We start from the raw sequence: 288,358 nt of genomic DNA, 5'->3' as shown, positions 1-288,358 counted from the left end.
TGATGGCATGGAGGGAGGCTCCCGCTGTGTGACGCTTTTCTTTTCATCTTTTTCTTCATCTTTTTCTCTTTATCTTCTTCTCTTCATCTTCTTGTCTTCATCTTCTTTTCGACCGCTCCGCATCCATGATGGCATGGAGGGAGGCTCCCGCTGTGTGACGCTTCTCCTCTTCTGACGGTTCTTAAATAATGGGGGGGGCAGGGCCACCCGGTGACCCCGCCCCCCTCTGACGCACGGGAACTTGACGGGGACTTCCCTGTGGCATTCCCCATGATGTCAGAGGGGGGCAGGGTCACCCATTATGTAACCCCACCCCCTTCTGACGTCATGGGGAATGCCACAGGGAAGTCCCCGTCAAGTCCCCGTGCGTCAGAGGGGGGCGGGGTCACAGGTGGCCCTGCCCCCCCATTATTTAAGAACCGTCAGAAGAGGAGAAGCGTCACACAGCGGGAGCCTCCCTCCATGCCATCATGGATGCGGAGCGGCCCGAAAAGAAGATGAAGACAAGAAGATGAAGAGAAGAAGATGGAGAGAAAAAGATGAAGAAAAAGATGAAAAGAAAAGCGTCACACAGCAGGAGCCTCCCTCCATGCCATCATGGATGCGGAACGGCCCGAGGAGAAGAAGATAAGAAGACGCCGCGGAGGAGATGCCGGACGAGAACACCGGAGGAAGAACCAGAAGAAGAAGAAGATGGAGGAAGAAACCGAAGGAAGATAGAAGATAGAAGAAAGAAGAAGCATTTAAATAAAGGAATTGTCAAAAACTGTCTCTTGTCATTTTTAACATTCTTGACAGTTTTTTTGTGAAATGGTAGGGGTACTTTTGTTAAAGGGGGCTTCCAGATTTCAATAAGCCCCCCACCCACAAACCCCCACAACCACCGGGCAAGGGTTGTGGAGATGAGGCCCTTGTCCCCATCAACATGGGGACAAGGTGTTTTGGGGGCTACCCCAAAGCACCCTCCCAATGTTGAGGGCATGTGGCCTGGTATAGTTCAGGAGGGGGGGCGCTCTCTTGTCCCCCTCTTTTCCTGCGGCCTGCCAGGTTGCGTGCTCGGATAAGGGTCTGGTATGGATTTTTGGGGGGACCCCACGCCGTTTTTTTTTATTTTGGCGCGGGATTCCTCTTAAAATCCATACCAGACCTGAAGGGTCTGGTATATATTTTAAGGGGGGACCCCACGCCATTTTTTTTTTTTTTAATTTTGGGCGGGGTTCCCCTTAATATCCATACCAGACCTGAAGGGCCTGGTATGGAATTTAGGGGGACCCCCATGTCATTTTTTTGTTTTAATTTTGGTTTGGGGTTTCCCTGTGGGGAATTCCCATGCTGTTTTTATCAATGAACTTTTATGTGTATTGTCGGACCGGCAATTCATTAATAGCCGCGACCGCGAGTAGTCTTAAATGACTTTTTTTCCTTTAAAATGTAATTTTTCTGTCAGACTGTTCTAAACACGGGAAACATGCGCCCCTTTACAGGCATACTATAGACACCCCCCGGTACCAAATTTAAAGGGATATTACACTTTTATTGTTTCACTTTAAGCATTATTAATATCACTACTCCCAAAAAAACGGACGTTTTTAAAACTTTTTTTTTTGCATTGATCCATATCCCCTGGGGCAGGACCCTGGTCCCCAAACACTTTTTATGACAATACAATGCATATAAGCCTTTAAAATTAGCACTTTTGATTTCTCCCATAGACTTTTAAAGGGTGTTCCACGGCATTCGAATTTGCAGCGAACACCCCAAATTGTTCGCTGTTCGGCGAACTGGCGAACAGCTGATGTTCGAGTCGAACATGTGTTCGACTCGAACTCGAAGCTCATCCCTAATTGAGACTGCAAATATCTAGAAACTGTCAGGATTTTGATGGATATTGCAAATAATATATATGTTTTTAAGGTATTCCTATGTAACTGATATCTTGACATAGAAATTGTGTGTTTTCTGTAGACTGGCTGTCTATCTTTGCTTGTGTATTTCACTTACATCCTGTGTAGAAGGAATTCCACTCTTCATGTGTCTGTATTTAATTAGAGATGCTGTTCATATTACTTACTCTTGCCCCCACCCTTGTAAAAAAGGGAGGTAATATTGGGAGTGAGTATGTGAGGGTCTTGTTTTTGAGCACAAATTCAAAGGTTCCAGTTTGGTATGTAAGCGAGAGCTGGAAGCTGTTCACTCTCTTTATACTTCCTGCTTTCAAGCTACACACAGCTCTTTCTTCAGCACACAGACTTTTCTTCAGCAAACATGAGGTTTATCGGCCATCTTTAAAAAGCCAAGACAAAGGAAATCCACATGGCCTGTCTATCTTTGAAACAAACTATATTTGAATCTTTTTTGATCATATATGAAACAACACTAATTAAGAATATGAATGTACTATTTTTATAAGTATTTTCCAAGTTTTTGTGTGTACAATAAAACACACAGTTTGATATAAGCTGACTCAGACATAATTAAGGAAATTCGTCTCACAATCAGTCATCATTATTGAAAGCTTTTTCTACAATATCAAGCTTTTTATTACATTGGCTAGCCAGAGCCAGTCTCATCGTCAGAAGTTTTTTCCACTTTCTTCCGTTGATCAGAGGGGAAAAGTGATGAACAGGAATTAACTTTGCACAAGTTGAACGAACCTAGAGAAAAAAAATCTATTGTGAAAGACCAGAGAATTTCGGACATACAGAAGTCTTGAAAGACGGTTTAATTCGAGTCCAGCGGAAAACAGAAAAGTTTTATATTCGGTGAGTACCAAAATATGAATTTTATAAAAGTACTGGCAGAAGAAAGCAGTTTAGAATTTAATGGTTTAGCGAATCACGTCTCTGACGCTGAGTTATGGCAGTCAATGTATAATCAATGCCTACAGGCAAATAATGAAATTGATAAGACTAGATTTTCATTAGCTAAATCTAAGAGAAAATTAAGTAATGTAATGAAGCTAGTTACGGTTTTCAATGCAATGGTTTTTGATATGCCAGGAAAACAAAGGCAAAGTGTAACAGAAATTGCACAAACACAGGAGAATTTACATATTGAACAATTACTGATTGAGAAAGGTGAATTGGAACATAAAATGAATGCACTATTGGAATCATTTAAAGAAAAATAAAGTTGTATTACTTTTTTAACTCAGAAAGAAATTGAACAAGACAATGTTATAAGTTTGTTTAAAACGCAATTATTAGAAGCTCAGTCTTCTGCACATGCTCAGTGTTTAGCTTATGAACATGTGACAAAGTCAGATGCGAGGGTTAACAATGCTGATTCAGGAGTTGACACAGTGGAGACTGATGAGTCTGTTGTTAATATTTCCTGAGACAATGAAAGCGTGAAGTCTGTTGATTTGAATAATAGTAATATTCAACAGAAATGTAAATTTTCATCGCCATATGCTCAGAGAAAGGTATATGCAAAAATAGCAACTCTTAAATGTTTTATTTGTAAAAGAGAGGGTCACATAGCCAGGTTTTGTGTGATGGCTAATGATAATGATATACAAAAGAGGTTGTATTATCCGAAAACGATACCAAGACGCTATAAAGTGTATTCTGTGCGCTGGTGTAGTAATTTGAGGTATAGAGGCCATAATAATCAAACAAATTTCCCTTTTAAGACCCAAATGCAAAGATTGCAAACTGCAAATAGTCCATTAAGACAGAAAAGGTATCATTATGTACCATATAACACTGTGAAAAACAATGTTAGCAGTCCTTAAATGAACTGCATGGGTGGTAAGGATTTTCTGGTTATTGTTTCTTTGCTATGGATAAAGGTTATGATTTGAGGTTCAGAGATTTGGTTTTTATTTGATATATTTTTAGTATTCTTAAGGATAATCCTTTGGATTATTCATTTTTATTAAATTTTCCCAGGTATGATTATTATGTTTTTCATTTTTTGTTTTGTCCAGATGAAACATTGAGAGGTCTAGTTCACCTGAAAAGGGGGATAATTAACAGCTTTGTACTCAATTAGCTACTGAATACATTTTGTTTAAGACAACAGAGAGTTACCTGTAGGCAATAGAAAAATAGACACATTAAATTAGCAAAGGATGCAGATTTGTATGGAAAATTAGTGATTTCAACCTGAATATGGTCAAAATTATGTTGTGAAAAAACAAATATATGATTTTCCTTTGTTTTCCGAGGATTAAAAGGTGACACCTCAATCTTTTCTTCTTCATCGGTTGATATAAAATCTTCCTTTGTTTATGAAAACAGGATTTTATATCATGACTCAGACAGATTTTCTGTATTTTATTGTACCACAACACCTACAGGTGGAATTCACTAAATTTAACTATGACAGTTTACATCACATTGGTAAGCAAAAATTGCTTGAAATTTTTAAAGAGAAATTCTCTTGGGACAAAATGGAAGAGACAGTAGACAGTAGAGTAATTAAATCTTGTCTAATCTGTGCACAAATATATTGTAATTACTGCTAGGATGTTGATTAATCCTGTTTTTCCAGTTTGGGTTATACTAGCAAACCTCAGTAGTGACAGAGGATTCCATTTTATAGGTAAAATAATGCAGGTAATGTGTAAAATCTTGGGAATAGAAAAGAGATTTCATGTATCATATCATTCATAGTTTGCAGGTACAGTTTTTTTCAGTTAGAAATTATTCTTCATTTGAATTAATGATAGGAAGAAATTACTTTGTCACTTGTGTTTCACAATGAACTTTTGTTGGCAATACACAGCAATGATTGTTAGTGTCCCTTTGAATTGTATTGTACTGCAATGCTTGTGATTTGAGAATGGATACTAGGATGTTATTTAAAATGTATTGAATGTCATTCAGAAAATGATATTTCATCACATCAACATGCATTGTATCTTTTTAGTATTTTGTGCTCCTTTTGCACAACAGTGTTTTGGTTATAGATGATACAGGACAAATTGAACATAATTTTGTCACATGCAGTTACTTGTATGAAAAAATGGTCCCTTCAGACATTTTTAAGTATGTGTTAAAAGATCATAATTTCTTTATTTTACAATATTCTTTGTTTAGGAGATTAGTAAAAAAATAATTTGTATATATACTGATATGTAGTATTTGTTTTAGATGTTTAAAGAAACTTGTATTGTATAAGTTAAATGGTTACTCACATAGTTCATAGCCCCACCCTTAGGAATTTGAGAGTAAGTAACACCCGCCTTTTTAAAAAGGTGGGAGGGAATACTACTCATTGAAAGCCTGCGTTCTCTGTGGGACTACAAGAGACAAAGGAACTTTTCTGAATAAGAAAAGGAGGGGGTTTGTTTTTTTAGGAGTAGAATGCTTGTAACAAAGTTTTTTGGGCAGACATGCACTCCAGCAGATGCTGCAATAGACATTCACTCCAGCATACACAAGACATATATACAACATGAGAACTGCTGTTACATCCACACACACATATCTGATCCTTGTAACATTTTGTTATTTTATTATTAAAACCAAAATGATCTTTTGTACAAGATAAGCGGTTTATCAAGATTGATAACTAAGAAGGGAAAGGTTTATTTAAACAAAAATTAGATGCTGTTAGCACAAGTCTATACAGAAAGGAAAATGGTGATCAAAGAGTTGCCACGTGTAAGGTCACACCCAGAGATGGTGAGATACACGTCACAGGCGGAACTAAAGTTTCAGGAGAAGTGGACCATGACAAAGTAATTGGGAAGGTCCATTTGACACCTTGGATGTTCAAGGGGGAATGGTACTAGTTCAAGGACTTCTCAATTTAGTGAAAAAAGCATGTAGAAATAAAAATGTGGGTATAACAAATTTAATATTCTGAGAAAAATGATGCTGCTTTTATTTTTTCAGGAATGAATTATAAAAATTTAACCTGGAGGAATCATGGATTCCAAAAAGAAGAAAAGATGTCAGTTCAAAAAAAGAAAAGTGTTAAAGAGAGAAGATTTATCATCATTACAGGATTCATCTTTTTCCTAGTGACAATTTTATCTGTGGTAAAATATATCACAAATTGTTCCAGCTATGCAGAGGTTAACCGGATTTAAGATTTAAAACAACAAAGTCATTACATTATTCAGAAACAAAAGAGATCTAGACACTGATATCACTATAGATGACAAAAGTGATAAAGACATTGATATTAAAGCGGGGTACCACTCAAATTTTTAACTTAATCTTATCCCCTTCAGTTAATTGCATAGATGTTCAAATGCCACACGATTTTTTTTTTTATCGCTGTAATTACCTTTATATTGTACTTTATTGTGGCACTTCCTGTCTCTCCTCCCATGGGAGTAGGCATGTTAATTGCCTTTCCCCGGCGCCGCACTGTCTCCTGGGAGCTTAGTGTCAGGCTTCCCAAGATTCAGTGCGGAAATAATGATCGTGTGTGAACAAGCTGTGAATGAACAGCATTTACCGCATCCAGGAAATCAATGCTTGTGGGCTTCACATGCCCACAAGCAAGATGGAAACAGCCAGCATCACATTTTTAAGTTATTCTTCAGTACGAAAACAGACAGAGGCGGAAATATTACACCCAAACTGTGAGTATTATTTTGGGGTTAGCAACGTGTCTCAATGACATAAAAAAAAAAAAAAAAGATTGGTCGCCGGACTCCAGCTTTAATACAGAGGACAAGAGTGATAAAGATATTGATCTTAATGCACATGACAGAAATAATAATTCTAGATATGTTAATAACAATACAGCTGAATAATTGTATGGATATGTATGTGTAGGACAGGGATATGATTGCTGTATGGAATTATATTTCATTCATAGTAATAATGTCGAGGTCAACGTTAAAATAGAATCCGAAACAAACTTTGTAAAATGCAGGGATCTTATAGGTTAAACAACAAAACTGGAACTTTTGAATGTAATATATTGGGAAGGAGTTTCTGGTCAGTATGTGTAAAAGGTAATAATTCAACAATTTGGTCTGGAGATGTTACTAATAACATGATAAGGTCTGGGAAATTACTTTATTCATCAGAACAATATTATTACCTATTACAAAGTTTTGTGAAAATATTAGATCCAGAACATTTAAATATAATTGGAGATGAAAAAGGGGACGTTGTAAGAACATGGGATTTTAAAGTAACAAGAAAATTAGCTCAAATAAGGGTTAAAGTTAGTTTTTCTGTGATCAACATGATTATTCCAGAAATTTATATTTTCCCACAATCTTTAAAAATCATTGAAGACAAAGATGGTTTGCATTTGATATGTAAAACAGAAATATATTTACCTCAAGATTCATTGTTAACTTGGAAAAGGAACAGTGAATTTTTGGGAAGTTTTCTTCTCAGTTCTGCTATTATAATTCATAAAGGAATTTTTGGTAGTGTGAATTGGATCAATAATACATTTGTTTATCAAAAAATGAGAGTATCTTTGAATGATACTGGTATATATGAATGTTGCATATCAATAGGAAATTATCCGGTGAAATGTGTGAAGGCAAGTGTTGTTGTAATGTCTCCTAGGAAAACTCCATGTGTTGGTAAGAAAAGTGTTTCTGCAAGCCCATTTCAGATTAACCATTTCCAATCCAGAACTCTTTTGAGAGAGGTTAAGTTTGTCATTATATTGTGGAACTTTAATGTTTCAGAATGGAAAATTTCTACAAGGTTTCCACAATGTCAAGGACATTTGGTTAATATGAAATTGGGTATTGAAAGATGGTTTGGAATTAATAGTAGAAATCATAACAGAAATAAGCGTGGTATTGTTGAAGGTATTTTAGGAGGGACTGGCACAATTGGGAGTATAACAAATAGTATGTATATTAATACTTTAAAGTCTGATCTTGAAACAGCTGGTTTAGTGGGTAGTAACGGGATTAAAATACAGAGAAATTTAAATTAAATTTTAGAAAATATGGTTATTAAAACAGCTAATATAATGGGTCCATCTATTTTACATCTTCAAAATATTACTCTTGATTTAATGATAAGTGAACAACATTCTCATATTGCCAGAGCATGCTTAGAGATCCAGACTGAATATTCCACTAATTTTAAAATAATTTCGCAAGCATTTTAGAGTGGAATAACCCCTCTTGGCATTTTACATAATTTACCCAGACAATATGTATATGCTATAAATCATACAGATTTATGGGTAAATAAATGGATAGGATGCAAACATGATGTTTGTTATAGTTCTTCTATGATTCCAATAGCAGGACAAGAACACATTTTGGTTCCAATCACTGCCTTGGGATTACCTATCAGCAATACACAATTATTATACTATAAATTACAGTATACAGATTTTGCATTTAACAATGAAAATTCTGAATTAGAACAATTAGATCTGTCATCATGATTACAATTTCAGTCTAAAGTTATCTGTTTACCTAATCAAGACAAAAGTATTTTTCATTCTTGTTATCATAATCATACATTATGTTCAGCAAGAATAGAAAAAGTTGAAACAATTTCTGAATTAATTACTCGTGTAGATAAAAAGAAGGGTTGCTTTCAGATCATGTCAGATACAGAAAGGGTTAAAACTTTTTTCTCTTCTTGTACAAATACAGAAAACCTAAATCAAGGCTTGTATTGTATAGAAGGAGACATTGTAGCAATAAGTATTAATGGGTTTAGAACAAATTTAACAAATATGCTTATGAAATATATAAGTGCTCTTCCCACACAATATAATATATCTCAAATAGACGAATTTCCTTTGGAAGAATGGGCAAATGTAATTCATAAGGATAAAGGTTTATTGATAGCTTTAGCTAAGGAACTTCAGAATGCAGGAATATTGTTTAAACCTGAACAAGGTAATTTGCAAGAGATATCTCATCAATGGTCAGAATTTTCAGGAAGTAATTGGTGGAAAAAAACAGTAATAGTGTATCAATTTGGGGAAAAACTTCAATAACCTCAGCAGCAGGAAATATTTTATCACATCCTATAGTTATTCTTTTTATTATTATGTTATTCATTATATTGCAGTTATGTTTAATGTTTAGAATGAAAAAATAAAATTATCGAATTAGAAAAGAAATCAGGAAAGGATATGATTTATTGCAAAATAAGCTTAAAATAAGAATGGGTTTTAGTATTGCAAACTCAGTTAATAATGAAAATACATTTGGAGTTATTGGATCAAAGTCAGAGAGAATGTGATATGAATGTTATGAATTAATTAAAATTTTGAAAATATGATTATTATTCATATTTCAGATGGGAAAGTTATATGAATGTTATGAATGAATTCAATTTTTATATTCTTAATATCTAAATTTTAATTGGCTTTATACGGAGTATGAATTGCCTATAATTGTATGAATGGCAGATTTTGAGTTAAATAACATCCAGATGGCGACTTATTAATTGAGACTACAAATATCCAGAAACTGTCAGGATTTTGATAGATATTGTAAATAATATATATGTTTTTAAGGTATTCCTATGTAACTGATATCTTGACATAGAAATTGTGTGTTTTCTGTAGACTGGCTGTCTATCTTTTGCCTGTGTATTTCACTTACATCCGGTGTAGAAGGAATTCCACTCTTCATGTGTCTGTATTTAATTAGAGATGCTGTTCATATTACTTACTCTTGCCCCCACCCTTGTAAAAGGGGAGGTAATATTGGGAGTGAGTATGGGAGGGTCTTGTTTTTGAGAGCAAATTCAAAGGTTCCAGTTTGGTATGTAAGGGAGAGCTGGAAGCTGTTCACTCTCTTTCTATTTCCTGCTTTCAAGCTACACACAGCTCCTTCTTCAGCACACAGACTTTTCTTCAGCAAACATGAGGTTTGTCGGCCATCTTTAAAAAGAAAACCATCCAATCGGTAGTAGCGACGGACGGTGTGTAAGACAAAGGAAATCCACATGGCCTGTCTATCTTTCAAACAAACGAACTATATTTGAATCTTTTTTGATCATATATGAAACAACACTAATTATGAATATGAATGTACTATTTTTGTAAGTATTTTCCAAGTTTTTGTGTGTACAATAAAACACACAGTTTGATATAAGCTGACTCAGACATAATTAAGGAAATTCGTCTCACAATCAGTCATCATTATTGAAAGCTTTTTCTACAATATCAAGCTTTTTATTACAATTTTTGACGGAAAAAGTCCGATGGGGCATACATACGGTCGGAAAATACGATGAAAAGCTCCCATCTGACTTTTTCTGACAGACATTCTGCTCATGTGTACACGACATAAGAGAGCTTAAAGCAAAGTTCCAACCACATAAATTATTATTTTTTATAAAATCTATTGCTATCACACATTATGTAGATTTAGCATTGGTTATTCTCATTAATAGCGCCGCTTTTCTTGATATTTTATTAAAAAAGTTACCTTATATTGATGCTGCTTGGGCATTCCCATCTTACTTGTGGGCAGGCGAAGCCCACAAGCATAAACTTCCGGGATACGGTGCTGCTGCATAACCAGCATGCACCGCCTGTTCTCGCGCATGCGCACTAAGGACATCTAGAGGTGCAGGAAACTTTTCAGGTTGCCATCACAATAGGCGTCGGTGTCGGAAGTGCCCGGCCCGTTGTGATGAAAATGTTTTGTCGGAATTACCGACAACAAAAATTTGAGAGCTGGTTCTCAAATTTTCCAACAACAAAATCCGTTGTCGTAAATTCCATGCGTGTGTACACAATTCTGACGCACAAAATTCCACGCATGCTCTGAATCAAGTACGAGACGGAAGCACATTCGTCATGCTGCACATTTTTTAATCTTTTAATGCAGCACATTCTCTTCTTCTTTATAATGCTAGAATTATGAAGTTGTTTTACTGCTGATATTCACACAGAATTCTCACAAACTGATTTCTTTATTATTTCTTGTGATCTCATGAATAATATTTATTTTTTTCGTCAGATCTCCATAATAATGTTTTGAATTTATTTTTAAAGTGATCTTTTTTTATTTATTTATTTATTTATTTTTTTTTTTCAAATATAAGTTTATTCAGGTGCAGGAAGGCCAAGGGCCAAGTAATACATTTTGGACATAAATATGCAACGAGGACGCAGCCTCAATCATATATGCAAATAACAGAATATTAATAGCAACGTCCAATACAGAGTCCTTCATAGAGCAGTAAAGAAAAAACAAAAGGGCTGTGGACATGTGAAGGAATACCACTCTGTTTTATTACTCATATCTAGTTGAGAGGCCCTTTTTTCCCCTGCCATTTTCCTTTTTCCAAGATAAAGTATCAATACAGTAGAGTTATAGAGAAAAAATTAAGTGAAAGGCAGAGAAAAGGAGATGAAGAGCAAGGGCAGAGAGAGAGGGAGATAAGGAGGTGGGACAGGTGGGGGAGGGAAGAGGGAAACACGGATTCGGCGACCCAGTATGTCCTGTGACTGTTACTATTGGTTAGCCGTCTGCTGTATTTCCTGGGTCCGATAGAAGATCACGTCCCTCATCCGAAAATATAAATAACATCCATCTTGTCCAGGTCTTATCATACAGCTCTTTTTGATTGCGTGCTGTGAGGATGAGATCCTCCATTTTTCTAACTTCCTCCACTTTCCTAAGCCACATGCCCATACTTGGGGTCCTGGTCGTTTTCCGTAGAGTGGAATACATGCCTTTGCCGCATCTAAAAGATGACGGGTCAGGGATTTTTTGTATGCCTTTCTGGACATTGTGGTTGCGTGAAGCAGAAAGACAGCTGGGTCAGCTGAGACATGGCGTTCTGTGAACTTTTGTATGGTCTGTTGTATAGATCTCCAGAACTGTTCCAGCCTAGGGCAGGACCAGAACACATGAAGAATCGTACCCAATTCTTCGCCACATCTCCAGCAGAGACCTGATGAGGATGGGAAGAATTTCTGTAGCTTCGCAGGTGTGTTGTACCATCTGGTAAGTACTTTGTAGTTTGTTTCCTGAGTCTTAGTACATGTTGAAGACTTAAATGTAAAGTGTAAAATGTTCTGTTTTTGCTTTGATGTAAGGGTACACTGTAAGTCTCTTTCCCACGTTTCAAGCGCGGGTAGCTGGAAGTTATCTGGGGGGGGGGTGTTTAACAGCTGGTATGTCAGTGACAACGAGTGGGGTAGATCACCCTCTTCCATGCAGTACATTTCGTAGGTGGTCAAATTGTTTCGGAGAAGGGAGAGATCTAAGGAAGTGGCTAAGTTGGTGAGCCCTCCAGAAATCTAAATGGAACGGGCCCTCCGGTCGCATAAGGTCCGTAGCAGAGACCCACTTACCATTTGTAATGAAGTGGGATGCTTGCGAAAGGCCCATGTTGCATAGAGACCTAAAGATTGGATCGAGACACCCCGGGCTAAATTCAGGAGTGCCCAGTATTGGACGTAGTGGGGAAACCGATGGGTCGAGGTGTAGTCGAGCAAAGAGCGATGCGCAGGTACGTATGGTAACCCCTATTAAGGGGTGCCTCTTTACGTTTTCCGGTAAGGCGACGTGACACCAGGGGGCCCTGTTTAACGGTACTGGGCACTGGCTCTGTTCTAACTGTGTCCATAGCTTTGTGTTTTGGTGGCGGTTCCAAACGATAAGTCTAGTCAGGTGGGTTGCTTGATGATACCTGTGGAGGTCCGGAACTGCAAGACCTCCATATGTTTTAGGTAGGGTGAGTAGTCGTTTATTGAGTCTGGGCCTCTTATGTGCCCAAATAAAGTTAAAGAAAAGGGCACTAGCCTGGGTGAAATAATGCGAGGGTATATGGACCGGTAACGCCTGTAAAAGGTACAGGAATTTTGGTAGAATGGACATTTTTAGGATGTTGCATCTACCAAACCAGGAGTGTAGACCTGTGTTCCAAGTGGAGAGAAGGGATCTGACGGAGTTTAGAAGTGGAGGGAAGTTTAGGCCAAATGTTTGGGATAATTTTGGGGGGATGTATGTACCGAGATATTTTAGAGCTGTGGTGGTCCACTTAAATTTAAAGTTATTCTGTAGGGCTAATAAATGACGCGGGGGGACCCCCACTCCCATTGCCTCCGATTTGCTAAAATTGATCTTCAGATTAGATATATTACCATAAGATTTAAATTCTTGGAGAAGGTTGGGCAGGGAGACTACTGGATTGGTGAGAGTAAACAGCATGTCATCTGCATATGCTGCGATTTTCTGCTGTGTCTCTCCCATAACTACACCCATAATGTCTGGATGTGCACGTACAGTTCGCAGAAAAGGTTCCAACGACAGGGCGAACAGAAGCGGAGACAGGGGACATCCCTGACGGGTTCCGTTCCGGATCGCAAATGGGGCTGACAGGATCCCATTAGCACGAACACGCGCCGAGGGATTGGAGTATAGTGATTCTATCCAAGTCAGCATCCTGCCTCCAAGACCTATATGTTTTAAGACCGAGGTCATATAACGCCAATCCACCCTGTCGAAGGCCTTCTCCGCGTCCGTGCTCAAAAAGATGCAAGGTGTCTTATGTTGGTTAACTACATGTAAGATGTTTAGGACTTTGGTCGTATTATCCCTGGCCTCTCTAGTTGGGATAAACCCAACTTGATCCAAGTGAATCAGTGACGGGAGATATGTTTGGATTCTAGTGGACAGTATTTTTGTAAAAATTTTTAAGTCTAAGTTTAGTAGCGAGATTGGCCTATAGCTACCGCACATCCCCGCATCTTTTCCCTCTTTTGGAATTACTGCAATATGTGCTAGCAGTGTGTCTCTGGGGATATGTGTACTTGAATCCAGTGAGTTAAAGAATTTGTGTATGTGGGCTCCCAGGGACGGTAGTAAGGATTTATAGTATAGAGCTGTAAAGCCATCCAGTCCCGGTGCCTTCCCTAGCTTCATGGCTTTAATTGCACTTTGAATTTCCTCCAGAGAGATGGGTTCATCCAGTAACTCACTGGCTTCAGCAGGTAATTTGGGCATTCCAGATTTACACAAATAATCCTCTATGTGGGGTTGTGATGTGGGTGTCCACTGTAAATCATATAGGGACGAGTAAAAGTCTTTGAATTCCGTAGCTATCTGCTGTGGGAGAGTCATCTTCTGTCCAGAAGAAGACATTATGTGGGGGATATAATTTGCCAGTTGTTGTTCCCGGAGTGATTTGGCCAGTAATTTCCCACACTTGTTCCCTGACTCATAAGACACCCTTCTACATATTTGCATTGCAGCTTTCGCTCTAAATTGCATTAGCTCCGTGATTTTGTTGCGTAAGAGCAAAAGTTCCGCCTCCCCCTTAGATGTTTGGGCATGTTTGTGTCTTGCCTCCGCTAAGTGTAGGTCCTGTAGGAGAACTGTCAGTTGTTTTGAACGGTCTCGTTTGATGCGTGTCCCATGTTTGATTAGGATGCCGCGGATCACCGCTTTGTGGGCCTCCCAAACAATACCAGGGTCGCTGTCAGGGGTATTGTTGTGTTTGAAATAGAATTCTAATTCTCTTGTGACATCCTTAAGCACCTCTTCGTCCTGCAGGAGGCTTTCATTTAATCTCCAGGTCTTTGGTCTGTCCGTAGTGTTGTCAGTCAGGGCGTACGTCAGGAGGACTGGAGCGTGGTCCGACCACGTGATTTTATTTATTTTTTTTATGAAGATCTCTTTTTTTTTTTTTTCTACTGATCTCCATAATATTGTTTGTTGTTTTGTGTGTCAAATTACCACAACATCATTATTAACTTGTATTTTTTAACCTCAAGGAGGTTGTTTGGTGTTGGTATCCCTTGTTAATTTGACATTGTATTTTTTAAATGTACCTGCCTTCTCACAAACTGTCCTTTTTGAAGTAAAACACATAGGCAAGTATTTGTGAAAAACAGTAGCCATTTATTATGGGTCATAACCAAATAAAGAGGAAGGCAGCACTGGATAAACTGGAGAAGCCTTTGTACCCCAGGGCACACATCAACTATTTTACAGCCAAAATTGGTAGCATGAGGAGTCCATATAATAGTGAGCACAATCCCGTCCAGGACTCCAAGAGATCAGTAACAGCAGCAGATGACATATATGTCCCCAGGCTGTGGTCTTACCACAGCCTGTGTCTTTTGTCAGACCAGACTGAACCCAGGCCATCACTCTCTTGTCTTCCTTCCACACTTCCCTTTCAGGCTTGCTTCCAGGCTGTGGCTCTGGTGTTGGAGTTGTGGCAGGAGGTGGAGGAGGAGGAGGCTGATGGTCGAACTCACAAACCTGGCTCTGGCTTGTGCGTTTACCCCTGAACCCCTTGTAAGATAACTTCCTCACAGGCTGCCATGCAGGCATAGTCCTCTTGAAGATTGGGGGGTTCTGAGGGCCGCAGTAGCCTGCCGAAATAGCCCAAGTGCTGCCTCCTCCAGGTTCCTCCCCTTCCTGGGCCTTTTGTTTGGAAGGCGGAGGGGAGGGACCTGGGATTTGGTCAGGCTACTCGGCCCGGCCACCTCCTGGCTGCCACTTACCCCCGCCTCCTTCTGGCTGCCACTTTCCCCGCCACCTCCTGGCTGCCACTTTCCACAGCCTCCTCCTGGCTGAGGCTTTCCTGTGTATGAAAAAGGGACATAGTTTTAGTTTTTTGGTCATCAAACACACACAATTTTCAGCTCATGACTGTTGCAAATTGAATGTTAATAAATAGAAAAGACTATCATTCTGACCCCAGCATTTTTTATTCTTGTCCCAATCATTTGTGGTCACTACTGTCTATTGATATGTAAAACACTTTGTTAAATCAGAAATTAGTGAACAATAACATCTAGTTAACATCATTAATTTTTTGACAAGAAATATGTTGAACAATGCTATACCTGACTCAAGCTGGGCTCCTCCACATCTTCCTGGCTGGAAGGCCCAGGTTGGACATTGGAAGCCTCAGCTGGGGTGGAAGGAAGCACTGAAGGAAGACTGGAGAGTACTGGCCTGGGTTCCCTCTGGTCTGCCAGAAAATGCAGTCTGTCATAGTACCACAGCCTGGGTACATAAATGTCATCTGCTACAGCTCCTGATCTCTGGGAATCCTGGACCTTCTTGCGCTCCCTATTATAAGTGCTCCTCATGCCACCAATTGTGACCTTCAAATAGTTGATGGTTGCCGTGGGGATCTGCGGCTTCACTAATTCCAACAATTGATCCAGTGCTGCCTTCCTCTTTATTTTATTAGTATAAAAGGGGTGGTTTACCTGCCACAGACAGGGCAGCTCCCTGTACATATCAGTGAAGAGTCCTGATCATTCAATATATCCATTTTCTCTGCAAGACACAACATAAGACAAACCCTAATGTCAGGCTAAATTCTCCTAATCTTGTCCCAATATAGGTCTCAATCTATAAGCAGTATAGGCCCAAGTTAAAATTGTACCTTCATTATCACGATCGGCGATTCCGCTACTCCTTCCTCCGCTCACAGATCGTACATACGACACACGCGTGTTAAGCTTTATATACACTGCGCATGCGTGAAACTCTGCCCACCCCTGACCTTCTTTATAGTATATTCCCCACCCCTTCTCTTTCGGCGCAGTAGGAGAGCACATGGCGGAGAAAGATCAAGTGCATGAAGAAAGCAGCAACGACGAAAGCCCGGAGCCACGAGATTTTAGGTCTCAAATATGTCCTTTGTAGAGATGGTGGAGATGGTGGACATCTTGAAGAGGGCCGACTATGATGGGAAGTATGGACCGTACAGACACCCTAATGTGAGAAAGGCCAAGATCATGACTAAAGTTGGGAGAAGTCTGCACAGGAATTTTGGGGTATGACATCCAAGGAGCAATTGAGGAAACGCTGGTCAGGCCTGAAATTGAGGGAGCACAATCAGTACAGAAAGATCAGGAAACTGCTTCTAAAAAGTAAGTAGTTGTCATGTGTTCTTATTATTATTATTATGTTCGTGCTGCTCCACGTGCTTTTATTTACTGCTGTATAGTTTAAAATGGCAACTTTTAGGTTCGTGGGCACAGTAATCATTCATAGTAAACTTAGTTAGTTCACCCACTAATACGATGTTTTTGGCAGATACAGGTTAACTACATTTGTTCAGGCCTATTTGCATTCAAATAAGTTTAGTACATTGTTGTCTAGATGGGTTTGTAACTAGAATGAAATGCAAACTTGATTCAGTGTAAGGAGAGGACATTCAGCAGCTGTTTACACATCTGGACACAGGAGCACTAGTGTGGGACACCAGAACAAACTTTTTAGGGTGTCCCACACAGGTGCTTCAGTGGATACTAGGGGTGTCTCCATGTGTGAAACTTGACAAAAAAGGTATTTCAGCTTTAATAAAGGGAAAAAATCATCTTGGAACTCTGCCAAAACAAACAATTGTACCACACTTCCAAACAATCTTTCATATTACTATTTCTGCCCTCAAAAATCTGTGTGCTAAGTATACCTTTTTTTATTCACATAGGGGAGAAAAGACTCGGGACATCAGAGGACACCAGGGACCCCCCACCTCCTAAAGAAGGGGAAATCCCCACACCACAACCTCAGGATGTGGAGAAAGGAGAGGTTTATGAATTGGGCAAAATAGTGACCACAACAGGTGGGTGTCTGAGACCACAGCTTCAGGTAATAGATTTATGCCTGCATATTTATAATACATGGTGTGTTTTTTTTATTTTAGGTGATGTGGATGTTGTTGAAGAAGAAACACATTTCACAAGTGCAAGTGCACATGTCCTCATCGGGGAGATCATGGTGTGCAATAGGGATTTACAGAAGATCAAGGAAGACATCAATGATGTGGAAAAAAGACTCAAAAACATCATTGATGTTTTAGGCAGAATTGAAAACACACCAAAATGTATCAAATCCTTTATATTTTTCTAACCTTTCTTAAAAATTTTGAAAGCCAAATTTTGAAGATGCACACAGTGTGTCAACATGTGATATTTGCCATCACGGGATATCAATGTATGCGTTTTGTGGGTGCAACCCCTTCCTCGCAACTAAAGTAGATGAGAGGAAGGGGTTGTACCCCCGAAACACGTCCATTGATCCCCCATGATGGGAGCTAGCACATGTTGACCTTAGGCGTGGGATCAGGAGGGAAATCCCCATTTTGACTATCAATTTGTGTACATGTTCAAAATTTGTTTTCCCAGGGGTGACATCACCCCATTGGATGAAGGTAATATCAACACAGTTTGGACATAATGTCTGATATTGCCTTCAATTTATCAAAGTTGAATTGTGTAAGTTCCTGAGTTGTGTATTGTTTTATGGTTTTAAAAACATGCCTGTTTACCACAAAAAGGATATTTCTACTGTCAAAAAAAAAATTATTCCAAAAATATGTTGGTTTGTTCAAAAACCCTTTTCTAAACGCACATGTGAATGTGCACAGAGTAAAACTTTTTCTACTCAACAATGTGTGGCTTCTTTCAATGCTCAATAGCAATTTTTTGCTTAAGTTGGTGTTTACAGTGACAATGGGAGTTATTTACTAAAGGCAAATCCACTTGGCACTACAAGTGCACTTTCAAGTGCACTTTTGTAGTGCACCTGCAGTGCAAAGTGGATTTTCCTTTAGTAAATAACATCCACAGTGCTTTATAATTTGCATCAGGCCATTTTCGTCACTCCAAAAAATTAATTCATGGTGCTGAAAATGATGAATATTTTTATCAGTAATGCATTACATACATTAACATCAAAAACAAGGTATGTGTGTAGCAGACCCACAACATAATAGTTAGCTGAAGAAGAGATTGTCACCTCATGTATCAAAGAAATTATGTTTGCACTATTGAAGAAAATGGCAAAAAAAGCCCATTGGATAACCTAGGAGACAGCTAAAAGAAACACAAGCAGTAAATCAAAGGAAATATTTTTCAGTTTAAAATACAAATTTATTTAAAAAATGTTTCTTAAACATTTTCTGGCATATCAATGGCCCCCCTAACCGCAAAGTACTCCATATATTTTAGACGGACCTTGGGGGGGGCAAGCCAGGACGGTCAGCTTCAAGCGCTATCAGGGTTTGGTCTTGAAATCCAGCCTCAGGCCCAACTGAGAAGTTCATAGAATTTCTCCTTAAAAAGTTGTGGAGAATGCAGCATGCAAGGATTATATGGTTACGTTTATATTCCGTCATGTTGATTGGCGTAAGCAATAGGCAGAACTGGCTGGCCATTATCCCAAAAGCATTCTCCACCACTCTTCTGGCTCTGGCCAGCCAGTAGTTAAAAACCCTCTGGTCCGGTGTGATGGTCCTCATTGGGAAAGGCCGCATCAGGTGATCCCCCAGCCCAAACGCTTCATGAGTGACAAAGACGAATGGAAGACCAGCCACGTTGTCTTCTGCAGGTGGCAAGCTCAAGCCACCACTCTGGAGCCATCCGTAGAAATCGGTCTGGGCGATGACTCCACCATCCAACATCTGGCCATTCTTCCCCATGTCCACATAGAGAAAATCATATTTCGCCGACACCATCGCCAACATCACAATACTATTAAACCCCTTATAGTTGTAATAGTATGACCCAGAGTTGGGGGGTGGGACTATGTGGACGTGTTTCCCATCTATTGCCCCATCGCAGTTGGGAAAGACCCACTGTTTTGCACATAACATTGCAAGCAGATTAGACAAAAACATTCTTGGCCAACATCAGTATAACATATATTTGAAGGAGTATTTAAAGACAAAAATATAAGGTCCACTTATCAGATTCCTCACCCCCTCTGATGGCCCATTGTAAAAATTTTAGGGGGGGAGATGTTTTGGACAGGTAACCCTCTCCACTTCATTGAGAGCTGAATGCCTAAAAAATGTGTGTTACTTTGGCCAGGCCCTCCTTACTTACACTATTGGCAGCCCACTGGACAGGTAAGAAGTGTCATAATACAAAAATATAAATACACACTGTACATTTTTACATTCTGCAATTACCTATCAAGATAATAGGAGAACAAAACTTTAAACAGTACCATTTGAAAGTATTCAGGCAGGCCCTTTCACTACATGCTTTGGTGAATTCATGCATGAGGACAAAGAGGACATTCACAGCATATTACAATCATGGTAATTAGGGAATGATGAAAGAAATACAATAAATTAGCAAACATTAAATACATAGAATGTGATGGTAAAGGAGAAATCTTACCTTAATATAGTCCTTCTGCAGGACCTGAATGATGGCAGAACAGGTCTCTGGAATAATGATCCCCAGAGCCTGGGGGAGATGCCTGTCAAGAACTTGATGTGCTGCAGACTTCTCCTTGTCGCCATGTGCCGCAAGGTGGCAATGAGCCTCTGTTCAGGAGTGATGGCTTGCTGCATGCAGGTGTCCTGCTTGGTAATATAAGGGGACAGCAAAGCCAGCAGACGGTGAAAAACGGGGTCCGTCATCCGGAGATAATTCCTGAAATCATCAGGATTATTCTCACGGATCTCCTGTAACAAAGGCATGTGCGAAAATTGGTCACGCTGGAGTAACCAATTCTTTGTCCATGAACTCCTCCTCGCCCTGTTCATGGACTGGGCTTGGGTCAAAGTAAGAACCTCAACACCAAGCCCCTGCATAGCACGAACTCTACGATGAGTACGTACCCGCATCATGCCTTCAAAACGGTTGGCTGGTCAGAATGAACTAACAAAACGCACTGAAAATCAGAAAGGCCTGAGAAGATCAAGCTGAAAATCAGAAACGAGCGGACAAGAACGCACTGGGAGTCAAACATAAAAATACGCACTGAAAACCAGACATGAACTGACTACACGCACCGAAAACCAGATACGAACCCACAAGCACAAACTGAACAGCAGTAACAATCTGAAAAGCACAAGGCAGAAAATCGCGAATCGTCTTTCACCAAACTTCTACTAACACGAGATTAGCAGAAGGAGTGCATTCCACTGGCTTACACCGACAACCAGAGGCGGTACCTGGTCACATTTTTTACATACGCAATATCCAGTCCAGCTGGTTGTCAGTGTAAGCCGGTGGAACACACGCTATCCACGGAGGCGAGACGGAGGTGACTCCACACAGAATTCCCTTGATAAGCCAGCAGCCCCAGTGCTGGGATAGACACTTTTAAATGTAAGGGGCCATTTGGTCACTTTTTTATACTTTGATTTAAACATTAAAAAAAGAAATTATGCTATGGATGTTCTTTTGCTTTCTCTGTATATCCTGCCTTTGCCATTGAGGAAGAAGGTTCCTATCTTATCCATCCCATCCATGTGAGCAGGCACTATCCTGCACAAGCGCAGTTTGACTATCTTTCCTAGGAAAGAAGTCAAATTGGTCTGGTAAGCAGCTCCCTTATCTACTTCACTAATGGTGTCTGTATCTCTCTAAAAGTTTGATGGAGGACTACAAATCTTTGTTGGAAGACACTGCTACATTTGGAAGACTGAAGCTTCTTCACATTTATGTTTTTGTTGTGGACTTTCTTGTGGATTCTTCATTAACATATTTATGCGTTTACACTTGTCATTTTTTGGGGGATTGTATTCATTACTCTTTATACTCTAGAAGACTGTTATAAACTATACACTTTTTAATTGGTTGGTACAAAATGATTAACTAGTTAACAAGCACTATTTATATATAGCACCCCTACACTTAAATTTTCACATACCACTAGGACCACATCACACTTTGAGGGGAGCAGCAATCTATTTATATATTTATATATATTTTTCTTAGTATTTTCTAATAGTTTGGCGCGGAGTTTTTCACTTAAATCTCAATAGCAGAAGGAGCCCAAAGGGTGGCACACTGGCTATTGAACTTCCTCTTTATAGTGCCGTCTTACGTGTTGTACGTCAGCGCGTTCTATGAAGAAATTTGTTTTTTTTATATATTTTTTTTGGATATGTATTATTGCAAAAAGTAAAAAAATATTGTTTTTTTTTGTCAAAATTGTCAGACTTTTTTGTTTATAGCGCAAAAAATAAAAACCACAGAGATGATCAAATACCACCAAAAGAAAGCTCTATTTGTGGGAAAAAAAGGACATCAATTTTGTTTGGGTACAACGTCGCACGACCGCGCAATTGTCAGTTAAATCGACACAGTGCCGTATCGCAAAAAAATGGCCAGCAGGCTGAGCCACAAGTTGCTGGATGATCTTCAGCTTCCCCGTGTGTTCCTGTCTCTGCTATTATTAGATTCCCTGTTACCGACCCCAGTTGTATTTGACCTGTTTTGTCTCCATTCCTGGCTTTGACCCTCGGCTTGCTTCATTGACTCCGCTCCTGCCTGTTGATCCATGTATGGTCTCTGGCTTGCTCTTCTTAAGCCACACACGGTCGAACTTTCCGATGTAAAATGTGTGATTGGAGCTTGTTGTCAGAAAATGTGTAGGCTCCATCGGAATTTCCGTTGCACAAAATTTGAGATCTGGTTCTCAAATTTTCCGACAACAAAATCTGTTCACGTAAATTCCGATCGTGTGTACGCAATTCCCAACGCACAAAGTGCCACGCATGCTCAGAATAAATTATGAGACGGAAGCGCTCGGTCTGGTAAAACTAGTGTTCGTAATAGACATACCCTGTTTCCCCGAAAATAAGACCTAGCGTGATTGTCAGTGATGGCTGCAATATAAGCCCCACCACCCAAATAAGTCCTACCCTGTTTCCCTGAAAAAAAGCCCTACCCTGAAAATAAGACCTACAAGGACTTTAACTAGGGCTTATTTGGGGGGTAGGGCTTATATTGCAGCCATCACCGACAATCACGCTAGGTCTTATTTTCAGGGAAACAGGGTAGCACATTCGTGCAAATTTTGAAATATTTTAATGCAGCGCATTCTCTTCTTCTTTAGAATGCTAGAAGAATGAAGTTTTTTTGCTGCTCATATTCACACAGAGTTCTCACGAACTTCTTTCTTTATAATTTCTCGTGATCTCATAAATAATATTAATTTTCTTTTTGTCGCCTATAATACTTCTTTTTGTTTTTTTGTTTTTGTTTTTTTTTTTATCAAGATCTAATTTTTTTTTTGTTTTCTAGTGCTCTCCATAATATTATTTCTCATTTTGTGTGTCAAGTTACCACAACACCATTACTATCTTGTATTCTTTTACCTCAAGGAGGTTGGTTGGTGTCCCTTGTTAATTTGACCTTGTATTTTAGAAATGTACCTGCCTACTCACAAACAAACTGTCCTTTTTGAAGTAAAACACATAGGCAAGTATTTGTGAAAAAGAAATATCCATTTATTCTGGGTCATAACAAAATAAAGAGAAAGGCAACGCTGGAGAAACTGGTGAAATTTGTGAAGCCTTTGTACCCCAGGGCACACATCTATTATTTTACAGTCAAAATTGGTGGCCTGAGGGGTCCATATAATAGTGAGCACAATCCAGTCCAGGACTCCAAGACATTAGGAACAGCAGCAGATGACATATCTGTCCCCAGACTGTGGTCATACAACAGCCTGCATCTTTTGTCAGACCAGACTGAACCCAGGCCATCACTCTCTGGTCTTCCTTACACGCTTCCTTTCGGGCTGTGGCTCTGGTGTTGGAGGTATGGCAGGAGGTGAATGAGGAGGAGGAGGACCTGGAGGAAGAGGAGGAGGACCATGGTTCAATTCACAAATGTTGCTTTGGCTTGTGAGTTCACCCCTTAACCCCTTATTTAGGGCTTGCAAGATCACTTTCTCACATAAGAGGAGTTGGCCCTCCTCCATTTCCAGCATTTTGCAGGCTGTCATGTAGGTATAGTCCTCTTGAACACTGGTGGGGTTTCTGAGGGCCACAGTAGCCTTTAGAAATAGGCCAATTGCTGCCTCCTTTAGGTTACTCCTTTTCCTGGCACTTTTTTGTGGTAGGCCGAGGGGAGTGACCGGGGATTCGGGCAGGCTACTGGGCCCGGCCACCTCCTGGTTGCCACTTACCCCCGCCACCTCCTGGCTGCCGCTTTCCACGGCCTCCTCCTGGCTGAGACTTTCCTGTGTATGAAAAAGGGACATAGTTTTAGTTTTTGGTTCATCAATCACACACAATTTTCAGCTCATGACTGTTGCAAATTGAATTTAATAAATAGAAAAGACTATCATTCTGACCCCAGCATTTTCATTCTTGTCCCAATCATTTGTGGCCACTGCTGTCTATTGATATGTAAAACACTTTGGGAAATCAGAAATTAATTTGTCAAATTAATGATGTTAAATATATGTTAGTTTTGATAACTAATTTTTGATTTCCCAAAGTGTTTTACATATCAATAGATAGTAGTGACCAGAAATATTTTGAAGAATGCTATACCTGACTCAATCTGGGCTCCTCCACATGTGGCTGCCTGGAAGGCCCAGGTTGGTCATCGTAAGCCTCAGCTGGGGGGGAAGGAAGCCTTGAAGGAAGACTGGAGAGTGCTGGCCTGGGTTCAGTCTGGCCTGCCAGAAAATGCAGTCTGTCGTAGTACCACAGCCTGGGTACATAAATGTCATCTTCTGCAGCTCCTGATCTCAGGCACTCCTGGACCTTCTTCCGCTCCCTAATGTAAGTGCTCCTCATGCCACCAATTAGGGCCTTCAAATAGGGGATGTCTGCTGTGGGGATCACCGGCTTAAAAAATTCCAGCCACTGATGCACCAACTTAAAATTGTACCTTCGTTATAACGATCGTTGCTTCCGTTACTTCGCCCCTCGCTCACAGATCGTACATACGACACACACGTGTTCCGCTTTATATACACTGACGTTCTTTCTAGTCTATTCCCCGCCCCTTGTCTTTCAGCGCAGTGGGAGAGCACATGGCAGAGAGACAACAGCTGCATGCAGAGGAGAGCAGCAAAGACAAAAGGCTTGAACCTCACGATCCCGGAGGAGATTGAAGGCCTCAATTATGGTCTTTATAGAGATGGTGGAGACGGTGGACATCTTCAAGAGGGCAGACTATGATTGGAAGTATGGACCTTACCCAAACGTGAGGAAGGCCAAGTTCATGCTTAAAGTTGTGAAGAGTCTGCACAGGAATTTTGGGGCACGGTGATCCAAGGATCAACTGAGGAAACGATGGTCAGACCTCAAATTGAGGGAGCAGGATCAGTACAGAAGAATCAAGAGTGTGCTGCAAAAAAGTAAGTATTTTGTTGGGTGTTCCTATTCTTCTTCTTAACGTTTGTGCTGCTCCATGTGCTTTTCTTTACTACATTTTAAAATGGCAACTTTCATGTTCATGGTGTCAGGTCACCTTGAGGCTAGGTGACAGATGCACACCGATGGGATCAGGATTGCACCGCAAGGTAGTGGACCCTATGGCTGACAGCTGCGGATGAGAGTCAGGGTAGTAAAGAAGGCAGGGCTGCTGGAACGACAACACGGATCCCACCGGGGTTAGAGCGTAAGATTCCCTGGGGCGTGGAGTCTAAGAGCCAGCAGGTGTTCACCAGAGCCTCTAGTGGTGAGGATGGACTGGGCTGCAACTGGCTCCAGGTCGCGACTCCCAGGGTCCCCCAGCTCACACTTAAAGCTTAAAGGGAAACTCCAGATGAAACCTCCTCAACAGACGAGTCACAAAGATCTCAGATGCAGTGATACAAGACCTCTCCTCAGGACCAAACCCTTCCCATGTACGAGGTACTGAAGAATGCCTCTATGGCACCGGGAATCCAGAACTTGACTAACCTCGAACTTAAGATTATCCTCAGAGACCGAAACCGAGGTAGGGAGAGGACGAGAGGACTTATTGAGGGCTAAAGGCTTCTTAGGAATGGGTAAAGGCATAAGAAGACCATCAGGAATCTGAGCAGGGTCCCCCAGACCCTTAAAGATGAGCTGGACATCCAGCACAGGATCATCAGACTGGGCAGAAGTCAGTGGATTCCTGAGACCAGGTTGGTTAGAAAGTGATGTGTCACAGAAGTCAAGCTGGATAGCTTCACTGGGCATAGGCTGAACTGGTGCAGAGGCCGACTGAACAGCATTGCCAGGTGCAGCGACAACCAGAATTGCATCACAGGGTGTAGCGACTGTGGAACTGGTGGACGAGTCAGCCTGGGTGTGCGTCCAAGGTGGTCCAGGAATAGGCAAAGGTAAATGACCATGCAAACTGGAGTGAATGATCAGCTCAAGTTCACAGGTGGGCTCCTCATCTAGAGTGCCACATGACCCAGAGAGTGCCTCAGCCAGACTATTGCAGGAGACATCCCAGAAATCGCTATATGTAGCGAGAAGAGCAGAAGATACTGGGATGGTGGCAACAGGAAGTTTCTCTTTTGGGGTAACCTTGAGTAGGCAGGAAGAGGAACAGAAGGAACCCCAAGCCAGGATCTGTCCAGCAGTCCAGTCAATGTGTGGAGAATGGAACCATAACCAAGGAAGACCTAATATGATAGGAGATGAAGCCTTAGGTAAGACAAGGAAGGATAGCCACTCCTGTTGGAGTGTCCCTACCGACATATTAACAGGGAGGGTCTGGAAGCGGATAGGACCCTCTGGGAGAACAGTGCCATCAATCGCCAAGACCATCAATAGTATTGAAAGGGGCAAAAGGGTAAGTCTCATGGAAGATGCAGTTTCCCAATCCATGAAATTGCCAGCGGTTCTGGAATCCAGATGTGCCGAGACTGAACGAGAGGAAGCGCCGACATGAAGGAACACAGAAATAAGAAGACGAGAAGGTGAAGGTGATATTTCAGGGTCTAATACTCCACCTTCCTGATGTATTAGCCCCGATCGTTTTTCCGGATGAAAAGAACAAGTGTCACGAAAATGACCTTTGGCTCCACAATAGAGGCACAGGCCCAGAGTTCTGCACCTAGCGCGTTCTTCAGGAGACAACTTGGTCCAGCCCAGCTGCATAGGTTCCTCAGTGGGCAGGGGGTGCTCCTCGGATCGAAGCGAAGGGACTGGGAGCTCAGGCTGCCTATGGAACAGGGAGTGCTGGCGTCTTTTTCCAGGGCCCTCTCCTGAAAGCGAATATCGATTTGGTTACACAAGGTGATGACACCATCCAGATCAGCAGGAAGGGATCTCTGCTAATTCATCCTTCACTCTATCAGAGAGGCCATGTAAAAAGGTTGCAACTAGGGCCTCATTATTCCAGCTCAATTCAGCTGTGAGGATACGGAACTGAAGAGCGTACTGTCCCACAGAAGCGGACTCTTGATGGAGACGTAAAAGAGGGCTAGCCGCTGAGGAGACACGACCCGGTTCCTCATAGATATTCTGAAAAAGTTTCAAGAAATCAGACAGGCTAGAAATCACTGGATCATTCAGTTCCCACAGAGGGGCAGCCCAAGCTAGCGCCTCGCCAGACAGGAGGGATATTATATAGGCTAGTTTCGCTCGATCGGACAGGAAGTTTTAGGGCTGAAGTTCAAAATGAATTGTGCACTGGCTAAGGAACCCCCTGCAAGCCTTGGATTCTCCAGAGAAACGGGCCGGAGCTGGCAGTTGTAATGAATGTGTGGCTGCGACTGGTGCGATAGGTGCAGCAGCAGATAGCGGTTGAGGTTGTTGAACCGGGGGTCCTAATGAGGACTGAACCTGTTCAAAACGGGATGCCAAATCCTGAAGGAATCACATCACCTGGGTCTGATGCGATTCCTGGGTCTCAAGTCTGCGAACTAAGCCCTGCAACGAATCATCTGCGGGTACCGGCACATCAGCCGGTTCCATGGCTGATCAAACTGTCAGATCACCTTGAGGCTAGATGACAGATGCACACCGTTGGGATCAGGAGTGCACCGCAAGGTAGTAGACCCTATGGCTGACTGCTGCGGATGGGAGTCAGGGTAGTAAGGAAGGCAGGGCCGCTGGAGCACCAACACGAATCCCACCGGGGTTAGAACATAAGATTCCCTGGGGCGCGGAGTCTAAGAGCCAGCAGGTGTTCACCAGAGCCTCTAGTGGTGAGGATGGACTGGGCTGCAACTGGCTCCAGGTCACGACAACCAGGGTCCCCCAGCTCACACCCACAGTAGGCAACAGGAGGATAGGGATAGTAAGGGAATAAGCCAATGTCGGGGCCACAAGCAGACAAGGACAACAGAGTTCACACCAAGGTTCAGGGTCACAGGCAAACAGGGATAGTCGGGGACACGCCAAATGTCAGGGTCACAAGCAGACAGGGAAAGTCGAGAACAGGCCAAAGTCGGTAACTGGAATCAGACGTAGGAAACACAGCAAGTACACATGAAAGCTAACACACAATGGTTGATCAGCATGGGTGGCTTGCAGTGCACAGGTTAATATAGGGTTCCCTGATAGGGCCTGGAGTGGGGCCATGCTTAGAGGAGAGGTTATAAAACCAGCCAGGTGTGAGTGGCTGGCCTCTTAGTCTGAACACATGAGGAGAAGGTAAGCCGATAGAGAAAGATTACTGCCTAACCATGACACATGGGCACAGTAATCGGTCGTAGGAAACATCGTTCGTTCACCCACTTATAAGATGTTTTAGGCAGATACAGGTTAACTACATTTGTTCATGCCTATTTGTATTAAAGTAAGTTTGTTGTATAGATGGGTTTGTAACTAGAATGAAATGCAAACTTGATTCAGTGTAAGGAGAGGACACTCAGCAGCTGTTTACACATCTGGACGCAGGAGCACCAGTGCAGGACACCAGAATCAAACTTTTTAGGGTGTCCCACACAGGTGCTCCAGTGGGTACTAGGGGTGTCTCCCTGTGGGAACTTGTACAAAAAAGGGAAGTATTCCAGCTTTGGAAATGAAATAAAAATGTCTTCAGCTTGGAACTCTGCCAAAACAGACAATTGTACAACACTTCCAAGCAATGTTTCATATTCCTATTTCTGCCCTCCAATATCTTTGTGCTAAGTATACCTTTTTTATTCACATAGGGGAGAAAAGACTCAGGGCATCCGAGAACACCAGGGACCCCCCACCTCTGAAAGAAGGGGAAGTCACCAAAACACAAGCAGAGGATGAGGAGGGAGACGTTTTGGAAGTGTGCAAAATTGTCACCACAACAGATGAGTGCCTGAGACCACAGCTTCAGGTAAGACATCTGTTCCTGCATATTTATAATAAATGGTGTTTTTTTGGGTTTTTTTAGGTGATGTGGATGTTGTGGAAGAAGAATCTCATTTCACCAGTGAAAGTGCCCAGATCCTCATCAGGGAGAGAATGGGGTGCAATCGTGATGCTCAACAAAAAATGAAGAACATCATTGATGTTTTAGGAAGAATCTAAAACACACAAAAATGTAACCCTTTTTTTTTAAAAAAAAGTTTTAAAGTATTTTAAAAACCAAATTTTGAAGATGCACACAGTGTGTCAACATGTGCTATCTGCCATCAGGGGATATCAATGTACACGTTTTGTGGGTGCAACCCCTTCCTCGCTACTAAAGTAGCTAAGAGGAAGGGTTTGCACCCCCAAAACACGTCCATTGATCCCCCCATGATGGGAGCTAGCACATGTTGACATTAGGCATGGGATCAGGAGGGAAATCTCCATTTTGAATCCCAATTTGTGTGCATCTAATGTAATGTATTACATACATTAACAACAAAAACAAGGTGTGTGTAGCAGACCCACAACATAATAATAGTTCGCTGAAGAAAAGATTGTCACCTCATGTATCAAATAAATTACATTTGCACTATTGAAGAAAATGTCCAAAAAAGAAAAGCCCATTGGAAAAACCTAGGAGACAGCTAAACAATACCCAGGCAGTAAATCAAAGGAAATCTTTTAGTTTAAGTTCAACATTTTAGGATAAAATGTTTCTTAATCAGTTTCTGGCATATCAATGGCCCCCCCACCCGCAAAGTACTCGACATACTTCTGTCTTACTTCATGGGCGCTTTGGGAGGGCAAGTCAGGACGGCCAGCTTCAATCGCCGTCAGGGTTTCTTGTTGAAGTCCAGCCTCAGGCCCAACTGAGGCGACATAGTTCATTGAATTTCTCCTTAAAGAGTTGTGTAGAATGCAGCATGCAAGGATTATATGGTTAAGTTTATATTCCGCCATGTTTATTGGCGTAAGGAATAGGCGGAACCGGCTGGCCATTATCCCAAAAGTGTTTTCCACCACTCTTCTGGCTTTGGCCAGACGGTAGTTATAAACCCTCTGGTCCGGGGTGAAGGTCCTCATGGCGGTCGCCTGGTCAGAACGAACTAACAGAAAGCACTGAAAAACAAAAAGGCCGGAGCTGAAAATCAGATACGAGTGGACAAGAACGCACTGAAAATACGTAATAGAAATACGAACCCACAAGCACAAACTGAAGAGCAGTAAGGATTGTAAAAGCAGGAGGCTGAAAAGCGCAAATCGTCTGTCACCAAACTTCTACTAACACGAGATTAGCGGAAGGAGCTCAAAGGGTAGCGCGCTTGGTATTGAACTTTCTCTTTCTAGTGCCATTGTACGTATTGTACGTCACCGCGTTCTTGATGTTCGGAAATTCCGACAACTTTGTGTGACCGTGTGTATGCAAGACAAGTTTGAGCCAACATCCGTCGGAAAAAATCCATGGATTTTGTTGTTGGAATGTCCGATCAATGTCCGATCGTGGTTACGGGGCATAACTCTGTTAATGTCTAATTCCTAGTAAAAAAGAGGGTGGGTGGAATGTTCTAATAGATACGGCACCTCATCCCTGAACTAATATGGAATAAAGGGAGGCAGGGAAAATGGGATTATTGCGGTGCCAAAGACAGGTTAGAACACATTTATTATTATAAAAGATATTTTTATTGATATACAAATCTAAAAAGTATACATAATTAATACATATACATTGTTACCAGTTAAATTCAACAGAAAAATAAGCTTAAACACTGTAGATATAAATCGACACCGAAGATGTTGAAAGGTGATCGATAATGTTGTTGATCCCTACTAGTTTTGCCAAAACATTGGCTTCATCGAGGCAATAAGCAAATAATACAAAAAAAAGCACTGAAAAAAGGAAAAGAAAAATTACATTAGATGTCAAACCCAAATCTGCCGGTGACTCATCTCCAGTCTGAAGGAGATATCCTGCATCTACAACCATCAGGACTGGCCTTAGCGGCCTTGAGATTTTAAGGCAGGGGTTACAAGAGTTAGGATGTTCTCCAGAGGGTGTTAGAACTTTACAGAGTTCCGGAAAGGGGTCAACCAATGCCATCTACTCCAGAATATGAAATAGGTTCACAAGCTTTGCAGCTGGATGTCAGTTTGACCCTAATGACCCAAATTTATCTCAAATCCTGTTTTTCCAGCAATCCGGATTGGATTTGGGGCTCAATTCGCTTAAGGTGCAAACTTCAGCCATCTCAGTTTTTACCCCCAAAAAATGGGCAGCAAACTTGCTGGTGAAGCACTTCATGAGAGCGGAACTTAGACTACACAGTCCCAAGAGAAATAGGTTCCCTCAATGGGACCTGGCAGTAGTCCTCAATTTTCTAGCAAACCCTTCTCGTACTCCAACAGACTGTTCATTATGGAATATCACCTTAAAAACAGCTTTCCTATTAGCCATAATTTCAGGGGGAAGGGTGTTGAACTCCAAGAATTGGGGGCAGCAGAACAGGGTTGTACTGAGACCATTGGATAATTTTTTCCCAAACGTGGCATCGATATTTCATCTCTCCAGTGAACGGGTGCTTCCAGCCTTCCCGGCGGAATCAAATGCTGATCTGCATGAGTTGGACATTCCAAAAGTCCTCAAAGCCTATCTCCAGGCTACTTCTACATTTAGACGTTCTGACAGACTTTTTCATCATGAAAATTTAAAGGGAAAGAAGCCTCGGCCAGAACCACCTCGGCCTAGATAGTAAAAAATATTCACTGGGCATATAGAGCGGCTGGGAAGGATCCTCCAGAGGTGATTAGAGCTCACTCAACCAGGGTGATGTTGTCTTCTTGGGTGGCACGGGCTGGATTGTCTCTGTAGACAGTCTGCAAATAGGCTAGCTGGTCATCACATCATACGTTCTTAAAACACTACAGGGTGGATCCAGCAGCTCTTACAACAGTAGAGTTTGGGTGGAAAACCATCCAAGCTTTTATGTCTATTGTCAAATAAATACTAAGTTTGTAGCATTAAATCCGCCCTCTCAAAAGCTCATTATGTGGGCTCCTTCAGGGTAGGGACTAATGTGAGTGTGTATTCACTCAGGTTGAACTGGATGGACTGGTGTCTTTATTCAACCTTACTAACTATGTATCATATGTATGCTGCCATGTTTGGCGTCAGGAAAATGGAGAATTTTAATAAATACTTACCGTAATTTTCCTTTCCTGACACCAATTCATGGCAGCATACAAACCATCCCTCTGATCTTTGTGCTTTATATGGAGAATGGGGGAGGTAGCTCTCAGACTTTTATAGAGCTAAACAGGTCCTGTGGGTGGATATAGGGGCGGAGCTATATCATATGTATGCTGCCATGTATTGGCGTCAGGAATGGAAAATACGGTAAGTATTTGATACAATTTTCCATTTTCTCTCACTCTGTGAAGTTAGAAACAAGAAGCAACAAGGATTTCGTCACGTCCGGTTTCGGTTCTTTGTTTAACCACTTGCCGAACGCCGCACGACTATATACGTCGGCAGAATGGCACGGGCAGGCAAAAGGACTTACAGGTACGTCCTTGCCTGCCCGCGGGTGGGGGGTTCCGATCGGACCCCCCCCGGTGCCAGCGGCGGTCGGATCGAGGTCAGGGTCGATCGAAGGTGAGGGGGAGGCCACTCATTCGTGGCTCCCCCCTCGCGATCGCTCCTGGCCAATGATGTGCTTCCTCGGCTTCTGTGAATGTAAACAGAAGCGGAGGAAGTGATGTCATCTCTCCTCGAGACGGTCTTTTCGTCCGGCGCCGAGGAGAGAAGACATCCAAGTAAGTGCACCAACACTACACATACAGTAGAACACGCAGGCACACTTGTCACCCCCCTGTCACCCCCCAGTCACCCCCTGATCACCCCCCTGTACCCCCACACATACTGACACCAATAGCAGGTTTTTTTTTTTTTTCTGATTATTGCATTGGTGTCAGTTTGTGTCAGTTATAAGTGTTAGGGCAGTTAGGTTAGCCCCCTTTAGGTCTAGGGTACCCCCCTTAGGTCCAGGGTACCCCCCTAACCCCCCCTAATAAAGTTTTAACCCCGTGATCACCCCCCGTCGCCAGTGTCACTAAGCGATCGTTTTTCTGATCGCTGTATTAGTGACACAGGTGACGCTAGTTAGGGAGGTAAGTATATAGGTTCGCCGTCAGTGTTTTATAGCGACAGGGACCCCCATATACTACCTTCTAAAGGTTTTAACCCCTTGATTGCCCCCTAGTTAACCCTTTCACCAGTGATCACCATATAATTGTTACGGGTGACGCTGGTTAGTTGGTTTGTTTTTTGTAGTTTATTATAGTTTATTACAGCTTATTATAGTTTTAGGGCACCCGCCGTTTATTACCTTATAAAGGTTTATCCCCCTAATTGCCCGGCGGTGATATAAGTTAAGTTTTTAGGGTCAGATAAGGTCTGCGTCGCCCCAGGCAGCGTCAGGTTAGCGCCAGTACCGCTAACACCCACGCACGCAGCATACACCTCCCTTAGTGCTATAGTATCTGAGCGGATCGATATCTGATCCGATCAGATCTATACTCCCCAGCAGTTTAGGGTCCCCCAAAAAAACGCAGTGTTAGCGGGATCAGCCCAGATACCTGCTAGCACCTGCATTTTGCTCCTCGGCCCAGCCCAGCCCAGCCCACCCAAGTGCAGTATCGATCGATAACTGTCACAAAACACTAAGCACACATAACTGCAGCGTTCGCAGAGTCAGGCCTGATCCCTGCGATCGCTAACAGTTTTTTGGTAGCGTTTTGAATCAGTCGCTGACAGTCAGGAGCTTTTTTGCCAGTGAGTCTCACTAGTGTACCCCTAAATTTAGAGGCCAAAATGGCAAATCGAAGGTACACTAGTGAAGAGGCCTACACGTTTCTGAGTATGACAGATAGTGAAGAGGAAGTCACTCATCTGTCAAGTTCAGGCTCAGAATACGATCCTGTAGAGGACAGCGGCTCCATGACAGATAGCTCTGACGACGGAGTTGTGGTCCCTGCTAGGGTCAGGCGTACCAGACCCCGAACTTCTTCTTCTGTCCTTGAAGTGCAAGAACCGCAGGTCCCTCGTATGGAGCAGAGCAGTACTAGTGCCGCTATTCCTTCTGGTGAACTGGCAAGCACCAGCGGCCTAGTACACCCTGGTCGTACATCCAGCACTGCAGTATCACGTGGTGACGTGGCGAGTCCCATAAGTGCAGTTCAAGCTGGTGAGGTGGCAAGCACTAGTAGGGTCCCGCTGCCACCAAGAAGACAAAGACAGGCCCGTCGTGCCCATAGTGCCCTTCCTGCTGCATTGGCCAATCCGAATTGGGTACCCACCACTTCTGCAGCACCCGTATTGCCCCCATTCACTGGCCAACCCGGAATTCAGGTGGAAACAGTTGATTTTACGCCACTGGATTTTTATTCACTGTTTTTCACCGAAGATCTCTATAGATCTATTGTGGACCAAAGCAATTTATACGCTGGTCAACACATCGCCACTATTCCCCAGTCCTCCCTTGCCAGAGATTGGAGACCAATTACGGTCTCCGAATTTAAGATCTTTCTGGGCCTTTCCCTCAACATGGGCATAACCAAAAAGAGTGAGTTGCGGTCATATTGGTCCACTGACCCAATTCACCATATGCCCGTGTTCTCTGCCTCCATGACCAGGGCACGATACGAGCAGATTTTGCGGTTCATGCACTTCAACGACAATGAACTCTGTCGTCCTCGTGGAGACCCTGGATACGATCGGCTCTACAAAATTCGGCCCCTCGTAAACCACTTCAACCAACGTTTTGCAGACTTGTTTACTCCCCATCAAGTTGTCTGCGTTGATGAGTCCCTGATTAAATTTTCTGGCCGCTTGTCATTCAAACAGTACCTTCCCAGCAAGCGTGCCAGATACGGGGTCAAGATGTATAAGCTCTGTGACAGGGCCACAGGCTATACATGTAGATTTATGGTTTACGAGGGCAAAGATAGTCACGTAGAGCCGACAAACTGCCCTGACTACATAGGAAGCGCTGGCAAGATAGTGTGGGACTTGGTGTCACCCTTATTCGGAAAGGGGTACCACTTGTACGTGGACAATTATTACACGAGCGTGCCACTTTTTAGTCAACTTTTTGATCATCAAATTGGAGCATGTGGCACCGTGCGACCTAATCGCCGGGGCTTTCCTCAGCGGCTTGTAGATTCCCGTCTTAGGCTGGGGGAGAGAGCCTGCTTGCAGTGTAATAACTTGCTCGCTATGAAGTGGAGGGACAATAAGAATGTTTTCGTTCTTACCTCCCTTCATGCAGACACGACGACCCAAATTACTACGGCGACTGGTGTTGTGGAGAAACCCCTCTGTGTCCATGAATATAACCAAAATATGGGAGGGGTGGACCTCAACGACCAGTTGTTGGCGCCGTACCTAATTGCCCGTAAGGCCAGACGCTGGTACAAAAAAGTGTCTGTATACTTATTTCAATTGGCTTTGCTGAACGCTCATGTGCTATACAGAGCTTCAGGACGGACTGGATCCTTCCTTAAATTCCAGGAAGAGATCGTCAGAGCCCTTCTGTTTCCAGACGGTGCTCCACCTCACCTTCCCCAACCAAATGCAGTAGGCCGGCTGCATGAGAGGCATTTTCCTTATGCCATCCCGAGTACCCCTACCCAACGAGCCCCCCAAAGAAAATGTTGTGTCTGCAGCAAGCGCGGATTTAGGCGTGACACCCGGTATTATTGTCCCTCCTGTCCTGGCAATCCTGGTCTTTGCATTGGTGAATGTTTTGAACGCTACCATACACTAGTTGAGTTTTAGCGTAGGGTACAGCACTGCACAGACTAGGACACACTTTCACAGGGTCTCCCAAGATGCCATCGCATTTTGAGAGACCCAAACCTGGAACCGTTACAGTTTTAAAAGTTACAGTTATAAAAAAAAAATGTAAAAAAAAAAAAAAAAAGTAAAAAAAAAAAAAAAATACACAAAATAAATATAAAATAAAAAAACCAAAAATAGTTGTCGTTTTTATTGTTCTCTCTCTCTCTATTTTCTCTCTATTGTTCTTCTCTTTTTTACTGTATTCTATTCTGCAATGTTTTATTGTTATGTTTTATCATGTTTGCTTTTCAGGTATGTAATTTTTTTATAGTTTAATGTGTTTTAACCATTTTTTTGTTTTCAGGTACGCCATTCAGCTGCAGCGCGGATTTATTTATCTTGACAGCAACAGCGTTTGCTCCCACGATACATAAAGCCGTGACTCCAGCGCTGTCGGAGGTGATTTCACCACCACAGTTACATACTTCAGCATATATGCCGAAGCGTGGGGGCAGCAGTGGGTGGAGGAGCGAATTGCTCCTGCCTTTTGTGGGAGGATGCCCCCATGCTTCGGCATATATATATTTTAGGTAGGCACAGGTTGCGTTAAATGTTTTATTTTTTACTATGTTTTTTTTTTTTTGTATTTGCTTTGCAGGTATGGTAAGTATTACTGTTATACTGTAATGTTACTTTGTTTTTTGTTAACCATCATTTGCTTAGCAGGTACGCCATTCAGTTGCAGCGCGGATTTATTTATCTTGACAGCAACAGCGTTTGCTCCCACGATACATAAAGCCGTGACTCCAGCGCTGTCGGAGGTGATTTCACCACCACAGTTACATACTTCAGCATATATGCCGAAGCGTGGGGGCAGCAGTGGGTGGAGGAGCGATTTGCTCCTGCCTTTTGTGGGAGGATGCCCCCATGCTTCGGCATATATATATTTTAGGTAGGCACAGGTTGCGTTAAATGTTTTATTTTTTACTATGTTTTTTTTTTTTGTATTTGCTTTGCAGGTATGGTAAGTATTACTGTTATACTGTAATGTTACTTTGTTTTTTGTTAACCATCATTTGCTTAGCAGGTATGCCATTCAGTTGCAGCGCGGATTTATTTATCTTGACAGCAACAGCGTTTGCTCCCACGATACATAAAGCCGTGACTCCAGCGCTGTCGGAGGTGATTTCACCACCACAGTTACATACTTCAGCATATATGCCGAAGCGTGGGGGCAGCAGTGGGTGGAGGAGCGATTTGCTCCTGCCTTTTGCGGGAGGATGCCCCCATGCTTCGGCATATATAAAAACGGTGCATGTATGCCCATCATTAGAAGTGGGTGGATGAAGGGAGGTATTCTAATGGTGGGCATACCCACCGATCAAGATCTTTTTTTCGTTCAGCCCACAGGCTGCATGAAAAAAAAGTTTACAATGTATGCCCAACAAGGACCAGCAATGTACTGGTATGTTGCTGGACTTTGAGTGGTTATACCAGAATGATGCCTGCAGGTTTAGGTATCATCTTGGTATCATTCTTTTCAGCCAGCGGTCGGCTTTCATGTAAAAGCAATCCTAGCAGCTAATTAGCCTCTAGACTGCTTTTACAAGCAGTGGGAGGGAATGCCCCCCCCCACCGTCTTCCATGTTTTTCTCTGGCTCTCCTGTCCCAACAGGGAACCTGAGAATGCAGCCGGTGATTCAGCCAGCTGACCATAGAGCTGATCAGAGACCAGAATGGCTCCAAACATCTCTATGGCCTAAGAAACCGGAAGCTACGAGCATTTCATGACTTAGATTTCGCCGGATGTAAACAGCGCCATTGGGAAATTGGGAAAGCATTTTATCACACCGATCTTGGTGTGGTCAGATGCTTTGAGGGCAGAGGAGAGATCTAGGGTCCAATAGACCCCAATTTTTTCAAAAAAGAGTACCTGTCACTACCTATTGCTATCATAGGGGATATTTACATTCCCTGAGATAACAATAAAAATGATTAAAAAAAAAAAAATGAAAGGAACAGTTTAAAAATAAGATAAAAAAGCAAAAAAATAATAAGGAAAAAAAAAAAGCACCCCTGTCCCCCCCTGCTCTCGCACAAAGGCGAACGCAAGCGTCGGTCTGGCGTCAAATGTAAACAGCAATTGCACCATGCATGTGAGGTATCACCGCGAAGGTCAGATCGAGGGCAGTAATTTTAGCAGTAGACCTCCTCTGTAAATCTAAAGTGGTAACCTGTAAAGGCTTTTAAAGACTTTTAAAAATGTATTTAGTTTGTCGCCACTGCACGTTTGTGCGCAATTTTAAAGCATGTCATGTTTGGTATCCATGTACTCGGCCTAAGATCATCTTTTTTATTTCATCAAACATTTGGGCAATATAGTGTGTTTTAGTGCATTAAAATGTTAAAAAGTGTGTTTTTTCCCCAAAAAATGCGTTTGAAAAATCGCTGCGCAAATACTGTGTGAAAAAAAAAAATGAAACACCCACCATTTTAATCTGTAGGGCATTTGTTTTAAAAAAATATATAATGTTTGGGGGTTCAAAGTAATTTTCTTGCAAAAAAAAATCATTTTTTCATGTAAACAAAAAGTGACAGAAAGGGCTTTGTCTTCAAGTGGTTAGAAGAGTGGGTGATGTGTGACATAAGCTTCTAAATGTTGTGCATAAAATGCCAGGACAGTTCAAAACCCCCCCCAAATGACCCCATTTTGGAAAGTAGACACCCCAAGCTATTTGCTGAGAGGCATGTCGAGTCCATGGAATATTTTATATTGTGACACAAGTTGCGGGAAAAAGACAAATTTTTTTTTTTTTTTGCACAAAGTTGTCACTAAATGATATATTGCTCAAACATGCCATGGGAATATGTGAAATTACACCCCAAAATACATTCTGTTGCTTCTCCTGAATACGGGGATACCCCATGTGTGAGACTTTTTGGGAGCCTAGCCGCGTACGGGACCCCGAAAACCAAGCACCGCCTTCAGGCTTTCTAAGGGCGTAAATTTTTGATTTCACTCTTCACTGCCTATCACAGTTTCGGAGGCCATGGAATGCCCAGATGGCATAAACCCCCCCCAAATGACCCCATTTTGGAAAATAGACACCCAAAGCTATTTGCTGAGAGGTATAGTGAGTATTTTGCAGACCTCACTTTTTGTCACAAACTTTTGAAAATTGAAAAAAGAAAAAAAAAATATGTTTTTCTTGTCTTTCTTCATTTTCAAAAACAAATGAGAGCTGCAAAATACTCGCCATGCCTCTCAGCAAATAGCTTGGGGTGTCTACTTTCCAAAATGGGGTCATTTTGGGGGGTTTTGTGCTATCTTGGCATTTTATGGCCTTCGAAACTGTGATGGGTAGTGAGGAGTGAAATCAAAAATTAACGCCCTTAGAAATCCTGAAGGCGGTGATTGGATTTCGGGGCCCCGTATGAACCTAGGCTTCCAAAAAGTGCCACTCATGTGGTATCCCCATACTCAGGAGAAGCAGCAGAATGTATTTTGGGGTGTAATTCCACATATGCCCATGGCCTGTGTGAGCAATATATCATTTAGTGACAACTTTGTGCAAAAAAAAAAAAAAAAAAAAAATTGTCACTTTCCCGCAACTTGTGTCAAAATATAAAATATTCCATGGACTCAACATGCCTCTCAGCAAATAGCTTGGGGTGTCTACTTTCCAAAATGGGGTCATCTGGGGGGGGTTTGTGCCATCTTGGCATTTTATGGCCTTCAAAACTGTGATAGGTAGTGAGGAGTGAAATCAAAAATTTATGCCCTTAGAAATCCTGAAGGCGGTGCTTGGTTTTCGGGGCCCCGTACGCGGCTAGGCTCCCAAAAAGTCCCACACATGTGGTATCCCCGTACTCAGGAGAAGCAGCAGAATGGATTTTGGGGTGTCATTCCACATATGCCCATGGCATGTTTGAGCAATATATCATTTAGTGACAACTTTGTGCAAAAAAAAAAAAAAAAATTGTCACTTTCCCGCAACTTGTGTCAAAATATAAAATATTCCATGGACTCAACATGCCTCTCAGCAAATAGCTTGGGGTGTCTACTTTCCAAAATGGGGTCATTTGGGGGGGTTTTGTGCCATCTTGGCATTTTATGGCCTTCAAAACTGTGATAGGTAGTGAGGAGTGAAATCAAAAATGTATGCCCTTAGAAATCCTGAAGGCGGTGCTTGGTTTTCGGGGCCCCGTACGCGGCTAGGCTCCCAAAAAGTCCCACACATGTGGTATCCCCGTACTCAGGAGAAGCAGCAGAATGTATTTTGGGGTGTAATTCCACATATGCCCATGGCATGTTTGAGCAATATATCATTTAGTGACAACTTTGTGCAAAAAAAAAAAAAAATTGTCACTTTCCCGCAACTTGTGTCAAAAAATAAAATATTCCATGGACTCAACATGCCTCTCAGCAAATAGCTTGGGGTGTCTACTTTCCAAAATGGGGTCATTTGGGGGGGTTTTGTGCCATCTTGGCATTTTATGGCCTTCAAAACTGTGATAGGTAGTGAGGAGTGAAATCAAAAATTTATGCCCTTAGAAATCCTGAAGGCGGTGCTTGGTTTTCGGGGCCCCGTACGCGGCTAGGCTCCCAAAAAGTCCCACACATGTGGTATCTCCATACTCAGGAGAAGCAGCTAAATGTATTTTGGGGTGCAATTCCATATATGCCCATGGCCTGTGTGAGCAATATATCATTTAGTGACAACTTTGTGCAAAAAAAAAAAAATTTGTCACATTCCCGCAACTTGTGTCAAAAAATAAACTATTCCATGGACTCAACATGCCTCTCAGCAAATAGCTTGGGGTGTCTACTTTCCAAAATGGGGTCATTTGGGGGGGTTTTGTGCCATCTTGGCATTTTATGGCCTTCAAAACTGTTATAGGTAGTGAGGAGTGAAATCAAAAATTTATGCCCTTTGAAATCCTGAAGGCGGTGCTTGGTTTTCGGGGCCCCGTACGCGGCTAGGCTCCCAAAAAGTCCCACACATGTGGTATCCCCATACTCAGGAGAAGCAGCTGAATGTATTTTGGGGTGCAATTCCACATATGCCCATGGCTTGTGTGAGCAATATATCATTTAGTGACAACTTTTTGTAATTTTTTTTTTTTTTAATTTATTTTTTATTTTTTTGTCATTATTCAATCACTTGGGACAAAAAAAATAAATATTCAATGAGTTCAACATGCCTCTCAGCAATTTCCTTGGGGTGTCTACTTTCCAAAATGGGGTCATTTGGGGGGGTTTTGTACTGCCCTGCCATTTTAGCACCTCATGAAATGACATAGGCAGTCATAAACTAAAAGCTGTGTAAATTCCAGAAAATGTACCCTAGTTTGTAGATGCTATAACTTTTGCGCAAACCAATAAATATACGCTTATTGACATTTTTTTTACCAAAGACATGTGGCCGAATACATTTTGGCCTAAATGTATGACTAAAATTGAGTTTATTGGATTTTTTTTATAACAAAAAGTAGAAAATATCATTTTTTTTCAAAATTTTCGGTCTTTTTCCGTTTATAGCGCAAAAAATAAAAACAGCAGAGGTGATCAAATACCATCAAAAGAAAGCTCTATTTGTGGGAAGAAAAGGACGCAAATTTAGTTTGGTTACAGCATTGCATGACCGCGCAATTAGCAGTTAAAGCGACGCAGTGCCAAATTGTAAAAAGTGCTCTGGTCAGGAAGGGGGTAAATCCTTCCGGGGCTGAAGTGGTTAACTGGCCGTTATCGGCCAGTGAAGCAACCAAAGAGACTGATTGACCCCATAGGAGGCCAGAGGAGAGATTTGGGGTCTAATAGACCTCAGATCTCTCCATAAAGAGGACTTGTCACGGCCCATGCTAGTCCTTAGATGTTGTTCATCCCTTGTAATACCAATAAAGTTGAGCAAAAAAAAAAGTTAAAGGTATAGTGTTGAAAAAAAATAAAAAATAAATACAATTTAAAGTGCCCCCATGCTCATGTGCAAATGCCAACGCAGGTCCCGCATGCATATGTGAATGGCCATCGGACCACACATTTGAGGTATCACCAAAAACATCATGGTGAGAGCAATAATGTTAGCACCTCCTGTGTAACTCTAAACTGGTAACGTGTAAAGAATTTTATATCATTGCCTATGGAGATTTTTAGTAACCGTAATTTGGCGCCGTTCCATGGGTGGATGCAATTTTAAAGTGTGACATGTTTGGTATCTATTTACTCAGCGTAAATCATCTTTTATATTTTACTAAACAATTAGGTATTATAGTGTGTCTTTGTGCATTAAAAACCATTAAAGTGTATTTTGGCCCAAAAACTTGCATTTGAAAAACTGCTGCACAAATATCGTGTGACATAAAAATATGCAACACACATTATTTTATTCTCTAAGGCCTCTGCAAAAAAAAAATATATAATGTATGGGGGGTCATTTTCTAGCATAAAATGTTTTATTAACATGTAGGAGAGGAATGCCAGAATTGGCCTAGACTGGAAATAGACAATTTAGCATTAGGAGAGTGTTTACCTGACCAGGCTGTTGCTGGCCTTTCATTGTCCAGTGATAAGGTGGGAGACTTGAGATGACCATGCTGTGTTGCTTAACGGCTGCAGAGAAAGGTCAGGCTGACTGTGCTATATGGTAGGGCTGTGTAAAACATGTTGGAAGAGCAACAGAATGTAATGTAAAGTACTGTGAAATATATACTGTATGCATTATACTTATCTATGCAGCAGGTGGTACTGTAGTGTGTATCCTATGATATGACAGGGTGTACCCTCTATCTAAGTTCAGTGCACTTGTTTGTATTTAGTTCCTGTTTCATGTTTCTCATCTTCCCACAAAAGCAAAGCTATTGCTGCAAACAAGACACTTCCAGTGCATTATTTCAATACTCAGCTAATAGGTTATGGGCCCAAGCATTGTAAACGATACCCCAGTCACCCAGCAGGCATCCAGGCACTGGAAAGAATTCTGCAAGTCTGTGAGTACTGTATACAAGCTACTGAAAGATGGCAAGCAGTTTAGATGTGAAGTTTGCAATAGCAAAGCTTAACAATGCCAATAACCAGCTGCGGAAGTTTAAACTAGAAATGTTTCTCAGCAAGGATGACTTGTGGCAAGTGCTGAATACAGACAGACCCACAAACGGGGAGACGGAGGAATGGGACAGGAAGAATAGACAGGCAAATGTGACTATAAGTGCATTAGTGAAGATGACCGGCTTATCCACTTAAGAACAGAGAAAACGGACAAAGGTATGTGGACTGCATTACAAAAACTGCATGAGCGTTCAAGTCTAAACAGCAAGCTATTTCTGCTAAGAAAGCAATATAAGATGAGACTAGAAGAAGGCCAGCAAATATGTAACCATGTGAAAGCTATGCTAGAAATCATACAGCAGCTGCGGAATGGAGAGAAAATCAAAAGGTAACCGTATTGTTGCCCTGCTCCTCTGCAACCTTCCAGAGACATATACTGCTCTTATTAACGCTTTAGAAACCAAACTTGAGCAGGAACCAACGCTGGACTATGTCAAAGGGAAATTAATTATGGCAGAAGGAAAGAAAATACGCACCATGATGACAAAGCTCTTAAGATGTACAAACGCACAAAGCACAACAAAAAAAACAGAGCCTGTTTTCGCTGTAAAAGGACCAGTCACTTAAAATAGGACTGTTCTATCTGGAAAGCCGAGCAGTGAAAGATAGAGCTATCCACCAAAGAAAGAGTCAAAGCAGCCACAAAGGAAACTACAGACAGAACATGAATTGGCACCTTTTAAGTGACACAGAGTAAATAAAAAGAATGGGACTTTGAATGAGACACTAGGTCTCCATCCCTATGCGTACAAAGAACATAAAACAGGAGGGTTGGGACTTTAAATGAGGTGAGCAAAAGAGGCCAAGGGGACAGTCAAATTTTGCATAAAACACTTTATTGATACATGGTAAAAAAATTACACAATTTGGGTTCAAATAGAGATTGTAATAACAAGTCATATAGCGGTCACAACCTAACTGATACATGGCAGACATGATAAACAGCCCCCAAATGATGCAGGGCAAATAATCCTAATCTGGAAAAAGTATGGACATGAGTAACATAAGGTCACAAAGTGGTTAAAAACTTGTAGGTATATGATTATCTGGTGCATGTCGTAAGCCCGACGCATTTCGTGTATTAAACACTCTTCAGGGGCGAGTCGGGCGTCGGGCTTACGACATGCACCAGACAATCATATCCTGGGCTTACGACAGGCACCAGATAATCATATACCTACAAGTTTTTAACAACTTTGTGACCTTATGTTACTCATGTCCATACTTTTTCCAGATTAGGATTATTTGCCCTGCATCATTTGGGGGCTGTTTATCATGTCTGCCATGTATCGGTTAGGTTGTGACTGCTATATGACTTGTTATTACAATCTCTATTTGAACCTAAATTGTGTCATTTTATTACCATGTATCAATAAAGTGTTTTATGCAAAATTTGACTGTCCCCTTGGCCTCTTTTGCTCGCCTCATTTAAAGTCCCAACCCTCCTGTTTTATGTTCTTTGTATGCATAGGGATGGAGACCTAGTGTCTCATTCAAAGTCCCATTCTTTTTATTTACCTGATATAGGGATGGAGGTGCGCTATGAGGCCATTGGGAAGTCATTCAATCATTTATGTGTTGACAGTATAATCCTCATTGGGACCACTATTGTATTATTGCATCATTATATTACTTTATCATATGGTTCATCCTTGAAGATTGTTCCTTTTGGCATCATTTGCCCCCCTCATTTAAAGTCCACATTCTCCTGTTTGATGTATGTATAGGGATGGAGACTCTTGTGTCTCATCCAAAGTCCCACTTCGTCTTATTACTCGATATGGGGATGGAGGTGTGCTTGAGACCTTTTGGAAGTTTCACTATCATGGAAACCACTCTATAGGGCATTTGCCCTGAATCATTTGCTTCCCTTGCTTTTTAGGGGTACGGTCAGCATTATACAATGTTTTGTCCCACACTTTTTCATCTACTTTTCTGCTTTTGTTTTTCCCTCTTCGTTTTCTTTTCTCTTCCTTTTTCCCCCTCCCCCAACTTTGGTGCAGCCGCATGATGTGTCTCCGGGAGGGCTGCTTCTGCTTGGCGGCCGTTTTTGTTCGGCGTCCGGGAGCTGCGACGCACGGCTGGGATCCCTCCCCCTTCCCCCCTCATCCTCCTTGTCGGGTGATCGGGGCGGGCTTCCCGCTGTGCGTCGGCATCACGCCTCCTTGTCACGCACGTGACCTCTGCGTGAGTGTCACGGCGTTGACATTGTGTTTACTATCTTGTGCAGACACGTGGATGGCGGCCTCCCCAGCGGCTGTGGGCGGCGGCTGCCGCTGCACTGGAGAAGTCCTCTGTCCCCTTGTGTGCCTGCACCGCGTGATGCTGGGGAAGCTCTCTGATTGGGGCGGGGACTGGCTACATATAGGGTCCTCATTCATGCTCAGCCTGTTCTCAGGCAGCATGATCACCACTGGGTTAGATACAGCGGGCCACTTGTTATCTTCCTCAGGTAAGGTGGGCATTATAGGGATATCTTTGCACTCCTTTGGGAGTAGGGGCCCCAGCCATGTTTGGGGCAACATCTTACTTTTTACTTTTATTACTTTAGAACCTTTTCCTCACCAATTACCATTCCTTGGGGACCCTTGTGTTGTGTCTGAGTCTCTCCTGGCCCCTCCCTTTGAGCTCCTCCCTCAGCTCCCGGACCCTAGCTATTTGGCGGCCTGCGGTCGCGGACCCCCTGTGATTTACTATCCTGTGGCATGTGAGTATCCAATGGGGATCAGGGGCTCTGCTTTCTCTATTTTTTTCTTTTTATATATTTTTTTCTTCTTTTCTTCTCTTTTTTTCTTTTCTATAGCTTTTACCACACTATCCTTTTCCTTTGTAGATCCTGGTGCTATATCGCCCCTGAAGAGTGTTTAATACACGAAACGCGTCGGGCTTACGACATGCACCAGACAATCATATACCTGGGCTTACGACATGCACCAGATAATCATATACCTACAAGTTTTTAACCACTTTGTGACCTTATGTTACTCATGTCCATACTTTTTCCAGATTAGGATTATTTGCCCTGCATCATTTGGGGGCTGTTTATCATGTCTGCCATGTATCGGTTAGGTTGTGACTGCTATATGACTTGTTATTACAATCTCTACTTGAACCTAAATTGTGTCATTTTATTACCATGTATCAATAAAGTGTTTTATGCAAAATTTGACTGTCCCCTTGGCCTCTTTTGCTCACCTCATTTAAAGTCCCAACCCTCCTGTTTTATGTTCTTTGTACGCATAGGGATGGAGACCTAGTGTCTCATTCAAAGTCCCATTCTTTTTATTTACCTGATATAGGGATAGAGGTGCGCTCTGAGGCCATTGGGAAGTCATTCAATCATTTATGTGTTGACAGTATAATCCTCATTGGGACCACTATTGTATTATTGCGCCATTATATTACTTTATCATATGGTTCATACTTGAAGATTGTTCCTTTGGCCTCATTTGCCCCCCTCATTTAAAGTCCCCATTCTCCTGTTTGATGTATGTATAGGGATGGAGACTCTTGTGTCTCATCCAAAGTCCCACTTCGTCTTATTACTCGGCATGGGGATGGAGGTGTGCTTGAGACTTTTTGGAAGTTTCACTATCATGGAAAGCACTCTATAGGGCATTTGCCCTGAATCATTTGCTTCCCTTGGTTTTTAGGGGTACGGTAAGCATTATACAATGTTTTGACCCACACTTTTTCATCTACTTTTCTGCTTTTGTTTTTCCCTCTTCGTTTTCTTTTCTCTTCCTTTTTCCCCCTCCCCCAACTTTGGTGCAGCCGCATGATGTGTCTCCGGGAGGGCTGCTTCTGCTTGGCGGCCGTTTTTGTTCAGCGTCCGGGAGCTGCGACGCACGGCTGGGATCCCTCCCCCTTCCCCCCTCATCCTCCTTGTCGGGTGATCGGGGCGGGCTTCCCGCTGTGCATCGGCATCACGCCTCCTTGTCACGCTCGTGACCTCTGCGTGAGTGTCACGACATTGACGTTGTGTTTACTATCTTGTGCAGACACGTGGATGGCGGCCTCCCCAGCGGCTGTGGGCGGCGGCTGCCGCTGCACTGGAGGAATCCTCCAACCCCTTGTGTGCCTGCACCGCATGATGCTGGGGGGAGCTCTCTGATTGGGGTGGGGACTGGCTACATATAGGGTCCTCATTCATGCTCAGCCTGTTCTCAGGCAGCATGAACACCACCGGGTTAGATACGGCGGGCCACTTGTTATCTTCCTCAGGTAAGGTGGGCATTATAGGGATATCTTTGCACTCCTTTGGGAGTAGGGGCCCCAGCCATGTTTGGGGCAACATCTTACTTTTTACTTTTATTACTTTAGAACCTTTTCCTCACCAATTACCATTCCTTGGGGACCCTTGTGTTGTGTCTGAGTCTCTCCTGGCCCCTCCCTTTGAGCTCCTCCCTCAGCTCCCGGACCAGAGCTATTTGGCGGCCTGCGGTCGCGGACCCCTTGTGATTTACTATCCTGTGGCATGTGAGTATCCAATGGGGATCAGGGGCTCTGCTTTCTCTATTTTTTCTTTTTATATATTTTTTTCTTCTTTTCTTCTTTTCTATAGCTTTTACCACACTGGCCTTTTCCTTTGTAGATCCTGGTGCTATATCGCCCCTGAAGAATGTTTAATACACGAAATGCGTCGGGCTTACGACATGCACCAGACAATCATATACCTGGGCTTACGACATGCACCAGATAATCATATACCTACAAGTTTTTAACCACTTTGTGACCTTATGTTACTCATGTCCATACTTTTTCCAGATAAGGATTATTTGCCCTGCATCATTTGGGGGCTGTTTATCATGTCTGCCATGTATCGGTTAGGTTGTGACTGCTATATGACTTGTTATTACAATCTCTATTTGAACCTAAATTGTGTCATTTTATTACCATGTATCAATAAAGTGTTTTATGCAAAATTTGACTGTCCCCTTGGCCTCTTTTGCTCACCTTATTTAAAGTCCCAACCCTCCTGTTTTATGTTCTTTGTACGCATAGGGATGGAGACCTAGTGTCTCATTCAAAGTCCCATTCTTTTTATTTACCTGATATAGGGATAGAGATGTGCTCTGAGGCCATTGGGAAGTCATTCAATCATTTATGTGTTGACAGTATAATCCTCATTGGGACCACTATTGTATTATTGCGTCATTATACTACTTTATCATATGGTTCATCCTTGAAGATTGTTCCTTTGGCCTCATTTGCCCCCCTCATTTAAAGTCCCCATTCTCCTGTTTGATGTATGTATAGGGATGGAGACTCTTGTGTCTCATCCAAAGTCCCACTTCGTCTTATTATTCGACATGGGGATGGAGGTGTGCTTGAGACCTTTTGGAAGTTTCACTATCATGGAAACCACTCTATAGGGCATTTGCCCTGAATCATTTGCTTCCCTTGGTTTTTAGGGGTACGGTCAGCATTATACAATGTTTTGTCCCACACTTTTTCATCTACTTTTCTGCTTTTGTTTTTCCCTCTTCGTTTTCTTTTCTCTTCCTTTTTCCCCCTCCCCCAACTTTGGAGCAGCTGCATGATGTGTCTCCGGGAGGGCTGCTTCTGCTTGGCGGCCGTTTTTGTTCGGCGTCCGGGAGCTGCGACGCATGGCTGGGATCCCTCCCCCTTCCTCCCTCGTCCTCCTTGTCGGGTGATCGGGGCAGGCTTCCCGCTGTGCGTCGGCATCACGCCTCCTTGTCACGCACGTGACCTCTGCGTGAGTGGCACGGTGTTGACGTTGTGTTTACTATCTTGTGCAGACACGTGGATGGTGGCCTCCCCAGCAGCTGTGGGCAGCGGCTGCCGCTGCACTGGAGGAGTCCTCCGTCCCCTTGTGTGCCTGCACCGCGTGATGCTGGGGGGAGCTCTCTGATTGGGGCGGGGACTGGCTACATATAGGGTCCTCATTCATGCTCAGCCTGTTCTCAGGCAGCATGAACACCACCGGGTTAGATACGGCGGGCCACTTGTTATCTTTCTCAGGTAAGGTGGGCATTATAGGGATATCTTTGCACTCCTTTGGGAGTAGGGGCCTCAGCCATGTTTGGGGCAACATCTTACTTTTACTTTTATTACTTTAGAACCTTTTCCTCACCAATTACCATTCCTTGGGGACCCTTGTGTTGTGTCTGAGTCTCTCCTGGCCACTCCCTTTGAGCTCCTGCCTCAGCTCCCGGACCCAAGCTATTTGGCGGCCTGCAGTCACGGACTCCCTGTGATTTACTATCCTGTGGCATGTGAGTATCCAATGGGGATCAGGGGCTCTGCTTTCTCTATTTTTTCTTTTTATATATTTTTTTCTTCTTTTCTTCTCTTTTTTTTATTTTCTATAGCTTTTACCACACTGTCCTTTTCCTTTGTAGATCCTGGTGCTATATCGCCCTTGAAGAGTGTTTAATACACGAAACGCGTCGGGCTTACTACATGCACCAGACAATCATATACCTGGGCTTACGACATGCACCAGATAATCATATACCTACAAGTTTTTAACCTTGTGACCTTATGTTACTCATGTCCATACTTTTTCCATATTAGGATTATTTGCCCTGCATCATTTGGGGGCTGTTTATCATGTCTGCCATGTATCGGTTAGGTTGTGACTGCTATATGACTTGTTATTACAATCTCTATTTGAACCTAAATTGTGTCATTTTATTACCATGTATCAATAAAGTGTTTTATGCAAAATTTGACTGTCCCCCTAGCCTCTTTTGCTCACCTCATTTAAAGTCCCAACCCTCCTGTTTTATGTTTTAAGTGACACAGAGCGGCAAGCCACGCACCTGGTGCATAGACTCAGGTGTGACAAGCCACATGTCGCACCATAGGTTATTCCGCTGATTTCTATTTTCACTGTCCTCAGCACGGGATTCCAGAGCCTTCAACTTGGTCTGTATGGTGTGAAGAGAGGCATGGTGATCGCGAACCAGATCCTCTGTGTCCACGGCTCCTCGTTCTGTCTTCATAAGTTGGTCCTGGAACTTGTCCATATCTCTCCTGATGAGCCCGATCTCAATTTGCATAAGATCGATTTTAGTGTGATTTGACACCCCGTTATGGCCTGCATGAGGGCACTGAACTGGTCTGAGCCCAGAGGGGGATCCGCCTATTCTGTCTGAGACGCCATGCTGGGACTGCTCACCACGTGCTGCACCTTTAACGGCAGAGGTGTTTTTGGAGCCGAGTTCCGCTTTCGTCCCAGAGCCAGTCTTCCCCTTTCTCATACCCAGATATTCTAGAGCAGAAGGTTCAAGGATAAGTAGCAGTAGATCCCAGTAAAATCAGATAAAAGTGCCAAACAGGTGCAGAGCTCTGATCACACGTCCTATCAGGTTGCCATCTTGACCACGCCCCACAGTCTGAATTTAGTACTTGCAGATACAACAAAGGTGGTTATTATTAGTTTAATCCTGCTGTTTACCTGAGTAGATATGGATCCTTGTGTTATTTTCAACGGTTTATTGGCTGTCTGGGCTTTATAAGATGAGGTATTTGTACTCCTCTAGGTATTGTTTGGCATTAGAAAATTATTTATAAATCTGTTCTGTGCTGGGACCAATCCTGTTTAATTTGTTCACAAACAACCTGGAGGATGGGGTAAACAGTTCAATCTCTGTAAAAGAAAAAACAAACGTGGCAGTGTGGGACTTTATTGGTGCTTGGTATGCTAAAATTAATATATGACAACAAAGTATGAAAAAATAAATTATTTTATTACAACATCATAAAAAAGTGAGACAGAGACAGTGGTCACACTAAAAGGGACAAACGTCACTTATTCTATACAGTGTATCTACAAGTCTGTTCAGTTTTCCACACATAAATTCAACATATTTCGCCATGTGGCTTCCTCAGGAACATGCGTGGTCATTTTTCTCTAATAAATACAAATGGATAGATTCATTATACAGATTTTAAATTCATAAAAATATACAAAAAGTAATTTGAACAAAATACATATATACATACATGGGTGCCTCCATGGGATATGACTGGGAACTCTCAACCATTCTGACTCCAATGTTTAGGAGATTCAGAGATCAATCTGTATTGAGTGGTATCAGAGTGGAACATTGGACACCAAAATCCATACAGGAAAGCAACACACCGACCGATGCCTGATAACCCACTGGGAGGAGTGTCGTTGGTAATCTTGAATGCCATTGTAAATTATTATTACCTATGAAGTGATCAAAAGATGATGATATATAATGTTTCAATGACAATCCATGTCATTGAATAGACCTAATAACTAAGTCTATGTATATAGACATGTGATTTATAGATATAAAATATAATATATAGGATAGGCTTACATGAAAAGTTACTGTTAAATTAACAAACTGGGAGCCTGGGTATCCAACACAAACACAGCTGCAACTGTGTGATTTTCAGGTTAGGAAATCCACACCAAATGTCCTGCAAAGATATGAAGAATATTCCACATATAATTGCAAAAGCAGGGGGGAGAATTCTTTGTGCTGACTCATCTTAAGTAAAAAAGGAATTGCTTGCCTGTGTGTGTTTATCAAGTGCATATGTTGAGAAGTCTTAGGCAGAACGGAGGCAGAACCCTCGAAAGATGACTGAGGCATAATACCCCAGTGGGTTGAACCTAAGTATAACATAGATAGACTCCCTGGAAGAATAAGGTAATACCTGTATGCAGCTGTGTGGACATCGTGGCTCCCATAAAACTCCAGTGGCTTCTCCATTGCCGCATGGAGCTATATATACTCCTCCCCGATACGTCGGGCGAACGCGACGTGTGATGTCACGTCGCCCAGATGCAAAACGGACGTTGTCAGATGACGTTGCAGAAATGGGAGGGCAGCCAATGCTCCACCCCACCAGAAGCCCGCAACAAGTGCAGGAAACCATTAAGACGGATACCCAGCGGGGGACACACCCACAGGGAAGTGCTAAAGAGCACGGCACCACCCCGTCTGATCCCCAGTGCCCACGCGCAGACTCCAGGGCATGAGAACGTAAGGGCCGAATCCCTAGCGGTGGCACCACCCAGGAATCGGACCCTCAGAGATTGCCCTGGACTCCACAGGAGCACAGCATGGCCCCCGTTAGGAGAACAGGGACCATGCTGCCGAGGGCCCCTGGGCATCTGTGTGGGGATACAGTGGCAAGTGGTGTGCGAACTACCCAGGCATGTTGTCCAAATGGGCGCCCTGTGAGCATGAACTGAAACAGAAAATTAAAACAAAAAATGTAAATGTATGTGTGATAATAGATGAACATGTGTGATCAGAAAAAGAAATTGAATGAAATAAAAATGAAAATAATAATGAATGAAAAAAATATAACTGTGCAAAACCTGACTTAAAAGGGGGGGTTATGTGTATATATATCACTCACATGGGGTACTATCAGAATTCTGTCCTCCACATGAATGCACCTTTACAATGTTACAGTTAGTATACATTCTATATAAATATTTTTTATTGTAACCAACAATTACTACTATAGGACTATGGTCCTATAAACGATTTTCAAACATAGAAAAGAGGGGCCTCATAAAGAAAGGAGCATCAATAATGGCTAATTATCGGCAATGAAGTAACAATACTGCGTCAAGGGAGAATACAGGGTGGCAGGGCGGCAGAAGCCCAACGAGCAGGGCCCAAATCTCTGATTGTGGTTAATGGCCAAAGGAGGGGGGGGGGATGGTTTTAAATGTAACTAGGTGATACTATAAAAAGGGTTTGTAGCTGATACCCTCATTCAAACATGGAGTTTTAGTTGCCATATCTCTCCTGATGAGCCCGATCTCAATTTGCATAAGATCGATTTTAGTGTGATTTGACACCCCGTTATGGCCTGCATGAGGGCACTGAACTGGTCTGAGCCCAGAGGGGGATCCGCCTATTCTGTCTGAGACGCCATGCTGGGACTGCTCACCACGTGCTGCACCTTTAACGGCAGAGGTGTTTTTGGAGCCGAGTTCCGCTTTCGTCCCAGAGCCAGTCTTCCCCTTTCTCATACCCAGATATTCTAGAGCAGAAGGTTCAAGGATAAGTAGCAGTAGATCCCAGTAAAATCAGATAAAAGTGCCAAACAGGTGCAGAGCTCTGATCACACGTCCTATCAGGTTGCCATCTTGACCACGCCCCACAGTCTGAATTTAGTACTTGCAGATACAACAAAGGTGGTTATTATTAGTTTAATCCTGCTGTTTACCTGAGTAGATATGGATCCTTGTGTTATTTTCAACGGTTTATTGGCTGTCTGGGCTTTATAAGATGAGGTATTTGTACTCCTCTAGGTATTGTTTGGCATTAGAAAATTATTTATAAATCTGTTCTGTGCTGGGACCAATCCTGTTTAATTTGTTCACAAACAACCTGGAGGATGGGGTAAACAGTTCAATCTCTGTAAAAGAAAAAACAAACGTGGCAGTGTGGGACTTTATTGGTGCTTGGTATGCTAAAATTAATATATGACAACAAAGTATGAAAAAATAAATTATTTTATTACAACATCATAAAAAAGTGAGACAGAGACAGTGGTCACACTAAAAGGGACAAACGTCACTTATTCTATACAGTGTATCTACAAGTCTGTTCAGTTTTCCACACATAAATTCAACATATTTCGCCATGTGGCTTCCTCAGGAACATGCGTGGTCATTTTTCTCTAATAAATACAAATGGATAGATTCATTATACAGATTTTAAATTCATAAAAATATACAAAAAGTAATTTGAACAAAATACATATATACATACATGGGTGCCTCCATGGGATATGACTGGGAACTCTCAACCATTCTGACTCCAATGTTTAGGAGATTCAGAGATCAATCTGTATTGAGTGGTATCAGAGTGGAACATTGGGCACCAAAATCCATACAGGAAAGCAACACACCGACCGATGCCTGATAACCCACTGGGAGGAGTGTCGTTGGTAATCTTGAATGCCATTGTAAATTATTATTACCTATGAAGTGATCAAAAGATGATGATATATAATGTTTCAATGACAATCCATGTCATTGAATAGACCTAATAACTAAGTCTATGTATATAGACATGTGATTTATAGATATAAAATATAATATATAGGATAGGCTTACATGAAAAGTTACTGTTAAATTAACAAACTGGGAGCCTGGGTATCCAACACAAACACAGCTGCAACTGTGTGATTTTCAGGTTAGGAAATCCACACCAAATGTCCTGCAAAGATATGAAGAATATTCCACATATAATTGCAAAAGCAGGGGGGAGAATTCTTTGTGCTGACTCATCTTAAGTAAAAAAGGAATTGCTTGCCTGTGTGTGTTTATCAAGTGCATATGTTGAGAAGTCTTAGGCAGAACGGAGGCAGAACCCTCGAAAGATGACTGAGGCATAATACCCCAGTGGGTTGAACCTAAGTATAACATAGATAGACTCCCTGGAAGAATAAGGTAATACCTGTATGCAGCTGTGTGGACATCGTGGCTCCCATAAAACTCCAGTGGCTTCTCCATTGCCGCATGGAGCTATATATACTCCTCCCCGATACGTCGGGCGAACGCGACGTGTGATGTCACGTCGCCCAGATGCAAAACGGACGTTGTCAGATGACGTTGCAGAAATGGGAGGGCAGCCAATGCTCCACCCCACCAGAAGCCCGCAACAAGTGCAGGAAACCATTAAGACGGATACCCAGCGGGGGACACACCCACAGGGAAGTGCTAAAGAGCACGGCACCACCCCGTCTGATCCCCAGTGCCCACGCGCAGACTCCAGGGCATGAGAACGTAAGGGCCGAATCCCTAGCGGTGGCACCACCCAGGAATCGGACCCTCAGAGATTGCCCTGGACTCCACAGGAGCACAGCATGGCCCCCGTTAGGAGAACAGGGACCATGCTGCCGAGGGCCCCTGGGCATCTGTGTGGGGATACAGTGGCAAGTGGTGTGCGAACTACCCAGGCATGTTGTCCAAATGGGCGCCCTGTGAGCATGAACTGAAACAGAAAATTAAAACAAAAAATGTAAATGTATGTGTGATAATAGATGAACATGTGTGATCAGAAAAAGAAATTGAATGAAATAAAAATGAAAATAATAATGAATGAAAAAAATATAACTGTGCAAAACCTGACTTAAAAGGGGGGGTTATGTGTATATATATCACTCACATGGGGTACTATCAGAATTCTGTCCTCCACATGAATGCACCTTTGCAATGTTACAGTTAGTATACATTCTATATAAATATTTTTTATTGTAACCAACAATTACTACTATAGGACTATGGTCCTATAAACGATTTTCAAACATAGAAAAGAGGGGCCTCATAAAGAAAGGAGCATCAATAATGGCTAATTATCGGCAATGAAGTAACAATACTGCGTCAAGGGAGAATACAGGGTGGCAGGGCGGCAGAAGCCCAACGAGCAGGGCCCAAATCTCTGATTGTGGTTAATGGCCAAAGGAGGGGGGGGGGATTGTTTTAAATGTAACTAGGTGATACTATAAAAAGGGTTTGTAGCTGATACCCTCATTCAAACATGGAGTTTTAGTTGCCTGTAAAAGATAAATCCATTTCGCTTCAAGCTGCAATAATTGTTTGTCAATATCCCCACCCCTGTCATGTGGGGGAAATATGTTCTAGGGCAAAGAAGCCGGTCATTGTTAAATTTTGAATATGATATAAGCCCATATGTCTGCTTATAGGGGTTTCCATTTTTTGTTTCGAAATAGCTGAGACATGATCTCTAATCCTACAGAAAAAGGGACGTTTTGTCTTACCAACATAAAAGGCTCTGTGTCTGGGCGTCCAAGAAGTGCCGTTGGGGAGACCTACATTGTCGCCTTTCAAAAGGAAGCGACAATAATTGCAATTGCCGCATGGATAAGTACCTGGTTTGTCCTTTTGACTTAGCTTATTCCCAACATAGTGACTTGCCACCATGGTATCTTTAATGGATTTACGTCTTTTAAACGTGATTTCTGGAAAAGGCTTGATATACTTATTGATTTTTTTTGTCAGCAGTGAGAAGATACCAGAATTTCTTACAGATCTTCCGTATCTTGTCATGTTGTCTATTATATCTGGTCACTATCCTAGTTGACACAGCTGTTGTCACTTTTCGTGGTGGTTTGTAAATTAATGCATTTCTGTATTGCAATTTTACCTTGTTATAGGCTCTCCTTAAGCATGTCTTACTTTAGCCTCTCACAATTAAGCTTTCCCACAGAAGAGCCGCCTCTCTGATAAAGTCTTCCTCTAGGGTGCAATTACATTTTAGTCTAAGATATTGACTATATGGGTACGGGATACTCCTGATCAACTTCTTCGGGTGTGAACTGGTAGCATGTAATAATGTGTTGCCAGATGTTGGCTTTCTATACAATGTCGAACATAAATTTCTTGTTTCATTAATGAAAATTTCAACATCCAGGAAGGTGATTTTTTCCTGGCTAAAGTTATATGTAAATTTTAAATTGTAGTTGTTCACATGCAATCTCTTGGGAAATATGTTTAAATCATTCATTGATACTGCCCATACCATAAGAACATTGTCTATATAGCGATGCCAGGTCAATACATTGGCGAGGCCAAAGGCACTCTCTTATTGAGAAAATAAGTCACGCTCCCACCCCCCCAGGTGCTGGTTGGCATAGGAGGGGGTGCAGCCCGCCCCCATAGCCACACCCTGCACCTGGAGGTAGTGGGAGTGCTTGAATACAAAAACGTTGTTGGTAAGGATAAAACTTAGCATTTCAATTATAAAATCATTGTATTTGCAGGAATCTGTGTCTCTTTCATCCAGAAAATTATGTACTACTTGTATTCCCTGCGTATGAGGGATAGAGTTGTATAGTGCCTCTATATCTATGGCAACAAGCCATGCTTCTTCATGTACTTGTAATCCATCTATTATTTTAAGCAGTTCAAAAGTGTCTTTGACATGTGAAGACAAACTCCTCACATGTGGGTACAAGTTCTCATCTATAATTCTGCTGGCATTCTCAGTCAGAGAGCAACAGCTAGAAATTATAGAAACTTCAGTGTGTTTACGTCTATAGTGCCTGCATTGTGGGCTCGGTTAAGGATATCTTTATATTGTTTAATGCTCTGTGTCAAAATTATGTTGGTACAGGCCTGTACCATTCTCTGTTGCGAATGATGTCATAACACATTTTCTCATAGCCCTCTGTGTTCATGATGACAATATTGCCTCCCTTGTCTGAGGGCTTCACAACAATCTTGTCATTGTTTCTTAGGGAGTCAAGTGCTCGTTTTAATTTGGAAGAGAGATTTGGCTAAGGGCCTGATTTCCAATTAGTGGCCTGTATTTCTTTGATTACTTGTAAAACAAAAGCCCAAATATTAGGATTTCCCTGTAATACAGGAAATGATCTTGATTTGGGCTTATAAACTTTGGGTGGGGCAAAAGTAAGTGTAGAGGATTTAGGATGGACAGACATGACAGGAACCGATCCTGAAGAGTTGAAGATCCATCCCTCTTCCTCAGGATTACTTTCGTCCCACAATTCCATTAAATCCTGAAGAGCTCTGAGTTACTCAAAAGTTACATCTTTTAGTACTGAGTTATCATAGGTAGGAGGTTCTGTCTTTCTGTTCTTTATCATAAAGGACTTTAAACATTAAACGCCTAGTGAAGAGGTGCAAATCTTTGACTAATTCGAATCCGTCAGCCTCCTGATTGGGACAGAAGGTGAGGCCCAGTTGTAAGACTGCACTCGTCCTCTGATAGCGAGCAGGAGGATAGATTCAATATGTCATGTTTTTCCCGGCCCCTATGTACATGGGGGATGGGACCTACTACTTTGGCAACTGACTAGGCAAACGTGGGGTAGAAGGTACAGTGGTGGATGTTTTCCTTGTGTCTTGGGAGATAGCGGTATTAAATATAGGTGCTGTATGGACATCCGATGTGGCACCTTGTCCTTGAGTCCCAAAGTCAGATGTCAGTTGCGTCAGTTGACCAGCTGGTGTGGATATGGTACTAACACTGACTATGGGTGAAGACAGGTAACACTGTGGTATTGTTTAGTACATTCCCTGTATTGGGTGTAACCATAGTGCGGTTCTGTGATCGTTGTGATCATGACCGTTTGTCTTTTTGTGGGAAGTGTGTTCTTGATTGTCCCTGTATACCACTGTCACCTTAATTTTTTCTCTTCTTTGAAGTATCTCGTACTCTACCAGAACGTGGACCTATGGGGGCGTATGATATTGAAGAGAAAGAAAAGGAGTCTGATTGCATTCTATGGGTGCACTGGTGGGGGCTCTGGATTGAAAAAGCCTCTCCTGTGTTGTGTACCTTGCTGTGACCATTTGTATGCTTGATCATTATTGTACGCCTTTTTGTCCCTAGAGAATTTACTCTCTTTAGTTTTAATGAGATTAATGGCATATTTAGTTAAATATTCTTTTAATTTTTATCACTGTCATGGCATCCCTCGTAGGAGGTTACATTGCTGTGATTTTTTTTCCCACCCCTTTATTTCTTTGTCTATCTCCTCTATATCTGACTCATATTGATTGCATAAAATTTGCATCATCTTAATAGAGCAGATCTGTAAATTGCATTCCCATGCTTCCTTTACACTTGGTTCTACCTTTCTAATATTGGGAAATATTTGTATCAAAGCCCCCATGGCACAACTTTACTGTCAATATATTTCCCAAAGCATTCCTTGTGCCAAAAGAGAGGTGATTTCTATTCAACCAATCTCTGGACCCCAAGGAAAAACTTGGTGGCATCTTCTTCAGATGTCCCCATCTTTGGATCTGGCCTTTTGCACCTCTCTTACAAAACCCTCCCAATCTTGTCCACAATAATTGGACATTGCACTTGGGCCCTACCGCCGCACTGATACAGAGACGCAGTATACTTCGCGAGGATGCTGATCCTGCCATTCTAGGAAACAAGAACGACAAAAATAGAAATTATAATACTGTGATTCAAATAAACAACAAATAATAAAGAACTTTGCTGTGATATTGATAAGATATGATATAAAATATATATTTAGGTTGTTTACTATGAAGTTTAAATACTGGTGTTGATCATTCTCTATGTTTTTCAATCTCTGTATTTGCGGACGACTCTAAGCTAAGCAAGGCAAAAACTTCTCCGCAGGATGTGGAAACCTTGCAGGAAGATCTGGAAAAATGAAATGGTGTGGGCAACTACATGGCAAATACGGTTTAATGCATAAAAATGTAAAATAATGCATTTGGGTGGCAAAAATATGAATGCAATCTACTCACTAGGGGGTGAACCTCTGGGGGAATCTAGGATGGAAAAGGACCTGGGGGTCCTAGTAGATGATAGGCTTGGCAATGGCATGCAATGCCAAGCTGCTGCTAACAAAGCAAACAGAATATTGGCATGCATTAAAAAGGGGATTAATTCCAGGGATAAAGCGATAATTCTCCCACTCTACAAGACTTTGGTCCGGCCTCATCTGCAGTATGCTGTCCAGTTCTGGGCACCAGTCCTCAGGAAGGATGTACTGGAAATGGAGCAAGTACAAAGAAGGCAAACAAAGCTATTATTAGCTTTGTTGCCCTTCTCTGTACTCGCTCCATTTCCAGTACATCCTTCCTGAGGACTGGTGCCCAGAACTGGACAGCATACTCCAGGTGAGGCTGGAACAGAGTCTTGTAGAGTGGGAGAATTATCAATTTATCTCTGGAGTTAATCCCCTTTTTAACGCATGCCAATATTTGGTTTGATAAGAACGATTCTTAATGAATCAATGCTGATTACGGCTAATGACACTATTTTCATTAATAAAATCTATATAGTCCCTTATCATCCCCTCCAAGAGCTTGCATACTTTTGATGTTAGGCTAACTGGTCTGTAATTCCCAGGGATATATTTTGGCCCCTGGTGACTTACTAATGTTAAGTTTTTCAAGTCCATTACTAATTCTTCCTCTGTTAGCCATGAGGGTGCTTCCTGTGATGTGTCATGAGGATAAACACTGCCGTTTTGGTTACTGAAGTCCCCCGATTCCCTCGAGAAAAATGAGAAGAAAAAATTCAATACCTTCGCCATCTCCCCATCATTTGTAACCAGATTTCCTTCCTCATTCTTTATGGGGCCAATATGGTCAGTCCTCCCTTTTTTACTGTTTATATGTTTATATACTTAAAAAATTTCTTGGGATTTTTTTTGCTCTCCTCTGCTATGTGTCTTTCGTGTTCTATCTTAGCCGCCCTAATTGCACCCTTATATTTCTTGTTGCATTCTTTGTAAAGTCTGAATGCTGATCCCTCAGCCTTCTATTTTTTGAAGGCCTTCTCCTCTGCTTTTATATGCATTTTTACATTGGAGTTAAGCCATCCAGGACTTTTTAAAATTTATTTCCCACTGGGATGCACTGGCTATGTCCTTATTTAATATGCCCTTAAAGCAAACCCATTTCTCCTTCGTCTTCTATGTTCCTAAGATTTTATCCCGAATTATATCTTCTAGCAAGGTTCGTAGTTTAGGGAAGTTGGCTCTTTTGAAATTCAGTGTCTTTGTATTCCCCTTATGATTCCTATTTGTGTGATTTATAATGAAGCTAATTGACCTGTGATCGCGGTTTCCTAAATTGCCCCTTATTTCCACATCTATGATCAGGTCTGTATCAGTTTGCTGAATGACATTGCTGTGCTTATTCGCTATTCTTATAAGCGCATGAATACCTGGGAACAAGTTAGCCAGGACCCTCACCATCGAAGAATTTTAGTAATTGGGGGTACACGTTGGTGGTCAAAAGATGCTGCTTTAAGAAAAGTGTTTGGGGAATTTTTCAAATCCTGATTCTGCTTTGTTTCTTAGTCTACTGTACACTTTGAACAGAATTGAAGACAATATGTCATTGAAACCTGAGGTCAAATATAAAACCATATTCTCATAGCTCAAATTTTTTTGAGAATATTTGAATTGACAACACCATTGTCCAAATATCTGCAAATAACTCAGGTGACGATGTAGCAGTTTGTGATGCTATTTCGTTTATAAGATACAGTATCTCTCAAAAAGTCTGGCTTACCACAGCTTCTAAGAGTATTCAACTCGTTTGTATTGTTAATTGTAATTAGCTCCTGCTATTGTGTTTATACTACTGTGTGAACTTGGTGACCACAAGTCTGTGTCCTACAGGTCATGTCTCTGAGTAATCTAGTCTGGGTAAATGTTTTGTTGTCATGTTAATTAGGTTACAGTTGTATTGTTAGAGTAATATCAGCAGGAGGGGGGAATCTCCTCTTTAACCACTTCAGCCCCGGAAGGATTTATCTCCTTCCTGACCAGAGCACTTTTTACAATTTGGCACTGCGTCGCTTTAACTGCTAATTGCGCGGTCATGCAATGCTGTACCCAAACGAAATTTGCGTCCTTTTTTTTCCCACAAATAGAGCTTTCTTTTGATGGTATTTGATCACCTCTGCTGTTTTTATTTTTTGCGCTATAAACGGAAAAAGACCGAAAATTTTGAAAAAAAATGATATTTTCTACTTTTTGTTATAAAAAAAATCCAATAAACTCAATTTCAGTCATACATTTAGGCCAAAATGTATTCGGCCACATGTCTTTGGTAAAAAAAATGTCAATAAGTGTATATTTATTGGTTTGCGCAGAAGTTATAGCGTCTACAAACTAGGGTACATTTTCTGGAATTTACACAGCTTTTAGTTTATGACTGCCTAGCTCATTTCTTGAGGTGCTAAAATGGCAGGGCAGTACAAACCCCCCCCCCCAAATGACCCTATTTTGGAAAGTAAACAACCCAAGGAAATTGCTGAGATGCATGTTGAGCCCATCGAAAATTCATTTTTTTTGACCCAAGTGACTGAAAAAGGACAAAAAAAAATTTACTCACTATACCTCTCAGCAAATAGCTTGGGGTGTCTACTTTCCAAAATAGTTTCATTTGGGGGGGGGGGGGGTTTGTGCCACCTGGGCATTCCATGGCCTCCGAAATTGTGATAGGCAGTGAAGAGTAAAATCAAAAATTTACGCCCTTAGAAAGCCTGAAGGCGGTGCTTGGTTTTTGGAGTCCTGTACGCGGCTAGGCTTCCAAAAAGTCTCACACATGTGGTATCCCCATACTCAGGAGAAGCAACAGAATGTATTTTGGGGTGTAATGTCACATATTCCCATGGCATGTTTAAGCAATATATCGTTTAGTGACATCTTTGTGCAAAAAAAAAAAAAAAAATGTCTTTTTCCCGCAACTTGTGTCACAATATAAAATATACCATGGACTCGACATGCCTCTCAGCAAATAGCTTGGGGTGTCTACTTTCCAAAATGGGGTCATTTGGGGGGTTTGAACTGTCCTGACATTTTATGCACAACATTAAGAAGCTTATGTCACACATCACCCACTCTTCTAACCATTTGAAGACAAAGCCCTTTCTGACACTTTTTGTTTACATGAAAAAATTATATTTTTTTGCAAGAAAATTACTTTGAACCCCCAAACATTATATATTTTTTTAAAGCAAATGCCCTACAGATTAACCCCTTCCCACCAACCATACGCACATCTGCGTACTCGGCTTTCCGGGGTTATACCGGGATGATGCCCGCAGCTGCAGGCATCATCCTGGTACCGTTGTTTCGAGACGGCGATCGGCTACCCGTATATAACAACCGATGCGGCTAAAAGCCGCTCGGCTGTTATACCGGAGGAGCGGGAGGGATCATCACCCCCCTCCCGCCGCTCTTACCGGCCTCCCGTGCGATCAGGAAGCCCGGTGTCCAATCGGCCGCCTTCGGCGGCTGGGGGCGGGCTGGAACGAGGCTGTGGGCGGCTTCGTTCCAGCCCTTCTCAATGTAAACGCGGAAGCGACGTCATGACGTCACTTCCCATTTACTCGGCTGCCAATGGCGCCGGTTATAAAAATATATACAGTGTTCAGAATCGCCGTTTTCCTGTCACCACCTATTACTGTCACAAGGGATGTTTACATTCCTTGTGACAGCAATAAAATTTAAAAAAAAAAATGTTTTTTTTAAACACAATTTACAAGTATAAAAAAAAAAATTATTTTTTTTTTAAAGCGCCCCCGTCCCCGTGAGCTCGCGCAGCGAAGAAAACGCATACGGAAGTCACGCCTGCCTATGTAAACGGTGTTCAAATCACACATGTGAGATATCGCCGCGATCGTCAGAGCGAAAGCAATAATTCTAGCCCTAGACCTCCTCTGTAACTCAAACCTGGTAACCGTAAAAAAAATTTAAAGCGTCGCCTATGGAAATTCATAGGTACCGTAGTTTGTCACCATTCCACGAGTGCGTGCAATTATAAAGGGTGACATGTTTGGTATCTATTTACTCGGCGTAACATCATCTTTCACATTATACAAAAAAACTGGGGTAACTTTACTGTTTGGATTTTTTAAAATTCATGAAAGTGTCCCTTTTCCAAAAATTTGCGTTTAAAACACCGCTGCACAAATACTGTGTGATATAAAATATTGCAACAATCGCCATTTTATTCTTTAGATTCTCTGCTAAAAAAATATATATAATGTTTGGGAACTCTAAGTAATTTTCTAGCAAAAAATACGGATTTTAACTTGTAAACACCACATTTCAAAAATAGGCTTAGTCATGAAAGGGTTAAAATGGTGGGTGTTTCATTTTTTTTTTTCACACAGTATTTGCGCAGCAATTTTTCAAACGCATTTTTTTGGGAAAAAACACACTTTTTTAAATTTTAATGCACTAAAACACACTATATTGCCCAAATGTTTGATGGAATAAAAACGATGATCTTAGGCCGAGTAGATGGATACCAAACATGACATGCTTTAAAATTGCGCACAAACGTGCAGTGGCGACAAACTAAATACATTTTTAAAAGCCTTTAAAAGCCTTTACAGGTTACCACTTTAGATTTACAGAGGAGGTCTGCTAAAATTACTGCCCTGGATCTGACCTTCGCGGTGATACCTCACATGCATGGTGCAATTGCTGTTTACATTTGACGCCAGACCGACGCTTGCGTTCGCCTTTGCGTGAGAGCAGGGGGGGACAGGGGTGCTTTTTTTTTTTTCAATTTTTTTTTTTGCTTTTTTATCTTATTTTTAAACTGTTCCGTTCATTTTTTAAATCATTTTTATTGTTATCTCAGGGAATGTAATATCCCCTATGATAGCAATAGGTAGTGACAGTTACTCTTTTTTGAAAAAAATTGGGGTCTATTAGAACCTAGATCTCTCCTCTGCCCTCAAAGCATCTGACCACACCAAGATCGGTGTGATAAAATGCTTTCCCAATGGCGCTGTTTACATCCGGCGAAATCTAAGTCATGAAATGCTCGTAGCTTCCGGTTTCTTAGGCCATAGAGATGATTGGAGCCATTCTGGTCTCTGATCAGCTCTATGGTCAGCTGGCCGAATCACCGGCTGCATTCTCGGGTTCCCTGTTGGGACAGGAGAGCCAGAGAAAAACATGGAAGATGGTGGGGGGGATTCCCTCCCACCCTCCCACTGCTTGTAAAAGCAGTCTAGAGGCTAATTAGCCGCTAGGATTGCTTTTACATGAAAGCCGACCGCTGGCTGAAAAGAATGATACCAAGATGATACCTAAACCTGCAGGCATCATTCTGGTATAACCACTCAAAGTCCAGCAACATACCAGTACGTTGCTGGTCCTTGTTGGGCATATATTGTAAACTTTTTTTTCATGCAACCCGTGGGCTGAAAGAAAAAAAGATATTGATCGGTGGGTATGCCCACCATTAGAATACCTCCCTTCATCCACCCACTTCTTTCCTCCCGCAAAAGGGAGGAGCAAATTGCTCTTCCACCCACTGCTGCCCCCACGCATATATGCTGAAGTATGTAACTGTGGTGGTGAAATCACCTCCGACAGCGCTGGAGTCATGGTTTTATGTATCATGGGAGCAAACGTTGTTGCTGTCAAGATGAATAAATTCGCTCTGCAGCTGAATGGTGTACCTGCTAAGTGATGGTTAACAATAAAACACATAACATTACAGTATAACAGTAATAGGGCGTACACACTACATTCCGACAACAAAATCCTAGGATTTTTTCCGACGGATGTTGGCTCAAACTTTTTTTGTCTACACATGGTCGCACAAAGTTGTCGGAATTTCCGATCGCCAACCACGCGGTCACGTACACCACGTACGACGAGACTAGAAAAGGCCGGTTCAGAACCAAGCGCGGCACCCTTTGGGCTCCTTTTGCTAATCTCGTGTTAGTAAAAGTTTGCTGAGAGACGATTCGCGCTTTTTCAGACTCGTGGCTTTCAGATCGTTTTCTGCCGTTCAGTTTGTGCTTGTGGGTTTGTATCTGCTCTTCAGTGCGTGCAAGCAAGTTCCGCGTGACTTTAAGTAGTCATTGTATTCTTGTTCATTCGTTACTGGTTTTCAGGTCGCTCTTCACAGGCCTTGCTGTTCTTCAGTGCGTTCTGTTACTTCATTCTGAGCAGCCAACTGTTTTGTAGCCATGTTTCGTATGCGTACTCCTCGTAGAGTTCGTGCTGTGCGGGGGCTTGGTGTTGGGGTCCTGACCTTGACACAAATCCAGTCCATGAACAGGGTGGGGAGGAGTTCATGGACCAAGAATTGGTTGCTTCAGCATGACCAGTTCTCTCATATGCCTTTGCTCCGTGAGATCCGTGAGAATAATCCTGATGATTTCAGGAACTTTCTCAGGATGACGGACCCCGTGTTTCAACGTTTGTTGGCTTCGCTGAGCCCCTATATCAGCAGGCAGGATACCTGCACGAGGCAAGCCATCACTCCGGAGCAGAGGTTGGTCGCTACCCTGCGGTGTTTGGCGACAGGGAGAAGCCTGCAGGACTTGAAGTTCTTGACAGGCATCTCCCCCCAGGCTCTGGGTATCATCATCCCAGAGACCTGTTCTGCCATCATCCAGGTCCTGCAGAAGGAGTATATGAAGGTAAGATTTTTATCCTTTTATATCACATTTTATTGTATTGAATGTTTGATAATATCTTGTATTTCTTTCCTCATTCCCTAATTACCATGATTGTAATATGCTGTGAATGTCCCCTTTGTTCTCATGCATGCTGGATTTTTATGTAATTATTATTTTAGGTCCTTCATACATATTTGCCCTTCACTAACCTCCCCAGCATGGTGTCTCCTGGCCCTATATTCACCTCATGTAGTCACTTAACAATGTATTTTATCAGCTCCATAGTAGTGCTTTACCCCAAACACCCCCTAAAATGTCTGGAAATGTTATTTTTGATTTAAATTCAGGCAGAGTGCCAGAGGCTTTTTTTTTGTGGTGTCCCCAAATAATTTTTAGTAACCCTCCCTCCCCCAACTGCTAAGTCAGCTGATCCCAATTCCCTATCTATCCTCAATCATCTATCTGCTGACTTTGCCAAACCCATACACACTATACCCACCTCTTTACTGGTCAGATTTATGGATGAATTCCCCAAAGCATGTAGTGCAAGGGCCTGACTGTATACTTTCAAATGGTACTGTTTAAAGTTTTTGTATCCTATTATTATCTTGACAGGTAATAGCAGAATGTCCAAATGTCCTCAAATGTGTACAATGTGTATTTATATCTTTGTATTATGACACTTCTTACCTGTCCAGTGGGCTGCCAATAGTGTAACTAAGGAGGGGCTGTTCCAAGTAATACCCATTATTTAGGCATTCATCTCTCAATGAAGTTAAGAGGGTTACCTGTCCAAGATTTCCACACACCCCCTATAATGTTAGAAATGGCCCATGAGAGGGGGGGAGGGGGAATATGATAGGTGTACCTTATACTTTGGCCTTGTTAAATTCCCCTTACTAAATGCTATCTGGAGGTTGCCCCATAATGTTTGTGTCTAATCTGCTTGCCATGTTTCTGTGAAAAAATAGTAATGTTTATTGTTTTTTCCTCAACAGTTTCCTTCCACGCCACAGGAATGGCAGACTGTGGCCTCCCACTTTGCCCAGCGGTGGGACTTTCCTAACTGCGGAGGGGCAATTGATGGGAAACACGTCCACATCGTCCCACCACCCAACTCGGGGTCGTACTATTATAATTACAAGGGGTTCAATAGTATAGTGATGATGGTGGTGGTGTCCGCTAATTACGACTTCTTGTATGTGGACGTGGGGAAGAATGGCCGGATGTCCGATGGTGGAGTCATCGCCCAGACGGAGTTCTACAGGCGTCTCCAGAATGGCAGCTTGGACTTGCCAGCTCCAGAGGACAATGTTGAAGGACTCCCATTTGTGTTCGTTGCTGATGAAGCGTTTGCGCTGGGGGACCACCTGATGCGGCCATTCCCAATGAGGACCCTCACCCCGGAACAGAGGGTTTTTAATTACCGGCTGGCCAGAGCCAAAGAGTGGTGGAGAACACATTTGGAATCCTGGCCAGCTGGTTCCGCCTATTTATGACACCCATCCATATGGCGGAGTATAAACGGAACCATATTATACTTGCGTGCTGTGTTCTCCATATCTTTTTAAGGAAACATTCGGCCAACTATGCTGGCTCAGTTGGGCCTGAGGCTGGAATCATACATCAAACCACACTGACGGTGCTTGAAAGTGGCCGTCCTGGCTTGCCCTCCCTGAGTGCCCGTGATGGCCGGTTACGCTACCTGGAGTTCTTTGCGGGCAGGGGGGCTATCAATATGCCAGACAATCTGTGAAGCCTTTTTATACTAAAAAAAAAAAAAATTCTTTGTGGACATTTACTGCTTGTGTTTGTTTTAGCTGACCCTGACAGAAATGTTTTGAGTGCAGAAAATGGCGTGATTGTGTAACCTTATACAAAGCACTGTTGGCTGTTATTTACTAAATGCAAAAACACATTTCACTACAAGTGCACTTGCAACTGCACTGAAACTGCACTTGTAGTGTAAAGTGGATTTGCCCTTAGGAAATAACCCCCATTTTCTCATAAAACAACAATTACATCACCCCAAAAGTGTTGTAGCGTTGAGACAATAATCCACACATTCTTGATTAACAATCTTTTTAATACCTGCACAATCACATGTGCATTTATCAAAGGTTTTTCAAACAAACCAACATGTTTGTTGTATAACAATTTTTGTGGTGGCATTATCCAAAATCAAAATGTCCATTTTATAGAAAACAGGCCTGTGTAAAACCAACAAGAAAAGACACAAATCTTGAACTTACAAACGTCACATTTGGTCGAATTTGAAGGCAATATCAGACATGAGTATTTAGGAACTGTGTTTGATATTGCGTTCAGATGGGGGGAAGTCACCCCTGGAAAAGCCAAATTTGGAAGATGCACACAAATTTCCCAATGTCAACATGTGCTAGCTGCCATCACGGGGGATCAAGGGATGTGTTTTGGGGGAGAAACCCCTTCCTCACCGCTACTTTATTATTGAGGAAGGGGTTGCACCCCCAAAACGAGTCCATTGATCTCCCGTGATGGCAGATAGCACATGTTGGCACACTGTGTGCATCCTCCAAATTTGGCTTTGGGAAAAATCACAAAAACATTTAGCACATTGTAGCACACAAAAGAAGAAAGTGATTTGGAGGGGTTTTAAACTCGCCCCAAAACATCAATGATGTTTTTATATTTTGGAATAACATCATTGATGTTTTGCTTGATGATTTCCAATTGTAAATTACACCCTATGATCTCCCCGATCAGGATCTGGGCACTTTCAGATGTGAAAGGATCTGGATCCACAACATCACGATCACCTAAAAAGAGAGGAACCCCAAAATAAATTTGGTTTCAAAAAAATGCCGCCATCCATCTCTTATCTGAGCCTGTGGTTGCAGACACTCACCTGTTGTGGTGACTAGTTCCACCACGTCTTCATCCTCCTGCTCAGCTTGTGTTGGGGGGATTTCCCCTTCTTACAGAGGTGGGGGGGGCTCTGGTCTCCTCAGATGAGGGGTGTCCTCCGAGTCTTTTATCCCCTATGTAAAACAAAAATGGTATACTTAGCACACAGATATTTAATGTCAGAACTATAAATAGGTAACATTGCTTGGAAGTGAGGTACAATTGTCTATTTTAGCAGAGTTCCAAGATGTAGCTTTTTTAGTGTCCTTTGTCAACCTGCAATACTTTACCTGTTTTGTACAAGCTTCACAGATGGAGACCCCCCTATAGTATACACTGGAGCACCTGTGTGGCCCCCCTAATAAAAATGGTGTTCTTTTGTCCCACACTTGTGCTCCAGTGTCCAGATGTGAAAACAGCTGCTCAGTGTCCTCTCCTTACACAGAATCTAGTTTGCATTTCATTCTAGTAACAAAGCCATCTACACAACCCAATTCTTTGAAGACAAGTATAGGGCGTCAAAATGGTGGCCAAATGCATATGGGCTAAACAATGGTATTTTATAGTTGGAACGAAAAATGTTTGATCCGAACGAATAATGTGCCCATGAACATGAAAGTTGCCATTTTAAACTGTACAACAGTTCCTAAAAGCACATGGAGCAGCACGAACGTAATAAACACAAAAAGAATAGGAACACAGCACAACTACTTACTTTTTTGCAGCACTCTCCGGATCTTTATGTACTGCTCATGTTCTCGTAATTTCAGGTCCGACCGCCGCTTCCTGAGCTGATCTTTCGATCGTCGTACCCCGAATTTCGGGTCCAGACTCTTGACCACTTTCACAATTATCTTGGCCTTTCTGACATTGGGGTTGGGGTAAGGCCCATACTTTCCATCATAGTCGGCCTTCTTCAGGATGTCCACCATCTCCAACATCTCCCCAAAGGACATATTTGAGTCCTTAAATCTCCTTCTGGATCGGGACGTTTCAGGCTCCGGCCTTTCCTCCTCCTCGTTGCTACAATTAGCACGCACCTGCTGTCTATCCACCATGTGCTCTTCCCCCACTGCGCTGAACGAAAAGGGGCGGGGAATAGACTAGAAAGAACGTCAGGGGCGGGCGGAGTTATACGCATGCGCAGTGTGTATAAAGCGTAACACACGTGCATATTACGTACGATCTGTGAGCGGAGGAAGGAGCATCGGAGACGCCGATCGTGATAACGAAGGTAAGATCTAAACTTGCGCCTATACTGCTTCGAAATGGAAGCCTATATTGTAACAAGATTAGGGGAGTTTTGCCTGACATTAGGGTTTGTCTTGTGTTGTGTCTTGCAGAGAAAATGGATGGGTTCAACGACCACAATTTCCTGCCCCTGTTCATAGACAAGTATAGGGAGCTGCCCTGTCTGTGGCAAGTGAGACACCCCCACTATAATCACAAACAAAAGAGGCAGGCAGCGCTGGAGAAACTGCTGGAGTTGGTGAAGCCGGTGGTCCCCACAGAAACCATCCCTTATTTAAAAGCCAAAATTGGTGGCCTGAGGAGCACTTAACTTAGGGAGCGCAAGAAGGTCACAGATTCCCAGAGATCCGGAGCTGCAGCAGATGACATTTATGTCCCCAGGCTGTGGTACTATGAGAGACTGCGATTTCTGTCAGATCACACTGAAGTCAGGGAATCCCTCTCCACTCTTCCTTCCACGCTTCCTTCCAACCTAGCTGAGGCTTCCGATGTCCAACCTGGGCCTTCCAGCCAGGAAGAAGTGGAGGAGCCCAGCTGGAGTCAGGTATAGCATTCTTCTACAGATTTCTGGTCAATAAATAAATGATGTTTACTAGATGTTATTATTGATCACTAATTGCTGATTAAAAAAAGTGTTTGACATATCAATAGACAGTAGTGGGCACCCAAAATTGGGACAAGAATGAAAAATGCTGGACTCAGAAGGATAGTCTGTTATATTTGTTAACATTCAATTTGCAGCAGTCAGGAGGTGAAAATTGTGTGTGATTGATTGAAAAAATACTAAAACTATGTCCCTTTTTCATACACAGGAAGACCTCAGCCAGGAGAAGGTTGTGGAATGTGGCAGTCAGGAGGAGGTTGTGGAATGTGGCAGTCAGGAGGAGGCGGGGGTTAGTGGCAGCCAGGAGGAGGCGGGGCTAAGTGTCAGCCAAGAGAAGCCTGGGACCAGTCGCAGCCTGACTGAGTCTCAGGTCCCTGCCCTCCGCCTGCCATATAAACGAGCCAGGAAGGCCACTCCGAGTCCCGTGCAGGATTCAGCGTTCAGGCTGATCCAGGAGGCTTCTTCGTCCCTCAGAGCCTTACCCACTCCTGAAGAGGCCTTTGCCTGCATGGCTGCCACCAAATTGCAGGGCATGCAGGAGGGTCAACGCAGGCTCTGTGAGGACCTGCTTTATAAAGTCCTACGTAAGGGGGTGAGTGGGGAACTAACACCCAAGACCGACTTGGTTGAGTTGGACCATCCTCCTCCTCCTCCTGCTGCCACAACTCCACCACCACAGCCACCGCGTGGAAGGAGGCGTGGAAAGAAGACCAGAGAGTGATGACCCTGGGTTCAGTCTGGTCTGACAGAAGATGCAGTCTCTTGTATGACCACAGCCTGGGGACACAGATGTCATCTGCTGCTTTCCGGATCTCTTGGACTTCTGGACCAGACTGCCCTCCCTTAGATAAGGACTCCTCAGGCCACCAATTTGGCTTTCATATTATTGATGTGTGCCCTGGGGGTCCAAGGCTTCGCCCATTTCTGCAGTTTCTCCAGCGTTGCCTCCCTCTTTGTTTAGTTGTGACCCCTTAATACAATTTTTTAGGTAAATTATACTCTCCTGTGTGTGTTTTCATCCAAAAAGGACAGTTTGTTGTGAGGATTCAGGTACATTTCTAACATAAAATGTGAAATTAACAAGGGACAACAACACCAAACAATCTCCTACAGATTAAATAGAACAACATATCAATGGTGTTGTGGGAACTTGTCACAAAAAACACACACAAACATTTTCGGGAGTACAAATCAAAATCGCAAAAAAAATAAAAATAAAATACAAACACAAAAAAAGAATCTACATTAAAGCCAAAAAATATATAAAAAATATACAAAAATATGTTGCCAGATGTGAGAAATCAAAATATATTGAGGGAATCACGATAAATAGTAACGAAATAAGTTTGTGAGAAGTGTGTGTGAATATGAGCAGCAAAAATACTTAATTCTTGTCACATTATAAAGAAGAAGAGAGTGCGCTGTATTAAACCATTTTGAACATTGCAGCGTGACGAAAGTGCTGTATCCATTGCGAACGCTAAGTTTACCAGAACGAGCTGTTCCGTCTTGGAATTTCTTCTGAGCATGCGTGGCACTTTGTGCGTCGGAACAGGCCACACACAGTCGGAATTGACGCGATCGGATTTTGTTGTCGGAAAATTTTATCTCCTGCTCTCCAACTTTGTGTGTCGGAAAATCCGATGGAAAATGTCCGATGGAGCCCACACACGGTCGGAATTTCCGACAACACGGTTCGATCAGACATTTTTCATCGGAAAATCCGACCGTGTGTACGGGGCATAAGACTTACCATACCTGCAAAGCAAATACAAAAAAAAATAGTAAAAAATAAAACATTTAAACGCAACCTGTGCCTAAAATATATATACTGTATATGCCGAAGCATGGGGGCATCCTCCCGCAAAAGGCAGGAGCAAATCGCTCCTCCACCCACTGTTGCCCCCAGGCTTCGGCATATATACTGAAGTATGTAACTGTGGTGGTGAAATCACCTCCGACAGCGCTGGAGTCACGGCTTTATGTATCGTGGGAGCAAACGCTGTTGCTGTCAAGATAAATAAATCCGCTCTGCAGCTGAATGGCGTACCTGAAAACAAAAAATGGTTACCAAACATGATAAAAACATAACAACAGTAAAACATTGCAGAATAGAATACAGTAAAAAAGAGAAGAACACACTTTTTTTTGTAACTTTAACTTTTGTAACTGGTTTGTGTCTCTCAAAATGCGATGGCATCTTGGGAGACCCTGTGAAAGTGTGTCCTAGTCTGTGCAGTGCTGTACCCTACGCTAATACTCAACTAGTGTATGGTAGCGTTCAAAACATTCACCAATGCAAAGACCAGGATTTTCAGGACAGAAGGGACAATAATACTGGGTGTCACGCCTAAATCCGCGCTTGCTGCAGACACGACATCTTTTTTGGGGGGCTTGTTGGGTAGGGGTACTCGGGAGGACATAAAGAAAATGCCTCTCATGCAGCCGGCTTACTGCATTTGGTTGGGAAAGGTGCGGTGGAGCACCGTCTGGAAACAGAAGGGCTCTTGACGATCTTTTCCTGGAATTTAAGGAAGGATCCAGTCCGTTCTGAAGCTTTGTATAGCACATAAGCGTTCAGCAAAGCCAATTGAAATAAATAAACAGATACTTTTTTGTACCAGCGTCTGGCCTTACGGGCAACTAAGTACGGCGCCAACAACTGGTCGTTGAGGTCAACCCCTCCCATATTTTAGTTATATTCGTGGACACAGAGGGGTTTCTCCACAACACCAGTCGCCGTAGTAATTTAGACCGTCGTGTCTGCATGAAGGGAGGTAAGAACGAAAACATTCTTATTGTCCCTCCACTTCATAGCGAGCAATTATTACACTGCAAGCAGGCTCTCTCCCCCAGCCTAAGACGGGAATCTACAAGCCGCTGGGGAAAGCCCCGTCGATTATGTCGCATGGTGCCACATGCTCCAATCTGATGATCAAAAAGGTGACTAAAAAGTGGCACGCTCGTGTAATAATTGTCTACGTACAAGTGGTACTCCTTTCCGAATAAGGGTGACACCAAGTCCCACACTATCTTGCCAGCACTTCCTATGTAGTCAGGGCAATTTGTCGGCTCTACATGACTATCTTAGCCCTTGTAAACCATAAAACTACATGTATAGCCTGTGGCCCTGTCACAGAGCTTATACATCTTGACCCCGTATCTGCCATGCTTGCTGGGAAGGTACTGTTTTAATGACAAGCGGCCAGAAAATTTAATTAGGGACTCATCAACGCAGACAACTTGATGGGGAGTAAACAAGTCTGCAAAACGTTGGTTGAAGTGGTTTACGAGGGGCCGAATTTTGTAGAGAAGATCGTATCCAGGGTCTCCACGAGGACGACAGAGTTCATTGTTGTTGAAGTGCATGAACCGCAAAATCTGCTCGTATCGTGCCCTGGTCATGGAGGCAGAGAACAAGGGCATATGGTGAATTGGGTCAGTGGACCAATATGACTGCAACTCACTCTTTTTAGTTATGTCCATGTTGAGGGAAAGGCCCAGAAAAAGCTTAAATTCGGAGACCGTAATTGGTCTCCAATCTCTGGCAAGGGAGGATTGGGGAATAGTGGCGATGTGTTGACCAGCGTATAAATTGCTTTGGTCCACAATAGATCTATAGAGATCTTTGGTGAAAAACAGTGAATAAAAATCAAGTGGCGTAAAATCAACTGTTTCCACCTGAATACTGGGTTGGCCAGTGAATGGGGGAAGTACGGGTGCTGCAGAAGTGGTGGGTACCCAATTCGGATTGGCGAATGCAGCAAGAAGGGCACTATGGGCACAACGGGCCTGTGTTCGTCTTCTTGGTGGCAGCGGGACATTACTTGTGCTTGCCACCTCGCCAGCTTGAACTGCACTTATGGGACTCGCCACGTCACCACGTGATACTGCAGTGCTGGATGTACGACCAGGGTGTACTAGGCCGCTGGTGCTTGCCAGTTCACCAGAAGGAATAGCGGCGCTAGTACTGCTCTGCTTCATACGAGAGCCCTGCGGTTCTTGCACTTCAAGGACAGAAGAAGAAGATTGGGGTCTGGTACACCTGACCTTGACAGGGACCACAACTCCGTCGTCAGAGCTATCTGTCATGGAGCCGCTGTCGTCTACAGGATCGTGTTCTGAGCCTGAATCTGACAGATGGGTGACTTCCTCTTCACTATCTGTCATGCTCAGAAACATGTAGGCCTCTTCACTAGTGTACCTTCGATTTGCCATTTTAAATTTAGGGGTACACTAATGAGACTCACAAGCAAAAAGCTCCTGACTGTTAGCGACTGATTCAAAACGCTACCAAAAAACTGTTAGCGATTGCAGGGATCAGGCCTGACTCTGCGAACGCTGCAGTTATGTGTGCTTAGTGTTTTGTAAGTGTCAGTGATCGATCGATACTGCACTTGTGTGGGCTGGGCAGGGCTGGGCCGAGGGGCAAAACGCAGGTGCTAGCAGGTATCTGGGCTGATCCTGCTAACACTGTGTTTTTGGGAACCCTAAACTGCTGGGGACGCTATTATAGATCTGATCGGATCAGATATCGATCCGTTCAGATACTATAGCACTAAGGGAGGTGTATGCTGCGTGCGTGGGTGTTAACGTTACTGGCGCTAAACTGACGCTGCCTGGGGCGACGCAGACCTTATCTGACCCTAAAAACGTAACTTATATCACCGCCGGGCAATTAGGGGGTTAAACCTTTATTAGGTAATAAACGGCGGGTGCCCTAAAACTATAATAAACTATAATAAACAATCTAACTAACCAGTGTCACCCGTAACAGTTATACGGTGATCACTGGTGAAAGGGTTAACTAGGGGGCAATCAGGGGGTTAAAACCTTTAGTAGGTAGTATATGGGGGTCCCTGTCGCTATAAAACGTTGACGGCGAACCTATATACTTACCTCCCTAACTAGCGTCACCTGTGTCACTAATACAGCGATCAGAAAAACGATCGCTTAGTGACACTGGCGACGGGGGGTGATCACGGGGTTAACCTTTATTAGGGGGATTAGGGGGTACCCTAGACCTAAAGGGGGGTACCCCAGGCCTAAAGGGGGCTAACCCTAACTGCCCTAACACTTATAACTGTCACAAACTGACACCAATGCAAAAAAAAAACTGCTATTGGTGTCACTATAACAGGGGGTACAGGGGGTGATCGGGGGGGGGTGACTGGGGGGTGAAAAGTGTGCCTGCGTGTTCTACTGTACATGTAGTGTTGGTGCAACTCACATTGATGTCTTCTCTCCTCGGCGCCGGAACAAAAAAGACCGGCTCGTGGAGAGATGACATCACTTCCTCTGCTGCTGTTTACATTATAGCAGCAGAGGAAGAATTTCATTCGTGGGGAGCGATCGCGAGGGGGTGGCCACGAATGAGTGGCCTCCCCCTCAGCCTGTAATGCTTCCCCACTGATGCCGACCGCCTCAGGCACCGGGGGGGCGCGATGCGCCCCCAGCCCGCGGGAGGCAGATCACGTACCAGGTACGTGATTTTGCCTGCCCGTGCCATTCTTCCGCAGTATATCTGCGTTAGGCGGTCAGCAAGTGGTTAACGGTATATAAAGACTTTTAATTTTGGTTATAATAAATGAGTCCATGTTAGCAGCTAAGCAAGTCTCGTCTTGTTTTGTGCTCGGAGCGGTTGAAATATCTGATATCCATATCCAGACTGGGAGGAAGTGGTATACTGACGGAAGCACTCAAGCAGAGTGTGGAACGTTCCGTGACATCCTCCATGACGACATCACGGAGCTGGTGAATGTTAGAGACCTTGCGCTCCTCCACCTTTCATTTGAGGATGCCGCACACATGCTTAATAGGGTTTAGGTCTGGAGACATGCTTGGCCAGTCCATCACCTTTACCCTCAGCTTCTTTAGCAAGGCAGTGGTCATCTTGGAGGTGTGTTTGGGGTCGTTATCAAGTTGGAATACTGCCCTGCAGCCCAGTTTCCGAAGGGAGGGGATCATGCTCGCCACACACGCTTGACACCATCTGAACTTAATACATTTATCTTGGTCTTAGCAGACCACAGGACATGGTTCTAGTCATCCATGTCCTTAGTCTGCTTGTCTTCAGCAAACTGTTTGCGGGCTTTCTTGTGCATCATCTTTAGAAGAGGCTTCCTTCTGGGACGACAGACATGCAGACCAATTTGATGCAGTGTGTGGCATATGGTCTGAGCACTGGCAGGCTGACCCCCCACCCCTTTAACCTCTGCAGCAATGCGGGCAGCACTCATATGTTTATTTTCCAAAGACAACCTCTGGATATGACGCTAAGCATGTGCAATCAACTTCTTTGGTCGACGATGGCGAGGCCTGTTCTGAGTGGAACCTGTTCTGTTAAACCACTGTATGGTCTTGGCCACCGTGCTTCAGCTCATTTTCAGGGTCTTGGCAATCTTCCTATAGCCTAGGCCATCTTTATGTAGAGCAACAATTATTTTATTTATATCCTCTGAGAGTTCTTTTACATGAGGTGCCATGTTAAACTTCCAGTGACCAGTATGAACTGTAGCTCCCCAGTGCCAGCAACACTCATGCAGCCCCAGACCATGACACCGGGGAGGAAAAATGGCTAATTGGGCCCAATTTGGACATTTTCACTTAGGGGTGTACTCATTTTTGTTGCCAGCAGTTTAGATATTAATGGCTGTGTGTGTTGAATTATTTTGAGGGGACAGCACATTTAGTACACTCATTATTTTACATTGAAGCAAAGTGTAATTTCTTCAGTATTGTCACATGAAAATATACAATAAAATATTTACAAAAATGTGAGCTGTGTACATGTGCACAATGTAATCTTGGATATGTCACAGAGAGCATGAATCGCCACTTTCTCTTGTGTGGCACTCTCCATGCTGACTTAAGCCTGGTACACACTATGTTTGTTTTTTGTTCATCCCAGTGAAGCAGCTGTCCTAACTATGCAAAGTTAGTATAGTGATCTTTCCCGCTGAGCTGTTGTGTTCTGACAGGGGGCGGTCTCCCCGCCAGAACACTCCAATCAGCGCTCTCAGCCATTGGCAGACAGCGCTGATTGGAAGTCAGTCGGCTGCTGGTTTTGCAGCATGCTCATCCGACAGAAGCCGGCCAAATGGCCGGCTTCTGTCGGACAGGGTGTCATACACATAGGCCAAATGTCGGAGTTTTTTTTGAACCGGCCGATGTCTCCTGACATTCGGCCCATGTGTACAGGGCTTTAGCTTGCTTGGAGCCAAACAGCTTTTATGATATAAAAAAATCTGGACTTCAAGCACCAGCAATGGAAGAACTCAGCAAATGATTAGTTAGATTTGATAAGGGAGCAACATCAGAAAATTTGAATTCCCAACTGGCAAATTTTACAATGCAGTGGGACAGGCTGAAAACATCACCCCTTGAAGAATATAGTATTGCAGAAGATGTATCTATGGAAAACCAGGAAAGCAAATTAACAGAAACAGAACTGGTGAACAAGTGTTGCAAGGCATGTAAGAACTGTGCTATTAGCTGTTATAAAATACTGCAGCGCTATCATTTGTTAACTGATGCCTGTAATGTCATTGGTTTAGCCTACAAATTTTTGCTTACACTATCTTTCACTCAAGTCGCCTGTGAAAGAAGTTCTCCATGTTGAAGTTTATTAAGACCCATCTAAGAAGTTCTGTATCCCAGGAGCATTTGAGCTCTTTGATGCTGACGGCAATTGAAAAAGATCTACTAATGAACCTTGATTATGATGATGTCATTGGCAGAGTTGCAGAAACCAGTAAACTTCTACGAAACTGGCTAAATCCATAGTATTTTGTTCTGTGATTTTGAATATAATAAAATATATGCCAAAAAAATTTTATATATTTTGCTATTGTATTGAATTGTTCATTAAAGATGTAGCACTTTATATATTGCATTCATTCTTTCATTTATTATCATATATTTACATAATTCCAAACGATTGATAAATTACAGTGACTGAAGCAGGTTAAATATTACTAAAAGACATAGAGAAACCGGTTGTTGCCATTATTTGTAATGTGGTTAAAAAATAAATAAAAATGGGCTGCTTAGCCTAAAATGCCCATGCCTATTTTTTTCCCAGTTTAGGCCTGTCTGAGACCCTGCTTGCTGTCAGTTAGAGAGGAGATGGAGTTATGCAGTTGGTTTTGCAGAGGCGTTGCAGAGTCGGAGTTGCCGGCTCTAAGGTGCCTTCTGAGGACCAGAAGTGCTTATGTTTTCCTGCAAATATCTACATTTCTAGAGGACTCTCAGAACTGCAATAACTAATTATAACCTGCTGTCAGCCTAGGAATTCAGAAAGCTGCTCCAAAATCCTGATGACACAGTGGTTAGGCCCAATAGAGAGAGGCCAGCAAGATTTCCGATGACTGCTGAGTGGAGCCAACACTAGCCAGAACCCATCCTTGGAAGGAGCTCGAGTTCCAGCCTGACAGCAGTTCTCCTCACTCCACCAGCAGCTTCCTGGCACAGTTCTTCGTCTACCAGCTGCTTTGCTGCCGATCTCTGCATACTTAAGTCACTCCACAGAGGACTTCATCTTGTTTTTTTTTTAACATGCTGATCCTCCCATAAGTGTATTTAGTTTTAAACCACTGAGTGTTGCAAAGGACCCAGACTTCAGGGGACAAAAACGTGTGAACAACGCAGTGTTGGGTGGTGCAAGCTCTAAAAAAGGTGGGTATTTACTGTCTTTTTTTACAGGTAGCAGGGATTTTGCTATTTGTTTTTCACTTTAATCTAGCTCCACACATTTTGTTTCAGATTTAATCTGTTAGGGATATAAACTTTACCAACATCTATATAGTGTAAGGGCCTAACGAAACAACTCTTTAAAATTTACAATCAGGTAAGGTGTCACACTACATATTGTGAACGTACGAGGCTTTGTCACTGTGACAATATAGAAAAATGTGACACAGGATTCGCATTTAGGGTAAATGCGATGATCCAGACTGGTGTTTCTGGGCCGAGAAAGCAGTGTAATTGGCTTTCTCTGGATTCTGTAGTTCCTAATCACATTCAATCCTGTGTCCAGGTTTTGCTGGACATCTGCAATCTGCCTGAGTACACAGGTGTGCGTGGTCGTTATATACTCAGGTCTGAGGATCACTCAGGGCTCCCAGTTTGGAGACAGCTCCCAGAAGGGGGGAGACAGAAGGTCTCATTGAGGGGGTCAGAGGACACAGCCAGGAGCCAAGAGACAGAGGGTCTCAGTTCTAGGAGTCAGGTCATCTCCTATTGAAGTGTCAAGAGAACCCCAATCCATAGGCCAGAAGTGGGCTGTGCAACAGGGTGCTGTCACTAAAGGCTAGAGAGCCAAGTTTTCAAGAGAGTTGGACTACACAGTCTGAGAGACTGGTATAAGGTGCAGTATGGTACTACAGTTGAAGCTGAGTGAGCTGATGAGCCAGGTGGCTCTGCATTTTCCTGTGTTTGTATTCTGTTGAAGCTGAAGATCCCCTGCTTGGTAAGTAATTTTTTTTTGTGAACATTTGCTTTCTTTTAAATAAAAGTAGGCTGCCAAGTTCTTAAAAAATAGTTCCTGTCTGCAGTGGACTTGCTGTATAAATGCATCTACCATGAGAGCCAACTACCCCATATCTAAATAAATATATATATATATATATGAGAAGTTTTGTTTAATTGTAATTGCAACAACATCTGACTGCTTTGACACAGCTTATATTTCATAGATGTTATGAGTAGCTTTCATTTCACTTTCAATTTATCTTCTGTTTACATGCAGTGTTATATGTCATCTGGTCTTGCTGTTTTTGTTGCATGAAAAAATACCTTCAAAAAATGCCTTCCATACCCCTACTGTATAACAATGATAATAATAATTTGCTATCCCTAAGGCTCGGTTCACACATCGGCGGCACGACTTGCAGGTCGCCTCAGCGAGGCGACCTGCAAACGACTGCCGGGGCGACTTGCGAGACGACTTCTGCATAGAAGTCTATGCAAGTCGCCCCAAGTCGCCCCCAAAGTAATACAGGAACCTTTTTCTAAGTCGGAGCGACTTGCGTCGCTCCGATTAGAACGGTTCCATAGCACAGAACGGGAGGCGACTTGTCAGGCGACTAGGTCGCCTGACAAGTCGCCCCAGTGTGAACCGAGCCTAAGGGTCGGTTCACACTGGGGCGACTTGGGATCCGACTTGTACGCCCTCAAGTCGCCCCAAGTCGCCCCAAGTCGCTTTGTATTTAGATTAACATGGTAGGCAATGGGAGCGTCTTAATTGACACTACTGAAGTCGCTCCGACTTCAGAAAAGGTTCCTGTACTACTTCTATCCGACTTGTAGGCGACTTGTACCCATTCAACTCAATGTAAGTCGCCTGCAAGTCGGATCTCTCTGTAAAGTCAAGCGACTTTGCAGAGAAAACCCCTCCCTCCCCCCCTCCCTCCCAGAGAGGTGATTGGCCACAGGCAAAGTCGCCTGTCATGGAGGCGACTTCAAGTCGCCTCGTAATTTGCCGAAGTCGCGCTGAAGTCGCGCTGAAGTCGCGCTAAAGTCGCGCTAAAGTCGCGCTGAAGCCGCGTTGAAGTCGCGGTACAAAGTCGCGCTAAAGTCGTGTTGCCCATGTGTGAACCGACCCTAATGTATAGGGTGAGAAAACAGTGCTTTGTTTATTGCTGTAACCAAAATGTGTTTGTAGGATTTGGATAAGAAATAAATAAAAATTAAACATCCATTTCTCAAACACAAAAACCTGCAATGTAAAATTACAAGCAATAAAAAATGCTGTCCCAAAAAACATTGTAGAAAAATTAAAAACTCTGCAGTAAAAATAAAAAGGCACAAAGTATATTTGATCAGAAATAAATTAAACTTTTTGCAAATTTTCAGGGAGTTTAAAACCTGGCATCATAAATCAAATATAATCAAGCAATCCAATGACAATTATTGCTAAAACGGATGATGTTGTAATGCATTGTATGACATAAACAAAATAAACACAACATAAAGGAAAGTCTCCAGAGATATGCTAAACCTCCTATACATCTGTTTTTAAGCTATAAATTCTTCTGCTGGAGCACGGCAACAACGCAGTTTCTTGATGAAAAGAGAAAGCAATCAGGAAGATGTCCAACTTTGAATGAGGTGGATTCTACTACATATCTAGGACCTAGATATGAGCAAACCGAAACCCATATAATGGGATAAAAGATATGAACTTGGAATTTTTCATACATGGGGACCTTTGGAAAAAAAAGATTGTTTTCATGCATTTTTAGAAGTAAGATCCACATAAATTACTGTTCACAAAATGTCCTTGAAATCTGAAAAATACGATACCTTACAGCTGATCAAGTACAGATATTTGGGTCATATACCTTAGTATTGCTACTGAAAACAAAAACCTAAAAATGCGGGATGCAAATAAGTAATCCATGAAGAGAAAAAAAAACACTCACTTATTCTTGTCCATAACATTAAGCACCTCATCCAAAAGAGAAGGACCCAAATCAAGCTGTAAAGTTAACAGAGAGCCAGCCAGGTCAGAAAGTGATTCTTCTGATTTTAAATCAGTGTCCTCCATGTTGCTTGAAATAGGACTGTGTTCAAATAAGTCTAACCCTTGCCAGTCACTGTATTGTTCAGAGAGGCTAGATGAATGGCTTGATCTTCCATTGGTAGAGCATGATGCTGAACCATTAACCTTCCATGTACTTCCACTGTCAAACTCCTCATCATTTTCATAAGGCTGACATTTTTCTAGCAATTTTTCTTCTAAAACTAGCTCACAGCTAAGTCTTGGAGACTTGTATGGGCTGTAAGAGTCTCTTTTGGAATTAAACGTTACAGCAGATAACAATGGCAAGACTAATGCTTGAGATCCTCCAATCGTTGGTAGGGAGATTGCATTCTTAAGAACCGGGGAAGGAGATTCAGAATACACTGAGTCACAGGTACTGTTTGCCCTTAAGAATTCATTATGTCCAGTCAAATGGCCACTTCTTGGATTGCCTTGGCTGCCTGGCAACAGTTCATAGTTGCCTTGAAGAAATGAAATGTCTCCAAAGACATCATGTTGCCCATCTTTGCCAATATGTATAGTATGTCGAAAATCTCCTAAAGGTGGACTGATTAAATCAGACGACAACACATCTCTCAGTTTAAACTTTTTGCCCTTTTTGTTGTTGCCAGTCTTCAGATAAATTGGTGTCTTTGCAGGCATTTTAATGTTGTCAGATTTGGGAAAGCAAAGTGCAATGATCTAAAATGTATGTTGTAAGAAGGTCACATCTCTAGTTCTGTTGCTAAGAGCAACATTCCCAATATATTGCTTTCTGTAATTCCACTCTTCTTGCAAATGCCAAGTTCTTTTTGTCATTAATATAACATGCTGCCAAAATAAGAGCACCTGCAGAGAAAAAAAATATATATTACAATTAGTAGGCATTTATAGTTGATTTATTTTGTTTTTAAATAATATTAAGTGTTACTGACAGTCTTGGTCTGCAGAGCAGGCATGTGACATGGATCAGCATTAAGACTTAAATCACCAAAGGATTAAAAACACTTACTAGAGGTAGAAGTTAAAAACTCATCATGTGTGTGAGAGTGCAGCTTGGGGATTTTTTCTTGGATGATCAGGTCCGTAGTAGGAGTTGTTGATCCCGACTGTCCAGCAGAGGAAAACCGCGTGATCAGAAACCAGGAGAGATGGCTCTGTTGGAGTATACCAGTGTAGGACGCTGGACTCGTAGGTGACGTCACCAGAAGTGCTCCCGAAGCCAGCGTGAACCACAGGAGCCGGAAGTGACGTCTATTAGGCGGGACGCGTTGCAGAGCATCTGATAAGCTCATTCTTCAGATCGGCATGAAGAAGCCGATTAAATGCTCTGAAACACATCCCACCTAATAGACGTCACTTCGGGCCTGTGTGGTTCACGCTGGCTTTAAGCGCACTTCCGGTGACGTCACCTATGAGTCCAGCATCCTACACTGGTATACTCCAACACAACCATCTCTCCTGGTTTCTGATCATGCGGTTTCCCTCTGCTGGACAGTCAGGATCAACAACACCTACTGCGGACCTGATCATCCAGGAACCACCCCCCCAAAATGGATTCTTTCACACACATGATGAGTTTTTAACTTCTACTTCTAGTAAGTGTTTTTAATCCTTTAGTGAATTAAAAGTCTTAATGCTGCTGCACTTCCTTTAGAGTTGTTGCTCTACTCTTGAAGTGCTGCCTTGGTGCCCTACACAGACGTCCATCAGCCAGAACTATATTCACCCTTTAAGGATATTTTCTTTGGTCAGATACGGCTATCCAGAAGCACCCTTTTTTCTCTTATCCATGTGACATGGATCCCTTCCACAGAGCAGCATTAAAAGGAAAAGTACAGCCAAAGCTCCTTTTGGCTGCACTTCTCCTGTGGATTACAGGAGTGCAGTCAGTTCTGCACTCCTGTGACCCTTTTTCAGCTGACAGCGGGCTGAAGACACAGAGCCGGCTGGGGAAAGATCACAACCATATGGTCAGGAGTCACTCAGGTGCCTGGACCGGCACTGGACTCAGCGAGACGCTGAGAGTCTGAGCCAGCCGTTCCCATCTCATCCACAACCCAGTGCTCCAGTGAGTGTGGGGAGCCAGTGCAGAGAGCCGGTGTCTGACAGTCACCAGCTGTCTGCTCTTAAAGACCACTAATCACTCAGTTCTCAGTGCTTCGATTATTCAGTTCTCCACCTTAGAGCTAGCAGGGGACAGTTGCAGCATCAGACCGATGCTGCATCCACCTAGGTATACGTAGGATTGCTAAAAAAAAAAAAAACACCTACACTTCTCTTTTAAAGAGTTTAATCTGTTGGCCTTTTTTATTACTTCACTGGTATTAAAAGCCAGTGCACCTTGTTTATACTGAGTACCTTTATTTTATCAACTTTATAACTGGGCTGTCTTATTGCCTTCATGTTTGAGAAGCGACTATGATTTATACATATCAAATATAAAATACAATATAAATGAGTATAGCATAAAGAAAATGCAGTAATACACAGCTATATAACTAATAAATACAATAATTTCTTAGTTATTTCAAAAATAGATATTATATTTTCCCTAATTTTGTTTTATTACCTTAAACATCAATATTCTATAGAAGTTTCAGATCACAGACACAACTAAATCTGATATTTAATGTAATCTGCCAGCCTTAGGCCACATTCACAAATAAGCATTGTATAGTACGAAAATCCAAAATGCTCAACATCCAAAATTCTGTGTATTTCAATGGTGGCTGTAGCTCAACACCTGACACTCTACTTTTGATTCAGAAATTGGCATTTTTGGCCTCAGAGATTTGAATGGCAATGCATCAAAATGCAGGAATCATGTATTTTTGCACTTTTTCAGGCGTTTTTTTTTTTTTCTTTTTTTCCTGTAATCCTTTCCATTCCAAAGCTGCCTGAAAGGTTGAACACATATTTACAATACTTGCAATGTGATTCTAAAATGCTCACACACATGCATTAAGACACACGTAAATGCTCAAGCCATGTGTATGAAAGCTGCTCAGGCGTGAATGCAGTCTTAGACCTGTGTAACTGACATATCTCTGCAAGATTGTTATGAATATACAATTTAAAACTCGCTAGTTAATATCTAGCACCATGATAACTAGATTAACAAAATTAACAAAGAAATCTAGTAAGTCAAAAAACTTTTGGAATCAATTTACTTGATCCTAATCAATCAATAATTCATAATGTAAACAGTATCACAAGAGGTACAGAAAGCAAAGTTTACATACTTACGGACCTTCCCAGGTCCAAAATAATATTGAACAGAAGTGATTGTAAGCAATCACCTTGTAAAACAACCCATTCAGTTTAAAATAGAAATGAAAGGCAAAACATTTTTATATAGATATGAAAATAAAATATAAATATCTTTTTTCCCTTTTTTTAGAAGTGATCACATTCCCTCTGTTCTCAGCTGCATAAGAGCTAGGGGGAGGAGAAGCAGCAGCACACTGAACTTCCTAGTGAATGGCTTTGCAGCATGGGCGTGTCAGGACAAGTCTGATAAATTGGAAGAGAGCACACCGAGTTTCCAGCATAGCTAGAGAACTTACCACGGTGTGTTCTCCTGCTTAGTGTGATCAGTTGTTAATAGGAAAGCAGAGGGACTGGCAGGAACACCAGGGATTTCTCATAAAGGAAGCATACAAAGAACAGAATACTTTCTCATACAAGTACATGGTCCAGCAGGCACCATACAAGTCTCCAAGTGTTGGGACTGGTGTGGGGAGGAGCTCAGACACACGATGACACTCATGCTGGATGGATGAGCTTCCACCATCTGACTCCCCCACCCCGCCGCTGCTTGATGCCAGTACAGAGCCACCATGCTGGGAGGAGAATAGCGTGCTGTCACACAAGACTTTAGCCAATATACTGAATCGCGGAGCCCGCTCCTATCCCTGACTGACCTTCCTGCCCCTCTTGTGAGTGTTGTCTGCACCAGAATCCTCGGTTGATAGACCTGTGTACCCGCTTCATTCCTGGGTAACAGGTTAGAAAAAAGCACTGAAGCAGGCAGCACTCGTTCTGTGGGATTTCCCAGCCCCCCAGCCACAGCCTCAAGCTTCAGCTGTTGACCACAGACTGTTATTACACTTGTATCTGCGAAACCCAGAGAAGGGGGAAGAATCTCGGCTGTGCAAACGCAGGAGGAGAAAGAACATTTTGGAGGTCGGTATTTACAGTTTATGGATTGTGATCGCTGTTTATCTGCCTATACTATTACTATACTACTGAAATGCCCTGTGTATACCTTGTGCACATCCCTGGACCATCTATTTAGCCGCACACCTTCCCGATATACCTGTTATTTTGCTTGAATTGGGGGACCCCCGCTCCTATGCAGGTATTGGAATATTAAAGGGACTCGGTCCTGGCTGTATACAGTGACCTGTCTGATGAGCAGTAGGGGGAGAGAGAGCAGGACTGTGTAACAAAAATGGACTACATAAAAAAGACTTTGTGCAATTGCACACAAAGGAGCTATCCGGGTGGAGCATATACTGCTGCACTTTTATCTTATCTCTGCCCCCTGACTGTCCGTGAAACATACCCCTCAAATTTACTTAGCTATCTACTTACCCATTCACCTAGTAAAAATGAGAGGTAAATCAAGCAGGAACTGGCAAAGCAGCCAGCTCTGAGCCCAGGGGTTATCCAGAGCTATATGTCAGTGGAGACAAGCATACCAGAAGAGGGGTTCGGTAACCCCAGACAAGAGGCTTTAGCAAGGACGGGGTCTGGCAGGCAAAGAATGATTGAGGAGAAGGCTATAGCCGGAATGTCCAATGATCAGGCATCAACCCGGCCAAGAAGTACTGGGGGCAACCCTCTAGGAGGCGCTAAATTGCAAAGTTGGGAGCAAAAAAGGAAAGGGGGTGCAGATGTACTAGTGGAGGATGGAGTAAGGCCTGGGGAAACCCAGGCAAGTGTGCCTCAAATTAAAGAGATCTTAGCAGAGATGCTGGCAAAAGTTGAAGTATCGCTGAAATTGGATATTGCAGCATTTCGTTCAGACATTGAGCAGGTACTGGGCCGAGTGGAGGAGGAGGAGGAAAGGCAGGATATGTATGATCATAGGCTGGAAGAAATAAAGGAGCAGATGAAATCTTTACAGAGAGATAATAGATCTCTCTCATATAAAATTGAACTCAACGTAAAAAAGTACGTAATCAGAGGCTTACCCGAGAAGTAATAGGAAGAAGAACTACCAGGAGTAATGCGGGGCCTAGTTAATCCCATGTTAGGAAAAGAGATCCCAGAAATATTAAAAATTGACTGAGTGCATTGGGGCCAGGGTGCCGGAGCCAGGTTACTGATACCCCAAGAGATGCGATAGTAAGGGTCCACTATGTGGAGGAGAAATCAATAATGGAAAAAGCACAGAAGTCGGCAAAAATCTCTTATGAAGGTGTAAATCTGTAGATATTTACGGACTTATCAACAGAGACCTTGACAAAAAGAAGAGTCCTTAAGACACTGACCGAGCAAACCCAGTTGGGGTTTACCAGCCTGTCTCAAGGGAAAAAAGGACGGTCGCTCTGTGGTCTTGAGATTCCCCGAAGATTTGAGGGACTTCTGTAGTAAGATGGATCTTTCACCCCCACCCCTCCCGGGTTGGGAGGAAAACACTGGAGCATCAAAAGCTTCAAGCAACATGCGATGGACTCAGAATGAGGGAAGAAGGGGAGAAGGGAGGGGGGAGTAGGGTGCGAAATAGGTAAAGAACTTACCCAGAGGGCTCACCCCCCGACTAAACAACCTCTCTTTACAGATGGATAATAGGGGCAAGGATCTAGGGACTTTGGAGAGACATTTGATAGGGGAAGGAGGAAGAAGAGAAAAAAGGGAAGAAAAGGAGGGAGGCATAAAAGGGGGACAAGAATAGGCAGGGCAGCGGGGGGGGGGGGGGATTGGTGGGCTTGGAGATCCAGTGGGTGGGTCAGGAGTGTCAAGAGCGATTGTTCCCAGATCAGTACATCGAACAAGATATGGATACTGTATATGGTGGTGTTCTGCGCTTAGGACGGGCTTGTGACTGAACTGCAGCCCCCCAGATAAAGAAAGCCCCAAAGGTGCGATCCAGTAGTTATAAAATCTGAATTAGGGGATTGGCGCTGTTCACTAGTATGAGATAAAGAGATCCACTATAAACAAACTGCTACTCCAAGGAAAACATTTTACCCCAATTATAAATGAATGAAAAATGTAGCACAGTGTAAATGCTGTTAGAAAAATAAAAATAAGTGCTAGGAATGGTCACCAAAATGTGCAGACTACCCAAAGTAAAAAAGAATATAATACATAAAAGATATGTAAAAAATGGAACTCCAAACAATGAGTGATCGGTCAAGTGTGTGTAAAAAGTGGTTGTCAGAGTCCACTGAGAATGAATGATGTTTATGCAATAAAAAGTGCGATAAAAAATATAAGTGAGTTATACCTAAGAGTGGGGGCAAACACACTGTTGCCCACTATAAATAAGTGTGTATACTGGTGTAGCCAAATATTAAAAAATTATATTGTTTGGAAAAAATGTGTTGAAAAAAAGTGAAAAAACACAAAACAAAAATAAAAAACAAAAAAAAAACAAAAAAACATAGAAAAAAAACAAAGTCCAGGTAACCACAAAATTGTTATCAAAAAGCAACACAAAAACAACAAGTGCCGTGAATATTAGTTCTGTCGTTCAGTAAAACAGTTCTAGTGCAACAGGCTAGTGCATCTTCAGAGGTTACAGGTAAGTCCGTCCCAATAGTTGTATACTGTCCAGGGTGGAGTCCCCTCTAGTGCCCCCACTCACCAGAGTGCCCAACCCCTGCAGGGGTAATGAGCATGTAGATCCAAATCTGATGATCCAATCGGTCGGTGTCCCCCTCACCACCTTTTATCACTTGTGTCACCAGATCGTTCTCAGAGGACATCCATCCGGAACAGTTATCATGTGCAGGGAGAAGAGAAGAGCCTTTGTGGTGGCTTGCTGGGAGGAGAAGTGCTGAGTGTAGGGTGGTGTGTAGAGGTGAGCCCCAGGTGTGGACAATCAATTGTCCACACCTGGGGCTCACCTCTACACACCACCCTACACTCAGCACTTCTCCTCCCAGCAAGCCACCACAAAGGCTCTTCTCTTCTCCCTGCACATGATAACTGTTCCGGATGGATGTCCTCTGAGAACGATCTGGTGACACAAGTGATAAAAGGTGGTGAGGGGGACACCGACCGATTGGATCATCAGATTTGGATCTACATGCTCATTACCCCTGCAGGGGTTGGGCACTCTGGTGAGTGGGGGCACTAGAGGGGACTCCACCCTGGACAGTATACAACTATTGGGACGGACTTACCTGTAACCTCTGAAGATGCACTAGCCTGTTGCACTAGAACTGTTTTACTGAACGACAGAACTAATATTCACGGCACTTGTTGTTTTTGTGTTGCTTTTTGATAACAATTTTGTGGTTACCTGGACTTTGTTTTTTTTCTATGTTTTTTTGTTTTTTTTTTTTTTTTGTTTTTTATTTTTGTTTTGTGTTTTTTCACTTTTTTTCAACACATTTTTTCCAAACAATATAATTTTTTAATATTTGGCTACACCAGTATACACACTTATTTATAGTGGGCAACAGTGTGTTTGCCCCCACTCTTAGGTATAACTCACTTATATTTTTTATCGCACTTTTTATTGCATAAACATCATTCATTCTCAGTGGACTCTGACAACCACTTTTTACACACACTTGACCGATCACTCATTGTTTGGAGTTCCATTTTTTACATATCTTTTATGTATTATATTCTTTTTTACTTTGGGTAGTCTGCACATTTTGGTGACCATTCCTAGCACTTATTTTTATTTTTCTAACAGCATTTACACTGTGCTACATTTTTCATTCATTTATAATTGGGGTAAAATGTTTTCCTTGGAGTAGCAGTTTGTTTATAGTGGATCTCTTTATCTCATACTAGTGAACAGCGCCAATCCCCTAATTCAGATTTTATAAAGATATGGATACTGTAAGAGAATGTATAAACAATTGTGCCTATCCATTTTCTTTTTGTACTAATGAACTTCTGTAATGTATGAGTTTTGCCATAAGCAGCCTAAACTCCTTTCAGTTATTGTGGTTAGGCCGATTCCCAGAACAGCTTCCCAATTTCTGTAAAGACATAGGCTATTTCTGTTTCTCTTTTCAACAGCCTAACTCGTGATGATAAGGAAGTACTGAGTAAGCTTGTATAACCCTTAAGACACGTATGCCTTTTATTCAGCCCTCCCCTTCTCTGTTTTACTTGCATATAAGCCATTATCTTCCTCATTAAAGTCAGACATCTTATGAACACACTCAAGCTTGATTCTCGTGTCTCATGTGGTGTCTCACGGATCCGAGGGTCCCGGTGGTTGGCCTGCATAACCAGGCTGGTCATCAAAGTATATAATTCCTTTCAAATGGGAGCTTGTCTGGGATAAAGCAATCATCCATGGTAAGTAAACTTTTGTCTTATTTGACAAATTATTTTCTTGCCTGGGCTCTGATAAAGCTTTAGTCCCTTAAAAATGTATATAGAAAGGAGACGAACCACGCCCTAAAGTGTGAATGGTCTTTTGGGAGACCTGAGAGTCCTAGAAAGAGGAATCCTTAACATTAGACAAAACAGTACTGTACCTTGGTTTTACCCTGGAAAAAGGAGAAAGAAGAGTCAGTCACAAGAGAGCTGCGGCTCTCGTGGGTCTACCCCACCCACTGACAAAGAAAGATATGCTATCTTTTCTTGGCATGATTGGTTACTGCTGCCAATGGATACCTGACTGCTCTTTCTATGACAACCACAGGCTCAGACATGACAGACTGGGTAAAATGGACAGATGAAATGTGTGATGTATTTGTGTACCTTAAGACAGCAATGGTAATGGCCCCTGGCCTCGGATTGCCTGATTATGACAAGAAGTTTCACTTGTTTGCCAGGGACAATTGTAAAACAATGGTGGGAGTCCTGGCGAAGGAACACAGAGGAACGCCCTATTGCATTTTTTCAAGAGTAGTGCCAATGACGGTACAGGGCATGCCGGCGTGTCTCAGAGCTTTGGCATCCTGCGCTATGGTAGTAGAAATGGCTACTTCTTTTACTCTAGGACATCCAACCACCTTACATACTACTCACAATGTATCCATTTTGTTGAACAATATTCATACCCACATATGTCAGCCCAAAGATTGAGTGGATACAAGGTTATTCTCCTCTCAAATCCAAATCTCGAAATAAAATACGCTGCACCCACATCAGGCCCAGCCCCGATCCTCAATGCGTTACTCGGTCTAAAAGGAGAAGAGGATGAGGTAGTTCCTCAACATGAGTGCACTGAAATAATCCACCAGGACACATCTCCACGTGCAGATATGTCTTCCACTGCAATCTCTGGGGCACAAAATGTTTTTGTTGATGGTTCTTGTTCTAGACCAAATGAAAACACATATCATGCAGGATATGCTGTAGTCCAGTTGCCTGATGTAGTGCTCGAAGCAAACCCAGACCCATTTCAATCAGCACAGGCTGCAGAATCGATTTCGCTTACCATGCCAGCTCTTTGAAGGACATGATGTGAACATTTATACTGATTCTAAATATGCATTCGTTGTAGCCCATGATTTTGGTATTATATGGTTTAGAAGTAGACATGTGCACACTAAATATTTTGTTTTGGAATTTCGTTTTCGTCTGAAAAATACATTTATTTAGTTACTCTCGAAATTCGTTTTTATTCATTTAGCTTTTTGTTAAAAATTGCATTCGTCCGAAAATCCAAATTAATTAAGGTCGAATCTGTCATTGAAGGCTTATGGTGTCTGTCGAATGTTCAACGTAGCAGCTAAACTGTACGTGTACATTTCCGGTCAAATTTTCCGCCTACAAGCTAGTTGTAGTAGAATTCTAATGTTGTATGACTAGTAGTAATTATATTTATTAATTATTTTAGTCAACCAACATTATAATTTTTCTATAGCCTATTGTGGAAATTTTATTATATGGACTCATGTGGACATTTTATTCTAGGATGTGTGTTTTATAGATTGTCATCTGTCTCCCTGTGTCTGATTTAATCGAGGAGCGCTCTAGCAGAGCGCACTTGGGTTGAATCAAGACCAGTGGTAAAAACGGTCAGTATGAAAACCTTCTCATGGGATTTGAGATGTGTTCTCTGTGTCTGTGGATGTTTGTTGGTTTGTAGGTACCAAGCGCAATGCACTGGGCTTCTTGCTTTCAAATGACTATGCACATTAGAGAAGCGAAGTCCGCATAACGAGAGAAACCTATTACATCTCTCTATCCTGCCGACTACGCTATCCATTTTTGGATACATATCTGTTTTTATAAGAGGACATTGATATCTGCCTTGTCGGTGTACTTGTACCGTACATTGACAACAGCAGTGGCAATGTCCCTGCAGATAGTCTCAAGCCTGTAAGAACCAGTAGAATGAGCTTGCTAGATACTGTTTACTTTGAACAGTATTAGGTGAGTTCCATGCTGACTAAGATGGGGCGTGTGCACTTCCTCCTCCTTTCCCTTCCGTGAGTGCCCTCCCCTTTACTGTTTGTCACTTCCTGTGATGTCATTTTTTTTTTGTTCTGAGGAAGTGATTGGCTGTTGTGGCTGATCATTCCCTGTTTGTCATTCTTTTGTTTCCAATGAATAAAAAGCCCAAGGGTCTGTGCTCCAGGGACAGACGCTTGAGACTCCAGCTTGAAGCAGCATTGTTCCTGATTCTACCTGGTGCTATGAAGTACTTCAAATTCCTTATACCAAAGAGCTTGATACAAACGTGCTTTTAAGCACGAAGGAATTGTTTTGTGCTTTGTGCACATTTAGACGCTGGAAGTGCACATTTTGGCGCGGTGTGGATTTGCGTACAAAGCCCAAAGGAATATTTCCACAACATTTATTGGCGAGCCAGGTAGGAGCCAACGTACTTCCAGTGCAGCGATCCAAGAGGAGAGATTGGGTCCCCGGTTCTGGGACAGGAAAAGGCCGGCAAAGTTTGGTAAGACAGACTGTATTTCAAATTTTTTAAATTTTTTGTTGTTCTAGAGCCAGAATCTGGTCTCTCTGCTCGCTGTTGCAGGTAACTCCGCTTAGCAAAAGAACTCATTTTTGCGGTTTCACTCTTTGTGTACAAGGACAGGGATTTTTATTTGTACTGGGAGGGATAGGTGTATTGGCTGGGGATAGAGTCTATATTACTGTCCTCTGTAGACCCCTGGTCAATACAGCCTAGAGGGTCTTTGTATGGGGTTTATGTTAAATGTAAAACCAGTCCTGTAGTACAACGTGATGGTATGCAAGGAGTGTGCTAGTTGATGTTTTAAATGTGCGGCAGAGAATGAATGATATAACATTGTGTGGCTGAGTTATTTCATAGTGCTGGTCACCTTGTGAAATAACTTTGTACAGTGTGTAGCTATTATAGTGTGTCTAACGTTTAGTGTGAGGCAAGTAGTACAGTCTGTTCTGTGTTAAAAAAAAAAAAAAAAAAAAAAAAAAAAAAAGTTGATTTTGGTTTGTAGAGGCGCAATTTTGGTCTTGTTAGCGCTTATATGGGAGAAACTGCATTTTGAAGGATTTTTTATTTTTATTTTTTTAGTGAAGATGCTATTTTGTCTCTGCACATGGTGCAGACTCCATTTTGTATTCCTTTGTGTGTGCAAAGCCATGTGGTATAAGCTGCCATCTTGTTTCTAGACACCATTTTGTCTCTGCACATGGTGCAGACTCCATTTTGGATTCCTTTGTGTGTGCAAAGCCATGTGGTATAAGCTGCCATCTTGTTTCTAGACACCATTTTGTTTTACTTTTAAGTGAATTCAATCTTTTTAGGTTTAGCCATTTTTGTACTTTTTACATATTTTTCAGTAAAACTTTTGCGTTTTTATTTTATTTTTTATTTTTTTAATTTGGGTGTTTTCTCTGAGTTTCTCACAGGGCAATGCATACCCCTCCCCCATTGTTTTGGGTTTTATCGCTTTAGCTGAGTCTTGTATAGTATAGCTTTTGGTAGAAAAAGGCTTTGGTTTTTAAAACTCGTTTTATATTCACTTGTTTAGAGTTATGCCCCGTACACACGGTCAGATTTTCCGATGGACATTGTCCGATCGGAGCGTGTTGTCGGAAATTCCGACCGTGTGTGGGCGCCATCGGACATTTTCCATCGGATTTTCCGACACACAAAGTTGGACAGCAGGAGATAAAATTTTCCGACAACAAAATCCGATCGCGTCAATTCCGACCGTGTGTGGCCTGTTCCGACGCACAAAGTGCCACGCATGCTCAGAAGAAATTCCGACACGGGACAGCTCGTTCTGGTAAACTTAGTGTTCGCAATGGATACAGCACTTTCATCACGCTGCAATGTAAAAAATGGTTTAATACAGCGCACGCTCTTCTTCTTTATAATGTGACAAGAATTAAGTAGTTTTGCTGCTCATATTCACACACACTTCTCACAAAGTTTTATTTGTGTTTTTTTAGTGGGATTCCCTCAATATATTGTTATTAGTTGTCACATCTGACAGTTTTATATTTTTTATGTTTTTTTTTTTTGTTTTTAAGCCTTTTTTTTTCTTTAATGTTTGGATTTTTTCCAAGGCTGATCTTTGTTCAATGTTATTTTTATTTTTACTCCAGAATATTTTTGTGTGTGTTTTGTGTGGCAAGTTACCCCAACACCATTGATATCTTTTATTATTTAATCTCCATGAGATTTTTTGTTGTTGGTGTCCCTTGTTCATTTCACATTGTATATTAGAAATGTACCTGAATCCTCACAAACAAACCATCATTTTTGAAGTAAAACACATAGGAGAGTATAATTCAAAACAAAAATCCTTTATTAAGGGCTCAGAATCAAACAAAGAGGAAGGCAACACTGGATCAACAGGAGAAATTAGTGAAGCCTGGGACCCCCACGGCAGACATCAATTCTTAAACCTCAAAATTGGTGGCCTGAGGAGTCCATATGTAAGGGAGGGCAGTCTGGTCCGGGATTCACAGAGATCCGGATAGCAGCAGATGACATCAGTGTCCCCAGGCTGTAGTACCACAAGAGGCTGCATCTTTTGGCCGACCAGACTGGATCCAGGGTCCTCACTGTCTGGTCTTCCTTTCACACTTCCTTCCGGGCTGTGGCTGTGCAGTTGGAGATGTGGCAGGAGGAGGAGTAGGACCTGGAGGAGGAGTAGGACCTGCAGGAGGAGGAGGAGGACCATCGCGAAGGTGTGTTTGAGGTGTAATTTGGCCCCTCATACCTTTCGCCAGAGCCTCTGATATGAGGGCCTCACACATGGCTTTTTGGCCCTCCTCCATCCTCTGCATTTTATAGGCTATGAATGCAGCAATGTTCTCCTGCCTGGTGTGGGGTGCTCCCAGGACCTCTGTAGTCCTACAAAAAAATCTGATAGCAGCCTCCTCTAGGGTACTCCTCCTACTGCCACTTTCTGTTTCCAGGGGGGGTGGAGGGACCTGCAGATCAGCCAGCCGGTTCGGCCCGGCCACCTCCTGGCTGAGACTTCCCTGTGTATGAAAAAGGGACATGGTTTTAGTTTTTGCATCATCAATCACAATCATAAATTAGTACTCCCAACTAACATCTAGTTAACATCATTGATTGGACAAGCAGAAATATTTAGAGGAATGCTATACCTGGCTCAATCTGGGCTCCTCCACATGTGGCCTGGAAGGCCCAGGTTGGGCGTCAGAAGCCTCAGCCGGGGGGGAAGGAAGCGTGGAAGGAAGACTGGAGAGGGATGACCTGGGTTCAGTCTGGCCTGCCAGAAAGTGCAGCCTGTCGTAGTACAACATCCTGGGGACATAGATGTCATCTGCTGCTCCGGATCTCTGTGAATCCAGGACTTTCTTGCGCTCCCTCAGATATGTGCTCCTCAGGCCACCAATGAAAATCTTTAAAAAAGTGATGTCTGCCGTGGGGATCACCTGCTTCACAATTTCACACAATTGCTCCAGTGCTGCCTTCCTCTTTGCTTGGTTCTTGTAATGGGGGTGTTTAATCTCCCACAGACAGGGCAGCTCCCTTAGCATCTCTATAAAGACTGAAATGAAGTCCTGATCTTTCAGTACCATATCCATGTTCACTGCAAGACACAACACAAGACAAAGCCTAATGTCACACCAAACTCTCCTAATCTTGTTACAATATAGGCCTCAATCTATAGAAGCAGTATAGGCCCAAGTTTGTCTCTTACCTTCGTTCTTACGATCGCCGCGTTCAATGCTCCTTCCTCCGCTCACAGATCAAACGTAATACGCACGCGTGTTATGCTTTATATACACTGCGCATGCGTGTAACTCCGCCCACCCCTGACGTTCTTTCTAGTGTATTCCCCGCCCCTTTTCGTTCGGCGCAGTGGGGGAAGAGCATGATGGCGGACATACAGCAGGTGCGGGCTAACTGTAGCAACGAGGAGGAAAGGGCGGATCCAGGCACGTCCCGATCCAGAAGGAGACGTTTTAAGGCCACAAATATGTAGTTTGGGGAGATGTTGGAGATGGTCGACATCATGAGGAAGTCCGACTATGACGGAAAATATGGGCCTTACCCCAACCCCAATATCCGAAAGGCCAAAATCATGGCGAAAGTGGTCAGGAGTCTAGAGCGGAATTTCGGGGTACGAAGGTCTAAAGATCAGCTCAGGAAGCGGTGGTCGGACCTGAAGTTGAGAGAGCCAGAGCAGTACCGAAAGATCCGGAGAGTGCTGCAAAAAAGTAAGTAGTTGTGCTGTGTTCCTATTCTTTCTGTCTTTATTACGTTCGTTCTGCTCCATATGCTTTGATTAGTTGTAACGTTTCCAAAGGTCAACTTTAATGTTCATGGGCACATTATTCGTTCGTATCAAACATTTTTCTTTCGGCCTCTAGAACACCATTGTTTAGGCCATATGCATTTTCACACATTTTTGGGGGCCTACTTGGATGCCAAATATTTGTTTGTGTAGATGGGTTTGTTACTAGAATGAAATGCAAACTAGATTGTGTGTAAGGAGAGGACACTGAGCAGCTGTTTTCACATCTGGACACTGGAGCACTAGTGTGGGACACAAGAACACCATTTTTATTAGGGGGCCACACAGGTGCTCCAGTGTATACTATAGGGGGGTCTCCATCTGTGAAGCTTGTACCAAACAGGTAAAGTATTGCAGCTTGACAAAGGGCAATAAAAAATATACATCTTGGAACTCGGCTAAAATAGACAATTGTACCCCACTTCCAAGCAATGTTTCCTATTTCTATAGTTCTGCCATCAAATATCTGTGTGCTAAGTATACCATTTTTGTTTTACATAGGGGAGAAAAGACTCGGACAACCCTCATCCCAGGAGACCAGAAACCCCCCCCTCTCTGGAAGAAGGGGAAATACCAACCCAAGAAGCTGAGCAGGAGGAAGAAGAAGACGTGGTGGAGATTGGCCCAACAACAGGTGAGTGTCTGCGACCACAGACTCAGGTAAAAGAGATGGCTGGTGGCAGATTTTTGAGACCTTTTTTTTTGTTCTTTATCTCTTTTTAGGTGATCGTGATGTGAGGGATCCAGAACGCTTTACATCTGAAAGTGCCCAGATACTCATCGGGGAGATCATGGGGTGTAATCTCCAATTGCAAAACATACATCAACAAATCAGTGATGTTATTAAAAAAAATAATAACATCATTGATGTTTTGGGGCGAATTTAAACCCCACAAAATCACCTGTTTTATCATACCAAACTTTTTTCAATGTTTAGAAAAGCCAAATTTGGAGGATGCACACAGTGTGCCAACATGTGCTATCTGCCATCACGGGAGATCAATGGACGCGTTTTGGGGGGCAACCCCTTCCTCAATTATAAAGTAGCGTTGAGGAAGGACTTGCTCCCCCCAAACACGTCCCTTGATCCCCCATGATGGCAGATAGCACATGTGGACATTTGTAAATTGGTGTGCATCTTCCAAATTTGGCTTTTCCAGGGGTGATTTCCCCCCCATCTGAACGCTATATCAAACCCAGTTCCTAAATACTGATGTCTGATATAACCTTCAGGTTTTACCTAATGTGAACTTTGTAAGTTCAAGTTTTTTGGCTTTCTTGTTGGTTTTACACAGGCCTGTTTTATCTGAAATGGATATTTTGATTTTTCATAATGCTACTGCAAACATTGTTATACAACAAACATGTTGGTTTGTTTTAAAAACCTTTGGTAAATGCGCATGTGATTGTGCAGGTATAAAAAAGTGCCTTACTCAAGAATGTGTGGATTATTGTCTCAACACTACAACACTTTTGGGGTGATGTAATTGTTGTTTTATGCACAAATGGGGGTTATTTCCTAAGGGCAAATCCTCTTTGCACTACAAGTGCAGGTTCAGTGCAGTTGCAAGTGCACTTGTAGTGAAATGTGTTTTTGCATTTAGGAAGTACCAGCCAACACTGTTTTTTATAAGGTTACCCAATCACGACATTTTCTGCACTCAACACATTTCTGTCAGGGTCAGCTAAAACAAACACAAGCAGTAAATGTCCACCAAGAATTTCTTTTGGTTGTTTTTTATTTGAAAAAGGTGTCACATATTGTCTGGCATATTGATAGCCCCCCTACCCGCAAAGAACTCCAGGTATCGTAACCGGACATCACGGGCATTCAGGGAGGGCAAGCCAGGACGGCCGCTTTCAAGTGCCGTCATTGTTGATGTATTTGGGATTCCGGCCTCAGGCCCAACTGAGCCAGCATAGTTGTCTGAATGTTTTCGTAGAAAATTATGGAGAACACAGCAGGCAAGTATTATATGGTTCAGTTTATACTCCGCCATATGGATGGGTGTCATAAATAATCGGAACTGGCTGGCCAGGATTCCAAATGTGTTCTCCACCACTCTTCGGGCTCTGGCCAGCCGGTAATTAAAAACCCTCTGTTCCGGGGTGAGGGTCCTCATCGGGAATGGCCGCATCAGGTGGTCCCCCAGCACAAATGCTTCATCAGCAACGAACACAAATGGGAGACCTTCAACATTGTCCTCTGGAGGTGGCAAGTCCAAGCTGCCATTCTGGAGACGCCTGTAGAACTCCGTCTGGGCGATCACTCCACCATCGGACATCCGGCCATTCTTCCCCACGTCCACATACAAGAAGTCGTAATTAGCCGACACCACCGCCAACATCACTATACTATTAAACCCCTTGTAATTATAATAGTACGACCCCGAGTTGGGTGGTGGGACGATGTGGACGTGTTTCCCATCAATTGCCCCTCCGCAGTTAGGAAAGTCCCACCGCTGGGCAAAGTGAGAGGCCACAGTCTGCCATTCCTGTGGCGTGGAAAGAAACTGTTGAGGAAAAAACAATAAACATTACTATTTTTTCACAGAAACCTGGCAAGCAGATTAGACACAAACATTATGGGTCAACCTCCAGATAGCATTTATTAAGGGGAATTTAACAACAACAAAGTATAAGGTACACCTTTCATAATCCCCCCCTCCCCCCCCCTCTCATGGGCCATTTCTAACATTATAGGGGGGGGGAACTCTTGGACAGGTAACCCTCTTCACTTCATTGAGAGATGAATGCCTAAATACAGGGTATTACTTGGAACAGCCCCTCCTTAGTTACACTATTGGCAGCCCACTGGACAGGTAAGAAGTGTCATAATACAAAGATATAAATACACACTGTACACATTTGAGTACATTTGGACATTCTGCTATTACCTATCAAGATAATAATAGGATACAAGAACTTTAAACTGTACCATTGGAAAGTATACAGGCAGGCCCTTGCACTACATGCTTTGGGGAATTCATCCATAAATCCGAGCACTAAAGAGATGGGTATAGTGTGTATGGGTTTGGCAAAGTCAGCAGATAGATGATTGAGGATAGAGAATTGGGATCAGCTGACTTAGCAGTTGGGGGAGGGAGGGTTACAAAAAATTTGGGGACACCACAAAAAAAGCCTCTGGCCCTCTGCCTGAATTTAAATCAAAAATAACATTTCAAAACATTTTAGGGGGTGTTTGGGGTAAAGCACTACTATGGAGCTGATAAAATACATTGTTAAGTAACTACATGAGGTGAATATAGGGCAGGAGACACCATGCTGGGGAGGTTATTGAAGGGCAAATATGTATGAAGGACCTAAAATAATAATTACATAAAAATCCAGCATGCATGAGGACAAAGGGGACATTCACAGCATAATACAATCATGGTAATTAGGGAATGAGGAAAGAAATACAATATATTATCAAACATTCAATACAATAAAATGTGATATAAAAGGATAAAAATCTTACCTTCATATACTCCTTCTGTAGGACCTGGATGATGGCAGAACAGGTCTCTGGGATAATGATCCCCAGAGCCTGGGGGGAGATGCCTGTCGAGAACTTGAGGTCCTGCAGGCTTCTCCCTGTGGCCAAATACCGCAAGGTAGCGACCAACCTCTGCTCCGGAGTGATGGCTTGCCTCATGCAGGTATCCTGCCTGCTGATATAGGGGGTCAGCGAAGCCAACAAACGGTGAAATACGGGGTCCGTCATCCTGAGAAAGTTCCTGAAATCATCAGGATTATTCTCACGGATCTCACGGAGCAAAGGCATATGACAGAACTGGTCACGCTGAAGCAACCAATTCTTGGTCCATGAACTCCTCCCCACCCTGTTCTGGACTGGACTTGTGTCAAGGTCAGGACCCCAACACCAAGCCCCCGCACAGCACGAACTCTACGAGGAGTACGCATACGCAACATGGCTAGAAAACGGTCGGCTACTCAGAACGAAGTAACAGAACGCACTGAAGAACAGCAAGGCCTGTGAAGAGCGACCTGAAAAACAGCAACGAGCGGACAAGATCGCACAGAAAACTCCAATACGAACTGACTGCACGCACTGAAGAGCAGATACAAACCCACAAGCACAAACTGAACGGCAGAAAACGATCTGAAAGCCACGAGTCTGAAAAAGCGCGAATCGTCTCTCACCAAACTTTTACTAACACGAGATTAGCAAAAGGAGCCCAAAGGGTGCCTCGCTTGGTTCTGAACTGGCCTTTTCTAGTCTTGTCGTACGTGCTTGACGTCACCGCGTTCTTGGCGATCGGAAATTCCGACAACTTTGTGCGACCGTGTGTAGGCAAAACAAGTTTGAGCCAACATCCGTCGGAAAAAATCCGAGGATTTTGTTGTCGGAATGTCCGAACAAAGTCCGACCGTGTGTACGGGGCATTACTTTTACGCAGTATTACATTTTTTTTTGTTCACGCCCAGACTGTTAGTATTTATTAGTTTGATCGTGTAACTACCGAGACATCGTACAACTGTTGAAATAGACAACAGAAGGCTATCCCCATTTTATTTTATTTTGTTTTATTTTTTTGTGATTATTTAGAGAAGCCACATTGTTCTGAAGTAAAAACAAATGGAAGTGCTCTGTGTAGTTTAGTCCGGCATCGCAGTGTATGGGCATACAAAGGAAAACGCTTGTGTGTGTGCATACACTGTGAGGGGTAGAGACCTAATTCGGGGGATGATAACGCCTTGGGTTATCGTTTCTAGTTGGGGGGACTAGACCAGATATAGTGGTTGTAGTCCGTCCAATCCACCGTAAAAGAAGGCACCGGGCGGTGGTCTCCGAGATAGGTGCAAGGGTTTTCCTGGACGCAGGGGTAAGACTATAAGCCAATTCGAATCGCCATGGGCAATTGGAAGTCCATGCAAGGGAAGGAATGTGAGGCTTCCCACAGCCGGACGGCTGCACAGCACATGAAATCTAGCTTTGGAGCAAAGGTCATGAAACCTCTAAAGGAATGGCATAGTTGGTCCAAGGATACCGCTTGGGGTATCCCTCTAGAGGGGACATTTGATGCCTGGAGATGGGAGAAATTCATAACCGAATTTAAACCCAGGCTCTGGGCAGCAAAGACTTTAGATGTAGCTCAGCTGTGGCTTCAGAAGTCTATTATGGTAAACCTGCAAGGTATACAGAAGCGGTTTCAGTCTGGAAGAACCGCATTATGTACACCTGGCCAGAGGGGATAGTGGTGATTGGTGATCCAATGCTGGAAGCAGAAGAGGCTCTTTCTGGGCTAACTCTGCTGAGGCAGGCTGGGTCCACCAACACAGGATCTGTTGTAGTTTCTTCTGATGCGTCTGACATCGCCAATGTAACCAACCCTACTATACTCTCTCCAGCTAACATTCCTCTCTCTCCCACATCTCCACCTAACCGTATCACCTTTGATGCTAAACCTCAATCTAGCCCTCTCTATCAGTCTCCCTCATCTGGGGCATTTTCTCCACCGATTGAGGTTGATTATGAATCATTTTCAACTGGTGATCTGCAGATGCTATGTGAGTCTAAGGGAATTGAGACCAGACTAAGGAACCTTGGGGATTGCATAACTGAGCTGAAAGCTTTTGATTCAGCCATACCTGCTATTTACCCTTCATTGGTTGGCTTCCAGACAGGGAAGGTTGTGGGCAAGGTAGCACACATTAGCCAACCAATGAAGCCACAACCTCCAAGGTATACACCTGAGCCCATTTTTGTCCCTGAACCTGGTACTTACCCAGTCCGGGTGCAACAATACGAGGGTGTTCCCAATACCAACGGTGAAAGGGCTTTAGGGGAGAGGGTGGTATGGCATGCCCCTTTTGCTTCCTCAGAAATCAGGACCATGCTGGCTGAACTGCCTGACTATAGAACGAATCCCCGAGGGTTCGCGAGAATGTTTTGTCAAAATCAATTTAGTTACGGCATAAGCGGAACAGATTGTGCCCAGGTTCTGAGGGCAAAAGTAGGAGAAGAACTGGCAGGGGTTATAATCTCCCGTTGCGACATTGTAACTCACGAACAGGCCACTTCTGGAGGTAAGGAATTCTGTGTGGCCCTGCCAGCCAAACTTCCAGAGTTGTATGGTGTATCCTCTACCACGGATGTGATGAAACTCAGTCAAAACCCTGGAGAGGAATACGCTTGTTTCTGGCGTTGGCTGAAACAAGCTGCATTGGATGCAGATATGGAGGTTGGTCCTGATGTGCCAACCGATGGAGCTAAGTTAACCGCCATTCACCTTCTACTAAGAGCCAAATTCCTAGAAGGCATCCATATGAAAATTCGAGACCGGTTATTATTAGCCAGACCCGAATTTAATGAAATGACAATACCTGCCATTCTATCCACTCTCTCCACTATAGAGAGAGAGATGGATAGGAAGAAACAGGATAAAACATCCAAAATCCTTGTGTCCCAAGCCCCTTATACAGAACAAAAGGGCCAGAATCGTTGCAAAAAGACACAACGCTGGAAAGCCCGAACTTGTTACATCTGTGGACAAGAAGGACATCTAAGACGTGACTGTCCTAACAGACCCAAGGGTAAGTGGCAGTTCATTCCGGACGATCCAACAACTTCAGTTGCAGGGATGGCCAGCCACGGCTATGATTCTTCATAGGACGTTGGCAAAGCGGTGTCAGGTCATATCAACTTGTTTATCGAGGAATTAAAATATCCCCTCCCTTGCCTCATTGACACTGGTGCAGCCCGAACTGTTCTGAGATCCAAAGATCTCAGAGGCAAGGTTCCCCTCTCTGGGGAGACTACACCCACTGTGGGTCTCACAGGTCAAACAGTGTCTCTATATACCACCAAACCACTCCATTGTAGGTTGGGCCAACACACAGAGGCCATTAAGTCTGTACTGGTATCGGATGATGTTCCCATCAATCTATTGGGAGCTGATATTTTGTCTGAAATACAAGCGGTCATTGAGTACACTCCAACAGGTGTTGTGGTTAGCAGTGCATTGTCGGATGAGCGCCTATGTGCAATGGTGGCTCTACCATACATGAAAGAACCTGGTTGTTTTCTGGGGTTGGATGTGCTAGTAGAAGTGGATCCCAAACTTTGGGCAATTGACAAGTATGATGTGGGTCTTCTGCCGGTCCCGCCAACCACAGTAAACATCAGACCAGGGAGCATTTTGCCCCAATTACCACAATACCCTTTGAGTGTAGCTCAGATGGATAGTCTTAAAATCCAAATAGACTGGTACCTGCTGATAAAAGTTCTCACGCCAACCAAGTCCCCCTGTAACACCCCTTTGTTTCCAGTGGCTAAGAAGTCTGTTAAGGGTCAGGAAACAACTTTCCGTTTAGTACATGATTTAAGGGCTATCAATAAAATCATTATCAGTGATGCCCCTTTGGTACCCTACCCACACACCTTATTGGCCTCTATACCACCTAACGCAATTTTTTTTCAGTGTCATTGATCTGACTAACGCCTTTTTTTCGGTACCACTGGACCCCCAGTGCCAGTACCTTTTTGCTTTTTCATTCCAGGGTCGACAACTGACTTGGACGCGCCTCGTTCAAGGGTCTGTGATTAGTCCTTCGGAGTACAGCTGCAAACTTAAAATAGTGTTGGATCAGTGGACCCCAACGAATCCAGAGGTGGTACTGTTACAATATGTTGATGACCTGTTGCTTTGTTGCCCCACAAGGGATATCTGTTATCAGCATACTGTCTCATTGCTTAACCATCTGGCGTCCACGGGGAATAAAGCTAGCAAGGAGAAATTGCAGTTTTGCAGGGAAAAGGTCACCTTTTTAGGACATTGTATATCTCAGGGTACTCGACACCTGACAACTCAGAGAATTCAGCCACTGAAAGACTTCCCAAAACCTCGAAACGCACGACAAACGAGAGCCATTCTCGGTCTTATCAACTACTGTAGAGACTGGGTCCCTAACATCTCATCCACTTTAGGACCCTTTTACAAAATCATATCCAAAACACCCTTTCAACTGACTGAGGATAACTGGTCAACCCTACAGAACTTGATCCAAGAACTCTCCAAAGCACCTGTTTTAGGTCTGCCTAACTACGACCTCCCTTTCTACCTTTTCTGCTATAAAAACAAAGGCCATGCCACTGGGGTACTGACCCAACTACATGGGTCCAAGTACCGACCCATCATGTATCTTTCAACTGCTCTAGATCCAGTCATTCGAGGCTCACCAGGTTGTGTACGAGCCATAGCCGCCTGCGCTGTACTGTTACAGAAGGTAGGTGACATAGTCTTGGACTCCCCACTGACCCTCTATACTCCCCATTCAGTACAAGAGATCCTAAATCAAGTTCAGACAAAACGCCTCTCTGCTGCCAGATTGACTAAGTACGAAGTGGCTCTCCTAACCCCTACTAACCTGACTTTAAGATGAGGAGGAAGAGAAGGGGGGAGATAATGGTGTTAAAAACGACACACAAACTTTCCAGACTAACAATACTAATCTCTCTACCTCTAACCAACTTGTTAATTTAGAAGGACAACATGCTGATGATCCACACAACTGTGTTTCTCTGATGGAACTCGAGTCAACAACCATTAGCCCAGTGAAGGAGGCCCCCATCCCAAACGCTAAGAACCTTTTTGTCGATGGTTCCAGGTATTACACCCCAGATGGTAAGCCACACACAAGTTATGCAGTGACTACAGTCAGTGAAATTGTGGAAAAGGGTTCATTGAGTTCCAACATGTCTGCACATGAAGCTGAGCTGTAGGCACTGGCAAGAGCTTGTGAGACCCAAGAAGGTCAAAGGATCAATATCTACACAGATTCCAGGTATGCTTTTGGGATAGCGCATGATTTCGGTCCTATCTGGAAAGCAAGAGGGTTTCTGACTAGTTCGGGGAAGCCTGTGAAACATGCGCAGTTAATCAACAGGTTATTTGTTGCTTTAAACCTGCCGCGTGAGATAGCCATTCTAAAAGTTAAGGCCCACACGGCTGATAGGACTTTGGAGGCTGATGGCAATGCCTTGGCAGATAGAGCTGCTAAAGAAGGTGCTCTGAACCCTCCTGGGGAAACCCTGATGCTAGCCATCCCCTCTGATGTGTCTCTAGAAGGATTTAGGAGACTACAGTCACAAGCGGAATTACAGGAAAAAAGGAGATGGACAGCACTAGGGGCCACAAGAGGTCCAGATGACATCTGGGCTCTTGGTAATAAATGGTGTTTGCCAAGATCGCTTTTTCCAATGATGGCCCACTCGGCTTATTATCCAGGGCATCAGTCAAAGATGGTTATGTGTGCGCAGGTGGATGAGCATTGGATCGCCCCTGGATTTACTACCGCAGCTGCTAATTTTGCAGCAGCCTGCCTGGTTTGTGCATTGCACAACCCAGGTGGGACGGTACCAGTACCCAAACGACATTCCCCCCGACCAGAATATCCATTTTAGCACATCCAGATAGACTACATTACTTTTGCCAAGGAGTGGGCCGTACGAACACACCTTGGTCTGTGTAGATATGTTTTCAGGTTGGCCGGAGGCATGGCCAGTTCAGAAAGCAAACGCCACCACCACAGCCAAGGAGATCCTGTCTGAAATAGTGTGTCGCTGGGGCCTACCTGAAACGATCGAGTCAGACCGAGGCTCCCACTTCACTGGTCAGATATTTGCAGAAGTGTGTAAAGTCCTCCATATCAATCAGGGATTACACACCCCTTATCATCCCCAAAGTAGTGGTAAGGTTGAAAGATTGAATGGAATACTTAAAAACAAAATCTCCAAAATAATAGCTGATACTGGGAAACCTTGGCCTGAATGTCTCCCCATAGCTCTCCATCAGAAATGCCCCTAGACGACCTCACGGGTTATCTCCATATGAGGTTTTGTTTGGATGTCAACCAAAAACAGGGTTGTACTTCCCTCAGCAGCTGTCATCTTTACATTCTCAGCTGACGGGGTATGTGCAGTCACTGCAACGTGAGTTAAAAAAAATCCACAACAGGGTTCATGAGTCCCTTCCAGACCCTGATTCAATAACCGGTTTACATTCTATCCAATCAGGTGACTGGGTCGTGGTAAAGAAACACCAGAGGACGGGGCTAGAATCGAGATACCTCGGACCATTCCAGGTTCAGCTGACCACGCCGACCTCTCTAAAGCTTGAAGAACGAGACAATTGGATCCACGCCAGCCACTGCAAGAAGCTGCTCAACTACATCAAAGAATGAGGAGTATCTTCTTTATTTATAGCTTTAGTTTGGTGTATTTTAGCGAGGGTAATGATGAAAAACATCCCAATTTATTGTTTAAAATGCATCTCCAGCTGGCAAAAATGGCGAACAGGACCAACTGCTGGGTATGCTCCAAACCTCCACCAAGCCTTGATGCCCCAGCAATGGCAGCAGTACATGCTATATATGATATCCGTATCAGCATGAGGAAATCAAAGACACCAAACAGACACTTGTCAATAGAACTTAATGATACATTCCTAGAAGGTAAAATTAGTTATAGTTTTAACATTAGCTCTGGTTTTTGCCCCTCCCTCACAAAACCAGTATGGGTATCGAGACAACTAGGTAGCCCACAAGTGTGCTTCAACTTTAGTTTCGGTAGAGGGGATACCTCCGTAGGGTCCACCACCTGTAAGGAAGGTATAACAGTTAATCTAACCAACGAAACCCCCAGCCTTTTTAATGACACCAATAGGCCAGATTACATCTGTTGGAAGAAAGGGTGTGATGTTCAGACCGAGGGAGCCATCCCCCAGTCTATCCTGTTACTACTCAATGCACGTAACCGTCAGAGTGATTCCCCCTGTGCGACTCTGACTGGCCCCTACTATTTCTTATGCGGTACATCAGCTTATAAGGTAATTCCCCCTAATGCAAGAGGTTCATGCGTCCTGGTGAAACTAGTCCCAGCATCTTACATCACGGATGATCAGGAGGATCTGATGGCGCGAGAGAAGGTAAGAACGGCAGGAAAAACCAGAAGGGAATTGTTCACCAACTCCGACCAGGCCTGGGCATGGTTTCCTGCTTGGACGGGGTGGGGGATTGGAAACGATTGAACAATTTCTCATCCATTGTGGATGGGATATTCAATGAAACCGTAGAGGCTGTAAGGGAAATTTCACAGGAACAACGTCAGATCAAGACCCTTCTCTTGCAGGAAAAGATGGCCCTTGATTATCTGTTGGCATCCAAGGGGGGTTTCTGTGAATTCATAGGTAAAGACTGTTGTACCTGGATTGAGGATACCAGTGACAAAGTTCAGGCCCATATGGATAAGGTTAGATCCCTGCAAGGCAAAGCCAGAGCTAAAGCTAGTGAAGGTTGGAATCCTTTTAAGGGTTTGGGAAACTTTGGCAATTTTTTATTTTCCATAGGATCATGGTTGAAGGAAGTAGGGATATATATACTCATGTTATTTTTATCTCTATTCCTCCTATATGTCCTGATGAGGTGCTCATGTTGCCTGATTGGACGCGTGAACAGGGCCTGAGCAGATGACCACATCCTTCTCGATGAGATAAGACGTCCCGAAGCCCAACCCACGTACCAGTCACAGAGGATCCCAGATCGACCAGCGATTACTACAGCTCACCATGTCATGTCCTCCTTATAAGTCATCCTCCTGAAGAACAGAGTCTACATGTCAAGCCATGTTTTCCTTTTTATGGACTGTAAGGACTGATTCCCAGGTGTAAGAAGATAGAAGAAGATCAAGATTCATCAAGGGACACATGGGAGCATATGACAAAAAAGGAAGGACTGTTGTGGAAATTTTATTATATGGACTCATGTGGACATTTTATTCTAGGATGTGTATTTTATAGATTGTCATCTGTCTCCCTGTGTCTGATTTTATCGAGGAGCGCTCTAGCAGAGCGCACTTGGGTTGAATCAAGACCAGTGGTAAAAACGGTCGGTATGAGAACCTTCTCATGGGATTTGAGATGTGTTCTCTGTGTCTGTGGATGTTTGTTGGTTTGTAGGTACCAAGCGCAATGCGCTGGGCTTCTTGCTTTCAAATGACTATGCACATTAGAGAAGCGAAGTCCGCATAACGAGAGAAACCTATTACATCTCTCTATCCTGCCGACTACGCTATCCATTTTTGGATACATATCTGTATTTATAAGAGGACATTGATATCTGCCTTGTCGGTGTACTCGTACCGTACATTGACAACAGCAGTGGCAATGTCCCTGCAGATAGTCTCAAGCCTGTAAGAACCAGTAGAATGAGCTTGCTAGATACTGTTTACTTTGAACAGTATTAGGTGAGTTCCATGCTGACTAAGATGGGGCGTGTGCACTTCCTCCTCCTTTCCCTTCCGTGAGTGCCCTCCCCTTTACTGTTTGTCACTTCCTGTGATGTCATTTTTTTTTTGTTCTGAGGAAGTGATTGGCTGTTGTGACTGATCATTCCCTGTTTGTCATTCTTTTGTTTCCAATGAATAAAAAGCCCAAGGGTCTGTGCTCCAGGGACAGACGCTTGAGACTCCAGCTTGAAGCAGCATTGTTCCTGATTCTACCTAGTGCTATGAAGTACTTCAAATTCCTTATACCAAAGAGCTTGATACAAACGTGCTTTTAAGCGCGAAGGAATTGTTTTGTGCTTTGTGCACATTTAGATGCTGGAAGTGCACATTTTGGCACGGTGTGGATTTGCGTACAAAGCCCAAAGGAATATTTCCACAACACTATGGGCGGATGCATTTGACCGGAAATGTACGATTGAAGCGTTGTACAGTTTAGCTGCTCCGTCGAATCTTCTTAGTACTTTCGACAGACACCATAAGCCAAAGATTCGACGTTTTGGATGTTTTTGTTGCTACTCTACCCCAACAGTCAGCCAACTTTCAGATTCGTTTCTCAATCTCCAAGTGCAATGGCGGGCGCGGCATCAGACGTTGCGTCAGATATTGATATGGCATTATAATATAGAATCTATAATAATAAATCCACCCCCCACAACACGGGCAGCCTCTGAGGCTATCACAACACTAGCAACACTAGTATCACTATCAAGTTCACAACACTAACACAATAGCAGCAGATTATTATGAAAAAGTTAAGTTGAACTGTAGCTTGCTTCACTATTGTTCTGCTGCTGTGCTTATGCTTAATTGCTAAATAATTAAGGTTCTCTGACAAACGGACCAGCTAAGATTGACTGTCTTCTGAAATGATTCAGTGTGTCTCTCTCTGCTAGCAAATCGTAAGTGAAAGTAAGTTGGCTGTACGTGTGTACTTAGTTCTAGCTATTTTACTGCCCCACCTCTTTGGTTACAATCGGCCAATAACATTCATCATCATCATTATTTTTATTTTACTTCCCCCACCCAATTCCAGCAGTGATCTTTTCTCTCTATGTTAAATCTTTTCTCTCTATGTCGAATCTTTTCTCTCTATGTCAACTCTTTTCTCTCTATGTAGAATAATCTTGGACTAATAGAGTTAAGGTTAGGCACATTGGACCACAGGTTCGATAGACACAGATTGTTATTGTCAGCGTCATGTCAAATCTCCTATCTATACCGAACTGTTGTCGCAACGAAAATAAAGCATTTGTTTATGTTGGATCTTTTGGTTTCCGTATCCTGCATTTTCGTTATCGTTTGTTAAAACGATAACAAAAGTACCTGTAATTCTGACAAAAATGCATTCGGACGAAAACAAATGCACATGTCTATTAAGAAGAGGGTACATAGCAGCAGATGGCAAATCAATTTCACATTCAACATTAGTGTCCAGCCTTTTGGAAGCGATTAAATTGCCTCGCTCTATAGCTATCCTCCATTGCAAGGCACATACCACAAACCAAGATGATGTTTCAAAAGGAAATGTCTTAGCTGATAAAGCAGCTTCTAAACAAGAAACTACCATACAAATGCCATCACTTGACCTGAAATGCCTGTTAGACCAAATCTGGTCAGATCTTCAGACATATGCCACAGACACAGATATTAAACAATGGAATATTGCAGGAGTGCAGAAAAGCCCAGATACTGGACTTGTCTGTCAAAAGGAGAGACCATGTACACCTGTAGCCAGTGCACCTTTATTTATTTCTCAGTATCATGGGGTAGGGCATAGAGGCTGGCAGGTCACATGTGAATTATTGGACAATGATTTCTTTATCCCGGTCTTCCCTCTTTGGTCAAATCATATGTTGCCAGATGCATCACGTGCATCCGAAACAACCCAAGAAAGCCACACAAGGCAAAACATGAACATCTTACATATCCATCCACAACTTTTACACATTTACAGTTTGACTTCACCCATATGCCTAAGTTAGGCAAAAGACAGGACTTGTGATAGTAGACATGTTATCAAGTTGGACAGAAGCATTTGTAACCACAAAAGAAGATGCACAAACAGTTGTAAAAATCCTCATGCAGGAAATTATCCCTAGATGAGGATGCCCGCTCCAAATAATTTCTGACAATGGTCCTGCCTTTATTTCAAAAGTGTGCCAAGATTTAGTGAAAGCACATAAATTTCCTTGGAAATTTCATATACCATACCACCCGCAGAGTTCAGGTATTGTTGAGAGAATGAATAGAACCATTAAAGATAAAATAAGAAAAGCAACAGCAGGCACATATAAGTGGCAGAAAGTCCTACCAGCAGTTTTGGCTGAAATAAGAATGACCCCCTCAAAGAAAACAGGATACTCTCCATTTGAGGTCCTTTTAGGTATACCATTTCCCACTCTGTGGGCCAGACAACCACTTATGTTAGAAAGAAGGGACCTAGAAGTAATACAGGGAGAGTACATTAGGAAACTCATCGAACCTCTGGACAGAGTTGAAAGAAATGTTGGTCGCACCTCTCCTTTCTCTTCACCGGAACCTACGCACCCTTTCCAGGTAGGAGACACAGTGGTGGTCCAACAGCTGAATCGTACTAAGAGGCAAGAGTATCAGTTCGGACCCCCGACCACTGTGATCGCAGTCACACATACCGCAATCCTTACCGAGGGACAACAGTTCTGAATTCATGCCAGTCGTGTGAAGAAGGTGAACCAAACACTTAAGAAGCAAGCCAAGGATAAAGGAGGTGAAATAAATCCTCAAAAAGAGAGTGAAGCAGGTAAAAAAAAAAAAGTCTCTGAACAAGATGACCTCGCTTATTCCACCACAGACTTCTGGGAAGGCGTTTTGCCTCATGTTCCTAATCTCGCTGATAGTGTTCCTACCTACATGGATCATAACTAACTGTATTTATCATCCTGGGGACGTGGGAGCCCTTAAAGGCATATGTGGGTCACCCAATAACACCACCGATAATACACATACCAGACACAAGAGAGATAATCAATCAGATAATGAAGGAGTTTTACAGACAAAATGTTGCTACTGAAATTCAAATACAATTTTGCCCAGAAATCAGGATATGAGAAATGTTGGATATGTAGTAAACTACATCCTAGTACAGCTCGTATTTCCCTTATGACTGTACCTTTATATATCACCCTTTTTCTAAATGGAACTCCTCCAGTTGTTTAAACCAACATATCAAGTAAACAACATTGTTACTTTTCCAACAATGGGTAGAAGTCACTCCCCTGTCTGGTGTTTTAATTTAGGGAATGAGACACAGACTAACCCCTCTACATGCAGTAGGTCAATATTTAACAATTTCACATGTAAACCTAAGGGAAAATCCTGTTCACTGTTCCACATATCTGATCCTGATTTAAACAACACCTTGTCTAATTTTTCTTCCCTCCCTGATAATGTAAGTGATATACTACACTAATTCATACTCGCAGCACAGAAACAAGGACACTCATGGGCTTATTGCTAAGAAGCCGTTTGCACTAGGACAAAGTGTCTATGTGGGAAGGTATGCTATGCTTGTCCAGGGATGGTGTTATTTGGCCTCTTTAGTCCCGATTATGGGAGTAATAGGTAGCAATAAGGGAAATCACCTACTTGAGGCCAGTATACATCCCAGATACGCCCTCAAACATCGAAATAAAAGGGAACTATTTTTAGAAAAGGACATGGCCTGGGCATGGTTTCCCTCATGGACAGGATGGGGGATTGATATGATGAAGAAATTAAATAATTATTTTAAGATACTGGATGAAATACTGGATAAAAATTCAGATGACTTTACTAAGTTAAATTTGGAAAGAGCAATCAGAAAAAAACTAGAACTTCATGACATGGCCATAGAAAGTATGAGTGCAGCCCTTACAGGGTTATGTTAGATGACTATAGACTATGAATGTTGTACTTGGATACATAATATCAGTATAGAAATACCTGATTATTACGACATACCGTATTTATCGGCGTATAACACGCACCGGCGTATAACACGCACCCCAATTTAGGAGGGAATTTTAAGGAAAAAAAACTTTTAGGAGGGAAGTTGAAGGGAAAAAAACTTACATTTAAATGCCCTTCATTGCAGCCTTGTCAGTGCAGCCATGTCAGTGCAGCCTTGTCAGTGCAGCCTTGTCAGTGCAGCCTTCCCCAGTGCAGCCTTGTCAGTGCAGCCTTGTCAGTGCAGCCTTCCCCAGTGCAGCCTTGTCAGTGCAGCCTTCCCCAGTGCAGCCTTGCCCCAGTGCAGCCTGGGATCCCCTGTCCCTGCTTCCAGGGCTTCAAAATCGCGGTCCGCGATTTAAAAATGGCGCCGCCGGCGCCGAAGTACACAGAGCCGGTCCTCGGCTCTTTCCGGCGGCTCTCGTTTACTTTCGGCTCCACTCGTAGTCCCGAGTGGAGCTATCCGAGTAGGTTCGGATAGCTCCGCTCGGGACTACGAGTGGAGCCGAAAGTAAACGAGAGCCGCCGGAAAGAGCCGAGGACCGGCTCTGTGTACTTCGGCTCCGGCGGCGCCATTTTCAAATCGCGGTCTGCGATTTTGAAAATGTGACAGCTCGGGATCGGCGGGGATCGGCGTATAACACGCACCTGCGACTTTCCCCTGATTTTAAGGGGAAAAAAGTGCGTGTTATACGCCGATAAATACGGTAATCTCCCAGCACAGAAAAGAAGTAGATAAATTACAAACAGAAGCATGCGTCATAGCAAAGAATTGGGATCCTTTCAAAGGATTAGGCGGAATTAATTTTGGAGGAATATTTTCATGAATGAAAGACATTGCTATGACTATTATAATGATTTTGCTTTTTGTATTATTTTTATATGCATGTTTCAAACGTGTAATGTGTATCAATACTAGAGCTACCTGAACCCCTAAACCAGCTGCTGCTAATAAAGCCTACCTTAGCATGTACTATAAGAAAGCTAATTATGTTACCGTAGAGAGAAAGTACTTCATGTTCATGACGTAAGAGGGGATTGTAAGAGAATGTATAAACAATTATGCCCCTCCATTTTCTTTTTGTGCTAATGAACTTCTGTAATGTATGAGTTTTGCCATAAGCAGCCTAAACTTCAGTTTGCACAGAACTACTTCCTTTCAGTTATTGTGGTTAGGCCGATTCTCAGAACAGCTTCCTGTTTTCTGTGAAGACATAGGTTATTTCTGTTTCTTAAGACATGTATGCCTTATATTCAGCCCCTCCCTTCTCTGTTTTACTTGCATATAAACCATTGTCTTCCTCATTAAAGTCAGACATTTTATGAACACACTCAAGCTTGTTTCTCATGTCTCACGGATCCGAGGGTCCTGGTGATTGGCCTGCATAACCAGGGTGGTCGTCAAGGTGTATAATTCATGTCAGATACTTGTTCAGCCCTATACGGGGATACACCCCCCCCCCCGGATGGGAAGGGGGGAGAGAGGGGTGGAGGGGTTGTTGATGTGGGTTTTTTATTTTTTCGCTCCCTTTTATCTTCGCTCCCCAGGACCTTCTGTGGGAAAAAGGGATATGATAGTTGCTCCTTTGATCAAACATGGTTTTGATAGATTTAGTGACTTATAATGTAAGAGGCTTAAATGCTCCTAGTAAAAAGGTTCAAGGTAAAAAAAGAAATGTGCCAGTATAGGGCAAATGTGGTATGTCTTCAGGAAACTCATATTCCACATGGCTCGGGGCAAAGACTGTCTATTTGTTCCTCATGTTGTTCTATGGCGACTCAACTTCGAGTCGCTCACGGGGGGTAGAAGTTGGCTTTAGTAGCGGCATGGTGTTTGTGCTAAAGGATCAGCTGACAGACCCTGAGGGAAGGTTTAGATTTATTAGGGGAGATTTAATATGGAATGTATCTTTGCAAATATTTACTCCCGAATAGGGAACCACATAGGTTTTTGAAGAAAATCTTGAAAAAACTGATGGTATTTAAAGAAGGGAAACTTATAGTAGTAGGAGATCTTAATATGTGTATAGATACACGGATGGATACCACAGGGGGTTCTGCCCGGTCCCTAGCCCAAAAGCAGAATGAAATAAAGAGATTATTAATAGAACATCAGCTAGTGGAAGCCTGGAGGATTAGACACCCTAAGGTTCGGGATTAGACTGATTACTCTTCAGTTCACGGGTCATACTCAAGGATTGACTACGTACTAATAGAACACCAACTGCTAACTTCTCTTAAAAATGCAGCCATTAAAACTATAACTATCTCCGACCATGCCCCAGTAGTGATTTAGTTAGAAGTGCTGGCAGGAGTCCCCGGGGAAAGACTTGGGAATTGAACGACTCTTATCCAGAATCCTAAGATAATTAAGATGATAGAACAGGAGCCGGAAGGGTTTTTCTCCATTAATGACACATCAGAAACCCCGCGGTCCATTCTGTAGCAATCACACAAGGGGGATATTATTAGGCATAGAGGCACAAAGAAAAAAAAAAGAAGAATATGAATACCCTTTTTAGAGAGATCAAGGAGCTGGAACAACAGACTAGGCCCAAAGGTTTCCCAAAGAAGTGAGAGTTCATTGAGAAAAAAAAAAAAAAAGCAGGGGGAGTTAGCAACACTAATGGAATAAGAGAAAAAAACATGCATTCCACAGTCATGAAAGAGAGATATCAATGGGGGGATAAACCTGAGAAATGGTTGGCAAGAGCAGTAAGGGAAAAGAAAAATGCATCTTTTATCCCCAAAATTAAAAAATAAAGGGGAAAGGGTGCATTCATCCCCAGAAATAGCTTTATTTATACTACAGTCAGCTTTAGAACATTAAACAGAAAGAGGAAAGCGGGGGGGGGGGGGGACCCGGTGACGCAGGAGTACCTTTGGGGACTGGACCTCCCAAAAGAGGAGTCGGAACAACTAGAGGGTCTGATCACACAGGAGGAAGTGATAACAGCAATAAAAAGCATGGCACCGGGGAAGAGCCCAGGACCTGACGGACACGCCAGTCTTATAAAAGGTTTAAAAAACTCCTGATCCCCAAGCTATTTGACTACCTGAATGCGCTTTGAAAGGGGGAGAACCTACGGGAGGAGTCGCTGCTGGCTTATATAACTCTTATTCTGAAAGAGGAAAAGTACCTGGCAGCTCCTGCTAGTTATAGACCGATATCATTGTTAAAATATAGATATAAAGATCTTTGCTAAAATCGCAGAAAGATTAAAACCATTACTGCCAAGATGGTTTCATAACAATCAGGTAGGGTTTGTGACAAGGCAAGAAGGAAGGGACAATTGCCTTAAGTCATTGTTTCTGATACATGAAGTGAGAAAGAGGCAGGCCCCAGTAGTACTTCTGTCAATAGATTCTGAAAAAAGGCCTTTGACAGAGTAGACTAGGGCTTCATGTTGGGAACGTTGAGACATTTAGGCATCAGCAATAGGATGATGCAATGGATTTCTGCATTCTATCACCCTCCAACGGCCAAAATTAGAATACATGGGAGGCCTATCCCCCTCTTTTGAACTATTCAATGGCACCAGGCAAGGATGCCCCCTCTCCCCAATGCTATTTGTAATAGCAATGGAACCTCTGCTGGCCACGATGCGCAAAAAAGCAGACATCAGAGGGGTGAGAAAAGGGGATAGGGAGTATAGAGTGGCTGCATACGCGGATGATGTATTATTCTATATCTCCAACCCCAGGGTAACAATACCAATCGTGCTAGAGGAATTGGGGCGTTATGGGAAATTGTCAGACTTTAAAATGAATAAATCTAAATCAGAGACTTTGAACATAACAACCCCAAAGAAAGAACAGCAGGTAATACAACCTAAATACCGCTTTGTATGGTGTAGGGAGGAACTGGGATATCTAGGAGTAAAGCTAACTGCATCTTTAGCGATCTTGTATAAGGCCAACTATATCCCAATGCTTAATAAGATCAAGGAACCGCTAAACCGCCTGAGACATAAACCCCTTTCCTGGATAGGGAGAATAAATGCATTAAAAAATGAATATTTTGCCAAAAATTAACATACAGATTTCAAATGATCCCAATTATATTACCTCAGGAATATTTTAGGAAAGTAAGATCTATAGTGTTAAAATATATATGGGCACATAAACGCCCTAGGATCTCTTATGCGATGTTGGCAAAGGGAAAAGAGGCAGGCACCTGATTTTAAGAAGTACGATCAGGCAATTACTATTTCATGGATAGCAGAGTGGATATATAATAAAGAAGGTAAAAGTTGGGTGGATATTGAGGTGACACAAAGTAAAGTAGATTTAGGTAAAATGGTATGGATACCACGACAACACTGAAAATGGTCAACTAGCACAAACCCACTAACGAGGAACACTTTCATGTTATAGGATAGCCTTTGTAGATTATATCGCTAGGAATATAATGCACCTTTAATTTCTTTATTAGACACAAAACAATTTAAGCCAGGGAAAGAGGATTTCCTGTATTTCATTAGATGGGTAAAAAAAGAGGTGATACAGTTACAGGATGTGATTAAAGGGAACAGAATTTGCACTACCACAGCCGTTGTGGGGAAAAGGTAATGAGATTAATAGAGAAATTGCTTTGCTCCCCACTTTGCTTAAAAGAAAAGTATGGGATTTTTTTTATCCCATAATCATACTTACCTAGGTGGATGCAACATCTGTCCCCCGGCGCTTCTTTACTGAGAACCAAGCCACCGAACACCGCCGATGGCTCGGTTCTCTCGGCTCCCCGAGCGTAGAGCTGCTGCCTGTCAATCAGCGGCTCTCCTGCTCGGCTCCTTCACGCTCACTGGAGCACTGGGCTGTGGAGGGGTGGGGAGCCTCTCAGTGAGCCGCTGAGACGGTCATTAGTCGGGATGACATGGTGCCTTGACAGATCTGTTTGACGTCAGCAGAGAGTGGACTTCAGACCGCTCTCTGCTGAAAACGGGTCACAGGAGTGCAAAATGAATTGCACTCCTGTGACCCTTAGGAGAAGGCCAGCCAAAGAAGCTCAGGCTGGACTTCTCCTTTAACCACTTCAATACCAGGCACTTATGCACCTTCCCGGACCAGACCAATTTTCAGCTTTCAGCGCTCTCACATTTTGAATGACAATTACTCAGTCATGCTACACTGTATCTGAACAAAATTTTCATCATTTTCTTCTCACAAATAGAGCTTTTTTTTGGTGGTATTTAATCACCACTGGGTTTTTTTATTTTTTGTGATATAAGTGAAAAAACAGCGGGAATTTCGAAAAAAAAAAACACATTTTTTTAGTTTCTATTATAAAATTTTGCAAATAAGTCATTTTTCTTCATAAAATTTGTGCCAAAATGTATACTGCTACATATCTTTGGTAAAAATAACTCAAATTAGTGTATATTATTTGGTTTTTGTGAAAGTTATAGAGTCTACAAACATAATTGGTGATTGGTGCCAATCACTGAAAATTGATCACATCTGATCACACCTCATGTACTGAAGGCCTATCTCATTTCTTGACACACTAACAAGCCAGGAAAGTACAAATACCCCCCCTCCCCCCAAATGACCCCTTTTTGGAAAGTAGACAGTCCAAGGTAAGCTAAGAGGTATGGTGGGTTTTTTGAAGTTGTAATTTTTTACCACAATTTTTGGGAAAATTAAGATTTTTTTTTTTTTACACAAACTGGTCATATTATCGGGTTATTTCTCTCACACAGCATATGCATAATTGCAACTACACCCCAAAATACATTCTGCTACTCCTCCAGAGTATGGCAATACCACATGTGTGAGACTTTTACACAGCCTGGCCACATATAGAGGCCCAACATTGAAATAGCACCTTCAGGCATTCTACAAGCATAAATTGCACATATCCTTTCTCAACCACCTATTACAATTTTGAAGGCCCTGGAGCACCACGACAATGGAATTGTCCACAAAATGACCCCATTTTGGAAAGCAAACACCCCAACGTATAATCTAAGAGGCATGAATCTTTTGAAAGGTTTATTTTTTTCCAGAAGTTTTTGGAAAATGTGGAAAAAAATGAAAATGCATTTTTTTTACACAAAGTTGTCCCTTTATAAGATATTTCTAACACATAGCATGTACATAGCAAATATGACACCCCAAAATACATTCTGCTACTCCTCCTGAGTATGGCGATACCGCATGTTTGAGACTTTTACACAGCCTGGCCACATACAGAGGCTCAACATCCAAGTAGCACCTCCAGGCATTCTAGCAGCATTAATTACACATATTATTTTCTGACTACCGATCACATTTTTGAAGGCCCTTCATATTTCTAACACATAGCAGGTACATACCAAATAACAAAAGATTACCTGTGGTTTTAGAAGTGCAGTGGTCCACAGAGGAGAACATCGGTCCAGGCAGCAGGTAGGAATGAGGTCAGCGACAGCAAAAGCAATCATCCTGGCAGCAGGCAGGAATACTGTCCATAGTTTGTACAGGCAGAGATACTGTCAGCACAGCCAGAGCACAGCCAAAGCACAAGTCCAGGTAGCAGGCAGAGGTGTTCCAGCAGAAATACTGTCCAAAGTCAGTAGAGGCAGCAGGCAGATATATGGTCAAACACAGCCAAAGTATTGGTCCAAGCAGTAGGAAGAAACATGGTCCATAATGTCATGGGTCATTACAGGCAGCAAAATGGTAAGCACAGCCAAAGTATTGGTCCAGGCAGCAGAAAGGACCATCAAGCTTAGGGCCAGGGGGACAGGGGTAGAGGCTTCTCCCACCCAAATCGCTTTGAAGCCTCCAGGCAACCAGACCCTGTTCTGCGAGCACAGAAAATGAAAAACTGTTTTTCTCTACTCAGAACGTTATTCTGAAGCCCCTCACGTATGTGAGACCCCTGTGTACTAAAGTAGATGGCCAAAAGATCAATGAAAGTGGCAGGCAAAAACATGATCGATTAACAGGCCAAGTTCGGTGCACGTGGAAGTCGGAAACATGGTTTAAATCGGCAGGCAGAGGCATCGTCGGTAAACAGGCTGAGGTTGGTGCACGTGGAAGTCAGAAACGTGGTTTAAATCGGCAAGCAAAGACATCATCGGTAAACAGGCCAGAGTCAGTTAATTAACATGGAAGGTAGTAACATGGTAGCAGGCAAATGGGGAAATGGCAGCCTGGGGTATGGGGAATAAGGGGAACTAATATTGGATGGATGTATGATAATTTTTGAAGCAATCTCCGATGCACAGGCTAGTTTGGGAGGGACAATAGCTGGTATCTCTTCTTACTCCTCTGCTGGATACACAGCATTTCTTTTGGTGTCTTCTTCCAGATTCTGTGGGGGGAATGTGATAGGGAAAGTGATGCTTGTGTAGTCGACTCACGCTATCAGAGCGAATACTTCCTGGGGCGGGACCTTGTTGGTAAATGAGGGCAGTGACGATATCTTCAATATACTTGAGGTAGGTGATTCATTGGTTTTGAGTTGCTTTTGGTAGCAGACAAATTAATTAAAAAGGGCCATGTGAAACAGGAAATCTGATATGATCGTTTAAATCCACCCCCCCATGTACATATTGAAGCTGTGGACACATTCGGCCTTTACAATGGGGCCGCGTCTTCTTTGGATCTCCACTACAGTGTCATTGTGGATGGTAGAGAGGATGTGGACATCTTTCTTGTCCCTCCACTTCATGGCCAACACCTCCTCGTTCCTTATGAATGCCGATTCTCTGTTTTGCAATTTTTTTGTCAACAGATTTTGTGGGAATCCCTTTCGTTTTTCTTTTAAAGTACCGCAGGCCGGGGTTTTTTTACTGTAAAGGTTACGAAAAAAGGGCAGGCTGGTATAATAGTTGTCGACATATATATGGTATCCTTTTTCGAACAGTGGGGTATGCCAGCTCCCAGACAATTTTCCCACTGGTTCCAATATATGTGGGACAATCACGGGGCTGGAGCTGGGAGTCTTTGCCTCCCTAGATCCGGAATGTGAAGACGTATCCAGTGGCTCGATCACATAATTTATTTAATTTCAGTCCATACCTGGCTCTCTTGCCTGGTATATACTGCTTGAAGTGCAGTCGACCAGTGAAATGTATGAGGGGCTCATCCACGCCGATTTTTTGGTCTGGGATAAAAATGTCTCTAAATCACTGGGAAAAGGAATTGATTAGGGGGTGTATCTTGTACAATTTGTCATGGTTGGGATGATCTCAGGGAGGACACTGTGAATTGTCATTGAAGTGGAGAAAACCCATAATGATGTTGTATGTTGTCCTAGACATGACAGCGAAGTACAGTGGGGACGGAAAGTATTCAGACCCCTTTAAATTTTTCACTCTTTGTTATATTGCAGCCATTTACTAAAATCATTTAAGTTCATTTTTTTTCCTCATTAAATTGATGTAAACCCAATGTTATCCTTTCTAAACTACTGCCATAGGGGTTATCTATAAGGATATACATGCCTCGTGCATGTATCTTTACCTGTCAAATGTTTCCCCTCTGTCTGTTATGAGAGCCAAAAAACTGCATATTTTGTGGGTGGGTCTGTTGTCTGGAGCTCGGTGGGTGGAGTCATGATGTCAGTAGGCTCCCCTCCCACCTCTACACTCCCCTTGTCAACATGCATTTTTCTCCTGTGTATTTCTTACACTGAACTTCTGCTATGATCTCTAACATCCAGTGAAAAAACAGGAAAGTAACCACGACTTCAGCATGCCCAATTATGCTGAGGTGTGGAACATCCAATCCTGGCAGAGCAGCAGAAGAAAGGAGTGGGAGGGAATTAAAAAATAATGCATGTGTCTTAGGCTAAGTGCACGAGATATGTAAATCACCTGTCACTCATAGCAAGGGGGAGTATTTGACAAAGTTTTTCTCTGTTTGTCAAGATTTATCTCACTGAACAATAAAAGAGGATTGCTCAGAGATGGATTAACTCTTTGTGGCAAGACTGGGTTCAAATGATAGGGAATCTTATACTCTATATTATGACATAAAAAAAACAGTACAGTGTACAGTGTACGTCCTCCCGGAGAATCGTTCCCGCGTTTCCGCTGGGTTCACGAGACCCAGCGCTACACGGATCGCAGTAAAGGGCCAATGACAGCGGCCCTATACCACGTGAGCGCTCCGTCCAATGACGGAGCGATCACAAATGTCAACAAAGACTGTCAAACGGGGTCATCACAAGTTCATTGCTCTCCTCACACCGATGCAGCGTGAGAGGAGAGGAGAGCAGATCGTGTGCCAAACTGTGAGTTTTATTATTCTAGCAGTGCCCAGCAGTGCCACAATAGTGCCACAACAGTGCCATCTGTCATCTGTACCACCTGTGCCACCTCTGTGCCACACCAGTGCCACCTCTGTGCCACCAGAGCCACACCAGTGCCATTACAGTGCACACCAGTGCCACCTGTGCCCATCAGTGCCACCTGTGCCCATCAGTGCTCATCTGCGCCACTGCAGTGCCACATCAGTGCCGCCTGTGCCCACCAGTGCTGCCTGTGCCCACCAGTGCCGCCTGTGTGCTAATCAGTGTCACCAGCCACACCAGTGCCACTACATTGCACACCAGTGCCACCTGTGCCCATCAGTGCCACCTGCGCCACTGCAGAGCCACATCAGTGCCGTCTGTGCCCACCAGCGCCTGTGCCCACCAGTGCCGCCTGTGCCCACCAGTGCCACCTGTGCCACCACAGTGCTCTGCAGTGCAGCCTCATTAGCCACCAGTATGGCAAAAAAATATTTTACTAGCGAGGAGGCCTACCAGCGTCTAAGTATAACCGATGAGAGCAGCGGGGAACTCTCTGAGTCTCAGTCCGATTCTGATTCAGCCTATGAACCCGTTATAAGCAGCGGTTCTGATACAGAATAGGAAGAGAAATGTGTGCCCAGGAAAAGAAGGCATTCTGGCGTGGAGCAGCAGCCTACTACCAGCAGCGCAGGGCCATCCACCTCGCGAGCAGTGCCATCCACCTCGAAAGCAGTGCCGTCCACCTCGAAAGCAGTGCCGTCCACCTCGAGAGCAGAGCCACTACAACAAAGGCCAGGCACCAGTAGGGTGTCATCTCAGCCCCAAAGGGATAGGGGCCATGCCAGCCTTCCCTATGCTCTTCAAAACCCCACGTGGCTTCCCCTTAATTCCAGAGCAGCAAATATCCCCCCTTTCACCGCCCAGCCAGGTGTCCAGGTGAACACCGATGATTTTGCCATGCTTGATTTTTTTCATTTGATTTTCACTGAAGACTTAGTATCGTCCATTGTGACCCAGTGCAACCTCTATGCACAGCAGCACATAGTAAGCAACCCTGGCTCTAGTTATGCCCGTCCCTATGAGTGGGGAAAACTAACCGTAGAGGAATTCAAAATTTTCTTAGGCCTAACTTTTACTATGGGACTCACAAAAAAAAAAAACAATTGTACTCCTATTGATCTACCAAACCCATCCACCACATGCCACTCTTCTCATCCCTTATGCCAAGATCAAGATACCTTATGATTATGCGGTTCCTCCACTACAATGACAACACCAAGTGCCCTCCCCGAAATGACCCAGCTTTTGACAAACTATTTAAAATTCGGCCACTCCTAAATTATTTCTCTGAAAAATGTCCCCAGTTATATACCCCCAGACAGAATATTTCCGTGGATGAGTCCCTTGTAAAATTCTCAGGCAGGCTGGGCATCAAACAATTCATCCCCAGCAAAAGGGCCTGATATGGGGTAAAAATGTACAAACTTTGCGACCGAGCCATGGGGTACATCTACGCCTTCCTGGTGTAGGAAGGGAAGGACTCCCAACTGCATCCCCCTGAATGCCCAGAGTACATTGGTGGTCTGGGAGCTTATCTATCCACTCCTTGGAAAGGGATACCATCTTTATGTGGATAATTTTTAAACCAGCTTGCCCCTCTTCCGCAATCTTCACTGGAGAGACACTCCAGCATGTGGTACAGTAAGAGCCAATAGAAAGGGCTTCCCGCAAAAACTTGTCAATGAAAGGCTATGACGAGGGGAGACGGCATCTTCGCGGAACTAGGAGATATTGGCTGTCAAGTGGAGGGACAGACGAAACGTCCACATGCTGACGGCAATTCATAGAGACACCTACGTGGAGGTCCCCAGAAGAAACGGCCCAGTCCAGAAACCAGCTTGTGTTTACGATTATAATTTGTTTATGGGGGAGTGGACTTCAACAATCGGATGATTGAACCCTACCTTCCCCCAAATCCCGCCACTGGTATAAAAAAGTGTCCATTTATTTTTTCTTATGCCACTGCACTGAAATGTACATACCTCTGCCTTCTCCGGAACCGACCCTGGCCTGTTATACGACCAAGCTTCTGCCTAACGCTAAACATACCTCTGCCTTCTCCAGAACTGACCCTGGCCTGTTATACGACCATGCTTCTGCCTAACACTAAATTGTACCTACCTCTGCCTGCTCTGGAACTGACCCTGGCCTGTTATATGACCACGCTTCTGCCTAACACTAAACTGTACCTACCTCTGCCTGCTCTGGAACTGACCCTGGACTGTTTGGCCACGTTTTTTACCTGCCTCTTGGATTGATCTTTTACCCTGCTATGCTAGTGGGAACACAGGGGTCTCACATATGTGAGGGGCTCCAGAATTGTTTTTCTGGATGAAGAAAACAAATTTTTTAGTTTTTTCATTCCCGGATTAGGGTCTGGAGACTCAGAGGCTTCAAAGAGGTTTGGGTGGGAGAAGCCTCTACCCCTGTTCCCATTCTTTCCTGGCCTGCTACTTGGACCGTGTTCCTGCTTACTACCAGGACCGATATTTTGGCACTGCTGGCAACGTCTATACTTGCACTGACCCTGGACTGTATATGGACAGTATCCCTGCCTGTACTGACTATGGACAATATTCCTGCCTGCTGCCTGGACAATTCCATTCACTGTCGCTGACCACGTCCCTGCCTGCTGCCTGGATCAGGACTCTCCTCCTGTGGACAATTGCACTGCTAAAATCACAGGTAATCTTTTGTTTACCCTTTACTCTGCAGAATGTATTTTAGGATGTAATTCTTGGTATGTACATGCTGTGTTAGAAATATGAACGGCCTTCAAAAATGTGATAGATTGTAAGGAAATTGAATGCGTAATGTATGTCCCTAGAACACCTGATGGTACCTCTTGGATGTTGGGCCTCTATGTGGTCAGGCTGTGTAAAAGGTGGTTGAGAGAGTAGATGTGTAATTTATGCTCCTAGAACGCATGAAGTTGCTACTTCAATGTTGGGCCTATGTATGTGGCCAGACTGTGTAAATGTCTCACACATGTGGTATCGCCATACTCAGGAGGAGTATCAGAATATATTTTGGGGTGTCATTTTTCCTATGAACATGCGATGTGTTGGAAATATCTTAGAAATGGACAACTTTGTGTAAAAAAAATGCGTTTTTATTTTTTTTTCCACATTTTCCAAAAACTTCTGGAAAAAAATGAACCGTTCAAAAGACTCATTATGCCTCATAGATTATACGTTGGGGTGTTTGCTTTCCAAAAAGGGGTCACTTTGTGGGCATTTCCATTGTCCTGGTGCTCCAGGGCCTTCAAAAGTGTAATAGGTGGTTGAGAGATTAGATGTGTAATTTATGCTCCTAGAACGCCTGAAGTTGCTACTTCAATGTTGGGACTCTGTATGTGGCCAGGCTGTGTAAAAGTCTAAAACATGTGGTATCACCATACTCAGGAGGAGCAGCAGAATATATTTTGGGGTTTCATGTGTGGACTGTACATGCCATGTGAGAGAAATAACCTGTTATAATGACAATTTGGTGTGAAAAAAAATAAAAATAAAAAAAATCTTCATTTTGCAAAGAATTGTGGGAAAAAATGACAACTTCAAAAAACTAACTGTGCATTGTACTAACTATCTTGGAATGTCTACTTTCCAAAAAGGGGTCATTTGGGGGGTATTTGTACTTTACTGGCTTGTTGGGGTCTCAAGAAATGTCAGTACATCAGGTGTGATCAAAATGATACATTTTCAGTGAGTGGCACCATAGCTTGCAGACCCTATAACTTTCACACAGACTAAATAATATCCACTAATTTGGTTTATTTTTACCAAAGATGTAGCAGTATACATTTTTGGCCAAATTTATGAAGAAAAATTACTTATTTGCAAAAATTTTTAATAGAAATGAAGAAAAATGCATTTTCCTGACAGGCTCCATGGCAGCATACGTGTGGGTTAGCCCCGCCTCCATAACTACCCAATAGGACCCCTCTCCCATAAATCTTTGCTCTATGCTGCTATCCATGTTCCTTTTTTGTCCTCCTCCGTAGGACCAGGTGTTGGTTCTCCTACCTGAAGATAACCTCTCTACGATCGAATCAGCCGAGTGCCAAATTTATTCCTCCGATAGGCCCTGACTGTTAGGCAGGGTATGGAGTGTATAGCAGAGTAGCGCTGAAGATTGGGATTGGTTCATCTATGTGCGCACGGTCTGTTTGCCTAATGTTCCAGGCGACCATTATCTGCTACCAAGTCCGGTGTGTGTATGTGTGTGTGTGGCGGTTCCTCAGCCCAGGTGATCGTAAGTGGAGGCGTAAGTTTTTATATTCGTATACACGTGGCAGCAGTGTTTATGTGTTTTTTGTACCTTTTTCCTGTGTGTTTCTCCCTCATCACTGGTGTCATTGCTGGCGCTGATGCTTCTTGCGTTCCAGCAGCCGCTCTCTCTATCACTTCCAGGTACCGGCGTACGCTCTGCGCATGCGCGGACCCGATATGAAGTCGAGGCTTCGCTCGCGCATGTGCGCGAGCATCTCGCCTCTGACGCCGTCGATGACATCACGGGCGCCACTTTTAAAAGCTGTGGGAAGCTTACAGAGCCCCGGGAATGATCGTGGGTGATACAGCGACTTCCCGGGGCAACTATCTTGGCGGTTCAAGGTAAGACAAGCTCTATTGTCTGGGGGTTGAGGTCTTTTGTCAGCCAGCTGATGTGTGAATCTGTCTCTGCAGTTTCCTAATGTGTTGACACCATGGACTCCTTACTGCCTCCTAGTGGCCAGCCCGCTTGTAGCAGGTATGTTTGCAGTTATGCTTTTCTACCTGTACAAGGATTGAGAGTAGGATTTTAGGACACTGATTCCTCTCCCTATCTTTTCTGTGCTTCTTTCCTTACAGCCCTTCTAGGTCTGATCCACACCGTAGTTCCCATAAAGGAAGTGGGTCATCAAAATCACACCACCGGCAATCTTCCTCCAGGTCTAGCCATCATAAATCTCCTTCCAGATCTGAACAGCGCAGTAAAAATCCTTCTCACCCCCCTTCATCTCACTTTAGCAAGAGATCGGAAAAATCATGCTGGAGGTGCAGGATGCCTGTTCCAGTAGACAAATCTCTCTGTGATCACTGCTTCTCTAAAGCCGCAGATGAGAGGGATGGTGCACACCGGCGTTTAGAATCTATGGTGAGAGAATCTATTGTGAAAGAATCTCTACAGGAAAGAGAGGCTCAACAGCCCCGTGATTCCCCATCAGACTCATTATGCCCTCCAGTGGGAGAAAGTTCAGTACATGAGACATGGGAGTCTTCCCAGCCAAGTCGCCATTCTGCTCCTATTTCAGACAGCAAATCAGATCTGGAAGATCCTGGTGTGGGGTTTGAATACGCTTTAGTCCCTTCTTTGGTGAAAGCAGTAAGAGAGGCTTTGAAGTGGGAAGACCCTGTTACTTTCCTCCCAAAACAGATGAATTTTTTTTAAGCAGCTCAATAAGGAGCGACAATATTTTCCGTTTCTCTCTGAACTGGGCGACATCATATCTGATGAATGGAGCAAGATGGACAAAAAGAGTTCCATGCAGTCAAAGGTCTTGAAACTGTATCCTTTTAAGGAAGATGAAGTAAAACACCTTGAGTCAGCTCCTTTGGTAGATGCAGCACTGATGAGACTAGTAAGATATTTAACTCTTCCCTTAGAAGACACTGTATCTTTTAAAGATCCTCTGGAAAGACGAATTGATTCAGATCTAAAAAGGATTTACCTGACGTCAGGAATGGCATGCAAGCCAGTACTTGCGATAGCTGCAGTATCCAAAGCTTTAGAATCTTGGTCTGATAATGTGGATGAGTTCCTAAGAGGTATCTCTATTGAAACAGCTAAAGATTCTCCTATCCAGGAGATCAGGTTGGCGTCGGCCTTTCTTGGGGAGGCCTCTATTGATATCATCCGCCTGATGGCCCGGGTTATGTTGGCGGCTATTTCGGCACGTCGTGCCTTATGGCTCCGTCCATGGTTGGCGGATCCGGCTTTCAAACAAGCTTGGTGCCGAGTTTCTTTTGAAGGAACTTCACTATTTGGCAACAAGCTGGATAGTGCCATAACCCGGGCCACGGGTGGTAAGTCTGGTTTCCTCCCTCAAGATCGGCGCCTACAAAATCAGAAACGCTCTTTTCCTAGAAGACAAAATTCTGATCACGCTAAGGAAGCGCGCAGCTATAGGCCTGGTCGAGAGTTTTCAAGGTTCTGGAAATCTAGGCAGTCTTCTTTCAAAAAACCCACAAAAGGTGGTTCCTTTAGCAACCAGGACTCCACTAAGTCCTTTTGAGACTGGACCCGCTCAGGCATTCCAGGTGGGGGCTCATCTTCGCCACTTCAGGCATGTCTGGGCGGCCTCAATCCGGGATTACTGGACCATCAAGACGGTCTCCTCCGGTCACAAGTGGGTCTTCTACAACGCCCCAAGACTCAGATTCGTTCCTACAACTCTTCCAGGTTCAGAAGAGAAAAAGCAGGTCCTGTTAACCTATGTGAATTGTTTATTGGTCCAAGGCGTGGCCATCCCTGTTCCAGAAGACGAAAGAGGCAAAGGCATGTATTCGCCTCTGTTCATGATACAGAAGAAAAACGGTACATGGAGACCAGTAATAGACTTAACCCATCTCAATTCCTTTATCCGGAAGGAAAAGTTCAAAATGGAATCCTTACTTACAATTCAACAGTCAGTACATCTGGAAGACTGGTTGATTTCAATCGATCTAAAAGACGCTTACTTTCACGTGCCAGTGGCAACGGATTTCCAACAATACCTCCACTTTGCGGTAGGCGATCAGCATCTGCAATTCACATGTCTACCTTTCGGTCTAACGACATCACCTCGGGTCTTTTCCAAGGTCCTATTATCTGTTGTGGCTCTTCTTCGTGTCAAAGGGGTTCGTCTCCACCACTATCTCAACGACCTACTTCTCCTAGCTCAAAACAAAGAACAACTTTTAGAGCACAAGAGCTTAGTCATTTCTACCCTCCAAGAATTTGGGTGGCTCCTGAAGCTAGAGAAGAGCCATCTAGAGCCAAGACAATCCCTTGTGTTTCTAGGGGCTCACTTCAACACAATGGAAGGCACCATCTCCCTTCCAGAAGAGATTGGAGTGATTCGAGACAGAATACACGCAGCCCTTGCGTCATCTCACCTCTCCGCTCTCCAGTGCCTGAAAGTAATTGGCACAATGACAGCCACCATTCCTATGGTAAAGTGGGCCCAATGGCATACACGAAAAAACAAGAAAAATAGCACTGGGACTTTAGATGAGGTGAGAGAGGTTTAGCCAATGTCCACAGCGAACACTGAGACAAAATCAATTTATTCATTTCAAAATGTTATGTAACGGAGCGGTAACAACAATGATTGTGAGTTACCAGGCATAATAGCCAATGTACACAACACAGATGAACGTAAATATACAAAGATTTATTACAGATGTTATACATCAATGAGCAACAATAAAACTTGAAAGTTGCTGGGTCAGTAAATACACATACAAAATAAGATGATAAAATGTACATACATGTGGACAGGGAAGTATGTGAACATAATGCAGACATCAATAATACCCAGCATGTACCGGCATAAAACAAGCATCAATAAAGCCCTATGCATTTCGCGAGACCCTGCTCGCTTCTTCAGGGGCGGATGCATGAATGTTGTAACTGCAATGTAAGTAATAAGATCAATAAATGTATGTGGTTGGTAAATGGGGGCAGATGGAATGATTGGCAAGAGAGGCCTGATACAGAGACCTCACACTTACCGAAGTCTGAGATAAATCGCCAAACGCTGGATATCAAGATGGCAGCAGTGTGATGCATCCAGCTCGGGAGCTGAGGAAGCGGAACAAAACAAAGGCCACAATAGGGGAACATCCGGAGGATCAGCACGGTCTGGATAGGGGTATTTCTCACTGCGGTCTCCACTTAGCCCCTTAAAATTGTGTCTGGAAAATGTCTGCAAGGATGCATATATATCAGAGGGCATCATAAATGCAAAAATGAGCTTATTGTATAGGGTTCTAAGCTTTAATTTATATATACATAAAGATATAAGTAAGTGAGTTAAGCTTATAAGAGTATCTTGGTATGAACAAACTAACTGAGATATGGAATATAGTAAATGCATGAATGCATGGTTATAAAACTGGTATGGGCAGAGAGACTACGGGGCAATGTAGAATGATATAGTATTACATGTGTATAAAAACAATGTAACAGACCCAATAGATGTCAGGAAAGTAAAAAAGTTGTACCTCAATGGAGTGAAAAACATCCAATGGTTGTCAGTTTGTTCTTAGAGATGTGACCGCTCTATCCAATCGCCAAGTGGTGAATCAGAATCCCAGCCGTGCTGAACGTCCAGATATACCCACAAGACCCCGAAAGCTACGCCCCCAGCGTCATGTACGGGCGGTGACGCATTTTTTTTTTTTGAAAGCCTATGGCGTGCAAAACACACCCAAAAACTTCACCCGGTGCATAAAAAATGTGCACACACATAAAGAGTGCTCACAAAAAAGTGCAACGGGTACACAAGACGTGCCAATTCCCTGATCCCCCGGGGCGTTAGGCTCCTGCGGGGACAAAGGTACTTACAATGGTCTATCTGGCCGAAACCAGACAGACCCCGTTCTCTGGAGGGCCTGCCGAGACAGGACCCACCCAAGTACTAGGTGGGGCTCCCCCGAAGGGAGACCCCACGAGAGAGGGCAAACTAAGCCAAAAGGCCATGTCCACCCCTTCCCAAGACTTTCAGGGCTGGCCCGAGGACCCGCATCCTTACTCATCACACTGTGGGACAAACGTGACAGACTACACAGGTTTCAATCAAAATAAATAAAAAGTGGGGGAAGGGATAGTGGAGAGGAGAGTGAAAAGAAGTGGCCATTGTGTAACACAATGACCAGGCCCTCTGGCCAGGAATAAAAAATTCCTCTGGTCCTAGCCAAAAGGCCCGGCCCAAGAGGCAGGTGCAAAAAAAGCTGTGTTATGGTGCAGTGACCGTGGTGCCCAAAATCAAAGTGACTGCCACTCACAGTGATCTTGTGGTGCCCAAAATCAAAGTGACTGCCACTCACAGTGATCTTATGGCACCCCTGGACTGCCACTCCAGGGGCACTACACCATAGGCTTTCAAGACCTACCCTGGCCCACAGCCTAGACCACGGCCGCCCCCACCACAGACAGAAAAGGCATGAGGTTCAGGAAGCTTGGTGAGAGCCCTTGCCCCGAAGGCTCCACCGTCACTCCCATCACCCCTTCCAATTTCACATTTGGGTAAAAGGATACTAGCCACTCCCCCCCTCCAGCAAAAGGGGAGTAAGCGTTCTCCTACCCAAATAACTGTCCGCAGCTAGAGCTACCACAATCCAGGCCAGAAGGCCAGGGACCCGACCCTTCGGCCAGACCAAGATGCAGCACCCATCCCTACCAGGAGCACCCTTCCAGACGGCTCAGACTCAACCATTGGCCGGTCCCCAGTATACTGTCGGGCAACTCGGCGTAGTCCCTGCTGAGTATCGCCTTTCCAGGTACTATGACACCATTGGATTTGCTGGCCCTCCCCAACGAGAGTGACACAGCGCCTCCTCTGGAAACTGATAAACAGATACTACACTTGATCTTAGCCAAAAGGCCGAGAAGCGGCGGTGCCGCATGGGCATCCACAAGACATCCACCATCAAGGGGGTGCACAGATGCAACAACCACCCAACCGTCCGGGTTGACCCACACAGCCCACACCTGAGTTACCTCAGGGAGATATCAGTGTATGGGTGTGGAAAACATGGCGCCGATGTGCAGGTTGGCCACCCCCGTCAACAGACAGGAGAGGACAGCAAGAGATCAGGAACAGAGCTCCCCTATGCACATCGCAGCCCCCGAGCTGGATGGAAACCACTGCCACAAAAGACAAACAGCGAAAGGGGAACAGCTCAGCCCAGCAAGGCCCCCTGGGAGCAGTATGCAAATATAACTGGCCTCTCTCACCTCATCTAAAGTCCCAGGGCTATTTTTCTTGTTTTTTTGTGCACTATTAGGGATGGAGGTGTCAGAGGGGTCACACCAGACCTTAATCTTCCTTTTTTTCAATGGCATACACGGCCCTTCCAAAAAGGGTTCCTTCAACAATAGAATTCTTCCAGCTAAATCCAGCGCATACACCTTACTCCAACCATGAGAACGTCTCTCCTTTGGTGGCTTCAAGGGAAAAATGTGCGCAATCACCATTCAATCATTCCCATCTCATGGGTCACAATAACATCGGATGCCAGCAATCGTGGATGGGGCGCTCACTGCCTTTCAGAAGTGGCTCAGGGCAGATGGAATTCCCCTTCGCGAGGGATTGTCTCCAACATACTGGAGCTGAGGGCCGCCTTTCAGGCACTCCCATCATTTCGCCATCTAATAATGAATTCATCAGTAATGTTAAGGTTGGACAATACAACCACGGTGGCTTATATAAAGAAGCAAGGTGGAACTCGCAGTTGGTCCCTGATACAGGAAGTAAAGCCAATAATGAGCTGGGCTCAGAAGAACTTGTCCAACATCTCTGCGGTTTACATTCCAGGGATTCAGAATGTACAGGCGGACTTACTTTCTCATGTTCAAATGGATAACAACGAGTGGTCTCTCCACAGAGAGGTGTTTGAGTGGCTTCTGACCCTGGGGGTGTCTCCAGAGGTCGATCTGTTTGCTTCCCCATGCAATCACAAAATGCCCAAATATTATTCGAGGTTCAGGGATCCTCAGGCATATGGGATAGATGCTCTCTCAGATCAGTCCCATGCAATCACAAAATGCCCAAATATTATTCGAGGTTCAGGGATCCTCAGGCATATGGGATAGATGCTCTCTCAGATCAGTGGAGGTTTCAGAAGGCCTATGCCTTCCCTCCGGTACCAGTGATTCTTCAATTTCTCCGGAGGCTCAGAACAGAGAAGGTTGAGATCATTGCAGTGATTCCTTTCTGGCCCAACAGGTCTTGGTTCCCTCTGTTATCACTCCTCAGCTATCAAGACCCAGTTCCCCTACCTCTCAGGCCGGATCTACTGTCTCAAGACACGACGTTACACCGGTGTCCATCCTGCCTACACCTTTAGGGTGTGGTTCTTGAGAGGGAAAGGCTCGAAGCTCTAAGTTGTCCTGGAGAAGCTATTCCAACCCTTCCCAGTGCCAGAAGGAAAAGTACTTATAGGGTATATGAGCGTATATGGTCTAGATTCACTGATCATATGTCTTCCAGGTCGCATCCTTGTAACTCTCCAGCAGTACAAGACATACTGAGTTTTCTTCAATCAGGGCTTGACCTGCCTTTAGCAGTCAGTTCACTAAGAGTTCAAGTGTCAGCCATCTCGGCCTTCACAGGAATTTCATGGGCAAATCATGCCCTGGTCCGTGAGTTCTTTAAAGGAGCCATCAGGCTTAGACCTCAAAGAAGACCTAGGTTCCCCAAATGGGACCTCCCTCTTGTCTTGGATTTTCTCTCCAATCTCAGATCAGATCCTGACGAACCTCTTTCCACAAGAGACCTCACGCTCAAGACTACTTTCTTGGTAGCTGTGACTTTGGCCAAAAGAGTTTCAGAAATAAGAAATTTAAGTTCAGAGGAGCCTTTTCTGACCTTTTTCCCAGGCAGAGTAGTGTTGATTCCCATATTAGGGTGAAACCCTAAAGTGACCTCAGTATTCCATGAAAACCAAGAGATTGTGCTTCCTACTTTTAAAACAACAGATAATCAAGATGTCCATCCTCTGGATGTAGGCCACACTCTAAAACAATGCCTGGAGGTTACGGCTCCTTTCAGACAAACTGAGTTTCTCTTCCTCCTTCACCATGGTAAAAACAAGGGAATGCGAGCTTCGGTCAGATCAATTTCTTCCTGGATTATGCAGACCATTCAGAGGGCATACAAGGCAAAGGGCTTGGATCCTCCAGAGGCAGTGACGGCTCATTCGACCCGGAGTATCTCGACCTCTTGGGCAGCTTCTCAGCATGTCGCACCTGAAATCATTTGTAGAGCGGCCTCTTGGTCTTTTGTTAACACATTTGTCTCTCACTACTGTGTTGAACCAGCTGCTCTGTCATCCATTAATTTTGGTTTACAAGTATTGTCGGTTGACAATGTTAAATAAATTTTGGTTTCTTTGCTCAAACATTTTGCCCACCCGGGTGTGTTTTGGTGAGTTATTTCCCACACATATGCTGTCATGGAGCCTGTCAGGAAAACGGATAGGCTCCATGGCAGCAGGAATGCCTCCCAAATGTCTGGAGTAGGCTAGTTACGGAACATGGATAGCAGCCTAGAGCAAAGATTTATGGGAGAGGGGTCCTATTGGGTAGTTATGGAGGCGGGGCTAACCCACACGTATGCTGCCATGGAGCCTATCAGGAAAGGAAAATTATGGTAAGTATTTGATAAAAATTTTCCGTTTTTTTACAAAATTTTCGGTCTTTTTTCATTTATAGCACAAAAAATAAAAAACCCAGAGGTGATCAAATACCACCAAAAGAAATCTCTATTTGTGTGAAAAAAAGGACGAGAATTTCAGATGGGTACAGTGTTGCATGACTGAGTAATTGTCATTCAAATTGTGAGAGCACTGAAAGTTAATTGGCCTGGTTATAAAGGGGGTTTAAGTGCCCAGTGGTCAATGTACACACAGCACCCCATATTGACAGAAAAACACAGAATTGTTGACATCTTTGCAGATTTATTAAAAAAGAAAAACTGAAATATCACATGGTCCTAAGTATTCAGACCCTTTGCTGTTCAAAAAAACAAAAATAATCGAATTGAGAAAAATTCGTAGTGTCAGGCTGCACACCTGGCTGTGCAGTTGAAAGGGGGGATGATAGCGGATCCTGAGTTGGCAGGCAACCATAAGGGGTTTGCCAGGGCATTGGGAAGGTAGGACTGGGGCTGGGTTCTTCGGGTTGGGCGTGTGATTCCAGTACTTGTACTGGGCTCCTCTTCCTAGGGTCTGGCGCTGCTGGTGGTGTGCAGATCTCCTGATCTTGGTCCTAATCTTGGTCCTGATCTCATTCTTTTGGGAGGGACGGTTTCCTCCACGTACTCGGACTCTGATCCGCTATTCTCCTCTGGCTCATATTCTAAACCAGAATCGGATGATAGGAGCTCCCCACTGTTCTCATCATTCGACATGGTAAGAATGGCATATGCCTCCTCAGGTGTGTAAACCCTTTGCAACATTATGGTAGTGCTTATTGGTGGTCCTATGTAATGGTGCTGCTGGTGGTACAGATGTGGTATTAGTGGCGGACCTGTGTGGCGGTGCAGGTGGCGGTATGGTTGGTAGTGGCGGTACCGATGGTAGTACGGGTGGTGGAGGCAGTATGGGCGGCAGTACCGATGGTGGGCCTGGTGGCGGTACTGGTGGCGGTACCGATGGCGATGCTGGTAGCAGGCCTGTGTGGCGGGCCTGTGTGGCGGGCCTGTGTGGCGGTATAGATGGTGGGCCTGATGGCGGTACCGATGGCGGTACTAGTGGAGGGCCTAATGGTGGAACTGGTGGTGGTACCGATGGCAGTACTGGTAGCCTTTGTGGCGGTACAGATGGCGGTGGGCCTGTGACAGATGATTGACAGATGGGCTGATTGAATGACAGATGGGCTGATTGATTGACAGATGACCTGATTGATTGATGGGCTGATTGACAGATGGGCTGATTAATTGGCTGGGCTGATTGACAGATGGGCTGATTGATGGGCTGGGCTGTGTGACAGGTCCTCTTTATTGGGGGGGCGTGTTGTGCACAGTATACAGTAGACAATATACACTGACAGCTTACTTATTGATCTCTGCTCTCTCCTCACGCGATCGGTGTTGGAGGAGTGAGCAGAGATCAGATAGTAACTGCTCCTCAGTGTTTACATTTTTGACCGGCTGTGGTTGGACACAGCCGGTCACATGGTAAACAGCCAATTTCATTGGCTATTTACCCTGATTGGAGAAGTGCTGTGTCCAAGAGACACTCTGCATGCCTATGACTTTGACACAGCCGATCACGTGGTAAACAGCCAAATTCATTGGCTGTTTACCGTGATCGGGGAAGCGCTGTGTCCGAGGGACACACTCCCTCCCTCGATCACCGCGCCCCCCCGCTAGGGGGTTATCCTGCTGTCCTGCTATCCAGTCGGGATAACGCAACCACTTCCCGGCTGTCAATATGCCATAGGCCGGGCGGGAAGTGGTTAAACCAAACTATATCTAAAATATATAAAATATTAGTAAAGGAAGCAGAATTCAAATATCCACCCTACTTATCGAAATGGGAGGAGGAAATAGGAGCTATACGAGATGAGGAAAATGGGAGGAAAAAAGCCTGCTTTTCATCAACTGATGCCAAGACAACAGAGATGTGTTATAAACTACTAGCTAGGTGGTATGCGACTCCACAAAGGGAGCAGAGATTTGTAGCGAATGTCCCCCCAACATGCTGGAGGGGGTTCGACACTCAGGGGACCTTCGTGCATCTGTGGGAATGTATAAAGATACAGCCTTACTAGGAGGACATTACTAGGGCAATCTACCAAAATTACAGGTGAACATACCCAGGTGGAGCCATGGAGAAGTTTGTTTCACGGCATGGAAAAAACGGTTGCCCAATATAAGAACACCTTAGTACCACACGCTAAATGCAGCCAAAAGCCTGATACCGAGATTATGGCAAACACCAGAAGCCCCTAACTTGAAGGAATGCGTAGCAAAGGTTGAGTGGTTGAGATCTATAGAAGAAACAATGCATACAGTGGAGGATTCCTTATGCCCCGTACACACGATCGGAAATTCCACCAGCAAAAGTCCGATGTAAGCTTTTGGTCTGAAATTCTGACCGTGTGTATGCTCCATCGTCCGCCAGCAAAAGATTGAGAGCAGGTTCTCTATTTTCCCATCGGAAAAAGTTCCTATTGGAAATTCCGTTCGTCTGTATGCAATTTTGTCGCGCAAAAAAACACGCATGCTCAGAATCAAGTACAAAAAAAAACATCCTTGGACCCTACCAATCTTAACAACCTACGCCCTATCTCCTTGCTCCCCTTTTCCTCTAAACTCCTTGAACGCCTGGTTTACAACCAACTGAGTGACCACCTCATTAAAAACAACCTTCTTGATCCCCTTCAATCTGGATTTCGCCCTCAACACTCCACAGAAACTGCTCTTTTAAAACTCACAAATGACCTACTAACTGCAAAAACCAACGGACACTATTCTGTACTCCTACTTCTGGATCTTTCAGCTGCCTTTGACACGGTTGACCACCCCCTCCTCCTCAAAAAACTTCACTCCATCGGTCTCCGTGACTGTGCTCTTCAGTGGCTCTCATCCTACCTATCCCAACGCACCTTCAGTGTCACTTACAATTCTACTTCCTCCACTCCTCTTCCCTTCTCTGTCGGGATCCCCCAAGGTTCTGTTCTTGGACCTCTTTTATTTTCAATCTACACCTCTTCCCTGGGTCAGCTGATAGCCTCTCATGGCTTTCAATATCATTTCTATGCTGATGACACACAAATCTATCTCTCCACCCCTCAACTCACTCCATCAGTCTCCTCACGCATCACTAACTTACTAACCGACATATCTGTATGGATGTCACACCACTTCCTCAAACTCAACTTGTCCAAAACCGAGCTTATAATATTTCCTCCCCCACGTGCCTCTTCCCCTGACTTCTCTGTGAAGAGCAATGGCAAAACCATCCACCCGTCCCCACATGTCAGGGTGCTAGGTGTTATCCTAGATTCTGAACTCTCCTTTCAGCCCCACATCCAATCACTTTCCAAAGCTTGCCGCCTCAACCTCCGCAGCATCTCTAAACTACGTCCCTTTCTAACCAGTGAAACTACAAAGCTCCTGATTCACTCCCTGGTTATCTCTCGCCTTGACTACTGCAACTCACTCCTCATTGGCTTACCTTTAAATAGACTATCCCCCCTTCAGTCCATCATGAATGCTGCTGCCAGACTCATCCACCTTACAAACCGATCAGTGTCTGCTACCCCTCTCTGCCAATCCCTCCATTGGCTACCACTCGCCCAACGAATTAAATTCAAAATACTAACAATAAGTTACAAAGCCATCCACAACTCTGCCCCCAGCTACATCACTAACCTAGTCTCAAAATACCAACCTAAACGCCATCTCCGTTCCTCCCAAGATCTCCTGCTCTCTAGCTCCCTCATCACCTCCTCCCATATCCGCCTCCAGGACTTCTCCCGAGCCTCACCCATCCTCTGGAATTCCCTACCCCAATCTGTCAGACTGTCTCCAAATTTATCCACTTTTAGGCGATCCCTGAAGACTTTCCTCTTCAGAGAAGCCTATCCTGCCTCCATCTAACAACTGCATTATTTTCTCCATTAGCTCATCCCCCACAGCTATTACCCTTTTGTATAACTTGACCCTCCCTCCTAGATTGTAAGCTCTAACGAGCAGGGCCCTCTGATTCCTCCTGTATTGAATTGTATTGTACTTGTACTGTCTGCCCTAATGTTGTTGTAAAGCGCTGCGTAAACTGTCGGCGCTATATAAATCCTGTATAATAATAATAATAAAGTACAAGACAGAAGCGCTCGGTCTGGTAAAACTAGCGTTCGTAATGGAGATAGCACATTCGTCACGCTGTACATTTTTGGATCTTTTAATGCAGCGCATTCTTTTGTTCTTTATAATGCTAGAAGAATGAAGTTGTTTTGCTGCTGATATTCACACAGAGTTCTGACAAACTTATTTATGTATTATTTTTGTGATCTCCTTAAAGGGGTTGTAAAGGTAAAAATTTTTTCACCTTAATGCATTCTATGCATTAAGGTGAAAAAACTTTTGACAGTACCGCCGCCCCCAGGCCCCCCGTTTTACTTACCTGACGCCTCGAATCTTCGCTCCTCGTCCTCGTCAGCTTCATTGCAGCTCAGCCTGGTCGCTGATTGGCTGCAGTGGATGGATTGAAAGCAGCGCAGCCATTGGCTCGCGCTGCTGTCAATCACATCCGATGACGCGGCGCGCCGGGGGGCGGGGCCGAGTGATACAGCGAGCGGCTACAGCCGCCGGCTGTATCACGGGAGCGCGCCCGCAAGCACTCACCACCGTGCGAGGGAGCTCGCATGAAGGTGGTAAATGCTTGCGGGGAGGAGCTGAAACAGCCGCCGAGGGACCCCAGAAGACCAGGTTCGGGGCCACTCTGTGCAGAACGAGCTGCACAGTGAAGGTAAGTATAACATGTTTGTTATTTTTAAAAAAAAAAAAAATAACTTTACAACCCCTTTAATAATATTTTTAGTTTTCAGATCTCCATAATAATGTTTAGAATTATTTTTTTAGTGATTCTTTTTCCTTTTTTTATTTAAATCAAGATCTCCTTTTTTTTTGATTATTTTAAAATTATTTTCTAGTGATCTCCATAATTTTTTTGTGTGTCAAGTTACCACAACAACATTATTATCTTGTATTTTTTAACCTCGTGTCCCTTGTTATTTTGACATTCTATTTTTGAAATGTACCTGCCTACTCACAAACTGTCCTTTTTTAATAAAAACACATAGCCAAGTATTTGTTCAAAACAAAATTACCATTTATTCTAGGTCATAACAAAAGAAAGAGGGAAGGCAATGCTGGAGAAACTGCAAAAAATTGCGAAGCCTTTGTACCCCAGGGCAGACATCAACTATTTGAAAATGAAAATTGGTAGCCTGAGGAGTCAATACAATAGAGAGCACAATCTGGTCCTGGACCCTGGGAGATCAGGAACAGCAGCAGATGACATATAAGTCCCCAGGCTGTGGTACTACAACGGCCTGTGTCTTCTGTCAGACCAGACTGAACCCAGGCCATCACTCTCTTGTCTTCCTTTCATGCTTCCCTGCACGCTGTGGCTTTGTTTGTCGAGTTGTGGCAGGAGGTGGAGGAGGTGTAGGAGGAGGAGGAGGATGGATGAACTCAGAAAGGTGTGTATTTTCTGTCATTTGCCCACTCAACCCCTTATTTAGGGTCTGTAAAATTATATTCTCACATAAGAGGCATTGTCCCTTCTCCATTTCCTGCATTTTCGCTGCTATTATTCAGCCATAGCCCTCTTGAACGCTGGGGGGGTCTTTCAGGGTCTCATGAGCCCCCCGAATGAGGGCAAGTGCTGCCTCCTCCATGTTCCTCCCCTTCCTGGGCCTTTTGGGTGGAAGGCGGAGGGAAGGTACCTGGGATTGGGTCAGTCCACTGGGCCCAGCCACCTCCTGGCTGCCACTTCCCCCTGCCACCTCCTGGCTGCCACTTCCCCCTGCCACCTCCTGGCTGCCACATTCCAGACCCTCATCCTGGCTGAGGCTTTCCTGTGTATAAAAAAGGGACATAGTTTTAGTTTTTGCTTCATCAATCACACAATTTTCAGCTCATGACTGTTGCAAATTGAATGTTAATAAATAGAAAAGACTATTATTCTGACCCCAGCATTTTTCATTCTTGGCCACTACTGTCTATTGATATGTAAAACACTTTTTGTTCAATCATTAATTTCTTATCAATAATAACATCTAGTTAACATCATTAATTTTAGGACAAGAAATATGTAGAAAAATACTATACCTGCCTCAAGCTGGGCTCCTCCACTTCTTCCTGGCTGGAAGGCCAAGGTTGGTCCTCGGAAGCCTCAGCTGGGGTGGAAGGAAGTGTGGAAAGTGATGCCCTCACTTTAGTCTGGTCTTCCAGAAAACGCATTTTGTTGTAGTATCATAGACTGGGTACATACACGTCCTCTGAGGCTGCTCCTGACCTCTGGGATGCCTCTGGGAACTCTACGACGAGTACGTAACTGCAACATGGCTTCAAAATGGTCGGCTGGTCAGAACGAACTAACAGAAAGCACTGAAAAACAGAAAGGCCTGAGAAGAGCGAGCTGAAAATCAGAAACGAGCGGACAAAAGCGAACTGAAAAACAAATACGTACTATAATAATACGCACCGAAATGCAGATGCAAACTGACTACACGCACTGAAGAACAGATACGAACCCACAAGCACAAACTGAAGAGCAGTAACAATTGGAAAAGCACGAGGCTGAAAAGCGCAAATCGTCTCTCACCAAACTTCTGCTAACACGAGATAAACATGAGATTAGCAGAAGGAGCCCAAAGGGTAGCGCGCTTCGTATGGAACTTCCCTTTTCTAGTGCCGTCATACGTATTGTACGTCACCGCGTTCTTGATGGTCGAAAGTTCAGAGAACTTTTGTGTGACCATGTGTATGCAAGCCAAGCTTGAGCGGAATTCCGTCGGAAAAACCATCCATCTGACGAAAATTCATGTCATGTGTATGCAGCATTAGAGGTATATTATATCATATGGGGGAAATGGTAAAGTTTAAAAAATCTATAGAGTACATGACTATGTCTGGGGACTAAGGGGGTCAATAGATGAAGTATATGGGGATGCTGATCAGGAGGAGAGATACGTTTATGTATCAAGATTTGAACCGAGGGAAAAAAAAATGGTCCAATAGGAGGGAAGAAGATGGGAGATGATCGCTAGGGGAGAGAGTGTTTTTTTTCCTCCTTCCCCCTCTTTTTTTTTTTTTTTTGGTGGAGGGAATGGAAATTTATATGTATGAAATGCTTTGAAGTAGAAGTTCAGATATATGTATTAGTTATGTTTTCATAAGAATGTTTACAATACAAAAAGAGAATATACACAAAAAAGAAAAAGAGGAATATGAAGCGTTGGGGTAACAAAAGCTTTAAGTTCAGCCCTCCACAACAGTCCCAGTTTCTCATGTGGCCCCTTCGGGAAAATTAATTGCCCAACGCTAATCAAGGAGCACAGTGAGCAATACATTAGTGACATCACTTCAAAACTGATACGAGTAGCACTTGGAGGCATAGTGCCTAATGCCGCGTACACACAAGCGGAATTTCTGACAGAAAGAGTCCGATGGGAGCTTTTCATCGTATATTCCGACCGGTTGTATGCCCCATCGGACTTTTTCCGTCGAAAATTCAGACGGGCTTAGATAGAGAACATGTTCTATATTTTTCCGAAGCGTTTCGTCATTACGTCTTGACGCCATCTGAAGACGTAATGACGAAACGCGTCAGAGCGTGCTCACGCGACCCAGCAACCAGACCCAGACTATGTCATCCCGGACTCATCCAGGTGGGCGGGACATTCATTCTTCCGACCAGCGGTGAGCTGACGCCGTCTCACGGACAGGCTGTTTTTATCCTTAGAGCTTTTAAACTTTTATTATTTGGTAAGCGCAATATTGTAGCAGGGAGATTGGTTTGTTTCAATAAAGGATATAACACTATGGCAAGCATCCCCTCTGTTTCCTTGTATGACACATCCACCAACTTAATGAACAAGGAGAACTGACCTCTATCAGCGGGAGCAGAGCAGATCATCCCTGAGGAGAGATATCACAGGCATACCTCACTTCCACCGCAGAATTGACCACGATTAGCGGGAGCAGAGCAGATTGTTCCTGGGAGAGATATTACAGGCATATCTTATCTTTACCTTTGGTGAGCATATACACAAAGGGGTTTCTCACGAGGTGACATGGTGAAGGTATAGAGTCAGACAAATGATGCACTGGGGAAGAATCAAAGATTGGATCGTAACCCATCTGTTGCATGCATGATTCATTATCCAAAAGACTTTCTGCACTAGCCCGTTTATATGTGTAACAGATATTGTGGACTAGGACTTATTGAGTTTTATGTTACATATTGACTAGTATTAATCATACTTATGGTTGGTAATCCACTCTAAAGCGCTGTTAATATTTTCTCTTGTGGGAAGGTGCCGCTGCTGTGTCTCAGCCAATCAGGAGGGAGAATCCCGGACGGCCGAGGGGCTCGTGGACATTGCTGGCTAGAGATGGGGCTCATGAATTAGGGGGGCTGAGAGGGGCTCCTGCACACAGAAGAATGCATTAAGATAAAAAACCTTCTGACTTTACAACCCCTTTATTCTTTGTTATCAAACTATCTGCTCAAAACCTGTACAACAGCTGCTATGTATCCAGTATGATTATGAAGAATTGTCAGTGTCTATCGCATGCAAGTAGTGACCTGAACTGCTGGCATTTAGAGGCTCTCAGCACAATTTGGTAAAAAAACAAAAAAAAAAACAAAAAAAAAACTCAACTGGCCTGAAAATTGCAGGACCACGCAGCCCCCAAAATGGTGTCTGCAGATCTTGCTTGTCTTCGATACTGTCGGAAGAGATATTTACTAAAACTGGTGCACACAGAATCTGGTACAGCTTTGCATAGTAACCAATCAGCTTCTTGGTTTTATTGTCAAAGCTTAATTGAACAAGTTGAAGTTAGAAACTGATTGGTTATTATGCACAGCAGCACCAGATTCTCTGTGCACCAGTTTTAGTAACCCCCCCCCCCCAAAGTTTCCAGATTCCAAAATTACTGGATATTCTTTGCTTGTAATAGACTTAACTGAAAGCAGCTTAGACCAAACATCCAGAGGAACAGACCACATTGCAAAAGAAATAAGTCCCCTGGATGTCAAATTTCCCAAATGGAAACGCGCTTTACTAATACCATTAAGATAAGCAAAAGTCATGAGGAAGAAATTGCAGCCCTTAACGTAATCAAATACACTGTTGCGAGCTAAATTAGACAATGCCAATAACCAGAATGGTAGGTCCAACCAGCATGAATTTGGCCTCCCAGAGACTATTCCAAGAGCCTGCTCTGTAATTGTTTGTTTACTAAACACCTGGAAATGGACTATGTCCATTATGATGGTGCCTACATTGCTCCGGGGCCAATGCCACTTGATGGAGCCAGCTGCATAGCAGCAATGATCTTTTCAGCTGTCTTTAAGGGTGACATTTATAAACCATCACCGTAAGGGGCATTCTTCACACTGACCACCAATGAATTGGCTTTAACAAGGGTTATTTGATAACTGAAAATTATACCAAGGGTTCCTCAGGGGTTAAAAGCTTGAGGAAATGGAGTTCTATGCCTTTGTTAACTGATAGCTGTATTGCTATAGCACCCAGCACAAGGTTCTCCTGTTGGAAAACCTCAGATGGCGAGCAGGCAGGGGCATTTATTGCAGAAGAGACAATGGTTGATTTACTAAAGACAAATCCACTTTGCACCGCAAGTGCACTTGGAAGTGCAGTCACTGTAAATCTCAGGGCAAGATCTGAAATGAGGGAAAGCTCTGCTGATTTTATCATCCAATTATGTACAAGCAAAAATGCAGTTTATTATTTTCCTTGCATGTTCCCCTCAGATTTACACTGACTGCACTTTCAAGTGCACTTGTAGTGCAAAGTGAATTTGCCTTTAGTAAATAAACCCCAATTCATGTCTCTTCTGCAATAAAAGCCAGCCTGCTTGCAGTTTTTTACAGAGGGACTTTAGTTCTGGTTTAAAATGACAATTCGCTACTCCACTACCACTGCTTGCTCTATTGCCACTCAAAATATGTACTGGTAGCCTGACATATCATCCACACCTAGTTCGTGTTTTATTTAACCTTTTAACTTTTGTAATTTCCGGGACCCTACTTGTAATCCTGCTAGCTAGTTGCTGCCAACTATCATCATTATTGGAGACATGACTGTTTTTATATTACAAGCTTTCATGATACCTCTGTTGCCAAAGTTTACATAGTCCTTTCCATGGATTGTAAGATACCTACCACTACTCCCACTCAGTGGCGGCTGGTGGGTTCTTCTTATGGGGGGGTGGCAAACAAAACAGCCCCTCGGCGGCGGGGTGGCATGGCACAGAAACCATGGCGGCTCCGGTGTCTGCTCCTCCAGCCTTCTACGACATGCGTCTCCTCTTCCGCCAAAGCGCTAGGCATCCAATAGGATCGCCTGGCGCTTTGGACAATCGGGAAACAGGTCTCACAAACCTGCCTCCTGACAATAGCGAAAATCCACTCGCTGTAGCCACTCCACTGGGTGGGCTCCGAGCGCAATGCTCTGCACTCCGAGCCCACCTTTTTTGAAGCCTATTAGAGCCTCTGGCTCTAATCAGGTGCTTCAAAAAAACACCCACCCAGCATTGGAATCCAAGGTCCGGCGCCACTGATATGTAGATCAGGGAGCCGGACGCATGGATAGGGGAGGCGGAGCCCGTGCTCCCTCTATTGACGAGTCGTCACTGCTCCCACTAACAATCACGCATAGACCCTTTGGATATGTTCTCCTCTATATTACAATATGCTGTTGTTTTATGGATTGAGACACAAGATGGACCAAACACAAGTTCTACCTAGAAGGGAACAAAGCAAATAGCATGTTAGGCCAACAACTTAGACAGCCAGATATGATTTATAAACGAATTAAACTGAAATCAATAGATGGCTTGATTACCACCAACCAATTTAAATCGCATTCAAATGTTCCAAAGAAACATATGTCAACTATCTATTCTAAACAAAACCCTTTAATGCTTTTGCTGCCAGGCCCTGTGCTCCATTTTGTACACTCAGGTGGCCAGACCATTTTTGCAATTTTTCCTTTGCTTTTTTATTTTTCACTTATAGCTTTCAGAGTTTGTAAAAGACCCCCCAAACCATATATTTTCTGAAAGCACATTAACAGTAGAATAAAAAGAAGGTGCTACTAATTTCTAAGGTCCCACGATATTTGCGCAAATGTTTATCAAAACAATATTTTTGCTAAAAATCCACCAAAATCATGATTAGCAGATAAATACACAGCAAATTTTACATAATTCCTACTAAATATGAAAGCATAAAATGTATTGAGTTAATAAATAAAAAAATATTTGTAACTTTTAAATTCAGCCTTTTTGCAAAATGGTGAAAATCTGAAGGTTTTCATTTTTCTCTTAGAGCTTTCAGAATTTGTGAAAGACCCAAAACCATATATTTTCTGAAAGCATATTTTCTTTTTATAGGATAAAAAGAAGGTGCTACTGATTTTTTAGACCCCGTTTTATTTGCGCAAATGTTAATCAAACCAATATATTCGCAAAAAATACATTAAAACCATTAGCAGATAAAAACACTGCTAATTTTACAAAATTCCTGCTAAATTCCAACTAAATATAAAAACTTAACCTGTATGGAGTTGATGAATAACAAAAAATTTTAATTTTTACACTGCGCCTTTATTGCAAAATGGTGAAAAAATCGAAAATCGAAAATATCCAAATTTCACTAAAAATCTGGAGGTTTTCATTTTTCACTTACAGCGTTTATAAAAGACTCCCCTAAACCATATATTTTCTGGAATAAAAAGAAGGTGCTACTGATTTTTTTAGGCCCTGTGGTATTTGCCCGAATGTTTATTAACCACTTGCCGCCCAGCCATATAGCAAAATGAGGGCGGCAAAGTGGTTTCAATATCCTGACCGGACGTCATATGATGTCCAGCAGGATATCAAGCCGCTGTACGCCCTCAGGCGCGGTGTCAATCTGATACCCCGCAACACCGATATAGGTAAAGAGTCTTTGACGGAGACTCTTTACCACGTGATTAGCTGTGTCCAATCACAGCTGATCACAGTGTAAACAGGAAGAGTCGGTGATCGGCTTTTCCTCACTCACGCCTGTCAGACGCGAGGAGAGCCGAACGGCTGCTCCTCTGACGGGGGTCTGTGCTGATCCATTATCAGCTCAGCCACCCCCCCCCGAGGATGCCCACACTGGACCACCAGGGATGCCACTAGGACCACCAAGGATGCCACCATTAGTCACCACCATGTATGCCACCCTAGACCACCAGGGATGCCAATCAGTGTCCACAATGGATGCCAATCAATGCCCACAATGGATGCCAATCAGTGCCCACAATGGGCATCACTAAATGCAGACATTATTGTTTGGCAATGATTGGCATCCATCAGTAACATTTATTAGTGTACAGTGCCACCTATCAGTGCCCATCAATACCCATCTGTAGCACCTATCAGTGCCCATCTGTGCCGCCTATCAGTGCCCATCCATGCCGCCTATCAGTGCCCATCTGTGCCGCCTATCAGTGCCCATTCGTGCCGCCTATCAGTGCCCATCAGTGCTGCATATTAGTGCCACCTATCAGTGCCCATCAGTGCCGCCTATCACAGCCCCTTCAGTGCCGCATATTAGTGCCCATCAGTGCCACCTCATCAGAGCCACCTCATCAGTGCCCATCAGTACCGCCTTATCAGTGCCCGTCAGTGCAGCCCCATCAGTGAAGGAGAAAAATTACTTATTTACAACGTTTTGTAGTAGAAACAAAAAAAAAAACAAAACATTTTTTTTCAAAGTTTTCTGTCTTTTTTTAATTTGTTTAGCAGAAAATAAAAATCCCAGAGGTGATCAAATACCACCAAAAGAAATTTGTGGGAACAAAATGATAAAAATTTTGTTTGGGTACAGTGTAGCATGACCGTGCAATTGTCATTCAAAGTGCGACAGCGCTGAAAGCTGAAAATTGGTCTGGGCAGGAAGGTGTATAAGCGCCCAGTATTGAAGTGGTTAAATCAATATATTCGCAAAAAATACACTAAAACCTAGAGCTGCACGATTCTGGCCAAAATGAGAATCACAATTTTTTTGCTTAGAATAAAAAGATCACGATTCTCTCATGATTCTCGCGACGTAAAATCTTTCACAATATACAAAAAAAATTGGGCTAACTTTACTGGTTAGTTTTTATTTTTTTTTAATTCATTAAAACAGAAAATTTATATCAGATACTTACCGTAATTTTCCTTTCCTGATAGGCTCCATGGCAGCATACGTGTGGGTTGACCCCGTCTCCATAACTACCCAAGAGGACCCCTCCCTATAAATTTCAGCTGTGAGTTCCCAGCCGTGTTTCTTAACTAGCCTACTCCAAGCATTGGGAGGGACTCCTGCTGCCATAGAGCCTATCAGGAAAGGAAAATTACGGTAAGTATTTGATATAAATTTTCCGTTTTCCTTTCAGGCTTCATGGCAGCATACGTGTGGGAAATAACTCGCCAAACACACCCGGGTGGGCACAATGCTAAGCAAAGAAAATATTTTTTTTTAACACTGTCAACTGACAGCACTTTCAAACCAAAATTAACGGATGACAAGGCGGCAGGTTCAACACAATAGTGGGAAACAAAAGTATTAATAGATGACCAAGAAGCCGCTCTACATATAACTTCAGGCACTACATGACGAGAAGCCACCCAAGAGGTTGAGATACTCCGAGTTGAGTGTGCAGTCACTGCCTCTGGAGGAGCCAAGGCCTTCGCTTTATAAGCCCTTTGAATGGTCTGTACTATCCAAGCAGAAATGGATCTAATTGGAGCCTGTTTTCCTTTATTTTTCCCATGTATAAGAATGAAAAGAAAGTCTGTTTGTCTAAAAGATTCGGTAACTTCCAAATATTGACTCAAAGTATGTCCCAACAAAGTGAACTCACTGCTAGAGGCAAATCCAACCCTGTTTGCAGAAAGCTAAGGATATCCTGGACTTCTGGAGAACCACAAGGATTAGGTCTAGAGGAAATGTGTTCTGCGAACTTGGACCAGATACGCTAGTAAACTCAATTAGTGCTCTTCCGTCTGGCATTAAGAAGAGTCGGAATGGCTTCTTCTGGACAACCTAAGGCTTCAAGCCTTCCCCTCTCAAAAACCAGACCCTGAGATGTAGATGAGCAGGGCATGAATGCAGGACTGTGCCTTGGGACAGAAGATACGGCCTGAGAGGCAGAGGAATTGAATCCCGATAACTGATGAGTGTTAAGAGGGGAAACCATGGCCTGTTGGGCCAAAATGATATTACTGCTATGATTTCCACCTCCTCTGTTCTGAGGCTGCGGAGAAACTGGAGTATCACAGGTACCGGAGGGAAGGCATAAGCCTTGCTGAACCTCCATCGGTCCGTGAGGGCATCTATCCCATAGGCTTGGGGATCCTGGAACCTCAAATAGTACTCGTTGTTCATTTGAACACGAGATAGAAAGTCCGCCTGTACATTCTGAACCCCTGGAATGTAGACTGCCGAAATGTTGGACAGATTCTTCTGAGCCCAGTTCATGATTGGCTCCACCTCTCGTAAGAGAGACCAGCTGCGAGTTCCACCTAGCTTCCTTATGTAAGCCACCGCGGTTGTACTGTCCAACCGGAGCATCACTGAGGAATTTTCTATCAGATGGTGGAAGGATCTGAGCGCCTGAAAGGCTGCCCGCAGTTCCAGTATATTGGATACAATCCTTTGAGATGGTGAGCTTCATCTGCCCTGAGCCACTTTCGATAGGCAATGAGCGCCCCAGCCCCGATTGCTGGCATCTGAGGTTATTGTAACCCATGTGATGGGAAGAATCGAGTGGCAGTTGCGGAGATTTTTCCCTTGGAGCCACCAAAGGAGAGACTCTCATGGATGGAGTGAGGAGGATGCGCTGACTCTTGCTGGGGGAATCCCATTGTTGGAATGGGCGAGTGTGCCATTGCGCCCACTTCATCATGGGAATGGTGGCTGCCATTGTGCCAATCACCTTCAGACATTGAAGAACGGACAGGTGAGATGAAGCGAGGGTTGAGTGGATCCTGTCCTAGATCACCACAATCTTCTCCTCGGGTAGCGAGATGGTGCCTTCTAGTGTGTTGAAATGGGCACCTAGAAATGTGAGATGGATTCAGGTGACTGTTCTCCAAATTCAGGAGCCATCCAAACTTTTGGAGAGCGGCAATTACTAGGCTCCTGTGCTCTAGAAGTTGACCCTTGTCCTGGGCTAGAAGGAAGAGGTCGTCTATATAGTGGTGAAGACGAACTCCTTTGACTCGGAGCAACGCAACAACAGCTAACAGAACCTTGGAGAACACCCGAGGTGATGTCATGAGACCAAATGGAAGGCAGGTCAACTGTAAAGCCGCGTACACAAGAGCGGACTTTTCGACCGGACTGGTCCGACGGACCGAGTTCGGCGTACAATTCGACCGTGTGTGGGCTTCATCGGACCTGCAGTAGACTTTTTCGGTCGAAAATCTGACGAACTTTAGATTTGGAACATGCTTCAAATCTTTCCGACGGACTCGAGTCTGGTCGAAAAATCCACTCGTCTGTATGCAAGTCCGATGGACAAAAAACGACGCTAGGGCAGCTATTGGCTACAGGCTATCAACTTCCTTATTTTAGTCCGGTCATACGTCATCACGTACGAATCCGTGGGACTTTGGTGTGATCGTGTGTAGGCAAGTCCGGTCGTTAGAAAGTCCATCGAAAGTCCGTCGTAACTCCTTTGAAAGTCCGTCGGAGAGACCGCCGGACCTTTTTTGTCAAAAAGTCTGACCTTGTGTACGCGGCATAAGTGTTGATCGCCCACTGCAAAGCGAAGGAACTTTTGGAAGTCTGCCGCCACTGGAACGTGAAAGTAGGCATCTTTCAAGTCTATTGACATGAACCAGTCCCCTAGATGAACGGACTGTTGAATCGCTAATAGTGATTCCATCTTGAATTTTTCCTTTCGGATAAACTGGTTGAGATAAGTCAAATCTATGACTGGCCTCCATGTACCGTTCTTTTTCTGCACCAAGAATAGAGGGGAATACATGCCTTTGCCTCGTTCGCCATCTGGAACAGGAATGGCTGCACCTTGAGCCAATAAAGAGCTTACGTAAGCTAAAAGAACTTGTTTCTTTTCCTCTGAACTTGGAAGATTTGTTGGCATAAATCTTAGTCTGGGAGTGCTGTTGAAAACCCAGGTGTGGCCTGAGTAGACCGTCTTGACAGTCCAGAAATCCCGAATTGAGGCCACCCAAACTTGCCGAAAGTGGAGAAGGCGAGCCCCCACCTGACATGTTTGAGCGGGCCCAATTTCAAAAGGACTTAGTGGAGTCCTGGTTACCAGAAGAAGCCCCTTTTGTGGGCTTTTTAAAAGAGGACTGCCTGGATTTCCAAGATCTTGAAAATTCCCGACCAGGCCTGTAGCTGCGTGCTTCCCTTGCATGGTTGGTGTTCTGCGTTCTTGAAAAGGTGCGCTTCTGGTTCTGTAAACGCCTATCTTGAGAACGCCTCCCCCAGAATGGCAGAAGCTAGCCTGATTTCCTGAATAGGGGAGCTCTTGGCTGCTTCTTCAGAGATACCTCTAATGCCGCGTACACACGGTCGGACTTTACGGCAGACTTTGCCCGACGGACTTTTCGACGTACTTTACGACGGACTTTCTGAATGAACGGACTTACCTACACACAATCCACCAAAGTCTGTCGAATTCGTACGTGATGACGTACGACCGGACTAAAACAAGGAAGTTCATAGCCAGTAGCCAATAGCTGCCCTAGCGTGGCTTTTTGTCCGTCGAACTAGCATACAGACGAGCGAACTTTTCGACCGGACTCGATTTCGACGGATTAATTTAAAACATGTTTCAAATCTAAGTCCGTACAACTTTTGAGAAAACAAAGTCCGCTGGAGCCCACACACGATCGAATTGTCTGAAGAAATCCAGTCCGCCGGGCAAAGTCTGCCGTAAAGTCCGCTCGTGTGTACGCGGCATAAGAGATTTGTTCACATTATCTGACCATGCCTCTAAAGCTTTAGAGACAGCTGCTAAGGCCAGGGCTGGTTTGCACACTGTGCCTGCTGTCAAATAAATCCTTTTTAGGTCGGAATCAATCTGTTTCTCCAGAGGATCTTTAAATAAGACCGTAACTTCGAGAGGGAGAGTCACATACTTCACAAGTCTCATTAATGCAGCATCCACCAAGGGAGCTGACTCAAGGTGTTTAACCTCTTCTTCCTTGAAAGGGTATAGTTTTGAGATTTTAGACTGCATAGAACTTTTTCTATCCATCTTGCCCCATTCTTCAGATATTATGGCTCCTACTTCAGTGAGAAAAGAAAATAATGACGCTCCTTGCTGAGCTGTTTGAAAAATTTTCTCTGTTTAGGAGGAGAAATTACTGGGTCTTCCCAATTCAAAGCGTCCTTAACAGCTTTCACCAGAGAAGGAACCAGGGCGTATTCAAAGCCCATCCCAGGATCATCTGCTTCTGAAGGGGGAGCTGACTGGTGACTAGGTTGGGAAGACTCCCATGTCTCATGGACTGGCCCCTCTTCTGACAGGGGAATCAGTGGATCTGAAGGAGAATCACAAGGCTTTCCAGCATCTTTCTCCTGTAGCAACTCTTTCACGACCAGCTTAATTAGTGTTTCCAGGTGTTGGTCTGCACCTTCTCTCTCATTAGCTGCTTTAGAAAAACAGCGGTCACAGAGAAACTTGCTGACTGGAACTGGGGCCCTACATCCCCAACATGTTTTCTCCAGTCCCCTACTATGAGATGAGGGGGGGTGAGGAGAGCCTCTACTGTGATCTTTAGACTTAGAGGATGAACCATGGTGTCTAGAACCAGAGGAGGAGTGCCAGTGGTGTGATTTAGAAGACCCGCTCCTTCTGCAGGAACTACTTTGTCGTTGGTCAGACCTAGAAGGGCTGAGGAAAGGGGATAGACAGAAAAAGAGAGAGAAAGGCACAAAGTTAGGAATAATGCCTACACTCCACTCTCTTCCCCCCAGCAGGCAAGTAAAGAAAAAACACTTTTCCAAGTCTTACCTGCTGCGAGAGGACTGGCCACCAGGAGGCAGTGAAGAGTCCATGACTGATACTGAAATTACTGCAGGTGGAACAGACAATACATCAGGTATCAGCAAGAGAGAAAGTGCAAAAAAATCAGACCCATCTGAATTGCACTTACCTGGGGTAGGCTCTGCAGATGCTCAGGGAAGTCGCCGCTATGCCCACAATTATTCCAGAGATCTGCAGGCCTCCCCAGGCTTTTAAAATTGGCGCCGCATGACGTCAGGGCCGTGCCAGGCCTGCGATCCTTGTGCGCATGCGCAAACCAGGCCTCGCTATCATTCCGGGGCCGCGTATGCGCAGAACGCAGACGGAACCCGGAACCCGGAAGTAGAGGGAGGGGCGGCTGGAACGCACAGGGAACCAGCCGCTGCATAGGCATAACGTATGAAAGGATAGGCAATACAGGAAAACAAACCACAAACATAAACACTGCTGCCATGAAGGCGATCGCTTACCACCACCTACGATCAATTCGGCCAGGAACGTCCATACACACACATCGGGCTTTCAGGCAGATAATGGCCACATGCATACTGCTAGGCAAACAGGCCTGTGCGCACTTGTCTCTTCAAATGGTAGACATGAATCCAGCTCTTCAGCGATTACTCTGCAATACACTCCATACCCTGCTAACAGTCAAGGCTTATTGGAGGGACGTGACATCACATCATTCGGCCGATACGATCGTAGGACATCGTCTTCAGGTAGGAGAACCAAAACATATGGTCCTATGGAGGAGGACAAAAAAGGAACACGGCTGGGAGCTCACAGCTGAAATTTATAGGGAGGGGTCCTATTGGGTAGTTATGGAGGCGGGGTCCACCCACACGTATGCTGCCATGGAGCCTGTCAGGAAAATAATTTTTTTCCAAAAAAATAGCATTTGAAAGACCGCTGTGCAAATACAGTGTGACATAAAATATTGCAACAACCACTATTTTATTCTCTAGGGTCTCTACTAAAAATATATATAATGTTTGGGGGTTCTAAGTAATTTTCTAGCAAAAAAAATGATTTTAAGTTGAAACCAACAAATGTCAGAAAAAGGTTTAGTGTTTAAGTGGTTAAACTTTCCTCACTTACACACAAAGTCTATTTCATTGACAAATTGTTACAATGTTTAGAGTAAGAGCCCTTGCACACTGGGGCGGGGGCGGCGTCGGCGGTAAAACGCCGCTATTATTAGCGGCGTTTTACCGTCGGTATTCGGCCGCTAGCGGGGCAGTTTTACCCCCCGCTAGCGTCCGAGAAAGGGTTAAATACCACCGCAAAGCGCCTCTGCAGAGGCGCTTTGCCGGCGGTATAGCCGCGCCGTTCCATTGATTTCAATGGGCAGGAGCGGTAAAGGAGCGGTATACACTCCGCTCTTTCACCGCTCCGAAGATGCTGCTGGCAGGACTTTTTTTACCGTCCTGCCAGCGCACCGCTCCAGTGTGAAAGCCCTCAGGGCTTTCACACTGGATACACAGCAGCGGCACTTTCAGGTCGGTTTGCAGGCGCTATTATTAGAGCAATAGCGCCTGCAAACCGCCCCAGTGTGCAAGGGCTCTTAGACTTAGTTCCACTGCTAAAGAATGTTATGATTCTTGGCAGACTGCCCAGTTTTTTTCTTCCTTTCTTTTGATGGCTGTGGCTTCAGAAGAGCAGAGAGAATTTTTTTACATAGCAAGAATCGTGAAACACTTTTATCAAGATTGCAACGGGGAAAAAATCGTGATAACGATTCTTGAGGATTAATCGTGCAGCTCTTCTAAAACCATTATTAGCAGAAAAAACAGCTAATTTTACAAAATTCTTGCTAAATTCCAACCAACTATAAAAGCTTAACCTGTTTTGAGGTAATACATAACAAATATTTGTAATTTTTTTTTTTGCGCCTTTTTTGCAAAATGTCTAAAATCGAACGTACGCAAAAATGTAAATATATATATTTCTCTAAAAATCTGGTTTTTAATTTTTCATTACAGTATTCAGAATTTGTGAAAGACCCCCCAAACCATATATTTTCTGAAAGCATAGGACTAGTAGAATAAAAAGAAGGTGCTGATTTTTGAGGCCCCCACAATATTTGAGCAAATGTTTACCAAAGCAATATTTTCACTAAAAATACACTAAAATCATTATTCGCCACAAGACTCGTGGCCATTCATTAAAATTAGAAGAAAAGAGGTTTAACCTTAAACCACGTAGAGGGTTCTTTACTGTAAGAGCTGCAAGGATGTGGAATTCCCTTCCACAGGCAGTGGTCTCAGCGGGGTGCATCGATAGTTTCAAGAAACTATTAGATAAGCACCTGAACGACCACAACACACAGGAGTATACAAGGTAATACTGACATATAATCACACACATAGGTTGGACTTGATGGCCTTGTGTCTTTTTTCGACCTCACCTACTATGTAACTATATATATGCTTTCATGCACACAGAATATACATTTTGTCTGTCTAATGCCGCGTACACACGACCGGACTTTACGGCATACTTGGTCCGGCGATCTTTCCAACGGACTTTGTAGCGTAGGTGCGCCGGACTTACAAACAGACGGACTTGGACACACACGATCACTCCAAAAGTCCGATGGTTTTGAACGCGGTGACGTACAGCACGTATGACGGGACTAGAAAAAGGAAGTTCAAGCCCCACTACGCCACCCTTTGGGCTCCTTCTGCTAATCTTGTGTTTATCTCGTGTTAGTAGAAGTTTGGTTAGAGACGATTCGCGCTTTTCACACTTCAGCTTATTTCGATCGTTTTCTGCGGTTCACTTTGTGCTTGTGAGGTTTGTATCTGGTTTTCAGTGCGTGTTGGTCAGTTCGTAACCTGCCTAGCAGGCCGTTCTGGTCCGCTTGTTCCTGATTTACAGGTCGCTTTTCATAGGCCTTGCTGTTCTTCAGTGCGTTTGTTCTAAGTTTGTTTGTTTGACCAGCCGACCGTTTTGAAGCCATGATGCATGGACGTTCTCGAGTTCGTGCTGCGTGGGGACTTGGAGTTGGGGTTAATACTTTGACCTGAGTCCAGTCCATGAACAGGGAGAGGAGGAGTTCATGGATGAAGAATTGGTTGCGCCAGTGTGACCAATTCTCGCACATGCCTTTGCTCCATGAGATCCATGACAATAATCCTGAGGATTTCAGGAATTATCTCAGGATGACGGACCCTGTTTTTGAACATCTGCTGGCTATGCTGACCCCTTATATCTGCAGGCAGGATACCTGCATGAGGCAAGCCATCACTGCGGAGCAGAGGCTAGTTGCCACATTACGTTACTTGGCGACTGGGAGAAGTCTTCAGGACTTGAAGGACTATATGAAGGTAAATTTTTTATCCTTTAACATTACATAATATGTATTTAATGTTTGCTAATGTATTGTCTAAATATCCTCGTTACATAATTACCATGCTTGGAATATGCTGTGAATGTCCCCTTTATCTTCATGCATGCCTGTTTTTTTTAATCAATCATTTTTTGCCCTACATGCATAATTACCTTCACTAACCTCTCCACCATGCAATCCTGGGTCCATTTATACCTCTAGCCTATAGTCCCTTTAACAATGTATATTGTCAGCTCCATTGTACTGCTTTCCCCTCCCCCACCCCATCAAATGTTTCCAAATGTCAGGTGTGTTCTTCTCCCAAATTAGAACCCCTCCCCCACCCCCTCAAATGTTTCCAAATGTCAGGTGTGTTCTTCTCCCAAATTAGAACCCCACCCCCACCCCCACAAATGTTTCCAAATGTCAGGTGTGTTCTTCTCCCAAATTAGAACCCCACCCCCTCAAATGTTTCCAAATGTCAGGTGTGTTCTTCTCCCAAATTAGAACCCCTCCCCCCACATACAAATTGAATGGTCCATCAGAGGGGGTGAGTAATCTTATAAGTGGGCCTTATGTATTTTTGATTTTTGAAATAACACATTTTAGAGTTGAAAATGCTTTTATTGGTATGAAGTAACAAAAGGAAATAATACAGTTGACATAAAATATTGTACTGTAAAAGGATAACCAGCGTGCCAAATGGCTATCGCCCACAGCAAGGCTGGTACCTGTAAAAGCAATAAAAGTCATATAAACAAATTATGTCAAACCATAAAATGGTAAGATGGAAAAAGAGAAGACAAAGGGGGAGAAGTAGGATTAAAGGTAAGAGAAAGAAAAGGGTGGGAGGGAAAGGGGGGATCTGCTGGTGGGGAACGGAGAGGAAGGACTCTGGTATGTCAGTTATGGGGTTGTAATAGGATTCAGAGGGCATTCAAATTATGGAGGAAGCTGGATTTGGGAGGGCGAAATAACACATTTTAAAAATGTTCGACTGCTGTTGTTCAAGAATGTTTTTGTGTAATCTGCTAGCAAAGTTATGTTTAAAGTACTTATATATATTTTTTTCTTGTTTGGCTCCACAGTTTCCTTCCAACCCACAGGAATGGCAGACTGTGGCCTCCCAGTTCGCTGACCGTTGGGACTTTCCCAACTGTGTCGGGGCGATTGATGGGAAGCATGTCTGCATTGTGCCACCACCCCATTCGGGGTCTTACTACTTTAACTACAAGGGGTTTCATGGTGTAGTATTGATGGCGGTGGTCTCGGCACAATTGGATTTTATGTTCGTGGACGTGGGGAAGAGCGGCCGGATGTCGGACGGAGGAGTCTTTGCACAGACAGAGTTGTGCCAGCGTCACCAGACTGGTGGCCTGGGATTGCCACCCGATGACCAGAACGTTGATGGACTCCCCTCAGTTTTCATCGCTGATGAAGCGTTTGCTCTTGGCGAGCACTTGATGAGGCTGTTCCCCCAAAGGTTCCTCACCCCTGAAAGGAGGGTATTTAATTACCGGCTGGCCAGAGGAAGAAGAGTTGTGGAGAATGCCTTTGGGACTCTGGCCAGCCGGTTCCGTTTGTTCCTCTCGGCCATAAATCTGGCGGAATATAAACTAAATCATGTGATAATGGCTTGCTGCATTCTCCATAATTATTTGAGAAGACATTCGGCTACATATATTACCTCAGTTGGGCCTGAGGCCGGACTTAGTGGTGAAGATCCACTCACAGGCCTGGATACTGGCCGTACTGGCTTGGCCCCCCAAACCGCCCGTCAAGTGCATGACAGATATGTCAATTATTTTAATGGTCGGGGGGCCATTGCAATGCAAGAACAACTTTAATCTTTTACCAAATAAACACAAATTATTTTGGCTAAAATCTCTTGTTTTTATTCTTGTTTGTCTCCTAGTGCACTTGTAGTGGCCTTTCGTTAATAAGGCCTTTGTCACTGTAAACACACAAAAAATTAATAAACTGTTATTGATAAATAATAAGCCACACACATTGTAGTAGTAAAAACATTTTACTGTGCGCACATTGAAAGGTGCATTTTTTTTACGTGTTTAGGTTTTTTTTGTTTTGTTTTTTTTTTAGGAACAATATCATTTTTTAAAAAAATATTTAAAGTTTATGCAGATTTCTCAAAAATATTTTTGGTTTACAAATTTAGGCTTGACAACAGGGTTTTTAAACACATAATACAAAAAAATAATAGGAACTTACAAAGCTCAACATGTCAAAAACGGTGTATTTTGTGTGTGCAATCACTTTTTTCCTCTCACAAACTAACATTATTATGAGGAAGGGGTTGCAAACACAAAACAAGTACATTGATATCCCCTGATGGAAGATAGCACATGATGACACACCGTGTGCATCTGCAAAATTTTTATATTACTATTTGACAACTTCTAAACTTTAAAAAATGTAAAACTTGACAATGAAATGAAGAACATGATTGATGCTTTTAGGCAAAAAGTGATTAGATTCTGCCCAAAACATCAATCATGTTCTTCATTTCCTGTTGCATGCTGTCCAGCTGATTTCTCATGCTGTCAATTTGTTCACGCATTCGATCAATTTGGCCATTCCACACCATTATCTGCCCAATGAGTCTTTGTGCACTGTCTGTGCTAAATGGCTCCGCCGCTTGGCCTTCCACAACCAGAACATCTCCTAAAATTTGTGGATACATTTTTTTTAAAAATATGCACGCCTAGATAGATTACCTTAAGCTAGGGTGTCAGTCACTCACTTGGTGGGGTGCAAATATTGCACACTTCCTCCACCTCTCCTTCCTCAAGATCGTTGGGTGGGCGTGGTCTTGAGCTGGGGCTTGGGGTAATTTCTGCTTCAGGCTGGTGACTTGGGAAGGTCCTGGGATCCTCGGACTGTTGTCTGAATCTTTTCTCCCCTATGAGAATGAAACAAAAGGTATACTTAAAACACAGTGATATTTCAGTCCTGAAACAGGAATATGAAACCTTGCTTAGAAGTTGTGGACAATTGTCAGTTTGTTCCCAAAAACTTTTTGAATACAGGATTCAAATTCACTCTGAACAAAAATGCTAAACAATACACATTTTAATGCAAGTTTCACAGATGCAGACACCTCAAGTATCCCCTGGAGCCCCTATGTGTATTACCCTCAAAAATTTTCTCTGGTGTCACATAGTACACTAGTGCTCTTGAGTCCAGATGTGGAAACAGCTGCTATGTCCTGTCCTTACATTACACTGAATAATTTTTTAACAAGCATTCTAGTTTCAAACACATGTAAACAACATCCCCACATTTTTGGAATACAACAAATTATCAAGACCTAAATATATGTCCAACCCTGTACCATCGTATTTCTTGCAAAACAAACGTAATTTTCTTATTATCATATGTAGTTTCAAAAGAACGGTCTTTACGAACGATGCTGTAGAAACGAAAAGCATATGGATCAACATGCAAGTTAAGTATCTCAATAGGAACACACAACAAGTACTTACTTCTTGATTCGCCAATATTGTTCAGGCCCCACATGTAGATTAGCCGCTTGCCGACCGCCTCACGCAGATATACTGCGGTAGAAGGGCTCGTACAGGCAGAATCACGTGCCTGTACATTCCCCTTTAAGAGGCGGCCAGCTGGCACGCGCGCCGTGAGTCGGGTCGCGGGTCCCGCAGACTTGATCGCCGCGGGGATACCCGCAATCGCCTCACGGGGAGGAAGAACGGGGAGATGCTAATGTAAACAAGCATCTCCCCGTTCTGCCTAGTGACAGTGTCACTGTTCTCTGCTCCCATCCCCCCTACAGTTAGAAACCTGCCCCTAGGACACACTTAACCCCTACACTGCCACCTAGTGGTTAACCCCTTCACTGCCAGTGTCATTTACACAGGAATTTGCATTTGTATAGCACTGATTGCTGTATAAATGACAATGGTCCCAAAAATGTGTCAAAAATATCCAATGTGTCTGCCATAATGTTGCAATCATAATAAAAATCGCTGATCGCTGCCATTTAAAAAAAAAAAAATTATTAATAAAAATGCCATAAAACTATCCCCTATTTTGTAAACACTATAATTTTTGCGCAAACCGATCAATAATCGCTTATTGCGATTTTTTTTACTAAAAATATGTAGAAGAATACATATCGGCCTAAACTGAGGAAAAAAAAATGTTTTTTTATATATATTTTTGGGGGATATTTATTATAGCAAAAAGTAAAAAATAATTAGTTTTTTTTCAAAATTGTCACTCTTTTTTTGTTTATAGCGCAAAAAATAAAAAGCGCAGGGGTGATCAAATACCACCAAAAGAAAGCTCCATTTGTGGGAAAAAAAGGACGTAAATTTTGTTTGGGAGGCACGTCGCACGACTGCGCAATTGTCAGTTAAAGCAACACAGTGCCGAATCGCAAAAAGTGCTCTGGTCAGGAAGGGGGTAAATTCTTCCGGGGCTGAAGTGGTTAAAGGACTGGACGCATGAATAGGGGGTGGCACCCATGTGCCCGGTATGGAGCGGCCGCCACTGCATACATGTTTGAGGCTTGGTGGCAAGTACCGTATTTTTCACTCAATAAGGCGCACTTTTTTCACCCCAAAAAACAGGGGGAAATGCTAGTGCGTCTTATAGAGCGAATACTGACCACCAGAGCCGCTGATAGGGCATCGTTCTGCTGCCAAAACGTTCCCCCTGTGCATCTCTCTGTCCCAGCTAAATCCTGTTTCTCCCCTGCCTTCAGCTGCTATAGAGGGAGAGAAACAAAAGGTATTGTTATTTAATTAACCCCCACAGGATCGTCATTCACATGTAAATCGCTTGGACATTGTTATGTAAATGAGATCAGATCGGCTGCCGCAATTCATATGCAAATCACACCACCTCCTCTGCATGCCGCCCACCTAGAAGATGTAAACAGAATACAGTACAGGGGAGCATGGGGGCATGTAGAGGTGATCAAAGAGGGGAGTTTAAGGTGCAGAGGTGAATGGGAAGGAGAGGTTGGAGTGCAGAGGTTAGTAGATGATGAGTTACAGGGGCAGAGCTGTACTGAGAGGGAGATAAGAAGGCAGAGATTAGTAGAGAGATGGGGGTTACTGTAAATACACCTGTTACGTCACTGGTCAGTGTAAATGTCTCCATACATTGGTGGTTTGATGTCAATACTCCTGTTGTGTTGAGGTCAGTGTAAATGTCCCAGTTACATTGGGGATCAGTGTAGGGGGCCCCCTTACATTGGTTGTCAGTGTAGAAATATTATTCTCTTATATTTTATTAAATATTTTAGTACACTATTTGGTTCAAAATATTTTTTTTCATATTTTCCTCCTCTAAAACCTAGGTGCGTCTTATGGTCAGGTGCGTCTTATGGAGCGAAAAATGTGGTAATTATCAATGCTATGACAGTGCTTTCAAACGTGCAAAATCACAATAAAACTAAATATCTTGCATAAGCAAACAAAGAAAAAAAACATTCATCATATAAGCGTGAACCACAATAAAGTGCAAGGTAATATTGAGAAAAATTATTAAATGTACATTGCAAAGTGCTATTACAGTAAATAATGTGCATTAAACAAACATTTCATGGAAAAAGTCCAACAAAATTTTGATCACTGCAAGCTGTTTGCACTCACTTCACCAGGACAGAGCATCACCAAGACAGAGCACACACACCATCTGCTTACCAAAAACTGAGGTCACTTGCACTTGTCACCTGCCACATATTTGCAGCCACTTTGCTCAAAAAGTGACACTTCATAGCCACTTCGCTCAAAGAATAAAGCACACTATAGTCTAGAATTACCAGGTCAATTATACAATTTAGTAAATGGGGGAAGGGGGATAAGCAAGCTGTCCAGTGATACACAGTCAAATGCAAGGCATGACCAGTTTGAACATACACCAATTTAGGTGTTGTTGCTCTAACTGTATTGCAGAGGAGAAAAAAGGAAAAGAGTACCTGGTAAAGGGATACCGGGTGAAGGGTTACTTTTAGCAACAAAAATAGGTCAAACTTAAATTATCAAAAAATGTATGAAATTTATTGTTTACAAGTATTTTTTTTTTTTTTTTAAATTCAATACTTTTTATTCATCTTCATACAAAATACATCACATCTCATATTAAACAATGTACATAAAACCTCATAGAATACAATCAATTACTTCAATACAAAGATGTATATATCCACCCTACCGGGTGTATTCTACTAACTTTCTTCCCTTTTATACCCCCTTTTCACTAAACTATAAACCTGGTAGTCAGCCCACTCTATATCTTAAATTACCTGCACACTCACCTCTACTTAATACTTAGATCTTGCACTTTTCCATATCCTCTTTTTTCCCCTATACTCTATCTAAGATGTTCTACCTTCTCAAACCATGGAGTCCAGATTTTTTTAAATTCCTTTATATTCCCTTCTCTAATATAAACTGTCTTTTCCTTCCCTATTGTTTCTGACACCGTTCTAAACCAATCCTCTACTGAAGGGGGTTTCTCTGCTTGCCATCTCCTTGCTATTTCCTTTCTTGCCTGATAAAGGCATCTCCGCACCGCTTTACTCTTAGCCTTTCCATTCCCCAGATTCTCCACTACCCCCAAAACACATAATTTCGTGTCTATATTAAGCTTTAGCTCGAAAACCTTATTTATACACTCAACCACTTCTGTCCAATAGCGAAATAGCTTGGGGCATTTCCATATCATATGTACCATGTCTCCCGTATGTTGACATCTGGGACAATCAGCGTTTACCCTTCTCCCATACGTAAACAGTTTTTTAGGGGTATAATATGCCCTATGAAGGAGCAATAAATGTGAAAATTTCTGGGCCGGTGAAACCGACACCTGGTGACCCCCCTCCAGAATCTCTTTCCATTGAGTATCCGATATTGTCCCCAGGTCCCTTTCCCATTCCCTTCTACACTTAAGTTTCTCTGGACCTTCCCTACTGTTTTTACAAATGTATTGGTAGAATTCTGTTATTAGCCCCTTTGCTCCCTGAGTACTCTCTATCTTTTGGGAAATGGGAGATTGGCACCAGCTCGGGCCTTGTTCTCCAAATTGGGCCTGCAGTGCATGCTTGATCTGTACATAGTTAAAGTATGACTGATTTGGAATACCAAATTCCTCCTTTAAAGTGGCAAAGGTTTTTAACATGTTACCCTTATATAATTGCTCTAATTTTACTATCCCCTTTAATTCCCAGGTCTTAATTTTACCCATCTGTACTAGTTCCTGATAGTTCTTATTGTTCCATAAAGGGCTGTGCCTCGCTTCTCCCTCCATACCCTTCATGCCTTTAATAAAGTTCCACACTTTTAACATTAATTTAACCCTAGGGGTCCTATAGCTAAACAAATTTGCCTCTAATACCTCCAAAATCCGCCTATGAGGTGCTCCAACAATCATTATTTCTGTGTTGTTATTACCCCCATAACCACTACCTGCACACAGATGTTGCAGTTGGGCTGCCAGGAAATAGTTTCGAGGATGTGGAACCGCCATACCCCCCTCACATGTCGCTAACTGTAATATCTGCAGGCTCACCCTGGAGTGCCCTCCCTTCCATATCAACCCTCTAAACAGCATTTCTATTTTTTTAAACCACTTTCCAGAGATCCATACTGGTGAATTTTGTAAGATATACAATAGCTGAGGCAACCATAGCATTTTTAACAGGTTGCACCTACCAGCTACTGACAGTGGAAGTTTCCTCCATATCTCAGTCTTTTTCCTAAATTTCTCCAACAGTGGGACCAAGTTATTATTTAGGAAGTTACTCGGTTCTTTAGTTATGTGAATGCCTAGATATTTTGTTTTTTCCACAATTTTTAGTGCAGTTTCCTCCAAAAGGGTACCTTGCTTAATCGGGTCTATTGGCAATATCACCGACTTCTCCCAGTTTATGAAAAGGCCCGAGATCCCCCCAAACGCTGCGAAGATACCCATCACCTGACCAAGTGAACCCTCTGTATCCCCTAGGAAGATAATCCTCTCCTCCCCGGAGCTTCTCCGGAATCCTTCCATACTCCTGTTTTGCCTTATAGCGGCAGCCACTGGTTCCATTGCTAAAGCAAAGATCAGAGGCGACAAGGGGCACCCCTGTCTGGTGCCTCTCTCCAAGCAAATTCGCCTGAGAGTACATTATTACTTCTGACCCTTGCTTTAGGTTTATTGTATAGAATTTTTACCCACTTACTAAATGAGGGACCAAACCCATATACCTGCAACATATGCCATATAAATCCCCATTCCAGGCTGTCAAATGCCTTTACTACATCTAACATCAGGACAGCTCTGGTGCCCGAGTTTTCTATTGGGGTTTGTACATTCAAAAAGAACCGCCTTATATTTTCGCTTGTTGATCGCTGGGGGATAAACCCAGTTTGATCCGGGTGGATCAACCTATGTATTATCCTTTGCAGTCTGGTAGCCAGAATCTTTTCCAAGATTTTTGCATCCGAGCATAATAAAGAGATCGGTCTATAAGAAGCAGGTTCCAAGGGGTCCTTCCCTTCTTTAGGTAATATTATTATTATAGCCTCAGTCATTGACTCAGGTAATTTTCCTTCCTGATACGCCCATTCAAATACCCTTAAAAGTTCTGGTAACAATATCTCCCCATACTTCTTGTAGATCTCCGCCGGGAGGCCATCTGGCCCAGGGGATTTCTTATTAGCCAGCGCCTTTACTGCTATACCAATCTCTTCTAATGTAATCGGGGCCTCCAATGCCTCAATCTCCAACCCTGAAAGGGAGGGCAGTCTTATTTTCCCAAAAAAGTCATCCATATCCACCCCCTCCACTGAGCCCCGGGAATTATATAATTCATCATAGTATATTTTAAATGTTTCGTTGATTTTATCTGGATGGGATGTAATCACACCTTCTTTGGTTCTAATAGCGGGGATCGTCGGGGGGGGGGGGGGGGGAGTCTGATTTAACAATATGGGCCAGTATCTTCCCCACTTTCTCCCCTTCTCCATTTAATATTTGTTTTTGAAATAACCTCTTATTTTCAGATTTCCTAGTCATTACCTCTTTATATTTTGACTGTTTATCCTCCCATCTCTGATGACTGTCCGGGGTTGGGTCTCTCACAAGTTCCCTCTCTGCCATTCGAAGCTCCTCCCTGGCCTTCTCCTCCCCTGCCACTGAGGCTTTTTTTAACCTGGATACCTGCTGGATCAACAGACCCCGCAAGTATGCCTTCAGGGCATCCCACATTACCCCTTTTGCTGTGGTGTCCTCATTTACACTTATAAACTCCCTCAGTCTAGTTATAATACTATTTGGGTCCGCAAATATCTCAAGCCAGATAGGATTTAGTTTCCACATACCGCGTTGTCTATTTGATCCAGTAACCATCCTGGCAGTCACCAATGAGTGGTCTGATACCCCCCTAGGTTGATACGTAATATCTCTGAGTATATGTGCGGCCAGATCATTACCTAATACAAAGTCAATTCTTGAGAGTGAGGAGTAAGTACCTGAATAACATGAGAACTGCTGCACCCCTGGATTGCATATTCTCCAGAGGTCCAACAGCCCTGCCTCTTTAAGAAACTGGCTCATTCGGATCCCGAATGAGCCCTGCCCCTTTTTTCCTGGGGGAAATCTATCTATTTCTTTATTTATTGCGACATTAAAATCCCCTACAGCAATAACAGGTATATTCGGTTTATCCACCATGAACTCCAACAAAGAATATAGAACATCTAATTTAAAAGGTGGAGGGTTATAAATATTCGCTAATATGCATTCCTGATTCCCTATTATACAGTGCAGGAAAATATACCTCCCCTCCACATCTATATTGCACTGCCTACAGGAGAACACAACCTCTTTCCCAATTAACACCGCCACCCCCCTTGAATAGGAGGTGTGTACCGCATGAAACTGGTGCCAATATTTTCTATTTCTTATGTGAGTTTTCATATCCCGTGTCAAATGCGTCTCCTGTAGACAAGCAATATCCACTTTAAAAGTCTCTAATATATCAAATACCAGTGCTCTCTTAGAGGGAGTGCCCATCCCCCTAACATTCCATGAGCATATCTTTAGTCCCATTTACTAAACTACAGTAAAGTTAACACCACAACAGAGGAAGAAGGACAGATATCGTCTAAGGGTACACCCTCTATAGATCTCCACCGGTCCTATTATTCTTTTGAAGCTTCCTATTATTTTCATATTTTAGTACAGTTCTGCTCCATTTCTTCCCATACCACATTTACCCAGGTGTTGGAGTTTGTATCGTGTTTACAAAATATTAACTCTGTGTTACCCCATAACACCCTAATCCTACTTTTCATATCGTGTAATATCCAGTGCAAAACCTGCATATCATTTATCTCACTAGTTTACAAGTATTTAAGTATCAAAAGATTTAATGTTGAGAAGAGTGCAGTATTAAAAAGTTAATGTGCTACAATGTGGAAATGGGTACTCGCCACGATCGTTCAACAAACAGGACAAACATATAACATAACAGGACAACACTGATTACATTCCGAACATTTTGGTCTAGCTTACAGTCAGTCAACAAGTAAAAGGCGATCGGTACGCCACTATAGACATGGCGCACGGCATCTTTACCTTAAAATTTAAACAAGCTGGCAGTGCCAATATTATGGAGGTGATGTGAGGAAGTGTAGTACTAACTGCCCAAGTCACAAATATGCCCAAAATAGAATGAGAAAGTAACTTTCTGCGAACAAGCCGGCTGCGCCGACAAATACATTTAGGACTGCGGGAGGTGAATTTATGCACCACGCATGCTCAAACGGCATTTGCGCTTGTTCAAATGCTTTGGTTCACTGCGCCGGCAAAATCTTAGTAAATGTCAAGCAACGTAAATGCATTTGCATAGGTTGAACGGGCACACCTCTAGACTTTTTTTTTTTGTTAACGCTGGTTCACTTTGTGGCTATAATGAAATGTTGGTCCGGCAATACACATAAACGTTCATTGATAAAAACAGCATTAAGAAAAAAAACAAAATTCAGCAAAAAAAATGTGTGGGGTTCCCCCGAAATTCAATACCAGGGCCTTCAGGTCTGGTATGGATATTAAGGGGAACCCCACACCAAAAATAAAAAAAAATATGGCATGGGGGTGCCCCTCAAAATCCATACCAGGCCCTTCAGGTCTGGTATGGATTTTAAGGGGAACCCCGCACCAAAATTAAAAAAAGAAATGGCATGGGGTCCCCCTAAAAATCCATACCAGACCCTTATCCAAGCACGCAACCTGGCAGGCTGCAGGAAAAGAGGGGGGGACAAGAGAGCGCCCCCCCCTCCTGAACCGTACCAAGCCACATGCCCTCAATATTGGGAGGGTGCTTTGGGATCCTTCTTCCCCGCTTCGTTCTTGGGCCGCTCCGCATCCATGATGGGAGGCTCCTGCTGTGTGACGCTTCTCGTCTTCTGACACTTCTTAAATAACGAAGGGCGGGGCCACCCAGTGACCCCACCCCCTCTGACGTCACGGGGAAAGCTATAGGGGAAGTCCCCATCAAGTCCCCGTGCATCAGAAGGGGGCCGGGTCACCGTGGCCCCGCCCCCTCTGACGCATGGGGACTTGACGGGGACTTCCCCTATGGCTTTCCCTGTGACGTCAGAGGGGAGCGGGGTCACCAGGTGGCCCCGCCCTCCGTTATTTAAGAAGTGTCAGACGACGAGAAGCGCCACACAGCGGGAGCCTCCCATCATGGATGCAGAGCGGCCCAAGAACGAAGCGGAGAAGAAGACGCTGTAGAGGAAGATGCCGGACGAGAACACCGGAGCAAGAAGCCAAGGATCGGAGGAAGAAGCAGAGGAAGAAGAAGATGGAGGAAGAAACCAGAGAATGAAGGAAAGGAATAAGGAAGATGACCCAGAGAAGATGGAAAGAAGAAGGCTTTAAATAAAGGAATTGTCAAAAACTGTCTCTTGTCATTTTTAACATTTTTGACACATTTTTGTGAAATGGTGGGGGTACTTTTGTACCCCCTTACCATTTCACACGGGGGAGCGGGATCTGGGGGTCCCCTTGTTAAAGGGGGCTTCCAGATTCTGATAAGCCCCCCGCCCGCAGACCCCCACAACCACCGGGCAAGGGTTGTGGGGATGAGGACCTTGTCCTCATCAACATGGGGACAAGGTGCTTTGGGGTCCCCTCCCAATGTTGAGGGCATGTGGCCTGGTACGGTTCATGAGGGGGGCACTCTCTCGTCCCCCCCTCTTTTCCTGTGGCCTGCCAGGTTACGTGCTTGGATAAGGGTCTGGTATGGATTTTTAGGGGGACCCACCCCATTTTTTAAAAAAATTTTGGCGCGGGGTTCCCCTTAAAATCCATGCCAGACCTGAAGGGCCTGGTATGGATTTTGAGGGGGACCCCCACGCCATTTTTTTTTATTTTGGCGCGGGGTTCCCCTTAATATCGATACCAGACCTGAAGGGCTCTTTAGTTGCCCCCCTGGACTGGGGGGTGTTTTGTCCCATCTGTAATTTTGGTGCATGCTGGATGATGTGCTTAATTTTGGACAGGGGGGTGGCTTATTTTGTGCTAGCTGCATTTGGGTTGTTCTGGGCATGCTCAGGGACTTTGTTTTTTTCCTGTGCCTTTTGGTGTGTGAAATGCATTTGGGTTGGTCTAGGCATGCTCAAGGACTTTGTTTTTTTTTCTGGTGGTGCTTTTTGTGTGTGAACAGCACTTGGATGTTTCTGGGCATGCTCAGAGTGTGTTTTTTGGGTTAGTAATTTAAGGACATCCTTAACAGGTGTACCCACTTTGAAGTTCCATCTACATTGGGTGAACTTGCATTTTGTGTGTTTCATGGACTGTGCATGTGTTTGCAATTGCCTCATTAGCACACAAACCTATGTTATATAAAGCTTGCAGATAGCAATCGTTACGTTGCCCAGAAAAGAGCCAAGATAGTGTGTGGGGCCGGCAAGAGAGTACATTTGGGTGTCCTTATCGAGTTTCTAACACATGTATTTTCTATTTGTATATTGTTTATTATGTTTTTGCAAAACAGATGTGTTTTTATGCATATTATTAGTTATTTTGGTTTGTTGTTTTTTTTTGGGTGGTGGTTATTTTACCATGAAATCTTTTTTATGTTGGCAATTTTTGTTGTTTTTACGTTGTTCACTTTGATTTAACTGTCTGCTGCATTATTTTTAAAATTCTTTCTCAAGATGTTGTTGCCTAATGTTGTTTTAATCCTTAATAGATGTCCATTTGTGGGTGCACACCTTCTAACTCCTGTTAATTTACACTGCAAACGGGTCAAACCTCAAACATATTCTGTTAGTGTCTCAAATTAACATACATGTGTGTATTTTGCTTTCCTTGCTGCTTTTCCAAGTCCTGTGGTGTGTGTTTTTTTTTTTTTTTTGACCAATAAAATTGTTTCAAATTTTTTTATGTTTTATGTGTGTTCTTTTCATAAAACGGATATCCCAGCTGCAGCTTAACCACTTGACGACCGCCTCACGCCGATGTACGTCGGCAAGGTGGCACGGACGGGCAAAATCATGTACATGTACGTGATTTGCCTTCTGCGGGTGGGGGGTCCGATCGGACCCCCCCGGTGCCCGAGGCGGTCGTGTTTTGTCCCACGGTGATCGGAGGTGAGGGGGAGGCCATCCGTTCGTGGCCCCCCCCTCGCGATCGCCGCCGGCCAATCGAATCATTCCTTTGCTGCTGTATGCTAAACAGCAGCAAAGGAAATGATGTCATCTCTCCTCGGCTCGGTAATTTCCGTTCCGGCCCGAGGAGAGAAGACTTCACTGTGAGTGCACAACACTACACACACACAGTAGAACATGCCAGGCACACAAAACACCCCGATCCCCCCCCCAATCGCCCCCCGACCCCCCCCCCCAATCACCCCCCCCCATCACAAACTGACACCAAGCAGTTTTTTTTTTGTTTTTTTTTCTGATTACTGCATTGGTGTCAGTTTGTGACAGTTACAGTGTTGGGACAGTTACTGTTACCCCCCTTTAGGTCTAGGGTACCCCCCTAACCCCCCCTAATAAAGTTTTAACCCCTTCATCACCCCCTGTCACCAGTGTCGCTAAGCGATAATTTTTCTGATCGCTGTATTAGTGTCGCTGGTGACGCTAGTTAGGGACGTAAATATTGAGGTTCGCCGTCAGCGTTTTATAGCGTCAGGGACCCCCATATACTACCAAATAAATGTTTTAACCCCTTGATGGCCCCTAGTTAACCCTTTCACCACTGATCACCGTACAAGTGTTACGGATGACGCTGGTTAGTTCGTTTATTTTTTATAGTGTCAGGGCACCCGCCGTTTATTACCGAATAAAGGTTTAGCCCCCTGATCGCCCGGCGGTGATATGCGTCGCCCCAGGCAGCGTCAGATTAGCGCCAGTACCGCTAACACCCACGCACGCAGCATACACCTCCCTTAGTGGTATAGTATCTGTACGGATCAATATCTGATCCGATCAGATCTATACTAGCGTCCCCAGCAGTTTAGGGTTCTCAAAAACGCAGTGTTAGAGGGATCAGCCCAGATACCTGCTAGCACCTGCGTTTTGCCCCTCCGCCCGGCCCAGCCCAGCCCACCCAAGTGCAGTATCGATCGATCACTGACACTTACAAAACACTAAATGCATAACTGCAGCGTTTGCAGAGTCAGGCCTGATCCCTGCGATCGCTAACAGTTTTTTTGGTAGTATTTTGGTGAACTGGCAAGCACCAGCCCCAAGCAGCGTCAGGTTAGCGCCAGTAGCACTAACACCCACGCACGCACCGTACACCTCCCTTAGTGGTATAGTATCTGAACGGATCAATATCTGATCCGATCAGATCTATACTAGCATCCCCAACAGTTTAGGGTTCCCAAAAACGCAGTGTTAGCGGGATCAGCACAGATACCTGCTAGCACCTGCATTTTGCCCCTCCGCCTGGCCCAGCTCAGCCCACCCAAGTGCAGTATCGATCGATCACTGTCACTTACAAAAGACTAAACGCATAACTGCAGCGTTCGCAGAGTCAGGCCTGATCTCTGCGATCGCTAACAGTTTTTTTGGTAGCGTTTTGGTGATCTGGCAAGCACCAGCGGCCTAGTACACCCCGGTCGTAGTCAAACCAGCACTGCAGTAACACTTGGTGACGTGGCGAGTCCCATAAGTGCAGTTCAAGCTGGTGAGGTGGCAAGCACAAGTAGTGTCCCGCTGCCACCAAAAAGACAAACACAGGCCCGTCGTGCCCATAATGCCCTTCCTGCTGCATTCGCCAATCCTAATTGGGAACCCACCGCTTCTGCAGCGCCCGTACTTCCCCCATTCACATCCCCAACCAAATGCAGTCGGCTGCATGAGAGGCATTTTCTTTATGTCCTCCCGAGTACCCCTACCCAGCGAACCCCCCCAAAAAAGATGTTGTGTCTGCAGCAAGCGCGGATATAGGCGTGACACCCACTATTATTGTCCCTCCTGTCCTGACAATTCTGGTGAATGTTTTGAACGCTACTATGCACTAGTTGAGTATTAGCGTAGGGTACAGCATTCCACAGACTAGGACACACTTTCACAGGGTCTCCCAAGATGCCATCGCATTTTGAGAGACCCGAACCTGGAAACGGTTACCGTTATAAAAGTTAGTTACAAAAAAAGTGTAAAAAAAAAAAAATATATATAAAATAAAAAAAAATAGTTGTCGTTTTATTGTTCTCTCTCTCTCTATTCTCTCTATTGTTCTGCTCTTTTTTACTGTATTCTATTCTGCAATGTTTTATTGTTATTATGTTTTATCATGTTTGCTTTTCAGGTATGCAATTTTTTATACTTTACCGTTTACTGTGCTTTATTGTTAACCATTTTTTTGTCTTCAGGTACGCCATTCACAACTTTGAGTGGTTATACCAGAATGATGCCTGCAGGTTTAGGTATCATCTTGGTATCATTCTTTTCAGCCAGCGGTCGGCTTTCATGTAAAAGCAATCCTAGCGGCTAATTAGCCTCTAGACTGCTTTTACAAGCCGTGGGAGGGAATGCCCCCCCCCACGTCTTCCGTGTTTTTCTCTGGCTCTCCTGTCTCAACAGGGAACCTGAAAATGCAGCCGGTGATTCAGCCAGCTGACCATAGAGCTGATCAGAGACCAGAGTGGCTCCAAACATCTCTATGGCCTAAGAAACCGGAAGCTACAAGCATTTTATGACTTAGACTTCGCCGGATGTAAATAGTGCCATTGGGAAATTGGGGAAGCATTTTATCACACCGATCTTGGTGTGGTCAGATGCTTTGAGGGCAGAGGAGAGATCTAGGGTCTAATAGACCCCAATTTTTTCAAAAAAGAGTACCTGTCACTACCTATTGCTATCATAGGGGATATTTACATTCCCCGAGATAACAATAAAAATGATTAAAAAAAAAAAAATGAAAGGAACAGTTTAAAAATAAGATAAAAAAGCAAAAAAATAATAAAGAAAAAAAAAAAAAAGCACCCCTGTCGCCCCCTGCTCTCGCGCTAAGGCAAACGCAAGCGGCGGTCTGTCGTCAAACGTAAACAGCAATTGCACCATGCATGTGAGGTATCACCGCGAAGGTTAGATCGAGGGCATTAATTTTTGCAGTAGACCTCCTCTGTAAATCTAAAGTGGTAACCTGTAAAGGCTTTTAAAGGCTTTTAAAAATGTATTTATTTTGTTGCCACTGCACATTTGTGCGCAATTGTAAAGCATGTCATGTTTGGTATCCATGTACTCGGCCTAAGATCATCTTTTTTATTTCATCAAACATTTGGGCAATATAGTGTGTTTTAGTGCATTAAAATTTTAAAAAGTGTGTTTTTTCCCCAAAAAATGCGTTTGAAAAATCGCTGCGCAAATACTGTGTGAAAAAAAAAATGAAACACCCACCATTTTAATCTGTAGGGCATTTGCTTTAAAAAAATATACAATGTTTGGGGGTTCAAAGTAATTTTCTTGCAAAAAAAAAATAACTTTTTCATGTAAACAATAAGTGTCAGAAAGGGCTTTGTCTTCAAGTGGTTAGAAGAGTGGGTGATGTGTGACATAAGCTTCTAAATGTTGTGCATAAAATGCCAGGACAGTTCAAACCCCCCCCCAAATGACCCCATTTTGGAAAGTGGACACCCCAAGCTATTTGCTGAGAGGCATGTCGAGTCCATGGAATATTTTATATTGCGACACAAGTTGCGGGAAAGAGACAAATTTTTTTTTTTTTTTTTGCACATAATTGTCACTAAATGATATATTGCTCAAACATGCCATGGGAATATGTGAAATTACACCCCAAAATACATTCTGCTGCTTCTCCTGAGTACGGGGATACCACATGTGTGAGACTTTTTGGGAGCCTAGCCGCGTACGGGACCCCGAAAACCAAGCACCGCCTTCAGGCTTTCTAAGGGCGTGAATTTTTGATTTCACTCTTCACTGCCTATCACAGTTTCGGAGGCCATGGAATGCCCAGGTGGCACAAAACCCCCCCAAATGACCCCATTTTGGAAAGTAGACACCCAAAGCTATTTGCTGAGAGGTATAGTGAGTATTTTGCAGACCTCACTTTTTGTCACAAAGTTTTGAAAATTGAAAAAAGAAAAAAAAAAAAGTTTTTTCTTGTCTTTCTTCATTTTCAAAAACAAATGAGAGCTGCAAAATACTCACCATGCCTCTCAGCAAATAGCTTGGGGTGTCTACTTTCCAAAATGGGGTCATTTGGGGGGGTTTTGTGCCACCTGGGCATTCCATGGCCTCCGAAACTGTGATAGGCAGTGAAGAGTGAAATCAAAAATTTTCACCCTTAGAAATCCTGAAGGCGGTAATTGGTTTTCGGGGTCCCGTGCACGGCTAGGCTCCCAAAAAGTCCCACACATGTGGTATCCCCATACTCAGGAGAAGCAGCTAAATGTATTTTGGGGTGCAATTCCACATATGCCCATGGCCTGTGTGAGCAATATATCATTTAGTGACAACTTTGTGCAAATAAAAAAAAAAATGTGTCACTTTCCCGCAATTTGTGTCAAAATATAAAATATTCCATGGACTCAATATGCCTCTCAGCAAATAGCTTGGGGTGTCTACTTTCCAAAATGGGGTCATTTGGGGGGGTTTTGTGCCACCTGGGCATTCCATGTCCTCCGAAACTGTGATAGGCAGTGAAGAGTGAAATCATAAATTTACACCCTTAGAAATCCTGAAGGCGGTGATTGGTTTTCGGGGCCCCGTACGCGGCTAGGCTCCCAAAAAGTCCCACACATGTGGTATCCCCATACTCAGGAGAGGCAGCAGAATGTATTTTGGGGTGCAATTCCACATAGGTCCATGGCCTGTGTGAGCAATATATCATTTAGTGACAACTTTTTGTAAATATTTTTTTTTTTTTGTCATTATTCAATCACTTGGGACAAAAAAAATAAATATTCAATGGGTTCAACATGCCTCTGAGCAATTTCCTTGGGGTGTCTACTTTCCAAAATGGGGTCATTTGGGGGGGTTTTGTACTGCCCTGCCATTTTAGCACCTCAAGAAATGACATAGGCAGTCATAAACTAAAAGCTGTGTAAATTACAGAAAATGTACCCTAGTTTGTAGACGCTATAACTTTTGCGCAAACCAATAAATATACGCTTATTGACATTTTTTTTTACCAAAGACATGTGGCCGAATACATTTTGGCCTAAATGTATGACTAAAATTGAGTTTATTGGATTTTTTTATAACAAAAAGTAGAAAATATCATTTTTTTTCAAAATTTTCGGTCTTTTTCCGTTTATAGCGCAAAAAATAAAAACCGCAGAGGTGATCAAATACCATCAAAAGAAAGCTCTATTTGTGGGAAGAAAAGGACGCAAATTTCATTTGGGTACAGCATTGCATGACCGCGCAATTAGCAGTTAAAGCGACGCAGTGCCAAATTGGAAAAAGACCTCTGGTCCTTAGGCAGCATAATGGTCCGGGGCTCAAGTGGTTAACTAGGCTGATTGGCATGTCTTAGACAAATCCCTTTTTTATTAATTTTTTTGTTTTAAGTTACTTTCCTGGTGCCTTCATGGTAGCACATGCATGGATTGTGCGTATGCTGCCATGGATAGTGACCAGGAAAGTAACATTTCAGAGTGGTAAGTATTCCATTTACTTTTTGAGCAGTGGTTTTCAGCCTCAGGCCTCAAGTACCCTAACCCCCCCCCCCCCATCTTATCTAAAATAGTTGTCCAAAATACAAAGCCATTGACTTTGATTTAAAGCACCTGTGCAAGATGAAGGAAAACCTGCAAAAATGGCCTGTTGGGGAGGTACTTGAGGACAGGGTTGAGAAGCACTGAACTAAAATCAAGCTGAAGACAATCCTATTCTATTTTATTTTTATCTATTTTTTTTTTTAGGTTGGGCTTTGTGTCCCTTTTCTTAAAATTGGCTTCTCTTCCTGTCACATAACCAAACAGGAAGTGAGAGTAAAACCCTAACAATATTTTTTCCTTGGGGACACACAGGTCAATTTAACTAGTGCCTCCATTATGCAAATTGCACTCTAGCACTTTGTTGTGTACACCCCAAATTATTAGGTATTTTGGGGTTTATTAAAGGCAAATCCTTTCTGCAATACAAGTGTAGTTGATGAAAATCAGAGGGGTAGCACTGGTGATTTTATTGTCCAATCATGTAGAGGCAAAGATGCTGTTTTTTTCTTTTCCTTGCTTGTCCCCCTCGGATCTCCAGCAAAAAATCCTAGATGTTAATGGCCCATTTAGACCTTTAATAGAAAGTCATCAGTTGCCTTTGACTCTAAACATTATTTTTGGCCAGTCCTAGAAATCTGTTTTTCTATTAACCACTTCGCATAGTTGCCAACTGTCCCGGATTTATCGGGACATTCCCGGGACTTGGACTCCATTCCCGAATTTGTGGTGTCCCGGGAAATGTCCCAAAAAATCCGGTTCCCGTTTTCGAAACCGCCGCCGCCGCTAGAGGTCGGCGGCCGGCGGAGACATTGTCTCCGCCGGCCGCCATTTTATTGAAGTTAAGGAAGACGGCTTGGGGGGGGCTAGACGAAGCTTCTGCGTCGCCGCCCACCCCCCGCCCCGCTCCGCCTCGGCCCACCCCGCTCCGCCTCGACCCGCCTCGCCTCGCTCCGCCTCGGCCCGCCTACCCCCCGCCCCGCTGCCAGTCTGATATGGAAAGGGGCGGGGGGTTCTAGCCATGCTGCGGACACACCTCTAGGACACCTCTGAGGTAGGAGGGGGGGGGGCGCGCGCACCGCTGTGGGACACCTGATGTGAGTGGGCTGGGCACTGGGGACACCTGATGAGGGGGGGACACCTGATGAGGGGGGGCACTGGGGACACCTGATGAGGGGGGGCACTGGGGACAGCTGATGTGAGGGGGAGCTCCGCCGGGGACACCTGATGTGAGGGGGGCTCCGCCGGGGACACCTAATGTGAGGGGGAGCTCCGCCGGGGACACCTGATGTGAGGGGGGCTCCGCCGGTGACACCTGATGTGAGGGGGGGCTCCGCCGGGGACACCTAATGTGAGGGGGAGCTCCGACGGGGACACCTGATGTGAGGGGGGGCTCCGCCGGGGACTCCTGATGTGAGGGGGGGCTCCGCCGGGGACACCTGATGTGAGGGGGGCTCCGCTGGGGACTCCTGATGTGAGGGGGGGCTCCGCCGGGGACCCCTGATTGTGAGGGGGGGCTCCGCCGGGGACACCTGATGTGAGCGGGGGCTCCGCCGGGGACTCCTGGTGTGAGGGGGGCTCCGCCGGGGACTCCTGGTGTGAGGGGGGGCTCCGCCGGGGACTCCTGGTGTGAGGGGGGCTCCGCCGGGGACTCCTGGTGTGAGGGGGGGCTCCGCCGGGGACTCCTGATGTGAGGGGGGGCTCCGCCGGGGACTCCTGGTGTGAGGGGGGGCTCCGCCGGGGACTCCTGGTGTGAGGGGGGGCTCCGCCGGGGACTCCTGGTGTGAGGGGGGCTCCGCTGGGGACATCTGATGCAAGGACGGACTCTGCTGGGACACCTGATGCAAGGACGGACTCTGCTCGGACATTTGAAGCAAGGACGGGTGGCTGGTGGCAGGCGACGTGGCTAGTGACACGCTCAGGGATCCCACTGATTCTGCATTATGGTGAGTTGAATGATTTCACTTTATATTACAATGTAATAATAGAAATAATGCACTTCAATCATCCTGACACCATAACAACCATGGTGCCGGGATGATTGAAGTGCTAACACCAGGTGTTTGGAGTATCTTTATCTGCTGATTGTTAAACTTTCTAGAATACACATATTTTTATTGTGTAGGATCTGGGGCTGCTGTCCAGTCATTTCCCTCTCTCCCCCTCTCTCCCCCTCTCTCCCTTCCCCCCCTCTCTCCCCCTCTCTCCCCCTCTCCATCCCTCATTCATCTCAGACCCTAACCACACCCTCTAGAGCCATGCCCATTTAAGCCACGCCCTCTATTCCACATAAACCACGCCCATTTTTCGCCACGGCGCGTTTCGCGTGCCGCACTTGTCTATTTTTGCTAGGCCACGCCTACTGACGAATGCCCCACCCCCTAATTATTGGACAGCTCCGCCTACAGCCACAAAAGTGTCCCACATTTTTTTTTTTACAATGTTGGCAACTATGCACTTGGTGTCTGTGCTATAGCCAAACGACGGCCACAGCGTGGACCTGAATTTCTGGGAGGCTGTCATAGGACGGGCTCCCCGTGTGCTCCCTGCAGGGCACGCAGCGTGCACTGAGACTCGGGTGATTACAGATTGAAGTAAGGGCCGATACCGACCCCTACCACACGATAAGCTGTCAGCCAACGACAACTGATCACATGATGTAAACTAAAGCTTGCTAATTGTTTATTTTTTCTCCTCACGCTGACAGCATGAGGATAAAAATAAAAGCTGATCACTTAGGTGCAAGGGACTTTGGTCCCGAAGAGGCAATTCTGCCTTATCTGTGCCCACCAGTGCCACCTATCAATGCCCACCAGTGGTCCCAAGCAGTGCAGCTTATCAGTGTAACCCATCAGTGCCGCCTCATCAGCGTACATCAACAAAGGAGAAAAATTACCTGTTTGCAAAATTTAATATCAAAATATCCAAAAATATACAAAATGATTATAATTATACAAAATTATTTATAAAAATCTGTCTTTTCTTTTTATTGAACAAAAGAGAGAAAACACAGAGGTGATCAAATACCACCAAAAGAATGCACTATTTGTGGGAACTTAAAAAAAAAACAAAAAAACATTTGGCTAAGTATGACCGCGCAATTGTCATTCAAAGTGCATCAGTGCTGAAAATTGGTCTGGACAGCAGGGGGGTTTAAGTGCCCAGTAAGCAAGTGGTTAATTTCCATGCCAAATATGGATTTCTGTAATAAAGATGTGTGCCCGCTGTGTATACGGCATGTGCGTAAGCAAGTCGCACGCATATGAACGGTACTCATTGTAAATCATGGGGTAGAACTTGTGATGCAACTTTTCAGTCCCAAGTGACCTTAGGCTCTCTTTCCACTACTGCGAGTTGTTGTGCGACTTGACACATGTGAAGTCGCAGGACAAGTCAAAACACATGTATTTCAATGTTCCCCCGTTCTAATTGGTGCACCTCTAAAAAAAGTTCTTGCACTACTTTGTTCCAACTTCAGTGCGACTTTTTCTTCGATATTTTGAACTAGTCACATGACATGGCATTAAGGCTCGGTTTCCACTATTGCAAGCCCAAAGTTGCGTGTTTTTTGCCGTGAGTTTCCCGCAACTTTTTGCCAAAACTTGAAGCAATGCCTGTGTATTTTTAAGATCTATGGACCTCAAGTCGCATCAAAGTGGGACCAAAGTAGTGCAGGGACTACTTTGAAGTTGCTGCGACTTGAAGTCGGACACATATGAACGGTACTCATTGTAAATCATGGGGTAGAACTTGTGATGCAACTTTTCAGTTCCTAGTGGCATGACAAGTTGCAATAGTGGAAAACAAGCCGAAAAAAGCACATTGTAAATCACGCAACTTTGGTGTTGAAATAGTGGAAACAGAGCATTAGGCTAAAGCGGTAATAGGAAGATGCACTGTAAGAATTACTTTTTTTCTAATTGTAGAAAATAAAACAGGCTCTTGCACTGAATCTAATTTATGGAAGATCTAACTGATTGGCCAGTGTATGGTGACCTTTAAAGATATGAAAACTTGAATTTCTGGTGTTTAAGCCTCATACACACGATGGGACTTTGTACAAATTTCCCGTGGATTTTTGTACAAAGGGCGTTGGCCTTAGCGTTCTTTCACACGGACGTGTCCGTGTACGGAGCCCGCTCTGCTCAGCGGGGGATCGCTCCGTGGATCCCCGCTGAGCAGGCAGATGACAGGTCTGTCTCTGGACACTGTGCAGGGACAGACCTGTCAGAGTGCCGCTCTCCTCTATGGGGGATCAGATGATGACGGACCGTAGAGTCCGTCGTCACCCGATCCAATCCGCAGATGGATGTAAAAATAGGTTTTTCACACTTTTTAGGACTGGAGTGGGTCGGATGTCAGCGGACACGTCACCACTGACATCCGACCCTCCATAGAGGTCTATGGAGTGTCCGTTCAGGTCCGCAGGCCTGAGGCGGACCTGAAAGGTCCGTCCGTGTGAAAGGGGCCTTAGGCGATGCGGGCGGCAGCGGTAAAACGTCGCTATTTTAAGGGGTTTATTCAATGCCTGCCCGCAAAACGCCGCTGCAGCAGCGTTTTGCCGACGATATAGCCGCACAGTCCCATTGATTTCAATGGGCAGGAGCGGTTTAAACACCGCTCCAAAGATGCTGCTAGCAGGACTTTTTTTAGGCCCCTTTCACACTGGGGCGTTTTTAGGCGCTACATTGCTAAAAATAGCATCTGAAAAATGCCCTAAAGAAGCGGCTCCATTCACTCCAGTGAGGGCTTTCACACTGAAGCGGTGCGCTGGCAGGGCGTCACAAAAAGTCCTGCCAGCTGCTTCTTTGGAGCGGTGAACTCACCGCTCCTCCCCATTGAAATCAATGGGGCAGCGCTGTGATACCGCCGGAAAAATGCAGCTCCAGCGTCGTTTTGCGGGTGGATTTAACCCCTTTTCGTCTGCTAGCGGGGGGGGGGTTAAAACTGCCCCGCTAGCAGCCGAATAATGACACTAAAACGATAGTAAAGTAGCGCTAAAAATAGCGCCGCTTTACCGCAGACGCCCCCACCGCCCCAGTGTGAAAGGGGCCTTACTGTCCTGCTAGCGCACTGCTCCAGTGTGAAAGCCCGATTCACACTGGAGTGAATGGAGCCACTTCTTTAGGGCATTTTTCAGGTGCTATTTTTAGCGCTATAGCGCCTGAAAACCGCCCCAGTGTGAAAGGGGCCCTTTCACACGGATGGATAGAATTTTGCTTTTAGCTGCGTTTTCTACCACAGCTAAACGCACACAATGCTTTCCTATGGCTCTATTCACACACTGCGTTTTTTTTTTTTTTTTTTAAATATTAATTTTTATTAAGATTTTTTCATACATACACGTTATAAAAGTATACCATTTGTCCAACATGGGAAATATCTCTGTACATTTATCAGATATATCAAGTGCTGAGGTGTTACAGAATACTCAGTTTAAAAACTTGTGGATATTCAATATCCTGGGACAACTAGTACTTATCGGTTTTGCTTATGTTACAAATTGAACTTCAAAATGGGTTATTTCCATTTAAAATTGCATTAACTGCGGTGATTGAAACATATCACCATTAAAACTGGTAAGAGAGAAAAGAAAGGGGGGGGGGGAGGGGGGATGGAGATAAGGTAGAAGGTGAGGAAGGGAATATACAGGTAGTGATTTGTCCTTCACCTGGTCCACAGGAAACAGAATGGTTTTTATGTGTAGAACAAAGAATTCCACATATCCCAATTGGAGAGATATTTTGCGCCATAGCCATCTATATAAGCTAAAATTTTTTCATAAACAGATATCGTGTTGATCTTTGTAATGATTTCTCTGATGCTGGGAACTTCATCTGATCTCCATTTACACACCAACAAGGACCTGGCGGCAAAAAGTATATGCATCGCTATAGATCTCACTGAGATTGGGTATTCTGACATATTAATGCTTAGAATGGCCTTCTCAGCAGATGGGGTGGTAAATACTCCTGTCGTTTTCGCTATTAGTTTAAAAATTTCTGACCAGAAGCTGCGAATATGCTTGCAGGACCATAGCATGTGGGTCAATGTTCCAACATGGTCGCAGCCTCTCCAACATAAATTAGTGTTTTCTCTGGAGAATTTAGCCATCATGTACGGTGTATAATGCCATCTTGCTATTAGTTTTGCCGCCAGTTCCTCATAGTTGGAGCATCTTGAGAATCTATGGTTACATTTAAATGCGGATAACCATTGATTGTCTGTGAACGTCTGACCTAGTTCTTTTTCCCATTTTTTCAGGGGTGTGAGTTTAGTGAATGATCTTTTGGTATTGAGTAGTGTGTACATCAAGGATATACCTTTTGTTTTAGGGTCAGTGGAATTCAAATACCTCCACACTAAAGTTGGCATGGGGGAACTTGAAATTTTTCATTTGTTGTACCATGAAGCGATACAGTTCAATAATACAGTTTGATTACTTAGCCATTGGTCTAGGGAAATGTTTGGGATCAACCATTTCAAGGTTTCTAGTGGTAAGGGTACTTCTGTGATTACCGTTTGTGGGTTGGATGTCTTTTTTAGGTGGGACCATGCTTGCATTGTAGCTTGTATGGTAGGGTGATCATTTTTAATTGTGACTTGTTGTATATTGTGAGCAAGTATTAATGACTGTAGGGATCTAGGGTGCACCCATGACTGTTCTAGTTGGGACCAGTGTTTAATGTCTTTGTTGGCGAACCATTGTTTCAGTTGGTCTAAGATTGCTGCTGTGTAATAGTCTTTTAATTTCGGTACCCCTAAACCACCTATTACTTTATGGTTTTCTTGCATTTGCAGCGGGAACCTAGCTCTCTTGCCTGCCCATATAAACTTTGACATTTGGTTCTGCATGGCTTTAAGGAAAGTATTTGGGATTGGTATTGGGAGGGTTCTGAATATGTACATTAGTTTTGGGAGTAGTAGCATCTTATATGCCGCTAAGCGACCATTCCAAGATAGGTAGAATTTTTGGAGTCTTGATATATCCTCTTGAAATGCTCTTAATAGAGGTTGGTAATTGAGTTGGAAAAGTTTCGAAGAGGGGGATGTTAGTTGTATGCCTAAGTAGGTGACCGACTCTGATGCCCACGGATAGGGGAAATCTTTTTGCATATTGAGTTTAGTTTTGTTGTCGATCGCTATTCCTAGAATGTTAGATTTGGATGCATTCACCTTGTAGTAGGCTACTTTACTAAATTCCAATAGTGTCTCATGTGCAGCTTTTAAAGAGTTATATGGGTCAGATAAAGTCAAAATGACGTCATCTGCAAAAAGTGAGATTTTATGTTCACGGTCAGAAGAGGGAATTCCTTGGATTGCTATATTATTCCTGATTGTTTCTGCAAGTGGTTCCATAATTAACGCAAAAATTAATGGTGACAGGGGGCATCCCTGCCTTGTTCCATTTGTTATTTGGAAGTTTTTAGAGAACATTCCTTCAGTAAAAACATAGGCAGACGGAGAGGAGTATAGTGCTAAGATTGCTTGTTGTATGGGGCCTGTCAATCCAAACTTCTCCAACACCTTGATCAAATATCCCCAATGGACCCTATCGAAGGCCTTCTCTGCGTCCAAAGTCAGGAGCAGAGAAGGCCTTCGGGACTCCTCTGTTGAATGGATTATATTTAGCATTCTTCTGGTTGCGTCTGTAGTTTGCCTACCAGAAACGAAACCTACTTGATCCTGGTTGATAAGAGCTGGTAATAGTGATGACAATCTATTGGCTAAGATCTTGGCATACAATTTGACGTCCACATTCAGTAAAGAAATAGGCCTAAAATTTTGTGGAGCTGAGTAATCTTTACCTGGTTTTGGCAGGGTTATGATAGTTGCTGTTAACATTTCTTTTGGAAATGAGGCTTTGGACATTGCGGCATCAAAGACCTGCTTTAGGTACGGGGATAGTTCATTTTTGAATAGTTGGAAATATTCAGATGAGTATCCATCAGGACCTGGAGATTTGTTGTGGGGCATATTTTTAATTGTTTTTTCAATTTCTTGGATAGTAAACGGTAGGTTTAGTTTAGTGAGTTCTGATTGCGGAACCCTCGGAAGATTAACAGCCTCCAGGAATTCCGCAATTGTGTTTTCAGTTGGCTGTGGTGTATTGGGGTCTTCTTTAAGGTTATATAAGGCTTCATAGTAGTCGCTAAAAGCGTCTGCTATGTCTTTGGGGTTGGACACTGTTATTTTGGATTTAGGATTTACCATGTGTGGGATTCTTTTTTTTATCATTTTCTCTTTCACCTGGTTCGCCAGCAGTTTACCCGCCTTGTTGTTACAACGATAGTTGTTTGCTTTTAAGATGCGAAGGCGGCTATCCTGCTGGGACACCAGAAGTGATCTCAAATCCTGTCTAGCATCAAATAATAGAGTTCTTGTTTTTTGGGTGGAATTTTGTTTGTTGGATACTTCTAAGGTTTTAATTTTTTCCAGCAGGTCGTTGAGCCTCTCTGTCCTCTGCCTTTTTGCCCTAGCGCTCAATTGTATTAGGAGACCTCTCATAACTACTTTGTGAGTATTCCACAGCGTGAAAGGGTCGGATACCGAGGGAGCATTAATTTCAAAAAATTCAGTCAAAGACTTTCTGATTAATTTAAGATTTTTAGGTTGGGAGATAGTTAGTACATCATTCCTCCATCTGTTTGCAGCAGTCTCGGCATTCCGCCCGCCCACGCTGATAGATATGGGAGCATGATCCGACCATGATATAATATCAATGTCTGACCTGACAACCTTTTGCAACAGAAATGTATCCACTAGAAACAAATCTATTCTTGAGTAAGTACTGTGAACATTAGAAAAGAAAGTAAAGTCCTTCTCTGATGAGTGTTGACACCTCCATACGTCAAAGAGGTTTGACGTAGAGGCATTAATAAATCTTGTCAGCGTCGTCCTTCTTTGTTTTAGATGTTTGGGGTTAGTGCAGTCCATATGCTTGTCTGGGATCGCGTTGAAATCCCCGCACAAAACAACATGTCCCTGTTTCAGTGCTTCTACTTTTTTCCATATTTTGTTTAGGAATCGGAGTTGGTTGTTGTTTGGCAGGTACATATTGACCAAGGTGTATTTGACTGCATAGATCTCGCATACTAGTATGATGTACCTGCCGGAGTTATCCAAGTGGGTTGTGATTTCTGAGAATGGGATAGAGTCTCTGATAGCAATTGCTACCCCTCCTTCTTTCTTTGGGCCATTTGCTGTATATAGGGTAGGGAATTTGCAATTACTAAAGACCGGAGGATTGACCGCTGAAAAGTGAGTCTCTTGGAAACACATGATGTTGCTTTTCAGTCTGGATGCTTCCTTCCAGGCCATTTGGCGTTTGTAGGGGCTGTTCAGACCTTTCACATTTAGTGAGGATATTTTGAAAGACATGTTTATAGTTGCTCGACTCATACCTGTGCTCGTAGAGAATGTGTAGGGTGAGCTGGCCGCCTGATGGGATTTGCTTGCGATGTGCTGAAGATTGCGGGTTAGAAAGTCTCCAAAGGTTGAAGGCAATAGATCAATATGTTCGTATTTCTGTTCCTGTAGACAAGAAGAAAGGTAGGGAGGAAAAAAGGGAGAAAGGGTACAAACAAAAAGTCATAAAAAATTAACGATCCTGTTTGGGATCTGTGCGGATGCAATTCCGCTATAACTCGGGGGGGGTAAAGCAAGGAGTTAGCTAAGTGGCATTCTCCTGGGTCAAACGGGTTTTCTGTCATTTTTCATCTGAATAAGTCAGCCTGTTTCTGCATCTGAGCTGGCTCTGGTGGATGAGAGAGAGTGTGATCCCTCCTGGTCGTTGTTATCTGGGTCAAAAAGTCTCCAATCTCTCTCTGACATTTGTTATGACATGTGATTTGCCCTCTTTCGTGATCAGAAGCTTGGCCGGATACAGCCATCTGTACTGGATGCGGTGATTATTCAGCGGTTTTGTTATAGTTGCTAGTTGTCCGCGTTGCTGCATGGTGAAGGCTGATAAATCAGCAAAGAAAGAAAGATTTTGTAGCTCTTGAGGAAGGTTGTCCCTTCTTCTCACTGTCATCATGAACAGATCCTTGATGTGAAAAAAGTGGATGCGGACTATTGTATCTCTGGGAAGGTGTTCTTGTATGTTTCTGGGTTTTGGAAGGCGGTGTATTCGATCTATGATTAGATCCTCCAGGGGTGTTTCCGGGAGTGTAACTTTCATAAGGTTTGTAAAGTATTTCTTTAGGTCTGGGGGTTTGACCGATTCAGGGATCCCCCTGATTTTGACGTTGTTGCGTCTCGATCTGTCCTCTAAGTCGGCCATTTTTGTTTTGATAGCTGTGATTTCCTCATCCCTGTCGTTATGAGCGTCCACCATATCGTTAAATGTTGACGCAAATTCGCCCATCTTAGATTCTATGTGGGACACCCGTGAGTCTACCGCTGCCACCTCTGATTTGAATTGCTGTGTTATTGCTAACATGTCAGCATGTAGGGTTGAACGTAGGGATACTAACATATCTTTGAGTGTGGTATCTAGTACCGGCTGGTTTTGTGTGGGGAAGTCTATGATGGATTCCTGTAATTCTCTGGTATCCTCCAGGGAGGAATCAATACTGCTAATTTCTGCTGTTTCTGCACATGGTGAGGACATTTTCAGCTTGCTTTTTGCAGGGCTGGATGATGCGGATGGGGGTGGTGGGTACTGACCTTGTCCTTGTGGTCTTTTGCCATGTGAGCGCCCGGAATCGTATCTCCTGTCCCGTTCGTGCTGTGTGCCGAGGCCGCGCGGTTCTCCTGCATTCCTGCCGCCGCCATCTTGGACAGTGAGATGGCGCGGCTGTATCAGAAAGTCTGTCATCTTTCTTGGCTTTGTAGTCTCCTTTCGTTTGCGGGAAGGCATTCGGGAGAGTGTCCACTGTAGGTCCGGTGTGTGGATCTGTGAAACGAGGCTCTGTGTCGCTGTTGTCACCCGTTTAGGCCCAGGATGCTGCGGAGCTCTGTTAGTGTGCGTCCATCGTCTCTGCCGGCTAGCTACGCCCCCCTCACACACTGCGTTTTGATTACATGCGGTTTGGTGCGGATAGAAAAAATAGAATTGACTGCGTCTAGGAGCGATTTAGCGCAGCTATCCGCACATAACCACAGGTAATCGCGGTGCACTGTGTCAGCTGCAGATAGCAGTGCCGAGCTGGCTCGCTCATCGGGAAAGGAAAAACATTTTTTTCCTTTCCCAATGAACGACAAGCATGGGGATCCGACTTGGATACCCGCCAATACCAGGCACTGTGGTATGAATCTTGAGGAAGAACTCCACGCCAAATTTTACATAAAAAACCAGTATGGGTTCCCCTACAAGAGCACACCAGGCCCTTCAGTCTGGTATGGATTCTAAGGGGAACCCCCTACGCTGAAAAAACGGCGTGGGGGGGTCGCCCCAAAATCCATACCAGACCCTTATTCGAGCACGCAGCCCGGCCGGTCAGGAAAGGGGGTGGGGACGAGCGAGCGCCCCCCTCCTGAACCGTACCAGGTTGCATGCCCTCAACATGGGGATGGGTACTTTGGGGAAGGGGGGCGCGCTGCAGCCCCCCCAACCCAAAGCAACTTGTCCCCATGTTGATGAGGACAAGGGCCTCTTCCCGACAACCCTGGCCATTGGTTGTTGGGGTCTGCGGCGGGGGGCTTATCGGAATCCGGGAGCCCCCCTTTAATAAGGAGGCCCCCAGATCACGGCCCTGTACATGGTACCCCTACCCATTCACCTGGGGGAAAAAAGTGTCAAGAAAAAAAACACACTAGACAGGTTTTTAAAGTAATTCATTAGGTAGCTCCGGGGGTCTTCATCCGACTTTGGGGGTCTCTTCCGCGCTCTCCGGCCTCTTCTCTGCATCTTCTCCCGGAGTCCGGTTCTTCTCCGCGCTGTCTGGCTCTTCTGCCTGGCTCTTCCGCTATCTTCTGCTCTTTTGCCGCTGTTTTGCTAGCGGGGGCCCGGTCTTCTCCCGCTGTCCGGTTCTTCTACGCTCTCCGGTATCTTCTGCCGGACTCCCCCGCTATCTTCTTCCAGCTCTTTTGCTAGCGGGGGCCCGGTTTTCTGCCGCTGTCCGATTCTTTTCTCCGGTATCTTCTAACGGACTCCCCCGCTATCTTCTTCCAGCTCTTTTGCTAGCAGGGGCCCGGTCTTCTGCCGCTGTCCGGTTCTTCTCTGGTATCTTCTGCCGGACTCCCCCGCTATCTTGTTCCAGCTCTTTTGCTAGCGGAGGCCCGGTCTTCTGTCCCTGTCTGGTTCTTCTCTGGTATCTTCTGCCAGACTCCCCCGCTATCTTCTTCCAGCTCTTTTGCTAGTGGGGGCCTGGTCTTCTTCTTCTTCGTCTTCGTCTCCCCTCTTCTCTTCTTCTGATGTTGACACGATGCTCTCTCTCGCTGTAATGCCGTCTGCGAGGTGTGCGGCGACTTATATAGGCATGGGGCGTGGTCACCGTGTGATGTCACCAGGTGACCCCGCCTCTTATGACGGCACAGTCCCGGGGCACCTCGCAGATGGCATTACAGCGGGCGAGAGCGTCATGTCAACATCGGAAGAAGAGAAGAGGGGAGAAGACAATGACGAAGAAGAAGACCGGGCCCCCGCTAGCAAAAGAGCTGGAAGAAGATAGCGGGGGAGTCCGACAGAAGATACCAGAGAGCGGAGAAGAACCGGATAGCGGGAGAAGACCGGGCCCCCGCTAGCAAAAGAGCGGCAAAAGAACAGAAGATAGCGGAGGAGCCCGGCAGAAGAGCCGGACAACGCGGATAAGAACTGGACACTGGGAGAAGATGCGGAGAAGAGGCCGGAGAGCGCGGAAGAGACCCCTGAAGTCGGAAGAAGACCCCGGAGCTGCCTAATAAATTACTTTAAAAACCTGTCTAGTGTGTTTGTTTTTCTTGACACTTTTTTCCCCCAGGTGAATGGGTAGGGGTACCATGTACCCCATACTCATTCACATAGGGTGGGGGGGCCGGGATCTGGGGGCCTCCTTATTAAAGGGGGGCTCCCGGATTCTGATAAGCCCCCTGCCCGCAGACCCCGACAACCAACGGCCAGGGTTGTCGGGAAGAGGCCCTTGTCTTCATCAACATGGGGACAAGGTGCTTTGGGGTGGGGGGGCCGCAGCGCACCCCCCTTCCCCAAAGTACCCATCCCCCATATTGAGGGATTGCGGCCTGGTACAGTTCAGGAGTGGGGGCGCTCGCTCGTCCCCACCACCTTTCCTGACCAGCGGGGCTGCGTGCTCGGATAAGGGTCTGGTATGGATTTTGGGGCGACCCCCCCACGCCGTTTTTTCGGCGTAGGGGGTTCCCCTTATGATCCATACCAGACCGAAGGGCCTGGTATACCCCAGGAGGGGGACCCATGCCGGTTTTTCTTGCGCCGCTTTAATAGGAAGATGTGTTTTTCCTATTGCAGCGAGCATGAGATGTATCTCGCCGAGAACCAGCGTGATGGGATTGCGCTGGAAACATTCTTGCCGCCAGGTACTGCTGTGTGTGCGCCGGTTCACACACTCAATTAAGGATTTATCCGGCGTACCAATTAAGGTATGAACCGGCGCAGCACATTCATCTAAGTAAATGACCCCCAATGTTGCAAGAAGCAGTTGCTAATTAGCAGTTGCTAATGTTTAACTGTTCACTTGCTGATATATATGCAGCTGTACAACAGGATCATAGTAAATTATACAGAAGTAATGTAAAAATTACATTTGACCTGTTTTTGATGTGAATATGGGTAGAATAATTATTTCTCATGAGGAATATCATGTTAACTCCAGACAATGAACATAGTTAACCCATTACTGATAATATGAATATATTTATTTTTCTACATAGGGATTATGGGTGGAATATTGTTTAAAAATATACATAAGAACCTATTTAACCCATTTCTGATAAGAATATGCTTATAATACATTTTCTACATGGGGATTATGGGTGGAATATTGTAGTTAAACATACATAGCAACATATAAAACCTATTTCTGTTAACAATAGGCATATCATTATTTTTCTACATGGGGATTATGGGTGGAATATTGTTTATAAACATACACAGCAACATATCAAACCTATTTCTGATAATAATAGGCATATAATTATTTTTCTACATGGGAATTATGGGTGGAATATCATTTTTATAAATATACATAGGAACCTATTTAACCGATTTCTGATAAAGAATATGCATATAACTTTTTTTCTACATGGGGATTATGCATGGAATATTGTTTATCAATATAAATAGCAACATATTAAACCCATTTCTGATAAGAATATACACATAATTATTTTTCTACTTGGGGATTATGGGGGGGAATATTGCAGTTAAACATACATAAGAACATATTTTTTTTTTTAATCATTATTTTATTGTATATAAGAAAGCACATAACAAGACATGTCCATTAGTCTGTAAAAAAAAAAAAAAAAAAAAAAAAAAAGAAATAGGAACTCTGACCTCGCAGGGTCTCTTACACAGAACTCGCTTGATTAGGTTAGTTGAACAGAAATACAATCACAAGAACAAAAGCATCGGGCTACACATAGAGCAGCCCAATGGAACAAACCGGATGGGGGAATGTTCGGAGGTATAGGGGGAGCAGTGTCTAGAATAGCTGTGGAGGCATGCGATCTTATTAGAATGCATCAGCCTGTCATGTCACGTGTAGCACATACATCGATCGTGAGTCGAGAAGATAGATCCCCTGCCAAAATGTCCAAGTATTTGGCCACACACACTGGAGGGACCAAAAAGAGATAACAGTGTGCACATCTGGCGGGAGCACCTATGATCCGGTAACATCAAGGGCTGATCTCATGAGTATGGGGGCTTTCTGTGATAATGTGTATCGACAGCGGGTTGTTTATTTCCCCAACCGGTAGCAGTATATCAATAAAACATTCAACTTTTGTAGAGAATATAAGAGGGACAAAAGAGAAGAATAAGGGAGACGAGGGAAAGGGGAAGGGGGGGTTGGGGGGGAGCGAACTAAGTGTACCTGTGATCCATAAGGAAGATTCATCCATGTCCACATCGGGTGCACCGCAACATGAGCATCCCTCCCATCTGTCCGGTCTCATTTGTAGTAACTCATCATTACGTGAGGCCTCTAGGGTTTCATTGGTCTGCGGGTTTTAAGGGAGGGATCTGCTAACTCTAGTAGGGCAGTATCTAAGCTGGAGGGTACCCAGTGTGAGTCGGAAACAAATTCAAGCCAGGGTGCCCAGAGTGCTGAGTACCTTTCACAAGATCCTCGGCAGGTCGATATCTAGTCCTCAGCCTCTCGTATCGCATTTACCCCATCAATCCACTGTTCCTGGGTAGGTATACTGGGTCTTTTCCAGTAGGTTGGAAGTAGGCGCCTTGCTGTGTTCAGCAGGTGTGGCAGCACGCTTTTTTTATACTGGCTAAGTGAAGTTGAGGGTACATGCAGAAGAAAGTGCTTTGGAGAGAAAGGGACCTCTGTCCCTAATATATTTTTTGTCTGGTCTCGTATATATCTTCCCAAAAGGGTTTAATTAGGGGGCAGTCCCACCATATATGAATAAGAGTACCTCGTTGCCCGCAGCCACGCCAGCATTGTTCTGATATGGTTGGATAGATACAGGCTAGGTCTGCTGGCACACGGTACCAGCGAGACATTATCTTAAAATTTGTTTCTTGAGTTTGGGAGTCTATGGAGGATGAGTGGGTCAGGTAGTATAAGTAATTTAATTGCGTAACTGTAAAATCTTGCCCCAGTTCATTTTCCCACCGCCGAATGTAAGCAGGTTTAAGTTGGGGAACAGCAGATCCTAGAAGTTGGTACAGTTCCGACACCATATGAGGGACAGGCTCCTCATTGATGAAGAGGCATTCATATGGGGAGGGAGTGGAAGGGTCTCTAATTGTGTGACTATGTTTTGCAAAGAAATGGTGCAACTGTCTGTATCTCCAAAAGTTAAGTTGCGGGCCCCTGCGCCCCACTGGAAGATTTTCATATCTCACAAGCCTGCCGTCCTTCATGAATTTGCCACAACTAGCATTCCCATCGTCCATCTATGGCTCAAAAAACACCATCTGCTCACCTGGGGGGAACCACTGGAACCCACCTAACGGTGCCAACGGGGACATAGGGGGGGGCCCAATTTCAGCAATGGGTTGATTTTATCCCAAACTGACACCGGTACACCGCTGGCGCTTCCTAGCTACTTCCCACTAAGCTCCGCTCCGTCAGCCGCCTCTCCTCCCTCGAATGCTAGTAAGGGATTGCCGCGTAGCCACGCCCCGACATGTTTCATCATACGAACTTAATCATGGGGTTAATCATGGAATCATGTGGACTATTCACTATCATTTGATTTCATTTGGCTTTTCGTTTGAACATTATCATCATTATTTATTTATTTGTTCACCATGTTTTTCAATGGTATTGTCACTAAGTGCATCATGTAATAATTTTCACTCTGATTTATTTTTATTGCATACATCCAGTATTTAAGTTCACTCAGTCTCCTAAGTGTGGTGTTATATCGCAATAGTGGATTGATTTCACACACATTTTATTTACAGGAATGGTGGAGTGTACCATCCATATATATGTATATTAATCATTTGTATATATGTTTATGGATGTGTAGGATCCTTCTAGGATCAGTTTTACTCGCTCATGAGATATAGAGTGAATTGATTGGTCATTTTATTTCTTACTATTAGGGGTATAGCGCCACTATTCATCTATAGGGTGTTTTCAGTTTACATTATATATTTTTGTTTTAAGTGGCAGCTCTTAAGAGGTTGATTTTTCAGGGAGCAGTGGTGGAAGGACAGGTGTGGGCGGTATTATTTATCCTGGTCATCCACAGTTTTTATTATTTACACAGAAGTTCTTTCCCTTTGATCTAAGAAGGAAGCTTAGTTAAAATGTATCAAGTTAAAGACTTGGCAGAATGCCCGGATGCTTTCTTTTGACAGCTGAGTGAGCAGATAGTCTCTCCACTTGTTATATGAAAGAATCGCCAGCCTCTGCAGGAGAGATCATCAGGGGAGGTGAATCGAGATCACGATTTTTTAACAATTAATTGTGCAGCTCTACCTGCCAGGCACTTCTCTAGGGTGACCCAGAGTTTGGAGTGCATGTGGAAACGCCAGTTAAGAATTCTCTGCAGGACTATAGCTCTATAGTAACGTTTTATATCTCTGGGATTCCCAAGCCACCCTCCCGTTTTGGGTGCTTTAGTATTCTTAGTGGTATTCTGGGTTTGCGTGTGTTCCAAATAAAGTCGGAGAACTTGCTGGACAGAAGGTCAAAGAAGGCTCTGGGTAGGGGGATCGGTAACATCTGTAAGTAAAAAAGTATTCGGGGCAAGACATTCATCTTTATAATGTTCACGCGACCTAACCATGTAAAGGCGGTCTGCGTCCACCGCAAAAGGTCCTCTTTGACTGTGGTCAGCTGCTGGGGGTAGTTAGCTGTATATAAGGTGTCGAAACAATCCGTGAGTCGTATGCCTAGGTACTTTAAGGAAGATGTGGTCCAGGTGAAGGAGAAGGCAACTTTAAGGCTTGTAGCTAATTAGGAGGACAGGCAGATAGTGAGAATCTCTGACTTTGTGAGGTTAATTTTAAAGTTGGAGATTGACCCAAAGAGCTTCAGTTCCTTCATTAGGTTGGGCAGTGAGAGCAGGGGGTCCGAGAGGTGGAACAAAATGTCATTGGCGTATGCCGAGAGCTTGTGTTCCATATTTTCGACCTCTAGTCCCTTGATGTTCTGATTGGCTCTCACAGTGCGAAGTAGTGGCTCCAGCACTAGGGCGAACAATAGGGGTGAGCGGGGACACCCCTGCCTCGTTCCGTTTCTAATGGGGAAGCAAGATGAAAGTGTCCCGTTCACCTTAACCTGTGCGCAGGGCGTAGAGTATAAGGCTAATATTGATGTCAACATTCGCGGACCTAGGCCCAGAGATGTAAGTACCGCTGTCAGATAAGACCAGTCAACACGGTCGAAAGCTGTTTCAGCATCTGTAGATAAAATCAGATAATGTTGTGGGTCCGGACGGGTGCGTGCCCAGTGTATGAGTTGGACCGCTCTAAGGGAATTGTCCCTGGCCTCCATGCCTGTTATGAATCCTGTCTGGTCTGGGTGGACAAGTCCTGGTATGAGGTGTTTAAGTCTGTTAGCTAAAATTTTCGCTAGGATTTTTATGTCCAGATTGAGGAGGGAGATGGGGCGATAGCTCTGGGGGACGGTGGGGTCCTTGCCCTCCTTCGGGATCGCAGTGATGTGAGCTAGAAGGGTTTCCGAAGGGATGTCTTTACCTCCTGCTATAGAATTGAAGTATTTGCACATAGGCATTGCTAGTAAAGGGAGGAAAGTCTTTTAGTATTCCTTGGTGAACCCATCCGGGCCAGGGCTTTTCCTGTTGGGCAAGGACTTCACCGTTGCCCCAAGCTCTGTCGTAGTAATTGGGAGTTCTAAAGTTGAAGATTGATCGTCAGTGAGCGGGGGAAGGCCAGACTAGGATAGGTAGTTTTGTATCGCGTGTTGTCTAGCGTCTTGCGTGGTGGCAGGGGTCTCAGAGTCTAAATTATACAGTTTAGTATAATAGTCTCGGAACCCCGAGGCGATTCTGGAGGATTGCACTACCAGCTCCCCTGAGGCCGATTGTGATTTATGTATGCATAACTGTGCTTGTCGCTTCCGAAGTGCCCGTGCCAGCATCTGTCCGCATTTGTTCCCTTGCTCGTAATATTTGTGGGACATATAACGGAACTGTTTCTTACTTTGTCTATCTAGAAAGCGTAGGAACAACTCCCTCAGGTCAGTAAGCTTCTTTAATGCTTCAGGGCTCCCATTAGCTTTATGTTGGAGTTCAGCCTTTTGAAGAGCTGTGTGCAATCTCAAAAAATCAGCCTGTCGCTCTTTCTTAAGTCTGGTCCCTTGGGAGATTAATTCTCCTCGGGCCACGGCCTTATGGGCCTCCCACACTACTCCTTCACTTAGATCGTCAGTCAAATTCTCCCTGAAATAATGAGTCAGAGTTTCAGAGACCCCCTTCACCACCACCTCATCGTCTAGCAAGTTGCTGTTCAATCTCCACGTCCAGGCCCTGTGCACACTCGAAGGTAGAGTAAGAGCTACATTGACCGGGGCATGGTCCGAAATAGAGATGGTCCCAATAGATGCCTCTTGAAGAAATTCCAGCGTGGTATAATCCACATATATGTGGTCGATGCGAGTGTAGACATCATGTACCTTAGAGTAGTAACTAAAGTCACGGTCTGAAGGGTGCAGTACCCACCAGCAATCTATCAATAGTTGAGATTGGATGGTCTTGCGAAAATGTTTGAGGAACGCAAAGGAATGAGGGGATCTCGTGTGGTACGTGTCTAGTAAGGGGTCTGGGCTTACATTGAAGTCTCTTCCGAGAATCAGAAGGCCTTCTCTAAAGTCCGCTAGAAGTGTTAAAGTAGAGTCAATGAAAGTGAGCTGGTCAGTATTAGGGGCGTAAATTGTAGCACTCGTATATGTCTGCCCGGCAATATTACCTTTTAGAAAAACATATCTGCCTTGGGGGTCTATTTTGTTGTCTGTCTGAGGGTTGAAAAGGACAGGAGTTGTGTATTGCGATAGCTGTCCCCTTAGATTTGGATGTCGGGGAGGTGCTGACAAACCACTGGTTAAAAAGATGTGTAGGCAACCTAGGAAACGACTGGGGTGTAAAGTGGGTCTCCTGAAGGAAGACCACCTGTGTCTTTAATCATTTTAGTTCCCCCCATAATTTACTGCGCTTATGTGGGGAGCAGAGACCTCCGATTTTATATATGTGCTTACCTGCAGTGTAGCCATGGGAAGGAGTGAAGGTGGATGAGGAGCTCAGGCCGGCGGCACACCCGACGTGGACGACGATATGGTATGTCGCTCCTATGAGAGGAAGAGAGGGCAAAGGGAAGGAAAGGGAGATAGAAAAGGAAAAAAGAAAAAAAGATGCATGAGAAAAATATGAAAAACATCATAAGTGAAACAGTGCGGCCAAAGCTGTCTAAACATAAAGAACATCTACAGGCCATGTCCGGAACCCCTTCCCCTATAGAGGAGGGGGTCACGAACCTCGGCTCTAGATCCCAATAGGGATCAATACCCTAGGATAAAGAAGGGCGGCCTACGGGGGAACGTGTACCAACAACGAACAGGGGCGGAAGCGTCTCTGGCTCCGTTCACCACATCTAACAATATGTGGCGTAAGGGGGGATCGGGTATTCTACCCCTAGCTGGGGAAATTTAGAGGATAAGGGGATAGTTAAGTCTATGGTAGGTGATTAGAGCGCAAGCTTTGCATACAGGGCATCACCTTATGCTGTCAAACAGGATTTTGCTTAGAGAGCAAAATTATTAAAGCAGAGTGAGTGAGAATAGACTTGGCTCTCAAACGGCTAAGTGGAAAAGTCTCGGATGTGGCAATCAAAAGAGGTGTCTCTCCATCTGAGAGATTATACCACTAGTCAAATTATTAGCCAAAGTAATGGCAAATCGCTTGCTCCCCTTACTACCCAGCTGGATCTCAGCCGACCAATCAGGTTTCATACCAAATAGAGAAGCAAAAGACAATTCCCTTCAAGCAATTTCCCTAATCCAATATGTTCAAAGATGCGCCCAGCCCACCCTGCTCCTTTCTACTGACGCGGAAAAGGCTTTTGATAGGGTGGACTGGGACTATCTTAAGTTGACCTTAAGACACTGGATTGGGACCTAAGATGTTTCATCGTATCTCTTCCCTTTACTCTAACCCCACAGCACAACTTAGAATTAATGGAACGTTGAATGACCCTTTCGTCTTACATAATGGTACCAGGCAGGGTTGTCCCCTGTCCCCTCTTCTCTTTGCTATTACCTAAGAACCCTTCCTAGCTACAATTAGGAATAATGTTAATATCAAAGGCATGCAAATAGGCAAAAGATCCAATAAATACGCAGCTTATGTTGATGACGTACTATTTTTTATTCAGCAACCACGCATTTCACTTCCCAACTTAATGTCTGCATTTTCTACCTTTCACTCAATTTCTAACTTCAAAATAAACTGATCCAAATCCGAAATTTTAAACATTAATATCCCCAAGTCCGAGGTACTTTCCCTTAAACCCCTTTTTCCCTTTAAGTGGGAACCGACATGCATAAAATACCTAGGTATCTATCTTACTTCTAATCTCCAGTCCCTTTTTCGATATAATTATATCCCCTTGCTAAATAGGATTAGAGATGACTTACGAAAATGGTCCAACTTGTCACACACATGGTTGGGGAGAGTAAATATTATTAAAATGAATATATTACCCCACATCCTATTTATCTTTCAAATGCTCCCACTAGGTGTACCGGTGGGGTTCTTCACTATTTTACAAACCTTGATTTCTCGATTTATCTGGAAAAACAGTCATCCCAGAATATCTAGAGGGCTATTGTTTTGCTCCAAATGCTCAGGAGGTCTAGCACTTCCTAATTTTAAGGCATATTATCAGGCGGTTATTCTGTCCAGATTGGCTGATTGGAAATATGCTTTCAAATCAAAATTATGGGTACAACTTGAATATTTTTTAAGTGGAATAGATCTCTCAATAGCACCCTGGATACCCCGTTCTTGTAGGAACTTTGCTCGAACTACCTCAGCTCTTACCATATCCTCTTTAGATATATGGGATGTCCTGCATAAAAAATTCTCATAGAATTATGATTCTCCTCTATTGCCTCTCCTCAACCATAAATATTTTCTACCGGGTTTACTGGACCCCGGCTTTAAATCATGGGGATCAGAAGAGCCTCTCCTGTTACATCATGTTCTTCGAGACAACGCACTTAAACCATTACAATTGATCCTTGTTCCTAAACCTGTCACATTTTTAGATAAATGGAGGTACCACCAACTACAACACTTCTTAAAGTGGTAGTAAACCCGCTGACTTTTTTTTTTTCCCTACACCTGTAAGGGAAAAGGCATAATGAGCTAGTATGAGATACTTACCTTAGAACGAGGCGCCGGCATCTCACCCGGTCCACGCCGAGGGAGCTGACATTTCCCCTCGGCGTGCCTTCCGGGTATCGCGGCTCCGGCGATGTCGTCACTCCCGCGCATGCACGCGGGAGACTTTTTTTCCGGCAAAGTCCGGCGGCTGCCGGGCTTTCAGCCGAGAATCCCCTGTGCGCATGCTCCGCTGCAGTCAGTGGCTCATTGCGAGGGGAATATCTCTTAAACCGTATAGGTTTAGGAGATATTTTTTTACCTACAGGTAAGCCTTATTATAGGCTTACCTGTAGGTAAAAGTTTAAAAAATAGCTATACAACCGCTTTAAGTTCCCTCCCCAATCTGCTTAGAGATATACGCGATTTAAATGGTATAGAAGAAATATTTCAGCCTAAAGACCCCCCCCCCACATGGTATTTCTCTATTTTATAAAGCTCTTATTGCTCTTCAAAATCCCGACTTCCCACCTTTCTCGACTAAATGGGAAATAGACCTGAACTCCTCCCTCACTGACAACCAAAAAGATAAGATCCTACAATTATACCCATACCTCCTCCCTGGCCTCAAAAATGTCAGAGGTCAACTATAAATTGATTACCAAGTGGCATTACACCCCAGCTAAATTACACCAAATGTTCCCCGCCAGTTCCCCGTTGTGTTGGAGGAACTGTGGGAACAAAGCTACTCGTGCACATATATTTTGGTTTTGTCCACTGATTCAACCTTTTTGGGATGCCATTCGCGATCTGATCTTACAGATCTTGGATGTCGATATACCTAATGACCCATGGACTATCCTTTTCCATGCTACGAAAACTCCCATAAGTTTATACAGACGTTTACTCATTCCTCATCTTTTGAACACTGCCAAAGCTTTCAATCCTTCTTTATGGGGCCAACCAACAACCCCTTCTATAAAAGTATGGCTACATAGGGTTGATGAAGTACACCTTACGGAGAGTATTACCCACAGTATTAGAGGTACATCCAAGAAACATTCTTTAACCTGGGCTTCCTGGATAAAGTTTCAGTCCACCTCCTCCTATAAGGACCTTATAATGCAAACCCCTTAAGTATTTCAATTAAGCTTGGCCATTTAAATCTCAATAACTCAACCTTTTTTAATGCATTGACATGCATGCCAGCAATCCCCACCCCCTCCCCTCCCACCATCTTTTCTCCTACCTTCTTTACTTTTCTCTTTCTCATCTACTTCCTTTCCCATCATTCACTTTTCCCAATCCCTTCTTCGCTGTTCTTTCTTCTTCTCTACTATCTTTAAACTAAAGCAAAGTTTTCTCTTAATTATGTTTTGATTCAAATGCTCACATAGAAAGAATCCTCAGTTTATTTAGTTAACACACTTGCAATGTGTATATCTCCAGAGACATCTATTGGATTTTCTTGGCTTATAGATAACCGTTGTCTACTGTGAGCACTAAAACTTATATTGTCCTATCTTCAAGATTTTGAATTTTGTGATATATGTATATCTTTGCTTTACCTTTTTTCTTTAATAAAAATGTATTAAACAATTATACCACTTGTCGCTAGCAGAGTTAGAACCAGCCGAAGAGTCTGATGGGTGCCGCCTGCGGTCCCGTCTGCGACTCTTGCGTTTGGCGGGTTGCCATGGCTGGGGTGGTGGCAATTTAGCCACAGAAAAATCAGGTGTTCCCTTCCAATCTGGGAAGTCTACCGGGTCAAGATCCAGAGAAGACAGGAAGTTCGGTAGGTCATCTTTGGTGCGGAGAGTCACAGTCCTGTTTTCTTTGGTGACTTGGAGATAGAAAGGAACGCCCCAGCGGTACTGTAGTCCTGCGTCTTGGATGGCCATCAGGAGAGGGCGAAGAGATCTGCACTGCATTAAGGTGCGCCTTGAAACGTCCTGATAAAAGGCCAGATGTGCACCATCAAAATCAAAGTAGGGCTTGCCTCGCATTTTCTGCATTATGCGGTCTTTGAGTGTATATCTATGCAGCTTGCAGATAATGTCTCTTGGATTGTTAACATCTTGGGAGGGGGGCTTCAGGGCCCTGTGAGCACGATCAATTTCAATGGTAGCTGTGGCAGGCAGTTCTAGTATTTCCCTAAAGATCCCTTCCAGGGTGGGGATAATGTCCTTAGCACCAGTTGCTTCGGGCGGGCCTCAGATTCTAATGTTGGCCCTGCGACTGCGATTCTCCATATCATCTAATTGACAAAGCAGGGCCTCAATCTGATGGCTCTGTGTGGTGCATTTGTCTTGCAGCATAGAGATGACTGGGAGGGCTTCCTCAAATCTCTGCTCCAAAGATTCCATTCTGCCCCCTAAGTGAGACGTGTCAGCTTTAAGCTGTGCTATGTCCTCTTTGAGGGCTTTCTCTACCCTGTCAGCAAAGCGCTCCAGGTCGGCTTTTATGTGTAAAGACCAAATATGGCGCTTGATGTCAGTCTCATCCAGGGGATCTGGAGCTTCAGGATCGCCCAGGGGATGGTATGGGCGAGCAGCAGCGTTCTGTGAGGCCTTGGAAGTTTTCTGGGCCTGAGCAGCCGGCGCCCTCTTTGGAGCCTCGCGGTTTTTTCCGCTGGTCCCAAGGAAGAAGGATTCCAGCTGTCCCTGTCTCGTGCGGTCGTTCCGTAGTGGCTGCGAGGATGCCTGGTTCTTCTGTGACATCCTTAGCGGCGGATGGGGTAAGATTCTCAACCGTAGCGGTGATTAGGTGCGGCGGTGAGACGGAGCTGTGAGGAGACACGTCTTCACCCCTCCATGGCCAGGACACGCCCCACATAAGAACAAATTTAACCTATTTCTGATAAGAATTTGCATATATTTTTTTTCTACATGGGGATTATGGGTGAAAAATTACAGTTAAGCATACATAGGAACATATTTAACCTATTTCTGATTCATTCTCTTATCAAGAACATGTTAAATATGTTTCTTATCAAGTGTAAACATGATATTCCATCCATAATCCCCATGTAGAAAACAATTATACCAATAATCTTTTCAGATACAGTTTAAATATGTTCCTTGTTAAGCATAACCATGACATTCCCCCATAATACATAACAATGTATAAAAATAATTATTCCAATATTCTTATCAGAAACAGTTTATATATGTTACTTGGAATGTGTAACCATTATATTCCACCCATAATACCAATCTAAACAAATAATTATGTGCATATTTGTTTCAGAAATAGATTAAATATGTTCGTTGTTAGGTCTAAACATGATATTCCATCCCTAACCCCCTACAAAACAATAACTATACCCATATTCCTATGAGAAACAAGTCAAATGTATTACATAGGATGTGTAGCTATGATATTCCGCCCATAATCCCCATGAAGAACAATATTTATACCCATATTCCTCTCAGAAATAGGTTAACCACTTAAGGACCGAGCCTCTTTCTGAGATTTGTTTTCTTTTTTTGCTAAATTACTTAGAAACCCCAAACATTATATATTGTTTTTTTTCTAACACCCTAGAGAATAATATGGCTTTCGTTGGAATGCTTTCTGTCACACCAAATTTGCGCAGCTTTTTTGGAAAAAATACACTTTTTTAAATAAAAAAATAAGACAACAGTAAAGTTAGCCAATTTATTTTTATATTGTGAAAGATGATGTTACGCCGAGTAAATTGATGCCCAACATGTCACGCTTCAAAATTGCGCCCACTCATGGAATGGCGACAAACTTTTACCCTCAAAAATCTCCATAGGCGATGTATAAAAAAATTCTACAGGTTGCATGCTTTGAGTTACAGATGAGCTAAAATTGTTGCTCTCGCTCTAACGAATATGGCGATACCTCACATGTGTGGTTTGAACACTGTTTTTCATATGCATTCGCTTCTGCACGCAAGCTTGGCGGGACGGGGCGCGTTCAAAAAATATTTTTTTTCTTATTTATTAAAGTTTTTATTTTTATACTATTCTATAAAAAAAGTTGTCTCTTTTATTCCTATTACAATGAATGTAAACATCCCTTGTAATTAGGGATGGATGAGCCGCACACCCCCCCCCCCCGTTTCGGTTCACAGCAGAACATGCGAAAAGGGCAAAAATTTCGCTCAAACACGCGAACACCGCTAAAGTCTATGGGACATGAACGTGAAAAATCAAAAGTGCTAATTTTAAAGGCTAATATGCAAGTTACTGCAAGTTATTGCCATAAAAAGTATTTGTGGACCTGGTTCCTGCCCCAGGGGACATGTATCAATGCAAGAAATAGTTTTAAAAACGTCAGTTTTTTCCGGAGCAGTGATGTTAATAATGCTTAAAGTTAAACAAGTAAAATGAAATATTTCATTTATTGTGCCTGGGGGGGTGTCTACAGTATGCCTGTAAAGTGGCGCATTTTTCCCGTGTTTAGAACAGTTCCGCAGCAAAATGACATTTCTAAAGGAAAAAAGTCATTTAAAACTGATATTGTTGGGTCCGGGCAAATATAGATGAAAATCATTGAGAAAAACGGCATGGGTTCCCCCCCACAATCCATTACCCCGCACCCAAAAAAAAAAAAGGGTGATGTCCCCCAGGCCCTATATATTCTGAACAACAGTATATAAACTATACGGCCTGCCCTATATACTCTGCATAAAATTGGGCCTTAGGTATTGGTGATACCAGAACACTGTAACCCCTCACAGATACTCTTGATGAGTGCAGGAACGATCCCTGCTATGAAATATTAGATCAAAAATTGTAATTACATGGCTCTGTTAAACAGGGGCAGAAAAATTGGGCCTTTGGTTTTGGTGGCGCCAGAACACTGCAAGTCCTCACAGATACTCTTGTTGGGTGCAGGAACGAGCCCAGCTGTGAAATATTAGATAAAAAATTGTAAATACATGCCCCTGATAAACGGGCAGAAAAATTGGGCCGTAGGCAGTGGTGGTGGTGCCCTAAACCAAAAATATTCTTAGAAGCTAGCATCATCAAGATTGAGGAGGAATAGGATAGTCACTCAGCATAGGCAGTCTTCAAGGGATCCCACATCCATATAAAATTAAATTGGTTACATCAGCAACAGGTGCTTGATAGCTGCTGATCCAAGACTGATTCATTTTTATGAATGTGAGCTTATCAACAGAGTCTGTGGACAGGCGCACTCTATAATCCGTTAAAACCCTCCAGCAGCACTAAATGTGCATTCAGAAAGAACGCTGGATGCAGGACAGGCCAGTAGCTCAATTGCATATGGAGCAAGCTCTAGCCAGTGGTCCATCCTCAAGACCCAGTAACCCAGTGGATGCTCTGTTGGAAAGGTCTCCAGGTCTGTTCTTGCCCCTAGATATTCCTGCACCATGTAATGCAGACGCTGGCGATGGTTGTTTGAACCGATCAGACCTTGGTGCTGAGGACTGAAGAATTGTCTGAAGGCATCAGTCAGCCAGCCAACTTTTTCACCGCTCTCTTCTCTGACTGAAGGAAGCCTCAGCAACATGTTGTCCAGCACCAGGAAATTGTAACCTCCCAGGGTCTGGAAATGCGTTGCACAAACCTTTCTTCAAGGCCTCCTGAAGATGTTTCATCCTCTGCTCCCTCTGCGAAGGCAGGATGAGTTCTGCAACTTTACCCTTGTTAACGTGGATCAAGAAGGGTTGCCAGCCAGTAATGATCCCTCTCCTTGATACCACGAATCCTAGGGTCCTTTCGCAGGCTTTGCAGAATCAGGGAGACCATGCAGCGTAAGTTTGCAGAGGCATTTGATTCTGAGTCCTCTGGGTCACTAAGGATCACATGATCTGTAACAACCTCCTCCCAGCCACGTACAACTCCTTGGGTTTCTGGGGACTGAAAACAATCCCTTGAAGACTGCTGCTGAGTGTTATCTTCCACATCCATGCTGACACAATCCTCCTCCTCTTCTTCCTGTGTGTTTGGTGGGCCTGCAGGAATACTATCTGGATAAAGGGGGCCTTAAAAGGTAAGGAAGTCCTGCTCTTCCTCCCGCTGTTCTGCTTCAAGTGTCCCTGTCCATTATTCCACGAAGCATGTGCTCCAACAGGAAGACAAGAGGGACAGTATCACTGATGCATGCATTGTCACTGCTTACCATCCTCATTGCCTCCTCAAATGGTGACAGGACAGTGCATGCATCCTTGATCAGTAGCCACTGGCGTGGCGAAAAAAAGCCAAGCTCCCCTGACCCTGTACTGGTGCCATACTCACACAGGTACTCATTAATGGCCCTCTGCTGCGTGTGCAGCCGCTGCAGCATTGTCAACGTTGAGTTCCACCTTGTGGGCATGTCATAAATGAGGCGGTTGGTAGGCAGGTTGCATTCCCTTTTAAATGTCAGCCAGCTGAGCACTGGCATTGTGTGACTGGCGGAAATGACCACAGACTTTTCTGGCCTGCCTCAGGAGATCCTGTAAGCCTGGGTACCTGCTCAAGAACCACTGCACCACCAAATTCAGGACGTGAGCCAAACATGGAACATGGGTCAAGTGTTCCTGTCAGAGGGCGGAGAGGAGATTGGTGCCATTGTTGTGTACAACCATTCCTGGCTGAAGCTGGTGTGGCGTCAACCACCTCTGAGTCTGCCCCTGCAGAGCTGACAGAATCACTGCCCCAGTGTGTCTCCTGTCCCCTAAGCAGACCAACTCAAGCACCACATGGCATCTTTTTGCCTGAGTGCTTGTGTAGCCCCTTGAATGCCTATGGAGCACCGCTGGTTAAGAGGACAAATCTGCAGAGGAAGAGGCCATAGAGGAAGAAGAGGAGGGATGGAGGAGAGAGCTGTGGCAGAATCACCACTAGTGATTTGGAGGCATGGTGGCGGAACAAGCTTCAACAATACTGAAGCCTGTCATGCATCCTTCCCAGCTGCCAGCAGAGTTACCCAATTTTTCTTTATTAAAAGTCTTGCAATCAATAAGCATAAAATCACTATATATAATATACATAAATATATACATATTTACATAAATGAAAATAAATATAGCAAATCTGCTCTCAAACAAAAAAATGACTTTACAGCAAAAACCAAACTCATCATGTCATTATTGGGGATAATCTCACTACAACTTACACCAATACACCAGACATCTAAACTGTGAGGTCAAGAAACAAACCCGCACCCATTATGCATGCAGCCCTTCTTCAAAAAGAAGATACTAACCAACAAAAGCTAAGGGAGTGAAAGAAACAGAAAAAGAAAAGAGCTCCTCACCCAGAGATGGGCAGTTCACCAAAGGCAGGTCTGATATTCCTCCACGCCCTTTTCCAGACCGCCCGGGGCTCCCTGCCCTTCTCAAGACCCCGAATTTTCCCAACCTCACCCAGAATATCGTGCACCACCACCTCAACAGAGAGGACTTTTTTCCGCAGGGTAATCTGGCACCGTGCATTCCATGTGAAGTAACGGACAACAATACTAACTAAAAATAGTGTATCCTAATCAAAATCCCAGCGAGTCGGGAATGCCCCGTACACCCACTCCGCATAACTCATGCGATAGAAAAAGGGGATGCCTAGAGCCCTCCCCACCCTTTTATACACCTCTATGTTAAAGGGACACTGCAGCAAAAAGTGGTCCATAGACTCCACTTTACCAACACACTCCGCTCTAGGACAATCCCGATCATCCACAGGGCGATGCTTCAAGTTCCCTTTGACATAGAGCCTTCCAGTGCGCCGTGAAAGAAAGGCAATGTCCCTGCCCATGCCTGCTGGACCATGCGTCAGCGGTAATATGCACCTTACTGCTGACCGCCCTATTCAACAAGGCCAAAACATTGCCTTAACCCCTTCCCTGCCGACCGTACGCAGATATGCATACTCGGCTTTCCGGGGTTATTCCGGGATGATGCCCGCAGCTGCAGGCATCATCCCGGTACCGTTGTTTACAGCGGGCGATCGGCTACCCGTGTATAACAACCGTGCGATCGGGAGGCCCGGTGTCCATTCGGCTGCCTTCGGCGGCTGGGGGCGGGCTGGAACGAAGCTGTGAGCGGCTTCGTTCCAGCCTTCTCGTTGTAAACGCGGAAGCAACGTCATGACGTCACTTCCCGTTTACTCGGCTGCCAATGGCGCCGAATTTAAAAAAGTACACAATATTCAGAATCGCCGTTTTCGGCGATCTGAATACTTTGAAGTGTAAAGGAGGGATGGGGGGTCGTTTAGACCCCCAATCCCTCCATAAAGAGTACCTGTCACCACCTATTACTGTCACAAGGGATGTTTACATTGCTTGTGACAGCAATAAAAGTAAAAAAAAAAAAAAAAAAAAAATTTTTAAACACAATTTCTAAAGTACAAAAATAAATAAAATAATTAAAAAAAAAAAAATTTTAAAGTGCCCCTGTCCCCGCGAGCTCGCGCAGCGAAGAAAACGCATACGGAAGTCGCGCCCGCATACGTAAACGGTGTTCAAACCACACATGTGAGGTATCGCCGCGATCGTCAGAGCGAGAGCAATAATTCTAGCCCTAGACCTCCTCTGTAGCTCAAACCTGGTAACCGTAAAAAATTTTTAAAGCGTCGCCTATGGAAATTCATAGGTACCGTAGTTCGTCGCCATTCCACGAGTGCGTGCAATTATAAAGGGTGACATATTTGGTATCTATTTACTCGGCGTAACATCATCTTTCACATTATACAAAAAAATTGGGGTAACTTTACTGTTTGGATTTTTTAAAATTCATGAAAGTGTCACTTTTCCAAAAATTTGCGTTTAAAACACCGCTGCACAAATACCGTGTGATAAAAAATATTGCAACAATCGCCATTTTATTCTCTAGATTCTCTGCTAAAAAAATATATATAATGTTTGGGGGTTCTAAGTAATTTTCTAGCAAAAAATATGGATTTTAACTTGTAAACACCAAATTTTAAAAATAGGCTTAGTCATGAAAGGGTTAAACATGCCGGTAGTGAGCCAGAATGGCCTTTCTTGAAAAGAAATGGCGTTTTGGAATACATTTCACAAATTCACGAACGGGGCAGAGTCTACCAGCTGAAAAGGCAGCAGTTGTAGTGCTAGCAATTTGGCCGAGCTAGCATTCAGACGCTGAGCATGTAGATGGCTGGGAGCAAATTTCTTTCTACGGTTTAGCAACTTGGGTAGGGAAATTTGCCTGCTAAAATCAGATGGTGGTGTACTGCTAGCAGATTGGCTGCAAGTACTTTAGACACCTATTGCTATACCTTCATTCTTCTCAGTGCGGGTTTTTGAGAGGACTGGAGGTATAGTGGGGTTGGAGATCCCAGATGAGGAGCAAGGAGAAGTCCGCCTTTTTCTTTGATATGGGTCTTTAAAGTGCTGTTGCCAACGAACTGCATGGGAGGTCGTCATATGTCTGGTCAAACATGTGGTGCCCAAGTGGCTGCTGTTTTGGCCACGCTTGATGTGATTCAGACATAGGTTTCAAACAGCAATGGTGCGATCTGCTGCACGAGTGTCAAAAGAGGCCCACACCAAAGAACTTTTTAAAATCAGCGGGGAGTCAGCAGTGCCCTGCACCTGCGGAGCTCTGTGGTGTAATGCAATAGGGTGGCTGCCCTTAAGCTGCCCCCTGGAGGGCATCCTGTCTCATTGGAGATGTGCCTCCTCCTCCTCCTTTCTATCAGGCACCCGAGTAGAGTCAGTGACCTCATCATCCCCTCCCTGCTCATCACTGGAGCAAACTTGGCAGTATGCTGCAGCTGGGGGAACATGACTGCCAGTTTCTTGTCCTTCTTGGGTACCCCCTCTCTCTAGGCTCACGTTACTTCCTTCCTCAACTTTCGTACCAACATCGGAGCCTTCAAATCGCTGCACATCCTCCAGCAGCATGTACCCGACACTGTGGTCGAATAGTTTGGGGGACTCCTCCGTGCATGATGGTGGGGCTACGGAAGGAGTGACTGTGGACAAGGAGCCGGTGGAATAGGCCGCTTTGGCAGCTGCTTCGAAAGGCAAACTACTCTGAGCCTGGGTGACAGAGGATGAGGAGGATGAGGACGGCTTTGTTATCCACTCCACCAACTCTTCTGCATGTTCTGGCTCAATAACACGGCCCGCAGCAGAAAAATAGGACAAGCGTGCCCCACGGCCATGTGCAGAGGATGCACCATGTCCATGACCAGCACTGTTGACTGTAGACACAGAGCCTGCTTGCCCTCTTTTAGTGGCCTGTGAGCATCTGCCTCTCCTTGGGGGCCTTCTGGACATGATGTATATTTTGTTTTGCAACACCACACTGCACTGTATTGTGTACACCAGCAGAAGTGTAGTAGCAAGTGCGCTATGGCTGCACTGTATTCACCACCAGAAAAGTAGTAGCAACTGTACTACGGGTGCACTGTATTTTGTACTGTGTACACCACCAGAAGTGTAGTAGCAAGTGCACTATGGCTGCACTGCATTGTGTACTGTGTACACCACCAGAAAAGTAGTAGCAACTGCACTACAGGTGCACTGTATTGTGTACACCACCAGAAGTGTAGTAGCAAGGTTCCTATGTATATTTATAAACAATATTCCACCCATAATGCCCATGTAGAAAAATAATTACCGTATTTATCGGCGTATAACACGCACTTTTTTCCCTTTAAAATCAGGGGAAAATCGCGGGTGCGTGTTATACGCGATCCACGCCGATCTCCGCTGATTATTTACGATCGCGCCAACATACACATCCGAGTGTACAGATTTAAATATGGTGCCGGCGGACTCGGCGGAGCAGAGTGAGCACCGCCCAGATCGCAGGGACTGGGCGGAGCCGAGATACACATAGCCGAGTGTACTCGACTCTTCTCGGCTCCGCTCACAGTCACGCCCAGTCCCGCCACTGGACCTGTGTTATGTCCATCATAGGGCGGGACTGGGCGTTACTGTGAGCGGAGCCGAGAAGAGCCGAGTACACTGGGCTATGTGTATTTCAGCTCCGCCGAGTCCCTCCGCGGCGCCATATTTAAATCTGTACACTCGGATGTGTATGTCGGTGCGATCGCAAACAATCAGCGGAGATTGCAAGGCTGCACAGGGGCAAGGCTGCAAGGCTGTACAGGGGCAAGGCTGCAATGGACACTGGGGAAGGCTGCACTGACATGGCTGCAAGGCTGCACTGGGGCAAGGCTGCACTGGGGCAAGGCTGCAATGGACACTGGGGAAGGCTGCACTGACATGGCTGCAAGGCTGCACTGGGGCAAGGCTACAATGTACACTGGGGAAGGCTGCACTAACAAGGCTGCACTGACATGGCTGCAAGGCTGCACTGAAAAGGCTTCAATGACACTGATAAGGCTGCATTGATGGGCATTTAAATGTAAGTTTTTTTTCCCTTAAACTTCCCTCCTAAAAGTTTTTTTCCTTTAAATTCCCTCCTAAACTTGGGGTGCGTGTTATACGCCGGTGCGTGTTATACGCCGATAAATACAGTATATGCCTATTCTTCCAGAAATAGGTTTAATATGTTGCTATGTATGTTTAACTACAATATTCCACCCATAATCCCCATGTAGAAAAATAATAATATGCATATTCTTATCAGAAATAGGTTCCTATGTATATTTATAAACCATATCCCACCCATAATCCCCATGTAGAAAAATATATATATGCATATTTGTATCAGAAATAGGTTTAATATGTTGCTATGTATATTTATATACAATATTCCACCCATAATCCCCATGTAGAAAAATAATTATATACCTATTCTTATCAGAAATAGGTTTAATATGTTGCTATGCATGTTTAACTACAATATTCCACCCATAATCCCCATGTAGAAAAATAATTATATGCCTATTCCTATCAGAAATAGGTTAAATAGGTTCCTATGTATATTTATAAACAATATTTCATCCATAATCCCCATGTAGAAAAAAAAAAAATATATATATATATATATATATATATATATATACTGTATTTATTGGCGTATAACACTCACTTTTTCACCATGAAAATCGGGTGCAAATAGCGTGTGCGTGTTATATGCCAATACTACAATTTCAGCTGCCTCAGAGACAATGGGGGGGAGCGGGATGAGTGCCGTCAGATTACATACAGTGAGAATCTCCTGTTTACTTGGCGGCCTCTGTAATAGGAAGTCAATTGATGGCAATGGCGAGGCTGCTGCATTGATGGCAATGGCGAGGCTGCTGCATTGATGGCAATGGTGAGGCTGCTGCATTGATGGCAATGGTGAGGCTGCATTGATGTGGACTAATAAGGCTCTATTGAGGCACTTGTGAGGCTGCAGGTGGGCATTGATCAGGCTGCACTGATGGCAATGGTGAGGCTGCAGATGGCCCCTGACCCTTATTTTGATTCAAAGTTCCTTATTTAAAATTTAAGTTTTTTTCCTGAAACTTCCCTCTTAAAATGAATGTGCGTGTTATATGCCTGTGCGTGTTATATGCCGATAAATACGGTATATATACATATTCTTATCAGAAATAGGTTTAATATGTTGCTGTGCATGTTTAACTACAATATTCCACCCATAATCCCCATGTAGAAAAATAATTATATTCATATTCTTATCAGAAATTGGTTAAATAGGGGTTCCTATGTATATTTGTAAACAATATTGCACCCATTATCCCCATGTAGAAAAATAATTATATTCATATTCTTATCAGAAATGGGTTAAATAGGTTCCTATGTATATTTGTAAACAATATTTCACCCATAATCCCCATGTAGAAAAATTATTATATGCATATTCTAATCAGAAATTGGTTAAATAGGTTCCTATGTATATTTATAAACAATATTCCACCCATAATCCCCATGTAGAAAAATATATATATGCATATTCTTATCAGAAATAGGTTTAATATGTTGCTATGTATATTTATAAACAATATTCCACCCATAATCCCATGTAGAAACATTATTATATTCATATTCTTATCAGAAATTGGTTAAATAGGTTCCTATGTATATTTGTAAACAATATTCCACCCATAATCCCCATATAGAAAAATTATTATATGCATATTCTAATCAGAAATTGGTTAAATAGGTTCCTATGTGTATTTATAAACAATATTCCACCCAGAGGCGTAACTAAAACCTTCAGGGCCCCGGTGCAAGAAACCATGATGGGCCCCCCTGCCCCCCTTCCATCCAAGCCCCGAGCTTCCAATTTTGGGAGGTTGTCCATGGACATCCTCCCAAAACCGTGTTTCCCGCTGACCCCTGGGACATGCATCCAGCGCGATCACAGCGGCCCTTTACCATGTGATCAGCTGTTCACATGTAAACAGACTTGCCGGTTATCTGCAGCCCTTTCCTCCCACGCTGTGTCTGTGTTAGGAAAGGACTGCCGTTAACTGTTAACAATGTCAGTATATTTATAAACAATATTCCACCCAGAGGCGTGACTAAAACCTTCAGGGCCCCGGTGCAAGAAACCATGATGGGCCCCCCTGCCCCCCTTCCATCCAAGCCCCGAGCTTCCAATTTTGGGAGGTTGTCCATGGACATCCTCCCAAAACCGTGCTTCCCGCTGACCCCTGGGACATGCATTCAGCGCGATCACAGGGACCCTTTACCATGTGATCAGCTGTTCACATGTAAACAGACTTGCCGGTTATCCGCAGCCCTTTCCTCCCACGCTGTGTCTGTGTTAGGAAAGGACTGCCGTTAACTGTTAACAATGTCAGTAAATTGTTTACACTGATAATCAGTGCCCCAATCATCAGTGCCATCTATCAGTGCCCATCAATGCTGCCTATCAGTGCTCATCAATGCCGCCTATCAGTGCTCATTATATATGTGTGGTTAAAGGTGCGCTAAATACGCTATAAATCTCGTGCTGAAATATAAATAATTAAATAAATATTGTACTAAAATAATTGAATAAATACATAAATAAACTTATATTGCTTAAGTCATAGCAAATATAGACCAAAGGAACAATCTTGCAGTATTCTTAGGAAATGACACGTCCACTTGCTGGATTTTGCATATAGGTATGGGATACAATCAACGGAAACTCAGATTGGATGGATATCCCTTTTGTGCATTGAGTTCCCCATATTATAATGCAATTGCACTCTCTATCAGCTCCCTTTTATCCTGGTAATCTGCTATTTGTTGCCTCTGATATTGTGTCTCAATCATGCAATTAGAAACAGGAAAACATTCATTGCGCAATATACTTTAAGCCATTATCCTGGAAAAAACTTAATACACTCACATTGAATCAAGCTAATATTGGCGCATAGAGCAGTCAGCTGTTCCACCAATAATCTCCTCCTCGCACTGCACTGCGAGTAACACTATAGCACTATGGATGATGTCACTAGGCTCCTCCCGACGCGTTGTGTCACATGTCACGTGACTTTATCAAGGGTAAAGTCACGTGATATGTGATGCAACGCGTCGGGAGGAGCCCAGTGACATCATACTGAGTTCTGCCTATCAGTGTTCCTCAGTGCCCATCAGTACCACCTATCAGTGCCCATTAATGCCACCTATCAGTGCAGCCTATCAGTGCACATTAGTGCCTCCTATCAGTGCTGCCTATCAGTGCTCATCAATGTAGCCTATCAGTGCTCATCAGTGCCTCCTATCAGTGCCCATCAGTGCCTCCAATCAGTGCCCATTAGTGCCTCCTATCAGTGCCCAATAGTGCCTACTAGTAGTGCCTTCTATCAGTGTCCATCAGTGCCTTCTATCAGTGACCATTAGTGCCTTCTATCAGTGCCCATTAGTGCCTTCTATCAGTGCCCATCAGTGCCTTTTATCAGTGCCTCCTATCAGTGCCCATTAGTGCCTTCTATCAGTGCCTTTTATCAGTGCCTCCTATCAGTGCCCATTAGTGCCTTCTATCAGTGCCTCCCATCAGTGCTCATCAGTGCCCATAAATTCCTATCAGTGCCCATTAGTGCCTCCTATCAGTGCCCATAAATGCATCCTATCAGTGCCCATTAGTGCCTTCTATCAGTGCCCATCAGTGCCTTCTATCAGTGCTCATCAGTGCCTTCTATCAGTGCCCATCAGTACCTTCTATCAATGCTCATCAGTGCCTTCTATCAGTGCCTTCTATCAATGCCCATCAGTGTTTTCTATCAGTGCCTTCTATCAGTGCTCATCAGTGCCTTCTATCAGTGCTCATCAGTGCCTTCTATCAATGCCCATCAGTGCCTTCTATCAGTGCCCATCAGTAAATGCTATTAATTTCCATTAGTGCCGTCTGCCTTCTCAGGACAGCACGGCTCTGAGCGGAGATCGGTGTCTGTCATGGAACAGTAGCACAGAGACACCGGCAAAAGGGTTCTATTTGCCCGTCCATCCTCTCTCACAGGGGATGAGAGAGGACACACAGCTGATCTCACGGCTCCCTCCTTTCCCCCCTCCCCTCTCCTGTGTGCTCCGCGGGCAGTCAAGTGTGAAGCTAAAGAGCTCACATTTCCCGTGGAACACACAGGAGAGAGGAGGGGGGAGAAAGGGGAGCAGTGAGATCAGCTGTGTGTCCTCTCTCATCCCCTGCGAGAGAGGACGGATGGGCAAATAGAACGTTAATGCCGCCGGTGTCTCTGTGCTACTGTTCCATGACAGATGCGAGCTCCGCTCAGAGGTGTGTGAATAGCAACCCTGCTGGGCCCCCCCCACAGTGGCGGAATGCCGGGCCCCGTCGCAAGTGCGACTGTTGCGACCCTGGTAATTCTGCCACTGATTCCACCCATAATCCCCATGTAGAAAAATATATAGTATGCCTATTCTTATCAGAAACAGATTTAATATGTTGCTATGTATATTTATAAACAATATTCCACCCATAATCCCCATGTAGGAAAATAATTATATGCATATTCTTATCAGAAATGGGTTAAATATGTTCCTATGTATATTTATAAACAATATTCCACCCATAATTCCCAAGTAGAAAAATAATTATAATTATATTCCTATCAGAAATGGGTTAAATAGGTTCCTATGTATATTTATAAACAATATTCCACCCATAATCCCCATGTAGAAAAATAATTATATGCCTATTCTTATCAGAAATAGGTTTAATATGCTGCTATGTATGTTTAACTACAATATTCCACCCATAATCCCCATGTAGAAAAATAATTATATGCATATTTATATCAGAAATAGGTTTAATATGTTGCTATGTATATTTATAAACAATATTCCACCCATAATTCCAATGTAGAAAAATAATTATATACCTATTCTTATCAGAAATCGGTTTAATATGTTCCTATGTATGTTTAACCACTTGCTTACAGGGCACTTAAACCCCCCTCCTATTCAGACCAATTTTCAGCTTTCAGCGCTGACGCAATTTGAATGACAATTGCGCGGTCACACAACACTTTACCCAAATGAAATTTTTATCATTTTTTTCCCCACAAATAGAGCTTTCTTTTGGTGGTATTTGATCACCTCTGCGGTTTTTATTTTTTGTTAAAAAAAAATTAAAAAGACAGAATTTAAAAAAAAATAAAATTTTTTTTTTTAATATTTTGTTATAAAATTTTTAAAAGGGTAATTTTTCTCCTTCATTGATGTACGCTGATGAGGCGGCACTGATGGGCACTGATAGGTGGCAGTGATGGGCACTGATTGGTGGCAATAATGGGCACTGATCTGGTACATTGATAGGCAACACTGCTAGGTGGCACTGATTGGCACCACTGGTGGGCATTGATAGGTGGCACTTGTGGGCATTGATAGGTGGCACTCGTGGGCATTGATACATGGCACTGGTGGGCACTGTCAGGTGGCAATGTCAGGTGGCCCTGGCAGGGGGTACTGAAGGCACAATTGAGGCATTATTGCCTCCTCCTCTTCGGGACCAATGTCCCTTGCTGGTGAGACGGTGATCGGCTTTTTTTTCTCCTCGCACTGTCAGCGCGAGGAGGAAAAAAAAACGATCACAGAGCTTTTGTTTTGATCATGTGATCAGCTGTCATTGGCTGACAGCTGATCACATGGTAAGGGGCCAGGACCGGCTCCTTACTTGGATCGGTGATCACCCGAGTCTCAGTGACACTTGGATCGGTGATCACTCGAGTCTCAGTGACTCGGTGATCACAGCACGCTCCACGCGTGCGCGTGCACAGGGGAGGCCGTCATATGACAGCCTCCCGGGAATTCAGGTCCGCGCTATAGCCATCATTCGGCTATAGCGCAGATATAAAGTGGTTAACTACATTATTCCACCCATAATCCCCATGTAGAAAAATAAATATATGCATATTCTTATCAGTAATGGGTTATATATGTTCATTGTCAGGAGTTAACATGATATTCCCCCCGTAATCCCCATGTGAAATAATTATTCTGCCCATATTCCCATCAAAAACAGGTCAAATGTAATGTTTACATTACTTCTGTATAATTTACTATGATCCTGTTGTACAGCTGCATATATATTAGCAAGTGAACAGTCAAACATTAGCAACTGCTTCTTGCAACATTGTATCAAGCACTGTAGGAAAGAATAACATATTTTGAGAAACAACAGTCATTGCCATATATATGTGTATGAAGTACACTGACATCTAGTGAGAGTTCTCAGTATTGCAGCCAATAATCCAATCATCCCATCATCCCAATATGCAGTTTAGTACGTCCCCTTTATGGGGTACTCTTTTCCTTTTTTCTCCAATTATACAATTTGTCACTTTATCCTAGTAAAGTTTAATGTAAGGACATACATTTTTAATAAAGCAGTGCAGTATGTCCTGGTTACATAGTTACATAGTTACATAGTAGGTGAGGTTGAAAAAAGACACAAGTCCATCAAATCCAACCTATGTGTGTGATTATGTGTCAGTATTACATTGTATATCCCTGTATGTTGCGGTCATTCAGGTGATTATCTAATAGTTTCTTGAAGCTATCAATGCTCCCCGCTGAGACCACCGCCTGTGGAAGGGAATTCCACATCCTTCCCGCTCTTACAGTAAAGAACCCTCTACGTAGTTTAAGGTTAAACCTCTTTTCTTCTAATTGTAATGAGTGGCCACGAGTCTTATTAAACTCTTTTCTGCGAAAAAGTTTTATCCCTATTGTGGGGTCACCAGTACAGTATTTGTAAATTGAAATCATATCCCCTCTCAAGCGTCTCTTCTCCAGAGAGAATAAGTTCAGTGCTTGCAACCTTTCCTAATAACTAAGATCCTCCAGACCCTTTATTAGCTTTGTTGCCCTTCTTTGTACTCGCTCCATTTCCAGTACATCCTTCCTGAGGACTGGTGCACAGAACTGGACAGCATACTCCAGGTGCGGCCGGACCAGAGCCTTGTAGAGTGGGAGAATTATCGTTTTATCTCTGGAGTTGATCCCCCTTTTAATACATGCCAATATTCTGTTTGCTTTGTTGGCAGCAGCTTGGCATTGCATGCCATTGCTGAGCCTATCATCTACTAGGACCCCCAGGTCCTTTTCCATCCTAGATTCCCCCAGAGGTTCTCCCCCAGTGTATAGATTGCATTCATATTTTTGCCACCCAAATGCATTATTTTACATTTTTCTACACTGAACCTCATTTGCCATGTAGTCGCCCACCCCATTAATTTGTTCTGGTGATGCACTATAGCGTGTTTTATTCTTTGCATATTGTACCGGACTGGGCAGAGCGGTGAAAGGATGCTCTTGGGAGAAAGCTACTATACCAGCAATGTCACTTTTTGAGCGAAGTGGCTGCAAATATCTGGCAATGACAAGTGCATGTGACCTCATAAGTTAAAGAGGTGAAAGTTTAGTATGATATCTAACATGTGTATCGTAATTGACGTTATGCACAGGAGCCCCCCCCCGTGCATTTGTGTTTGTACCTGCATATATGTGGGGATGGGGTAGGGGGGTGTAAGGGGGTTTCTGCTCACCACAGCCTCCTCCTTCCACAAGAGTTTCCTTTTACACCAGAGTCTACAGCAGTCCCTTTTTATATCAGTGTTCTGAGTTCCCTTTTACATCAGGGTCCCCAGAATTCCCCCTTATACCGTAAAGGAGAACCCTGTGCTGGGTTATATTAACCTAACCTTCATGTAAAAGGAGAAATGAGGCATCGCATGGCACAAGGGACGATCAGAGAATGATCAGAGAATGCATACCTGGCACAAGGGACGGTCAAAGACTGCATACCTGGCACAAGGGATGGTCAGAGACTACATACCTGGCACAAGGGACGGTCAGAGATTACATACCTGGCACAAGGGATGGTCAGAGACTGCATACCTGGCACAAGGGATGGTCAGACTGTGGGCCTGGCACAAGAGACAGTCCGAGACTGCATTCATGGCACAAGAGATGGTCCGAGACTGTAAACATGGCACAAGGGATGGTCAGAGACTGCGGGCATGGCACAAGAGAAGGTCAGAGACAGAGGGCATGGCACAAGAGATGGTCAGAGACTGTGGGCATGGAACAAAGGACAGTCAAACTGCATACCTGGCACAAGGGACGGTCAGAGACTGTATACCGGGCACAAGGGATGGTCAGACTGCGGGCATGGCACAAGAGACGGTCCGAGATTGCATACATGGCACAAGAGACGGTCCAAGACTGCATACATGGCACAAGGGATAGTCAGAGACTGCGGGCATGGCACAAGAGATGGTCAGAGACTGCGGGCATGGCACAAGAGATGGTTAGAGACTGCATACAGTGCATCTGGAAAGTATTCACAGTGCTTCACTTTCCACATTTTGTTATGTTACAGCCGCATTTCAAAATTGATTAAATTCATTATTTTCCTCAAAATTCTGCAAACAATACCCCAAAAACAACAACATGAAAAGTTTATTTGAAATCTTTGCAAATTTATTGAAAAACAAAAAACACAAACACACGTGTATATAAGTATTCACAGCCTTTGCCATGACACTTAAAATTGATCTCAGGTGCATCCTGTTTCCGCTGATCATCCTTGAGATGTTTCTACAACTTGGAATCCACCTGTGATAAATTCAGTTGATTGGACATGGTTTGGAAAGGCACACACCTGTCTATATAAGGTCCCACAGTTAACAGTGCATGTCAGAGCACAAACCATGAAGTGCAATGAATTGCCTGTAGACCTCTGAGACAGGATTGTATCGAGGCACAGATCTGAAGAAGGGTACAGAAAAATTTCTACAGAATTGAAGGTCCCAATGAGCACAGTGGCCTCCATTTCATCCGTAAATGGAAGACGTTTTGGAACCACCAGGACTCTTCCTACAGCGGGCCGCCGACCAAACATGAGCGATTGGGGGAGAAGGTGCTTAGTCAGGAAGATGACCAAGAACCTGATGGTTACTGACAGAGCTGCAGCATTTCTCTGTGGAGAGGAGAACCTTCCAGAAGATCAACCATCTCTCCAGCACTCCACCAATCAGGCCTGTATTGTAGAGTGGCAAGACAGGACCCACTCCTCAGTAAAAGGCACATGACAGCATGCCTGGAGTTTACCAAAAGGCATCTGAAGGACTCTCAGACCATGAGAAACAAAAATTCTCTGGTCTGAAGAAACAGATTGAACTCTTTGGCCTGAATGGCAAGCGTTATGTCTGGAGAAAACAAGGCAATGCTCATCACCTGGCCAATACCATCCCTACAGTGAAGCATGGCGGTGGCAGCATCATGTTGTGGGGATGTTTTTCAGCGGGAGGAACTGGGAGATTAGTCAGGATCAAGGGAAAGATGAATGCAGCAATATACAGAGACATTCTTGATTGAAAACCTGCTCCAGAGCGTTCTACACCTCAGACTGGGGCGAAGGTTCGTCTTCCAACAGGACAATCACCCTAAGCACACAGCCAAGATAACAAAGAAGTGGCTACCAGTCAACTCTGTGAATGTCCTTGAGTGGCCCAGCCAGAGTGCAGACTTGAACTCAATTGAACATCTCTGGTGAGATCTGAAAATGGCTGTGCACCGACGCCCATCCAACCTGATAAAGCTTAAGAGGTCCTGCAAAGAAGAATGGGAGAATACTTTCCAGATGCACTGTACCTGGCACAATGGATGGTCAGAGACTGTGGGTGTGGCACAAGAAATGGTCAGAGACTGCATACATGACACAAGGGACAGTCAGAGACTGCAGGCATGGCACAAAAGAAGGTCAGACTGCGAGCATGGCACAAGAGATGGTCAGAGACTGCAGGCATGGCAGAAGAGATGGTCAGAGACTGCAGGCATGGCAGAAGAGACGATCAGACTGCAGGCATGGCACAACAGACATCAGAGAATGTGGGCATGGCACAAGAGACATCAGAGAATGTGGGCATGGCACAAGAGACATCAGAGAATGTGGGCATTTGCACAAGAGACATCAGAGGCAGCGGGCATGGCACAAGAGATGGTCAGAGGCTGCAGGCGTGGCACAAGGGATGGTCAGAGGCTGCGGGCATGGCACAAGGGACAGTCAGAGGCAGCGGGTGTGGCACAAGGGACGGTCAGAGGCTGCAGGCGTGGCACAAGGGACGGTCAGAGGCTGCGGGCACGGCACAAAGGACGGTCAGAGGCTGCAGGTGTGGCACAAGGGACGGTCAGAGGCTCCGGGCGTGGCACAAAGGACAGTGAGAGGCTGCGGGCATGGAACAAGGGACAGTTAGAGGCTGGGGGCGTGGCACAAGGGACGGTCAGAGGCTGTGGGCGTGGCACAAGGGATGGTCAGACTGCAAGAGTGCCACAAGGGATGGTCAGAATGCGGGCATGACACAAGAAATGGTCAAAGATGGCAAGGATAGCACAAAGGAGTGGCTACCAGACAACTCTGTGAATGTCCTTGAGTGGTCCAGTCAGAGCGCAGACTTGAACTGGATTGAACATCTCTGGAGAGATCTGAAAATGGCTGTGCACTAATGTCCATCCAACCTGATAAAGCTTGAGAGGTCCTGCAAAGAAGAATGGGAGAAACTGCCCAAAAAATGGTTTGCCAAGCTTGTAGCATCATACGCAAAAAGACTTGAGGCTGTAATTGGTTCTTCAACAAAGTATTGAGCAAAGGCTATGAATACTTATGTACATGTGATTTTTTTTTTTTTATAAATTTGCAAAGATTTTAAACAAAATTCTTTCAGGTTATCATTATGGGGTATTGTTTGTAGAATTGAAGAAAATAATGAATTTAATCCATTTTGGAATAAGGCTGTAACACAACAAAATGTGGAAAAAGTGAAGCGTTGCAAATACTTTCCGGATGCACTGTACCTGGCACAATGATGTGGCACAAGGAATGATCAGAGACTGCAAACATGACACAAGGGACGATCAGAGACTGCAGGCATGGCACAGAAGAATGTCAGACTGCGAGCATGGCACAAGAGATGGTCAGAGACTGCAGGCATGGCACAAGAGACACTAGAGAATGTGGGCATGGCACAAGAGACATCAGAGAATGAGGGCATGGCACAAGGGACATCAGAGAATGTGGGCATGGCACAAGGGACATCAGAGAATGTGGGCATGGCACAAGGGACATCAGAGAATGTGGGCATGGCACAAGAGACATCAGAGAATGTGGGCATGGCACAAGAGACGTCAGAGAATGTGGGCATGGCACAAGAGACGGTCAAAGGCTGCAAACGTGGCACAAGGGACGGTCAGAGGCTGCGGGCGTGGCACAAGAGACAGTCAGAGGCTGCGGGCATGGCACAAGGGACGGTCAGAGGCTGCGGGCGTGGCACAAGGGACGGTCAGAGGCTGCGGGCGTGGCACAAGGGATGGTCAGAGGCTGTGGGCGTGGCACAAGGGATAGTCAGAGGCTGCAGGCGTGGCACAAGGGACGGTCAGAGGCTGCGGGCATGGAACAAGGTACGGTCAGAGGCTGTGGGTGCGGCACAAGGGATGGTCAGAGGCTGTGGGCGTGGCACAAAGGATGATCAGACTGCAGGCGCTGCACACGGGATGGTCAGAATGCGGGCATGGCACAAGGAACGGTCAAAGACGGCAAGGATAGCACAAGAGATGGTCAGAGACTGAGAACATGGTACAAGAGATGGTCAGAGACTGTGGGCATGGAACAAGGAACAGTCAGACTGTGGGTATGCCACAAGGGACGGTCAGAGACTGCATATATGCCACAAGGGACAGCCAGAGACTGCATACAGTCAGGTCCATAAATATTGGGACATCAACACAATTCTAAACTTTTTGGCTCTATACACCACCACAATGGATTTGAAATGAAACAAACAAGATGTTCTTTAACTGCATGCTTTCAGCTTTAATTTGAGGGTATTTACATCCAAATCAGGTGAACGGTGTAGGAATTACAACAGTTTGTATATGTGCCTCCCACTTTTTAAGGGACCAAAAGTAATGGGACAGATTAACAATCATCCATCAAACTTTCACTTTTTAATATTTGGTTGCAAATCCTTTGCAGTCAATTACAGCATGAAGTCTGGAACGCATAAACATCACCAGACGCTGGGTTTCCTCCCTGGTGATGCTCTGCCAGGCAACTGTCTTCAGTTCCTGCTTGTTCTTGGGACATTTTGCCTTCAGTTTTGTTATCAGCAAGTGAAATGCATGCTCAATCGGATTCAGGTCATGTGATTGACTTGACCATTGCATAAAATTCCACTTCTTTCCCTTAAAAAACTCTTTGGTTGCTTTTGCAGTATGCTTCGGGTCATTGTCCATCTGCACTATGAAGCGCCGTCCAATGAGTTCTGAAGCATTTTGGTGAATATGAGCAGATAATATTGCCCGAAACACTTCAGAATTCATCCTGCTGCTTTTGTCAGCAGTCACATCATCAATAAATACAAGAGAACCAGTTCCATTGGCAGCCATACATGCCCACGCCATGACACTACCACCACCATGCTTCACTGATGAGGAGGTATGCTTTGGATCATGAGCAGTTTCTTTCCTTCTCCATACTCTTCTCTTCCCATTACTCTGGTACAAGTTGATCTTGGTCTCATCTGTCCATAGGATATTGTTCCAGAACTGTGAAGGCTTTTTTAGATGTTGTTTGGCAACAATCTAATCTGGCCTTCCTGTTTTTGAGGCTCACCAATGGTTTACATCTTGTGGTGAACCCTCTGTATTCACTCTGGTGAAGTCTTCTCTTGATTGTTGACTTTGACACACATACACCTACCTCCTGGAGAGTGTTCTTGATCTGGCCAACTGTTGTGAAGGGTGTTTTATTCACCAGGGAAAGAATTCTTCGGTCATCCACCACAGTTGTTTTCCGTGGTCTTCCGGGTCTTTTGGTGTTGCTGAGCTCACCGGTGCGTTCTTTCTTTTTAAGGATGTCCCAAACAGTTGATTTGGCCACAACTAATGTTTTTGCTATCTCTCTGATGGGTTTGTTTTGTTTTTTCAGCCTAATGATGGCTTGCTTCACTGATAGTGACAGCTCTTTGGATCTCATATTGAGAGTTGACCGCAACAGATTCCAAATGCAAATAGCACACTTGAAGTGAACTCTGGACCTTTTATCTGCTCTTTGTAAATGGGATAATGAGGGAATAACACACACCTGGCCATGGAACAGCTGAGCAACCAACTGTCCCATTACTTTTGGTCCCTTAAAAAGTGGGAGGCACATATACAAACTGTTGCAATTCTTACACCGTTCACCTGATTTGGCTGTAAATACCCTCAAATTAAAGCTGAAATCCTGCAGTTAAAGCACATCTTGTTCATTTCATTTCAAATTCATTGTGGTCGTGTATAGAGCCAAAAAGATTAGAAATGTGTCGATGTCCCAATATTTATGGACCTGACTGTATATGGCACAAGCGACGGTCAGAGACTGCGGGTGTGACCCAAGAGACTGTCAGACTGCGGAAATGGCACAAGGGGTGGCCAGAGACTGAGGGAATGGCACAAGGGGTGGCCAGAGACTGCGGGCATGAACCAAGGGACGGTCAGAGACTGCAGGCGTGGCACAAGGGATGGCCAGAGACTGTGGGCATAGCACAAGGGACGGTCAGAGACTGCAGGCATGGCACCAGGGACAGTCAGAGACTGCAGGCATGGCACCAGGGACGGTCAGAGACTGCAGGCATGGCACAAGGGGTGGCCAGGGACTGCAGGAATGGAACAAAGAACAGTCAGACTGTGGGCATGGCACCAGGGATGGTCAGAGACTGCAGGCATGGCACAAGGGACGGTCAGTGAGTACGGACATGGCACAAGGGCAGAGCTGGTACAATAATACACACAATATACAAAAATATACACAGCTTGCTTACCCTACCTTCTGCAGAGATGAGAGAGAGAACTCTTCATTTGTGGCTCTACCACCACTGCCACTCGCGCTCCTCCTCTTTCTGCTTGGGCCCTCCTTCTGGTCTCACTCGGTTCCTTCCCTGGCTCCCCCTCTTCTCACACGCCCTTCAGTTCAGCAGCGATTGTCTGTATACTGCTGAACTAGAGGCGTTTGTGACCCTCTCTGCTACCGCCCAGGTGGGAGGGATTTTTCTTTTCAGGATTCAGTGATCATCGCCTCGAAGGCTGAAAAGAAGGGGGTGTCTTCAAGGGTGTCACAGTCTCCTCTGTGCTGCATCTGGCAGAGGAGGGGGAGGAAGAGGAGTGCAGTAGGCAGGGCTGGGACACTAGTAAGGAGAGGCGAGAGGGTGAAGTAAAGAGCGCCCCGCTGGGGTGTGTTGCACCACCTGTCAGTGTGCTGAGCTGGGTTGGGTACAGGTGCAAGCAGGGTCGGTCGCCGGTGCCAGCATAAGCACCTCTTGGGGAAACCCTGGCTTTGACGCCCCCCCCCCCTTTCCTGGTGCCCTAAGGCAGCCGCCTCAGCCCTGCTGACAAAACATTGAAGGTATTATTCCAGAGTTTGCTCCTCTCAGTCTAACTATTAGTCTTGGAATGAAAAGCAGAGGGCAGATTAAATGTAGCATCCAATGCTGAGCAAAAGCCTTTTCAGAATTTTGAAGTCAGCACTACATCATCGGGGATTCTATATAGTGGGGGTCAGCAACCTGTAGATCGCGGACAGGTGACTGGTAGATCGTGGTCTGGGCTTGCTGACCCCCCCCCCATCCCAGAGCATCAAACTGAGTGCAATGCAGAAGGACTACTTGTAAAGTTAGAGCTGTAGTAGGGAGCAAGAGCCGCATAAGCTGATTAAGGATGAGCTCCGGTGTGTTTGCACATTCCACGTGCAGAGCCCGCCAGGAAGTCGGCACAGCGCTGTGCTAATCACAGGCAGTGAGACATTTTCCCGATGTGCGGCTGCAGAGATCAGGAAATGTCTCACTGCCTGTGATTAGCGCAGCGCCGTGCCGACTTCCTGGAGGGCTCTGCACATGGGCTGTGCGAACACCCCGGAGCTCATCCTTAAAGCTGATGCCTCCTTTGTAGTGCATGATCCTGTCCCATGTGGAGTGATAGCAACTGCACTCCACCTCTTATCTTCACTAGCGGTCTCCAAAGTGGCGCCATTACCAGGTCAGTGTGAAGCAATACACTGAGCATAATAGTATAGGACTGCTTTCACACGATGTGCTGTGGTTTACCCACACCGCGGGTGTACTACAGTGTACCTGCAGCTTTCCTGCACTTAGCCATAGACTTCTATTATATTCTGCGGGTTAGGTGCACTTTCTGAAAGTGCACCAAACCCGCAGGATATAATAGTACAGGGATATGCAATCAGCGGACCTCCAGCTGTTGCAAAACTACAAGTCCCATCATGCCTCTGTCTCTGGGTGCCATGCTTGTGGCTGTCAGAGTCTTACTATGCCTCATGGGAGTTGTAGTTCTGCAACAGCTGGAGGTCCGCTAATTGCATATCTCTGTAATAGTAGTTTATGGCAAAGTGAGGCTAACCCAGGAAAGTTGCAGATGCACTGTGCTGCACCCGCGGTGCAGGTAAACTGGAGCACATCAGTGTGAAAGCAGCCTTACAGGGCCTCAGAACATTAAGGGTTCATTTACATTTGCAGTTTGGTGGGTGGTAAAACCCCATAGTTAAACTGTGTTTTTATCACCCCTGCCCTAACCTCACCCCATTTAGTTGCAGTGTCCAGGGCTGTACACATGTCGTAGCCACATGCCCTGTCATGGATGGTGAGTGTAGCACCTAAGTATGACCCATTCAAGTGAATGTGACCACTGTGCAAGTGTCCTGCAACCTTGTGCAGTACAGCAAACCAGGGGTTAAAGCAGGCAGAGTTGTTTTGCTTTCTCACCACCTGCTTTAACCCCTTGGACCCCGCAGAAGCATGCAGGTGTGGGGCCCTTGCAGAGGGGAAAAAAAAAATTGCAATAGGCGTATATTAATTGGTTTGATTTAGGGACATTTTTATTTTTTTTTTAATTGTTTTTACTGGTAATGGCGGCGAGCTGCGATTTGTGGCAGGACTGCGACATTGCGTCGGACAAATCTAAACCCAAATGGCACTTTTTGGGGACCAGTGACATTACATTGATCGGTGCTATAAAAATGACACTGGCAGGGAATGGGTTAACACTAAGGAGGCGATCAAGGGGTTAAGTGTGTTCCCTGGGTTTGCTCTAACTGTAGGGGGATGGGCTACCAGGGACATGACAGGGATCACTGTTCCCAATCACTGGGAACAGAAGATCTGAGATGTCATCTGGCAGAACGAGGAATCGCTTTGTTTACATAGGCAGTTCCCCGTTCTGCCTCTGTAGACCCCAATCGCAGGTCGCCAGCAGACATTGAGTCCACCGGACCAGTGGGGGCGCGCGCCCGCCATCTCCTGTGCAAAGACCGACGTACACCTACGGTGGTTTGCGCAGGAGAGCCAATCTGCCAAAGTATGACGACGGCTGGTCAGCAAGCGGTTAATATCAATTTAAGAGTAAATCTTAGAGGTTCTAACCTTATCCAACTCTATCCATACTAGGAAAACGGTTTTGTATGACATTCGCTTTTATTTTGGCTATACAGGTTACCCAAGAATTAACCAGTTCCCAACCGCCACATGCCAATTGCAGTTTTCAGATTTTTCACTGATCACTGCATTGGTGTCATTTGTGACTGAAATAAGTGTTAGGGCAGTTAGTAGTAGGCCCCGTTAGGTCTAGATTACCCCCCTAAACCCCCTAATAAAGGTTTAACCCCTTGATCGCCCCCAGTTAACCCTTTAACCCCTTGCCACCAGTGTCACTAATCGATCACCTTATTTGTGTCACTGGTGACGCTAGTTAGCCTTATAGTTGATTAGTTTCACCGTCAGGTTTTTATAGCGTCAGGTACCCCCATATATTACTTAATAAAGGTTTTAACCCTCTGATTGCCCCTTAGTTAACCCTTTCACCCCTTGTCACCAGTGATTACCGTATTAGTGTTAGACAAAGACAGGCCCGTCAAGCCCATAGTGCTCTTCCTGCTGCATTTGCCAATCCTAATTGGGAGCCCACCACTTCTGCAGCACCCGTACTTCCCCCATTCACTGGCCAACCAGGAATTCAGGTGGAAACAGTTGATTTTACGTCACTTGATTTTTATTTGCTGTTTTTCACGGAAGATCTCTATAGATCTATTGTGGACCAAAGCAATTTGTATGCTGGTCAATTCATCGCCTCTAATCCTCATTTGACCCTTGCCAGAGATTGAAAACCTATTACAGTTTCCGAATATGAAGCGGTGTTCCAACCGAAAAAAAAAAAATTTAAAAGTCAGCAGCTGCAAACACTGTAGCTGCTGACTTTTAATAAAGACACTTTCTGCCTCGTGCTTTTCAGATCGTTACTGCTCTTCAGTTTGTGCTTGTGGGTTTGTATCTGGTTTTCAGTGCGTGTAGTCAGTTCGTATCTGGTTTTCAGTGCGTATTTTTATATTACGTATTTGATTTTCAATAAAAGCAAAGGCAAGTGCAGCGCAAAAACTAAATAAAGGAAAAAGAAATTGGCAAATCAAGGTGGAAACTCCAATCACCGGACAGAAGGAATGGCAGGATCTCTCGTGTGGAAAAAGAGGAAAAGTCCTTCTGATGTAAAGTGACAGTATCCTTCACCATATAAGCCCAGATACCCTTACCAGAATGGATGGACCTCCCTGCCACAGAAGGTCAAAAACGCATGTATCCCCAAGGGATGTTGCAAACCTCCCAGACGATTTGAACGATCCTCAGTCACCATGTATGGAGCTCCTATCTAGCAGGAAAGTCCAGTGATACAAGGGGAAAACTTCCAGAAGCCGGTATGGTGATAGTATGCAGCACTCCAAAAAAACAAAGAAATCACTCAAAGTGTACTCCGTTTTATTGGGTCATAAAGTGTGAAGGTAAAAAGTATAGCGCTGACAAGTGCAATGACATAAAATGGTAACAGTAAAAGCCGATCCACCGATAAGCAGTGTAGAGGTGGCAGCGGGTGATGTCCGCAAAAACAAGCTCCACCCCCCGTACGCGGCGTTGCGTCCCGATTGGACTTCGTCAGCGAGGGGTGGAGCTAGGAGTCACCCAGCAGCTTATGTAGGAGGATCTTAGTTATGAGCAAAGGTTGCGAGCACTGAACTTATTCTCTCTGGAGAAGAGACGCTTGAGAGGGGATATGATTTCAATACATAAATACTGTACTGGTGACCCTACAATAGAAATAAAACTTTTTCGCAGAAGAGAGTTTAACAAGACTTGTGGCCACTCATTAAAATTAGAAGAAAAGAGGTTTAACCTTAAACTACGTAGAGGGTTTTTTACTGTAAGAGCGGCAAGGATGTGGAATTCCCTTCCACAGGCGGTGGTCTCAGCGGGGAGCATCGATAGCTTCAAGAAACTATTAGATAAGCACCTGAATGACCGCAACATACAGGGATATACAATGTAATACTGACACATAATCACACATAGGTTGGACTTGATGGACTTGTGTCTTTTTTTAACCTCATCTACTATGTATATGTAACTATGTGTCAGCAAGGAAGGCCGTAAGACCGGAAGTAGAAACTACATAAAACGGACGTTACAGCTAGCGGGGACACCAGCGCATAATAGAATAAAAAAATTAATAAAAAATGGGATAATTACCAACTTGGCAATATCTAATAAATATAAAAATGGACACTATGTACCCGCGGCCATCTCTTTAACAATATATAAATGAGACACAATGCACCGATATAACAAAAAAAGGGGGAGAAATGTGCAAAGGTAAACATTAAAAATTTAAACAGAATAAAACCAGTATTATTTATTGGATATAAAACAGTTAAGGTCAAAGTCAACATTTAACTCCCTCGGGACCCCAACCTTGGTTTCATGAATCCACAGGGATCCCCGTTGGCTCAACTGCCTAATATAACTCCCTCCTCTCCAATGCCTATTAACTTTTTCAAGGCCCCAAAATTGCAGGCATCTCGGGTCCTGATTGTGGAAGATTTTGAAATGCTTGGAGACATTATGCGTAACAAGGCCCTTAATTATGTTATTAACATGTTCCCCTATACGGACACCCATAGGTTGGGAGGTTCTCCCCACATACTGGAGTCCGCAATCACATCGTAGCATGTATACAACACCTACCATATCGCATGTAATCAGATTTTACATGCTTTTTATTAGTTGCTGAGGCAATTCATTCTTTCCTCCTTTTAAGTTTGCGTTTACACTTCTTCAAGGCCGGACATTTCCCACAAGCATAGAATCCGGATAAAAAATTTAAAATTCTGTTCTCTTTACTGACTGGTGGATCCACAACACTTGGGGATCAAATGTCCCTCAAAATTGGCAGTCTCCTATATACAAATCTTGGTCGTGAGGGTAGAACCGTGCCTAATATTCGATCTCTCTTCAAAAATTCCCAATGTTTCAAAATTATCTTTTCGAATTTCTTATGCTGCATGTTATAATCTAATATTATTTTGTACTCAAAGTTGTTTTGCTTCTTCCTGCTAGTATCTGAACCTGTAACTAAAGATGCTCGATCCATGTTCCCAACTTTAAAAATGGCCTGAGAAAAATAATCTGAATCCAACGTGCAGTTTTGCGAATAAATTGGCCCCTGGGGATGTTTTATAGCCATGAGTGGTGGTGACAGCTGTCCATGGCTATATATACATTTTGATCGGTCGGTTTAAAGTAGTTTCTGGTCTTGAAAGAGCTTCCTTGCTTGAAAATTTCCAGATCCAGAAATGCTACACAGGAAGAATCCGCATTCCAAGTAAACCTTATGTTCTTGTCATTACCATTCAATTTGGACATGAACAGCTGTAGGCTCACAAGGCTCACAAGGTCACCCTCCCACACCATGATTACATCATCAATATATCTTTGGTAGCAGACCAACTGCGTCAGTCTGCTACCAAAGACAAACTCCTCCTCCCATAGTGCCATGAAAATATTGACAACACTGGGCGCAAAACGGGCGCCCATGGCAACACCGAGTATTTGCAGGAAAAACTTCCCACCATGCCAGAAATAATTTCTGGCAAGACAGAAATTTAAGGCTTTCAATAAGAAATCTTTGAGAGCAGACGGCAGAGTGGACTTGTCCAAAGCCCATTGAACCGAAATAAGGGCATCCTGGTGGTCTATGATCATATAAAACGAATTAACATCCGCCGTTACAAGAAGGCTATTATCTCTACAGGGTATAAGGTTTACTTGGAATGTGGATTCTTCCTGTGTAGCATTTCTGGATCTGGAAATTTTCAAGCAAGGAAGCTCTTTCAAGAACAGAAACTACTTTAAACCGACCAATCAAAATGGATACATAGCCATGGACAGCTGTCACCACCACTTATGGCCATAAAACATCCCCATGGGCCAATTTATTCGATTACGGTGAAACTGCACGTTGGATTCGGATTATTTTTCTCAGGCCAATGTATTGGCTGATCGATTTTTGCAAAAGGGATATACCCATGATCAGATAGCTAGCAAAATTTTTAAAGTTGGGAACATGGATCAAGCATCTTTAGTTACAGGTTCAGATACTAGAAGGAAGAAGCAAAACAACTTTGAGTACAAAACAATATTAGATTATAACATAGAGCATAAGAAATTCGAAATTCTTCCAGTTCCGGCGCCGCATGGAGTAGCTGTCTCTCCTTACAGCTGCCGCAATAAGGACAAAATCTGCCTAGAAAACCGGCCCAGAAGCCCGAATCCACCCTCGGCTACCTCGGGCACTAGTAGCCACTACATGGACCGCTTTGTGGAAGTCTGCGGCTCCCGCACCAATATGGCCCAGTCCCCTCTCCACAGCAAGCAGGGGACCATACAACGGAGCGCATAGCACAGGCAGTAGCAGCTCTCCTGTCCCCTATGATTTCTACATCTGTGGAAAAAGCTGTAAATGCGGGGACGAAACAAATTAAGGCCCAGCTAGGAGAACATAACACCAGGCTACATGAGCTAGAACACCGCTTATCAAGTATGGAAGAAGAGATGTACCAAGCCCAAGCCACAGAACAAGCGCAGGACAAGACAAACCAGTACATAATCCAAAAACTCGACGACTTGGAAAATAGGTCCAGAAGGAGCAACCTGCGATTCGTGGGGATACCCGAATCTCTACAATCATCTGCTTTATCAGACTTTTGCTCCCAACGCATCCCTGAGGCGCTAGGCCTAACAGGCCCCTGCACGGTAGAACGCGCCCACAGAATGGGACCATAGAACGAAGAACGCAAGAACCCTCGCCCCATCATTGCTATATACCTGAACTACTCTGACAAAGCTCATATTCTCCAAAAATTTAGACAAACCCGCACACTCCAAATTGATGTTGTGAAGGTTCTGATTTTTGCCGACTACTCCATTGAAGTCTCAAAAAAACGCAAAGCCTTCCAACAGATATGCACAGAACTCTTCAAGCAACATATTAAATTCACTCTAGCCTTCCCAGCCACCCTACGCCTCAAGACACCCAGCGGTGACCAGCTATCCTTTCAGGATCCTCCAGAAGCGGAAGCCTACGTGCGGTCGTTACTCTCCAACGCTCAACAGCACACCCCCTCCAAAGGCACCCCAATCAACCGCTCCCTGGACCAACGGAGCCCACGCAAAGACTCTCCCAAACGCTTCAGATCCTCATTTCCGGACCAGCAACGCTTCACTCCCCGCTGAACTGAAACTTGCAACCGCTATCGCTGGTTCTCCAATCTACGGACAGTACACCAACTTGTCCCTCCTCAGGTTTTTCTACCTTCCTCCATACGGCATCACGTAATGTATAATGCTGTTTTGTTTTGACTGTTCTCAGTTCTCAGAGTTATCTTTCAGACAGTACTTGTTTGAACACAGTTTTCTTTTACTGTTATGTCCTCCTGGCCTCACTGTGTACGGCTAACTGCATCCCCCCCCCCCCCAATTTTAGCCTCAAGCGCCTATATAGAGGCCTGACACCCTTCCCCGGGCTATTTGGGCCCCAAACCGTAACTGTCCTGTTATGGGAGTTGACCTACACAGTGAATCCATGCGGAAAAAAGTGAAGTTTCCAGGCTTAAAGGGGTTGTAAAGGTAAAAATGTTTTCACCTTAATGCATTCTATGCATTAAGGTGAAAAAACTTCTGACAATACCGCCGCCCCCAGCCCCCCCGTTTTACTTACCTGACACCTCGAAAGTCAGCTTCTCGTTCCCGACATCTATTCCTCCGCTCACCCTGGCCGCTGATTGGCTACAGTGGATGGATTGGAAGCAGCGCAGCCATTGGCTCGCGCTGCTGTCAATCACATCCAATGACGCGGCGCGCTGGGGGGCGGGGCCGAGTGATACAGTGAGCGGCTATAGCCGCCGGCTGTATCACGGGAGCGCGCCCGCAAGCACTAACCACCATGCGAGGGAGCTCGCATTAAGGTGGTTAATGCTTGCGGGGAGGAGCTGAAACAGCCGCCGAGGGACCCCAGAAGACCAGGTTCGGGGCCACTCTGTGCAGAACGAGCTGCACAGTGAAGGTAAGTATAACATGTTTGTTATTTTAAAAAAAAAAAAATTTTACCTTTACAACCCCTTTAATGGTTATGTTCTCCTTTATGTTGCTTCCCCTCTATGTCATACCCCCCCCCTCGTTCTATCCCTTTATTCAGGGCCCATACCATCTCCCCTACGCATCTAATACGCCTCATGCTCATTATGAAAATGGCATGCTTTCTGTCACAGTTGGTACTTCAAGTCACCATCCACATAATGTTAAATTGACCTTATCGGCTCATACCCCTCTCAAGCCCCCCCTAACATGAAAATAATCTCTTGGAACGTGAAGGGTCTTAGATCCCCCCAAAAAAGAATGAAAATTCTTAGGCATCTTAAACGGCTCAAAACCGATATAGCCCTACTTCAGGAGTCACACTTATCAGCCCCAGACTTCCATCGTATGAAGAAGCTATGGGTAGGCACTGTTCTAGGCTCTGAGGCAGCAGGACGCAAAGCTGGCGTCCTCCTACTCATACACAAAAATCTCCCTTGCTCAGTCTTGTCGACAAAAACTGATAATCAGGGACGTTTGCTCACTACACATGTCAAAATAGGCTCTAAAGAGCTCGTAATCACAAACGTCTATGCCCCCAACAGCCCAAGCAGGCAATTCTATTCCGAGCTCTCCAGTTGGCTTCTAGAAAACACTCATCTCCCCCACCTAATCGGAGGGGACTTTAATGATACCCTCCATCAGATAGACGACAGATCCTCACCAAAAAGTCCAAATCTACGCATTAACCCTCCCGCCCCTTCCCTCTTTGCAAACACCATGGATTCTATCCATTTTCAGGATCTGTGGCGTCTCTCCCACCCAGCAGACAGGGAATTCACATTCTACTCCAACCCACACAAAGTATTCACAAGGATAGACTATTTCTTTGGCTCTGACAACCTAATCCCTTTCCTCCAGAACACCACAATACATGACATAACCATCTCCGACCACGCACCTATAGAGGTAACTCTCGATAATCTAAACCTACCCCCACATCCCAACATCTGGCAGTTCCCCTCCTTCCTTAATAATAACACTGACTTCCAACAATACATGTCCGATGCATGGACGGAATACTCTTCAAACAACGCCCCCCACATACACGATCCCAACCTATTCTGGGGCGCCGGTAAAGCTTTCCTAAGAGGCCGCATCATCTCCTATGCATCCTCCTTCAAACGTAACACCCTGTCTAAATATAAAGCAGCCAGCTCACGCCTACACCAGGCACAACGAGCGCTATACACCACAGACTCCCCAGCCGTTCGACTAGAATGGCAGGCAGCAAAAAGAGACTTCGACACATGGGTAAACACCCTTGAACACACCAAACAGGCTTATTTAGAAGCCACCTTTCATAAATTTGGTAACAAAGCGGGTAAACTCTTATCCAGACTATGCAAAGGACCGTTCCGCCCAACCCACATCACATCACAGTACAGGCACCCTTCATTCCACTCCACAAGCAATTAACAAAGTCATGCAAAAATTTTACTCTTCGCTCTACGCCCCAGACCCCATAGATGCACAAAAAGCATGCGCTTTTCTAGGAAAAATAAACATGCCCAAGATCTCCACATTAAAACTAGAAACCCTTAACGCACCTATATCTCCCACCGAAATATCGACAACCATCCGCCACTTGACTCTCTCCCAGGCCCAGACGGCTTCACTAGCGAATTTTACAAGACCCTACAACCCCTCCTGGAACCCACTCTCCTCCAAGTATACCAGAATATCTGGTCAGGGGGTGCGTACATACAGTCGGGGAACCAGGCTCTTATAAAATTACTATCTAAAAAGGGCAAAGACCCCCAGGAACCAGGCTCATACAGGCCCATATCACTTCTCAACCTAGACGTGAAAATCCTCTCTAAAATTGTAGCCACCAGGCTGGCGGATATTATTCCTTCTTTAATTCACCCCGCTCAATCAGGCTTCGTAAAAGGCAGAACCGCCACCCTCAATATTCGTAAAGTCATGATGGCCCTAGAACATGCACTCCATCACCCAAACACTAATCACGCCATTATCACATTAGGCGCAGAAAAGGCCTTCGATAACGTAAGTTTCGACTGGCTATCTATGACAATGTCAGAGATGGGATTCACTGGCCCATTCCACCACCTCATCACTGCCATGTACACAGCCCCATCAGCAAAATTAGTGGTAGCAGGCCTCATATCAGAAGAATTTCGTCTCCACAAGGGCACACGCCAAGGTTGTCCTCTATCCCCGCTCCTTTTTAACATCGCCCTAGAACCGCTGTCCAGATATCTAACACTAACAGCCCCCCTGCATGGTATAAAAATAGGCGCACATGATCTACGCACATCCTTATTTGCTGATGATGTCCTCATATTCTCGGCCAACCCCCCTTCAGATATTATAACCATTAAAAGGGTGTTTGATGAATTCCGCTCGTGCTCTGGCCTTCGTATCAACTACAGCAAAAGCGAAATTCTCCCCATAGGCACCCACTCTGTACCACAATGGACCCAACAATCTATTTTCCCTGTCGCGAAATCCCATATCACTTATCTAGGAATAAAAATAGGAAAACTCCCCTCATCACTATACCACCTAAATTACCCTCCTCTGCTATCAAAAATATCTCAAGAATTAAATGCCTGGATGGATCTGCCCCTCTCGCTCTTGGGAAGATGTCACTTAATAAAAATGGTCAGTTTCGCAAGACTACTATACCCACTGCAAACTATTCCACTACTGCTTCATCATAAAGATGTGACTTCGCTTAATTCTTCCTTATCAAAATTCCTTTGGCGAAACAAACGACCACGTATAGCTCTAAAAAAACTATATCTTCCCAGGCGCGAAGGGGGCATCAGCCTACCACACATTAGAATGTACAATATAGCATGCTTGCTTAGAACCAGCATAGACTGGATAACGCAATCCTCCCGTTACTCCAATTTCTCCCTGGAATCAGACATGGCATACCCTTACTCATTAGTGGCCCTCCTCCACTGCAGATGGAAGTCAGCCCCCCCCCCCCCTCACCAACACAATCTCTTATTAGGAGACACAGCTGTGGCTTGGAGAGAAGCAAGGAAAATACTTAAGATATCCCCTTTTGTATCGCCACATCTCCCGATCCAAGGAAATCCGGCCTTCCCACAGGGACTAGAACATAAACCTTTTAAAATATGGGAACGGAAAGGCCTAAGAAAATTCTCCTCCCTCTGCAACGTACAGACGGGTCGACCACTACCCTTTACCAGCATTGCGGAAACCTTCTCACTACGCACTACGCATACCTTCTATTATGGGCAATGCATCAGTTTCTTAAAGGAGACATGTAAACAAGCGGATAAAAGGTTTCCAACAAACGTCATAGACCAAATGATATCAAACAACTCATACAAAATCTCGGACATCTACAAACCTCTCCTACACAAATCATCTCTACCTCTTTCAGCATCATCGATAAAAAACTGGAATAAAGACTTCCCTGATTCAAACTTAGTGGAAAAAATCCTGCAAGGCCTCAACTCCGTACAAAAGCTTACACCCAATGAAGTATGGAGAGAAACGCAATTGAAAATAGCCCACAGAGCATATATGCCTTTCTCATCGTCAAAAACAGACAAGAGCAAAGCCTTCTGTCCACTATGCCACATCCAGAAACCCTCCCTGGCCCATCGCTTTTGGGACTGCTCCTATAGCTCTACTTTTTGGGACCAAGTTCTTGCCTACATATTCGAAGTGACCCTCTTAAAACTACCCAAGGACCCGCTACTCCTTATCTTCGGCTACTGGGACCCAATACTCCTACCCTGGTCAAAAACCGCCGACAGCGACATAAGCCCCTCAGGGAACTTAAAAATCAACGCCTCACACAAAGGGTGGTCCCTAACCTGTCTTCTAACTGCAAGAAGAACCATCTTGAAAAATTGGATCTCCCCATTGTACCCCAACATCACCCAAGTCAAACGAGAGCTCTTACATCTACTTATCAAAGATCGCATAAATACGGACTTCAAACAGAAAATCTCCTCAGACCGCTTCCACTCCAAATGGCACCCCTTCATGCTCTCATCTCTCTCCCAAGAGGAAATAGCTAATTTGAGCCAATCCACCTTCTCATACCACGACTCCTATCAGCCGATGCAAAACAAGAAAATCTCCCCATAAGAGGTGCCCTCCTAAACCAACCTACACCATCCTGAGCGCGGCATAGGTCACTGAACTCACCAATCCAAGGTCGCTAACAGATCCCCAAGTAACCGAATATTACCAGCTATCCTTTTTTCTTAATATGGTAAAATGTTTATGGTCGATCAGATAATGTACCCCCACCAACCGTATCTTTCTCATACATTACATGCCCCCCCCCCCCCGGTTTGAGTTCTTTTCCCACTTTCTATCTCATTGCTATTAAATAATCTAGTATTCACAGAGATTGTCTAATCAGATCCATCCAGGCATCTACTATGTTAGTCAACTATCTGCTCTGTTAGGATCTGTCGAATTTTGTCTATCCATCCATCTCATATAGGCATATACTCCTGAAAAATTATTGTCCCTATCTAGACTTAAGTTTATACCGAAATGTCTCTCATCTCTGTGAATGTCCTAGAATATGAAAATGTCTGTATACAATACTATATTTTATACCTTTTATTGTATGTTGAAAAGCGAAATAAAAACTTTTTGAAAAAAGAAAAAAAAAAAAAGAAATTCGAAAAGATAATTTTGAAACATTGGGAAATTTTGAAGAGAGATCGAATATTAGGCACGGTTCTACCCTCACGACCAAGATTTGTATATAGGAGACCGCCAACTTTGAGGGACATTTTAGCCCCAAGCGTTGTGGATCCACCAATCAGTAAAGAGAACAGAATTTTTAATTTTTTATCAGGATTCTATGCTTGTGGGAAATGTCCAGCCTGCAAGAAGTGTAAACGCAATCTTAAAAGGAGGAAAGAATTCATTGCCTCAGCAACTAATAAAAAGCATGTAATAAAAAATCTGATTACATGCCATACGGTAGGTGTTGTATACATGCTACAATGCGATTGCGGACTCCAATATGTGGGGAGAACCTCCCGACCTATGGGTGTCCGCATAGGGGAACATGTTAATAACATAATTAACCACTTGACCACTGGGCACTTAAACCCCCTTCCTAACCAGACCAATTTTCAGCTTTCGGTGCTCTCACATTTTGAATGACAATTACTCATTCAAGCAAAACTGTACCCATATGAAATTTTCGTCCTTTTTTTCACACAAATAGAGCTTTCTTTTGGTGGTATCTGATCATCTCTGGGTTTTTTTATTTTTTGTGCTATAAATGAAAAAAGACCGAAAATTTTGTAAAAAAATGAATTTTTCTTCATTTCTAATATAACATTTTGCAAATAAGTAATTTTTCTTTATAAATTTGGGCCAAAATTTATACTGCTACATATCTTTGGTAAAAATAACCTAAATTAGTGGATATTATTTAGTCTGTGTGAAAGTTATAGAGTCTACAAGCTATGGTGCCAATCACTGAAAATTGATCACATCTGATGTACTGAGGCCTATCTCATTTCTTGAGACCCTAACAAGCCAGGAAAGTACAAATACCCACAAAATGACCCCTTTTTTTTATTTTTTCCCACAATTCTTTGCAAAATTAAGGTTTTTTTTTATTTTTATTTTTTTTCACACCAAATTGTCATTATAACAGGTTATTTCTCTCACATGGCATGTACAATACACAAATGACACCCCAAAAATATATTCTGCTACTCCTCCTGAGTATGGCGATACCACATGTGTGAGACTTTTACACAGCCTGGCCACATACAGAGGCGCAACATTGAAGTAGCACAATCAGGCATTCCAGGAGCATAAATTACACATCTAATCTCTCAATTACCTATTACACTTTTGAAGGCCCTGGAGCACCAGGACAATGGAAATGCCCACAAAGTGACCCCATTTTGAAAAGCAAACACCCCAACGTATAATCTATGAGGCATAATGAGTCTTTTGAACGGTTCATTTTTTTCCAGAAGTTTTTGAAAAATGTGCAAAAGAAATGAAAACGCATTTTTTTACACAAAGTTGTCCGTTTCTAAAATATTTCCAACACATAGCATGTACATAGCAAAAATGACACCCCAAAATATATTCTGCTACTCCTCCTGAGTATGGCGATACCACATGTGTGAAACTTTTACACAGCCTGGCCACATACAGAGGCCCAACATTGAAGCAGCACATTCAGGCATTCTAGGAGCGTAAATTACACATCTAATCTCTCAACCACCTATTACACTTTTGAAGGCCCTGGAGCACCAGGACAATGGAAACGCCCACAAAGTGACCCCATTTTGGAAAGCAAATACCCCAACGTATAATCTATGAAGCATAGTGAATCTTTTGAACGGTTCATTTTTTTTCAGACGTTTTTGGAAAATGTGGAAAAAAAATGAAAACGCATTTTTTTTTACACAAAGTTGTCTATTTCTAAGATATTTCCAACACATAGCACGTACATAGCAAAAATGACACCCCAAAAATATATTCTGCTACCCCTCCTGAGTATGGCGATACCACATGTGCGAGACTTTTACACAGCCTGGCCACATACAGAGGCGCAACATTGAAGTAGCACATTCAGGCGTTCTAGAAGCATAAATTACACATCTAATCTCTCAACCACCTATTACACTTTTGAAGGCCCTGGAGCACCAAGACAATGGAAACGCCCACAAAGTGACCCCATTTTGGAAAGCAAACACCCCAACATATAATCTATGAGGCATAATGAGTCTTTTGAACGGTTCATTTTTTTCCAGAAGTTTTTGGAAAATGTGCAAAAAAAATGAAACCGCATTTTTTTTTACACAAAGTTGTCCATTTCTAAGATATTTCCAACACATAGCATGTACATAGCAAAAATGACACCCCAAAAATATATTCTGCTACTCCTCCTGAGTATGGCGATACCACATGTGCGAGACTTTTACACAGCCTGGCCACATACAGAGGCGCAACATTGAAGTAGCACATTCAGGCATTCTAGAAGCATAAATTACACATCTAATCTCTCAACCACCTATTACACTTTTGAAGGCCCTGGAGCACCAGGACAATGGAAACGCCCACAAAGTGATACCATTTTGGAAAGTAAACACCCCAACGTATAATCTATGAGGCGTAATGAGTCTTTTGAACGGTTCATTTTTTTCCAGAAGTTTTTGGAAAATGTGGTAAAAAAATGAAAACGCATTTTTTTTACACAAAGTTGTCCATTTCTAAGATATTTCCAACACATAGCATGTACATAGCAAGAATGACACCCCAAAATATATTCTGCTCCTCCTCCTGAGTATGGCAATACCACATGTGTGAGACTTTTACACAGCCTGGCCACATACAGAGGCCCAACATTAAAGTAGCACATTCAGGAGTTCTAGGAGCATAAATTACACATCTAATTTCCTTACAATCTATGACATTTTGAAGGCCCTTCATATTTCTAACACATAGCATGAACATACCAAGAATTACACCCTAAAATACATTCTGCTGAGCAAAGGGTAAACAAAAGATTACCTGTGATTTTAGTAGTGCAGTTGTCCACAGGAGGAGAACCCTGATCCAGGCAGCAGGCAGGGACATGGTCAGCGACAGTGAATGGAATTGTCCAGGCAACAGGCAAGAATATTGTCCATAGTCAGTACAGGCAGGGATACTGTCCTTATACAGTCCAGGGTCAGTGCAAGTAGAGACATTGCCAGCAATGCCAAAATATTGGTCCTGGTAGTAAGCAGGAACATGGTCCAAGTAGCAGGCCAGGAAAGGATTTTGGGGACAGGGGTAGAGGCTTCTCCAACCCAAATCTCTTTGAAGCCTCCGAGTCTCCAGACCCTAAATCTGGGAATGAGAAAACTAAAAAAATTGTTTTCTTCATCCAGAAAAACATTTCTGGAGCCCCTCACATATGTGAGACCCCTGTGTTCCCACTAGCATAGCAGGGTAAATGATCAGTCCAAGAGGCAGGCAAAAAACGTGGTCAAACAGTCCAGGGTCAGTTCCAGAGCAGGCAGAAGTAGGTACAATTTAGCGTTAGGCATAAGCTTGGTCGTATAACAGGCCAGGGTCAGTTCCAGAGAAGGCAGAGGTATGTTTATCGTCAGGCAGAAGCTTTGTCATATAACAGGACAGGGTCAGTTCCGGAGAAGGCAGAGGTAGGTACAGTTTAGCGTTAGGCAGAAGCTTGGTCGTATAACAGGCCAGGGTCAGTTCCGGAGAAGACAGAGGTATGTACAGTTCAGTGCAGTGGCATAAGGGGTGTGGAGGAAAATGACAGGAAATGAGAATTACGTTTACCATACTTCCCTAATAATGTAGAGAAGTATGGTAACGGCAGAAACATTCACCTATACAGAGGCCTGGTTGGGAAGGACATTGGGGACAATAATACGTGATGTCTCTTCTAATTCCTCCTCTGGAGCATTTCTTCTGACGTCTGTGGCCTGCTTCACTGGGGGGGATTTTCTCAGGAAAGTGGCGTACGTGGAGTCTGCTCACGGAATCAAAGCAAATATTTTCTGGTGGGCTTTCAGGGTACAAAAGGGTGGAGATTACTTGTTCCTGGTAGTGCAGATAGGATACAGGGTTCTCTGTAGATTTTTGGTAAATAACATAAGTGTTATACATGGCCAAACTGAAAAAATAAATGGACACTTTTCATACCAGTGGCGGGATTTGGGGGAAGGTAGGGTTCAATCACCCGATCGTTGAAGTCCACTCCCCCCATAAACAAATTATAATTGTAAACACAAGCAGGTTTCTGGACTGGGCCGTTTCTTCTTGAGACTTCCGCGTAGGTGTCATTATGAATTGTCGTCAGCATGTGGACGTTTCATCTGTCCCTCCACTTGACAGCCAATAGCTCCTGGTTCCGCAAAGACGCCGTCTCCCCTCGTCGTAACCTTTCATTGACCAGTTTTTGCGGTAAACCCTTTCTATTGGTTCTTACGGTACCACATGCTGGGGTGTCCCTCCGGTGAAGATTGCGGAAGAGGGGCAAACTTGTATAAAAATTATCCACATAAAGGTGGTACCCCTTTCCAAAGAGTGGATAAACAAGCTCCCAGACAACTTTGCCGCTGGCTCCAATATATTCTGGACATTCAGGGGGATGCAGTTGGGTGTCCTTCCGTTCGTACATTTTTACCCCATATCGGGCCCTTTTGCTGGGGATAAATTGTTTGATGCCCAGCCTGCTGGAGAATTTTACAAGGGACTCATCCACGGAAATATTCTGTTCGGGGGTATATAATTGGGGAAATTTTTCAGAGAAATAATTTAAAAGTGGCCAAATTTTGAATAATTTGTCAAATGCAGGGTCATTTCGGAGAGGGCACTGGGTGTTGTCACTGTAGTGGAGGAAACACAAAATCATAAGGTATCTTGATCTTGGCTTAATCGATGAGAAGAGTGGCATGTGGTGGATGGGGTTAGTTGACCAATATGAGTACATTTCGTTTTTTTTGTGAGTCCCATTGTAAAAGTTAGGCCTAAGAAAATTTTGAATTCCTCTATGGTAAGCTCTCTCCACTCAAAGGGACAGGTATAACTAGAGCCAGGGTTGCTTACTATGTACTGCTGTGCATAGAGGTTGCACTGGGCCACAATGGAAGATAGTAAGTCTTCGGTGAAAATCAAATAAAAAAAATCAAGCATGACAAAATTCACCTGGACACCTAGCTGGGCGGTAAAAGGGGGGATATTTGCTGCTCCGGAATGAAGGGGAAGCCACAGGGGGTTTTGAAGGGCATAGGGAAGGGTGGCATGGCCTCTATCCTTTTGAGGCTGAGAGAACACCCTACTGGTACCTGGCCTTTGTTGCAGTGGACGGCACTGCGCTTGAGGTGGACGGCACTGCTCTTGAGGTGGACGGCACTGCGCTCGAGGTGGTAGTAGGCTGCTGCTCCACACCAGAACGCCTTCTTTTCACAGGCATACGTTCCTCTTCCGATTCTGTATCAGACCCGCTGCTTGTCACGGGTCCATAGGCTGAATCCGAATCGGACTGAAACTCGGAGAGCTCCCCGCTGCTCTCATCGGTCATGCTGAGACGCTGGTAGGCCTCCTTGGCCGTAAATATTTTTTTTGCCATACTGGTGGCTGGTGAGGTTGATGTGGCGCAGATGAGCACTGATGGGCACAGGTGGCACTGATGGGCACAGGTGGCACTGGTGTGACACTGGTGTGCACTGTAACTGTAGCGGCACTGGTGTGGCTCCGGTTGCACTGGTGTGGCTCCGGTGGCACAGAGGTGGCACTGGTGGGCACAGGTGGCACTGGTGGGCACAGGCGGCACTGCAGTGGTGCAGGTGACACTGATGGGCACAGGTGGCACTGATGGACACAGGTGGCACTGATGTGGCACTGGTGTGGCTCTGGTTGAACTGGTGTGGGTCTGTTGGGACAGAGGTGGGCTCTGGCAGCACTGGTGGGCACAGGCGGTACTGGTGGGCACAGGTGGCACTGATGTGGCACTGCAGTGGTGCAGATGAGCACAAGTGGCACCGATGGGCACAGGTGGCACTGATGTGCACCATAGTGGCACTGGTGTGCACTGTAGTGGCACTGGTGTGGCTCTGGTTGCACTGGTGTGGCTCTGGTGGCACAGAGGTGGCACTGGTGGGTTCAGGCGGCACTGGTGGGCTCAGGCAGCACTGGTGGGCACAGGCGGCACTGATGTGGCACTGCAGTGGCGCAGATGAGCACAAGTGGCACTGATGGGCACAGGTGTGCACTGTAGTATCACTGGTGTGGGTCTGGTGGCACAGGGGGTACAGATGTGGCACAGATGACACTGTTGTGGCACAGATGACACTGTTGTGGCACTGTTGGGCACTGCTGTGGCACTGATATATGTTGAAAAACTCACCATAAAGCTCTCCTCTCCTCTCACGCTGCATCTGTGTGAGGAGAGGAGAGCGGAGAACTCCTGATGACCCTGTTTTCCCTGCTTTGTTGACATTTGTGATCGCTCCGTCATTGGACGGTAAAGGGCCACTGTCATTGGCCCTTTACTGCGATCTGCGTTGCGCCGGGTCCACGGATGTTCCCGTGTGCGCGCCCCAGGGGGCGCGCGGGAGCGTTTTCCGTGATCACGACTTTGACCTCAACTGTTTTATATCCAATAAATAATACTGGTTTTATTCTGTTTACATTTTTAATGTTTACCTTTGCACATTTCTCCCCCTTTTTTTGTTATATTGGTGCATTGTGTCTCATTTATATATTGTAGAGATGGCCGCGGGTACATAGTGTCCGTTTTTATATTTATTAGATATTGCCAAGTTGGTAATTATTCCATTTTTATTCATTTTTTTATTCTATTATGCGCTGGTGTCCCAGCTAGCTGTAACGTCCGTTTTATGTAGTTTCTACTTCCGGTCTTACGGCCTTCCTTGCTGACACCAGCAGCTCTACATAAGCTGCTGGGTGACTCCTAGCTCCACCCCTCACTGACGAAGTCCAATCGGGACGTAACGTCGTGTACGGGGGCGGAGCTTGTTTTTGCGGACATCACCCGCTGCCACCTCTATACTGCTGATCGGTGGATCGGCTTTTACTGTTACCATTTTATGTCATTGCGCTTGTCAGCGCTATACTTTTTACCTTCACACTTTATGACCCAATAAAACGGAGTACACTTAGAGTGATTTCTTTGTTTTTTTGGAGTGCTGCAAACTATCACCATACCGGCTTCTGGAAGTTTTCCCCTTGTATCACTGGACTTTCCTGCTGGATAGGAGCTCCATACATTGCGAGTGAGGATCATTCAAACCGTCTAGGTTTGCAACATCCCTTGGGGATACATGCGTTTTTGACCTTCTGTGGCAGGGAGGTCCATCCATTCTGGTAAGCGTATCTGGGCTTTTATGGTGAAGGATACTGTCACTTTACATCAGAAGGACTTTTCCCCTTTTTCCACACAAGGGATCCTGCCATTCCTTTTGTCCGGTGATTGGAGTTTCCACCTTGATTGGACTATTTTCTGTTTCCTTTATTTAGTTTCTGTGCTGCACTTACCTTTGCTTTTATTGTATACGTACTAGGTATATGTGATTGCCTATAGTGTTCAGCTTGCAGTTTTTAGTTCATTATTGTTTGCGCTGATTGTTCTGCTGTTTTCTGTATTTGATTTGCAGTGCGTTCTTGTCTGCTCGTTTCTGAATTTCAGCTCGTTCTTCTCAGGCCTTTCTGATTTTCAGTGCGTTCTGTTAGTTCGTTCTGACCAGCCGACCGTTTTGAAGCCATGTTGTGGTTACGTACTCGTTGTAGAGTTCGTGCTGTGCAGGGACTTGGTTTTGGGGTTCTTACTTTGACCCAAGCCCAGTCCATGAACAGGGCGAGGAGGAGTTCATGGATGAAGAATTGGTTGCTCCAGCGTGACCAATTCTCGCACATGCCTTTGTTGCGGGAGATCCGTGGGAATAACCCTGATGGTTACAGGAATTATATCCAGATGACGGACCCCGTTTTTCACCGTCTGATGGCTTTGCTGTCCCCTTATATTACGAAGCAGGACACCTGCATGCGGCAAGCCATCACTCCCAAGCAGAGGCTCGTCGCCATCTTGCAGTACTTGGTGACAGGGAGAAGTCTGCAGGAAATCAAGTTCTCAAGTGCTATGGGAATCATTATTCCAGAGACCTGTTCTGCCATCATTCAGGTCCTGCAGAAGGACTATATTAAGGTAAGATTTCCACTTTAACATCACATTATACAGTGGGATGGAAAGTATTCAGACCCCTTTACATTTTTCAGTCTTTGTTATATTGCAGCCATTTGCTAAAATCATTTCCTCATTAATGTACACACAACACCCCATATTGACAGAAAAACACAGAATTGTTGACATTTTTGCAGATTTATTAAAAAAGAAAAACTGAAATATCATATGGTCCTAAGTATTCAGACCCTTTGCTCAGTATTTAGTATAAGCACCCTTTTGATCTAATACAGCCATGAGTCTTTTTGGGAAAGATGCAACACATTTTTCACACCTGGATTTGGGGATCCTCTGCCATTCCTCCTTGCAGATCCTCTCCAGTTCTGTCAGGTTGGATGGTAAACGTTGGTGGACAGCCATTTTAGGTCTCTCCAGAGATGCTCAATTGGGTTTAAGTCATGGCTCTGACTGGGCCATTCAAGAACAGTCACAGAGTTGTTGTGAAGCCACTCCTTCGTTATTTTAGCTGTGTGCTTAGGGTCATTGTCTTGTTGGAAGGTAAACCTTCGGCCCAGTCTGAGGTCCCGAGCACTCTGGAGAAGGTTTTCGTCCAGGATATCCCTGTACTTGGCTGCATTCATCTTTCCCTTGATTGCAACCAGTCGTCCTGTCCCTGCAGCTGAAAAACACCCCCACAGCATGATGCTGCCACCACCATGTTTCACTGTTGGGACTGTATTGGACAGGTGATGAGCAGTGCCTGGTTTTCTCCACACATACCGCTTAGAATTAAGGTCAAAAAGTACTATCTTGGTCTCATCAGACCAGGGAATCTTATTTCTCACCATCTTGGAGTCCTTCAGGTGTTTTTTAGCAAACCCCATGCTGGCTTTCATGTGTCTTGCACTGAGGAGAGGCTTTCGTTGGGCCACTCTGCCATAAAGCCCCGACTGGTGGAGGGCTGTAGTGATGGTTGACTTTCTACAACTTTCTCCCATCTCCCGACTTCATCTCTGGAGCTCAGCCACAGTGATCTTTGGGTTCTTCTTTACCTCTCTCACCAAGGCTCTTCTCCCCCGATAGCTCAGTATGGCCGGACGGCCAGCTCTAGGAAGGGTTCTGGTCGTCCCAAACATCTTCCATTTAAGGATTATGGAGGCCACTGTGCTCTTAGGAACCTTAAGTGCAGCAGAATTTTTTTGTAACCTTGGCCAGATCTGTGCCTTGCCACAATTCTGTCTCTGTGCTCTTCAGGCAGTTCCTTTGACCTCATGATTCTCATTTGCTCTGACATGCACTGTGAGCTGTAAGGTCTTATATAGATAGGTGTAAGGCTTTCCTAATCAAGTCCAATCAGTATAATCAAACACAGCTGGACTCAAATGAAGGTGTAGAACCATCTCAAGGATGATCAGAAGAAATGGACAGCACCTGAGTTAAATATATGAGTGTCACAGCAGAGGGTCTGAATACTTAGGACCATGTGATATTTCAGTTTTTCTTTTTTAATAAATCTGCAAAAATGTCAACAATTCTGTGCTTTTCTGTCAATATGGGGTGCTGTGTGTACATTAATGAGGAAAAAAAATGAACTGAAATAATTTTAGCAAATGGCTGCAATATAACAAAGAGTGACAAATTTAAGGGGGTCTGAATACTTTCCGTCCCCCCTGTATGTATTTAAATACATTTTTTTTTTTTTTTTTAATCTATTTTAAACTGAAAAATATTTTCTTTGATTTACTGCTTGTGTTTTTTTTAGCTGTCTCCTAGGTTCTCCAATGAGTTTTTTTGGTCATTTCTTCATTAGTGCAAACATAATTTCTTGGATACATGAGGTGACAATCTCTTCTTCAGCTAACTATTATGTTGTGGTTCTGCTACACACACACCTTGTTAAAGGAAAATCCACTTTGCACTACAAGTGCACTGCAAAAGTGCACTTGAAAGTGCACTGAAACTGCACTGAAAGTGCACTTGTAGTGCAAAGTGCCTTTAGGAAATAACCCCCTGTTGTCACTGTAAATACCAGCAAAAAACTGCTATTGAGCATTGAAAGAAGAAGGCACACATTGTTGAGTAGAAACATTTTTACTCTGTGCACATTCACATGTGCACTTAGAAAAGGGTTTTTGAACAAACCAACATATTTTTGGAATAAATTTTTTTTTTTGGACAGTAGAAATATCCTTTTTTGTGGTAAACAGGTATGTTTTTAAAAACATAAAACAATACACAACTCAGGAACTTACAAAGTTCAACTTTGATAACTTGAAGGCAATATCAGACATTAGTATGATTTATGAAGCATTTGCGCCATGCACGCCGATGCGCAAATTACAAACTGTGTTGATCTTGCCTTCATCAGATGAGGTGATGTCACCCCTGTGAAGGCCAAATTTTGCAGATGCACACAAATTGGGAGTCAAAATGGGGATTTCCCTCCTGATCCCATGCCTAAGGTCAACATGTGCTAGCTCCCATTATGGGAGATCAATGGACATGTTTCGGGGGTGCAATCCCTTCCTCTCAGCTACTTTAGTTGCAAGGAAGGGATTGCACCCACAAAACGCGTACATTGATATCCCGTGATGGCAGATAGCACATGTTGACACACTGGGGCTGATTTATGAAGCATTTGCGCCATGACTTGCGGTGCACGCCGATGAGCAAATCACATTTTCGTATTTACAAAGCATTTGCACCGGTAACACAGCGCGACCCCCCATTTACTATTCTCTTCCCGGAGAAGAGGCGATCGGTACGCCACTATAGACATGGCACACGGCATCTTTAACTTAAAATTTAAACAAGCTGGAAGTGCCAATATTATGGGGGCGATGTGGGGTGATGTGAGGAAATGTAGTACTAACTGTCCAAGTAACAAATATGGACAAAATAGAATGAGAAAGTGACTTTCTCTGAACAAGCCGGCAGCGCCGGCAAATACATATAGAACTGCGGGAGGTGAATTTATGCACTGCGCATGCTCAAACGGCATTTGCGATTGTTCAAATGCTTTGGTTCAATGCGCAGGCAAAATCTCAGTAAATGTCAAGCAACGTAAATGCATTTGCAACAAAATTAAGAAAAAAAAATGCAGGTCTGGTATGGATATTAAGGGGAACCCCGCGCCAAAATTTTTAAAAAAATGGCGTGGGGATGCCCATCAAAATCCATACCAGGCCCTTCAGGTCTGGTATGGATTTTAAGGGGAACCCCGCACCAAATTAAAAAAAAAAAAAAAAGGCGTGGGGTCCCCCTAAAAATCCATACCAGACCCTTATCCGAGCACGCAACCTGGCAGGTCGCAGGAAAAGAGGGGGGGACGAGAGAGTGCCCCCCCCGAACCGTACCAGGCCACATGCCCTCAACATTGGGAGGGTGCTTTGGGGTAGCTTTGGGACAAGGGCCTCATCCCCACAACCCTTGCCCGGTGGTTGTGGGGGTCTGTGGGCGGGGGGGCTTATCGGAATCAGGAAGCCCCCTTTAACAAGGGGACCTCCAGATCCCGGCCCACCCTGTGTGAAATGGTAAGGGGGTACAAATGTACCCCTACCATTTCACAAAAAAAGTGTCAAAAATGTTAAAAATGACAAGAGACAGTTTTTGACAATTCCTTTATTTAAAGCCTTCTTCTTTCCATCTTCTTCAGGTCTTCCTCCTTCTTCCTTTGGTTTCTTCCTCCATCTTCTTCTTCCTCTGCTTGTTCCTCCGATCCTCGGCTTCTTGCTCTGGTGTTCTCATCCGGCATCTTCCTCCGTGGCGTCTTCTTCCCCGCTTCGTTATTGGGCCGCTCAGCATCCATGATGGGAGGCTCCCACTGTGTGACGCTTCTCGTCTTCTGACACTTCTTAAATAACGGAGGGCGGGGTCACCCGGTGACCCTGCCCCCTCTGACGTCACGGGGAAAGCCATAGGGAAGTCCCTGTCAAGTCCCCGTGCGTCAGAGGGGGTGGGGCCACCTGGTGACCATGCCCCCTCTGAAGCACGGTTCCATTATATAAGTGTCAGAAGGCGAGAAGCGTCACACAGCGGGAGCCTCCCATCATGGATGCGGAGCGGCCCAATAACGAAGCGGGGAAGAAGACGCTGCGGAGGAAGATGCCGGACGAGAACACTGGAGCAAGAAGTCGAGGATCGGAGGAAGAAGCAGAGGAAGAAGATGGAGGAAGAAACCGAAGGATGAAGGAAGGAAGACGGAAGAAGACCTGAAGAAGATGGAAAGAAGGCTTTAAATAAAGGAATTGTCAAAAACTGTCTCTTGTCATTTTTAACATTTTTGACACTTTTTTTGTGAAATGGTAGGGGTACTTTTATAGTCCAGTGCTTTTTTTCCCCCCTCTTTTTTCTTAACCTTAAATAAGGACAAGTGCGTTCCAGTGCGTTTTACAGCTTTCCAGTACAGTCCAGTGCAGAAAAAATGCAGCATGTTCTTCTTTTTTTTCTGGAACTGGAACGCACTGGAACTGCAAGCACTGGTGTGAACTATGCCATTGAAAACCATATAACCGATTTTCCGTGCATTTTTTATGCATAAAATATGCACTGGACTGCATTGGTGTGAACTGGCCCTTAAGCAATTTGGCATATTTAAAGGCATTTCAACTTGTTTCGTTTTTGGGGTTGTCCAATTGGTGACATTGATATATGTCCCTTAGGGTGGGACCTGGGCCCCCATACCCATTTTAAGGCCAATAACTAGAAGATAAGCCAGGCAAGTGGGGACTAGTGAAATTGCCAAGTCAGTTCCCTTAGACTGCAATGGTATTTGTTGTATAACTTTTGCACGTTAGGCTCTTTAGTTGCCCCTCTGGACTGGGGGGGTGTTTTGTCCCATCTGTAATTTTGGTGCATGCTGGATGATGTGCTTAATTTTGGACAGGGGGGTTAATAGGTGTACCCACTTTGAAGTAAAGAATGGAGAGAGAGAGAGAGCGAGAGCGAGAGATACGGCAAGAGAGTACATTTGGGTGTCCTTAACGAGTTTCTAACACATGTATTTTCTATTTGTATTTTGTTTGTTATGTTGTTGCAAAACAGATGTGTTTTTATGCAATTTGTTTGTTACTTTGGTTTGTTGTTTTGTTTTTTTTTTGGGGTGGTGGTTATTTTACCATGAAATCTTTTTTATGTTGGCAATTTATGTTGTTTCTACATTGTTCACTTTGATTTAACTGTCTGTGCTGCATTATTTTTAAAATTCTTTCTCAAGATGTTGTGCCTAATGTTGTTTTAATCCTTAATAGATGTCCGTTTGTGGGTGCACTCCTTTTCACTCCTGTTAATTTACACTGCAAAAGGGTCAAACCTCAAACATATTCTGTTAGTGTCTCAAATTAACATACATGTGTGTATTTTGCTTTCCTTGCTTCTTTTCCAAGTCCCTGTTGTTTTTTTTTTTTTTTTTGGACCAATAAAATTGTTTCAAATTTTTTATGTTTTATGTGTGTTCTTTTCATGCAACGGATTTCCCAGCTGCAGCTTAACTAGGCTGATTGGCATGTCCTAGACAAATCACTTTTTTATTTTTTTTTTTAGTTTTAAGTTACTTTTTGAGCAGTGGTTTTCAGCCTCAGTCCTCAAGTACCCCCCCCACGACAGGACATGTTTAGGAAATTTTATCTTATCTAAAATAGCTGTCCAAAATACAAAGCCATTGACTTTGATTTAAAACACCTGTGCAAGATGACGGAAAGCCTGCAAACATGGCCTGTTGGGGGGTACTTGAGGACAGGGTTGAGAAGCACTGAAATAAAATCAAGCTGAAGACAATCCTATTCTAATTGTGGACATTTGAGGGAAATCAAGATTTTTTTTTTTTTTTTTAAGGTTGGGCTTTGTGTCCCTTTTCTTAAAATAGCTAAACAGGAAGTGAGAGTAAAACCTAATAATATTTTTCCTTGGGGACACACAGGTCAATCTAAATAGTGCCCCCATTATGCAAATTGCACTCTAGCACTTTGTTGTGTACACCCCAAATTATTAGGTATTTTGGGGTTTATGAAAGACAAATCCTTTCTGCAATACAAGTGTAGTTGATGAAAATCAGAGGGGTAGCACTGGTGATTTTATCATCCAATCATGTAGAATGGCAAAATTTGGGAGGTGTCTTCACCCTATCAGGGGTGTAGACATCCCCCAAAACTTCTAATCCCTCTGCAGTCTATCCCCAAGCAAAAATAAGAAAGGATTTTAATTAGTTTAACTTTGCAAAGACACATTCCTAAGTTCAATTGTGATGCATGTTAATGGCCCATTTAGACCTTTAATAGAAAGTCATCAGTTGCCTTTGACTCTAAACATTATTTTTGACCAGTCCTAGAAATCTGCATCTCTTTTTCTATTAACCACTTGGTGTCTGTGTTATAGCCAAACGACGGCCACAGCGTGGCCCTGAATTTCTGGGAGGCTGTCATAGGACGGGCTCCCCGTGTGCTCCCTGCAGGGCATGCAGCGTGCACTGAGTCACTGAGACTCGGGTGATCACAGATCGAAGTAAGGGCCGATCCCGGCCCCTTACCACGCGATTAGCTGTCAGGCAATGACAGCTGATCACATGATGTAAACTAAAGCTCGGTAATTGTTTATTTTTTCTCCTCACGCTGACAGCATGAGGATTAAAATAAAAGCTGATCACCGGCTTAGGTGCAAGGGACATTAGTCCCAAAGAGGCAATTCTGCCTCATCTGTGCCCACCAGTACCACCTGCCAGTGCCACCTATCAATGCCCACCAGTGGTCCCAAGCGGTGCTGCCTATCAGTGTAACCAATCAGTGCCACTTCATCAGCGTACATCAATGAAGGAGAAAAATTACCTGTTTGCCAAATTTAATATCAAAATATCCAAAAATATACAAAATTATTTATAGAAATCTGTCTTTTCTTTTTTTTGAACAAAAGAAAAAAACTATAGAGGTGATCAAATACCACCAAAAGAATGCTCTATTTGTGGGAACTTAAAAAAAAAAATAACTAAATTTGGCTAAGTATGACCGCGCAACTGTCATTCAAAATGCATCAGCACTGAAAATTGGTCTGGACAGCAGGGGGGTTTAAGTGCCCAGTAAGCAAGTGATTCATTTCCATGCCAAATATGGATTTCTGTAATAAAGATGTGTGCCCGCTGTGTATACGGCATGTGCGTAAGCAAGTCGCACACATATGAACGGTACTCAATGTAAATCATGGGGTACAACTTGTGATGCAACTTTTCAGTTCCTAGTGGCATGACAAGTTGCAATAGTGGAAAAGCAGCCGAAAAAGAATCACGCTCTCTGGTTCTTCTCCGGTGCATTCTTCCTTCTGCCGGGCTCCTCCGCTATCTTCTGCTCTTTTGCTGCTCTTTTGAGGAGCCCGGTCTTCTGAGACGTCTTCTTTCCTCTACAAAAATGACTGAAGGTCTGCTTAAGCAGGAACACAGATTTTTACCTTCCCCCCACAGTTAGTAAGCACCACCCTAAGAACACACATTTTTGACAATTCCTTTATTAAATTATAAAAAATGTCCCCCGGTGTAGATCTAATTAATCATGATACCTGCCACCATCACCGAACCGAAGAAAAAACCTCCGGTCCCAACAAAGGCTCCCGTAATCTGCCAGCAAATCTCTCTGACAGTACATAAATAACTAAGGGACGGGGCCACACGGCGACATCACTGGGTGGCACTGCCCCCTTGTGACATCATTGAAGGGGGGCATGCTGGGTCACCGCCTTAAGAGCTGCCAAAGGGCTTTGCTCTCAAACAGTGGGAGCCTTCATCAGGGAATGAGGTTTTTTCTTTACTATGTTCGGGTTGGCTGTGGCGGCGGGCGTTGTGATTAACAATGCATCCAAACCGAGTGACTTTTTTTTTTTTTAATAAAGGAAATGTCAAAAACTGTCTACTGTCATTTTTTACACTACACTTTTTTTGGGGGGGGAATGAGTAGGGGTACCATGTACCCCATACTCTTTCACATGGGGGAGGTGGGATATCTGGGGGGCTTCTGACAAGCCCCCTGCCCGCAAAGCTGCAAAACCCCCACAACCATCGTCCAGGGTTGTGGGGGGGGGGCGCACCATTTAAAAAAAAAATTGCTGGCATTCTTTTCACATTTCACGCGCAAGTCGCACTCAAATTGCATCTATATCATGCAAGTGTGACATTCATGCGACTTTTGAGGGTTTATATTGAGATCCATGGACCTCAAGTCGCATGAAAGTCAGACTAAAGTAGGGTAGAAACTACTTTGAAGTCACTGTGACTTAAAGTCACACAGATATGAATGGTTATCATAGCGAAACATGGTATGTAACTTGTAATGCAACTTTGGGCTCCAAAGTCGCATGACAAGTCGCACAAGTGTGAATGGGGCCTAAATCAAAATTGTGATTCTTAGAAATCATGTGCTAGAAAGCAATTGGAGGGAGAACAATGGAAGACAAGTAATTTACATGCCATTCAGTCAGACACAATTAACCAGTTCAGGTCCGCCACACCGCCACATAGCAGTTTTACTGCTACAGGGCGGCACCTGTGCGCCAAATCACGTATATATACGTGATCCGACATTTCCAGGTAGGAGGCGTGCATGCCCGCCGCCGGCAGCTCGCTCCCCCTGTGTATAATCACTTGATGTCCGCCAGCACCTACCGATCGTGAAAGAAAGACACAGAACTGTGACCAGCCTTTGTAAAAAAGGCAGATCACCGTTCTGACAGACAGGAATAGATGGAATGTGTGTCCCTGCAAAGCAGTAAAAGCACCTCCCACAGTACAGTAGAACACCCAGCCAGTGTCATTAGTAAATATTAAATGTTTTGCCATTTTTAGCACTGATCACTATATTAGTGTCACTGGTCCCCAAAAAGTATCAAAAGTGTGTTAAAGTTAGTGTCAGACTGTCCCGCTATACGTTACTGATTACCACCATTACTAGTAATAAGAAATAAATACATAGATAAAAAAATTTAAAAATCCCATAGTTTATAGACACTATAACTTTTGCGTAAACCAATCAATATACGCTTATTGGGATTTTTTCACCAAATAATATGTAGCAGAATACATATTGGCCTAAATTTATGAAGAAATTCGATTCTTTTTTTTCAAATTTTTCATTGGATAGGTTTTATTGCAGAAAGTAAAAAATATTGTTTTTTTTCCAAAATTGTCAGTCTTTTTTTGTTTATAGCGCAAAAAATAAAAAATGCAGAGGTGCTCAAATACCACCAAAAGAAAGCTCTATTTGTGGGAAAAAATAGAACATAAATTTTATTTTGGTGCAGCATTGTATGACCATGCAATTATCAGTTAAAGTACCACAGTGTCGTATTGCAAAAAATGGCCTAGTCATGAAGGGGGGTAAATCTTCTGGAGGTCAAGTGGTTAAAGTATAATTCCAGCCAAACCTTTTTTTTTGGTTTTGGACAGTGTAGAAGTAGAGTGGAGAAAGGTTAGGTTTGTATCGCTGTGTTCCAGATGGACAAATTTCTCATTCTTTGCCTTGGGGACCACTGTCACGAAGAGAGAAAGTAAGAAAAAATCCACAATCTGGGGTCACAGGAACAGAAATAGACAGGAATTTTGCCATTTAGGACTTATATTCCAGCAACAACTGTGGTTCACCCTCATTTTGGAGAGATTTCCACTTATTATCTGTTGTGTTCCTAGGGACAGAAATTTCAGGAAAAACTATACGGATATTAAGAAAGCAGGAAAAATTGACAGAGGACCTATCCCCTCCACTGGCGTCTTAGGACGTATTTACAAAAGGCTTGCATTAAACTAAGGAGGCACACTGGGTCCCAGTTATTGTCACTGTTGTTTTCACTGCCAGAGTATTGTCCTCACAGAAGTCGTTTCTAAAAAAATTAAGTCAGCAGCTACAAATATTGTAGCTGCTGACTTTTAATAAACACACACTTACCAGTCCAGGGATTCAGTGAAGTCTTCTTAGCAGCCATCTTGCTTGTGGGAAGCCAGCTGTGAGATGCTGCAGCTTTACACCTGGCTTCCCATTGCCAATGTGTGCTTTGTTAATGGACTTCTAGCCTCTGGGACCTGTGATGCATCCCAGGAGGCTACGGCGAACTTCTGCACGGATTGCCTAAGTGATCCGAGCAGAAGTGGGAGCAGGTACCTATCAAAACTTGGTACCCATTCCTAGAAAAAAAAAAGTTTCCAAAAGTGGAAGAGGAGGGGGGTGGGGGTAGGAGTAAAAGAAAAACAAAATCTATAAACATAATGTCACTCCAGTCCCTCTGTGTGCAGTCCCTGGTTCCCTGTTTCCTCCAGTACTGTAGCCGATCACAGAGGGGGCGCTGTCTTAAAGAGTTAGCATGCAGGTTGCTCAGCATTTGTGAAACATATCCACACAACCCCTGTTTTCCCCTATTGACTTTTCAAGAGTTTCCCAGTGCCTCCCAGTGTTGTTTCTGTATCTTCTAGCGGAAAGAGGAGACCAATTTAGGTAAAAACAAAGGTTTTGGTTTCAAAACCACCTTGTCCTTGTGCAAAATAAGAAAAGGCTCTTTACAAGAGAGAGCTTGCTAACTCAGAAACACTTGTTTAGCTGCGGCTGGAGGGCACAAATGCACCATTCACCCCTGCTGCTGGCAGCCTGTCACATTCCATGAGGCTGGGCTCACATCTGTGCGGTGTGGTTCCTCCACGTCATGTTTTACACGTTTTTAGGTTTGCTGCCATTAAACTCTATTAGTATGAACGTCTTATGAAAGTGCATCAAAGATGCATCATGGAAAGATATGCATTTATAAAAGTCGTTCAAATTGGGTTTAATGGCAGCACACTTTACAAAAGCATGTAAAATGTACATAAAATGCGACGTAGAAAAACTGCACAATACAGATGAGACCCTGGCCTTACGAGTCTGACAACTGCTGCAGCTAGATGGGATTGGGCAATGCACTCAATGATATTTCCAGTTAGGGCAGTATGTGTCCAGTGATGAATGCCTGCAATCCATACTGCCCTAAACGAAGGTACAGCTGTATAAACCGCTGAGCTCCATCAAGCAGAAGCTGTCAGAATCTCAGAGTTTGAAAGGTAGTCGGCAGTGGGGTTGGACATGCTCCTGTGTCCTCCAGCCACATTGAAACACTGGAGCCTCATGCACAGAAGCTAAAAGCCCAGTATGCATGAGGCCTTTATTTAGAATTACCACATATACAGAAGTTACAAAGCTTTTGGAAGATATGCTTTATGGGTACTAGTGCTTTATAAACACTGACTGGGATAATAAATGTTTCTGGTGGCCAGGAGCAAACATTCCATTTTTGCTCCAGTCTACACATCAGCCCCAAGTAAAAATAAAAGGTCAATAATAGTCTAAGACCAACCAATTGATTTATTTATTGATTTTATAGCCTCAATAATTATTTTTGAGATTTTTCCAACAGTAGCCCACACATCTCCAGCCACTTAGTATGATATCTAATGCCGCGTACACACGAGCGGACTTTCGACGGACTGAACTCCGAAGGACTTTTTGACGGACTTTCGACGGAGTTCTGATGCAACGGACTTGCTTACACACCATCACACCAAAGTCCGACTGATTCAGACGTGATGACGTACAACCGGACTAGAATAAGGAAGTTCATAGCCAGTAGCCAATAGCTGCCCTTGCGTCGTCGTTCATCCTTCGGACTAGCATACAAACGCATGGATTTTTGGACCGGACTCGAGTCCGTCGGAAAGATTTGAAACTTGTTCTATATCTAAAGTCCGTCTGATTTTTCGACAGCAAAGGTCCGATGAAGCCCACACACGATCAAATTGTTCGGCGGACGGACCTTTGCTGTCGAAAAGTCCGGTCGTGTGTACACGGAATTAGATGTTCTGCTATCCTGCTGCAGTCTAATAGGGTACAACTCAGCTCTCTTCCATGCTGCTGCATCTTACTGCCTGTTGTTTTAATTTAAATTCTTAAGCCTTGTACACACGGTTTGACTGTTGGATGACAGAGCGTCTGATTTTTGTCAAAAGAGCGTGTGCAGGATTTTGTCTAGCATACTAAATATCCACAAATTGTCGTTTGACAAACACGAACGTAGTGACGTACTATGATGCCCCGTACACACGGTCGGATTTTCCGATGGAAAATGTCCGATGGGAGCGTGTTGTCGGAAATTCCGACCGTGTGTGGGCTCCATCGGATTTTCCGACACACAAAGTTTGAGAGCAGGCTATAAAATTTTCCGACAACAAAATCCAATCGCGTCAATTCCGACCGTGTGTGTGGCCTGTTCCGACGCACAAAGTGCCACGCATGCTCAGAAGAAATTCTGACACGGAACAGCTCGGTCTGGTAAAATTAGCGTTCGCAGTGGATACAGCACTTTCGTCACGCTGCAATGTTAAAAATGGTTTAATACAGCGCACTCTCTTCTTCTTTATAATGTGACAAGAATTAAGTAGTTTTGCTGCTCATATTCACACAGACTTCTCACAAACTTACTTTTTATTTTTTTCTTGGGATTCCCTGAATATATTGTTATTTGTCACATCTGACTTTTTTTTATTTAAAGCCATTTTTCTTTTAGATTTTATGTTTGTATTTTTTCAAAGGCTGATCTTTGTTTAATGTTATTTTTAGTTTTACTCCAGACTATTTTTGTGTGTGTTTTGTGTGTCAAGTTACCACAACACCATTGTTATCTTTTATTATTTAATCTCAAGGAGATTGTTTGTTGTTGGTGTCCCTTGTTAATTTCACATTGTATTTTTGAAATGTACCTGAATCCTCACAAACAAACTGTCCTTTTTGAAGTAAAACACACATAGGAGAGTATAATTCAAACCAAAATTCCTTTATTAAGGGCTCAGAACCAAACAAAGAGGGAGGCAACGCTGGATAAACAGGAGAAATTAGCGAAGCCTGGGACCCCCAGGGCAGACATCAATTCTTGAACATCAAAATTGGTGGCCTGAGGAGTCCATATGTAAGGGAGGGCAGTCTGGTCCAGAAGTCCCAGAGATCCGGATAGCAGCAGATGACATCTGTGTCCCCAGGCTGTGGTACCACAAGAGGCTGCATCTTTTGGCCGACCAGACTGGATCCAGGGTCCTCACTTTCTGGTCTTCCTTCCACGCTTCCTTCCTGGCTGTGGCTCTGCTGTTGGAGATGTGGCAGGAGGAGGAGTGGGACCTGGAGGAGGAGGAGGACTAGGAGGACCTGGAGGAGAAGGAGGAGGAGGAGGAGGAGGACCTGCAGGAGGAGGAGGAGGACCATGTGTGAGTTCACAAAGGTGTGTATCAGATGTAATTTGGGCCCTCATCCCCTTATTAAGAGCCTCCAATATTAACGACTCACACATGAGTTGTTGTCCCTCCTCCATCCTCTGCATTTTAGAGGCAATGATGGCAGCGAAGTCATCCTCCACGGTGTGTGGTGCTCCCAGGGCCTCTGTATCCCTCCAAAAGAGGCCTATGGCAGCCTCCTCTAGGGCACTCCTCCTCCTGCCACTTTCTCTTTCTAGGTGTAGGGGAGGGACCTGCAGATCAGGCAGCTGGCTCGGCCCAGCCACCTCCTGGCTGAGACTTCCCTGTGTATGAAAAAGGGACATGGTTTTAGTTTTTGCATCATCAATCACAATCATAAATTAGTACTCCAAACTAACATCTAGTTAACATCATTGATTGGACAACCAGCAATATTTAGAGGAATGCTATACCTGGCTCAATCTGGGCTCCTCCACATGTTGCTGCCTGGAAGGCCCAGGTTAGGCGTCAGAAGCCTCAGCTGGGGGGGAAGGAAGCGTGGAAGGAAGACTGGAGAGTGATGACCTGGGTTCAGTCTGGCCTGCCAGAAAATGCAGCCTGTCATAGTACCACATCCCGGGGACATAGATGTCATCTGCTGCTCCGGATCTCTGCAAATCCTGGACTTTCTGGCGCTCCCTTACATATGTGCTCCTCAGGCCACCAATTAGGATCTTCAAATATGTGATGTCTGCCGTGGGGATCACCTGCTTCACAATTTCCAACAATTGATCCAGCGCTGCCTTCCTCTTTGGTTCCTGTAATGTGGGTGGTTGATCTCCCACAGACAGGGCAGCTCCCTGAACATGTCAATGAATATTGCCATGAAGTCATTATCTTGTAAGATATCCATTTTCACTGCAAGACACAACACAAGACAAACCCTAATGTCAGGCCAAACTCTACTAATCTTGTTACAATATAGGCCTCAATGTAGAAGCAGTATAAGCACAAGTATGTCTCTTACCTTCGTTCTTACGATCAGCGCCTCCAATGCTCCTTCCTCCGCTCACAGATCGTACGTAATACGCACGTGTGGTACGCTTTATACACACTGCGCATGCGTGTAACTCCGCCAGCCCCTGACGTTCTTTCTAGTCTATTCCCCGCCCCTTTTCGTTCTGCGCAGTGGGGGAAGAGCACATGGCGGATACACAGCAGGTGCGTGCTAATTACAGGAACGACGAGGAGGAGGAGGAAAGCCCGCATCCGTACACGTACCGATCTAGAAGGAGAAGATTTAAGGCCATAAATATGTCCTTTGGGGAGATGTTGGAGATGGTGGACATCCTGAAGAAGGCCGACTATGATGGAAAGTATGGACCTTACCACAACCCCAATATCAGAAAGGCCAAGATCATTGCGAAAGTGGTCAAAAGTCTGCACCGGAATTTCAGGGTACGACGATCAAAAGATCAGCTCAGGAAGCGGTGGTCGGACCTGAAATTAAGAGAGCCCGAGCAGTACAGAAAGATCCGGAGAGTGCTGCAAAAAAGTAAGTAGTTGTGCTGTGTTCCTATTCTTTTTGTCTTTATTACGTTCGTGCTGCTCCATATGCTTTTCTTAATTGTTGTACAGTTTAAAATGGCAATTTTAATGTTCATGGGACCATTATTCGTTCGTATCAAACATTTTTATTTTGGCCTCTAAAACACCATTGTTTAGGCCATATGCATTTTCCTACATTTTTTAGGGCCTACTTGTATGAAAAATATTTGGTTGTGTAGCTGGCTTTGTTACTAGAATGAAATGCAAACTAGATTCTGTGTAAGTAGAGGACACTCAGCAGCTGTTTTCACATCTGGACACTGGAGCACTAGTGTGGGACACAAGAACACAATTTTTATTAGGGGGGGCACACAGGTGCTCCAGTGTATACTATAGGGGGGACTCCATCTGTGAAGCTTGTACAAAACAGGTAAAGTATTTCAGGTTGACAAAGGACAATAAAAAAGCTACATCTTGGAACTCTGCTAAAATTGACAATTGTACCCCACTTCCAAGCAATGTTTCCTATTTATAGTTCTGCCATCAAATATCTGTGTGCTAATTGTGGTTATTTCCTAAGGGCAAATCCTCTTTGCACTACAACTGCAGTTTCAGTGCAGTTTCAAGTGCACTTGTAGTATAAAAAGTGTCTACGCCTTTAGTAAATAACACCCAACAGTGCTTTGTATAAGGTTACACAATCACGCCATTTTCAGGACTCCCCACATTGCTGTCAGGGTCAGCTAAAACAAACACAAGCAGTAAATGTCACCAAAGATTAGCTTTTTTTTTTTATTTGATAAATGCTTCACAAATTGTCTGGCATATTGATGGCCCCCCTACCCGCAAAGAACTCAAGGTATCTTAACCGGACATCACGGGCACTCAGGGAGGGCAAGCCAGGACGGCCACTTTCAAGCGCCGTCAGGGTTGGATCATGTAGAATTCCGGACTCAGGCCCAACTGAGCCAGCATAGTTGGCAGAATGTTTGCGTAAAAAGTTATGGAGAACACAGCACGCCAGGATTAGATGATTAAGTTTATACTCCGCCATATGGATGGGTGTCAGAAATAGGCGGAACCGGCTGGCCATGATTCCAAATGTGTTCTCCACCACTCTTCTGGCTCTGGCCAGCCGGTAATTAAAAACCCTCTGTTCCGTGGTGAGGGTCCTCATCGGGAATGGCCGCATAAGATGGTCCCCCAGCCCAAATGCTTCATCCGCAACGAAGACGAATGGAAGTCCTTCCACATTGTCCTCTGGAGGTGGCAAGTCCAAGCTGCCATTCTGGAGACGCCTGTAGAACTCCGTCTGGGCGATGACTCCACCATCGGACATCCGGCCATTCTTCCCCACGTCCACATACAAGAAGTCGTAATTAGCCGACACCACCGCCAACATCACAATACTATTGAACCCCTTATAGTTGAAATAGTACGACCCCGAGTTGGGTGGTGGGACGATGTGGACGTCTTTCCCATCAATTGCTCCTCCGCAGTTAGGAAAGTCCCACCGCTGGGCAAAGTGGGAGGCCACAGTTTGCCATTCTTGTGGCGTGGAAGGAAACTGTTGAGGAAAACAAAAAAAATTACTATTTTTGCACATAAACATGGCAAGCAGATTAGGCACAAACATTCTTGGCCAACCTCCAGATAGCATTTATTAAGGGGAAATTAACACCAAAGTATAAGGTACACCTATCATATTCAACCTCCCCCCACCTCTCATGGGCCATTTCTAACATTATGGGGGGGGGGGAATCGTGGACAGGTAACCCTCTTCACTCCATTGAGAGATGAATGCCTAAATACAGGGTATTACTTGGAACAGCCCCTCCTTAGTTACACTATTGGCAGCCCACTGGACAGGTAAGAAGTGTCATAATACAAAGATATAAATACACACTGTACACATTTGAGGACATTTGGACATTCTGATATTACCTATCAAGATAATAATAGAATACAAAAACTTTAAACAGTACCATTGGAAAATATACAGGCAGGCCCTTGCACTACATGCTTTGGGGAATTCATCCATAAATCTGACCAGTAAAGAGATGGGTATAGTGTGTATGGGTTTGGCAAAGTCAGCAGATAGATGATTGAGGATAGATAGAGAATTGGGATCAGCTGACTTAGCAGTTGGGGGGAGGGAGGGTTTAGAAAAATGATTTGAGGACACTACAAAAAAAAGCCTCTGGCACTTTACCTGAATTTAAAGCACAAATCACATTTCTAAACATTTTAGGGGGTGTTTGGGGTAAAGCACTACTATGGAGCTGATAAAATACATTGTTAAGTGACTACATGAGGTGAATATAGGGGCAGGAGAGCATGTTGGGGAGGTAAGTGAAGGCAAATATGTATGAAGAACTAAAAAAATAATTACATAAAAATCCAGCAAGAATGAGGACAAAGGGGACATTCACAGCATATTCCAATCATGGTAATTAGGGAATGAGGAAAGAAATACAATATATTATCAAACATTAAATACAATAAAATGTGATATTAAAGGATAAAAATCTTACCTTCATATACTCCTTCTGCAGGACCTGGATGATGGCAGAACAGGTCTCTGGGATGATGATCCCCAGAGCCTGGGGGGGAGATGCCTGTCGAGAACTTGAGGTCCTGCAGGCTTCTCCCTGTCGCCAAGTACCGCAGGGTAGCGACCAGCCTCTGCTCCGGAGTGATGGCTTGCCTCATGCAGGTATCCTGCCTGCTGATATAGGGGGTCAGCGACGCCAGCAGACGGTGAAATACGGGGTCTGTCATCCTGAGAAAGTTCCTTAAATCATCAGGATTATTCTCACGGATCTCACGGAGCAAAGGCATATGAGAGAACTGGTCACGCTGAAGCAACCAATTCTTGGCCCAAGAACTCCTCCCCACCCTGTTCATGGACTGGACTTGTGTTAAGGTCAGGACTCCAACACCAAGCCCCCACACAGAACGAACTCTACGAGGAGTACGTATACGAAACATGGCTAGAAAACGGTCGGCTGCTCAGAACGAAGTAACAGAACGCACTGGAGAACAGCAGGGCCTGTGAAGAGCGACCTGAAAAACAGTAACGAACGAACAAGAACACAATGACTAATTAAAGTCACGCGGAACTTGCTTGCACGCACTGAAGAGCAGATACAAACCCACAAGCACAAACTGAACCGCAGAAAACGATCTGAAAGCCACGAGTCTGAAAAAGCGCGAATCGTCTCTCACCAAACTTTTACTAACACGAGATTAGCAAAAGGAGCCCAAAGGTTGCCGCGCTTGGTTCTGAACTGGCCTTTTCTAGTCTCGTCGTACGTGGTTGACGTCACCGCGTTGTTGGCGATCGGAAATTCCAACAACTTTGTGCGACCGTGTGTACGCAAAACAAGTATGAGCCAACATCCGTCGGAAAAAATCCTAGGATTTTGTGGTCGGAATGTCCGAACAAAGTCCGACCGTGTGTACGGGGCATAAGAGTGTAAAGAGGAAGTTAATTTCTCAAGCGCCACCCTTTGGGCCCATTATGCTAATTTTGTGTTAGTAGAATTTTGGTGAGCGTTGATTCGCGATTTTCAGATCACACTAAACAAATGCCTTTTGACCACGTCCATACAGGGCATTTTCACCCCCTTCCTGCCCAAGCCATTTTTCAGCTTTCAGCGCTGTCGCACTTTGAATAACAATTGCGCAGTCACGCAACACTGTACCCAAATGAAATTTTTATCATTTTTTTCCCACTAATAGAGCTTTCTTTTGGTGGTATTTGATCACCCCTGCGGTTTTTATTTCTTGCGCTATAAACAAAACAAGAGTGACAAGTTTGAAAAAAACACAATATTTTTTACTTTTTGCTATAATAAATTTTCAAATTTTTTTTTAAAAAACAAATGTTTTCCTCAGTTTAGGCCGATATGTGTTCTTCTACATATTTTTGGTAAAAAATATCGCAATAAGCGTATATTTATTGGTTTGCACAAAAGTTATAGCATCTACAAAAAAAGGGGATAGATTTATAGCATTTTTATTTTTTTATTTTTTTTTACTAGTAATGGCGGCGATCTGCGATTTTTATGGTGACTGCGATATTGCGGCGGACACATTGGACACTTTTGACACATTTTTGGGACCATTCACATTTATACAGCGATCCGTGCAATAAAAATGCATTGATTACTGTATAAATGTGACTGGCAATGAAGGGGTTAACCAGGAGGGGGCGCTGTAGGGGTTAATTATGTTCCTCAGGAGTGATTCTAACTGTGGGGGGAGGGGACTCACAAGGGGAGGAGACGATCGGTGTTCCTCTGTACAAGGAACACACCATCGGTCTCCTCCCACCTGACAGGACGTGGATCTGTGTGTTTACACAGATCCACGGTCCTGCTCGGTTATCGGTCAATCGGTAATCGCGTGCCCCCTGGGGGGCCTGGAAGGCCGTCACGTCGTATGACAGCGGCCCGGGATAACAGCTGCACCGTCCCGCCATCATATGACGGTGGGCGGGTAGCAAGTGGTTAAAATACATTTGGCATAACTACATCAGTATTACCAGAAAATCAGGTTCATTATTATCCCATTAAAGAAGATGAGAATGTGCACTGCATTTCGACATTTCATCAACTGCCGCGTCACGCATGTTGATTATAGATTAGGAACGGTAGTTTACAAGACCGAACTCTTCCCAGTCGTTCCTTGATTCCGAGCATGCCTGGTTGTACTTTCGACTTTTGTGTAACGGATTTCTGTACTGACCATCCCAAAATCAGATGTTGAGTTCACAACCAACAAAAATTTTATAGCCTGCACATTCACCTTTTGTCTGATGTAAAAGTCAAATCGTCTGTCGACTGCACCGTACTAAAGATCTGAAAATCCACAGACAGCTCGTCTTCAGACTTTTCCCTTCTGATTTTCGTACCGTGTGTACGAGGCCTTAGAATTACTTCGACAACTGATTCTTTTTGTGACCATCAGAGCTCCCAGCGGAGATCTGCAGTAAGAATCTGTAAAGCATATCCTTTTTGTGCTGTGCATATAAACTTGCCAAAATCAGATCTTTTCTATTTATGTCCTTGAAAGACCATTACAACATCTACATTACACAAATTGCTGTGTCATCTCAGCTACATCTATCAGCTCACACAAAGTTACCAAAAACACAAGCTAGGAGAAGCTATAAGGCTTTATGCAGTGATAGGCGTTGAAACAATTTACTTAAAAAAAGCTTTGATTAGCAGCATTCCAGTTGTAATCATGAGAATAATATTAACAAATATATTGTGAAAAAAGACCTAAATAGTAAATGCATGTAATTTTATAGGGTCTATGCACTAAAAATTTTTATTTTTTTAACCAGACTGAGGATTTGACATATCCCTAATGAATATTTACCTCTTTGGCAGTTTGTAAATACGGGAGAACATTGTTCACCTCTATTGGGTTTGAAAATTGTTATATACGGTATACCAAACAGAAGGTAAATTGACACTAAACTCTGGTTAAAAAAATATTCTATTCAAGTATGAATTCCTAACTCAAAAATGTAGCTGCATTTGTTCTCATCCTTCTCCAACTCTCCAAATTCCTTTTTTCTGAAAGCTCCAAGGACTGAAAAATCTTGCTTAGTTCTTCCTTGCTATGTAATGCTTATAAGTGGGCAGGAGACTTGTGTTAATGTAATTAATCCAGTCTGTACTGTGCTGCCAGATTTTATTATCAGTTGTCTATTAGATGTGCAAGTCGGTCTGTCCTAATGCCCCGTACACACAATTGGAATTTTCGTCGGAAAAACCTTGGATGGTTTTTCTGACGGAATTCCGCTCAAGCTTGGCTTGCATACACGCAGTCACACAAAAGTTCTCTGAACTTTCGACCGTCAAGAACGAGGTGACGTACAACACGTACGACGGCACTAAAAAGGGAAGTTCCGTATGAAACGCGCCACCCTTTGGGCTCCTTCTGCTTATCCAGACCGAGCGCTTCCGTCTCGTACTTGATTCTGAGCATGCGTGTTTTTTTGCGCATCGGAATTGCATACAGACGAACGGAATTTCTGATAGGAACTTTTTCCGACAGAAAAATAGAGAACCTGCTCTCAATCTTTTGGATGCTCTGATGGAGCATACACACAGTCGGAATTTCCGACCAAAAGCTCACATCGGACTTTTGCTGGCTGAATTTTCGATCATGTGTACGGGGCATAACAGTGGGTTAAAGATCTCAAGTCACTGCATGTAAATGTACTGTCTCCAAGTCTTGTCCCCCAGGCTGCCCCTTATCTCCTTACGGTCATCCTTTGAAAACAATAGAAGCCGCCCATACAATCCTCTGTATAATCCTGCTCCCAGTAAGAAATATTTTTTCAAAAATTATTTTTAGGTATGTTGTGTGAATGGAAATACATAACCTCATAGTGGGGGTTCTCAAATTTGACTGGTAGAAGGTGAAAATACAGCCCGGTGAAGTACAGTGAGTACAGAAAACCCCTCCTTTAAAATAATCACATTTTGTCGCTTTGCAACCTGAAATGAAGACAGACACAGTTTGTGTTTGCTTCCAGCTGTATTTACTCGGTGCAACATATAGAATCTAAGTGAAAGATATAACACCAACATATCAGAATTCTTTTTTTTTTTTTTTTTTAACTGAATCACTAAGTTGGAAAAAGGACCACCCCTTGTGTCAGTATTTTGTTAAACCACCTTTTCCTTTAATTACAGCCTTTAGTCTGTTGGGATATGTCTCTACTAACTTTGCACATCTAGACTTTGCAATACTTGCCCACTCATCTTTGTAGAGCTGCTCACGTTCAGTTAAATTTGATGGTGACCATTTGTGGACTGCAGTCTTCCACAGATTTTCAATGGGTTTAAGTCTGGACTCTAACTAGGCCATGCAAGGACATTCAGCTTTTTTCTTCTTCAACCACTGTGTGGTCATTTTTGCTGTGTGCTTTAGTTCATTGTCATGTTGGAAGGTAAACCTTCTTCCCATTGACAACTTTCTGGCAGAGGGCAGCAGATATTCCTCAAGAATTTAACGGCAGTTTACCTCATCCATTTTTTCTTCTATCCTGACAAGTGCTCCAGTCCTTGCTGCAGAGAAACACCCCCATAAGAAGATATTACAACCTCTATGTTTTACTGTAGGAATGGTGTTATTTGGATGGTGAGCTGTATTGGATGTCTTCCAGACATATCCCCATGTTGAGGGCATGTGGCCTGCCAGGCTGCATGCTCGGATAAGGGTCTGGTATGGATTTGGGGGGGACCCCACGCTATTTTTTTTAAGAAAAAATTAATTGTTGGCATTTTTTTTTTTTACATTCAGCTGTCAACGGGGAACCTGCTGATAGCTGATTAGTCATCCGTTTTTAAAGACGCGGCAGCCAGCTTCCCGGCCCACTCCTTAACAACCAGCTATTGGGGGGAGGGGAACCCCCACGCTGCAGCTGAGCAATACCGCATGTGATACCACCAGTAAAACCCTGGTGATAAATATTGCATCTTTTTTTACTTTCTGTTCTGTCAATTGGACTTAACAGCTTACCGCCTGGTTTTTTTGCGATATTTACAGACACATTTTTCATTTTGCGTTAAATGCTGCATAATCTTTTTTTATTTTATTTTTCGTGAATCAGACATTTTTTTACCGCATGTGATCATTTATGCAAATGGTTCAAGTGACGATGTTATCGCATGCAGTAATCTTTAGTGGACTGACCCCTTTGTCATAAATTCCTGCAACTGCTTCAAAGTTGCTGTAGGCCTCTTGGCTGCCTCTCTGACCAGTTTCCTCCTGGCTTCTTCATCCAGTTTGGAGCGATATCCTGATCCAGAAGGGTCTGTGTTGTACAAAATACCTTCCACTTCTTAATAATAGACTTCACTTTGCTTCTAGGCATTGATAAAGCCTTTGACATTTTTTTTTGTATCTGACTTTTGCCTGTCCACAACTTTATTCCTGAGATCTTTTGACAGTGCCTTTCTACCCATAGCTGATTATTTGCTTCAGTTGCATCACTAGGGACCAAAACGCTCCAGGAAAGCTCTTTTCATGCTGCGTTAATCAAACTGACCACAGCTGATCAGAATTGAAAACCAAATGCTTTTGTGTGCCAATGAGAAGGTGATTAGCTACACCTGATTAAGTCATTTTTAGGAGGGGGTGATCTTTTTTCCAACTCAGTGATTCTGTTTTTGATTTTTTTTTTTTTCTGAAATGTTGGTGTTATATCTTTCACTTGGATATTATAAGTTGCACTGAGTAATATCAGCTGGACAAAGCAAAAACTGTGTCTGACTTCATTTCAGGCTGCAAAGCAACAACATTTTATTATTTTAAAGGGGATAATTCTTTTCTATACTACTGTATGTCCTTGTCTCAACTTGTGTTTCTCCACTCCCTACAGAGCTTATGAACCTGGATGAAATTCGCTCAGTGGGTGGCCCCATCAGCCATCTCTCATTTGACATACCTAAATTGAAAAATCAAAGCAGCAAAGTGGAAAACTGTCATGGGATGCAGCCACTTTTCAGGTATTCTGACAGCCAGCTGGCTGTCAGAATACAATAGCCTGATCTGTGACCTTAGTGTGGAGGGAGGAATATGTCAGATTTTTTTTTTCAATATATAATCTCCACAGTATGTGTATGACCAGTTTATGAGTGGACATAGACATGAAAGCCCTAGATTACCTATATCAAACTGGAATTTCATGGGCAGCCCTTCGCTTCTTCTCTGTGGCCCTCAGTGGTTTAAAGCCTGACTCTGGGAAAACGAAAAGCCTTTCCATGCAGTGGGGCTGCACCCACACTGCAAAGGTTGATTATTCTTTTCTGTACAGGGAGTAGTTAAAAGAACTTTTACTTGATCCTCTGCTCCCTCGACAGACAGTGTTCCCCTACGCTCCAGCAGTGTCCTTACACCCAATACAGAGCTATGGGTCCTGTATCCATCTTAATGACATCAGAGGACCTTAGAACACCAGAGTGAGGGAAGAAGAGGCTGCAGGGTCTGGTCTAGCGGTGTGGAGAAGCTGAAGGAAGTGGAGGATCAGGTAAGTAAAACCGCTGTACCTGGTCCCCCTAGACATAAATGAGCAGTTAAGCAGTTAACCCTTGCAGTGTGGGTGCAGGACTTTTGTGACAGGATTCAGCTTTAGGCCCCTTTCACACGGGCGCCTCCATCCTGCGGAATCCACTTGCTCAGCGGGAGATCGCTCCGCTATGCAGAGTGGACACAGACACAGTCTCGATCTCCTCTATTGGGAAATTGGGTGGAAATGGACCACTTATCTGTTTTCATCGGATCCTATCTGTCTGGATTTTGCGGGCAGGATGGGATTGGACAGCGGCAGGTGTCAGCGGACATCCGCTGCTCCATAGAGGAGATTGCAAGGTCTGATCAGGCCTGCCTGGTGGACCTGATTGTAAAGCTGTGAAAGGACCCTTATGCCGTGTACACACAGGCGGACTTTTCGACCGGACTGGTCCGACGGGCCGAATCCAGCGGACAATCTGACCGCGTGTGGGCTCCATCGGACCTGCAGCGGACTTTTTCGGTCAAAAATCTGACGGACTTTAGATTTAGAACATGTTTCAAATTTGTCCGACGGACTGGAGCCCAGTCGAAAAATCCGCTCGTCTGTATGCTAGTCCGACGGACGAAAACCCACGATGGGGCAGCTATTGGCTACCGGCTATCAACTTCCTTATTTTAGTCCGGTCGTACGTCATCACATACGAATCCGTCAGACTTTGGTGTGATCGTGTGTAGGCAAGTCCGTTTGTTCAAAAGTCCACCGGAACTCCGTCAAAAGTCTGTCAAAAGTCCGTCGGAAAGTCCGTCGAAAAGTCCGCCCATGTGTACGCGGCATGAGGAATTAAAAAAAAAAAAAAACATACGTGCCCACGTCTTTTCTTCAATTGATTTTACTATAAAGTTCCATAATTTTTCCTGCAAATGACTTGACACAGACCTTATGTTTGACATGCGTGCAATAGTTGTCAAATCCCCAAGACTTTACATACAGAAATTATCAGGTGTTTAAATGCAAAAATAATCAAGCAGAAGAAGCAAATTTTCACCAAACATTCTGTATAGAAATAAATAGGCTTCTTTGGTTTGTTTTAGCAACCTTTTTACTAATAAAATACGGCTAAAAATGGCTGAAATTTACAAAATTGCTGCATGTATGGTCAGCAGAAATCAATATAACAAAGTAAGATAAGGACATACCTAAACAATCCATTCAATTAGTATCCAGCCAGGCAGGTTCTTGCACTACATAGAAGACTGTAGAACTAAAGGAGATTGCACAATCAGATTTTTATAGTGTATGGTCAGCTAAACAATCCATTCAATTAGTATCCAGCCAGGCAGGTTCTTGCACTACATAGAAGACTGTAGAACTAAAGGAGATTGCACAATCAGATTTTTATAGTGTATGGTCAGCTAAACAAAGGTATACACAGACCGAAAATCAGCTGGTTCAGCAGGAACCAGCTGATTCTTGGTCTGTGTACTGCCGTTTGTTCAAAAGAAGCCAGTCTAAGGGTCATGCTGGAAAGCCACCATTCAATTAGCGCTTTCAGCCAATGCCTGCAAGCGCTGATTTGTGTATTTTGACAAGTAAGGGGGAAGTCCTCCCTGTCAGGATACAACGTGGCAGGGGAGAGCCCCGCATCACACATCATTTGTGTTGATGTGGGGATCTGTCAGGTTTTTTTTTTCATTCAACTCGCTGGTTGGACAAAAATAAAACTGAATGTGTATATCCAGATTAAGGCTCAACATACACTATACGATCTCTGTACAATCAACTTTAGATCTACTAAAACTATGTAATAGGAGGACCTTCCTATTCTATCCAGTCAGGCAGCCCCTTGCACTACATACTGTTGATAGGTCTAATGGAGATTGTGCAATCAGATCGTAACGTGTGCAGTGAGTTTAAGGGTCACCGTACACCTTACAGCCTGAATGTATAATCGACTTTAGATGTATGCTGATCATAGATGGATTGAAATTCAGCCAGTTCACAGCAGGGACAGGCCGAATTTTAATCCATCTATTGCTGTTACTGCACGACAGAAGTCAATCTAATAATCAACTTCTGTCAAACGGGAATGTTGGAAAACTTTTGTCGATCAGTTGGCTGCAGCCCATAAACAGTATAGTCTGATAGCGGAAGAGTCCTGCTGTCAGAATACAATGCCAAATTGGGGAGGATTCCTCCATCCACCTGGCTTGTGTGGATGAAGGAATCTGTTTACTTTTGTTTCAATCAGCTTGCTAGCTAATCCAAAAAAAAATAGCCATCTATGAGCCTTACCAAAACTTTGTATTATGAGGACCTATCTAGCCCGTCCAATCAAATTTGTATCCAATCAGACAAGCCCTCACGGTTGAACCATGTTTTAAGTGCCCCCAAACGACGTATAGGTTCACATTTGTGCGGCTCTGCGACCCACGTTTTGTGCCGACTTGGCAGTCCATTTACTTGAGTGGGCTGCTGTGCTCCTGAAAATGCAGGGAAAAGGTCTTTTCTTCAATTATGAAAGTGCAGCCTGCACAGAAACCACAAGTGAAGTGCAGCTCCCAGTGCAAGGAAACCATGATGAGTTTTCTAGTGAGTGGGGGTGCCATTAGGATTAATGGTACCCACACGCATCTCCTGTGTTTTTCTGTGCAGGTTGTGGCATCTGAGGGAACAGGTGCAAACCCGCAGCTTGAACCACCCACACAAGTGTGAATATAGCCAAAGAGGAACTTTGGTGATTTATAAAAAGAAATTAAAGGTCAGAAGCTACAAATAGTGTAGCTGTTGACTTTTAATAAACACACACTTGACCAGTCACCCAGACTGGTTCTTTGCCGGTCTTTATGTCCCCATCTTGGCTGTGGGAAGCTGGCTGTGACTTTCTGCTGTTTTACAGCCAGCTTACGTAGTACATGCACAAGACATACTCTGCTTGCAGACTGGTCCTGCATCTTCCTGGGACATGTGATGTGTCCCAGGAGGTTTGCGGGCGGGGGGTGGGGAACCAAACTTTTACAATTTTCACCTGGGTGAGAAAAGCAGAAGTGGGACCAGGTATCTGAGAAAAAAAGTTTCCAATAGTGGCAGAGGAGGGGAAGGATAAAAATGATGCTTTAACATGCAAAGGCAGAGAACTTGGGGTGTTTACATGGTGCGGTTATGATGGTGCGCCTCAACTATCACTCCTTCCTGATCTATTCAAGTGAATGTGGTTGGTGCGGCAAATATGGGGTTAAAAAAAAAAACAGGTAGCGAGATGACATCACATCGCCTCCTCACTGCCTGATGAAACGGTGCTAAAAAGTGATCTGAAAGAAGAGGCGCAATGGCTGGAAGCAAGTCTAAAAATCAGACCAAAGGAGATTGTACAATCAGATTGTATGGTGTGTTATTGAGACTCCATCAATTGACAAGACTTATGCAGAAAGTCCCACTGCTGGAACAGTAATATAAAATCTAATTTTTAGATGCTTCCGACAAGTTACTAAAAACGTAAATGTGAAATAGTCACACTGACAAAACCGTCATGTTCCTTCCTACCAGCCTCCTACAACAAAGATCGGTTGCAGTATTGTCTTTTCGGAAGGCTCACAGAATAAAGCACGTACAGAACACATAGAAATGCCTCATTTTCAAGGCCACTTACACAGCACAGGGCGCCGCCTGATCCGCAAAATCCGGAGATTTCCGCCTCAGCACAAGCAAATCCTGTCGCCTCGCTGCTCATCTATGACAGTTAAGGGTCATTAGACGCATCAACATGCCGCAACTACCAGTTCTTGTCCGGTAAGCTGAAGAAGATCCGGAGGCAAGACGGGCGCTGCTTCCTGTAGGCGCCTCCCTTCTCTCTGCTGGAACCACAGAGACAGCAGTAGCATCACTCCACCTGTGACAGTCCCTCTCCAGCCACCTCCCAAAATGACTTCTAGATGCCTCCTGCTGCTGCAATCAAGATGTTGTTCCCGAGTCTAGCAGAAAGGAAGGTTGAAAAAGCTCATCGTCACCAATTTATTAGACGTGACCAGAAACCTAAACAGTGAGCGTCCTTTGAGGGAGAAGGATGAGTTTTGCTGGAGAGTGGTTAAGGCGTTTTGTAGGAGATGCTAAAGTTAGACTGACACGCTGAGGGTCCATTCAAATGACAGTCTGAAGGTCCATTTAAACCAGATGTGGGGACTGCGCTATTTAAGCACAGTCCCACTGCATAAGGCCCCTTTCACACGAGTGCCTCCTCTAAGCTGAATCCGCTTGCTCAGCAGGGGATCTCTCCACTAATCCCCACTGAGCCAACAGAAGATAGGTCCTTGTCCGCTCCACTATGCAGAGCGGACACAGGCACAGTCCCGCTCTCCTCTATTGTGCAGTCAGATGGAAACAGACCACCTGCCTATTTACAACCGATGCCAGATGCATGGGGAATAGGACCAACATCCATCTGATTTTGGCGGATGGCAGCGGGTGTCAGCAGACATGTGCTCCATAGTAGAGACTGGAGGGTACGATCAGGTCCTCCTGAAAAACTGACAGACAGGCCGTGTAAAAGGGACCTAACAAGGCGAAATGCCTCGTCTCCGGTGTGTCCCATCCACACCACCACATTTGCAGTGTTGTGAGGGCAGTGTACCCTGAGAAAAGTACTGACAATCCACCACCTCACATTGTGTGGCCAACAACTAAACTTAACAGGGGCGTAGATCATTTTTTTTCCTGTTGGGGGAGGAGGTACAGACTTGGGTGCCCAGACAACAATAATGTGACGATTTATGGGTGTGGTAAATTGTGCTAACAGTGGGAGGGGCTTAAAACATGACCCTACTCACTGTGTACATGGTAACATGGCCACAGTCTTTGTACCCAATAGATATCTTTTAACAACTGCTACAAAGGAGAGTCTAATTGACATGTATAAACCTCAGCACACTAATTGGTAAAATATGAAACTCTACCATTACATTTGCTTTTCAGCACACCGCCTAACTGGAAGAAGAGCTTCATTAATCAATTCCCACCCACGCTGTAGCTGATAGACGGCTAGTCGGCTACAGTGTGGGCCTCCAGTTCGGGGAGGACATCCATGCTTTGGACACAGCTGATCACAGATTGGAGTAAAGGACCAAAATAAAAAAAACAGCATGGGATCCCCCTCAAAATCCATACCAGGCTCTTTGAATCGGGCATAGATTTTACGGGGCACTCCACGGCAAAAAAAAAAAAAAAAATGGCGTGGGGTCCCCCCATAATCCATACCAGACCCTTATCCAGGGGTCTTCAAACTGCGGCCCTCCAGGTGTTCAGGAACTACAATTCCCATCATGCCTAGTCATGTCTGTGAATGTCAGAGTTTTACAATGCCTCATGGGATGTGTAGTTCTGCAACAGCTGGAGGGCCGTAGTTTGAGGATCCCTGCCCTTATCCAAGCAAGCAGCCTGGCCAGCCAGGATGGGGGGAGGGGGACAAGCAAGCTCCCCCCTCCTGACCCATACCAGGCCACTTGCCCTCAACATGGGGAGGGTGCTTTGCAATGGCAGGGCCACCCAGTGACGTAACCAAGTGACCCCGCCCCTTCTGACATCATGTGCTGTCAAAGGGGGGCGGGGTCATCCAGTTACATCAGCGGGCAGCACCGCCCTTGCCTATATAACAGCTGTTGCAGTGAAAAGACAGCAGTCGGCTGGAGGCCTCCCCTGATTGATGATAGATGTATATCACAGGACACTTTTTTTTTTGTCTCGCTCATCCATGTCCTCCAGGCTGCATGCTCAGATAAGGGTCTGGTATGGATTTTGGGGGGAACCCCCACGCCAATTTTTTTTTTTTTTAATTTTGGCATGGAGTTCCCCTTAAAACCCATACCAGACCCAAAACTGGTATGGACTGGGGGGGGGGGGGGGACCCACACCAATTTTTTCCTTGACTTTTTATCTATATTGCTGGAAGTCGGCAATATATTACAGCCGCGAGCAATTTTAAATGACATTTTATCCTTTAGAAGTGTCATTTTGCTGCGGCACTGTAAAACACATCACACAGATACTCCACTCTACAGGCAGACTAAGGGGACCCCCAGGCACAATATTTAAAGGAATATTAAATTTGTATTGTTTCACTTAAAGCATTATTAAAATCCCTGCTCCTGAAAAAATGGTAGTTTTAAAAACATTTTTTGCATTGATACATGTCCCCTGGGGTAGTACTCGGGTCTTCATATACTTTTTATGGCAATAACTTGCATATAAGCCTTCAAAATAAGCACTTTTGATTTTTCATGTTCATGTCCCATAGGATTTAATAGGGTTCGCATACATTTTTTGCCTGTTCGCATGTTCTGGTGTGAACCAAACCAGTGTGGGGGGGGGGGGTTCAACCCATCCCTACTGCCTATCAGTGAAGCCTTATCAGTGCCCATCAGTGGAGGCTCATCAGTGCCCATCAGTGAAAAAGAAAAATTACTTGCTTGCAAAATTTTATAACAGAAGCTAAGAACAATCTAGTTGATTTACTAGAACTGGAGAGTGCAATATCTGGTGCAGCTGTGCATGGTAACCAATCAGCTTCTAACGTCAGTATATTCAAATAAGCGTTGACAAAAAAAAACTGGAAGCTGGTTGGTTTCTATGCAGAGCTACACCAGATTGTGCACTCTCCAGTTTTAGTAAATTAACCCCAATGTTTTTGGATTTTTTTCAAAATGTTCAGTTTTTTTTTTGTTTATTAAGCAAAAAATAAAAGCTCCAGTGCTATTTAAATACCACCAAAAGAAAGCTCTGTCTGGTTCCAAAAAATGATAAAAATTTTGTTTGAGTACAGTGTTCAGGGCCGATCCTAGGGTCACAGACGCCTGGGTACAGAAATATTTCTAGCGCCCCCACATGGGCATGGTCATCCTACTAACTCCTCCCCTTTACAAATGTTTCTATGGCAATGACTCAAACACAGAGTTGCTCCCCGAAGGAGTCTTCATTACCCTGGGATTCTCCCATGATCTCTTAACAATAAACAAAATACAGGAAGAGAAGCAGAGTACTCTAATGGGACCTGGAGAGTGTCTGTTAGAAAGAGCCCCCAGACATTCTGCAGACATAGTACAGGAGATGGTCAGAGCTGCAGACATGATACAAGATATGGTCAGAGAATGCGGAAGTGATACAAGAGATTAATGCAGCCTACCAGTGTCCACCAAATACAGCCTACCAGTGCCCATTAAATACAGTCTATCAGTGTCCATTAAATGAAGGCTACCAGTGCCCGCCAAGTGCAGCCTTATCAGTGCCCACCAAATGCAGTCTACCAGTGCCCACCAAATGCAGCCTACCAGTGCCTACCAAATGCAGCCTTATCAGTGCCCACCAAATGCAGCCTACCAGTAACCACCAAATGCAGCCTTATCAGTTCCCACCAAATGCAGCCTTACCAGTGCCCACCGAATGCAGCCTACCAGTAACCACCAAATGCAGCCTTATCAGTTCCCACCAAATGCAGCCTTATCAGTGCCCACTAAATGCAGCCTACCAGTGCCCATTAAATGCAGTCTATCAGTGACCATTAAATGCAGCTTACCAGTGCCCACCAAATACAGCCTACCAGTGCCCACCAAATGTAGACTACCAGTGCCCATTAAATGCAGCTTACCAGTGCCCACCAAATTCAGCCTACCAGTGCCCACCAAATGCAGCCTACCAGTGCCCACCAAATGCAGCCTACCAGTGCCCCCAAATGCAGCCTTATCAGTGCCCACCGAATGCAGCCTTATTAGTGCCCATCAGATGCAGCCTACTAGTGCCCACCAAATGCAGCCTACCAGTGCCCACCAATTACAGCCTAATCTGTGCCCACCAATTGCAGCCTAATCCGTGCCCACCAATTGCAGCCTAACAGTGCCCACCAACTGCAGCCTACCAGTGCCCACCAAATGTAGCCTACCAGTGCCCACCAAATGTAGCATACCAGTGCCCACCAAATGCAGCCTTATCAGTGCCTATCAAATGTAGCTTATTAGTGCCCACCAAATGCAGCTTATCAGTGTCCCCCAAGTGCAGCCTTATCAGTTCCCATAAAACGAAGCCTACCAGTGCCCACCAAATGCAGCCTTATTAGTGCCCACCAAATGCAGCCTCATCAACGCCCATGAAAATGCAGCCTACCAGTGCCCACCAAATGCAGCCTACCAGTGCCCACCAAATTTAGCCTACCAGTGCCCCTGGATCACACAGAGCGGCATTCTCCTGCTGTCAGGGAGCTTGGATATGAATTGCCCGGGCAGCCACTGTAACAAAGTCCTTCCTCCTAGACCGCCTCACGGCTCCTATGGTACAAGTCACGCTGATGCAATTTCTCAGCTTTGAATCAGTGTTCCGTCTATCAAAGGAGCCGGTCAAGGAGGCGGGACTTTGTTACAGGACTGTCGGACATTTCAGACCAAAGCTTGTGCAGTGCGTGTGACATACACAAGTAGAGAAGGAGGGAGGGGAGCACTCTGGCACTCAGGGCCGGTGCAAGGCTTTTTGACTACATAGGCGAAGATGCATTTTGCTGATCCCCCCAACCCATCCGCACCATCCTCTTGCTACTTCCTGTCTAAAACTGAGCTGGTACCTCCTTTACAGTGCACCTGTAATGTAATGGGGTGAAACGTGAAGGACGTCACGTACCACTGAAAATGGAGCTCTGCTTAACTTCCACTAAACAGCAGTGTGTAATGAGGGGGTGAGGTTATGCGTTACTCACTTCCCCTCACTGGCCACAGGCAGCTGAGGCCAACTAAAACTTCCAATGGCTGGGTTCCCCCCATAAGCAAACTCCCAGATCACACCCCCCCCAAATACTCCCACCCTGATAACACCTCCCCAGATACCCCTACCCTGATTACAACCCCAGATACCCCCTAATCTGATCACACATACCCAGATACCCCTACACTGATTACGCCCCCAAATACCCCACACCCTGATCACACCCCCAGATATCCCACCCCATCCTGATCACAACTCCCCAGATACCACTACCCTGATTACACCCCTAGATACCCCTCTCCACACTAAAGAGCACTCCATCTCTATTAGAGAGAGAGGGGGGCTGAGAGAGAGAAGGGTGGCTGAGAGAGGTGGGTTGAAAGAGAGTGTGGTTCACAGAGAGGGGGGCTGAGAGAGAGGGGGGCTGAGAGAGAGGAGGGCTGAGAGAGAGGGGGGCTGAGAGAGAGGGGGGCTGAGAGAGAGGGGGGCTGAGAAGAGGGATGGGTTAATAGAGAGAGAGAGTAAGGGGTTCAGAAAGAGGGCTGCTGAGAGAAGGGGGGCTGAGCAAAAGGGATGGGCTGAGAGAGAGGGTGGGTTGACAGAGAGGGAGTTGAGAGAGAGGGTGGTGGGCAGAGAGGGGGACTGAGAGAGAGGTTGGCTGAGGGAAAGGGATGGGTTAGGAGAGAGAGAGAAAGGGGTTCAGAAAGAGGGTTGCTGAGAGAAGGGAGGCTGAGCAAAAGGAATGGGCTGAGAGGGGAGGGGCTGAGAGAGAGAGGGTGGGTTGACAGAGAGGGAGTTGAGAGAGAGGGTGGTGGGCAGAGAGGGGGGCTGAGAGAGGGTGGCTGAGCGAGAGGGGGCTCAGAGAGAGGGAGGGCCTGAAAGAGAGGGAGGGGCTGAGAAAGAGGGAGGCTGGTGGACAGAGAGCAGAGAGAGAGAGGGGGGCTGAGAGAGAGAAAGGGGGTCTCAGAGAGAGGGTAGATGAGCGAGAGGGGAGTCTCAGAGAGAGGTGGGGCAATGAGAGAGGGAGGGGCTGAGAGGGAAGGAGGCTGGTGGACAGAGAGCAGCGCTAAGAAAGAGGGGGGCTGACAGACGGGGGGAGAGATGAGAGAGAGGCCCCTAGCCCTGTCCCTATCCACAGTCCCTCCTCTGCCCCCCAATCCCAGTCTGTATCTGCAGGTAGGTCTGTATCAGTGTATGATGCCCAGTACCTTCTTGATCCAGGAGGTGCTCTGCTGCTTCTTCCAGCAGCTCCCTGGCAGCTTGCGCCTCCCGCTCGCCCTTGTCCTTTAGGCCTCACTGCTGATGCTGGAGCGAAGAGGAGGGGATGCTTCTGAGCGCCACTTGGGGTGTCCAGGAGGCTGTGAAGTTCTTCTCTCTCCTGGGCTCCCAGCTGCCCTCGGTGTTCACCTTCAACGCGAATGCAGCCTCCTTCTGTGGGGCCACCCACTCACAATGTGGAGATGCCTACACCCAGAGGGCGGTATCGCACCACACTCCCGCTGCCACCCATCTGGCATTGCAACAGGGCTGATGCAAGGATTTTTCACACCCTAGGCAAAACCTAATTTTGCCACTATGGCACATGGAAGGCAGGAAGGAGCACTATGGTACATGGATGGCAGGAAGACTATGGCACATGAAACGCTGGAAGACTATGGCACATGGAAGGTTGGAGGATTATGGCACATTGAAGACTGGCATATGGAAGGCTGGAAGACTGGCACATGAAAAGGCTGGCAGGCTTTGGCACATTTAGGGAAGAAAGAGTGGTGGGAGTTCACTCACCCAGGGGTGACATGCTGCATTGTCTTCAGAGGCACAGGCAGCAACATCAGGACAGGATCTCTGGCTGCTTTGAAATCTCCGCCCACACCCCCTTCCAGGCACAGATTGGCTGCACACGGGGGTTGTGGGCGGGCACAGGGGGAACATAGGGAGGAGGTGGGGCAGACCTAGCCTACCTCCTCCTCCCTCCTCATGCGGACTATACAGTGGGCGCGGGATGTGCACATTGCAGCAGGGGAATTGTGGAGCAGGCGAGAAGGGGAATGTACACAGTGCAGCAGGCATGCCAGCAGGCCGCTGAGTGGGCGGTGGGTATGCGCACTCGGAACTGACGGTGTCCTGGCACTTCGGTGCCCCCTCTTCTGCGGCGCCTGCGTGTGGTGCACCCTGTGCACCCCCCCAGGATCGGCCCTGACAGTGTTGCATGACCGAGCAATTGTCATTCAAAGTGTGACAGCGCTGAAAGCTGAAAACTGGCCTGAGCAGGAAGGAGGTAAAAGTGCCTGGTATTGAAGTGGTTAACAATGACCACTAAACAAACAGCATCTGTTGAACAATATGACAAAAATAGTGCAGGAGTCAGGAATATGTCTGTGACAGACCTAGCCGCGACAGAGGCTTTTGGAGAGGACTGAATGCAGGCCTCTTGCCTTTTGATTATGGGCCCGGGATTCTCAAGGGAACAATACTCTGCGAGGTGAAAGAGAAATCCAGTCTGATCTGTACTAATCAGACTCAATCGTGTATATATGTATATATTGCATGTTGTCTCATTCTGTTGTGGACTCCTTGCTGTGATCATTTGGGATGTGTATCTCTATGGGGGGAGGGGGGATTCCTCCAGCAGCCCCCCTGCTGATAAGACTGTTTACTGAGGAGAAGTTTGAACACACCTCACCTGTGTGTCCATTGTCTTTGGACAGTTTAACCCTCCCTCTTTTCCAAGGGTGGGGGGGGGGGGGTCAGAGTCTCTGAGTTATTTTATCTGTTGTGTCCATGTGTGATAATAAAACAGTCCGTGTTAGCAGCGGAGCAAGTCTCGTCTTTTGTGCTTTGTGAGCGGTTGGAATATCTGATATCTAGATTCAGACTGGGAGGAAGCGGTATACTGAAGGAAGCACTCAAGCGGAGTGTGGGACGTTCCGTCACAATGTCATATACAGCCTAGTATATGCAATCCCCTTTAGGCAGAACTCTACTGGCAGCAGCAAATCCCTTTATAAGCAAATTTGAAACAAATAAGGGTGTACAAAGGCCTCTCATCACATCAATGCTGCAGATGTCCTCCTTATGGCGATCAATTTCACATTCTCTGTCCTAACCAAGCGAGAGGTAGCCAGCAATGCTCTGGGCCTCCCTCTCAAATTTGACATCCACATGGTCCTCTGGCTCAGCAGTCCATGTCCATGATGGCCAATCCTGTAGGCTAAGTGGAGATGGAAGAACAGGCCCTACTATCCCTGTAGCACAGTGAAGGTGTTAAAGCCTAGCTCCATGTGACTTTAACCCCCTCTTGCCCTATTGTACAATGACGGCCAAGCAGGAGCCCTGTTATCCTGTGAGGATGTCATATGATGTTCTCCCAGGATCAGGCCACGCTCTGGAGCGCTTTGTCACCCGCTGTGTCCACTGGACACAGCCAATGACAGACCACTGTACCGGTCCAATGCTGGTACCATGTGATCGCTGTGGCCAATCACAGCAGATCACATGACAATTGTACACAATGAAAATCTTTGATTCATGCCTTTTATTCTGACTCTAACTGTTGTAATAGTAACTTATCCCTTGCTGAGACCTATGCCTGGCCTGTATAAGCAGATAAAATCACCACAGACGGGGGCGTTTTCGGACGTGAACGGCGGCGGACGTCTTGCTGAAGAGCTCCGGAGCCCTGCTTCTTAATCCGCCTGCATCCCTGCACATATGCCCTAAAAAAACTCACGACAACCTGCCAGATTACCCTCCGGGACTCCCTGCAGCGGCATCTAAGATTATTTTTGAGGAAGCCGGTCCGTAAGAGGCAGTGAGGTATAGCCTCCAGACTCCCGCCATCTTGCCGCTCCGAGGCCTCCCAGGGGAATCGCCAAACGGACGGATCTGGAGGTAAGGGGACCCCCATCCGCACTCACAGACTGTCCCCCTAAACTCCTAGCACGGTCCGGAGGCTGCGCCGAGCTCCGGGGACACCCGTAGCGGCCGCGGTCTGGTCCGGCCTAGTAAGGCCTGCGGATCCCTGCTCTCTCCTGAAGCCCTATCCCCACCGAGGGACGTCGTGATCGGTCCGGCCCAAACCTGACCGCAAGCCTCCTTCCCTCATCTGTGTCCTCAAACCCCCTGGTCCCTCCCAGGGCCTGGGATACTGCCGGAGATTGCCTGCCTGGCTCAGCCAAAAGACTAGGTAGCTTGGTGTTTTTTTTTTTTTTTTTTTGAAAGCCTATGGCGTGCAAAACACACCCAAAAACTTCACCCGGTGCATAAAAAATGTGCACACACATAAAGAGTGCTCACAAAAAAGTGCAACGGGTACACAAGACGTGCCAATTCCCTGATCCCCCGGGGCGTTAGGCTCCTGCGGGGACAAAGGTACTTACTATGGTCTATCTGGCCGAAACCAGACAGACCCCGTTCTCTGGAGGGCCTGCCGAAACAGGACCCACCCAAGTACTAGGTGGCGCTCCCCCGAAGGGAGACCCCATGAGAGAGGGCGAACTAAGCCAAAAGGCCATGTCCACCCCTTCCCAAGACTTTCAGGGCTGGCCCGAGGACCCGCATCCTTACTCATCACACAGTGGGACAAACGTGACAAAAACAAGACGTGAGACTACACAGGTTTCAATCAAAAATAAATAAAAAGTGGGGGAAGGGATAGTGGAGAGGAGAGTGAAAAGAAGTGGCCATTGTTTAACACAATGACCAGGCCCTCCGGCCAGGAATAAAAAATTCCTCTGGTCCTAGCCAAAAGGCCCGGCCCAAGAGGCAGGTGCAAAAAAAGCTGTGTTATGGTGCAGTGACCGTGGTGCCCAAAATCAAAGTGACTCCCACTCACAGTGATCTTAAGGCACCCCTGGACTGCCACTCCAGGGGCACTACTCCATAGGCTTTCAAGACCTACCCTGGCCCACAGCCCAGACCACAGCAGCCCCCACCGCAGACAGAAAAGGCATGAGGTTCAGGAAGCTTGGTGAGAGCCCTTGCCCCGAAGGCTCCACCGTCACTCCCATCACCCCTTCCAGTTTCACATTTGGGTAAATGGATACTAGCCACTCCCCCCCTCCAGCAAAAGGGGAGTAAGCGTTCTCCTACCCAAATAACTGTCAGCAGCTAGAGCTACCACAATCCAGGCCAGAAGGCCAGGGACCCGACCCTTCGGCCAGACCAAAATGCAGCACCCATCCCCACCAGGAGCACCCTTCCAGACGGCTCAGACTCAACCATTGGCCGGTCCCCAGTATACTTTCGGGCAACTCGGCGTAGTCCCTGCTGAGTATCGCCTTTCCAGGTACTATGACACCATTGGATTTGCTGGCCCTCCCCAACGAGAGTGACACAGCGCCTCCTCTGGAAACTGATAAGAACAGATTTTTTTTTTTTTTTTTTCTCCACTCAGATTGAATCACATAAACTCAGCAAAAACAAACACACGAAACTTACACTGAGCTGTGTTCCGTTCGTCATAGTGGCGTAGACAGTATCAAAAAGGATAAAATCATTTAATTAAAAAAACCCTCTATACATTATTCATAAGGAACAAATACACACCACACTTAACCTTCACCCACCCGCCACCTAACAAAATTCCAGAAACCATCCGCCTCTTCCACCCCCATACTTCTTCTTTCTACCGCCAATACAAAAAACATTTTTGCCATCACCCAATCCACACAATCTTTTTCAAGCAATACCATTTTCTTTTTTACCAAGGCACATCGAGATTCCCACAACACTTCTCTTATGACAGCAGACAAGACAAACATCTTACGTTGCTTTCCTTTGCCACCTCCCACCACACCAAGAACACCAGACTCAAAAGACACTCCATCAATCCCCACCACCCGTTCCACAAAACCACACAGCAAACTCCAAAAATTCCTTGCAAAAAAGCACTCCCAAAATAAGTGTCTCACAGTCTCAGTCCCAGCACAACCTTCCCTAGGGCACACCTCCCTCCTTACCAAGTCTCTAGACTTTAAAAAGGACATTGTAGCCAAGCAATTGTGCAGCGACAACCATACCACCTCCCTCTGTTTGTTTGTAATGCCCTTAAATAATAAATTCTTCCACACAGTCTCCGCTCTCTTAAGATTTAAACCAAAAATATTCGTCGGCAGCTCATCCTTTCTCAACCATGCCCATAATGTTTCTTTCTTCCGAGAGCCTTCCCCCAATTCCTGCAAATGATTTTTCTTAAAAAAGGCAGACATTTTTAAATAGTACACAGGGGATATCATTGACATTGGCCTAGTCAGATCCCTTCCACACCACCCCCACCTCAGTAACGGCCATCCGATCAGGTAGCGCATTAACGCTGCTGTTTTCCCTCCTGCCAAAAAAGTTCTGAGATGAACCATCCACCACTGGACCTCTAGAAAACGTCCAATATTAGGGAAGTTATACCCACCCTGTTGTACTTTCTTCATAACCACCTCTCTGGCAACCTTCTCCATCTTAGAACCCCAAAAAAACATAAACAACATTCTTGTAATCTTCTGAACCCACCTCTTGTTTGGAGGAAAGATTACAGAAAAGTACATTAACAAGGGGAGAATCACCGCCTTGGTAATCAAAGTTTTGCCAGAGAGAGAAAGTTTCCTAGTTTTCCACAAACTTAGTTTTTTACAGACCTTTTCCACCCCTTTAGCCGTGTTTACCTGGTTCACCAAGTTTCTCTCGAAGTGCACTCCTAACACCTCCATCTCCTGCACACTCTTCAGCTTACACTTAGATACCTCACAAGAGCCACTTAACACACAGATACAACTTTTTTCCCAGTTAACACGCAGACCAGAAATAGCACCAAATATACCAAGTTGCAGCTCTGCTCTTGCCGTATCCCTTGTCGAATTACAGAGAAAATTGACGTCATCCATATAGCAAAGGGTTTTAACCGGCTCATTCCCACCTCCTGGTACAAACATACCCTTAAAACACTTATCCTTCCACACATGTCTTAGGAGAGGTTCTATTACGCAAATGAATGCGACTGGTGACAAGGGGCACCCCTGCCTCACCCCAGACATCACTCTGACCTCTTCGGACAAACCACCATTAACGAGGATCTGGCTACTAATTCCTTGGTATAGACATTCTACCACTTTCACAAACTCTTCAGGGATCCCCATCTGCCTCAATACTATGAAGAGAAACTTATGAGCCACACGGTCATAAGCCTTCTCGAGGTCAATGCTTGCCACCGCCAAAGGCAAATTGTTGCATTGAGCATAAAACACCAGGTCCCTCGAGAGGATCAGATTATCGGAAATCCTCCGCCCAGGCACAGCACAGACCTGCCACTCTCCAATAACACTTCCCACTACTCTCCTCATTCTGTCCGCCAGGACTTTAGCTACAATCTTGTAATCGCTATTGAGCAGGGATATCGGTCGCCAATTCTTGATGTCACGCTGGTCACCTTTCTTTTTATACAGTAGTGTAATGATACCTTTCTTCATTGATTCTGAAATCCTCTTCTCCTTTATACAGGTCCTTATAACCTCACACACATCGTCCTTCAGGGTTGACCAAAATTCAACATAAAAATCCACAGGTAAACCGTCCCCACCAGGAGTCTTGTTTTTCTTCATCTTCATCACCACATTCTCCACCTCCTCTTCCTCCACCGGGTCTAGCAACATCTCCGCATCTTCAGTCTTCAAATTCCCCCTCACCACCTCACAGTACTCCCGCATTTCTTCTTCTGTTGCACCACCTCCGCCACCATACAATTCAACGTAAAAGGACCTAATGGACTCCACCATTCTTTCCCCGCTCACCTCCTCCTCGCCATCCAAAACAGACTCGAACATCTTCCTTGGCCCAAAGGATTTCTTAAAAAAATACGCAGAGCACTGCTCGTCCTCCTCCATCTCTTGCACTTTGGATCTAAAGATAATCCCCTTCCCGCGATCCTTAAGCATAGCATTCCGTGCCTCCCGTACTTCTCTCAACTCCTCCTCCACCTCCACCCCCAGTCTCTTACATCTAAATAGGAAATGCATCCTGTCCACCAACCTCCTCGTATCTTCACGCTTTCTTCCAGCCGCCTCCACACCCAACTTCTTAAAGAAAATACTTATCCTGACCTTTGCCCAATCCCACCACTCCAGAACATCCCTGAAGCTATGCTTCTTGAACTTGAGCCACTCATAAAACTCATTGAATTTAACAGCAACCCCCTCCTCCTTCAAACAAGAACAATTAAGTTTCCATGCACCCCTCCCACACATCCTAGTACCATCAAAAAGGAAGGAACAAGTAAGCAAGGCATGGTCCGAAAATGACACTAAAACAGTCTGATATCCAGTGATCTTTAAGGCAGGAGAAGCAAACATAAAATCTATCCTCGAACGTACTGACCCTTTGTCTGAAAAAAAGGTAAAGGAGATATCATTCCCCTGTACCACACAGGCAGCATCTTGAAAATGAAGATCCCAAACTATTTCGTTCAACACTTTAGATGTTACATCAGCACTGTTTCCCTCACTCACACCCTGCCTTTCCTCACTTCTTCTCACACAGTTAAAATCTCCAACTAACATTGTTGGGATTCTACCGGGCAACCACATTTTGAGCACTTCCAAAAATTTCACACGCTCCTTTTTTTCAGCAGGTGCATAAACATTAATAATTCTTATTTTACTCCCAGCCACCTCCAAGACAACTATCTGCATCCTCCCCGGCACCACCACCTCATGCGACACACACTGGACATACGGATTTTTCACGAGAATCCCAACCCCTTCATTCCTAAATTCACATACAGGGGACCACATAGATATACCATATTTCCATTCATCACATAAAATCCGTTCATTACCACACTCCTGCAGACAAATTATATCAGACTGAATCCTCTCTAGATAATCAAAGACAGCCGCCCTCCTCCACCCTGAACATATACTTCTTACATTAATCGAACTCACAGTCAAAGCCATCATGAGGAAAAACCCAAAGATTTGCACATCCATTACAAAAACTATAAGTGATGCCTAGCCTCTTCCATCCCTTTCCTTGCTACATTAGCGTAGGTTAACCTCTTCCTCCCAAATGGAGAACTGGCAGACTCGGAACCCGAGCCTCCATCAGGAAAGGGTAGACCTTCCACCCCCTCCCCTGCCCCTTCCTCCCGTCCCCTCTTTATAGAGGACTGAGAAGTCTCGTCCATAGCAATCATTAGCCGCTGTCCACATTCAAGACTCTCATCACTGTCCATCTCCTCGTTCTCATCATCTTCTTCCTCCTCTTCCTCTTCTTCTGATGACAAACCACTCATCAACTCTGATAAGCGTCCCGGACTTATAAGTACCTCACTCCTCCGTTCCTCCACCGGTCCCCCATCCTCCTGCCTCACCGGGGCATCCTGCACCTCCTGACAATCTGGAACTGTCCCACCTTCCCCTACCACAGTACCAAGACTCCCAGGGTCCGCACTAGCTCCTGCCACCACCTCACCAGTAGCAGGGCCAGCAGCGCCTTCCCTGCTCATCGCCTTTTCCTGCTTAGTAGGTACAGCATCATTGGCCTGGTGCTCCGAGGATGCAGCAGGCCGCTCCGCATCAGCGGACCCAGCACTACCACCTTCCCTCCGAGCCTCAGCTCGCTGCCTCTGCTGCGCACGTCTGGCCTGGGTCTTATTCAGTACATCATGGAATTCCGCTTCACTCTTAGCAGCAAAATATTCTTCGCATTGCCTCGCAAGGTGACCTGGTCTTTTGCAAATATCACAGATTCGTGTATGCTTACATTCTTTCGAAGGATGGTCCTCGTTACCGCAAAATCTACACTTAATATTGCGCTCACAGTCCCCGCTTGCATGCCCGTAGACACAGCACTTCCTACAATAAACCGGCTGCCCAGGGTAAAAGAGGAACCCCCTCTCACCCCCTATGTTGAAAACAGCCGGAGGCCTTCTCACCCCACCAACACAGCCAAGATCAGTCCGAAATCTTCCATAGAACCTGTACTTTCCAGACCAAATTCCAAACTTGTTCAGTACCTTGTCACCACCCCTTAATTCTTCGCAGTAATTTTTCAAAAAGGCCCTAACCAAGTTCACATCCGAAAACGGGTTGTACATATGGACAATAATAGCCTTTTCTTCCTGCATAAAAAGTGGTATAACATCCATTTTCTGTAAAAATTCATTCTCAGCACTCCTCATCTTCTCGTAGACCTCCCAGCATATCTCAACAGAAAGAAAGGTAATGTCATATAACCTTTGTTGCGGAAAATCCTGTAAGCAAACAATATCTCTTACCCTGAGGTTGAGAAATCCCATCAACACGTCCACCACGATAGTCCTCAGATTGATCTCTCCCTTGAATTCAGGTTTAATCAAAAACCGAATGGAATCCCGCATCCCACGGACCGCCATTTTTGTACCGGATGGTACCTCGCCTCTTCCTCCGACACAGGGTACCCCCGAAGGGGCCCCAACCGCTGACACCGACTCGCCTTAAGAAGGGCGATCGCTCCTCGTTGTCTGGGGACTAGGCCTCGGGCCAATAGCAGCAAGGGGGGGCCCTCCGAAAAGGGACGCTCCCCCCAAGGCCGACCTCCGGGTACCCCAGACACCTCTTGACCAAGTCACACACAGTAAAACTGCACTGGATCTTAGCCAAAAGGCCGAGAAGCAATTAGCAATAATCACGCCTCAGTTGAGCCTCATTGGCTATGATACTGCCACTGCGCAAAGGTAGCTTGGTGTGCTCCACTAGCTGCTGCCTCTGCCACACTGTCCTGGACCTTCTGCACACAGGCATCCCTAATACATCATCCATCATACCTGGCCTCAGCCTGCTTGTTACAGTGAGGGAAGAGGCTACAAGTGATTATTGACTATGCTACAATACCCAACTGGCCATTTCTTCACGGAACATTAGGGACCACTTCCCCCAACTATCACCCCCCCACCAATACTATACAAATCCACAGGGCTACCGACTAACGGCCCCATCATGTCTAATAAAATCCTTTCCCTTGCTATGTAAATCACTGCCTATGAGGGGCGCATACGCGCGAGCGGGGGTAATAGAAGTCTGATCCCTCCGTTCCGCGCCATCGGAAACCGTTACCCGGCCTAATACAACATAGCCGATACAAGGAGGGGAACACTGTACCTTACAGGATAGAGGAATACCTGGAGCCACAAGCGGTGATGTACCGCTCCACAAAAAATAAGCTAAAAAACCGGCAGAGCAACAGCAAATCTCCAGCCCCAGCCAAAAGCAAATCCAATCCTCCTGAACCTGATGAGGACACACAGGTCTCTGAACTGGGACAGGAATCCCCCGCCGAAAGTCTCCATCTCTTTCCCACGGACCACGTAAGTCCTCACCCTGCTGACTCTGATGCCATGCTAGCCAAGTTCCGCAGCATTGTTAGAGATGAGATAGCGGCGGCCTCCCGAAAGCTTTCCTCAGATCTGGTCCGCGGCCTCAAGGAGATAGGCCACCGCACCAATCAATTGGAACGCCGCATGGACTTGGTCACCACTGTGTTGGAAGGCCATGAGGAGGAGGTAGACAGAATGTCCGCAGAAATAGACGCTCTCAGAGATAAATTAGAGGACGCGGAAAATAGGGCCCGCAGGGACAATCTTCGTATCCGCGGCATCCCCGAAACGGTCACTGACCTGCAGGGAACAGCCACAGCTTTTTTCCAAGAACTGGCTCCTGAGATTCCGGTGGACAGGCTGGAATTTGACCGCATCCACCGGTCACTGGCCCCTAAACCCTCCGAAGGTCCCCCGAGGGATGTTATCATCAAATTCCATTATTATAGGACCAAGGAGAAGCTCTTACAGTCTGCCCGAGAGCAGCGGGATATCTCTTTCCAAGGCAACCCCCTCCAAATATTCGCGGACCTCTCGCCGGTCACCATTGCCAGGCGCCGAGGTGT

The 288,358-nt window shown here is 44.3% G+C and overlaps 1 protein-coding gene and 2 pseudogenes across 4 annotated transcripts; all 3 read right to left on the bottom strand.

Annotated features, from left to right (window-relative positions):
- Positions 1 to 80,878: 80,878 nt before the first annotated feature.
- On the bottom strand, positions 80,879 to 271,872 carry CDC42EP3 (CDC42 effector protein 3). Of its 4 annotated transcripts, XM_073627637.1 has the most exons (4): positions 271,371 to 271,868; positions 195,263 to 195,352; positions 159,013 to 159,197; positions 80,879 to 82,832 (listed from the first exon to the last, which is right to left on the bottom strand). In XM_073627637.1, exon 4 carries the CDS (start codon positions 82,644 to 82,646, stop codon positions 81,879 to 81,881), a length of 768 nt encoding a protein of 255 aa, XP_073483738.1. In that variant the 5' UTR covers positions 82,647 to 82,832; positions 159,013 to 159,197; positions 195,263 to 195,352; positions 271,371 to 271,868; the 3' UTR covers positions 80,879 to 81,878. The 4 variants fall into 4 exon arrangements, with proteins under 4 accessions (XP_073483738.1, XP_073483739.1, XP_073483737.1 ...); XM_073627638.1 differs by lacking the exon at positions 195,263 to 195,352 and having other exon boundaries at positions 159,039 to 159,197; positions 271,371 to 271,867; XM_073627636.1 differs by lacking the exon at positions 195,263 to 195,352 and having other exon boundaries at positions 271,371 to 271,859.
- LOC141141988 (U2 spliceosomal RNA) lies at positions 131,971 to 132,049 on the bottom strand (annotated as a pseudogene).
- Positions 271,873 to 287,090: 15,218 nt separating the features above from the next.
- Positions 287,091 to 287,155, bottom strand: LOC141142028 (U4 spliceosomal RNA; annotated as a pseudogene).
- Positions 287,156 to 288,358: the final 1,203 nt, after the last annotated feature.

This window comes from Aquarana catesbeiana, linkage group LG04 (assembly GCF_042186555.1).
Source record: "Aquarana catesbeiana isolate 2022-GZ linkage group LG04, ASM4218655v1, whole genome shotgun sequence".
Classification (NCBI taxonomy): domain Eukaryota; kingdom Metazoa; phylum Chordata; class Amphibia; order Anura; family Ranidae; genus Aquarana; species Aquarana catesbeiana.
Note: the sequence above shows the minus strand (reverse complement) of the source record. Positions and strands in the feature narration are given on the sequence as shown.

What these genes read in the sequence shown, in the direction of transcription:
- CDC42EP3 (XM_073627639.1), bottom strand. Translation starts at nt 82,646, where the DNA reads ATGCCTGCAAAGACACCAATTTATCTGAAGACTGGCAACAACAAAAAG.